Below are 267531 nucleotides of genomic sequence, written 5' to 3'. Positions count from 1 at the left end.
GAGCGGAGCGGCGGAGCCGAGCCCAGCCGTGCCGGGCTGCGGGGACGGGGACGCGGCGGTGTCACCTCCCTCCCGGTCCTTCGCTGTCCCCATCCCACTCTCTGCCAGGGGACGGCTTCCCACCCCCCCACCTCCCCGTTCCGCTCTCCCCCGGCTTTGCTGCCGGGGAGGGGGAGCATCGCTCGGCGGGGCAGGGGTCCCCCTCCCTGTGGGGTTTGGCGACCTGGAGGATCTCCCAGCGGCGGCAGGTAAAGGGTTGGACTGGTTGGACTGGGAGGAAGGGGTGGCCTTTTGCATCCCTCGCCCGGCGAGGGGGGTGCAGGGTGCTCCGCGTGGGGGGGGGTGATGCTGAGCCGGGGTGGGGTGTGGGGGGGTAGGGTGTTGGGTTTGTGACAGATACGCTGGGTTTGACCCCCAAAAGGTGCTCCCTTGTCCAAAAAGGTGTTTCTTTTCCCCTAAAGGTGTTTCCTTTCCCCAAAAGGTGTTTCCTCCCCCAAAAGGTGTTTCTTTGCCCTCTGTGCCCCCCAAAACGGTGTGTGTCATGCCCCCCCCCCCAACATGGGTGGCTCACCTGGCTGGGAGCATCCCACACAAAGTTGGGATGTGATGGGGTGCTACCACGCGGTGGGGGACATGGGTGGGCACCCACCTGGGGAGAGATCCCGGGGTACCCCCCTCGGGTCTCCAGGACACCCCTGCCCCCCCCAGTTTCCAGGGTGTGGATCTGGCCACATCTTTTCTCCTTTAGCCTCTACTTGTTTTACAGGTAACGCTTCATTTTTATACATCGCTCTCAAAATAATGGCATCCGCAGTTTCCCAGGGCTTCACAGCGGGGTTGTCCGGCACCGTAAATTCCCCAGGCAGCAAAATCCCGAGGGATTTATTGCCGCTTGCCCGGCTGGGGGAGCACCCTGTGCCCGTCCGGCACCCGAGCTCTCCTAGCACCCTCTGAGGACGTGATAGGGATGTCCTGGGTGGCTCTTGGGGACATCCTCCTGGAGCAAAGCCCCACGTTAAAGACCCCAAATTTCTTGCCAGGACTGAGAAGAGAGGGTGGATGCAGAGGGTGTTACTTTGTCTTGATGTCTGGCAAAGAAATTGCTTGGGAAAAGGAGTATATCGGGAAAAAGAGGGGAAAAAAGCAATCTCTCTGCTGTTTTATTGAAGCTCTCTCCCAAGTCCTGTATATTCACCGCCTAAAAAACTGGGCGTTGAGGAGTTGCAGTGGAAATGTGAGCTTTCCTCTGGAAAAGGTCTGCTGTAGCAATTCCTGGTGTCGAAGCTGCGAAATTTCACCCCCGGCGAGATGGAAATGGGGATTCTTCAGCCAGAAAAAACCTGGCTGTGTCAAACTCGCCATCCTTCGGGTTTTCAGGGCTCGGTCTGTAACCGCCGCTATTATTACTTGTAATCGTGTTGGCTTAAGGGTTATTTCGGGGCTGGGAAGGGATTACGGGTAGACGATCGGAACAGTCATGACCATGCTGCCTGTGAAATTAAAAAAAAAATAAATTGAATTATGGTTCTTTTTGCTGGCTCTTTGTCCCTGCATGAAGGAAAACGAGTGCTAACTCAATAAGCCCGTACAGGTTTCTCTCCGTTAGAAAGTTGTGCCGGGCATGGAGACCGTTAAACCCGACTACACCATTCGGATGCTGTATTCTCCTCCTGGGCTGCTCCCAGCTGCCAGGAAACTTGGAATATTGCTTATTAGCGAGCGAAAGTTAGCCCGATGCTTTTTCTTAAAGAGCTTTTTTTTTTTTTTTGGGGGGGGGGAGTTGGATCACCCAGCGATGCAGGATAAATGCCTTCTCCCTTCTTTCCTTCTTAGAAATTGCTGGCTTGCGCTTGGCAGGTGGGGCTGGGGAAAAGCTGAAGTAAATGGATTTCCTGCCTTGCATTTTGTCTGGCACATCCACGGCATCAGACGGCTACGGAAAGCGGTCCATTAATGCGTTATACAGCCTTTATCCACCTGAGCAGGGATGCAGCCTGAATCCTTACAGCCTGCTATTTTAACGTATTTTCCTCCGTCCAGACTTGAAGCATCTTCACGCCGATACCCCGGCAATATTTAGCTGCAGAATATTCCTCCGTGATTTAGAAGGTGCTTCCTCAGCGGCAAACAGAAGCTCCGCTTTGAGGAGTTAATTTTAGAGTGGGTGTCTCTGTCAAGCTGTACTTTTTCTATTAAATAAGCATGTTCTGCACGTTACGCTCTTCCCTGCGATGAATTCTGCACTTGAAGGCGAAGCGTGACTGATGTTTGTCTTGCGCGTCGACAACGAGCAGCGCGAAGAAAATGAGTTCTGGTTCCATCAATTTATCTGGTGTCGGGTTGTAGATTCAGAAACTGCTGGCTTGGAATTAATGACAAAGGGTTTAGTTTTCGCAAGGCAACAAATTGCTTTTACGAACCAGGAAGATTATAATGAGATACCGAACCAGCTGCAAGGGCCAAGGGACTATTTGTTGCACTTCTATCCATAAAGTGCCATGTATATTTGATCTCAAGTAACTGCATTAAAATTGCTGTAGTTTTTCACACTGCTCCATGCCAAAATAAGTATATTTAAGGTTTTGCTGGTGGTTTTTTTTGGTTTTTTTTTTAACGTGCGGGTTATAGTAACTCACGGTTGCAAATGGCGGTGTAGGTTAAGGTCAAGGTGCCGATAGCAGATGGCTCCTTCACCCTGTTGTTTGCTTTAGAGGCACTTTGATGCTCAGAGGTGGTGGAAGTTAGACCTGCGTGCCCTTCTAACAGACACACCTGTGGGGAATATTGTCCTTTAACTTGCTTTTTAAGTCTTTCCGAGGGTGAAGATAAAAGGGCATGGTTGCACCTTTGAAATACTCATGGCATTGCTGCCATACAGCTACGGGTTGGTGTGTGAATGATGGTTATTGCTAATATTGAGAGTGTTGGGGTTGGACATGAATCATGGAATGGTTTGGGTTGAAAGGGACTTTAAAGATCATCTAGTTCCAGCCCCCCTGCCCTGGAAGGGGGCTCCCACCAGACCAGGTTGCTCCAAGCCCCATCCAACCTGGCCTTGAACCCCTCCAGGGATGGGGCAGCCACAGCTTCTCTGGGCAACCTGGGCCAGGCTCTCACCACCCTCACAGCAAAGAAGTTCTTCCCCACATCTCATCTCAATCTCCCCTCTTTCAGTGTCAAACCCTTCCCCCTCCTCCTATGGCTCCCCTCCTTGATCAAGAGTCCCTCCCCAGCTTTCCTGGAGCCCCCCCCTTTAGGGACTGGAAGGGGCTGTAAGTTCTCCTCGGAGCCTTCTCTTCTCCAGGCTGAACTCCCCCAACTCTCTCAGCCTGTCCTCACAGCATCTCCGTGGCCCTCCCCTGGCCTCATTCCAACAGGTCATGGTTGGGGACTTAGGGCTGCTTCTGAAAGCAGCTTTCCTACAAACATGGGGTGGAGAAACAGCCTTTCTCTGGAGGCTACAGCGCTGGTCAGAAACTCCTTTTTCTTGAGAAGATGCATCCAGAGGGGCTGGGTTTCTGTCCAAAAGCTCTTTAATGAGATGCTTTGCACCTTCTTGCTGACATTGAGATGAAGTGATGGGGTCCACCTGGCAGCCACTTGGCTGTGGCCATAAAAGGGCTTCGTTAGGCTGTAGCAGCTGATAATTGTGCTTCACGGAGGCCAAATGGTGGTGGTGAGGAGGTGGCGGCTCTTACAGTTTCCCCTCGTGCAGAAGAATAACAAGCGCTGTTGGTGCGAGGAGGCTGTGGTTGCTTTGGGCTTTGCTGGTGCCAACTGGAGCTGTTGTGGGGGTGAGTGGCGTCTCTTGGCTTTTCCCCTTGTAGCAGGGGGTTTGCTCCCCCAAAAAATCACTGCCTGGAGCTGAGCATGAAGCTGAGTGGTTCCATTTGCTCAGGAGAGGGCAGTGTCACACCAAGGAGCTGCTTCCATGCTGAAACGTGCATGGAGGTGACAACCTTTGCCCACCCAGGGGTCTAGGAGGGTCTCGCAGGGCTACGTGTGGGACCTGGGCACCTCTTCATCCCCAAGCAAAATATTCCCCTTCCAGCTCTCCTCCCTGCCCCTGAGTGCGCTGCCGGTGTTCAACAGACCTTTGTAGGAATATTCTAGGCGTGAAGCTGGGAAAAGGGATTTAAAGAACTGTTTATAGCAGTTGCTTTTGCCTGCCAGCCCTTCTATAAACAGTGATTAGGTACAGCTACTTTAATGCACGTCTTGACTTTCAGAGAGGAGGAAAAAAAAAATAAAAAGGCTGCACGCCGGCGTTTGGCGTTGCTGCTTTTTCCTCTTTAGCTAACCGCTGTCTTCTCCCCACTTCCTCCAAAAACACCCACTGAATACTGCCTGAATATTTGGTTAAATAGCCTGTCATTGCTCAATAACCTGGGTTAAAAAAAAATAAAAAAAGCCTTATTTTTGTACGTAATTAAATATTTGTAGAAGATTTCTGCCAAGGAGTGGTTTTCAAGGTACAGAGTGTTCCCCTGAAGGGTATTCAAACAAGGACCTTCTTGGGTGGCAATAGGAAATTTTTCTGTGCTCGTGCCTATCTCGACGCATCGCGTGTTTTCACATACTGAATCCATTACACGTTGAGACTGAGCTGTGTCTCTTTTCCCTGCCTGGTCTTTGGGCAGGATCAGCGTTATGAGAGATGTTTCTTTTGTGAACGTTTTCTTGCACTGATTTCTTCTTTGTGGCTCCAGGTATCGCTGAATTAGTACGGTATTTTTTTTTTTCCTTGCTGGGTGAAGGGTGGGATAGGGATAGGAAGGGGGAACGGATAGCACTTCGCTTGGGGTGATGCACAAATCTGGGCACCGGCTCCATCACCGGCCTCTGTGCAGAGTCCCGCTGGTAGCTGATCTCTTCCTTGGAAATAGCTCGTACTGGTTTTAACGTAATTCCTTAGTCGTGACAAAATTGAATCCTCCTGCTCTTTAAAACACCGTGTCCTCTGCGTCGCCGGCTGCTTGGGAGCTGGGCTTTCTGTGAGGCTTTGCCTGATGCTCAGGGTCCAGGCTGGTGGATCCCAGAGGGCTTGGAGGTGATGGACTGTGAATTTATGCTCTTCTTGTTTGGGAGTGCTCAAAAGGATCTGTTTCACTTTCAGATTTACCATGTGGCACTGTGCTAAAGCAGCTTTTATCTTGCGCTTTTCCCCTTAAAGCGAGCTTGCCTTTAATTTTTAATTTTAATTTTTTTTTTTTTTTTCTTAAACTCCTGCCATTTCTCTTAAAACTCGGCTGTAACTGGTACAATCTCTTTATGAATGTCTGGTCCCTGTGTCTTGCTTCCCTCCTTCTTCCCCTACCCTACCCCCCCCCGCCACCTTGGTGAGCTGAAATGAAACTTCTCCCTCCCCCAGCCTGAGCGGAGACGCAGAAATATTCTGGTCGCCCACTGTTTTTAGCTGCGCCGAGTTTCAGGTCCACATTTGCGCAGGTTGCTCAGGGAAAGCGTCTTGGGTCTGACTTAAATAGCACAAGGTGAAGGCCAGGGTTTCCTTTCAATGGATATTTTGGGTGTAGCGTTTAAAAAGACGTGATGGACTGGCTGTACCCTTCAATGTCCAAGCGTTCTTCTGAGCCACTCCAATAGAGTATCTCTGGGGCCACTTATCTCGTATTTGATGAATCTCTCGGGTTGACAGTCACCTAATCGTAAATCAAATTGCCCGAGTCTAAAATCAAGTCAAGGGTCTGCAGAATTGCAGCAAAATGGATAAAATGCATTAAATTTTCAGACTTGGAGATGGTTATGGCCCTGTGGCTAGTGGTTGGGACTTGGTTCCTGAAGGTCATGGGGTGATGCATTGAGTGCTCCATGAGGTTTTAGGGAAGAAGGTGTGATCCTGGAGCATGTCACTTAAGAGCTTGGAGAGGATTTGAAATTTGTGTCTAGGCTTGCTGTCCTGCTGAATTTCCTAGGACCTTGCCAAGAGGGTGGAAACCTGGTGTTAAAGGGCAGGCTTGGCCCTTCCAAGGTGTCCCTTGTGTATGACCCCATCTGAAACCCACAGTGATGACTGCAGAGCTCTTTCCTGAGCAAAACCTTGGAGGGTGCTGGTAAAAGTGGGATATATTCAGGGTCATGCCTCGTCCCCTGCCCTCCCCAGTGCTTTTCCATCATGCTGTGAAGGGGTAAGGTGGGGCTGGGGGCTTCCCAAGACATGCTAACTGGAGGTGCTACTGGTGCCCAAACCCCGGCTCTGAGACGGAAAGAGAGAGGGCTTAGGATTGTTTACAGGGATTTACCATGGTGGTGAGGTCACTCTGTGACATATTAGTGGATTTTGTTGTGTGTGTTTGTTTTTTGGGTTTGGTAAGGTGTGGTTTTTTTTTTTTTTTGTAAAAAAAAAAACAAACAAAACAAAAAACCCAAAACAAAACAAACAAAAAAAAAAACCAAACAAAAAACCAAACCTTTAATCCCAAGGAAAGCATTAATTAATATATCCTGCACGTCTCAGCTGTTGATGTAGGAAGGAGTCATCCAACCCTCTGACCTTTCTTGGAGATGAAAAAGGCAAGAACTGTGTGTTCAGTGTCTCTCTCTTACTCAACTACTTTCTTGTATGAGAAAGACCTATAAGAAGTTCCTTGAGGCTGTCAAGTAGGTGATGTTTTGTAGGCAGTTGTCTGATACAGCAGTGATTATGTTTGCAGGTATTGTGGGAATTTCGGTGTCAATCTACTAATAATTATTCATGCATCCTGTCGATGAGACTTTAAACTGTCAGTCAAACCTATTGCGGTTTGAAATCCAGCAAACAGGCAGCAATTATGTCCTGATCTGGGTGTCCAGGCAGAAATCCAGCTGCTTTTTGGGTTGTGATTTCTCTGTCCATGAGCTGGCTGTTGGAGCTTAGAGATCCCCACAGTCATAATGGCTGAACAGTCCTTGTGATCTGGTGGAGGGTTTGGGGCTTGTTAGGGAGCCCTGGAATTCGTCAAGTCAAGAGGTAAGGTGAGATCTACAGCTTCTCAAAACGTCTATTTTTAGATGCGTTCCTGCTCACGTGTAGGTTCTGTTTATCATAAAGGGTTGCTCTGCACTTAGTACACTGAACTTGTAAGCCCTGTTTTCCAGCTCTTGCACAGATACAAAATGCCTGCCAATATCTGAAGGGAGCCTCCAGGAGAGCCGGAGAGGGACTCTTTGTCAGGAGATGGAGTGACAGGACAAGGGGTAATGGTTTTAAATTGGAAGAGGGGAGATTCAGATGAGATATTAGGAGGAAATTCTTTCCTGTGAGGGTGGTGAAGCACTGGAAGAGGTTGCCCAGGGAAGTTGTGGCTGCCCCATCCCTGGAAGTGTTCAAGGCCAGGCTGGATGGGGCTTTGAGCAACCTGCTCTAGTGGAGGTGTCCCTGCCCATGGCAGGGGGGTTGGAACTCGATGATCTTTAAGGTCCCTTCCAACTCTAACCATTCTATGATTCTATGCCTGCCAAAAAAAAAAATAAAAAAAATATATATATTACTGCCTCATTTTCCCTATGCTCATGAGCTGAGTCCTATGAGCCCCCAAAGCTCTTGCTATGTTGCATATGACGCTCTGTAAATACATAGTGGTGGGTGGCTCTTATTTTAGGAGTGGGTTCTCCCCCTGCTCGGGCTTTGGCATTGGCTTCAAAAGTCGCTGGTGCCTGACAGCCTGCAAGCTTCTCGCAGTTGTGCTTGTCTTCTCCTCCGTTTCTGCTCCTGCCTGAAACCCGGAGGCAGAGTCTGCATTAAGAAGGAAGCAGCTAAACTCATATTTAGCTCCGACTTAATCACTGAAATGCAGGGTGCTTGCAGTCCTCATTAAAAGCCTAATTTGAAGTGCAAGGTTGACAGCTTGGCTGGAGATACTTTTCCCTTATCACAAGTGTTTCCTAATCTGCCTCCTTTGTGTAAGGATGGGGTTGGTTGTTTTTTTATTTTTTTTTTTTTTTTTCGGTTTGGATCTCCAGGCTCTTGCTCTTGGAGAGCTATACGTTAAAGGAATGCAGCCTATTTGTCGCTAAGACAGCTGTATATGTTAAAATGTTAATGTGATGGCAGTGAATGTGCTCTGGTGTCTCTTAGGCTGCCAGGCGAGCCTTTGTGCCTCGCAAGGTCACGCCGCTGCGTAGAGGCGTGTTCCCGAAGCACAAACTGTGCGGGTTCTCCTTAGACAGTTTTGCTTTGCAAAGGAAAATAAAGCTGCTTGTGGGATTATAGCAACAGAGCCGCTGTCCCTGAAAACACGGGCAGGAGCGTGAGGCTGAAGGCCAGTGGCCGAGGAACCATCCTTCCTTGCGTTTGTAGCCGGGCAAGTATCAGCCCTGCAACGTGCTGTGGTTTTCAGCTGTGGTCCTGAGCTTGCATGGGGGTAGGAGGAGTAACATGGATGAAAAGGAGCTCAAAACCTGCTCTGTGGTTTGCTAGAGCTCTGGAGCTGGGAGGGAGTCTCTGGATGCAAGAGGTTCTCTGTGCCTTTAGTGCCAGCAATTCCTGACAAATCCCTCTGAGGAGGGTGAGCATCTCCTGCCCAGGAGCTGTGGTGGAGGCAGGAACCTAGTTAGCTTCCCAGGTGTTGTTAATGGGCCCAATACATCACATTTTAAAGGCTTGGGAGCCATTAAAAAAATGAATTGTCCACCCAGAGGTGATCTATTGCAAGGTCCACCCACCTTGCATCTGGTGACGAGGATTTAGCATCTACCACCCTTTTCCTTCTGCTGCATTTAAGGCAAGAGTCTTTAACTGAAGCAAGCTGGAAGCTGTGAGTGTTGTTTGAAGTGAGATGGACACATCTGGTAACGCAGCTCAATTAACTCAGTGGTGCCTGGAATATTGTTCTCCCTGTTGAAGGGTGAGGGTTGTTGGGGAGAAGGTGGGCAGTGCCATCAGAGTGGAGGTAACCAGCGTGGGAAACCTGGGGTACAGCAAGGACAGCATTGCACCCAGAGCCCTATGAAGCCATCATGCCTGCTGGCACCTGTGATGCTTAGGGACATAGAATCACAGAAAGGTTAGAGTTGGAAAGGACCTTAAAGATTATCCAGTTCCAACCCCCTGCCCTGGGCAGGGACACCTCCCACTAGACCAGGTTGCTCAAAGCCCTGTCCAACCTGGCCTTAACACTTTGTGCTTGGTACTTGCTTGGGAGGTGGCACAGACCAGGATTTTTCTCTGGGCAGGGAAGATGACCATGAAGAACTGTTAAATAGTCTCTTTTTTAAGGCATGAAAAACATGGCAGGAGTTTCTGTGACCACCTGGCATGGCTCAATGGCTACTGGTGACTTGACCCCCCCATATGGACTAAAGAAGTGGACAGAGGATGCTGGCCAAGAGCAGAGCACCCCACTAGCAACTGGGGGTAGTGGGAGCCTTTTACTGTGTCTTTTGTCTCTCCAGGGGAGGTTAAAACACATGGCTTCTAGCTAGGAGCTGTCAGAGCTCTTGGGGCAAGATGCCCACCCAGGTCAAATCTGAATGTGCCTTTTCTTTTGGGGGAAACAAATAGCTATGGGGTGCAATGCAGGGTTGCTTCACCCAGTTTTGGGTTTCCAGCCTTCAAAACCTGCACTGGTTCTGTAATGCAACTCCCAAAAGTTGCTGCAGATTGGAAATGCTCTTTGTTAGGGGTCACCTCTGTGGAGGTGCTGCCAACAGCTCGCCTGCTGCAGTCCATCTGCCAGGCTGGGAGAGCTTTTGGTGCACGCTGATCTCGGGCCATGCTTGGCTGAATCCTGACACACTGGGAAGCCTTAATGATGCTGGTGACCTGACCTGGCGTCACCTGGAGCTGGGTGATAAATGCCTCTGCTGGTGGATGGGCCCTTCTGGCCAGGGGTGGGAGAGGTCGGCTGGTTAATAGCAAGGCTGGATTTGAGCCCATGACCTGAAGGCAAAGGTTCCTGCTGGGCTGAAAAATCCCTCGTGGTTTTTATCTCCTTGAGGTGCTAAACGCCACTGTTTACAGTGGGAATGTGATTAGTTAGCAGGAACGAAGCCTGTGAGTTTACTGTGAAGCTGTAACCTGATGTCCAGACTTTTAGAGATACCCTGCCGTGAACAGCTATAGATCCACTTCTAAGAGCAGAAAAAGCTTTAACTAGGGGGGTCCTCTATATTTCTAAGTGTCAGCTTAAAACTGTTCTATTGTGAGAGTCCTTAAATCCAAGCTTCTGGGGCAATAATCTGGTTGTCCTGAGCACTGTATTGTACCCATGAGACCATCACTTACGCTCTCTTGGCTTCTTCCCCCCCACCCCAGCTCAGGGAAAATATTATTTTTTTTCCACCTATTTCCCTGAACTTTGTAGCCCAGCTGCTTGTTCCCTGGAGGGACGTAGCTGGACCACTGGTTCAAGGTCTGGAGTCTGCTCCTCTCCTTGTGGAGCTGGATGTCGGGCTGTCACAGAATGATATGGGCTTGGAAGGGACCTCTGGAGATCATCTAGTCCAACCCCTCTGCCAAAGCAGGTCCACCTAGAGCAGCTGTCCTCACTGGGGGCTGCGGAGCCTCTGAGGGTAATGTGGGGTGAGGAGCAGGGAGCCCCCTGGGTCACGAGCTTGGGCAAACGGAGTCAAAAGACGACGTGTCCCCTCGTATTTCTCCACCTTCCCTCTCCGGGCATTACGTGCTTCTCTCTCTATCTCCGCTGATATTTGTAATAGCGATAAGAAGGGCTCTGTAACAAGTGTGCTCTGCGGCAGATAACGTTCACTGTGCGCAAGAGCTGTTCCAGCTGGGAGCTTATCAGCACTATTAAAACCTTCAGGATCAGCAAGGCTTGAGACTTGTGGGTGTTTTGGGCCCTTTAGCTGTAGGGAAACATCCAAGGAGGAATCGTGCTGCTCTGTAAGTCCCTCTAAGTGCTTTTTTTTTTTTTTCCTTTTAATTTTAATATAAAGTGGGCAATTTGGGGGATGAGGCTTGTAAACATGTCTAAAATGGAGACGGCTGGTTACTTTGCTGTATGGTTGTGGGTGTAATGAGCTGGCCGGTGCTTAATGAAGGTAGTAGCTGGTCTCAATGGGGACTGAATTAAATCGAGGGCTCCACCTTCTTGTGTCTCACCAGGCTGTGCTTGGAGAAAGAGCTCCTGGTGCTTTTGTATGGGTATTGACCCCTAGTGCAGGGAGGGCAGTTCTCCCAGCTTGGCTTGATGCCCTTCCAGGGCACTGACCTTTGCAAGGATGGCGAAAACATGGGTTGAAGCTGGTAAAGGGTACAGTGGTGTGGACCTGGGCCAGGGATCACTTGGCTCCCACCTTGATTTGGAAGCGCATAGTTCCCAGGAACTCCTACGCGTTGCCTGAATGCACCGAGATGAGCGGGGAGGCTGCTGACATCTGAGTGTGGGCATATCTTGTCCTCTTCAAATTTGGGCAGCTGACCCCATGCTTGTGCAGACATCTCCATCCTCTTGGGATCTGCAACTTGGAGCCTTCTCCAGTGGAAAGGTGCCCGCAGCTTCTCTCTAAAAATGTGAATAGAGTTTATTTTCTTGTGTGAAACTCAAGAGGGAGACATGGTGATACCTGTTCTACAGGAGAATGGCGTGATCACTGCTTAGAATTTTCCTTTTCCCTTTTGGGATGAGGAAATGGAAATGTTCATCTCCAGCCTCTGCAAAAGCTCCTTTCCCGGGAGGGATGGAGCCTGGAGTCTGAAACCAGACAGCCAAGAATAAGTCAAGGACATGAACAGGGAACCTGTTTCTTTGACTGCTCCTCCTAGGAAGCGGAGCCAGGGTGGAAGACACTTTCCTTGTTTGCTTCCCTGTTGTTTTTTGTTATTTCTGCCACCAGTACCACAAATAAAATCAAGCAAAAGAAGCGTGGCCAGCAGGGCGAGGGAGGTCATTCTAGCCCTCTGCTCCGCTCTGGGGAGACATCCCCCCCAGTGCTGCCTCCAGCTCTGGGGCCTCAGCACAGGAGAGACACGGACCTGTTGGAGCAGGGCCAGAGGAGGCCACGGAGATGCTGGGAGGGCTGGAGCCCCTCTGCTGTGAGGACAGGCTGGGAGAGTTGGGAGGGTTCAGCCTGGAGAAGAGAAGCCTCCGGGGAGACCTTTGAGCCCCTTCCAGTCCCTCAAGGGGCTCCAGGAAAGCTGGGGAGAGACTCTTGATGAGGGAGGGGAGCCATAGGAGGAGGGGGAAGGGTTTGACACTGAAAGAGGGGAGATGGAGATGAGATGTGGGGAAGAACTTCTTTGCTGTGAGGGTGGTGAGAGCCTGGCCCAGGTTGCCCAGAGAAGCTGTGGCTGCCCCATCCCTGGAGGTGTTCAAGGCCAGGTTGGATGGGGCTTTGAGCAACCTGGTCTAGTGGGAGGTGTCCCTGCCCAGGGCAGGGGGGTTGGAACTGGATGATCTTTAAGGTACCTCCCAGTCCGAACCATTCTATGGTTCTCCTTGTACAAGTCTCAGTTCAGCCACTATTGTCTTCTGCTGGCTGCTTTTTGCAGCTGTATCCTAGTTTTAAAAAAAACTTTATTTCCTTTTCTGTTGTACTGATGTGTGTGGAACCCGATGTGCTCGGGTGCTGTGTAACAATGTGCTGTGTGGGTTTCTCTGCAAGGGCATGAAGATGGTTGGTTTGAACCAACTGGTGGCATGGCAGGAGACGGAGGAGAGAGGGAGCTGGGACTTGGCAAGAGTGATGCCATCAGACCATAGCAAGCGGAAATATGCCCCAATTCTGCAAATCCACGCTCCAGGGTTCAGCTGGCCCAGCCAGAGTTGGTCCGAGGAACATCAGCCCTGGCTGTGCAGCAGGTAGTCGGAGCTCTTGGAAGAGATGGCTTTTGACTGCAGTGGAAGCAAACGCTCGTTGCCGTTACATGCTGCTGTGTCCAAGGTCAACGTGACCGTCTGGTTCCCAAATTGGGCAGTCGGGGTTCGCTTTTTCAGCAAACACTTGCCGCTGCTCAGCCGTGTAATCAGCTAATGGGATTTAACATAGCATCCAGTGTTTCTAACTCTTTGTGATAGCAACTTAATCCAAAAAAAGCCAGAGTTAAAAGAAGTGGAAATGCGAGTTCCTGGGGCTATCCAATTCCAGCACCTCGCGTAGCAAAGCCATCTGATTTCTACCAGAATTGATACACTGATCATTACATCTGAATTGACTCGAGATGTTGCAAAGCTGGGGAGAAAGAACATCTATTGGTACTTATTATAGCTCAAACACCTTTGCTTAAGGCAGTGTCTCCTGTGACATTTCTCTTGTTTAAATACCGCAGTCAGAAAATGCAAACCAGCCTTTCTTATCGAGGGAAGGTGGTTGCAGTGACTTGAAAAAATCATCTTTTTACCTGGATTGCTGCGAGCTGGATCCCTGACCCATTTCATACATTTTAGAAGAAGCTTTCCGCTTCAAGTTGGAAGCAAAATACAACCGTGGTGGAACCTGGGGTTAGATCTCCAGAGAGGTGGTTGAGTCACCATCCCTGGATGTGTTTAAGAGACGTTTAGATGTGGTGTTGGGGGATATGACATAGGGAAGAACTTTGTAGTGTAGGGTAGATGGTTGGACTCGATGATCCCAAGGGTCTCTTCCAACCTGGATGGTTCTATGATTCTATCTAAGAGGAAGAGAAAATAAGGGAGTGGTGGTAGGAGGAGGCAGCAAGCACAGCTTAAATCACGTTAGATGTGTACCATCTCACCTCTGACCTTTCAGCCTCTGGAATAAAATCTGGGCCGAGGTCCAGTTTACTTGTTCATGTGGCTTTCCCCCCACCCCCCTACCCCTTTATCAGGCTTCATAAGATAAAAAGGCTTTTGGAGCCCTGGGAGGAGTAGTTGGTGGAGAGGAAAGCTCTTGCCTGAGTGTTTCTGTTTCATGGGAGTGCCCTGGTGCTTGGTTGAGAAGCTGGACTTCACATCCTGATTCTCCACCGCTGCTCTGGTGAGACCCCATCTGCAGTGCTGTGTCCAGCTTTGGAGTCCACAGCACAAGAAGGATGTAGACCTTTTAGAGCAGGTCTGGAGGAGGCCATGGATATGCTGGGAGGGCTGGAGCCCCTCTGCTGTGAGGACAGGCTGAGAGAGTTGGGGGGGTTCAGCCTGGAGAAGAGAAGGCTCCGGGGAGAACTTAGAGCCCCTTCTAGTCCCTCAAGGGGCTCCAGGAAAGCTGGGGAGGGCCTCTTGGTGAGGGAGGGGAGCCACAGGAGGAGGGGGAAGGGTTTGACACTGAAAGAGGGGAGACTGAGATGAGATCTGGGGAAGAAATTCTCTGCTGTGAGGGTGGTGAGAGCCTGGCCCAGGTTTCCCAGAGAAGCTGTGGCTGCCCCATCCCTGGAGGTGTTCAAGGCCAGGTTGGATGGGGCTTTGAGCAACCTGGTCTGGTGGGAGGTGTGCTGGCCCAGGGCAGGGGGTGGGACTGGATGATCTTTAAGGTTCTTTCCAACCCATTCTTGTACATGTCTCAGTTTAGCCACTATTGGCTTCGCAGCCCTAAAACTTATTGCTGTGTTTCAGCATTGCCTGAAGCTGATGAGATGTTCTGCTCTCAAACTGGCCATTTTTGATGATGGATCCCATATGTTTGATTCCAAAAGGCTAGCTTTTTTCTTTTTTCTTTTTTTTTTGGATGGAAAGGTATAAGATAAATATTGCCTAAAACACTTGTGGCTGTCGGTTCTACTGAGCCAGCTCTTGGGTAGGGGTGTGAGTAAAAACCCTGTTATGTCTCATGCACCATCAGGTTTAATGCTTGCTAAATGGCAGAGCTGTCGAGCAAAAGCATTGGGCTGAGGCAATGTAGCTGCTATTAAAGAAATAAATATAGCTGCAAGTGGCTGAGCTTTGAAATAAATTGTGCTGTGGCTGTTTGGTGAGGGAATATATAGGGACTGCTGAGGTGTCTGATTCTCCCCAGGGCTCATTGCCATGAGAGATTTGGGAAGGTGACAGCTACCTGCATGTGGGGAAAGTCTTGTCTCCCAGTAGTACTAAATCCCCTCCTTGCCATGAAACATGAGGACTCTATTTAAGTAATTTTCTTGTTTATAGAGTTGAAACTGGTTCATAGAATCGTAGAATGTTTGGGTTGGAAGGGACCCTAAAGACCATCCAGTTCCAACCCTCTGCCATGGACAGGGACACCTCCCACCAGACCAGGTTGCTCCAAGCCCCGTCTAACCTGGCCTTGAACCCCTCCAGGGATGGGGCAGCCACAGCTCCTCTGGGCAACCTGGGCCAGGGTCTCACCACCCTCACAGCAAAGAAGTTCTTCCCCAGATTTCATCTCAATCTCCCCGCTTTCAGTTTGAAGCCATTACCCCTCATCCTGTCACTACATGTCCTTGTAAAAAGTCCCTGGGCCCCACAGAGCAAATGGAGTTTGACATTCTAACTTTTTTTTTTCCATGTCTTAAATGATGGACAATGTAGGGTTTGCTGCTTGGCTTGCTTTCATAGAAGACCTGTAAAATGCTGAGAGATCTTGGTTTCATGATGCTATAGGCTTAGTGAAGACCTGTGTGCCGTGGCCATCCTGGAGCTCTCGGGTGCTTGAGGTCAACTCAAGCTGATGCATTTTCCTTCCAGAGTGCTTCAATTGTGTCCTGTCATGCTTTAGCTTAGGCAGAAAGGGCCTATATTTAGGAAAGTATTTTTTTGTGGTGGGGTTTTTTTTGTGTTTGTTTTAATTTTTCTTTTCTCCTCCTGGAAGTTACTTTGCAGAGCAAGAGAGTTTGACTGGAAGGATGAGCAGGACTTACCTGAATGCACCAGCCCTCAAAAATGGTTTGGCCTTGATTTTCCTTATTTCCCTCCTGAAAGCTAGACCTTTCTCCTGTGCAGCTCCAGTCATGCTGGGGTTTAGGGGAAGTGTTTGCTTTGAGCTTCATGGGATCATAGGAAGCAGAACTTCACCCCTTGGCTGTAGGTGGCTGGTGTCCTGTATCAGCCTGTGTCCCTGTTGGGTGCTCTCTGACTGTGATGTGGTTACTTCTGCTTGCATGGGCCCCACAGAGCAAAATGGCAGCAGGGAGTGACTGGTTGTCCCTGCGCTCTTGGGGGCTGGTGGGCCTCTTCCATGCCTAACCAGGAGAGCTTGAGAGGATGCATGGTGCAGTTAGCAGTGAAGGAGAAAGCAGAAGCGTTGGTTGGTCTGTCCATGGCTGGGTGCATCTGCTACAGCTTCAGGCACACTGTCTGGTGGGTCTGAGGTCTCAGTTCTACCTGGGAGCCTGTCCCACAGTGGTTCACCTCAGCGATGTTGTGGGCAACCTGAGTCCCAAGCAGTAATCTTTCTCCTCCCTTGGCTGCGCAAGAGATGTTTGCTTGCAGGAACTGGTGAACTCTGGGTCCTTCCTCTCCGGCAAGATGAAGGCATGTGAAAATTACCTCAAGAGAAGAGGGCCTGTCTCTTGCTTGTGCCGTCTACCTCCTGTTTCACCCTGGGAACACTGAGGAACAGAGTTTTGTTTGGTTTTTTTCCTGCCTTTTATTTAAGAAATGCTTGAGCTGTTGGTTATTCGTCCTCAGATACTGAGAGGTAGCCATGAAGTCCTGATGCTTTGATGATGATTCTGAAAGAAGGATGTCTGAGGTATTGGGTGATGATTGAGGCTCATCCATCTGCTTTACGCAGACATCCTCAGTGGCTGTGGTTAAAGACATAAGTGGTGTTCCTAGATCTAAAGGACTTGGAAATGCCTCAGTGGGGCAGGATGAAGATGTGAAGACTTGGATACTATAGAAAGGCAGGTAGATAGGTAGATTTTCCCTTCCTTGAGGTATATTCCCATGAATCCAACTTCCTTGGGTGCTGGTCTTTGGCTAATTGTGCTTCTGACACAAATGCTCTGCAGACATGTCTGGTGTCAAAAAGGAATGGTTTCATGTGAGGGGTCAGGTGTCTGCTTTCCAGTACACTTGCAACCAGGCCTGAACATACCAGGGATGGGAGAGACACCAGGAGGACCTGGTGTGAGCCATCTCTTTCTCTGAGGTTTGTCTTTTGGGAGGTCAAGATGTGTGTCCTCAGTTGAGGACCGGTGTTAGCAGCTCGTATAAACCATCTGTGGGATTGGTGATATCACAGGAGTATTTATGTACCATTCTCCTAAGTTCACCCGGTGAAGTGATGCAAACAAGCTGTCGAGCAGTTGTATGTCAAGGGAAGAGGCTTGTTCCTGGAAAGCAGGTCTCCTTAGGTGGGCTGCTCAGCCTTTTCCCACGGTGACACTGTGATAGTTTGAGCTTAGTCAACTCCACTTTTCAGGTGCCTCCTCTAACAAGTGGGAATACAGCTCCAGTGATGTGTTCAGAATATTTTTAGCAGGTTGACTGGAGGGAGGGCAACAGCCCTTCCAGCAGAGCTGCAGCTCACTGTTGGTAGCATTTCAAATGCACAATGGGTGCCTTTTTGGGTGCAGAGAGATCCCAGAATCGCAGAATGATATGGGGTTGAAAGGGACCTCTGGAGACCACCCAGTCCAACCCCCTGCCAGAGCAGGTCCACCCAGAGCAGGTTGCACAGGAACGTGTCCAGGTGGGGTTTGAATGTCTCCAGAGAAGGAGACTCCACCACCTCTCGGGGCAGCCTCTTCCAGGGCTCTGCCACCCTCACAGGAAAGAAGTTCCTCCAGATGCCACCCTCAAACACACAGCACTGTGTTTTCTCTCTGGCAGGGAGTGAGATGCTCAAACTGAATCTATCCAAGTGTCTGTATCCCTGAGCTTGTGATGAAGCTGGGATTCAAAGCCTTCTCCTGCAGTCCCTCTCCTCGAATGCTTTGTGTGTGCACTATGCAGTGGGTAACAACATTGTCCAAGAGCTGCCATGGAGAAGTTGAAGGTGGTGGTTGAGGAACCCTGCAGGGAAGGAGGTGACTTGATGGAGGTTTGTCTTTAGTGATGGGGTGGAATGGGTAGGGTGTGCAACACCCGCATGAAGGAGGTTTGCTTTCCTCTTGCAATGAGCAGCAGCGTTCTCCAAGAGCTGCTATGGAGGAGTTGAAGGTGGTGATTGAGGAATGCTGTAGAAGGTGCTGGGTGGCCTCTGTGGGGAGGGAGGTGACTGGATGGAGGCTTGTCTTTGGTGATGGGCTGGCATAGGTAGGGTGTGCAACACCTGCGTGAAGACTGAGATGGGAGAGAGGGTCTGGAAAATCCTGTGTAGGAGACTTTGCCCGATTCCAATGTTTTCATATCTAATTTTTGCTCCGTTACAATAATAACCTCAGCGTAATGTCACTGTTTCATGTGAGCCAGAGATAGATCCACTGGAGGACCATGGCCACTAGAAACGGAGTATGTGCAACAGGATAAGAATGGGAAATATGCAATAACTTTCCTCTTTCCCTTTTCCTTTCTAACAGTTTTTCTCCAGTGCGATAGCCAAATGATGAACACTTAATTTGTGATATTTTTCTTTTTTTTTTTTTTTCCCACAGTGATGGATGGTAACTAGACACTATAAATACTTTCAGCTTTGGACACAACCTGCCAAAAATAGCTGGGAGCTCTGTGGGGGCCGATACTTGGCAAAGGGCTCCGCTCACTTTATCCCGAGCGTGCCAATGGGCTGAGTTCACGGAGCATCTTTGGAGCCAGCGGGGTGTGAAGGTGATGATGGGAAAACCTTCCTGCCACTGCGGCAGTGACACAGGGACCGGTTCATCACCTTGCGGGGATGCTCACAACGGTGTGTTGCAGTTAAAAACCATTACCTGAGCATCACTGCTTTTCGTCCTGACGGTGGAGTAATTTTGGTACCCCGGGGTTGGACTGAGAACACAACGGAGGTCTTCAAACCCAGGCAGCTCCTTGCAAAAGCAGCTTGTAATGATTTAGATGTGTAGAGGAGGTGTCTGTCCCAGTAACCATGGATCAGGGGTGGGAGTAAAATCCCAGTCTCATGGGTCTGATTACAGGACTGGGAGCTATCTTTAGCCGCTCCCCCCCCTCCTCCCCCAAAAGGCATTTGCACATGGTGCAGAAGCGTCTGGCAGCTGAACCTGTCTCTGCTGCACCCCCACCAACCTGGTTTAGAGAGACTCCGTGGGTTGCTCTGTGAATAATTTGGGAGGAGGGCAGTAGGGAATGTGTTGGCTCTTTGCGTTTAATATGGAAACGGCACTTTCCCCGTGTGGGGGTGGGAATAAGCGGGGGGGTGTCGCTGGAGCTGATGAAGAGTATGGGAGGTATGCTTAGTTCTGGAGCTTCAGCTTTCCACTGGTGCTCTCAGGCTGTTCTCAAAGTTGATGTTAAACTGTAAAGCATCGTTTTCGTGGTGCTTATTCACATTGGAGGTGGGAACAGCATGGGGGTTGCTTCAAATGGCATGACTTCGTTTCTCCAAATATTGTTGGCAAAAGGATGGTTTTCAGACTAAACGTGGATCTTTTTAGGGCAGCTCATGAGCTGTTATGGGATAAAACCCAGAATAAAGTGAAAAATTACTTAATTAGGAGAGAGTTTGAGGCTGCTGTGTGCCCTGACCGATGCTGGCAAGTCCAGTTTCTGCTGAGCAGGGGTTGTGAACCTGGTGCGTCTCCCCACAGCGTAGTGGAAGCAGCACAATACACGTTGTCGTGAAATACAATGTGAAGCTGATGGGTGGGGTGAGATGGAGGTTAGGGGCTGCCGAGGGAATATTCATAGTCCCTAAAGTATTTGGTCTATTGTGAGCAAAAGGAGAGAAGAAACTAAATCTTCTCCAAGTTGTCACCTTCCAAAGGGCTTTCTTGTGATGTGAGTTTATTTGCCAGCACGTTGGGGACAGTAGTGGGATTTGTCTGCTATGAGACACAGAGAACTTCGTACATTACTCAGACTTGTGGTTTTCTGGCGATTTAGGAACTTGCATTGCTCGTACATCAAGAACCTGCCCATAGTTGAGATTCATCATCCCTTGCACTGGATGCTTTGATGCCTCTCCTCGCCCCTGCTCAGCAGGTGGTTTTGGTACCTTTACTTAGGCATATGTTCATAGGAACATATGATGCTGATGAGTAACTAAGAAGTAACTCCTTTGAAATATGCCTGTGAAGCTCAGTGGCCTCTACATGTGGAGGGGAGAGCAAGGCAAGCTGCTCTTGGGAAAGATTTGTGGCTAGATCCAAGGGTGATGCCTCTGGCCATCAGCAGGGACTTCTGAGTGAAACTGGGACCAGCCTGGAGGCTGCACTGGACTGATACATGGCATGGCTCAGGTGTGTGGGCTGTGGGTCTGAAACAGCTTCTGATATGGCATGGGATGCCCATCACCTGGTGGCATTGAAGCTCCGTGTGGCATCCAGGAACATGCAGGTTGCCTGGGAAAAGGTTGTGTTCAGACCTTGTTCCTTCTCATTTCACCAAGTCCTGAAGCCCTCGAAGAAGGGAATAGCTGCTCTGCTGGAGGGAAGGCTCTGGTCTGTGAAGACCTGCAGAGACCTTTGACTTCTCTCACAAAAAGCTCATGCTTTTCAAAGCACAAGCCTGATGTTGGTTTTGCTGTCGGTAGATTTGCACCCTTGAATTCTCTGTAGATGCTGAGAAAGGGCTGGGTTCCTCATAAAACCCTTTTCCATGCAAACCACTGCCTGCATGGGTGCAGATGCGCAGCAGTTACACGATGCTGTTCATGCCATATTTTAACTGTTAAGGGACAGACTTCCTGTCCATGTTGTCCCTCTGGGAAAAGCACAGTTTGCCTGTCACACATGCACTGCACTGGGGAAGGAATATCCTGCTTTATAAGAGGGAACCAAACCTTGCAGAGACATTTACGCCTGTGGGACTGTACCCTGGGGTATGATGCTGTACCGCTCGCAGACCAAAGCCAGTTTGTGGGATGGTGGCTACCTAAATCACTGTAGACATTGAGGGGCTGGAGCATGTCCAGAGAAGGGCACCGGAGCTGGTGAGGGGTCTGGAGCACAAGTCTTGTGAGGAGCGGCTGAGGGAGCTGGGGGTGTTGAGCCTGGAGAAAAGGAGGCTGAGGGGAGACCTTCTCGCTCTCTCCAACTCCCTGAAAGGAGGGTGTAGCCGGGGGGGGTCAGTCTCTTCTCCCAAGGAACAGGCGATGGGAGAAGAGGAAACGGCCTCAAGTTGTGCCAGGAGAGGATTAGGATGGATATTGGGGAAAAATTCTTCCCTGGAAGGGTTGTCAAGCCTTGGAATAGGCTGCCGAGGTAAACGGTGGCGTTGCCATCCCTGGAGATATTTAAAAGCCGGGCATACTTGGTGCTGAGGGACATGATTTTGTGGTGGTTTGTCAGTGTTGGGTTGAAGGTTGGACTCGATGATCTGCAAGGTCCCTTCCAATCTAGACCATCCTATGATTCTAAATGGGGTGGTTGCTGAAAACGTGGTTAGAAATTTCAGTGGTTATTCTGGCTTGAAAGAACCGAGTGTGCAAGACCACTTCCCGTGCGGCGTTTGCCTGGTCGGAGCAGGGCTGAGGAAGATGCTGGTGAGCACGCCGGTCTCGCTGGCCCCTTTCCAGCCTGCTGGCTGTAACGGTGACAGTATCAAATCGCATCCAAACTTGTCACTAAGCGTGGTGACTCCGCAGTAAGCCGTTGGCCTCCTGGTGCTAGTTTTGGCAATGGGGTAGCTTGGCTCCACTGCCTCTATTTATACAGCACAAATGGATTTGTCGCCCAATAGCATAATTATACCGTCGAAGAAAATCACGCTACTTATTTCCTGCCTGCATACCTGCTTTCTTGCTGTTTGCCTTTCTCTGTTCCTCCAGCTCACTAATATTTTCATGCTGCCTCTCTGCTTTGAAGGCTACAGACAGAGCTCAAGTCTTTTTAATCCCTTTTCTTCTTGGGTGCGAAGATCAAAGCTGCTGTGGCTTTTGCTTTCCCACCCTGGATATTGGCTGTGCACTGTAGCACCTCTGGAAAGGCTTTAATTTTTTTTTTTTTATAAGTAGTTAAAATTAAAATAAGCAATGAACTGAAGTAGGTATAGGTGGGATACCTGTCTGACTCTGATGTAACTTAGTGCCTGGTGACATGGTTTAGTGATGTTTTTTTTTTTATCAGAGTTAGGTTGATGATTGGACTCAATGATCTTAAAGGTCCCTTCCAAGCTAGACAATTCTATGATTCTATGGCTTTGGAAAGAGCTGTCTGCTCCTGATTTTTTTTCCTGGGGTGACTGCATTTTCCTCTTCACTGTCAGATTCCCACTTACCGATGCTATGCATAGCGTTGGACGTGCTGCATTGGTCTGGGCACTTAAATAGCACAAAGATACTGCCTCGCACCCAGCCCAGAATCAACTCTTAGCAAATCTGGGTGCTAATTTTGGCATCACACACCTCTTCCCTCCCCATGCAGGAGAGCTGTGCTGGGAGGCAAGGCAGCAAAGTCGCAGGTACTTAGCAGAGCAACCTCAGAGGAACCTTTATCTTGGTGGAAACAGATGGAGTTTGACTTTGTGTCAATTATGAGCCTAGAATAACTCAATTTTACTGCAGAGGAAGTGGAAAGGTACAACGCTGCCACAGCCTGGATGCTGACAAGCAGGAATTGAGCTTGGAGGAGAGCCGTGCCTGGCACGTACACTGATGATTTCCACACTTGAGAAGCTTGGCCACCACAAGGAAACTGCACTTGTCATGTTTTGTATAAGCCTCCATTTGGGAAGGTGCTAAACAGAGCATTATAAAGCATATTCTTGAACTGCAACATGGTGACAGATCCCATAGCTGAAGGCTTCTCTTGGAGAAGGGATGTCACAGCCAGTGTATGAGTGAGGATCTAATGGATAAGAGCCTTAAGAGGTCCCCTCTTCCCCTGTCACTTGCTCACTGTTCATGCACAACACTCGGCCAGTTGTATATGTCGGAATGAGTATGGAAGTGGAACAGAATTCATGTGGTTTCTTTGCTTTTTGGTTTTTCTGCAGGGTTTGGGCATTCTGCTCACCATCGTGCATTTTGGGTCATAGTTAGATAGTGGTAATCCATCCGCTTGATTGTATCATGGCCAAAAAAAAGCTGCCTGGTGCTATAGATCAAAAGAGCAGTTCAAAGGGAGCTTCTACATTAGCTGTTCATCCTCTTTGGGGTGGGATGCAGGAGCCTCTGAGTGTGGGTCTCCTGGTAGGTTCAGGTTCCTACAGCTTCTGTGCTCCACAAGCTGCTCCTTAAACCATTGAAGAGCTGCTGTATCTGTTCCACAAGCCTCTGTGGGAAGGCTGGGTATGGTCCTAGCACTTTTCCACCAGCATGTGGGGTAGAGCTGGTCACCAGCTTTGTGTTAGTGGCTTGCTGAGGTCTCCGGCTAAATTTGTATGGAGAGCTAAATTAATACCTATGCAGTGTCCTCTCATCCTCTAAAATGGAAACAAAAACTGTGGTACTGCCCTTGGGAGGGAAGGAACCATCATGCTGCAGCCATCCTCTTGGCTAGTAAAGATATCCATGAAGGCACTGAGCTGAACACTTACCCTGCTTTGCAGTCTCTGGGGTGACTTTGACACCAGAAAACCTGAAGCTTCAAAACTTGCCTCCCTCAAGCCTCTTGCCAAAACTTTTATTTTATTTATCACCTGGTCTTACTCACTGGGGATGGGATTAAGTTCAGGCTTGGTTGGATCTACTCTCTGAGCTGAGTGTACCTCTGCTTTGCACCCCTTTCCTTAGCAGTCTCTGAATGGGGAGCAAATACCTGAAAAGCCTGTTGAAGCTGGGGGCTGGAGAGTCTTGTGGAGGACATCGGTTCAAGTAGCAGTATCACAGAATGATATGGGGTTGGAAGGGACCTCTGGAGATCATCTGGTCTGACCCCCCTGCCAAAGCAGGTCCACCCAGAGCAGGTTGCACAGGAACATGTCGAGGCGGGTTTTGAATGTCTCCAGAGATGGAGACTCCACCACCTCTCTGGGCAGCCTCTTCCAGGGCTCTGCCACCCTCACAGGAAAGAAGTTCCTCCTCATGTTGAGATGGAACTTCCTATGTTCAAGTTTGTGCTCATGTCACAATATATTTTTCTCAGAGCCCTTCCATGGATGCTCCTGCCTGTCCCTACCTGTATTTATGGTGCTGGGCACTGCTCAGCTCCCTGCCATCTGTGGATGGCTTATTGGCCAGGTCAAAAGTGGTGAAGGGCATGAAATAAAGGCATGACTTGAGTTGCTACCACATGTATCTGTCTCTTAAATGTCCCTCTTAATATGTTGCAACTAACTTATTAATGGTGGGTCTCTTGCCCCAGCAAGTGTGGGTTCCTCCTAAGCAATAATTAAAGTTTAACCCCGGTAGTCCTTGTTAATGTTTACCTTTTGCTTTAGAGGAAGGAAATGTGACCCTAATCTTTAGATCAAATGGCATCTGTGCTTCCATTGACAGAGTAAATTTGTAATGTGCTTAATGAAGCCTGGAGAGATGTTTCAGATAATGGACAGAAAATATCTGCCTTGTAAAAACTGTCACCTCCCAAAGTTATTGCAAGACTTCCTATTACGCTTAATAAAGTATTTTATTTTTTATCCTTTGAGCTTTCAGAGGAGAAAATTCCCTGTCAGATGTCAGAGTTGAATTGAATGCTTCTTCCCTTAACATTTGGGTTGAAAGCATTCCCCCTGGAAACCAGTCTCTGGCTCTGCGGGAGATGCCAATGAAAGGCTGCAGGTCAAAGAAGTGGAGAGAATTTCTGAAATCTGACTTTGCTTGTCAAACTTTGGTTGTCAGCCTCTCTAACCTGAGCCCTGGGGGAGAGTGTGTCTTTGGGAAGCTGGTTGCTATGACAGGATTCTTAAATTCTTCTAGAACTTACCTTTGTCACAAAACTCCTCCGTAACTTGGAGGGGTGCACTTGGAGACCAACTTCGCTGGCAGGTCTGTTGCTCCTGTGTTTGGGGGGGTGTGGTGTGGTGAAGGAATAGCTTATAAATCAAAATGTCTGTTGGTAACTGGGGGTGGAGGAGTGAGATCTCATGGCTGTGAACCCCACGACTTAAAAGACCAACTTAATGTCAAGCCAATTGTGAGCTGAAGAGATCTTTTTTCAAAGGTGAGTGGTTTTGTTGCTTTATGTGCACAGGATCAAACCCAGGGTTGCTGGAGCACCTTCCTCCTCTTGCCTGGTTCCTCGTTTCTCAAGGCGTGTGAAACACCACGGGCAGCTGGATGGGTGTTGCTGGTTTAAGGGAAAATAAAAGTGAAATTAAGGCAAGGGCACATGAAAGCGGTCCTCTTGGTCCTCAGCCCTGGCTGGATGCCATGATGTATTTGCTCTGTCAGGATACGAGGTGAAATGTGGATTATCTAGGACCTAGGAAAAGAAGGTGGTAACGTGGCTGATAGCTGGCTGAAGGAACAAGAAGACCAAAAGGGAATATAATTGTTTTCTAGCAGGCTTTTGCACTTCCAGTTTTGGGCTGAAATCTTGGAGAACTAGAACAAAAAAGGAAGGATTTGAAGATAAGGTGGCTTAAGTTTAATATCAGAACATCTCTCCGTTGGTGGTGATGTGCTGGGGCACGGCTGTGGGGCCTCAACACTCCAGATTTTGAGAGCCACTTGGACAAGCCGCGTGCATGACTGGCTGTTAATCCCCTATGCAGAGGTGGGAATCAAGTTGGGTGACACCTCAAGGGTTTTCTCAGTGCTGTGCTTCAGACATATCCTTCTCCTTGGTGCTGCCAAGACAGCCTAGATAAGACCACTTAGCTTGTGGTCTGGTGCCCACTCTGCTTGGTGGAAAGCTCATTTGCAGAGCGTCTGTAGGAATTTATGAGAAGATATCATTAAGGAAGGAGCAGTGTCTGACCTCATATTGCTGCTGTAGCATTGAAGTACACAGATATTTGCAGGAAAAAGCTTAAAGATAATGGGGCATGCAAATGATAAGCAGACATATCCAGCTTGCTTTGGGAAGAGGTGCAAAAAACCTGTTTCTAGCACTAAAAAGGCAGGTGGAAAGTAGTGCTTTAAGGTTCTTGCAGCATTTGAGATCAATTAAAGTCCAAGTGTGCAAGTGCTTTGGCTCTGGCAGCCATCGTGGGGAGGTGATTTCTTTAACAATCAGTTAAAGATTGCCCCAACCTGTACTCTGAGGGACCAGGAATGGTCCGATGTAGTGACGTTCCACCCCTGGATGCTGGGGTGGGACAGGGCAGAGAGCTGAGATCCGACAGCGAGTCTTTACCGCTGTTAGCACTGAAGGGCTGGGTAGCTTTGGTGGGATCAGCACTAAATGCTGCGTTCAGAGGGGTGGTTTGAGGCTTCAGATGTTTTGAACTTCTCATGTTTGAAGGAGAAGGTGTGGTAAAGTCTTTGAGACAGTGTCAGTAAAAAAAGCCAAACCCAAACATTACGGTTATTGCGTGGTTGTTATGTGCTAATAGGATTTAATTTCTGCAAAGCTTTTGATGAGAGGGAAAGAAAAGTATCTCAAAGAACCACAGGTATTTTGGAAAAGGCTTAAGTGGAATAAAATTCAGCTGCGATCATGTTGCAGCAGGGAGGCTCGGAGTTAACTCAGCAAGAGCAATGAGTTTTAACGTTCCTGAATAGGATGTGCACAGCCCCGTTTCTCCTGCCTGTGCAGATGTCATAAAATCATAGAATCATAGAATGGTTCGTGTTGGAAGGGACCTTAAAGATTGAGTTCCGACCCCCTGCCATGGCCAGGGACACCTCCCACCAGACCAGGTTACTCAAAGCCCCATTCAACCTGGCCTTGAACCCCTCCAGGGATGGGGCAGCTACAGCTTCTCTGGGCAACCTCAGCCTGGGTCTTACCACCCTCACAGGAAAGAATTTCTTCCTGATATCCAGTCTAAATCTTCCCTCTTTCAGTTTAAAACCGTTCCCTCTTGTCCTATGGCTCCCCTCCCTGACCAAGAATCACTCCCCATCTCTCCTGTAGGCCCCCTTTAGGTATTGGAAGGCTGCAGTAAGGTCTCCCTGGAGCCTTTTCTTCTCCAGGATGAACAACCCCAACTCTCTCAGCTTGTCACGTCCCTGGGGTCTATCCCTGTTGGAAAGAGGGGGGGATCTTCTCAATGGGAGGGGGAAAGGTAAGGGATGCCTTGGGTCTGCAGGCTTTCCCATGGAATCTCCTGAAAAGCTTGCAGGTCTCCTGCTACCCCAGCTGGGATGTGAATTTGTGACCCAGGGGTGAGCTGCTGCATTTTGCTCCTATTTCCTCGTGCCATCAGGGCTCTTGGGAGCAGTCGAGCAGTGCAGTGAAAGCATGGCCCTGTTGTCCTGTTTCGCTGGGGGAGGTGGAAGAAGGAACCAGGCTCAGCCTTTGCGAATTTGAGGGGAAGGGGAGCGTGGAAGGTTTCCTTCCTGGGGAAAAGGGCTGGTAACACAGCTCAGGGAAAAATCAAACAAAGCAACTTCTCTTCCCTTCTGGCTTTGAGTGGGCATGTGATGTCAAGGTAGCCTGAGCCTTCCCGAAGAGTATGGGATTTCCTTTTTCTTTTCCTTTTTTTTTTTATAAACTTTTTGGGGGTAGGGTTGGGGGATTGGTTTATATGCTTTATTGTTAAGTCTCTCAAACAATGCTGCTTCCCTTTCCTTGGAGCAATTGTTCCCTGCGTGGCTGATTCTTCCTTCCCCTTCCTCTCCATTGTGGGAAGCACTCTCCTGATGATGTATGGGCTCAACTTTAGTCTCTGGTTTACTTTCCTTTGTCCTGCTCAGGTCCCTCTTATTCTTGTGTAATTTCTGCCAGGATCCTTGTCACAGGGTCCACAAAACCAGCTGTTGTAGTGCTGATGGAGAGAATTAACTATCAGAGCAGCTTCTACCTGCCAGAGATAGGGGACTGCAAAGTCTAAGAGGCTTCAGAGTACCATGAGATTTCTTCCCTCAAGTTGATGTAGCCTCCTCTTGGGAGGGCTGCTTTCTTCCTTAAGGAAAAGCTGTATTTTTGTGATCAGCCCAATCTCAAAGCTTTTCAATTTCATCTGTTTTGGGGGCCAAGACTTTATTATTATTATTAGTTTTAATTGGTTGGTTTTTTGTTTGTGGGGGTTTTTTTTGTTTGTTTATATTTTTTTTTTAATTTTTGCATCTGTAATGTCCAAGAATCCCTTGCTTCCTCCTGTCAGTCCTTGTGTCTTCTCTTCCTGGACCAGGCTCAGAGGAGAAGTGAAGCCAAACTAGCCAGTGGGTCTGAACAGCTATCAGTGACGTGGCTAAATGGAGACAGACACCCACCTCTTCTTTTGTGGCAGGGGAAGGAGAAAATAGTGGAGGTAGTGTCCATCTCTGACCAGCCAGTGTCTTGCAAATAACTTGATGAAATGCTGAAGCTGTGTGAATCTCTACTTCTGAAGTATATCAACACCATATACCATCTGCTATACTAAAAATTAGTATACTTGCCTTGAATGCTACTGATAAGAAAGACATGGACCTGTTGGAGCGGGGCCAGAGGAGGCCACGGAGATGCTGGGAGGGCTGGAGCCCCTCTGCTGTGAGGACAGGCTGAGAGAGTTGGGGGGGTTCAGCCTGGAGAAGAGAAGGCTCTGGGGAGACCTTTGAGCCCCTTCCAGCCCATAAAGGGGGCTACAGGAAAGATGGAGACAGACTTTTTAGTAGGGCCTGATGTGATAGGACAAGGTGTAATGACTTTAAACTGAAAGAGGGGAGATCTAGAGTAGATCTAAGGAAGAAATGTTTTATGATGAGGATGGCAAGACACTGGCCCAGGTTGCCCAGGGAGGTGGTAGATGCCCCATCCCTGGAAACATTCCAGGTCAGGTTGGACGGGGCTCTGAGCAACCTGATCTAGTTGAAGATGTCCCTGCTCATGGCAGGGCTTGGATGGCTTTTTAAACGTCCCTTCCAACTCAAACCATTCTATGGTAAGTTTAGATTTGTTCTCCAAGAGTATTTGGAGAAGGATGGAAAAGCTGTCATAAATCGGGCGTCTACAAAGCAGCATGAGGAAGAAGCTCATCTGTTCACTAAGCCTTCACTGTGGGTGCATGGATTGACTTGGACCTGAGCAATTCATGGTGTGCCATATGCAGAAATAATAAGCCCTTGGATATTACAGGCTTAAGGATATAAGTAACCACCTGATTATGCACTTACTTCGCTATGACCTACTTCTTTTTCAAAATATCCCCTAGACCCCATAGCACAGCAGATAAATGCTGAGACGACCTGGAAGTTCTTATCAGAAGAGCTTCCTGCAGGGAGCTGTTGGTGATTTATGCCAGGGAGGAAGAGGAAAGGCGGCTGGTGTGAATGTTTCATGATAGGCTTTGGATTGCTGAGCTCATGGGGTGAGCTAGGAAAGGCAGCAGCAAACTGGTGGGTTTTGCCCTCTCCTGTTAGGTGGAAATCACGTGGTCTAATTAAGCAACAGCAGTTCTTGATAATATGTTTTAAAGGGATTATATCATGCTTTAGCAGAATGGGGCACGCAGCCAGAACACATTCATCCTGTTGATAAGGCCAACGCCTACTGTAAACACAGTTATTAACAGTCTGAGCCTGTGTGAGATGCTCTAATGGAAAGCTGTAACTGGAGAATAAGCAAGAAGCTTGGAGAAGCCCATGGTGGGTATTTAAAACCTTGTTCCCTTGGGCAGTGGTAAACTACCTTCTTGTACAGGGTAAATAGGGTGAACCTAAATCATTCCAGCTGCAACTTACACGTGATGGAATGATATAGTTGGGTTTCAAAGACTGTCCTGGTGTCCAGGCTCTGTCCTGGGGCACTGGGATGGTGTTGATCTGTCCTTTTGGGTGTAGATCTTTGGAGCAGGATCCCTTGACCTTGTGCAGTTCATAGTGCTCTCGTTCATCCGTTTGCACAACAGCAATAAAATGCTGCAGCTGCAGGACCCGTTCTAGCAAGTTGGTGCATAAACACTTTTTTCTAGCAAATGAGAGCCTTGGGGTTGGAATTTAGGAGGAGAAAGAAGAAACTGAAAAGTGAAAGCACATCTGCACTTCCCTGCTAAAAATTACAAGCGTAGAGGAGGAGAGGGTGTTGTCTCCCTGGAGTACAAAGCTGATGAGCCTCTGAAAACTTTCCACTAGGCAGAGCTGAAGTTACGTGGTGGGGTGAGGAACTATTCCAGTCCCCAAAATGGGGAAGGTATATGTAGGTGATTTAGTCCAGCTCTGCTGCAGAAACTCATCTTCGTGGGAGTGGTTACTGCCATAGTTACAGTTTTGGATAGGAGCTTCTGTTGGAAATCTCAGATTTATGTGTTGACTTGAACTGGGGGCTTTCTGTGGTGGAGGCTTGCACAGCTGGATGCTCTGCAGGAGCGTGGTCCTCTAAGGAAAACACCCCATGCAGTAATGTGGAGGATGAGGCCAGTTTTTCTGGAAATCATGTTAGTATCTATCTCGGATCCTACAGTAGATTTAAATGGTGAGAACTGTGATAGAGCTGTAACAAATAATCAGCCAACTCCAAGGATTTAACACCCTCTTCTGCTTCCAGTACAGTCCAGAGGGTAAGTCTGGGATCCAGTTGTCACTGGAAGGCTCCAACTTTGCCCAGGAATGTAAAAGTCAAGTTTTCTGGCTTCAGTGGCATTACTAATGGTTTGGTTGAATTGTTTCTAGATCCCTTTGATCTCCTGGTTGCTCTTACAAAGCCAATGTAGGCAACAAAAAATGGGGAGGAGTGGAGTGACTTTTCCATTGTGAATGCAAGAATCCTCCAAAACCCCAAATGTGGCAGAGTGATGTTCTATTGCATATGTTAACTGTGGAGTTATCAGTTTTAGTATTTCTAAAGGAATCTTTTTGGGGTTAATTTAAAATAATTCTCTTCAACTTCCTTCCTCTACACATATGAAGGGGGACCAGAAATGCCAAGGCACTAGCCATGGCATCAAGTAGTCCAGGTAAGGTGGAACCTGATCTAAACGTGATCTAAAGTTTAATTTCTTTAGAGAAGCAAATGGAAAGGTTACAGCGATGTGAATATGTTGCCTGGCTTTAATGTGATTTTCTGCATGAGTGGAGGAGAAGGCTCTGGAGTTCTCCAGGCTGTGGAGATGAGTGAGACTCTTGTATGATCTGCAGTGGTTTCCTACCTCTGATCACGTTTCTTTCTCCTGTCCCATGTTGTGGCCAAGCTCAGTACCAAGCAGCCTGGGTTTTGGAAATGGTGAGGAGCTTTTGCTTGCAGGAGAGGTTGATGGAGGTTACATGGGCCTACCTGTGGGAAGGCAAGAGCACCTCTAAGTCCTTCTGGGTCCATGGGAATGGAAATTACCTTCCATCAGATGTTTTGCCCACAAAAATATTGGCCTAAATTTGGATTGTAGAAGTACTGCAGAGCAAATCTAACACTTGCTCTGGCCAAGGTGGCTTTTTTCTTTTCTTTTTTGTATGCTTGCCTAACTGGCCATGGGTACCAGGAGGTGCCAGGTGACTGCCTTCATACACGTGCAGGAATGGAGGCTGTTTAGTGTCTTAGATAATTGAAACCAATGCAAATTCTCACTCTGGCCTCTCCTGTGAGCTCTTAGTTAGGAACAACAATGGGTGCCTATTTACTTTATTAAAAAAGGGAAAAAAATAATCTTTTGTGCCCTTCTCAAAGCGTGTGGAGATTAGGAATTGCAAGTAATCCTCTGAAATGATTATTGACGGAGGATTGCTCGGAAATGATGTTGTTTGCTGACTTGACAGATAAGATCCTGAAAGAGTGCGGTCTAAGCTGTACCTCAGCATCTGTCCTTGCCGTATCGCTGTCGCTGCGAGGCTTTACCTGCATCTGCAGTGGTCGAAAGCCAGATGTATTTTTAGACAATGTTTAAATAGATACTCTCCGAACTGTTTAATGCTGTCTCATGGGGACAAGAGTGGATGTTGTGCAGAGGACTTTTCTCCTGTACTGAGAGCTCTTCTGGGCATTGTGGGAAGCACAGAGGGGATGCTGATGCAGTGGGAACTGGGACTGTGGTGGCTGCAGCAGCACCTAAAATGCTACCCCGATGCTGCTGAGCAAGAGTGTTAGGTTGTTCTCTGTTTCCTTATCACTGCTTTTAATTAAAAAGAGCATAATAAAATCACAAAAGGAGGAGCTATTAAGAGATATGCAGGAAACAGTGAGTCTAGTGGGGGTCCAAACACCAAGATGTTGACCTGGTGCTGGCCAGGATGGAGGATCTGGGGCTCATGACACCTCATGGTTGACTTATTCTGGGAGGTGGGCTGAGATTTCCCCCTCCCCTCCTCTTGGGAGGTGATAAAGTGTCCTCCAGGGCATCTCTCTCTGGAGGAGGATGGCAGAAGTTTGGAGAGAAGTCCTGTAGAGACCAGCTTGGGTACTCTTCTAAGTACTTCACTTACAGCTCTGCTTTTGTGCAAGGAATAACATCACTGGCTCATCCAGAAATGTCAAATAAGTCTCCAAGACAAGCTCCCATGTAATCTGTAGCAGCCCGTAGATTGCTGGAGCCTGTTTTGAATCAGAAGTGCTCCGCGGATACAGCTGTAGTACTGTTGTTTTTCTGAAGTGCTGATCCGCTTCCTTCCTTTCCAATTCCTCAAAAGGAAAACAAGTCAGTTGATTTAGGCGCCAGAATATGCTGCTGACTCCACAGAAGTTGTTTGCTCTTCTCTTGTGTCTTTTTTTGGTTTTTTTTTTTCCTTAGCTGAATTGCCCCAGAGGTTGGGCCCCACGGAAGGTAGTTCTGGAAAGTCTTTGGTGCAAAGCTGATCCAGAGGCCTAGAAAAGAGCAGAGGAACAGAGTTGATCATAAAATCATAGAATGGTTTGAGTTGGAAGGGACCTTAAAGATCATTGAGTTCCAACCCCCCAGCCACAGGCAGGGACACCTCCCACCAGACCAGGTTGCTCAAAGCCCTGTCCAACCTGGCCTTGAACCCCTCCAGGGTTTGATGCTTAAAGATACGCTGTCATCGGACATACATTTCCAGTCTCCATGCTTGTTGCTTGGAGACCTCTTGCATATGCTGTGTAAAACTTATATCTCTGTTTAATTCAATTACAACTAGTGTGGTTTTGAGGGTTTTTTGTGTTTTTTTTTTTTTTTTTACAATACGTCTTGGTGGAATTTGCTCTTAAAAGTGTATCCCCTTTGAAAGTCTATAAACTGGTCTCCCCAGTGTCCTATTGTAGAATCATAGAATCATTTAGGTTGGAGAAGACCCTTAAGATCATTGAGATCTATGCTGAGGAGTTTTGCTGGTGACCATCACTTCGAGTGCTGGACCTGCCACTCTTGGTGGAACCACGTTGTGAAGACCCTCCCAGGAGGCTCTTTGCCTCCTGGGGTGAGTTTTGGGCTCCTGTTCGCTGCCATGTCTCTGCAGTTTGGTCCCCAGACGGACCATGTGCAAAGGCACCAGCCTTAGCTTGGTGCTACAGAAAGCTGTGGAGGACCTTTGTGTTGTGTCCCTTGGGATAGAGACCATGGATGGGGCAGGTCCATGCTGCTGCTGTCAGGATTGCTGCAGCTCCTGTTCAGCCTGACCTTGGTTGTCTGAATAGCCCTGTTTAATCCCTGTACTTATTCAAAACTGGTGTCAACAGAGAACGTCTGAGCGGAGATTAGCGGCGGATGAATGATGCTGCCTGCAAAAGCATGGAGAAAAAAAAAAAAAATCAAAGTTTTTCTAGAGCTGAAAATTAGCCCCAAATCTTGGGTTTTGGTGTGTTGGTTTGTTTTGTTTGTTTGTTTTTAGTTTTGTGTTCTGAACCAGTTACCGGAGAGCTGCTTCAAGGGCCGTAGTGTAAAGGGATACCTAATGCAAGAACTCCTTCATCCCGAAGTAAAACCATCCCAGTTCTCCGCTGGCCTCCTGCAGCGTTGCTGGCACCGACCGGGTGCCTTTAAGGTGACATCTGGGGGGTGGCCGGGGGCTGCCTGTGTTGCTCTGGCTGATCTGCACTAATGCACTGTTTGTAGAGTCGAGCCTGTTTTGCTAATAATAGGCAGCTTTGTGGGAGATAAGCACCAGACTGACCTTATCTGTGCCCATCACGTTTGGCCCGAGGGGAGCTTATTAGCTTCTGTTTCCTACTGTGGTGTGTGTGTTTGGGAAATAAAGAGGGAAAACACAGTTTTTCTTTTTTTAAAACTATCGGAGGAACCTTTGGAATGGAAGGGCTGCTTAAAGAAACCCATGGTTGTGCGTGGTGTAGCTGGAAGCATCTCTGAAATGTGGTGGTGGCTTGTGCTGGCACAAGTTTTGTTCCCCCCTGGGACATTCCCACCTCTGGGATGGGTGACAGCGACACGGCACATGCCTTGCTCCAGCCTGATTCCCTGCATCTTGTGGGACCTCAAGGAAGAAATGAATCACTGTGCTTTTGGGGCTGCATTGGCCGAAATGGAGGGTAACCAAAACCCCTGTCTTTTAGGTTGCTCTGCATCAGGGACTGCAGGAGCCCCATTCATTTTAAGCAGGAATGGACTGCTGTTCCTGCATGTTTTTCTGTGTTGAGCAGAAATGAGAGATTCTGTGAGATGAGAGAAATGTGAGATGAGCAGGATTACAGAATCATAGAATGATATGGAGTTGGAAGGAACCTCTGAGATGATCCAGTCCAGCCCCCCTGCCAAAGCAGGTCCACCCAGAGCAGGTTGCACAGGAACGTGTCCAGACGGGGTTTGAATGTCTCCAGAGAAGGAGACTCCCCCACCTCTCTGGGCAGCCTCTTCCAGGGCTCTGCCACCCTCACAGGAAAGAAGTTCCTCCTCATGTTTAGGTGGAACTTCCCATGTTCCAGTTTGTGCCCATTTCCTCTTGTCCTGTCACTGGGCACCACTGGAAAAAGACTGGTCCCATCCCCCTGACACCCACCCCTTAAGTATTTATAGGTGTTGATCAGATCCCCCCCTCAGTCTTCTCCAGACTAAAAAGACCCAAGTCCCTCAGCCTTTCCTCGTAAGGGAGATGCTCCAGGCCCCTAATCATCTTTGTGGTCCTCTGCTGTACCCTCTCCAGCAGTTCCCTGTCCTTCTTGAACTGGGGAGCCCAGAACTGGACCCAGTGCTCCAGATGGGGCCTCCCCAGGGCAGAGCAGAGGGGGAGGATGACCTCCCTTGACCTGCTGGTCCCACTCTTCCTGATGCCCCCCAGGATGCCATTGGCCTTCTTGGCCACAAGGGCACATTGTTGGCTCATGGTCATCCTGTTGTCCACCAGGATTCCCCATGGATGAACAGTTCGATGGGTGGAAGGGTGGAAACTAGGAATTCAGTCTCTGTGCATGTGTGTGACCACACACTAAAATGTTGGGAATGCCGCGTGTAGGTAGTTCTCTGGCCCCTTTATGGGGAAGAGCTGATGCTCAGCATCGGAAGTGCGTGCCCAAAACTAGAGGCAGGTGTTGAATTCTCATTAACAGCTCACTACACCTAAGGTTATCTCGTTTTCTAGTTGCTTTTAGTTTAAAAAGCAGCCTAGAAATCCTGACTCTGCTTTATGTGCTCTTTCAGTATCCGTGCCTTCTGGATGTGAATTTAGCATGAAACGGTGCTTTTCAGATGCTTCAAAAGCTGCCTGCAGAAATACTGGGAGGAATGCTAACGTGAGAGCAGACTTTCTGGGAGATGGGAGAGTGTGTGTTTCTGCCTTTTCCTCTGGTGGAAAAAGCTCAGAGCGTGTTTGTAAAGCTGTGCCTTGGTTTTATTAAGTAGCGGAGTCAGACGTCTCCTGGGCTGGTGGGGTCTACTCTTCTCCTCTCTTAGGATTAAAAAAAAATAAAAATGTTTGGGAAGATTACAGCAAGGAAAGATGCTAATGAATATTCATCAGGAATTTTATTCCTTGGTGTACTTGCATTTCTGTTATCTCGTTATGCCTCTGTTTATTCCTGGAGCAGCAGAAGGTCACTGTGACACGCATTAAGATGCCAGCTGTTGTCTGTCTTGGTCACACAGTGGCAGCCCTTATGGGTTGTTGCCTGAGGAGTCCTTCATTGCCAAATAGTGCTGTGACAGTGGTGGTGCCTGTGTGGCGGAGGAAATTCTGGAAGTGTTTAAGGATCTGGGTAGTGTTGTCCCTCACCATAGCAAGGAAGTGGACGCCTCATGTGTGAGATCTCTGGAGCTCCCGTGCTTCAGTGGAGCAGTAGGATCCCTGCCCTTATGTGTCATTCTTTACAAAGCCATGGGAAATGCTTACACCAGATGAAAAAACTTCAAAACGAAAGAATAGTTCCTTAAAATATCTGCATTAACAAATAAAAAAACATCCTTCAACAGTATGCTTAAAAACCTACTTATAATCTAAACAAGGTGTTGTATTTGGCATGTTTCTGGTATGTTTGCCAGAAATCAAAGCAGCATAAATTGAAAAATAAATGTAGTGGAAGGAAGGTTTAGGATGGATATTAGGAAAATGTCTTCACTGCAGGGGTTGTCAAGCCTTGGAAGAGGCTGCCCAGGGAAGCCACCATCCCTGGAGGGATTTAAAAGCCGGGCAGACGTGGCGCTGAGCGACATGGGTTAGTGGTGGTTTTGTCAGTGTTGGGCTGATGATTGGATTCAATGATCTGAAAGGTCCCTTCCAACCGAGACAATTCTATGATTCTTTTCTCTTGTTGTGGTGCTTCTTGTGAGAGTGAGCCACAAGCTTCTGCGGATGCTGTGGACCTGGTGTTGGTCCAGGGATGCCTTGGAAAGCGTTGATCTGCACTCCTCAAGGTGTTTCTTGGATGCTTGGGCTGACACGAGGCTTTAATCCTGGTCTGTTATTTGTGGTAGAGGCTCTGTGAGCTCTAAGCATTGAGGAGATGTTTTTTACCCTGTGAATGGAAAAGGTGGGGGTAGAAATACAGAGTGCAAAGTACAGGTGGTGTCACGCTTGATGTCATCTGCTGCTCTAGGCTGGGAGGATGGTGGGAAGGGGCTGTGATGGCTTGACAAGAGGTAGCATGCGTGCAACCACATTTTACGGCCGACTGGCTCCCCAGAGCAGTGGCTGAGCTGTGAATGCCTGACGTCAAGTTATGGGTCAGGCCAGGGCACTGTTTACATCCTGTAATTAACATCTGTGCAGTTAATCACCGGGGCTGGCAGACCCGGAGACGCTGGATGGGAGTCCTGCTCTCCGTTGCGGTTGGATCCCCGTCCCAGAGACGACAGGAGGCTAATAACAAAGATGTGTCAACTTGGACTGTGTGTGCTAATTTATCCTCCTCCCCCTTCCAGCATACGTTTGCAGCGTATAAATCAACATCGCTATAAATCAGGGCTTTGACTTTAATTTCTTCCTCCTCCTTGGCCTCTTGGAAAACAAGGTTTGTGCAACCGTGCAGTTTTTCTTTTTTTTAACATATCAAGCTGTGGGGCACGTTAAAGAAAACTTAGCCGGGGCAGAGCCTTGAACACAGCTTTTTCTGTGCTTGGTGGGACATTGGAGCTGCTCAGGGGAAGCCAAGCTGAGACCTTGGTAGGTTGCACAACCATTTATTTGATTCTTGGAGACTTGGGTATCTTACTGTTGTGTGTAACCAAAAATCTAATGTGTTGGCAGATAACTACGTTCTGAAATGTGTCAATAGCGGGGTGGAGTGATTAACCTTGCATGGCAGGAAGTGTTTGTGATGTATTGATTTCCACCACCACCAGTCTCCAACACTGCAGAAGAAGGTGATTGTCCCTCCCTGGCTTAATGCAAACCCCAGAGGCGGCATTTATTGTGTTTCGAGAAGAATGGAGAAAGCAGTGGGAAATCAGGAAATAGGGATGGTGACTTGGGATCTCCTCTGTGTCCACTGCAGAACATGGAGATGAGATGTCCCTGGGCTCTCTCAATCCCCTGTGAATCCCAGCCACTATTAAATGCCACCAGCTACTCTATTAGCAGCCGGTCTGTCTTTGCTGCTGCGAAAATGACTTTGCTGCTCTGAAGGTTTAAACCCTGCTTTGTGTGACTTGCTTTCTCCTTTTGATTGATCGGTATTAACTCGCCTTGGAGGTGAGGAGAAATCCATATGCTCTCTTTCGTCTCCCTCTAAGCTGTGTATAAAGACTTTAATTCTGAATCTAAAAAGGCTAGAAGTGGTGAGGAATAAAATACAGCTTTCCTAGCAGAAAGTGAAGTGACCTTCTTGTTAAAACCTGAGGCAGTTAAGACTCCTAAAACAGCTAGGTCTGTAAGAGTAGGGACACAGTTAATTAACATTTATCTAAATATGGTAGGGAGTTACTTTGCATCCTTATCTCCCTAAAAACATTAGGGAAGGGTTGATGTGCCCTTCATCTCCCAAAGTGGCGAGGAAGAAGCGAGTTCTGGTCTAGTAAAACGTGTGGTAGGACAGTGTTGAAGCCACTTGTGAGAGTCATGCTTGAAGACTGATCTTCAGGGAAAGGCGGGATGTGACTCTCCCCACTGAAGATGGTACAGAGCATCTCTGGAACTTGTAGTTGGTAGTTTGGGGGGTGTGTTTTTGGGGATGATGCCCCAAAGGTACGCCCCTGGGCATTAGTCCATGAGCGCATATATATTCAGTGCATTAATAAAAGCTTCTCTGGAAAAGGCCAGGAGAGGATCCAATCTCCGTTATGGAGAAAGAGGAAGGATGGCTGAGAAGCTACTTATTTGCCAGCTACCTTATTTCCCTAGCTACCTTCCCTATGGAAGAAGGGATAAGTGTCCAGCCCTTGGGGGCAGATTGTGATGGGCTTCTAGCTCTGATTTCCACCTACCCTTCCCTTTTAAAATATGGTGTATGGCTGTTGGGATTCTCTGAAATTCCCAGTCTGGAGTCCACAGCACCCAGAGAATTTCTGCCTTCAGTAAAATCTTTGCATTCAGTTATGGAGAAAAGCTTGAGGGCACACATAGAGCAGAGTGACCCAAGCTACCAGAAGAGCTTTATTCAGCAGGCAGCACATCTTGTATATTGGATTTCCTGCGCAAATATTGCTGTGCTTTTCCTAGAGGAACAGTTGCCGTGTTCCTTAAAGGATGAAGAACAGAGTGGAATCAGCATGAACTCGGGTTTGTCTGCCTCCCTGGCTGTTTTGAGTGGATGTGCTGTCCTGTTCCTGCAGGAGCTACTACTGTTATGAGAAAAAAACCCCAAACCTTTAAGTTATTCAGGTACAGTTCTACTGCTCTGCAGCAAATTAAACTAATTGTCCCTCTCTGCTGGGACCTCTGCAAACCCGTGGGCAAAGGCCATTCCTCCTTGCAAAGAGCCCAGAGTCTGAATGATCTGATGAAGACTGCGAGTGAGTGCTCAGGTGGGACCGGGAGCTGATGTGCTGAGGGCTGGTAAAGGTAGAAAGTGGCACAGGAAGAAATCCTGCCTGGTTTTCATGCTGCCAAGCATGTGTTTCACAACCACAATGCAGTGTCAGGGTCAAGAATTGGGCTCCTTGACCAGTTCCAGTTGATATGAAACCATGAATGTCTCCACTTCCTCTCTCAGTGGATCTCCCACAATCTCTTTGGAAGTGGAGGCAGTGGTGCATATTTCTTTCTTTTAAATGTCTGCTTTGTGACTGGCCGCACCAAGACTCGGGCATCTGCTTCATTTGTCAAGCTACAGTGCTCTCTGTTCCCTGCTGTGGTGTTTGCTGTGTCCAAAACACTTAACTGCTTATGTGCCACCCTTTCCCCTTCCGTTCTTCTTTGTACACAAGTTGGGTATCTTAAATTCCTCCAATCCAAAGAATATCAATGTAGACTGAAATGCCTTTATTGCCCAACACCTGGTGGGGACACATCTCCATGGGAGCACCATGCTGAACATCTCAGAGGTGTCCATGTGGTGCTTGATTCCTTGCAGGGGGAACTACCTGGACCTTGATTAGAGCATCTCATCAGCAGCTTATCAGCTGCAATGCATTGACTTGCTCACAGCTGGCTTGAAACTGTGGTGCATCAGCAGAGGCATGTATGAAGGCAGAGGCAGAAGTGTCCTGCCAGCAACCTTGAAGGACCTGCTAAACCTTTGTATCCTTGTGAAGAGCAGCCAGCTGCTGCCAGCAAATCTGATGGGAGTTGGCTGGTTAAGTTATATGGCCAAATGGGCTTGGCAGGCGGCTGGTACGGCAGCAAGGCTGCTGAGGACAAATATTTTTGGGTGGTAAAGTATTCCCAAGCTCCCTGTCCCTGTGCTATTCCTGTAGCGGTGGTTCAGACGAGGGAGGACCTTGGGAGCTCTTCTAAACATCTGCTCGCGATCTAAAACCAAAGCAACAGCAGCATAATGTGCTTGGTGACACTCCATCCTGGACCTGAGAGCTCTCTTCCTCTTGGTTTGAGTAGGAATGCTGTTGATGGACGAGGCAGGTGGCTCACCCGGGACATAGAAGACAACATGGGTTTTTGAAAGTCTTGCACATCCCAGGTACCTGTCTAAACCCTTGGGCTGTTTACAGGCTGGTTTTGGTGGGAAGGATGAAGTGCTTTATTTACCATCCCAGCTTATTCTTCTGGAGGGTGGGAGAGGGAGCTTTTTGTAAGCTGCATCCCATGAAGCTTAATCCCATGATTGCATAACTGCAATGCTGCAGGAGGGGCTGGGGAGAAATGAGTGCTCATCTGGCAGGTTGCGCTTTAGGTGTCTCTGTAGGTGGTGATGAAGAGGGTACCAAATCCCCTGCCTGCTGGAGGGTTACTTGGATGCTTGGGAGGCTGGAAGAACCCCAAACACCATGTATCTAATTCTTGTTTATCTGAACATCGAAATTATACCAGAGATGCCTCCAGAGCTCAGGGTAGTGGCATCTGATAATGAGGGATGAGAGCTCTACAGACTTGTGGTGATTCACCTGCTGTCCTTCAGGAGGAAACCAATCTTTTCTTAATCAATGTTGATCAAGAGACTCTTTGAATTGGAGTTATCTGATTCCTGTTAAATTGATTCCCCCTCCCCCCCCGTTTTTTTTGCAACACAATCCCTGAACAGTCTTTAAATCTGAACTGCATCTTTCTGCCCAACGTTCCTGTGATGCTGATAATCCTTCTCTATTTTACATCCCTTCACCCCCAAATATTTATGTGCAACAGAGGAGCAACAAATTTGACTTGCTACCGCAGGGCTCTGTGACCATTTCAAACATAAACTCGGCTTAGCTCTCGGTTCTCTCTTACTCTGCCTGACCGTCTTTCCACGTAATAAATTACCAGCATTTATTGGTCTTTTGACACATGGGTTTCTCGGGGGAGAGGAAGGAGACTGGTGGAACAAAGCCTTCTCTACAATCTGAGGTTGCAGTAGGCTTTGGACAGAAATCGTGATCGCTGGCCAGTACAGCAAGGATTTTATGGCTCTATCTATAACTGCATTTGGGCCAACCAGGAGTTTTCAGAGATGCTGTTTAATGTATCTTAGACTCTGTTGTTAAGATTTTAATGTCTATAATAAAGGGTAGTATTTGCGTGTCAAGAACTGATGATAAACCAATGCGTTTTGGGGAATGCATCACTGGACATACTTTTAGACACTTGTTTTTCCTGCTGGGATGTGGGACCGTCCGTGCTGCTCATGTTCCCATTGCTTGAAATTTGGCAGGTAACTTCTACCTGCTGTGAGCACCTTGTGCCTTTCTGCTAGTGCTGGAAAAGTGCTGAGGCTTGGAGCTGTTTGGAAACTGCTAGGCTCAGAGCTTCTCTGCTTCTCCCAATTTCTTTTCAGCTGGCTGTAATAAGCCAGGAACATCCAATAACCTCCACCCCAGTGCTGCTCTAGCAGGTCCAGTTGGGACCTCATTGGCAAAAGCCAGCTGCAGTGTATCCTGTGACTGTGTAAAATGAGCTGGGTCTTTGACTGGTGTACGATCATCAGCTCTTGTTTCTTGGTTGCATTTATTCTCTATCACCTTGTGCTGACACAGCTTGGTGCTTCAATGAAAATATTTTATAAAAACACATCTCCAGGAGCAATCTAACCCAAACCGATGGTTAACCCATGGTGGCATAGAATCACAGAATGGTTTAGGTTGGAAGGGACCTTAAAGATCATCCAGTTCCAACCTCCATGACCTGGGCAGGGACACCTCCCACTAGACCAGGTTGCTCAAAACCCCATCCAACCTGTCCTTGAACGCCTCCAGGGAAGGAGCATCCATAACTACCAACGACCTGGAAGTAGTAGTGGATGTTCCCCACTTACCTGTAGTAGAACTTAGGCAGGTGCTGGCAGAGGAGTCCAGTGGGAGCTGAATCCAGGCACTTTGGAGACCCCTGCCCATTCCTGACTCCATCCGCTGCTGGACCCGGGTGGTTGTGGTCTCGTTGCCTGGGAAGAAGGGTTATCCCTGCCTTGCAAACAGCCTGTGTGGAGCAGCCTGTGTCTGGAAGAGGCATCGCTGCAGAAATTTTGGCAGGGCTCCTGCTCATCTCTTGTGCTCGCGGAGCAGCAATAGCAGCTGCCTCGTGCCCTCTCCCAGCCAGGAGGGAGAAGTAGGTCAGAATTTGCATTCTGTGCCTGGCTTCTCTGCATAACTTGCACACTACTTTTTTGGGGTTCTCTTTTTAAACGAGCTGTTCCTGTATGTGCGTGTTCCTTGGGCTCCCCTGAGTCAGAGGGTGAAGACTTAAATTCAGATGTGTAATTGGGCTTTAATGTCTGTCTTCCCTCCAAGAGCACTTCTGGGAGAGACTCCTCAGGCTCCAAAGGGCTGATCCCAGCATGTAAAAATCTGAAATAAATGCTTGGGGCAGTGTCTTCATTTTTTGGCTGTTGCATTGTCTGGCTCAGGATTTAAAATTTCTCCTGTAGCGCCTTTTTTTTTTTTTTTTTTATTTTTTGCATGACAAGAGCAAGTAATTGGGATGAAATCATCCGTGCTGCAAATGTGATGGTGAGATTTCTTTTCGGCGCTGCTCTGTGTGTTTTTTGTGGCTGGTTTGTAATGTTCTGATGGGGGGGGGGGAACAAAAAAAGAGAGATGGAGCGCAGCAGGCTCGTGGCAACCGGAGAAGCATCTGAACGTAGCTGAAGTGCTGCAGGGCAGTCGAAGGATCGTTTTGTCGTGTGTTTTTGCACAGGGAAGAGGATCTTTGTTGTAACTGGTGCCCTGAAATAAGAGGGGTGCCAGGTGAGATCTGGGGTGATGGGGCATCCGGTGGGGAGGCTGGGATGGGAGAGTGGGGTTCGCTGATGGGCTGCATGGTGGGGAGCATCCTTGTGCGAATCTGTGGGTTTTAAGGTGTGAGACGGCACCATCCATCGGTGTGTCTGTCTTTTTTTTTTTTTACCTGAAATTTGCAGAAACCTGGGTGGGTCTGTGCTACCCCTCATAGCACGATGGCAATTTGTCCTCTGGTTTGGGGAATGGTGGGGCCTCATTTTAGGATTTCTGACTCTTTGCTGTTTCTTGTCTCAGTTGTGAAAACAAGGTTCAGTTTCCTGTGTGATTCAGCATCTCCAGCAGATTTTTTCAGTAATCTGGCAAAAAGGGGCATATAACATCCTGAAACTGGGTGATTTTTTTTTTTTTTTTTTTCCTTGGGGAGGGTTTCAACCTATGATGGAAAGAAAAGCCTACTGTACGATTCTGCTCTGTCTTCATCTGTGTAGGTGACTTTTTGCTGTGGGCTTTTGTGGTTCTCTTCTCTAAAGGCCTATTTGCTTTTTTGTTGGTCTGAAATATAAAGAAAATTGCATGGTCTGAAGACAGGTATATGGGTAAAAGTAGTAGAAACTATATTAATATGACACAATCATTGTTTTAATGATTTTTTCTATAATGATTTTTCACTATATAAAGTAGGGATAATATTTCACTTAGACTTTTGTTTTGTATTTTTTGTAGCATGTACATGCATCTGGCCAAAAATAACTCTTTTTCTTTTTCTAAGGAACTTTCAGAGTGGCTTACCTGGTGTATCTGCTCTCTACAAGTGAAACTGCAACCTGAATCTGTCTAAGGCTTGTGCAAATAGCAGGGGATGTCACGTCTGTTCCCATTTGTGCCTCCTTAGCTAAGGTTTAGCTGCCAAAAACTGTTGGCAGCTTTGAGATGTCCCTGCACAGGAATGACCTTTTGGGAGCCAAACTCTTTCCCCATCCTGCCCCACTGTTTGAGCTCTCTCCTTGGGGCTTTCACGTGTTCAAGCATTGGTAGTCGGAAGGCTTGCTTAAAAGTAAATATAAGATAGTCTGAGCCTTTTTAAAAGGTTGGAAGAACTTAATTTGAGGGTAGGTTTGGGAATTGCAATGAAAGCACCTTTTATTTCTTTTTGTTCCCTCTTGTACCTGCTGTTTGCATTAATCCATACGGGTGTCCTGTTGTTCCCTTTGGGTATTAGGTTCTTAATTGTACTCTTGTGTGTTAAAAGCAGGGTGCCCACATGCTGAGAACAGCTTTTCAGGGTTGTGTGGCACGTGGGTGTATAAAAAGATCGTCTGGGGGGATGTGGCAATAAGGGGCTATTGTCTTTCTGCTTGGAATACCCTTGGAGATGAAACACATCCTGCACGTGTGTGTGCATGAATGTCGCTAATCCTCCCCACCCAGAGCACTCAACAGTCATGATTTATATGGGCTTTTAAGGTTTTGTGGCTGTAATACACCTCCTCCATTGTGTATTCCCGTTCCTGGAGTGAGTCCAGAGAAGGGCACCGGAGCTGGTGAGGGGTCTGGAGCACAAGTCTTGTGAGGAGCGGCTGAGGGAGCTGGGGGTGTTCAGCCTGGAGAAAAGGAGGCTGAGGGGAGACCTTCTCGCTCTCTCCAACTCCCTGAAAGGAGGGTGTAGCCGGGGGTGGTCGGTCCCTTCTCCCAAGGAACAGGCCATGGGACAAGAAGAAATGGCTTCAAGTTGTGCCAGGGGAGGTTTAGGATGGATATTAAGAAAAATTTCTTTCATGAAAGGGTTGTCAAGCCTTGGCAGAGGCTGCCCAGGGCAGTGGTGGAGTCCCCATCCCTGGAGGTATTTAAAAGCTGGGCAGGCATGGAGCTTAGGGTCATGGGTTTTTGTCAGTGTTGTGTTGATGGTTGGACTCCGTGATCTGAAAGGTCCCTTCCAACCTAGACAGTTCTATGATTCCATCAAAGAAAGAGGGGGAATCACATGCTGGTTTTGCAGCCATGGGCTGTGGCTCTAGACCTTGGATGATGCTGCGAAGGTCTTGTTACCCTGTCTCCATAAAGGGCTTTTCTCGCTGTGTTGTGCTACATCTGACCTTTTGCTTCACCTCCAGGTGTGGTTCAAATAAACCGGTATTGTTCTAAACTCTTGAACTTTTCACTTCTCTCTGTTCAGCTGCCGATGCCCAAGCGATATTTGTAGTTAGAGCAGTCTATTCCTTGAGACATTTGCCCAATGTGCACTCATAGCACACAGATTGCTTCAAAGAATAGCTGAATGGCTGCTGAAGTTGGGCACAAATCTGGCATTCTTTGCCTAGGTCTGGAATATCTTCCCTGTGTTGCATGGATTGTGATAGGCAAAACATTTGAGCTGTTGTGCAGGTGAAGTCTTGGCCACCTCCTGTTTCCAAATTGTGTTGGTTAAACCATCTCATGGGGAGAATTTCAAAGCCCAGCAGGATTAAAATATATAATGAGTTTCTTCTGCCTCTCGGATCTGATTTTAGCAGGAAATTGGTAATGAGCTTCGGCTTTCTTGTGCAGTCTTGCCTTGTAAGTAGGGGGGCGGTGAATGGGTATCGGTTCAGTTCCTACTAAGTGATAACTGCAGCTGGAAATCCTTTCAGTTAATAAACTGCACTGTACCTTGAAGCAAAAATTCAGGACCTTCATAATACAAAGATGGAGACGATCCTGAATACAACTTATGGCTGCGAAGCTAAAAATAAAGAACTCGGTAGTGAGAAACTATTCTGGAGAGTATTTGCTCCATAAAGGAGGAGAAAAGCTGCTGACAGCTCCTGTCTCTGGGAATCCAGTGCTTCAGCCTCCGTAGCAGAGGATGTTTGTTGCAAAGCATGAATGTGTGGTTAAAAAAAGTACATCTCAAACTTCTTGCCAAGAATACTGACTGTCCTCTTAAAAGCTTGCTCTATTTAGTTTTTTTTCCTTTTGTGTTTCTGGTGAGCTGGAGATGTGGTAGAGAGTTACCTGTTGCAGTGATGAAGGTTGATGTGGTAGAGCTGGTAGGGGAGAGAGATGACACTTTTTCTCTTGAAATTAAATGCGTGTTTGTTTAAATGCCATTGTTGGTGTTGGAATTTGTCTGGTGTTAGCTCTGGATCTGCTGGAGCTCGTCCTGTACCTGCTTTGCTGCCCTTCAGTGAAGTGGTCAGCTCTAGCAGATCGTTTAGGACTTATTTTTGGGGCAAAACAGATAATCCTGTTGGCTCTGCAGCCTTCAGTGTGGTACATGAGAAGCTTGAAATTTGTGTGTGCTACTTGCTAAACTCTCCTGAAAAAGAAATAGAATCATAGAATGGTTTTGGTTGGAAGGGACCTTAAAGCCCATCCAGTTCCAACCGCCTGCCCATGGGCAGGAACACCTCCCACCAGACTAGGTTGCTCAAAGCCCTGTTCAGCCTGGCCTCGAACCCCTCCAGGGATGGGGCAGCCACAGCTTCTCTGGGCAACCTGGGCCAGTACCTCACCACCCTCACAGCAAAGAATTTCTTCCCCACATCTCATCTCAATCTCCCCTCTTTCAGTGTCAAACCCTTCCCCCTTGTCCTATGGCTTCCCTTCCCGATCAAGAGTCCCTCCCCAGCTTTCCTGGAGCCCCTTGAGGGACTGGAAGGGACTCTGAGGTCTCCTTGGAGCCTTCTCTTCTAAGTAGGTTTATTCTGATATCTAAAGAGGTCATCTTGTCATGTTTGGGTGGTTTCTAGGGCGTGTAGGGAAAGGTTGGGTCTACCAAGCTACCAAGACACATGCTTCTTCTGAAGCTTATCATGGGACATGGCAGGCCCAAGATGTTAATGGTTGTGGGAGGAAGTGAGTTGTGAATGTAATAATGTCCTTTTTTAGGCGGGCTGTAAAAGAAGTTTGCAAACCTCCTTGTGTCTCCCTACATTTGAGGTGCTCATGAGCATGTTAGACCTTCTTCCTTCTTGGGCTTTGTTTCAATTACTTCCACTTTATAGTTTGAGTGGGAGGAGAAGAGAGAAAATCCTGTATTACAGCTAAGTTCAAGCTGTTTCTGTAAGAGCAAAGAGTGGCAGGGATGAGTTTGCTCTTAAATACACTCTGGCTGTAATGAAAGGCTGTGATTTGTTGTCTCTCTTGTTCTCTGATCTGCTCTGTGTGCTCTGCTCCTTCCTCCAGTGATACCCATGGATTCTGGTAGGGGGCTGGAGCTGATGCTCTGAGGATGCCAGTGTGTGTGTGGATTTTGTTCATCCTGAAGTGATGTTGATAACGGGAGGAAGCTTTGAAGATTAGGGTTATTGGCTCTTGCAATATGAGTAAGTTTGTAGCCACTTGGCTCTCTTTAAAAAAAATAAATAAAAGTTATATAAATCCCCAAATCTGCATTTTTTTTCTCCCTACATTGACAGCAAAGAATTAAGATGTCTCCATCTGTGCATAAAACCCTCAACATTTTCTGCAGGAGCCTCACTGCGCTGCTACGGGATGGATGTGTCTGGGTGTCATTTGCTCTGTAGAAGAGGTCTCCTGGGACAGACAAAACAAGCTGCAGGGAGTTGGGTTGTGATGATAACATAAATGAAGCCTTCGCATCCTTTCCAAGCAAGGCTGGGAGATATCATTGCTTTGCATCTTGTCTAGTCCCTGAAGTCTCTAACAAGGGACTAGGAGCTGGGGAAGCTGGTGGCATAGGCTTGGGGTTTACCAGGTGAGGGTCATCTCAACTCTTCTGATCTTGCTACACAGGAAAGCAAAACCGTTTGCCTGTATGAAGGGATGTCTGAAATATGGTATATTCCCCTCCGTGCCGCTTTTCCTTAACAGGTGGTGTGACCTTTGTGGCACAACCACTGAGTCTGTTCCTATCTGAAAGCCAAGCATCTTCCTTACATTTTGGAAACTATTTCCATCGATAAAGGTGGAGGCAATGGTTCATCGTAGGGAGAGACGAAACCAGTGTTGTGAGCTTTAAATGCATCCTGTGGCATCCAGCTGTGGTTTGGCCGCTGCTGCAACAGTGGGATGGTCAGACTGGTTGGCCTTCCTCCAGTGCACTGAGGAAGCAATGAGCCAGCAGTGTGCCCAGGTGGCCAAGAAGGACAACAGCATCCTAGCCTGTATCAGGAACAGCGTGGTGAGTAGGACCCGAGAGGTGATTGTCCCCCTGTACTGGGCACTGGTGAGACCCCACGTCGAGGGCTGGGTCCAGTTTTGGGCCCCTCACAACAGAAAAGACATTGAGGGTCTGGAGTGTGTCCAGAGAAGGGCAACAGAGCTGGTGAGGGGTCTGGAGCACAAGGAGAAGGGTCTGGAGAACTTCTGAGGGAGCTGGGGGTGTTCAGCCTGGAGAAAAGGAGGCTGAGGGGAGACCTTCTTGCTCTCTCCAACTCCCTGAAAGGAGGTTGTAGAGAGGGGGGGGTAGGTCTCTTCTCCCAAGTCACAGGTGATAAGACAAGAGGAAATGGCCTCAAGTTGTGCCAGGGGAGATTCAGGTTGGATATTAGGAAAAATTTCATCACTGAAAGGGTTATCAAGCCTTGGAATGGGCTGCCCAGGGAAGTGGTTGAGGCACCATCCCTGGAGATATTCGAAAGATGAGTTGACATGGTGCTTGGGAATATGGTTCAGTGTTGGTGTGTGGTGTTTTGTTTTTTTTTTTTAAGGTTGGACTAGATGATCTTAAAGGTCCCTTCCAACCTAGGTGATTCTGTAGTTCTGTGATAATGAGGCCTCAAGCAGCCTGTTTTGTGTTGGTTGGAGAGAAGGCTGGGTTTACCCTGGGTCTGCTCTGCAGACAGCAGCATAGTGTCAAGTTGTACTCGTTAATCTGGAAGCTGGGTGCAGTCTAGCCATGTGCTGGCTGTGTGCCACGTGGAGCTCTTTGCATCTGTGACCAAACAGCCAGCAGGGTTATCTCCTGCCATGTGGTTGAGGTGTTTCAGGCAAGACTGTTATGACTTTCTATGAAGCTTAAGAACTTGAAGAAACTTCCCTTGAACCCTATTGGGAAGGATCCCATGCTATGGGAAGGCGCTGCTTACTGAGCACTCCATTACCAAAGAATGATAGAGGCATTACCCCTCTCTGCTAGTTCTAAACCACTTCACAGAATCACAGAATGATATTGGGTTGGAAGAGACCTCTGAAAATAATCTATGCCAACCCCCCTGTCAGAGCAGGTCCTCCTAGAGCCACTTGGCTCTGTCTGTGACTATTTCTTTGTGGCTGATGGCCAACCCCCAAGGTCGGGCTCATCAAATTTGTAGATCTGTTACAGTAAATAAGCCTGGGTTTTCATGTGCAGGTTTGAAAAACAGCTTCGACATGTCAGTTTAACTAAGGAGAAAGCCCAAGGGTTTTCAGGAGCCTGCATTTAAAATGTTTGCTTTGAGCTCACGAAGATATTTAAGAGAAGTCACGCTTACATCCCCATAATAAAATTCAACTGCCTGTTGCAGAGAGGGCTCTTGAGCTTGGGTGTGCTGAGCAAGCTCCATATGCTGGGTTCAAACCTGTGGGCTGAACAAGTGCTGGGCGGCAAAGACGCTTCTCCAGCTTGGGGAACAAAACCTTATTGAGCTGTGAAAAGGAACACGAGCAGCCCGTTGAAAGACAGAGCTAGACGAGACACGGAGCTGCCTCTGTGTTTTCACTCCAGAGGGATGCTGTGAAGCCAAACAGATTGAGGACCCGAAGCGTAGGTGGTGTGTGAAGAAGGCACTTGCGTAATGTCACCGGAATAGAAATGGGTGCGTGACGCTCTTGCTCTCGACCCTGCGGCTGGAAGCAGGTGGTATCAGCTGCTTGCAAAAAATGAAAAGGGAAGGTTTTAACAGGTTTCAGTCAGTCAGTACTAAGTGGAACAAAAAAGGAGAAAAAGAAGTTCTCAAGGGCTTGGCAGGAGATTGAACAGCAGACAGCTCTATTTGGGTCTTTTTAGCCTGGAGAAGAGAAGGCTGAGGGGGGATCTGATCAGTGCTTATAAATACTTAAAGGGTGGGTGTCAGGAGGATGGGGCCAGTCTTTTTTCAGTGGTGCCCAGGGACAGGACAAGAGGAAACGGGCATGAACTTGAACATGGGAAGTTCCACCTAAACATAAGGAGAAACTTCTTTCCTGTGAGGGTGGCAGAGCCCTGGAAGAGGCTGCCCAGAGAGGTGGTGGAGTCTCCTTCTCTGGAGACGTTCAAACCCCACCTGGACACGTTCCTGTGCAGCTTGCTCTGGCAGGGGCTTGGATTGGATGTTCTCCAGAGGTCCCTTCTGATTCTATCATTCTGTGATTGATTCATTCCTTTTTTAACTACTACTGAGAGACTCAAACTAAGGGATAAGGACTTCATTAACTGTAGTCTGATGGGCTACTCAGTAGCTGGCAATTGCTGTGCTGCTAAAGGGAGGAAAAGGCATTCTTGGAAAGCAGTGTGATCCAAAACCCCAACTTGCTGGAATACGTGGAATTGCTTAGAAAGCTAAAAGTTAATAGCCAGGATTAAAGAGAAGATAGTGATTTACAGCAGTTTGGCCAACATTGCTAGCTTGAGGGGTTTGTGCTGGAAAAGATGTTTCCATCCTGACCAGCCGCACTCATTTGGAGTTTACATATTGGCTGTAAACCTCAGGCTGTTTTAAAAACTTGGTACAGCGATTAGTTTCTTTAATGGAAACATCCATTTAGAAAGGGAGGAAAAAGGAAAAATACTACATTCTCTGGAGTCCTCTTTCCAAGTTGCTTCTGAACACAGTGCGAGTGGTGGTCATTTTTTTCCTAGGTCACTGGGCTGTACTTGCCCTGGCCAGGAGGCAGAGACACCTCTCCAAAACTTTTCTTGTATGGAAGCTGCCTGAGCACTTCCTTGCTTCCCTACAGTGCCTTGATGCATGGGTCTGTGAAGAAAATCCAACACCTGGGCTTTCAAGTTCCTGAAAAGCCTTTTTTTCCCGCGTTGGCTAGTAAGCAATAGCTTGTTTTATTTTCTTCCTGTGTTTTCATAGAATCGCAGAATGGTTTGGGTTGGAAGGGACCTTTCAAGGTCATCTAGTCTAACACCCTGCCATGGGCAGGGACACCTCCCACCAGACCAGGTTGCTCCAAGCCCCATCCAACCTGGCCTTGAACCCCTCCAGGGATGGGGCAGCCACAGCTTCTCTGGGCAACCTGGGCCAGTTTCTCACCGCCCTTATGATACTTCTGAGATGGCAGCTCTCAGTGCATGGCCATGCCTTGCTTGTCAATGTTCTTGCACAATGGGGTTGCCACCAGTGTGTCAGCGGCAGCTCTGGGGAGGAGGCAGCCTAGGACTGGTCATGCTGGTCCTACTGGTGCAATGGGCAACAGAGTCCAGCTGTGTTTTGTTTAGAACAGGACCATGTTTGCCTTGATTGATGAGATAATTAAATGAAGGCTCACAAGCATGTACCCAGAGCTATAGGGCACCAGTGTTCCCAATTCATGCTCTAAAGGAGTTAAATTCTTTTGGCTCAGCTTCTTCTGTGGGAATGCTCTTCCTTTACTTGAGCTCAGCTTAGAGAACATGGATTCTGGCTACCTTGTAAGGGCAGATTTTGGGTGCTGAGAGCTAGATTCTCCTCTGAGCTCAAGTGGATTTGTAAGCCTGGCTCCGATCAAGCGGTCGGCAGAATAGACGGTGTTGCTCTGTAATTTGCTGTCAAGCAATTTCTGAGAACTTACTGGAATGCTAAGCCTGGGTTTTGGGTCAGAGTCTTACATTCCTTGAAGAAAGTGATTTCTGTACACAAATATAAAGTTATATAATGAATAGTTCAACTTGGGAGGGAGATCAGGAGGTCATCTAGTCCAACTGCTTGCTCAGGTCAGCTATGAAATCATCTGAAGAGCAAGTTACAGAATCACAGAATCTTCATGGTTGGAAGGGACCTTTGAGATAGAGTCCAACCCAGAAAAAAAAAAAAAACCAAAAAACAAAAAAACACCAAAACCCAAAACCACATAACCACACCTACCCACAAACAGACAAAAGCCAACAATCTCGGGCACTAGAGCATGCCTGGAAGTGCCATGTCTACACGTTTCTTAAATACCTCCAGGGATGGCGACTCCACCACCTCCCTGGGCAGGCTGTTCCAGTGCCTGACCACTCTCTCAGTAAAGTAATTCTTCCCAATATCTAATCTAATCCTCCCCTGATGCAACTTCAGACCATTTCCTCTGGTCCTGTCATTATTCCCTTGGGAGAAGAGGCCAACACCCACCTCTCTACAACCTCCTTTCAGGTAGTTGTAGAGGGCAATGAGGTCTCCCCTCAGCCTCCTCTTCTCCAAACTAAACATGCCCAGTTCCCTCAGCCTCTCCTCGTATGACTTGTTCTCCAGACCCCTCACCAGCTTGGTGGCTCTCCTCTGGACACGCTCCAGCAGCTCAATGTCCTTCCTGTAGTGAGGGGCCCAGAACTGAACACAGCCCTCGAGGTGAGGCCTCACCAGTGCCCAGTACAGAGGCACCATCACTTCCCTACTCAACTCAAGTTGATCAAATAACCCTGCCAGGTGAATGTTGTGGGTTGCCAGAGCCTGGTATGATGTTGCAGGATGTGTGGGCTGGCCCCAAAAGCCGTGCTAGATGAGCAGGAACCACCACAACCCCAGTCTGTATCACACAGGAATGTGTGAGCCAAGGGTCTGTGTCTGCGATCTTCTTGATGAATACACAATTCACAATAGAATTCAAAAAAAAATCAAGTCATCTTTGAATTGGCTAGAAAAGATGTTTTCTAGCAATTGCATAGAATTCTTTTGACTGGCTTTGAAATAAAAGTAGTAAAATCAGTGTTTCACCTGGAGAGGGCAGGAAGAATATGCAGCTTGATTTATGTCTCTCACTTGACACCTGTGGGCTTAGAGGAGCCAAGGAAGCTAACTAATGGAGTTTGACTCAATTAGCTTTAGTGGGTGCAGAGATTAGAATGACTTTTCTCATGAATTGGGCATGTTCTGTCTCATCTGCTCTTGGGACTTCTTGATCAGCTTCTTTCTGACTTGAAGAGTTGTGTATGTTTTTTTTTTTTTTCTCCTCAACTTGCTTGGCTTAAGAGCTTCTGAAACTAGGTTTACATGATAGCTGAGCTGTGGTTTGACCATGTTGGAAAAGGTGAGACACTGCTTCAGGTGTTGTTTTGCAGTCATTCCTTTCAGTGCCTCTTCAGGAGAAACAGTCGCTATTTGGTTAGGAGAGTGCCCTGTGGTCTAATACCTGAAATACGTTGATTTGGGGGAACTACATAGTTTGTTTTACATCTCTGAAATGAGTAGTTCCCGTAAGGCTGGGGCTGATTGAGACCTGGAAGATGTGCTATTAATGCCAGAATTCAGGTCAGAGAAGAAAGTGCTGCTTTTCCCATTGTAACCCAGAAGGACTCCTGCGTAACTGTTCTTAAACCAGCTTAAGAGATAAATGAGATGGGGGGAGGAAAAAATAAAACTCTAGTCAAACATATTGCTGATAAGCCCACAGAATCAGAAAATAGGTTGACGCTACTGGGAGTGAGGAAGGACCTGTTGGAGGGAATAGTCCACTGGAGACTGATGGAGAAATTCAAGTGACTGTCAACTCAACCACGTGCGATCACAAGTCTGTCCAGCTCATCAGCTGGACTGTAATCTTGATGTGGAGATACCTGTGATGGTTTATAAATTGCATCCTAGCTGGGAAAGCAAAGTCTTCTAGTTCTGGAAAGCGGTGTGGATGCTCTTGTGTCTCCCATGCCTTAGCTGGACCATGATGCTCATGTCTCATGGATGCAGGGGAAATTGGAGGTCCGAAACACCTGTGGTGATGAAGCAGGCTGAGCATTCGTGCCAGATTCCCTGTTTTCAGTTGAAAATAGTTCTTAAGACATGCAGAAACAGCTAGATTGCCAGGTTTGGGAACAGGGATGTGAAGCACACCTAATTATTGTTTTTCCCCCTATTTGTTTCTTCCCCCCCTCCTTGTCTATGATAGGTGAACCTGCTAATTATTATGCCCATACAGATCCTTCTGCCTTGTGCTTTCAATGAGCCCTTGAGGGCTAGCAGGATCCTGGCCATTTTTATAAATGGAGTGATTGTGTTAGGCCCCATAAACACCTTGTAAGGACTGAGAAAGTGATTGATCGTGGGAATTTCTTACCCTGGAATACCTTGAGGGGAAGGTTTGTTGGCTCGGAGGGTGCTTGAGGGGGGATTTTCTGAACTTGGTGCAAACAATAGTCTCCAAAAACTATTGTTCTTGTTGATTATTTTTCTTCTGCTCCTCAGGTAGCTCTTTGCCTTGTTAATGCTGGGTATTTTATGTTACAGCCTTGTGCAAATCTGAGTAAATGAATTCTCACTAAATGCAGTGAGAATTTGTATTTTGCTGCTGCATGTTTTCCCGTTAGTGGCTTGAAGTGTGAGTAGTGAGTTGGGATTCTTCCTCACTGTATAAGTAGATGTTCCTTTCGCTCTTACTCTGTACTTGTACCATCAGGCACAGCCTCCACAGTGTTTACACCTCTGACTTCTGAATTTCCTAATTCCATTTTCCTCTCCCTTTCTCCAGTCTGACCAGTTACCCAGCTGAGAAATGCTCTCTGCAGCCTTCCACTGCACACTCTCATATGGCAAAGAGATAAATACTCTCTTTCTCTTTTTCTACTCTCATATATACTTCTCTAGTCTGGAAGTTACAATTTTTTCAGGCAAAACCTCCTCCAGTTCTATAGTTTTCATTTTGCTTGCTTCTTGGCCAGCTCTTCTCCTCTGGAAGTAAGACTCTTCTATAGAAGTTTATCCAATCTGGATACTGGTGGCTTTGAACTTGGGTGTGCTCATCCAGGGAACAGTAATTTTTGTGTTGCTTTGCCTTTGAGTTCAGTAATACGTAAGAACCATTCCAACAAAAAGAAAGGTATTGCTGATGGTCTTTTTTATTTGGATTGGGGGTACCTTTTTGTTTGCTTCTAGTGCTTATAAAGCCTAATTCTGAAATTTCTTCCTGAATTCACTCTTGCAGAGATGCTGGTTTTGGGTACTCGGTGTTTTCTCTTAATTTGATGAATATGCCAGTATTTTTTTCAGGCCCTTTTCAGTATGTTCAAGAGGGTGGCAGAAACTGGCTTGGCCATCCATCCAACAAGTTATTTAATGTGAAGTGCTCTCAAAGTTTTACTTTTTAACCAAAAAGAAAAAAAAATAGTTGCCCCAAGAGCAAAGGAGGTCTAGTTTCTTTGGGACTTATTTCAAATCTTTAATCTTCCCACTTCCATCCTTTCATGTCTCCAGCTGTACGTGCTGACAAGTCTTTGACAGTGGGATGGACTAGAACAGCTCTTCTCTTGGGGGGGAAGTTCATTTGATCCCTTTCCCACCAGGCAGCAACTCCTCTTGGAGAGCTTTCCAGTGCGTAACCACTTCGTGGGCTGGAAGAGGCTGATGCTCCAGGGCATTGTTGCTTGGGGAGGGAAGGAAGGGTAGGGGAGAACAGGAACAGAGACACTTATGCAATCACACTGTATTTTCTTATGAAAATACAGTGTAAAAATAAAGATATTTTTAGTTCTTGGCTAGTGTAAGGAAATCTGCCTGTATTCTGCAGACGATAGCTTCCCTCAATGTTCCTATCAAGACAGGCTCTTAATCTGAATTGACTGAAGACGAAAACCCAGAGTGGCTTACTAGAAGTGAAGTAGGCTGAATTGAAAGGCATTTAATCCTGGAAAGGCTGTGTTTGTGTGCAGCTGGCTTGCCCTTTCAAGTTACATAGGCTAATTTTCCTGGGAACCTCTTAATAAATAAACCCTGAGGGAGGCATGTGTGTGTGAGAATAATAAAAAAAAAAAGCTTTTCTGTGGGAGTTCTGTGCTCCGGAAAGTCCTTCTATGCTTTCCTGGGATGTGGCTGCTTTTTGGGCTATATTCCAGATGTATGAGGTGCCTGACCCACATGGGTAGGTGCTTCTGCCTTCAGAGCAAGCGTAGCTTTGAGGACTTAGCATGTGTTTCTCTTGTGTCCTTGATGCTTGCGTAAGGATGGCTCATCAAAAGATGTGTGGGAAGCCTTTTTTTATTTGGAAGTTTTTTTTTCCTTGTCTGGTGCTGAAAGGTCTGCCTTGAGGAGTGCCCTTGTCTTTGGTGACATCTGTGCCTTTCTAGGTAGGAAGGGAAAGGTCATCTTGTTGAATGAACACACATTCCCCATGGTCAGACCTATTAGCATTGAGTGAATGTTTGAGTAACTGATCTTTAGTCTGTGATGCTGAGCACTCTGCCCTGGTAAAAATATCATAGAATCATAGAATGGTTAGAGTTGGAAGGGACCTTAAAGATCATGGAGTTCCAACCCCCCTGCCATGGGCAGGGACACCTCCACTAGAGCAGGTTGCTCAAAGCCCCATCCAGCCTGGCCTTGAGCCCCTCCAGGGATGGGGCAGCCACAACTTCCCTGGGTAACCTGTTCCAGTGCTTCACCACCCTCACAGGAAAGAATTTCCTCCTAATATCTCATCTAAATCTCCCCTCTTCCAATTTAAAACCATTACCCCTTGTCCTGTCACTCCATTTCCTGACAAAGAGTCCCTCTCCGGCTCTCCTGTAGGCTCCCTTCAGATATTGGAAGGCTGATATATGAAATATGTTGGGTATTTTTCACTACTGCAATGTCATGGAACTGCTTAAGAGAAAAACGAACTTTCAGCTTCTTTTTTTCTGAGGCCTTTTCCTAGAAAGCTTAGTGTTTTACAGGGAAGAGAAACACTGGTGGTGTTGCATCCTGGCCTCTGGGCTCCTGTGGGACTTGCTGCTTAACTGCTCCAGATGTTTGGATAAGCTGCTCGGGGCTGGAAGCAATTCCCAGTCCAAACTACATAGCTACGTATTAATGGACCACTTGGGGTCTTTCCTCAAACCCATCCTCTCTGTAGCATAAGGCTGAGGATCATAAGCAGTGATCTAAATGGGCATTAGTGCTTTGAAGCGTGCCAGATGGAGAGCTTTCCGCCAGCATCCCACACCCCACGGCTCATCGTAACCTGGCCACAGTTTGCTCTGGGTATCTTTGACCGACATCCATCACCTGCAGGTTGTGAATGAGGAGGGGGAAGGATGTAGAAACGGCTGTAAGGATGGGCAGCAACGTTCAGCATTTCACAAGTTACAGGGCTCCCCCTATTCTTCGTGATTTACTGGCTACCCAAATAACTCCTGTTTAGCTTTGCGTAGAGTTTCACTGGAGGTGGGATGGAGGGAAGATGGCTGCCTTGCTCTGGGGGCAGTTTGTTTCCAATGTCATTGTTTCACTCTAATGATGATTATCAACAGTGGTGAGAAAACTGTCATATTCAAGATAATGTGCTGAGTGGTGGTGCTGTTGGTAACTGTCTGGAAGAGTGTCAGTGATGCTGGGGAGGGCACTGGAATGGACTGGGTTAATGCTTGTATTAAAAGGTCTCAAAAATGATTGAAAGCACTTTGACTAATAGCTCTTGGATTTCCATCAGTAAATGAGTTTGCTGAATCCCTCATGACTGGTCCTTTCTGTAAGGAAAACAAGATAGTAGCTGATGTAACTGGCAGATGGAGTTTTGTTTTTTGTTTTTATTAGAACTGGATTCTTCAGGCATGGGTTGGAAATGACTGTGAATCTCTTCTGTTAACTCTGGGAGTCACCCTGTGGATGGAGGGGCGGTTTCCTTCCTGACTTCACCCTCGCTTCTCTTCCTTGGATGTGTCATTTCTGATGTCAGAGCTGGAATGACCTTGACCAGCATTTCGAGATGCTCTTTGGAAGGCGAGGAGTGCTTCAGAACGTCGCAACTGCTTGCCAAGTCAATTGAGAAAATTCCCTTCTGAAAGATTTATGCTGCAGCAAGAGTAAAATCACTTTGTCCTTATTCATGTCTTCCTAAAGATCAGCTCCCGGGTTTTGAAAGAATACACACATCAGCAGTCAAGAAAATATTTACCTGACGTTGGGTAACTGTGTGATGGCGTGGTTGTAACCTGTCTTTCATTACCCACTTGCTTCCTTAGGTGCAATTTTCATTTGCCGTGCAGCGTCTAGGTTGAATTTTTAAATCCTCTGGGAGGGAAACTGTCACGTCTGTCTCCTTGCACTGAACGGACTGATTTATACAGAACTGGAAAGAATTCAATAATAACTAGAAAGAAGCTTTAGGAGCGCGAGGCAAACCTGTTGCTTTATTGAGCATCTTTGGAACAGCAGAGGGGTAAACTGGATGTTAGCCCTTGCTCTGCCAGAAGCCAAAATATCAAACTAGGGTTGGAGGGAGGGGCACTGGGTGTGCGAATACCTCATTTTTTCTGATATTGTTTTTGTTTCCATGTTTTTCAAGTGAGGGGAAAGCTGTAGTGGAGGTGATGAAATGGAAACAGCCAATTTTGGAGTCTGCCCTGACAGCTTGTCAGAATGGGACTATCTTATCACAGATGGAATAGCTTTGGGGGGCAATATGTTAAATTTGGAGCCCTTTACGAGAAGGGCTTCCAGAATGTGCTGTAGCTGCTTGCTTGAAAAACCTGCATGTGCATTCTGGCAGTTGAAGCTCCTGTGGGGGCTGGCACTCGATATCACTCCTGGAGTACTGTGCCCAGCTTTGGAGTCCTCAACACAGGAAGGACATGGACCTGTTGGAGTGGGGCCAGAGGAGGTCCACGAAAATGATCAGAGGGATGGAGCCCCTCTGCTGTGAGGACAGGCTGAGAGAGTTGGGGGGGGTTCAGCCTGGAGGAGAGAAGGCTCCGGGGAGACATTAGAGCACCTTCCAGTCCCTCAAGGGGCTCCAGGAAAGCTGGGGAGGGACTCTTGATCAGGGAGGGGAGCCATAGGACAAGGGGGAAGGTTTGACACTGAAAGAGGGGAGATGGAGATGAGATGTGGGGAAGAACTTCTTTGCTGTGAGGGTGGTGAGAGCCTGGCCCAGGTTGCCCAGAGAAGCTGTGGCTGCCCCATCCCTGGAGGGGTTCAAGGCCAGGCTGGATGGGGCTTTGAGCAACCTGGTCTGGTGGGAAGTGTCCCTGCCCAGGGCAAGGGGGTTGGAACGAGGTGATCTTTAAGGTCCCTTCCAACTCTAACCATTCTACGATTCTGTGATTCTATTTCATTTAATCTTGGACCCATTGGCTCACTCGGATGGGAGGGGACCTCAGGAGGGCTCTCTTCCATCTCACCCTGCTCAACGCAAGGTCGGTGCTGAGATCAGGCCAAGCTGCTCAGAGGTTTGTCCAGACAGGTCTTGAAAACCTCCAAGGATGGACCTTATGCAACCTTTCAGAGGTACCTTTAGCACTGAGAGCCTTCCCGAGTCAGAAGTTGTATCTTCGGGTTTGAGAGATGAGGTGCACGTCTGCCATGAACCTTTCAAAGTGCTTTCGGAGCTCGTGTTGCATCTGGCATTCCCAGGCACGAGGCAGCAGCTCCCATTGTTTCTTCATACCACATACATTCGTGCTCTTATTTTTGCTGAGCACTCTGGTATTTCCCACCCCATGCCTATATTATAAAGATCAGTCAACAATCCTTCTGTATTCATCTCCTCATCCAGGCTGACTTTGCTTGTTGAACTCTCCTGGGCTTCATCACTTCGCTCGTGGCTTTTTGGAGTGCTCTATCCAAAAGTGGATACCTGGAAGGCCTTTCCAGTGGCAGATGGTCTGTCTTGATTGCTCCAAATCAGTCCGGTTGCAATGAGAAGGGAACAAGAAGTGCTGGAGCCAGAAGCTCTCCAAAATCAGGGAGACGGGGTTGAGTTCTTGTGAGTCTTTTCACGTCACCAGATCCTGCTGACTGTCTTCTCCTTTGATTACTTTGGCCACAGCACATTCAGCATGTTTGTAGTGGGAAGGAGTTGGTTGGGCGATTAGAGTCTTATCAAATTAATTTATGCGCTCTTGGCATAGGAAGCCAGAACAGTATCCGGCTTGTATAACAAGGGAACTACAGAGGAGCAGCTTGCTGCTGTGGAGCAGTGGATGCTGGCTTTGGAAATAGAAGCAGGAATGACGTCTTGGAAGGTGCAAAGGTGCAGGTCTTGTTGGTGATGTGATGGGTGAGGGTGTTTGGGTGTTGTGCCGCATGTGCTGGTTGCGTGCAGAATGGGAGGCAAGGAGCAACCAGTACGTGAAAGCCAGTTTGCTCCTTCACTAATTTAGCTTCTCTGCTGCTTAAGAGCATTTTTTTCTTTTTTTGAAGAATGTATTCCTTCCAGCCGTATGGAAGGAATCAATCATAGGAAATAAAAAGCTTGTAATCCATTTAACTAGGACTTTCCACCTCTCATTAAACCATAGATGTTCATGCTTAATTCTCTGGGTAGCAGTTGCACAGCAGACGTGCAGAGTATCGATTGTAAAATGAATCTTGCTGTTAGGTTTCTTTTTTTCTTCTTTTTTCTTTTTTCCCCTTGCTGTTTCAGTTAAAGTGTGTTCAGTGGGTGTGGAGGCATTTTGCTTGTTCTCAGATGAGTGCTATTGGTGTGGTTCAGGCAGTTCTTCTCTCCTTTTCCTGCTGGCACGAGCCAAATTTTCAGCAGTGCGGCAGGGCAGGTGTCTTAGGGGAAGCAGACGACAAGCCCTCTACAGCAACGTGTTTGACAGGCTTCTGCTTTAGCTGCTAACACCTTCCAGAGGAGATTAAACTGCCCCTTGGAGAGGGCCAGCTAATGCAATTCATGTGTGATTAGGGCGAACTCTTCAGGGGTGTGTGTAGGAAAGGGGAATCAGGGAGGGGGGAGAAAAGCTTGTCTGTGAAGGAAACGGCTTTTCAGAGTGTGCAGAGAGTGCAACAAACCTGGTTCTGTTTCCACTTAATTCCTCAGCAAAAACACATGTTGAGAATGGATAGGGCTTGATGTAAACTTTTGTTTTTTAGCTTTGTGAAGGTGGCAAAACTTTTGGAGTCTGCAGAGAGGAAAAATATTATGCCATGGTTTTAATTTCTTAAATATATTTTAATTTCTTGCCTGTACTTGAGCCCTGTCAGTTTTCTTCAACATCTAGCTGTGCTTTCCTAGGCCTTGTTGTTGTCTTCTGCTGATGGCTTTTCCTCTCCTTCTCTCACCTTGGCTGTCTCTGTGTTCAGGTTGAACATGGGGTGTCACAGAATCACAGAATGATATGGGGTTGGAAGGGACCTCTGGAGATCATCTAGTCCAAACCCCTGCCAAAGCAGGGCCACCCAGAGCAGGTTGCACAGGAACGTGTCCAGGCGGGTTTTGAATGTCTCCAGAGAAGGAGACTCCACCACCTCTCTGGGCAGCCTCTTCCAGGGCTCTGCCACCCTCACAGGAAAGAAGTTCCTCCTCATGTTGAGATGGAACTTCTTATGTCCAAGTTTGTGCCCGTTCCCTCTTGTCCTGTCCCTGGGCACCACTGAAAAAAGCCTGGCCCCATCCCCCTGACACCCACCCTTTATTTATAGGTGTTGATCAGATCCCCCCTCAGCCTTATCTTCTCCAGACTACAAAGATCCAAGTCCCTCAGCCTTTCCTCATTAGGAGCCTGGAGCATCTCTCTTATCATCTTTGCAGCCCTCTGCTGTACCCTCTCCAGCAGTTCCCTGTCCTTGAACTGGGGAGCCCAGAACTGGACCCAGTGCTCCAGATGGTGCCTCACCCGGGCAGACCAGAGGGGCAGGATGACCTCCCTCGACCTGCTGGTCCCACTCTTCCTGATGCCCCCCAGGATGCCATTGGCCTCCTTGGCCACAAGGGCACGTTGCTGGCTCATGGTCATCCGATTGTTCACCAGGACTCCCAGGTCTTCCTCTTCAGAGCTGTTCTCCAGCAGGTCAGCCCCCAACCTGTCCTGGTGCAGGGGGTTATTTCTCCCCAGGTGCAGCAGTCCTAGTCAAGACGCAGCCTCTCTTCTCTTCCAACTTTTCCCAGGTCTGTTCGGTGCTTTCCTGCCATGTGTCTCTGGTGTTGGGGCTCAGACACCTCCTCTTCTATGTCTTCTGCAAAGATCAACAGCAGCTCCTGATGCTGTTTGGGCCCTTGTGTTGTCTCACCCCAGTTAAACTATTGAGCTGGTATTTGTTTTTTGTTTTTAAACTGTAGAACTGCTGTGGTGTTGTGCTGGAGGTGTCCCTGCCCATGGCAGGGGGGTTGGAACTTGATCTTTAAGGTCTCTTCTAACCTGAACCGTTCTATGTCTTCCTCCTTGGCAGAGCTGATGGTCTGAGATCAGACATGTCCTGGAGTTACTGTGCCTGTACGTGTCTGGGGAAGTCAGAGGCACTTGTGTGCATTTAGGACTGTGCCCAGCAAAAGCCTTCTGCACCCTGCCTCGTTCCGTGGTTGGTGCTGGCTGTGACCCAAAGGTTCCTCCTTGTGGTCTCTCCACTGTTTACTGGCAGTGGCATTAACAGTTGGTGGTTGTAACATGGAAACTCCTGACTGCATGCTGGATGCTGCCCTCCCTCTTCTCAAACACCACCATCCCTGCTAGCTGAAATACTGCTTGAATGCAGGAAAACGTTAACAAAGTGACTGGCATCTCTTCTGGTTTATCTGCCTAAGGGTTTCGGAGTCCTCATTATGAGCAGCACTAGGGTGTCCTTGTCACTCTGAGGATTTAACCCATCAGCACCTCCTGGTGCCTGACTGACCTTTCCAATGGGTCGAGCCCATCTTTCTGAAGGACGAAGAGCACACTGTGACCTCATTTTTTATATTTGGTCCTCCTGGGTGCCACCAAGCATCTCCTTGAGGGCAATACCGGAAAGGCCCTCTTGGAAAGTCTAGTTGGCTTGTTCTTGGACAGTAAAACAAACTTGGTGTCTGCTGAAGTCCACTGGTTTCCTGCCAGTTTCTGGCTTGGAAGCTATCGGAGTGTTGGCTCAGTAGGGTTGGGGGATATTCTCTCACAGCGTAAAGATCGTGCAAGCGGTTGGGCCGCAAATAAAACTGTTTGCATTTCTAATCGTGGTCAGTGACCCTGATGCAGGACTGAGACTCCCAGCTTTTCTCAGCCAGAAAGCACTATGTAAAGGGAATGTGCTTATAGGGCTAATTAACTCCTTGGCATGGGAATTCAGGGTGTTGCTGTTACTGCCTTTATCAATCTTTCTTCTACTCCCTTTCAGCTTTGCTTACAACTAAATTCATCATTATTCCATTGCTGTAGCAAAAATGTTTCTGTGCCTGCTGAAAAGTAGCCTGCCTTGCCAGATGTTTGCTGGACTTTCTTGTCAAGCACAGGAGATGTCCTCCTATGGGCACCCAAACTTGGGCCTCACCTGTGCCGTAGACTCAGAGAGATGGAAGCAGACTTTTGACAGACCCACCAGCTACCCTGAGGTGGGATCATGTCCATCCATGTCACTTAATGCGTTTTTCTAGCTTGTTTGGGTACTTTCAACTCCCCCCAACTATCTGTCTCTGGAGTGACTAACAGTTGACTTCCTTTGCTAGGGAGAGTGAGGTTCTATGCCTCTTGGGCTGCTTAAAACTTCTCTTTGCAACTTCTCAGAGCCAAGAACCTCATTAGACTTGCAGATGGGAGCATTTCATGAGTTGTTGCCCCTCTCTCCACCAAGGCCCAGAAGAACAAACTTTTTTCATAGTTGGGTTGCCAGGAGGTCTTTGGCAGAGGGAACTAGAAGTATCCCATGTTTCTGCTTAATGCAAAGTCCTCATGTCCCAGCTGTGTTTTTCCTGCTTCTTCCAGCAACTTCAGAACTTGTTTGTGGTTTCACCTGACTTTTTTTTTTTTTTTTTAGATTTATTCATTCATTTTTAGGCATAGTAGAGGTGTTAAAGATAGGGCTCACGGGGCTTCTTAAAAATGAGGAGTAGCATAGAGGAGATATGAGACAAACAAGGCAAAAGGGAAGCTGTGTTTTGAGGTCTCTTGGTGAGCCACAGAAGCTTATTGCACAGGAACTACCTTCACGGCAGGAAAAGCTTTCTGCAGGGTTCATGTTTTGGCCACTCAGATCTCACTATGAAGCAGAGGCTTGAGAAGATGGTCTGTTAGTCTGCTCTCAGAGCTGTTGTGCTTTAGAAAAATCAACCATTAAACTCCAAAGTAAGGAACATGTACTCCTCAGACTTTTCCAACTAGGAAGCCTGGGAGATGTTGGATGTCTTGTTGCCTGTTATTTAATAGTCTGAAGTGACTTTAGTCTCCTTTGTGCAGAAGTCTTTGGTCTGCATTACTTATTTCTCTGATTCTGGAGATGTGTCTAGGTAAGACAGCATCCCAGGTAAATGTGTTGAGTGTCTTCGCCACTCTTCTGTCTACATCCAACTTCTTGTTGGCTTTCTAATTTCTGTGCATGAAGGAGAACTTGTGAACTTGTTGGACTGGTTTCCACTGAAAAGTCACTTAGAAACTACGTGGGCACAGCTCATGGGGCTCCTTGCAAGCATTTGTCAACTCTCATCTCATCCGGGTCTCCATTTCTGCATATCTAAGAATCCAAACTGACTGTGAACTGGGTTGTTTGTGCCTTGTCCATCCCTAGTGCTCTTTGCCAAGACAAAGAGAGTACCTTGGTCTTCATCTTGGACCTCGTAGCTGGCACCTGGGGTTATCGCGGCCCCTTATTCCTGCTGTCTTTTGAGGATATACAGATGAAAACTGCTGTTTAGGTAGAAATTGAACTAATTGGGGAATTCTCTTTCTGAGACCAAGTTTGCCATATGCTGTGATCCATCTCCTTGAGGACGTCTTTGTAGGGCCAGTGCAGGTACAACCTGAAGTCAGGCAACGTGTGACCACCACCACTGCCATCATGGACAAAAAATGCAGCACAGTCCTACTAATATTAAAAAGATCTGTGTAACTGGTGTTGGTTGCTTCTAAACTTGGGGGGAGGAGAAAACCTGGCTCTTCTCAACGGCGTTTTAGCAGATATTGGGTTTTCAGAGCTGTCCTGAGGCTTTAACTTCCAAGGTTTTATTGCAAAGGCTTCTGCAGAAAGCAGAGATTGCTTTTGGTTGTTGCTCTGCAAGAAGCTTGTACAGGTTTTTCCGGTGCTCTGTTCCGCTTCTTCAACCCTTTTTGAAATGCTAGGCACCCGATGTGCCCTTGGTTTGTGGAAAACATTAAGAAGCTAGAGTGCAGAGGGCGTTAGTACGTTCTGTGCTTATTTATTTAGTGAGATTAAAGTCGAAGTTTTTCTTTTGTAATCCCTTTGAAGTGTTTATCTTTTGAAGTCTGAATTCTCATTAACTGGAAGCGTACAACCCCCAGACTACACGCTGCCCTAGTTTCAAAGCGTTAATTTTTTTTTAAAAAAATTAAGAACAATAAACAACAGGTCAGACCCATAGAGGCTACACGTCAGCCAGATCCTGACTATTTGGGTCATCACTTGCCACTCTGTGAATCAAAGTGGCTCTGCAGGCTGTCTCCCTGGATTAGGATGTAGTCATAGGGTTTTGGCATCACCAGGCATCAGGGAGACAGTGATGTTCCCCTTCAGGGGTGTAAGAGTTCTGGGATAGATCGAGACAACTCCTGTAGACCTCTGTTTCAAATTTATATATTATTTTTTTTAAATATTATTTTTTTCCCCCTCTTACTTTCTGTCACTGGAGCAGCAGCACTTGGCTTTTAGGACAAACGTGTGCCTTCCTGTCTCAATTCTCATTGAAAAGACTCTGCTTATATATACATGTGCACATGGCAAGGAGCACTTTGCTGCAGATTATCTTTTATTGTTGTTGTTTGCCAGGGAAAAAATTTAGATGTCAACTGGCATTTTAACATATCTGCTGCTTTTATTTGTGCAGGGACTCTTCAGCATTATCTATAGAAAACTGTATGTTTGTAGCCTGGGAAAAGAGGGTGGGAGACCTATAACCCAACCCAGTTTCCAGAGCAGGGCATGAACAATATGTTTGTTGGTAAGAATAATGCCACCGGGTCATCAAGAGGTCTTCAGCAATCAGGGGGGTCATCACAGCTGTTAGTTGGGCACCTTCCACCACCAAAATGCATCATCTCTGCAGTTGAGGCTGTTTATGGCTTTAGGGTGTTCTCTTACCATTCTTGCCTGGAAATTAAGTCTGGATCTTGCAAGTTGAGATGTTCTGGGTCTGGGCCAACAAAATGTGGAAAGTGCTGCTCAGTGTATGTGTACATATAGGTTTCCTCCTGTGGGAATGGATGTAGCAAACATACCTCTAAGGGTTATTCTGTTATTAAACAGATGGGGATATTGTCCCTCTTCCTTTTCCATCTTCCAAGTCAAGGAAAGTGAAATTTCATTGCTTTGGTTTGTGTGAGTTTGATATATTAAATAAAAGATTGCTATGAAAACCATGAAGAGTCTGTGAAAGTCACAAGAAGTTAGATAGGTTCCTTCTAATGCTTTATATCGTTTCACTCCTGGCTGGGCAATAGAAGGGTTTTCTTTTTTTGTGCATAGAGCTGGAGGGTTTGCTCTGGAAGAGCTTAACTTCTATTGTTTAGAAAGCATTTAAGGAAAATTGGGATTTTCCAGTATAATTAAGGAAACAATTGATGAGAAGGCTTACAAGAATATCAATAAGGATAACTGGTTATCAGTGGTGTTCTCACCTAATCAGTATAGGTAATTATTTGCTTAACAAGGTTTTAAGTGTAACTAGCTTGATAGCAGTTTTAATAAGAGATGGGAGATGTTGAAATTATACAGATTCTTGACAGTGATCCCATGAGTCACCAATGAGAGGAAAAACCACTTCTTTTAATGTGGAAATTGGTAGAATCTGTCAAATCTCTTTTAAAATGGGTTAGCTAAAAAGCAAAAAAAAATCTCAAACAGCCTTGGAGTTTATTTTCTGCATTTATTTGCATTGCAAGAGGGGCAAGTTCCCTTGGGCCTGATTTTTGGGAGATTGCACCTTGTGTGCTTGGGGCTTTTGAGTGTCCCGCTGCTGCGTTGGCCTTTTGGCCTCTCCCCATACGGAGGGAGAACCTGGAGGTATGGGTGTGACGTTGATGGCATTTCTCTGCTGTCACCCACACTCTCCAAACAAATTTGCCTCTCTGAAACCATGGGAGCCTCCTCATGGAAAGCCTGTGCTTTCCATTTGTGGGTCTTTCCAGCTGCATCTTGGTCGATGGAGATGTAGAAGACCATGGCTGTCTTTCTCTTCCCCAAGTGCTTGGGTTTGTGCACTCCAGTACCTCCTTAGACTTCAGGATTCAAAAGTGTGCATCAAAGCATCCTTGGCTACATTTTGGGTCTTTCTTGGATGTGCTGGTCTGATTTAGGAGCAGGCTCAAGCAAGAAGTCGTGTTTATCATACTGAACCAGCTTAAGTATTTGGAAGAAGGCTTGGAGGTGGCGGGTCAAGGTAAGGCAGGCAGGAACCCATAGCTCTCATCTCTCCCTTCTGAAGCACCCTGACCAAACCATGTGGATGTTCAGAATAGTGGTGTGGATAGTGTCGCTGGGTATGCTGTAGGCTGCTTGTCTCTGGGCTATTAAAAGCTTTGTTCCAGGATGCTGAACGAGATCAGTGTGACCCAGGTGAAACTGGGTTGACAAAAAAAAAAAAAAAATCTCAAAGGAGGGTTAGAGGGGAGGGATTGGACTGTACCAAGCCTTGTGAAAGGGTTAGATGCTGCTAAACGTGCTGTTCCATGGCTTCATTCACATTATTTACTCAGGGCACTTCAGGACTCGTGCTGTTGCTCTTCCTTTGGCTAAAATGATCACATTGAGATGGTTTAACAATTGATCCTGATTGCTCTGTTCTCTTTCCACTCCGGGTGTTGCCTTAAGGCAACAGGGATGGAGGAGTTAACTCGGAGACAAAAACCCAAATTTTTAGGCCAGATGTCCCCAGAGAGCTTCCTTTTTAAATTTGCAATTTGAATTCACTCTTGCCTTTTTTTTTTTTTTTTTCCCCTCCAAAGCTGTTTGGAAAGGAATAATGTGTCACAGACTGTAACGGATACTTGCAGTCCAGTATCTCAGGAATGCAACGTGTGCTAATTAGGCATCCTGGAGCCTTCAGAAAACGCTCCTGCTGTATTTGCAGATGGAGTCTACCCCGCTCCCCCTTTTTGGGCAAGCTGGCTGGCAAACTCAGTTATTCAGCTCGAAGAAGTTTGTGGCCATTGGCAGATGATGCGTCTTTAAAATCAAGGTTGATAGATTGTGTGGGTTTGTGTTTTCTGTTTTATTTCCTTCCCCCTTCTGGTGCGTGTTGCTGAATTTGAATAATTAATGTATGTTGTCTTGCTTCCTGTTTTCATTTCTGTATGTAATGCTAACCAGCAGAGGTTTGAATCATTCATAGCCTGCTTTCTCCACCTCAAAGCTGTAGATGTCATGGGAACAGTGATTGTAAGGTATGGAGTTTCTGCTTCTCTCCATTAAATCCATGTTTGGAAGCAGGAGAAGTGAGTATTCTGTCCATGATCTTGGCCGAGCGAGGATCTCTGGACAGATGGTATCAGTGGGGTTTCTCTCTTGCTCGCTCTGCTTCGGTCTCTTCCTGCATCTCCTGTTACTGCTCAGGTGTCTGTGCATGTGGTGGGGGAGGATGGGTGCTGTGGTTTTGTGTTTTCCTTTCTGCTGTGGGCTTCTATGCGTCTGCTCATGACCCTCATGGAGAAGAGGGAATGATTTTTGGGCTTGTAGGTTGTGCCTCAAGCAATTCAACTGCGTTTAAGAATGGCTTTTTTTTTTTTTTAAAGACTCGTGTTGGATTTCCTCTCTCTGTGCTTCTCTCAGCTGCTTTTATGGAGAGCAGCCTGAATCTATGGGCTCCCATAGCATCTGCTTGTGTTCAGCAAGAGGAACCAGGGTGGGAGCTTCGCTCGGTGGCTTATGGAGCTTTTTCAGCTGTATTTTCCCTTCCTTGTAATTTTGGTTGTTTACAGTGGGTTCTGCTGCTCTTGAAACCTTCCAGCAGTGCCTTCTGGAGGTGTTGGTGGGAAGGTGTGCTTTTGGGTTGCCCTTTTATACCAAACTCTGCCAGGAGATTGGGAGATGCTGGATTAGATGCTGCTGGGGGAGGTTGGTAGATGCTCTTCAGAATTGGACAATAAACTCAAAGCTTTTGCATCTACCCTGGGGTTCCTGGTGGGACTTTTCATCAGGGAGGAGGGTTGATTGCTGTTCCTCTCCATCCCTGAAGCGCACTCGTACCTTAGCAAAGCAATCCTGTTTGAAAAGGCTTTGGTGCCTCCACTAATCACTGGTTGTGCAGCAAAGTTCATGCCTTTAACCAATAGCTTTGGATACACAGTCATGAGAGGGATGTTTGTATCTTGAACAGGTTGAATCAGGGATCCTGATGACAACCCTGGTATGAGAACCCTTCAGGCACCTGCTACTTGTGGTTCCTGCCCAAACTCACCCTATTCCCTTCCCAGCCTTATCAGTTGCCTCCTGTGAATTGTGCTGTGAAGTTTCAGGCACTTAATGATAAGTGCTTGAGCTTCAACTTCTGTTAACGGAATGATGGAACCATAAAAAGAGTTGTATTATTTCCAAAGGGCAGCTCCCAGGCTCCTGCCACTTCAGATGGGTTGGATTTCCATGGGAAAAGTCAGGGTCTGCTGGTTTTGATGCTCCATATGTGTGTGGCTGGGGTACAGCACCCCTTCTCCAGGTGTCCGGGCTGGAGAGCAGCTAGGGGCTTCCCAGAAGAGCACAGTGATGAAATGCTCGACTGTAGTGCATCTGTTTGAGTTTGCAATGCAATTCTTGTAAGCTGGCAAACAAAATAAGCGGTCAAAGCTTTTAAAGGTAGAAATGGTCTGTCTGTTTGCTAGCCTCACATAACTAAAGCGGGAAGAGGTGGAAATCGGGAGAGGTGCCGTCCTTTGGAGATCAGTTCATGAATCCTAGAATCATAGAATGGTTAGAGTTGGAAGGGACCTTAAAGATCATCGAGTTCCAACCCCCCTGCCATGGGCAGGGACACCTCCACTAGAGCAGGTTACTCAAAGCCCCATCCAGCCTGGCCTTGAACACTTCCAGGGATGGGGCAGCCACAACTTCCCTGGGCAACCCGTTCCAGTGCTTCACCATCCTCGGAGGAAAGAATTTCCTCCTAAGATCTCATCTAAATCTCCCCTCTTCCAATTTAAAACCATACCCCTTGTCCTGTCACTACATCTCCTGACAAAGAGTCCTTCTCCGGCTCTCCTGGAGGCTCCCTTCAGATATTGGTAGGCTGCTCTGAGGTGTCCCTGGAGCCTTCTCTTCTCCAGGCTGAACAACCCCAGCTCTCTCAGCCTGTCTTCATAGGGGAGGTGCTCCATCCCTCTGATCATCTTCGTGGCCCTCCGCTGCTGGACCCGTTCCAACAGGTCCATGTCCTTCTTGTGTTGAGGACTCCAAAGCTGGACACAGTGAAGGATTTCTTGTAATGACTGTAGCCTGCTAGGTTTTCAGGATGGTAATACGGAGCTGTTAATAGGCTGCGTGTAACTTTTACGTCCTGCCTATGGCCCGCAACGTCTTGTACGTCACTTGCTGCTTAAGATCTTTGGGGCAGAGATTATGGCTTTGTCCGAGACCCTGAAATAGCATTTAACTTTGCATGTCCTCAGCGTTTCTGCCCTATTCTAACTGACAGCTGGTTCTGCCCTCAGTGTGCTGCTGGCTTACAGGGAGGGCAGGCTGGGAAGCTCATTTCGTAGGGACAGTCTCGAAGCAGACAAAAGCTGAAGACAGGAGGCAACTTGTGCAGTGACTAATGCCCAGCTTTATAAATAGCATAGGAAGAGATGAAATGCAGGTGGGGAGGTGACCTCGAGCACGAGGCCATGGAGGTGGTAGAGCAGAGCTTGGGGGCAGATGAGCTGGGAGAGCACAGGGTGACACGATCAGCTCTCGTTTGATGCTGGATGTGTTTGTGCCTCTGTCCTGCCTGTCCTCCCGGAGGGGATGGACAAAATCATGTGGGGATCCAGGCCAGCTACGAACTGATATGCAAGTCCTGCATGTCTCATGTCCTCTGCCCGGGTCAGTGCCTCGAGCAGTGCCCAGAGCACTAGAGAGGGGTTTGCTGAAAGGAAAAAGCTGTATTTTTGTGTGTCTGTGTAAGAGGAAGGCAGAGGAGCTATGGACTGTGGGCTCTGGGGGCAGCATGATAAGGGTCTGGTGGGCTTTGAAGCCACAGCAACCAACGGGCAGGCTCTGAGTGCCTCCAGGATGCTGAGTCCTGATTAGAGAAAGTCAGGACAGGGCTGTCATAGGCTGTCAGTGTGAAGCACGGGGTGTAAATGGATACAGAGAAGGACAGAAGCTGGAAGGGTTGAGCTGTCTGTATTCTCATTGACATTTCTAGACACTGCCACATTGTTTGCAACACCTGCAGCATTCCCTTATGTGTCAGCTATAATGAAAAATATGGTCAACCCCGTTCTTGGAGCCTTCCTTCCATGGGACATGGCAGTGAAAGGCTCTTAGGTGGCCAGGTTATCTCCCTAAGCCCTGTCACACTCGCTAATCATAGAATCATCTAGGTTGGAAAAGACCCTTGGGATCATAGAGTCCAACCATCTACCCTACTCTACAAAGCTTTTCCCTACACCATATCCCCCAACACCACATCTAAGTGACTCTTAAACTCATCCAAGGATGGTGACTCAACCACCTCCCTGGGCAGCCTGTTCCAGTGTCTGATCACTCTTACTGTGAAGAATTTCTTCCTAATGTCCAGTCTAAACCTACCCTGTTGCAGCTTGAATCCATTCCCTCTTGTTCCATCGCTATTTGCTTGTGAGAAGAGACCAGCACCAGCCTCTCTACAGTGTCTGATGCTAGTGAGGATGTTGCTACTCATAGCTGTCATAGCTTTTTGCAAGACCTGAGCGCTGGAGATCCTGTGTATAAGGAAATGAAGTGTTTCCCCTAGAGAGGGTGCAATTTCCTTACTGCCCACGTATTGTGCACACAACTACATGCTTTGGAGAGGTAGCCAAGCACTTTTCAAGTTCAACTGCTTGAGTGTCGCTCATAGTGCACTGACTACGAATGCAACAGCCATGTGTGGGGCTGTGGGTGTAGACTTGTGCACCAGCAACCTGTGGGGAAAAACCCCTGGTGGGAGTTGAGTACAGCTGAGAGCAGCGTGACGCCACCAGCCTGGCAAACATTTGCTTTGAGGTTCCCATCCCCGAACGCTGACTCTAGGAATTAGTAAGAATGTACAATTAGTTGGTATGTTCTTGATGCTCGCTTTTGTCTCTGGTGAGATTTGTATCTAAATATATATATTTTTATATATATATAGTAATAAAAAAAGCCCTATGACGCACAATCAATGGAGTGGAGTACTTTACCTCAAAACAGTGATGTTCCCACGCATGGCAAATAGAGTAGTTGCATTGGTCAAGGTCAGGTTGGACGGGGCTCTGAGCAACTTGATCTAGTTGAAGATGTCCCTGCTCATGGCAGGGGGGTTGGACTAGATGACCCTTAACGTTCCCTTCCAACCCAAGCTATTCTTTGATTCTCTTCTACGATTGGAGTCAGTCTGGTCCTTCGGAAGTGAATGTTTGGTGGAGAGAGGACCTTTCCCTGGGTAAAGGCTGCAACCAGCTCTGCATCCCTGCGAGTGCTTGTTTGAAATGCATAGAAAAGGGGAGGGTAATATCTGCCTCTTCCAGTGTGCACGGAAGTATTAGCTCCCTGTCTGGGACTGGCTTGCTGGCTCCATAGGATGCTCAAGATAAACCGATTTAGCTTGGCTGGGTTTCAACTTTGCAGAGGTCTGTGAATCAATTTTAAGGTTGTGCTTGCAGAGGTTATGTCTCTTTACATTTCAATCATTCATAAAAATCTAATAATCTGGGCTCCAAATAATCTGCTACTGCTCTTGTCCTTGTATGGCTTTTCTTACTGATAACTCCTATGAATACATTTCCTTTTAGTGATGTGGGAGAAACTTCACAAGGAAATAAAACTTGCAAACTAATTAAACTTCTCGGTCTTGTTGAGTAACAAGCCGGAGATGTTGGCAGGGCTGGGAATAGATCTGATTATCATTCCTCCTCTCAATAGCCAGAGGATATGGTTAATTATTAAATTGCTTGTTAATGTATTGAAATATTGCTTGGCATATTTAATTTTTTTTTTTCTTTTTTCTTTCTCCCCCCGCCCTTTTTATTTTCTCCTCTTGCTGAAGGGCGCTCCCAGGACCTGATGGATTTCTGATACCTTGCTCCTGAGGGGCTGGAAGGAGCATGGTTAAACACCAACCGCTGCAGTACTACGAGCCACAGCTATGTTTGTCCTGTCTGACGGGGATCTACGGCTGCCGCTGGAAACGGTACCAGCGGTCACATGATGACACCACCAAGGTGAGTAGTTGACCGCGTCGCCTCTTCCCGATGACTTCGGATTGCGGATCGGTCTTGGTTGAAAGTGCTGGATATTTGATTTTTTATTGTTGTTGCTGTTGGCTTGGATAGACCATGGAAACCAGTGGCCCCATGGCTTGGAGGTCTGTGAGAAGTTCTTACCATGTGGTTGACACAGCAGATGGGCATGTTTAGCTGGTTGTGGTGCTCAAAGGAGTTGAGTGCTTGGCCAAATCCACCTGTATTTTCCTTTTGGTACCAGGGAGACTTCTGTTTTGCTCCTCATTTTCTGTCTTATTAGTGTTTGCTTGTGTGTGTTTGGCTGAATATGTAGGAATTGTGTTTTTGTGTAGTCTCTAGCTTCTGTGCATGTGAAAATAAGTTCGTAGGTAGGGAAAGGTGGCAGGAGGTGAGAACTCACTGGGGATAAATGGGGGAGCTATTAGAGGTGACTTTTCCCTCCCCTGCTAAATGCAGTTTAAGGGCTCTGGCAGAGGGAATCCAGGCAGCGGGGCTGGACTTGATGTGTTTATAGGAAGAAAAGTCAAAAAACTGTTGTCAAAGCTGCCCTATTGCATCTTTTGGGTAATGGTTGTTGTGTATTACTGTTCTTCTGTGCTCTCAAGTTGTCTAGTTTGGTGTTTTTTTGTTTTGTTTTTTTTTTCAGTGTGCTTACTACTTAAAGAAATAAAAAAACACAAAGCAAAATTTAAATCTCATTTCTCCTGGCAATGACCTCAGAAAGTGCTTTCCATGCTTTTTGAGAGCTTAGTTTTGCTCCGGTGACTGTTAGCTGCTCTGTTTTGTTTTTAAGCCTATAACCAGGGATGTTCCTGGCTGTGGAGTGCCTCTCCTCTGGAAAAAAGAGGCTGTTAAGGGGAAAACACTTCTGGGCGGCAGATTTCCTGCCAAAAAGTGCTCCTGGTTCTGAATTGCATTGATTGTTGGTGGTGCTGCTTGGCCAGGAGCTCCCATGGGAATTGAAAAGTCATGGCTTGCGTTTGTGCAGTGTAAAACAAATTTCCTTTTGCAAAGTAGAAATGTTTGTGCTGGTTTTCTTCCTCTTTCACTCTGGCCAGCTTAGTCCGAGTGACCGCTTCTGAGCCAGCAGAAGTTTCCTTTGAGCAAATACCCGGGCACATCCCTAGTGGAGGGTGTATTTGGATTTTTAAGACTTTGTCAGGAAAACAGTGGGACGTAATGTCTTGGCATGTGCGCTTGTACTAACTTACATACTCAAAATGCCTTATTCCTTCTGTCTTATTAACCAGAACATTATGCTTCTTAGCTAAAAATCCGTAGAAAAATTGCCATTGACTTTATATTTTATTTTTCAATGAAACCTGGCTGTACTTGCACTGATTTATGTTACCAAAAAATATCATTGGCAGCCTTTCAATTCTACATGGAGTTTCAATTTGTTTTTCTTGTGCTAGAAAGGAATTTATTGTGTTTAAAGTACCTGATCTAGGCTTAAAAAATATATTCAGTCTCTGAGTCAGTCTTATTAAGGTCTGCATGAGGCCTCAACTTCCACTTTGTTGAATAGAGAAATGGAGATAACTTTGCTCTTGCAGGAGAAAAAGAAGGAAGATTAGCTATATATATTAGCTAACTAAAATTAGCTACCGGCTATGCCAAACCAAGGTATGAAGAATCTGTTCCCATCTTGCTGTTAAGTGCCTCGCAGGTGTTAGTGCTGGAATGAGCGATTGTAGCGTAGTATTTGGAGGGGAAAATGCAAATGGAGGCTAATTCTTCTCTGTTGGGCAGGTCTATTTACATGTTCTTGAATATGGCAGAGAATGGGTGGGAACTCTAGGATATGAGTAAGAGATGAGTGAGAAACCTCTTTAGATGCCAAATAGTCCTTGGCTGCTTGGGCAAGCAGGTAGCTTCTGCAGGCTGCAAACCAGTATTAGCATCTCTTCACCTCTCTGGATCAGGTGCCAGAGCATTTCATGGTATCACTCAAATCAGGACCACTTGTATGGCAAACTCCAATCTCTACAGTGGAAATGAAGCTCTGAAGCAGGGATGGACTTACCCCAACACACAGAGTACTCCCAGCACTGGGGTTTAGTGATCTCTGGCCTGCATGAGAGAGCTTTCAGGGTGAGTGGGAAAACTTGCCAAAATCCCAATGTTTTGGATGGGGACAGGAAGTTTTACATATGCTAATTGTCTCCACCTGATGTATTCCAGCCACAGACATGGAATGGTTAGAGTTGGAAGGGACCTTTAAGATCATCTAGTTCTAACCCCCCTGCCCTGGGCAGGGACACCTCCCACCAGACCATGTTGCTCAAAGCCCTGTCCAGCCTGGCCTTGAACACCTCCAGGGATGGGGCAGCCACAGCTTCTCTGGGCAACCTGGGCCAGGCTCTCACCACCCTCACAGCAAAGAATTTCTTCCTAATATGGTAGTCTAAATCTTCCCTCTTTAAGTTTAAAGGCACTATCTCTCATCCTATCCTGATCAGGAGTCCCTCCCCAGCTTTCCTGGAGCCCCTTCAGGGACTGGAAGGGTGTCTAAGGTCTTCCCGGAGCCTTCTCTTCTCCAGGCTGAACTCCCCCAACTCAGCCTGTCCTCACAGCAGAGGGGCTCCAGCCCTCCCAGCATCTCCGTGGCCTCCTCTGGCCCTGCTCCAACAGGTCCATGTCTCTCCTGTGCTGAGGCCCCAGAGCTGGAGGCAGCACTGGGGGGGGTCTCCTCAGAGCGGAGCAGAGGGGCAGGATCCCCCCCCCTCGCCCTGCTGGCCACGCTGCTGGGGATGCAGCCCAGGATGGGGTTGGCTTTCTGGGCTGCCAGCACACATTGCCGGCTCATGTTGAGCTTCTCATCCACCAGCACCCCGAAGTCCTTCTCCTCAGGGCTGCTCTCCATCCATTCTCCACCCAACCTGTATTTGTGCTTGGGATTGCCCCCACCCAGGTGCAGGACCCTGCACTTGGCCTTGTTGAACCTCATGAGGTTCGCATGGGCCCACCTCTTAAGCTTGTCCATGTCCCTCTGGATGGCATCCTGTCCCTCCAGCATGTCAACTGCTCCACAATGTTTAGATGTATCTGTAAGGGATTAGCCAGGAAAGTACCGTACTGTAACTCAGGTGCTTGTTTGCTTTACCCCAAAGGTGGTGTCATATTGATGAAAATACCGATGTATTGCCTGGTATCTGACCCTATGGTAACTCAGCCACTGCAAGCCCAGAGTAGAGCCAATTCTAGTATAATCCGTGGTTTTCTGAACATGGTTTCTGTCAAAAGTATGGTGTATTTGAGAGGTCTTAAGTCTTGCAAAAATCTAGAGCTACTTGGCAAGGAAGGAATAGGGTATGTACATGTTAAGTTTATACTCTGCGATTATCAGAAAGCAAGGCGTGTATTCAAAGACCAGCTGTTTTTAGAGTAGGCTACTGCACGGTTATCTGCTTTCTTTTTAAAAGATCAAACTTTCTGGAATAAAAGGCCTTCACATAAATTTGGGTTACACCCCAACCTTGTGTCCTTGAAATCTTCTGCTGATGACTGTGAGTGTTTGTTTTTTGAATTGTGCTGCAGCTCAACAGCCAGGGTTTTAATGATTCCTCTCCTTTTCCCCCAGATGTATGCAGAGCAGGCTTTCTACTACACATTAAAAATTTACATGAAAATGAGAATTTTAATTGTAAGCTTGAGTTCAAGTTTTTTTGGGAGACTGCTTGCTAGAATTGTAATTATCTCTTGCTTTCCTCTGACCTTTTGAGAATGGAGGAGGGGGACTGAAGGTACCCAACCTGCGTGCTTGGTCTCCTGTTTAAATTTTGAACAGCTGCAAAATTCCTTTTTCTGTTGTGTGCCTTCAGCTTTCATGGCAGGATCCTCTTTCACATTTTTTAAATTTTTAATTTTATTTTTTTTTAAATGAAAGGCATACAGAAGAGGAAAAAATGGTCTTGCTGAGATCCAGACTATTATAATCTCTGTAGCTGGTGTGAGGAAGCAATTTCTGATCTAACTACAGCTTGTTCATCAGGTATTCAACCAAAGAAGTTCTTAGGAAGTCAGTGCATCATCTTAACAACAGGGCTCCATCACCTTGAACACTGAAACTGTGGGTAAATAAGCTTTGGCTTGTAGTTGCTGTATCTCCTTTTAAAGGTCTGAAGTTCAGATGGCAGCTTCCAAGGTAGCTCCCAGATTCCACAATCCTGTTGATGGATTGCCAGCAATTAAACAGAGGGAGAGCGGCACTGCTAATTGCAGTGTGTAAGCACAGGGCTCTGTGCACAGCTTGTGTGCTTCACCCGAAATGAACCGCTGCTGGGTATTATGACACGAGAATAGCTCTTGCTCCAGGGGTAGAGTCCAGGCTGCAGCATCTTTTAAAATCCACCCAGGGATGTTGCAGGATCAGTATCCACGTGGGAGATGTTGATGGGTTGCATTGTATAAACATGAAGCTAAATCTATCAACTGGCTTTGTTCAGGATTGGTTGTTTTTTTTTTTTTTATATTGCTTCCAAACCCATGTTGTCTGTACACAGCAAATATCACACCTGGGAAATCATCCTAGGTGGGAGCGGGGAAAGAGAGATTCTGCAGAATAAAATTGCAGTGATTTTTTTTTTTAATCTATGTAACAAACAGAAGAAGCCACTTTTATTGGCTGCCTGGTTTTTTTGTTAGTGGTTTTTTTTTTTTTTTTTTTACCAGTTACTGTGTTGAAAAATTTTGGGATCTTTATTTTCTTTATCTTATTTAATTCCCTGTCAAATAGGATAAAATACTATCACCATTTGCAAATGGTTTTGGCTTCTCTGCTTAGAAGCAGGCACAGCTGATACCGTACTTCCCAACCATGAACCCTTCTGTGATACAAGTTGAGGCAGACAAATTGTAACAGGGAACTCTTCTTGTGTCCCCTATTTCTCTTGGAAGCTTCCTGTGTTTACAAAATGATTATCTTTTTCCTTCAGAAAATTGCCCAGAAGAGGCAAGGATAGGTGCCTGGTTTGGTTACCTACAGTAGGAAGGGCCATCATCACCTGGGAATGAACACAAAATTGGCAGGTTTAGATCCTAAGTGTCTGAAACTGCAAGATCCCTGTGATTTTCTTCTCTTCAGTGTAATCGACATTTACATGGAGAGCTCTTCATGAGCTTTCTGTGAATGGTGCACTTCATGCCATTTCTACAATCTCTTTTCTTCCTCCCATTTTTCTTGTAAACTCCCCCGAGATGATGTGAGTGAAAGGAGCAGTATTAGTCATGAAATTCTGTACGTACGGAAATCCCACCGCTTTCTGAATGCTCTAATTCCACAAGTGTTAAACCTGAGCATCAAATAAATCACATCCTTGTTAAGAACCTGGAAAGAGGGTGAAACTGGAGCTAATGAGATGCACATCCAAGCTCAGGACTGGATTTTCCTGAAAGCTTTGGAGGTGGTCAGGACTGATGGTCAACGAAACATGGGGTTGCCAGGTTGGATTATGGGTATAACAATGCTTTGTTGTCCTTAAAAACACAACTTGTTCAGAATCCAGCTTACAAAAAAAATCCCTCTTATCTTTCAGTGTGGCTTTTTAGGGTTGATGAACACAACCTGTTTAAAGACCCCGTGCTTCCCAGAAACCTCATATAAGGGCCATGAAGATGCTCCAAGGGCTGGAGCACCACTCCTATGAAGACAGGCTGAGAGAGTTGGGATTGTTCAGCCTGGAGAAGAGAAAGCTCTCGGGAGGCCTACAGGAAAGCTGGAGAGGGACTTTTTACAAGAGCATGTAGTGATAGGATGAGGGGGAATGGTTTTAAACTGAAACAGGGAAGATTTAGATTAAATGTTGAGAAGAAATTCTTCCCTGTGAGGGTGGTGAGACCCTGGCCCAGGTTGCCCAGAGAAGCTGTGGCTGCCCCATCCCTGGAGGGGTTTAAGGCCAGGCTGGATGGGGCTTTGAGCAACCTGCTCTAGTGGGAGGTGTTGCTGCCCACGGCAGGGGGGTTGGAACTCAATGATCTTTAAGATCCCTTTCAACCTAATCCATTCTACGGTATTTTTAAAGCTTGTTTTTGCACATCCAAGGCATTGCACCCTTCCTTTCTCAGGGATCCCCATTAGTTGCTAATGGGAGCAGCCCAGGGACCTGGTGCAAGACATGGAAATGCTGGTTACTTGTACCCACCAGCTTCTGGTGTTGGGAGAGCTACTACTGCAGCCCCTGCTTCCAGCGCTGCTGTTGGGTAGCGTTTCCCCACCACTGTATTTAGACTGTTTCTAAGCACCAGCAAAATATCCTTGCTTTTTTTAGTTGTCCCCTCCCTGAACATGTGTCCTTGCAGGTTGTCTTCTCTCCACCTGGTGTGTGGCTCCTCTCGTCCTATCAGTCCCTGATGCAACCTTTCCCTTCCTCCTGTCATCCTCTTCTGACAGTAACGTTCAGTAATTGCGGCGGAGATGTTTCCTTGTTGCTGTTGGTCTGTGGGCTTGCTGCTCTCATCAGTGAAGAGCTGTCAAGCCCGGGGCAATGCCTTGTCGTGCGTCAGCTCTTCTGAACCCAGCAGCAGATGCTCCATAGTTTGTGGAGTTCAGGAGCTGCCCTGTTATGCGCTGATGGGTCACAGTTTGAGGCTCTTTGGTACCTGCTCAATAAAAGGGCAGCGTTAGCTGGATATTACAAGCTCCTTGGCAGCACCTTGGGCCAGGAGTGTTGCTTCATTCACCATCCTTCTTGACAAACAGGCTTTTATACCTTTGCTGGGGAAAATACCGAGAAGTGTTATCAACGCCTTCCTGGGGCTGCTGTGATTTAGTGCAATAAAAACTTAATAGGGCTTGGCAGCATGCCTCAGCCTTCCTGACCACAGGCCCCTGCAGCAGATGGGCAGGCTGAAGTGGGAGGGAACTGAGAATTTCCCAAGCCAACCAGTTCTTGCTCAGCACCCTCCAGGTACCTCCCTTCTCTCCCCAGTATAGAATCATAGAATGGTTAGAGTTGGATTGAACCTTAAAGATCATCCAGTTCCAACCCCCTGCCGTGGGCAGGGACACGTCCCACCAGACCAGGTTGCTCAAAGCCCTGTCTAACCTGGTCTTGAAGACCTTCAGGGATGGGGCACCCACAGCTTCTCTGGGCAACCTCTTCCAGTGTCTCAGTATCGTGTTCCAGTGTTAATAAATGGAGTTGCTAATATTCAGGCAAAATACCAAAGTCTGTAATCAACACAACCTCCTATATTTAGTGTGTGAAGTGGCATAAATCCCTCTGCTAGCTTGGGTTTTTCTTCTCTGTAGCTGGCTAAACTGAGGCACAGAAGTCAAGCTGTTGTGAGATGACTTGGTGGTGGCCACCACTGATGAATTTTGAATCCCAGGAATCATTCTAACATGGACACTTCTCCCCAGTACTGGTGAATTTACTCAGGGGCTTCCTGATGGCGCTGGCTGTTGCCCGTTGGTTTGGAGATGAGGAGCTAGGGACAGGATCTTGTGTGATTCTGTGGCCAATGCCACCAGGAATCACAGCTAATGTGGGTTGCAGTTACGTTCTCTGTGACTTGAATTCATCTGCCTGAAAACTCAGGCTCTGGGTAATATTATAAGTGCCCCCTGAGCAGGGCTGACCGTTTTATAGGTGATTGATTAGCTCATATAGCAATGGCTTACAGAATTTCTAATACTTTGTCATTACTACTTTATTCAGAAACCTTGAAACGATCCATGTGTGAGCTCCTGGTGATAAACAGCCAGGCCAGCCCCCCTCAGAGACACAAAGGTGCCTTGTGACTTTTCCAACATTATGGGCCTCCGGGGTTTTATTCTGTTTGTGGCATTTCCTTGTTATAGCTGCCAGATGTGCTCCCTCCAACTGTTCTTTCTTTATGCGTCGTACTAATTATGTGGGTGAAAAATTACTCGCTGGAGTCCATCATCCTTCCTTCATCCTGTGCTCTTTGACCCTCTTAGATATAGCAGATGCTGTTTCTCCTGTCCTCCTTGAAGCCACTGTGTGCATCGTCTTGCCTTAAAGTGTAACTGGGGAGGGTGAGCTCAATAATACTGAATGTCAGGGGGTTGTTTGCATAAAGAAACCCATTTAAGATGCACCAGGAAGTCCCTAAGTGTTTGGTGAAACGCCAACACCACAGCATAGCAAACCAAAAGGAGACTGTGGGGATGGACCTATACCACCCCCAGTTTTCATCCTAAGTTGCAGTGGAAACCAACCTTGAATTAACAGCTTAAACCAAGGATGAATAATTAGTCTGTAGCCTGTGTAGGCAAGTAGATCTGAGGACTGGTGGCCAAGTGCTGTCTGTGCAGGAAAGAGGCTTTGGGCTGTTGAGGAGGGGATGGGGAAAGAAAGATGGGATCGACACCTTGAAGTTAGGGAAGGATATAGGGATAAAAAGGACCTTCAAACCCTTTAAAGACCCCCAGACAAGCCAGGAAAAAGCTGGATTTCTTTTGTTGTTACTGCTGCAGCAGCCAGAGGAGGTGACTCTTGTATTTATTTTTTTTTTTTTTTTTCTTCCCCTTTATCTTTGGTTTCCAGACAGAAGACTAGGCTGCCTGTGCTTCCCAGGAAATCCATTACGTGTTATCAGGGGGTTTAGCCAAGCCTTTCCTAGAAAGTATTTGGAAAGCAATGACTTCAAACTTGCCATGTTCAGCTTGGGGAACAAGAAAGGCTGAGAGCAGATACGGTTGATGCCTTGAAGCTTTTGAAGATAAGTGCTGCTGAAGGAGGAAACTTTAAAGGCTCAGATGGTTGGCTGTGAGGGCACTGGTTTCTGACCTGTTAATGGAGTGAGCTTCTCTAGAGGGAGACAGGGACAGAGTTTGAGGGTTTCCAGGGACAGCTTATAGAAGAGATGAGAGGAAGCTGAAGCCCATTGCCTTGTGCCCTGTGCTGGGAAAGCTGAGCTGGGACTTGGAAGTTGTGGCTGTTGCCAAAACAGCAGCCAAAAATGACCTCAGGTGCTCTGCTTTAGATTGAGAGGTGTTCACCCTGATCATTTTCCTTGAGGTTTCTCTCTCTGAATTCCTCGTTGGATGTTTATGACTTTGCCAGTGTTTCCATGACAATCATCCAGGTTTTGGTACTTAGAGAAGAAAAGGCTCAATGGATCTATTGCCTCCTGATGCAGCGTGTCCCATCTTGGGTACTGCAGTGTGAGACTTGCTGAGCACGTTTGATTCATATTTTTATTTGTATTACTAAAAAACTTCAAGGCTTTACTCTTGGGCTAGGACTGCACTATGCTTTGAACATTATACACTTATGCACAAAAAGATAGTCCCTTCCTAAAATCACTTAAAGCTCTCTGTGTAACAGACTAAATAGATAGAAGCTGATGGAGAAATATAACAGCCTCAAGGTTGCACCAGGGAAGGTTTAGGATGGAGATTGGGAAAAATTTCTGCAATGAAAGGGTTGTCAAGCCTTGGAAGAGGCTGCCCAGGGCAGTGGTGGGGTCACCATCCCTGGAGGTATTTAAAAGCCGGGCACATGTGGTGCTGAGGGACGTGGGTTAGTGGTGGTTTTATCAGTGCTGGGTTGATGGTCGGACTCGATCCAAAAGGTCCCTTCCAACATCGACCATTCTATGATGCTGTAATACAAAGGTGCTCTCTTAATCCATTGACCAGCTACAGAGGTGTTTAATGCAGAAGATATTTTAGCTGATGCATCCCTCTACCCCTTCCTACATCTGACAAGTGGTTGCACAGAGCAGTTAAAGCAACCCAGCCAGGAGCACAGCCCCTCACAATTTCTGCTCACAATACTGCTGCTGTGTTATAGAGGGGGACAACACCAGCATAATTGGTACCTTAAATAGGATAAGGTAGGATGAGGGGTAATGGTTTTAAACTGAAAGAGGGGAAACTTAGATTAGATCTTAGGAAGAAATTAATTGCTGTGAGGGTGGTGAGATCCTGGCGCAGGTTGCCCAGAGAAGCTGTGGCTGCCCCATCCCTGGAGGGGTTCAAGGCCAGGTTGGAGGGGGGCTTGGAGCAACCTGGTCTGGTGGGAGTTGTCCCTGCCCATGGCAGGGGCATTGGATCTAGGTGATCTTTAAGGTCCCTTCCAACCCAAACCATCCTATGATTCTGTGATAAATGCTGTTATGGTATCCCTTGGCTGCTGCTGAGCTATCAAAACTTGGTCTTGCATGGGCACGTTGTGGTCACAGCAAAGAGATGGGGACTGCTGGGGCATGCGTAAGAGCATTGAAAAAATACAGAAATGCCCAGAACCAGATATGTCTCCCTTGTCCTTTCTGCACATAGTATCATTTCAACATCAGCGGTGCTCACTTAGCAGGATAAAAATTTGGAGAGAAGCTGTAATGGAGATTAGAAAACAAATTGCCCCTTACAGTTTAAATAAATGCTTCATGCAGATGCCCTGGTTGGCGTGTGGTATGAGAGGTGAAGGCAGAGGGTTTGTTGTGGCCCATGGGGCACCTGAAGATGCTCACAAGAAAGCAGCAGCATCGTTGGAGGAGCTGCACCACTTCTCTTTTGGACATGGTGGGTTTACATCACAAATCTCCTAATCCTCTGTTTAAATAAATGCGGGGTGTCTGAACTGTGTCAGTACGGGAGGAGAATTGGGGGGGATATCTCATACTTGTAATGCCTCTCCCTGCCTTTAAAGTATCTGTTCCTGCTCATGTAGCTGGAAGCAAGTACAAATGAGATCAAACTCTTCCTAATGAATTGGGCGTTTGCTGTTAAAATTTATTCACTTAAAGTGAAATGTGAATGATTCAAGATGGTCCATCTGGTTAAAAACATCCCATGGCCTTGAACTGAGGCTTCTGATGGCTGCTTTTTTTTTTTTGGGTCCTTTTGTGCAAAGACAAATGAGGAGCTGTGATCCATCAACATAATGGATTGCTGTGCTGTGTCTGATACGTGTATTAATTCACTTTATAGTAAAATACCCTTGTAATGCCTGCGTGGCAAGAGCTGTTAAATGACCTGAACAAATGACCTGAGCCATGTTGGTGTGATGTATCTGTGGGACTATAGGCTTTGGAGATGGGACTTTGCTGGGTCTTCAGTGCTAATCCCCAGGCGGCCAAAGGTCGCTGGTCACAGCAATTGCTTGCTCTGCTGAAAACCGCTATTAGGGGATGGGTGAATTTACCCTTTTCCATGTGGTTTCGATTTGTTAATGTTCATGACCGTAGGCCTGAGGATGTGGGAGTTCTTGATGGAAAAAGATTTTCAAACCTCTTTGGAGGTTGGATGCTGCACATTGGACGTGCCAAGTGATTCATAGCTGAATCCCCATGAAAAGATGTGCCCAATTACATTGGAGTGATGGGCTAAATGCAGGAAAAGCTAATAGTTGGATTAAATATCTTTTTTTTTTTTTTTTTCCCTCTTTAAAAATGATTTTCCCCCAATGCTTGGAATTGAAAGCAAAGCTACCCTGTTTTCAGGGCTTTACACATAACTTAAACATCCTTTAAACCTGCCTTTGAGCCTTTCATTTTGCAGGGAGGCTGTGGGGTGATACAGGGTGGACGACTGGGCAGGGAAGGGGTTTGAGATGTTTGTAACTGCATGAGGACATCTCAACCAGCCTCTAGCTCCTGCTGCAGGTTTTGCTGAGCTTCCTCTGATTTCTCATCATTGAGGTTACACTGCCTTGTGTTTTGCGCTGCCAAAACGCATTGTGCTGTGTTTGTGGTTTTGCTTCCTCACAAAATCTGGTTTTCTTGGACTCTGGGAGATGCTGGGCAGTCAGGGAGAAGTGCGGACCTCTTCTTGTGTCTGGGGTTGCAGGCGGTTCTCCTGGGAGGATGGGTGCCATTCAAATATTGTCTTGCTCAGTGACGTTTGAGTGCAGAAACACATTCAAAATTTCAGCAGTGGTGGAAATTTCCTTCTTTCGGTAGGGAAGGTGAAAAAGCAGCATTTCTCCCAATTTTTCCCAAGGCCATCTGCCAAAGATCTCATCTGAGGTGTGACTGCAACCAGCCTTCAAGGCTGAACTGAATTTACCCAGGCCATCGTGGTGTCATATTATAAAGTGGTTTTTCTCTCTTCTATCTAATTGTCCCTTCATTGTGTATTCCCTAAACCAAGTCTGTGGTCAACTGAGCCAGGCAGGAATTGCATTTACTGTGTATGGTGCCAGCAGACCAGGCTTTGCAAAGAGTGTTTCTGGGTCTATCTGGGAATGGCATGTTTTGGCCTTCATGAAGGAGCAAGACCTCTCTTAGGCTGGACAGGAGTCCCGTGGTAGACTGGCAAGGAGCAGAGAGGTGTGCTAGCTTTAGAAACTGGCCTTTGCCTAGTTATTGGTGAGACCCATGTCCTTGGACGGCTCCTAGAAAGGCTGGGATGAACCAACCACAGGGCAAGGCTTAGACAGGTGAGCCTGCAGAAGACCATTGCTGGTTACCTCTAGATCCTGCCATGGAGGTAGAAGCCCAGAAAGCTGGTGTAGTCATGACTGCTTGACCAAAAGGCCCGGCTGCCAGACAGCATTATAAATTACAGTCTATTCAATAAATACAGTTTCAGCCTTAATTGGCTTGGGTTTTGTTTTTCCTCCAAAGCCATTCTTCAATATAAATAGTTGGCCGTTGACTGCAGATACTGTGGCCTCTGTAAATTCCTGCTTGCTCCATGTGGAAGATGTTTCCTACTTCAACAGTACTTGTTTTGAAGGATGGGAAATCCCAAGCCCTTGAAACCCCAGGAAAGCCATGGTGTTTGATAACTTGCTGCCTGGTGGAGCCTAACACTGTCAGGGTGAGGATGTTTGACTACTGCTAAATCTCTGGCATAGTCCTGATGTAGGCAAAATGCCTGTGGGAGGGAGTCTGCAAAACCCATTGACTGTGTTGCCTGAGTTGGGATTATGGGCTCAGACTGGGTGATTAACGTGCCCTATGATTTATAATGCTTTATAGGTGTCAAAGGTTTTTACTGCAGAGCATCTGCAAAATGTGTTTTGGGCTATAAACAGCCAGCACTGAACTGCATCTGGAGACGGGGAAAGGCAGCAGGTGGGAGACATGGAAAAAGAGGCCTTTCAGTACTTAAAGGGGACCTACAGGAAAGATGGGGACAGGCTTTTAAAGGGCCTGTTGTGATAGGACAAGAGGTAGTGGCTTTAAACTAAAAGAGGGGAGATTCAGACTAGATATAAGGAAGAAATTTTTCAGTCTGAGGGTGGTGAGACACTGGCCCAGGTTGCCCAGAGAAGCTGTGGATGCTGCATCCCTGAAAACATTCCAGCTCAGGTTGGATGGAGCTCTGAGCAACCTGATCTAGTTGAAGATGTCCCCGCTCATGGCAGGGGGGTTGGACTAGATGGCCTTTAAAAGTCCCTTCCAACACAAACTGTTCTATGATTCGAAGAGGGGGAAAAGGGGAATTTTGGGGCTGCTGTCCCTTGGAGCCAACTCTGGGCTTTGCTAACAAGAACTGGAAGCTTCGTCAGTTGGGTTTTGCCAGGGCTTTTCCCGGAGCGCTTGGGTATGGCAATGTCCTTCCAGTCTAAAGACAGTGGTGTGCAACCACTCTTGCAAAATCTTTACCGGTTTGAAAAGCACTGGTGAGAGATGAGACTTGGATGCTCAAGCAACTCGTGGTTTAACCTATCGCCCCATACAGGGGAGAGCCTTTCCAGGCTGCCCCTGTGAGTCCCCTGTACTGGTTTTGCCTGGGGTAGAGTTAATTTTCTGTGTAGTAGCTGGTATGGTGCTATGTTTTGGATTTGTGACCAAAACAGTGTTGATAAATTAAGGATGTTTTGCTATTGCTGAAGAGTGCTTACACAGCATCCAGGTAGAATATTTACTGAATTCCTTCTAAAAGGGAGGGGAAAAAAATGCTTGCTTGTTTTTCTGCTTGCTTTCCAAAACAAATATGTTTTACCTCTTGGCTGTGTAGTTGCTGTTAGTGCTCCAGCTAGACCATTTTAAATTTAATTGGATAACTCCTTTTTCCAAACAATGGGAACCTGTACTCCTACCAGTGCAAACTTCATTATTGGTAGCTGCACCAACACAGGTTAATCGTGTGTTGCTATTTGCTTAGATACTTAGTTTTTCCCCACGTCTAGAGTTATAAGTGTGTGAATTTTGAAGAAAGCAAATGATAGAAGTGGAATGATGTTAACATCATGGAAGTTTGACTTGTGGGTCTGTTTTGGTGTCTGAAGCCTTCTCTTTAACCTCAACAAGGCTGGTGGAAATCAGTGTCCTTTTCCAGAGAAGACTTCATTTTTCTCACTCAAAGAGAAGCGAGTGTGACCTTGCTGCCTTGCTGTTGGTCTCCAGTGATTTACTTTCACTTTTGGGTTTGAATTTACCAGTCTCCTGATTCACTGAGTCTGCTTTCCCAGCGCCTTTCCCCAATTCTCAGGTGTCCTGGAAGAGATCCAAGGACAGTTGGGCTGTGACAGAGCATAAAACACTGGAGAATAACTTTGCAGCGTGTCCTTGCTGGGTGGCTGGATGCCCTGGGAGGGTGTATTGGCCAATGGAGAAGGCTTATTTCCCTTTCCTCCCCTGCGCCCCCAAAATAGAAGAAATTCCCCTGCTTCTCATAAGAGTAGACTTTGTGGAAGTTGATCAAGGATGCTTGTGGGCAACCTTTGGGCAGAGAGGAACCTGATGTACTTCAATAAAGGCAAGTGTAGGGTGCTGCACCTGGGGAGGAATAACCCCATGCACCAGTACAGGTTGGAGGCTCACCTGCTGGAGAGCAGCTCTGAGGAGAGAGACCTGGGAGTCCTGGTGGACAACAGGATGCCCATGAGCCAGCAATGTGTCCTTGTGGCCAAGAAGGCCAATGCCATCTTGGGGTGCATCAGGAAGAGTGTGACCAGCAGGTCGAGAGAGGTTATCCTCTCCCTCTGCTCTGCCCTGGGGAGGTCCCATCTGGAGTTCTGTGTCCAGTTCTGGGCTCCCCAGTTCCAGAAGGACAGGGAACTGCTGGAGAGGGTACAGCAGAGGGCTACAAAGATGATAAGAGAGATGCTCCAGGCCCCTAATGAGGAAAGTCTTTTTAGTCTGGAGAAGGCTGAGGAGGGATCTGATCAACACCTATAAATACTTAAAGGGTGGGTGCCAGGAGGATGGGGCCAGTCTTTTTTTTCCGTGGTGCCCAGGGACAGGACAAGAGGAAATGGGCACAAACTTGAACATAAGAAGTTCCATCTCAACATGAGGAGGAACTTCTTTCCTGTGAGGGTGGCAGAGCCCTGGAAGAGGCTGCCCAGAAAGGTGGTGGAGTCTCCTTCTCTGGAGACATTCAAAACCCCCCTGGACATGTTCCTGTGCAACCTGCTCTGGGTGGACCTGCTCTGGCAGGGGGTTGGACTAGATGATCTCCAGAGGTCCCTTCCCTGTGGCTCCAAAATTACCACAAAAACTAGCTAGATGAGAAGGAAACTTGGCACCAGTGGGACTAAATGAATGAAGTGGAGGAAATGTAAAGGAGCAGGATCACCTTGTGATGATGTTCCCTTATTAAGTGTGTGCAGAGGGACAGGGGTGGTTGGACAGGGGTGGTGGTTAGCAAGCTGAGACTAGTTGGGTTCTCCTGCCTTCCCCAGCAAGTGTCTTGTCACCTGGGACACAGCCTCCTTCTCTTTGTCACTACTGCTTGGCCCCATCCTAGCTCACAGCCCGCTGTTTCCACCAAAGCTGTGAACAGCCAAAAATAAATTGTGCAAGATATTGATGGACTCTAATAGGCTTTGTTCCCACAGGGCCCTGCTTGGGGACTGCTGATGAGCTGAGCTTTGCAAGTGGCCTCCTGTTGGTGTCCTCTCTTTATTTTCTGCAGTGGACTTAGATATTTATAAGACCAATTTAAACTTGGCACCACTTTAGCATTAATTTTAAATGGCTGTGAATAGCAGCTTTCAGGGAAGGGATAAAAAAAGGTGGAGAGGGCTCTGCTGAAGAGGTTGAACTTCCTGCGAAGTCATGGGTTGAGCGCAGATGGTCCAAGAGGGTGGTGTCCTGCAGCTGTAGCCCTTCTCAGAGATGTATATCAGTTTCCAGAGGTGATGTGTGAGTGGGTTTGAGTGTTCCATGTGGGTGCTGGTACTTTGCCAGCAGGAAGAAAGATGTGGTGGTGGAGAGCCCCGTTCTTGCTAGATGTGATGGGTGGGAGATGCTGCTGTGCAGATGGGGCACAAGCTGATATAGAGATTGCTGCTGTGGGGAGACAGAGCAAGCTTAGGATGAGAAGGCTTCAAAATAGTGATGGGCTGCCAAATGTTGAGGAGGAGAGCATGTTCAGGGGGTGAAAAGGGAGAATTGAAGGTGAGGCTTGAGCTGGGAGAGATGCTCCCACGCTCTGCGTCATCTGGGAGAAACCTGTCTAGATGCTGTGCTGAAGAGCTTTTTGGGAGCTCTGTGCAACTCGGTACAGGGATGCTCAAGTGAGGGACTGAAATATTTCCCGTAGGCTTCAGCCAGGCATAGAGCTGAGCCTGTTCAGTGTTTGTTTATTTCTACTAATTTTTCTGCCCAAAGACCCATGTTGTACTTCAACCTCATCCCTTTGTTACTGGATTAATGCAGAATTGCGAATAAAAGGCTTGGGAAGAGTAAATTTTCAGTGAAGTACAGTTAAACAAGCAGTTGCTTTTAACAGCTGCTGCCATCCTATGTGTTTATGAAAGGGGAGAAATGCCAATATAATGGGAAACAGAAGGCCTCCACCAGTACTCTCTTCTCTCCCATCCCTTTCATAAAAGTCCTACCTCCGTGCTGCTCGTAACTGATTTGAAGGTCAGGAGGAGGGCAAGGTAGGCTGGGGAGTGGGATGCTCTTGTGCACTTTTTTCCACTACTGGTGTGACTTTCAATGCATGTGTATCATCTGCTTTTATTTTCCTTGGGTGACACATGCTACTCCTTTGGTGAAAGCCAGAGAGCCAGCGCTGTGTGAAAGAGAAAGTGTTTGTGTCACGCTGTGGCTCCTTGTTCCCACTGCACACTACTGCTCTGTGACAGCTTCATAGAATCATAGAATGGTTTAGGCTTTTAGGTTGGAAGGGACCATTAAGATCATCCTTAGTTCCAACCCCCCTGCCATGGGCAGGGACACCTCCCATCAGACCAGGTTGCTCAAAGCCCCATCCAGCCTGGCCTTGAACACTTCCAGGGATGAGGCATCCACAGCTTCCCTGGGCAACCTGTTCCAGTCCCTCACCACCCTCACAATAAAGAATTTCCTCCTAATATCTCATCTAAATCTCCCCTCTTCCAATTTAAAACCATTACCCCTTGTCCTGTCACTCCATCTCCTGACAAAGAGTCCCTCTCCGGCTCTCCTGGAGGCTCCCTTCAGATATCGGAAGGCTGCTATGAGGTGTCCCCGGAGCCTTCTCTTCTCCAGGCTGAACAACCCCAGCTCTCTCAGCCTGTCTTCATAGGGGAGGTGCTCCAGCCTTCTGATCATCTTCGTGGCCCTCCGCTGCTGGACCCGTTCCAACAGGTCCATGTCCTTCCTGTGTTGAGGACTCCAAAGCTGTGGAGTCCCCTTCTCTGGAGATTTTCAAGACCCGCCTGGATGCAGTCCTGAGTAACATGCTCTGGGCAATCCTGCTTCGGCAAGGGAGTTGGACTAGATGATCTTTATGGTCCCTTCCAACTCTAAAAAATTCAGTGAAATTCAGTGAAAGCTGGACACAGTATTCCAGGTGGGGTCTCAAGAGCGCAGAGTAGAGGGGTAGAATCACCTCCCGCGACCTGCTGGCCACACTTCTCTTGATGCAGCCCAGGATCTGGTTGGCTTTCTGGGCTGCCAGTGCACATTGCCGGCTCATGTTGAGCCAAAATCTCACTAACTAAATCTCTTTTAGTTTAAAGCCTCGTCCTATGGCTCCACTCCCTCATCAAGAGTCCCTCCCCAGCTTTCCTGGAGCCCCTTCAGGGACTGGAAGGGGCTCTAAGGTCTCCCCAGAGCCTTCTCTTCTCCAGGCTGAACCCCCCCAACTCTCTCAGCCTGTCCTCACAGCAGAGGGGCTCCAGCCCTCCCAGCATCTCCGTGGCCTCCTCTGGACCGGCTCCAACAGGTCCATGTCTTTCCTGTGCTGAGTCCCCAGAGCTGGAGGCAGCACTGGGGGGTGTCCCCAGAGCGGAGCAGAGGGGCAGAATCCCCCCCACCCCTTGCCCTGCTGGCCACGCTGCTTTTGATGCTCCTTTGCAGATCACTGTTTTCATGTGGGAAGGTCCTATGGCTAAAACTGGCAAGGGGGGAAAAAAAAGTCCTTCTGCTGGACTCTAAATTTGTGATTAATGGAGCCATGAAATAAGCCTTGCTCAGAAATTCTGGCAGAGGCGGCAGGTTTTGGAGATCCTAAGTTCCTACAAATGCTGAAAATGAGAGTCTGGGACGAGGGCAATGTTTTGTACCCACGTGGGAAAGACTGTAGCTAAGAATTCTCCTGTGTCTGGCTTGCCACCTTGCCCATGAGCATAAACCTAGCTAGCATGGGATAGATATGCACCCGTCCACTCATCCAATCCAAACGCTCTACCCAGTCATTGGCTTTTCCTCTTCTTGTCCAGAGCAGGGACTGGTCCATCTCAGTGGTCTCTGACTTAGACCAGGAGTTGCATCCTGGAGTTAAGAAATCTCCCGATGGAAGATCTTTGTTTTTCTCTGGAAAACTTTCGTAACTGGCACTTTTTTGGGAAGGTTACACTGGGTGTGCTCCTTTCTTTTAAGCCAATTTTTATTTTCCATAGAATCATAGAATGGTTAGAGTTGGAAGGGACCTTAAAGATCATAGAGTTCCAACCCCCCTGCTGTGGGCAGGGACATCTCCACTAGAGCAGGTTGCTCAAAGCCCCATCCAGCCTGGCCTTAAACACTTCCAGGGATGGGGCATCCACAACTTTTTTTGTTAAACTGAATTGCTTGGCAGCTGTGCGTGCAGGCTCTCCTCGTGAGTATTTGTGGGATGGAGCTCTAAAGGAGGCCCAACTTGTCATGTCTGGAGATGAGTGGTAAATGCATCGTTCTACAGACCCGTGGATATATTAAGGGTTGACTTGTAGGTTCTGGTGCTGTGTTCTGAGTGCTATTCAATGGTTTTGATGCTATTTTGCAAACCCACATCATCTTGCTGTGGGATGTGCTATTTTGAACTGCCACGTCCTCTGTGGCTTTTGGAAGTACTACCGGGATGGTTTAAAGTCTGCAGCAACCCCCTTCATCTGCATCGATGGACATCATTTTGCTTGAACAGGCTCTAACAATTCTTCACAAAAGTGGATTACTCGGCTCTATTTCTCCCTGTTTTACTGCAGGCAATGTTTAGGATGTTCAGTCTCTGAAAACCATCAGATGCTTTTCAGAAAGTGTGCCTGGAAACCATGTTTAGCTGTAGCACAGTCTTCAAGGAAGTGGGTGACGTTCAGTGGCCTTTCTTGTACAGAAGTCACGCTAGATAATTTAATGGTCACTTTGGTTTTTAAAACGTATGTGTGTGATTTTGTGATGTAAAAAAGCTTCTAAATTGAGGGCAGAGGTTACCTTGCCAAATACATCGCAGCTGTTCATCCTAATTTGGAAGGAGAGGCTGCTAGAAGTCCTGGAACAGGAAGGCTTGGAAGATGAAATGCTTTTGCATAATAGTATTTTTCTGCCTTTTAATACAGATGTTCACATTCATGCCCCCTATTCTGGGAGTCTGGCCAAGTTTCTGCGTAGAGGAACTGCACGCAGTTCCTGGTCATGTCCTTCACCCCACCATCATCCCAGAACAGGTACAGCCTGAGATTAATTTCCTTGCTGGAGTTTCCAATCCATTTATTAATAAATCGGATGATGTGCTGTTTCAGCCACGCGGTTGGTTTTTGCAGTAAAGGGGCAGGTAGAGCATTATTTCCCTATGGGGCAATTGCTCTTCGTAGTTTGCAAACTCATCCCATTAAATTAAAAAAGCCACCGCAAACTGAAATTCTGCAGCTTTCCTGCAGCGTGTGGGTGATCGCAGAGATGCTGGTTCGGGGGGTGGAACCTGGTGGCTGTGTCTCTGCTGTCCTCCCCTTTTCCCAGGAAAAGGCTGTGGCAGTTGAGCAGGGTTTTTCTTGTATGTGTGCTTATTGCAAGCATTTTTGGGAAGTAAATCTCTATTCCCCACGTAGCTTACTGCTCAAGCAAAGAGTTTCAGCGTCTAGAAAGGTGTTGTGATTGATAGACTTTTTTAATCCTGACTGTGTCGTTTAGGACCTTCTAATTTGTCAGTCTGTGTATTCTGACCCAGGCTCTTAGGAACCTGCAGTTTGGGTCCAGTAAAACATGGAGATGACTGCAAAATTTCCTTACTCTGGGAGTTCAGCGATGTTTACCGTGGGATTTTTCTAAACTTCCAGGATGCATCATCTGAATTGCATTTCTGACCCCTCTCCCACCCTGCCGTGCACACAAGGGCAGGTCCAGGATGAACACCACTGCAGCAGGAGCTGGGTGTCTCCTCTAAAGTCTGGCTTTTCAGCAGTTGAAGTTCAAGAGCATCACGAAAGATTGTGAGACAAGTAATAATGAGGAGGAGCTGGCAGCAAGATCTCTCCTGTGCTCTTAGCATATGTGAACAAGCAGCTGGGCCAAACAGTGCCCATTTAATTCTCCTGAACTTTGCTTGTAATGCCTGCTCTGAATCCCCTTCAGGTCTCAGCAGTGATGTGGTCATAGCCAGCCCCACCAGTTACAAGCATAGAATTGTTTTGGTTCGAAGAGACCCTTAAGATTATCAAGTTAACCCAGCACTGCCAAAACCACCACTAACCAGTGTCCCTCAGCACCACATCTGCCCAGCTTTTAAATACCTCCAGGGATGGGGACTCCATCGCTTTCCTGGGCAGCCTGCTCACCCTTTCGGTGAAGAAATTTTTCCTACTGTCCATCCTAAACCTGCCCTGGTGCAACTTGATGCCATCTCCTCTTGTCCCATCGCCTGTTCCTTGGGAGAAGAGACTGACACCACCCCCCCCCCCCCCGGCTACACCCTCCTTTCAGGGAGTTGGAGAGAGGGAAAAGGTCTCCTCTCAGCCTCCTTTTCTCCAGGTTGAACAGCCCCAGCTCCCTCAGCTGCTCCTCACAAGACTTGTGCTCCAGATGCCTCACCAGCTCCGTTGCCCTTCTCTGGACATGTTCCAGACCCTCAATGTCTTTCCTGTTGTGAGGGGCCCAAAACTGGACCCAGCACTCGAGGTGGGGCCTCACCAGTGCCCAGTCCAGGGGGATGGTCACTGCCCTAGTCCCGCTGGCCACACTATTCCCAATACAAGCCAGGATGCTGTTGTCCTTCTTGGCCACCTGGGCACACTGCTGGCTCATATTCAGCTGGCTGTTGACCAACAAGCCTGTAGCTTGGGGAACTTCTTGCAATGCTTTCTGTTGTGCTGGTTGCACGGTGGAGCCAAGGAAAAAAGCCCTCCAGAACACGCATGCAGGTGCCAGATCCTCACCTGTGGTGAAGGTCAGACTCCTCTTTGAGCAAAGAGTGGTTGAAGCAGGAAAGCAAAGACTAGAGAGCACAGATGGGTTACAGTGATGTTTTGGGGGTTGTTTCAAGTTCAACTCTTGATGAATGTTGAGCAAACACCCAGAGCGGCTGCCAGACCAGCTCTGCCTCCTGACCCAAAGACCTGCGTGCTTGTGTGGGTGTGTGTGTGTGCATGTGTGAAGTCTTGATACTAGATGTTACTAACGTCAGAGCTTGTCTGTGTTTGCTGTGACCTCATTCCGGCTGGACTCTGCTAGGAAACTGTTCTGTCACAATGCTGTGTGATGCTGTTGGTTGGCCCGTTCCCCGAGGTGCCATCTGCAATTCAGTTCTCAGCCCAACAAAGGCATTAGTGGGGTGAGGAAGGGAAATGTTGCTGTGCAAATAGGATTAAACTAACTAATGAAGTTAAATCCTTGGCCTATAGTAAGGTCCTCTGCATAATCCTAGAAACAAGGTTTTAGCTGCCTACGCCACGGTAGCAGCCTCGGCTTGCCAACGTGTTGGAAAAGCCTGAAAGCCCACGGATGTCTGAGTTACACCTTGTTTGGGTGGCCTGTGGTGCATGCAGGTTTCCGATGCTTTCAAAAGTGCTGTTGGGGTGTGGGTAAAATGAGACTGTGCACCAGGACCACGTGCACATGGGTGGTTTGGTTTCTGGTAGGTAGCTCTACAGCGTTGTGTGGCTAGTGGAGAAGAAATTGTAGATATGTGGAGATGTGGCTTTCCTGGCAGCCGTCACAAGACATTTCGGTAATCTGCTGGTTTGTTGGTTTCGAGATGACTTGGCTGCCTGTGGGATCTGGGTGGGGATCCAGACTGCCTCCACACTGAGGTGCTCAACTTGGATTCCAGAAACGTCTGTGGTTTTTTATGAATTGGGAACCTCTGTAGTGCTGATGCTTTGGCTTATTAACAAAAACGATTAGTAAAGCTGAGCAAAATAATGACTATTCTTCGTTGTTGTCTATGAAGTCGATCTACGATTTTTGTTCACATTTACTGTCTCATGAGTGCTTCTTGAAAAGGGGCCTTGAATTTGGGGGTGTTTAATTCCAAATTCAACCTTTTTCTCCAGGTTATTTCCAGGAGAACTACTGCTGAGCTCCATAGTGTGGTTTCAAGGGTCTGAGTAGCAGCTGGAGATGTGCAGAGAGAAGCTGTGCTTGTCTCTGCTGGAGGTTTTAATGGGTTTTTTGGTGACTGGTATTTGTAGCTCATCTCAACCTTGAAAATTATTCTTTTTCTTTGTGCCATCTCTACAATGAGCTGTTAAAGGAGAAGAGCTGATGATCTGGTCTGGACCCATCATTTGTCATGTTCTCCTTGATTTGTGGTTTTGAGCCTTTATTTGGCAGCATTGCTTATTTGCAGATAATGTCAGCCAGCACTTGAGAACCAATTGACTTTGGTGCAGTCAAGAGGCCCTTTTTCAGGGACAATTATTGGGGGGGGGGGGGAGAAAAAACTAAGGCCTTCTAAGGCCTTGTTTGAAGTCTCCTAAACTTGGAGCATTCTGACTGTTAAAAATTGAGTTAACTTTCTTGTGTACTTTCCTGAAGCCTTACTGGCCAGTTGCAAAGTTGAAGTTTACTTTTGGGTGACAAAAAGCAGCACCAATGACCATCAAATAAACTTTGAATGGTTGTTCAATGCACTTTACGGGACCTGCTCTAAGGAGAGCAGTTCTTCCCTCCCTACCCATCAGTCGGATGTTTGAGGCTGCTGGGTAGGATCATGCTGTGATAGACAGCTCTTGACTTGAGGGTGATTGTGACCAGCCTGGTGCCTTTAACTTCACATTGTGCAGAAGTCTCCTTGCTGGGCTGAAATTCCCAAAGTGATGAAGAACTCAATGGGCTCAAGCCAGCTGGATGCTTGGCAAAGAGAGAAGAGAGAGACCCAGCTTTTCTTCTCATCCCTTCCAGGAGAAACCAACCCTTCACTTGATTGTGATGCTTAAGGTGATGGTTTTTTGTTGGTTTTTTTTGGTTATCAGTGTTGTGCAAGACTCTGGTGACATCGGCCCTGTTGCCAGGCTGAGGACTGCAGGTTCATGTTGGAGGAAGAGCATGTGGTGGCTCTTCTGCTCTCCCAGGCTGCTGGTTTCACTGCAAGGCTGCTCTTTTGTTCTTACTAGCTGCTGCCTCTTCATGTTTTACATTTTCTTTGACTCGGCTACGCAGGCCTTCCTGGAAAAGCAAACCGCCTCCTGGTTCCTCTAATTTGGAACATGCTGCTACGCCTTATTTAGGGTTTACTTAACGAGACTGGTTTGTAACCACCTAAACCACCACATATCTCGAGCAAACCACACCGCTGCGAGCTACGCCTTATTGTCGTGGTGTTTTTCTTTTCCAGTAAGGAGCCCGAAGTTGAATTGGGTGGGGTGGCGTAGCTTTTTAGCTGAGTGATATCTGGAGAGGGGATCTCATTTCATTGCTTTTCTTCTTGAGGTCGATGTGAATTAGTGTGTTCGCAAGAGCTATCAGCAACGTGCCCGAGTCTGAACAAGCTGTTTTACTGCGCTTCTCTGCAGCCATCAGGGGTTCCTGCTGCTTCAGCAAGGAGTGAATGATAAATGGCAGAAGGCAAAGCGAAACCTGCCTCGGTGCTGCTGTATCACGCTCCAGAGCATTTTATCTGTGCTGCTGTGGATGTAAGGCCTTGAATAAGCTGTTGTATGATGAGCAAGCTCCAGCACTTAAATTATTCCCATGGTGGTTGATTGATTTTTTTTTTTATTTTTTTTTTTCCCCCTCTCCTCCCTAACGTTTAGCCCTTGAGAGGTAAAAAAAATAATGTATTAAATAAATCTGCCCTCTCTCCAGACGGATGCTGGCTTTGGATATTCAGCTGCTGCTGAAGCTTGTGACTTCATTTGGTTTCCCTCTGGCAGTGCACTGAACCCATTTAAATCTCTTTACAGGGAAAATAAGTAAATCCCTTCCATATGTCAAGCATTAGAAAAATACATGATTTCTTTGACTTGCACAAAGTGTCCCGTTGTTTGGCAGATACAGGAACAAGTGCACCCTTGTTTCTGGGAAGCCGAGCTCTAACCTCATGCTGGTAAATCTGACATGTCACTGTCCCCTGTTTCAGATAGTCTCTGTTCACATGAGCTGGGCATGTGGAGGCTGGGGAAGACCCTGATCTTATCGATTTTACCCTTAAAAGAGAGGGACTTCAGTCTTCCCTGCTCTAAATCTTTCTTATTATAGACCTTCAGGTCACTGGGTTGCCCTCAAAGATAGGGGAGAAAGAATTCTGCATATCGGCCAGCTCAATGGCTTTTGTGTGTCTTTGAGACACAGATGTGTCTTTTCCTTCTGGATCTCATCATGTGGGATAAAGTCTGTGCATTGATGGGGCAACGTATTGATGGCAAGTCCTGTGTACTCACACTTTGCTCCAACAGGGTCAGACAGAAGGTCGTCTTGCCCGGCATCCTGTCTCTACGAGGGTCCAGCTTGAGAGGAGCAATGAGTGCTTTTTTTTGTCCTTTCTGCTCCCTTCTTCTCTCTCCTGGCTTCTCTCAAGCAATGGTTGAATGCAAAGTGTAGCATTGCTCCGTGAAGCTGCCCATGCTCATCTGGAGTGACCTCGTGCCAACAGCTTGCTCCAGAAATACCATAAAAGGGGAAAGGGCTTGCGATCTGAAAAATGATCCTTGAATTGCTTTGAGGAATTCCTGAGAAATTGGAGGCTGGCTTGTGTCTGCACTGGGATCTTTGTGGGATGTGATTTTGCTCATAGGGCTTGCAATGGACTGGGACGTTGCTTTCCAGCCTGGTATCTCTGTCCAGAGAAATTTTTCCTTAAGGGCAAGCAGCAGAAGCAGAGGTCAGGCAGGTGAGGGGGAACCCAGGCCTTCTGTAATAGGGCAGGAAGCCGCCACTGCCTCTTCTGCTGGTGAACAACCTGTATGTAACTTTTTTCAGGGTAACTGGAAGGGGACACATGTGAATCATAAAATGATAGAATGGTTTGGGTGGGAAGGGTCCTTAAAGGTCATTGAGTTCCAAAACCCCTGCCCTGGGCAGGGACACCTCCCACCAGACCAGGTTGCTCAAAGGCCTGACCAACCTGGCCTTGAACCCCTCCAGGGATGGGGCAGCCACAGCTTCTCTGGGAAACCTGGGCCACTGTCTCACCACCCTGATATCCTGAGATCTCATCTAAATCTCCCCCCTTCTAGTCTGAAGCCATTATCCATCATCTTACCACTACATGCCCTTGTAAAAAGTCCCTCTCCAACTAGTGAATCATCTGTCACTTACCCACTGCTCCCTTTAGGTACACCAAGACTTAGGGATGCCTCCCAGCGATGGATACACGGGATGAAACATGAACCTTGGGCATCTTCCTGGTGCTGTGGATGGTCCATTTGGCCAAGCTGAAGATGACAGCAGGACAGGCAGGGTATTAAGTGGGAAGGGAAGGGACAAATGAGGATGGGAAAGTGCACACAGTCTCAGCAAGAGCTTTTGGAGGTGTTGGAAGAGGCGATGCTGGGTATGCACCCATATGTTGGGGTCTTCATTCTGGCAGAGGATGTCCACGTGCTGGGGACCCCTTGATCTTCCCTGTGGATGGTTGTCTAGCATTAAATCCCCAGAAACAGTGGAAACAGGTCAGTATATCTTGCAGTAGGAGGTCCCTACTTGAGGGGATGTGATAGTGGAGAGGGGATGTGGAATAAAATGATGGGTCAAGCTTTTGGTCTGTCCCAGAATGGGCTGGGGAAAAGTGCTCTTCTACCATAAATATTATCATTGATCTTTTCTCCTACCTCCATTTCAAAGAGGAGGATTATAAAGGGGCTTCAACTTGCCTGGGACCTGTTTTAAGGGGATTATGAGCAGCCCAAGAGACAGCCTTCAACAAAAATTCCGATCAAAATACACCTGGAGATCCGTTGACCTAAAAAAACCAAGCCAACAAAAAAAAAACCGCATGCACACAAAACCCCCCCAAAACCTAAAAGAAACCTGAAAGAAAGAAACAAACCCAGAATACAGCAAGAGAAGGTTTGAAATTTGGGTGCAGGTGATGGGATATATACTTCCTTAGCAAGAAAATCTTCTATTTGACAGCTACTTGACTTCTTTTATATGTGCTTGCTGTCCTGATGCACCGAGACCTGTAAAAGCTCAAGACAAAGCCTGGGGAAGGAGAAGGGGTGGATGAAGGGCACAGAAATAAAACAGCAACAAGGAGGGATGTGACTCTGATCCAATAGACGGCTGCACTTTTTGATTTTAATTATCTGATGTCCATCAGCTTGCCTGGAAAGTGAATGGAAAAACCTTTCCAATTTAATAGATGTTACTTGACAGTATCTTACAACTGGAAAAAGACATTCATTTTCTATGAGACTGCTTTGGGTGCACTGCTTTCTTAGAGTAATAAAATGGCATTTGGGTAATTTTTGAGTGCACTCTCTCTGAAGACTGGAGAATTGGATGAGTGGTTGGAGAGGGTCCCAGGGACCTCCTTCCATATATTGTGTTTTCACATACTTCTTAATCTAGGATATTGTTCTGCTGCTCTGAGCCTTTCCCGTACTGTAGGACTCAGGCAGGGCTTACCTGTATGGGAGTAGAAACAAATTCAGGATCATCACCTCTTGGCTGTATTTTTCCTGGATTTCTGCTGTTTAAAGATATTTTTAAATTTTTTTCCCCTTCCATGAGGTAGTTTTTAGCTCTGCTCAGAGGTGCCATGCTAAAACATTTTCATAATGCTTCTAGGGAGCACATGTCTCACAGGGTCTGAACTTGAGTAAAGTGATTTTTCTTCCAACTTCTTGTTCACATATGGCTCAGTCTGATCTCTGCATCTTTTTGCTCAGGAGCATGAACCAGGGGCCCAAAGTGTAGGTGACCTCATCAGCTGCAAGACTGCACTGATTTAGATCTAGACCCAAGTTGTGAACTGCTCATGAATGATTGGACTTCATGTTGTGAGAGAGATGGCATAGGTAAAGAGGAATAAGTTTGTGGGTGCTGTAACATGCAAGTTATGTGAAAAAAAACCCAAAATGTTTATTTCATTATGAACTTGCCTAGCTGGTTGAGGTTTTGGGTCTGGACCAATTCTCCTTTTGACCTGTGCTCTATAGTAGAAAACACATCTGTCTGTACCCAAAGGACATAACACTCTGATGTCCTGGGACTATATATAGAGATATTTTTTTTTCCAGGCTGTACAAGCATCAGGGAAAGCTGCTGTTGCATTTATCCCAATTCCTTAAGAATGCCATGGCAGGTCTGGCGTGAGGCAGTTGTCTTGAGGGAAAGTGTCATGACATTTGTGCTACAGTGGGAGAGGCTGATGCCAGGGCATGACCAATGCAGAGGCACCAAGAGGTTCTGAGTATTTATAGGTCTGTTTTCCATGGAAATGCTGGTTAATAACAGCCAGAGCTTGGATCACGCTGGAGAATTTGGTAGCTGAATAGTTCCCAAGAGGCTGTTAGCGTAAATGTAGAAGGAAGGAGACGAGTGGTGTCTACTGGTCTGGGTTGTCTTTGTAATGCTTGGCATGAAAAACATCACAGAGCACCATTTATCCACCATCAAACATGTGTGGAGCTTGGCTCCTCCCAGAGCCACCAGCCCATTTCTCCCTTGCAGTAAAAAAAAAAATCCCCAAAAAGGAACAGACTTGATTATACCTCTCTTTTTTTTTTTTTTTTTTTTTTAAAAAAAAAAACCTCTGTTGCTGATTCTGGAATATAACTCTAAGTCTCAGCAATATCCCTTTAAAACTTCCAGCCAGACTGGGAAACAGTCATTATTTTTTTTCCTTCCCCATCTTCCCTGGCTGGCTGGCACAGGGTTTTGTGAAACTCCCTGCTCTATAATTCACTGGATATTCTCGCTGGGTTTAATTTCATCAGCTCTAACATCAGCTCCTCACCGAGAGCCTGTCACTGTTTCCATAATAAACCGCAATATTTATGGGCAGCAGATAAATCTGTGAAAGGTTTTCTTTGCGTATGTATGAGCCTTCAAGCAGAGATCTGGGAGGAATTTTATATATTCAGTTGTTGAAGTTACAGCTGGAGGAAAAAGTTATCCGTTTCATATGTGGTTGTTTCTTATTATTATTTCAATAAAAGTAAAGAATTGCGTTCCCTGTTTTCTTTGAGTTGGACTGCTTATGTTTGTGGGATATGGGAATTCATTTGGAAGAAAGTATTTCTGAAGTTATGGTTAGTTTTCACCAGCAGTTGTTGAAAACTTGAGGTGCCCGCATGTCAAACTTTATTACTGGTCTTGCGATGGGAGATTTTTGTTATGGGGCCAGCCTGCCCTCTGCAAATACATTAAACCAAACGGGAGGTGGCCTGACGCTTCCTATAAAAGGCAACCGAGAAAAATAAAATAGTTCTTCTGCCCACCCTGGGCTGAAGTGACAGCAAATGCCGATAAAGCAACCTGTGCTTTTATGTCAGCACCTATTGCGGTGTCATTGGGATGAACCTGGAGGCCTGACAAAGGGATAGCTGGAAAACTAATTTTTTGGGGGATCGATGACAAACTCTGCTCAGAGTTGTCTTTTAAATAGTTCCTCAGTGCATAGGTAGCAAGCCGCCAGCTAGGCTTAAGGATTTTAATTGGGTTTGGTGAGACTAGCTAGTGAATAGATTGATGTGTAGGTCCTGTACTTGCTTTCACAAGTTTTAGATTTGCAATGGTTCTTTATTAAAAAGAAAATGGTAATCTCAAGGTGTTCTTTTATTTCTTCAGATTTATCCCCCTCTTGTTTTCCTCTTCATCTCCTTTCCTCCTGGTTTGAAATAGGGTCCTGCTCCAATCTCAGACCTGCTGAGAGGTGGTGTGCAGCAGAGCAGCACAAAACTGGCCTAAACTGGGGGGAATTGGTGGAAGCAGGAACTGGGAGGTGCTGGAGCATGTACAGAGAAGGGCAACAGAGCTGGTGAGGGGTCTGGAGCAAAAGTCCTGTGAGGAGCAGCTGAAGGAACTGTGGTTGTTCAGTTTGGAGAAAAGGAGGCTGAGGGGAGACCTTCTCGCTCTCTCCAACTCCCTGAAAAGAGCATGTAGCCGGGGGGGGGTCCGTCTCTTCTCCTAAGTCACAGGTGATAGGACAAGAGGAGATGGCCTCAAGTTTACATCAGGAGAGGTTTAGGATGGATATCAGGAAAAATTTCTTCATGGAAAGTGTTGTCAAGCCTTGGCAGAGGCTGCCCAGGGCAGTGGTGGAGTCCCCATCCCTGGAGGTATTTAAAAGCCGGGCAGACGTGGTGCTGAGGGACATGGGTTAGTGGTGGTTTTGTCAGTGTTGGGTTGATGGTCTTGATGATCTGAGAAGTTCCTTCCAACCGAGGCAATTGTATGATTCTAACAGCCCACGTGCTGGACTCTTGCCACTTGCTGGATAATCATAGAATCATAGAATGGCTAGAGTTGGAAAGGACCTTAAAGATCATCTAGTTCCAACCCCCCTGCCATGGGCAGGGACACCTCTCACTAGAGCAGGTTGCTCAAAGCCCCATCCAGCCTGGCCTTGTTAATGTTAAGCCAGGCATTTGCATTTGGTAGTTCCTTTCAACTTAAATTCCTTATTTGACTTTCTGGCTGGGTTTGGGATCCGTGTTTGTGCCCTGCTTTTGCAATGTTTATTATCCAGGCCATTGTGTGATCGGGAGCTTGTTTCTGCTATGGAATTTGGTATCTCAGTAGCACCTGAATAACAATCCATCCATCACTCCTTCCCCTTCCCAGTGCGTTACAGATGGGCAGAAAAATAATTGTCAGGGAATTTGCCTTACATAGCTTGGTTTTTCAGATGGAACCTGAGGTGAGGAATTAGCTGACTTTACAGTGGATTTATTAATGTGAAATACGCACACATTTGGCTCACCAGTTTTCCAAAATCAATGTGTCCTTCTAGGTTTGATCAGGTTCCTTTACCCTGGCAAAGCGGTGGTGATGTTGAGCTGATCGTTGGGCTGGAGAGGTGCCATTCATCTCGGAACCATCTCCCCTGCCTGGATGTGATGAACTGAAACAGGGATATTTCAGAAAGTAAATGAATTGATATGAAACAAAACCACCCAGGAGTTTTTGCTAACGAGCTTGTTCCTGCTTGGGGAAGCTGGAAGCACTATGAAGAGCTGCTGCTCTTTTTTGCTACTTATGATCAGTCTTTCTGAATAAAATAAATAATGGTGCGTTTGATGTTTACCAAAACCCTTACCAACTTTTGCCCTGGTTTGCTGAGAACATCCCCACCCCAGGCTGCACGGTGTTTCCTTAGGTGTTATTGCTAGTTCCTCAGCCTCCTGCATAAACTGAATTCTTTGGGGCACGGGGAGCTGCTTGTTTTGTTTTCTGAGCCGAGATGTGCGGTATCGACAGTGGAGCTGTGTGTTATGCTAATAAACCGTGACTCGGTGCCTTCCATTGTGTTTCATTGTGTGAGGTGACGAGAATTCATCGAACGATAAAAATTGTGCTTGGTCCTAAGGTTGTTTGGTTGTTTTTTTTGTGTTTTTTTTTTTGTTTGTTTTTTTAATCTTATCTTTCTAAGCAGCCTAAGCTGTGTTTGTGCTTCTTTCCTTAATATTCTAATTGTCCTCTGTTTTGGTTTTTTTTTTTTTTTTTTTACTGTAATAAAAGCCTTGAATGATGGATATGATGGGGGCTGGCCCTTGTTTTACTGGTCTTTGTCTTTCAAGGTGTCAATTTAATCTTTATTCTTCATCTGCTGATGGGGAATGCTGGTCCGATATCAATGAAATGGCATTTAACATTGTCAGTGCCCTAAAAATACAAGTGTGAAAGCACTGCAGTGGTGGGGAGCTGGTTAATGTGTCCTTGGGGATTAAATGTTGCAGTGTCCAAAAAAAAAAAAAGTGCTTTTGCCCATATAGAGACAATGTGGATCGAATTTGTAACTGGCTGCAAGCAATGTCACCCATGGTGAGGTTGGAAAATAAGTTAGGGATGCATGTAACCTGTCTAACCCTCGGTAGGCAATACATATTCATTTCTCTCTGCTTTTTTTTAGCATTTTAAGTAGAATCTGTCTCATTGGATATTTGCATAATGCAAGTTTATTAGGATTCTTTCTGTCTCCTCCGGTAGTGTGTGGCCAAATAATTGATATAAGCTTCTTCCTCCTGGGATCTTGCAATGAAAGTGTTTTAATACCCTCCTGGCATATACAAAGTGAGTAGAGGTAGATACGGACTGGCAAGAGGAGGTGATATTTTTGGTTTCTGAACATGACAACAGTACAACGATGCTGCAAAGGCTCTTAAAAGGCTGTTGGAGAGTGGGGTGGCTGCAGGAGGACGCTGATGTATAGAGGCACTTACGTGTGATGTATGGGATACAGTGTCCTAAAGGGCTGCGATGTATTCTGGAACAATTTGTCCTCGACCTGTTGGAGCGGGTCCAGAGGAGGCCATGGAGAAGCTGGGAGGGCTGGAGCCCCTCTGCAGTGAGGACAGGCTGGGAGAGTTGGGGGGGGTTCAACCTGAAAAAGAGAAGGCTCTGGGGAGACCTTAGAGCTCCTTCCAGTCCCTCAAGGGGCTCCAGGAAAGCTGGGGAGGGACTCTTGATGAGGGAGGGGAGCCATAGGAGGAGGGGGAAGGGTTTGACACTGAAAGAGAGGAGATTGAGATGAGATCTAGGGAGGAAAGTCTTTGCTGTGAGGGTGGTGAGAGCCTGGCCCAGGTTTCCCAGAGAAGTTGTGGCTGCCCCATCCCTGGAGGGGTTCAAGGCCAGGTTGGATGGGGCTTTGAGCAACCTGGTCTAGTTGAAGATGTCCCTGCCCATAGCAGGGGGTTTGGAGTAGATGACCTCTAAAGGCCCCTTCCAAACCAAACCCTTATATGATTCTATGAATTCTTCAGGCCCGATGTCTTCACACTGAGACCAAATGCCCCTTGGGGAGATGCTGTGGTTCAACCTGCATTGCTGTCCTCATAAATATAGGAATCAGTGGATAAAATTCTCTGCGGAGCAGCCAGGCTAAATTATTTAAAGTTATTTCTTTCTCCCTTTCCTAGAAACTTTTGCAAAATTCAAGAAAGCACTTTTTCCTGCTCCAGGAAACAAAATTTTCTCATGTTTCTTAAAAGCAGACCTATGTGAGAACATCTCAGCAGTGACAGCTGGGGAAGAGTGCTGAAGAAATGACCATTTCTCTGCCTTTTCTCTCAGTCTTTCACATCGGTCAAAGCATATGTTGTGGTCGGGGTTTTTTTGTTTGCTTGTTTGTTTTTTCTCTAGCCTGGCTTTGCCAGGTCAGGAGTTGGATTGGAAACTCTGGTTTGGGAGCAAGGTGTCATGTGCATGGGCTGCACCAAGCTCAAGGCTTGGTCTGAGGCTCTGGGAGGTGGATGCTCCCTGGAGGCAAAGGGACTTCTTGTGACTCAAAGATCCGCACCAGTCTTGGAGAACGGGATGCTGTAGTTATATTTCTTGTCTCTGGCAAAAACGCAAGGGCTCGGGTCTAAATTACAGAGTCCCTGATTGCGAGAGCCCGTCCTCATTAACATTTCAATGGCAGATCTGTGGCAGTTGTCTGCCTGCTCAAGCAGGGTCTGGGCGGGAACCTCTGGCTGAGGCTCCCTGCAGTTGTCCTGGTTCAAATCTTCTTTTTGCTGAGTGTTTTTAACCAGTTCTGCATCCGGTTGGCGTGTTTCTTTTCCAGTTTTGCTCCAAGCGTTGCATCCTCCTTGTTTTCCAGCAATTTCATTGTGGAACAAGTTGGGAGGATGTTCTCTTTTTAATATTGGACCATCGTTAATGGGATCTGTGCGTTGGATCATGGCGAGGGGGAACACTGGTCTGTGCTGATGCTGGGCATGTTTTAGTCCCTGGCTGTATTGACCTGTCCAGGTGTTTTAAGGTATTAAGTCAGCTGACAACTGGAGCTAAACAATTATATTTTGCAACAGGGTTAAGGTTTAGCAGAGTTCTCCGTGCTCCCTGTCTAGGAGTGATTCATGAGATAATTCACTCCCTGTGCTGGCGAATTACTTTCCTTATCAATTATCGCTTGTTCTCTAGCCTGTCATTACATGCGGTTGGAGGCGCTGCTGTCAGCGTGGATGAAGGGAGCTGGGCACACCAGCTTCCCCAGGGGAATGTGTTTGCCTCCGAGGCTGCCAGCAGTGATGGATGGCTTCACCTCAAGTTTGGGTGCAGGCTAGAAATGCTCCTGCCAGCTGCCTTCAGAATGATGCTGGCCGAGCGTATAAAACCTGGTGGATGGTGGGAATCTGTCACTGCAGGTGTCGGGGCGATGTGGTTTGCAGCAACCCACAGTAGATGCTGGAGCAAATTGCTGGTAACTTTTCTGTGACCTTTCAGGGCTTCTGCATCAAAATGCTCCTGGTCTCTTCTCACAGGCAATTAGCGATAGAACAAGAGGGAATGGCTTCAAGCTGCAACAGGGTAGGTTTAGACTGGACATTAGGAAATGATTCTTCACAGAAAGAGTGGTCAGACACTGGAACAGGCTGCCCAGGGAGGTGGTTGAGTCACCATCCCTGAATGTGTTTAAGAGCCGTTTAGATGTGGTGTTAGGGGATATGGTGTAGGGAAGAACTTTGTAGAGTAGGGTTGATGGTTGGACTCGATGATCCCAAGGGTCCTTTCCAACCTGAATGATTCTATGAAAAGAAGTATGGCCAGCAGGTCCGGGGAGGTGATTCTGCCCCTCTGTTACACTCTGGTGAGACCCCGACCTGGAGTACAGCGTCTAGCTCTGGAGTCCTCAGCACAGGAAGGACATGGACCTGTTGGAATTGGTCCAGTGGAGGGACATGAAAGTTATCAGAGGGCTGGAGTTCCACTCCTATGAAGACAGGCTGAGAGAATTGGGGGAGTTCAGCCTGGAGAAGGTAGGGCTCCGGGGAGATCTTATTGTGGCATTCCAGTACTTACAGGGGGCTACAGGAGAGATGGGGAGGGACTCTTGATCAGGGAGAGGAGCCATAGGAGGAGGGGGAAGGGTTTGACACTGAAAGAGGGGAGATTGAGATGAGATCTGGGGAAGAAGTTCTTTGCTGTGAGGGTGGTGAGAGCCTGGCCCAGGTTGCCCAGAGAAGCTGTGGCTGCCCCATCCCTGGAGGGGTTCAAGACCAGGTAGGATGGGGTTTTGAGCAACCTGGTCTGGTGGGAGGTGTCCCTGCCCATGGCAGGGGGGTTGGAACATGATGATCTTTAAGGTCCCTTCCAACCCGAACCATTCTATGATTCATTTCTCTGCCATGTCTGAGATGCTCTTGGACCCGTTTTGTTCTCCTGCCCCTCCTGCTTCTTCAGGGCTGTCTTTTAAAGCAGTACAGGACATCTTTAGAGGTTGAGACCTGTCTTCCTTTCCCTTCACTCCCTCTGACTTGTCTGCAAATCACAATAGTCATCTTACCTTTAAGATACTGCTCTTAACGATGTTGCTCTATTTTTGCTTTATAAATGACTCCCATCGGCAACACTGGATGTCATATCGGAGGGGGAGTTTTGGAAACGTCTGCTGGTGTTTGCACATTAACTGGTTTATGAGCAGTTAGCGCTAAAACTGCTTTATGAGAGGCCAGCATTCAACATCTTATTAGTCCTCTTATTAGTGCCTCTGTGGCTGGAAAACAAATTAAACTTGAGATTTTTCAACACTTGCAACCAATGTTTAAAGCTACTAGAGAGTTAGAAGAGGCTGAAATGACTGCTAAAGCCCCCATTATAATCGTTACCACTGATTGAAATGTTTTTACAGAGGTGCCTTGTAATGATGAATCTAAGTGCTTAGTAAAGCAAATAAAAAGCAATGATACGCTGTAATGGTGTTTGAAGCAGTTTCTGGACTTTCCTTCTTCAGAAAGGTGGGAGGGTGAATGTGGTCCAGGGAAAAAGGTCTCCCAGCCCTGGTGCTGATGCTCGGTGTCCTCTGGAGGGATGGCCATGGATGAGGGGACGTTGTCCCTGCTGGGAACAATTCCTTTGAAGGCTCCAGAGAATTTGAGGTCAGAAAAAGCAATAGGTGGGGAAAAAAAGGCTCCAGCTTCTCCATTTCTGCAGTGCTTCTGGCAACACGGGCTTGTTCAACATCTGATGTTGTGCTGAGTAAACTCTTCTCTTTTTTTTCTTTTCCCTTGGCAGTAAAATTACACATGTTGCTTTTTTCTATTTAATTAGCGCACACTTCTTCCCCTCCCATCTTCCTTGTTATGTTTTTCTCCCTCTTTCTCTGATGTTTTTTTTTTTTTTTTACTTGCAAGAAGAGAAATAGCCAAAATCGCCCTCCTGAGAGCTGCAACGCGAGTAACATCAGGCTGCTCAAATGAAAACTCCTTTTAACTCGGATATCTCATTTGCAGCAGAGCTCGCTGGGGACAATGAGTTCTTGTACTCTTGTTCCCAATGATGCTGATTTTAAGACAACACCAGACTAAGAAAGAGATTGTTTTTCCCCCTGCTTTCTCTATAAAGAAAAGAGGTAGGTGACATTCGTGGTACTTCTCAGAAACAGGCAGAGCGTTCCTTCTGCTGGGCAGTGCTATTCCTATTTTTCTACCTTTTTTGTGTTTTTTTTTTTTTTTTTTAAAGTGTGTGAGCAACATTTTCAGGACCAACTTGCTCAAATGCTGCTGGGCAGTAGGTGTTAAAAATGGGTGGAAACTCGTGGAGTAAAAAAAGGAGTGTATCCAGTGAATTACAGAGCAGGGAGTTTCTCAAAACCCTCTTCAGCCAGCCAGGGAAGATGGGGAAGGAAAAAAATGACTGTTTCCCAGGTTGGCTGGAAGTTTTAAAGGGATATTGCTGAGACTTAGAGTTATATTCCAGAATCAGCAACAGAGGTTTTTAAAAAAGAGAGGAATAACCAAGTCTGTTACTTTTTGGGGGAATTTTTACTGCAGGGGAAAAATGGGCTGGTGGCTCTGGGAGGAGACAAGCTTCACACATCACATGTTTGATGGTGGATAAGCGGTGCCCTGTGATGTTTTTTCATGCCAAGCATTACAAAGACAACCCAGACTGTCATTGTTTCTTCTCTGTATGTTTGTGTCCTCCTTGGAGCAAGTTAAAAACTACCTGAGCTCTGCAGCTCCCATTTCCCCCCTCTACTGATGGGCAGTGCCCTGTGAAGTATTTTCTCCATGCTGAAGGGAGATGATGATAACACCATAAAAACCAGAGGAAAGCCAAGATTTAGCAAATACAGCTTGAGGGGTGCGAGTGAATTGAAGGGATTAATGCAGTGTTAGACTTACAGATGTTAGAAATCCTGAGCTCTTGCACAAATGAAGCTGGAGGGCACAGAGGTTGGGGGTTTCCTGATGGGGAAAATATTTCCTGTTGCAGAAAATGTAGGGTGGGCAGGCTTTGGCCAGCTGGGTGTTTGGCAAGGAGTTAGGGTCAGCTGTGACAAATTGGGGCTGTTTCATGACCCTGGGGTAGCGACGAGTCCAGCTGTTGTATTGTAGAGTGAATATCGCCACCCCCATCACTCCTAACCTTGTCTGTGCAGCTGCTGCTTGTGCCCAAATTTAATTACAGCAGCGATATCAAAAGATGAGCGCCTCCCTCCTTGTGATACCACCCCCAAACCAGAGCCCACAGAGGAAATTCCCCTTTTTCCTCCTGCTAAATGTGTGACTGTCAGTTGAGAACTGGTCTTGCTTCCCACTCAGGTGATCTGTGAGAGTGAACTGATCCATCACTGGGGGCAGAGAGGTCAAGGGCAGGGGGTGTCCCATGTCACCCGCGATCTGATTTGGCACATCTGGATGGCTGCGCTTGCCAAAAGAGCCTTGGAGGTTTCAAAGGGGAAGGGGGAGCAAGGTCTGCGTGCTGAAGCGCTTGTATAGGGAATAAAAAGCTTGTAAAAACAAGGCTGGCCACCTGGCAGAGCAGAGTATCAAGTTAATTTTACAAATGTCAGTTGGACCTTTTAAGATCACCTCTTCTCCATGCTGGAATGAATGAGACTGTAGAGAGTGGTGACAAAACAGTACAACAACAGTACAACAATATGTTGCCCAGGGAGGTTGTGGATGCCCCATCCCTGGAAGTGTTTAAGGCCAGGCTGGATGGGGCTTTGAGCAACCTGCTCTAGTGGAGTTGTCCCTGCCCATGGCAGGGGGGTTGGAACTCGATGATCTTTAAGGTCCCTTCCAACTCTAACCATTCTATGATTTGAGGAAGTCTTTGAAAAGGAGAGGGGTTCAGGATCGGGGGAGGACTCTAGGCAGGGAGCTGAACAGAAAAATTTGTCAGTGATGGTCTTCAAAATTATGTCTCTCCTGTGGATGGAGGAGGCCTTCAAGACACGAGGTCAGCAGATGTATTAAATGCTATCCAGTTATCTCTGGAAAGTCTACTCCTGGGTGAGAAATTGGTATCTTTTGAAAGGTGGGAACAATGATGCCTTTTTAGTATAGGCCTTGATCTTGGCAGGTTCCTCTGATATCTCCTCCTACAAGCACCCTGTGGTTCAGGCTGGTTTACAGGTTGCTAGGACTGTTTGGAGGGTTATGAGAGGTAGGTCTGGTTTGAGATTGCCTGCAGTACCTACAGTCTTTGGCACCATATGGCTGTTTATGAACATATACAGAGAAATTATAGTGTGTTGCCTATTTCTTGGGTGTCTGAGGTGTGTGTCCCTGTCCATAGAGGTGGCTGGGGCCACGTGCCTGGAATGGAGAGCCCAGGGTCTGGCTTAGCATGTGAAAATCAGAGCATTGCACAATGTCCGCTGTCTAAGGACCTAGCTGGGAATCATTCACAGAACCATAGAATGGTTAGAGTTGGAAGGGACCTTAAAGATCACCCAGTTCCAACCCCCCTGCCATGGGCAGGGACACCTCCCACTAGACCAGGTTGCTCAAAGTGCTGTCCAGCCTGGCCTTGAACCCCTCCAGGGATGGAGCAGCTACAGCTTCTCTGGGCAAGTCTCCTTTATAAATGAAGAATGTTGGTCTCTGGAGAGCTTTGGAGCCCCAGGAAGTGCAGTCCTCAGGGATGGATGGTGTTGCAAAACCATCTCTGAAAATACACTGGTTGGTTTATTTTAACCTAAAGCTGCTGCTTTTTGCTGTCATGATGATAACTCTGCAACCACGTATGCAAGAGGAAAACTGAATTTCTTCATTTGCCTGTCAGATTCAGTGGGTGTTCACCTTAGATGTGAGGCTGGATGGGCAATACTAGAGTTTCTGTCCTAGGATAACATGATCTTGGCATGCAACTGTGCAAGCTCTGTCTCCTGGGCTGGTGCACAATAACATCTGGGTAAAAGCTGTGTTCTTTTCCAGCCTTTCTGTGAGCAAGGATCAAGTGTTGACCCAGCCCATGCTGGCTGGGTTCAAAATCCCAGGCTTAAAAAAGCTCTATTCTGGGCTGTTCTCTACATCCTGTCCCTGCCTATCCCATGTCTTCTGCCAAACAGGCTTATTTATTCTCAGTAATGTGGTGACTGACATATGTTTTGGTAGCTTAAAGCTCTGGCTTTTCTGGAGAAGGGCCAACGAGCATCATGAAAATGCTGCTGTTGGCTGCCCTTTGCTGGCACATGGGGTCCTGTCCTTAGCTCCTGATTTTGCCACTGCTCTTTTCTGCAAAGGGGGGACATACCTCCTGCTTTTCCACAGCATCTTGATGTGCCTCAGTGCATACTTATGTCTACACATCCAGCCTGCCCCTATTTTAGTTGTAAGAGGATGGGTCTAGAGACTGCTTTTTTTTCTTTCCCCCTCTTTCCTTCCTCTTTCTTTACTAAACTTCTTTTCTGTAGTCTCTGTGCTTTGGAGGAAAGCATGAATGAGACGAGAGGTCCTAAAGCCTTTACAGGCCATCTTCTCCAGAGTTTCTTATCTGATGAGAGGCCAAGGCTTTTGGAAGCGCAGCTTTCACTCCCTTTGGTGTTAGTTCTGAGGATTCTTGCTTTTCCCATGGCTCCAAGGTTGATGTATCCAGTGTCACCCTTTGAGTGCACAGGAGCTGACCTGCCAGGCCTGTGAGAAACCCTTGAAATAAAAATATTCAAGATAAAAGGCTCCCTTTTTTTACCCTTATGTATTTATTGAAGGCAAAATTCTAAAATATAATATACTGATTTTGCTTCTTCTTGTACTGTCTCATCCTGCAAAAACACTTCTGTGTTCTGCCTGGTTGATTTGCTTTGCAGCTTTTTTGCTTAATGGAGTGGTTTGGGGTTAGCAAAGAGAAGTCTCGAGCAATGGGAACCCTGAGATGTGTGTTGGGTGTGAAGAAGGCATGGTACAAAGGTTCCTGGTGCTTTTTTGGCTTTACAGTATATACACACTTCTGCTAGGCTGTCTCAGCTGAGCAGCACTATTAAGTAGCTTATTGCTCCATGCAGACCTTGCCTTGCTGTCCTTCGTTAGATATCAGTGATGTCTGCTACAAAGGTTATGGGGGCAAGTTTTTGATCATGCATGGGCTGTCTTCTCTATTAGTCTCTTAAAAGACAAGACAGCAATAGGTTATTTTTCAGATGAGTTGAGCAGTGATGAATCACTCTACCCTTCCAAGTCCAACTCTAGGATCATTTGGCTGAAGAGAAGTAGCATGTGTAGATTGTGCTCCTGGGTTCTTTGGATCTAGGCTTGGTTGGCCATGACAACAACCTCTGCTATAAGGTGTGAGATGTACTCTGAATACCAGATTGGAGACTGGGGAACAGAAGTTTTTCACCCTAGCATGGCATGAGATCACACTGTTTTCAAGGACTGGTGCTAAAATTAGATCCTGATACCACAATGACACTGGGCATTCCCCAAAGTCCCTAAAGGCTGAGGGACTTGGGTCTTTTTAGTCTGGAGAAGATAAGGCTGAGGGGGGGATCTGATCAATGCCTATAAATACTTAAAGGGTGGGTGTCAGGAGGATGGGGCCAGTGCTTTTTCAGTGGTGCCCAGGGATAGGACAAGAGGTAACGGGCACAAACTTGAACATAGGAAGTTCCATCTAAACATGAGGAGGAACTTTTTTCTTTTGAGGGTGGCAGAGCCCTGGAACAGGCTTCCCAGAGAGGTGGTGGAGTCTCCTTCTCTGGAGACATTCAAAACCCCCCTGGACACGTTCCTGTGCAACCTGCTCTGGGTGGACCTGCTCTGGCAGGGGGTTGGACTAGATGATCTCCAGAGGTCCCTTCCAACCCCATATCATTCTGTGATTCTGTGAATTACATCCTAATTTAAGGTAACCCAAGGCTCCTGTTGTCTTCAGGAGGATGTTAAGAGGATGCTAGGATGCCTGAAAAGTAGGTTGCTGCTTCTATGGGTTTGGCTGATGGTTTCACTTCCATATATGAAATCAGCTCCGACTGTTCCCAATTCTGTGCTATGGGGTAAAACTGCTCTTGGAAGAGATGCCAAGTGAAAGTTGCATTAATACACAGCTTTAACAAAACCCTTATTTAGGTCGTCTTTCCCTGCCCCTGCTCCTGGTTGTCTGGGGAGAAAGATGTGGTCTTTGAGCATAACCTTATTAAAAAAAAAAAGGTCTTGCGATTTCTTGGCTAGATATGAGTAAATGGGTTTCTCATGTTAGGGGAAAAAGTCAAAAGTCCTGGTCTCAGTGTCAGGGACAAATGTTAAGAGACAAGTAGCCTGAATTTACTGAGATTTTTATTGTGTTTGTAGAACTGTTGCTTTTTGTATATGGCTTATCTTAATGAGATACCAGTTACAGTCATTGGCTGGAGAAGGACATGGACCTGTTGGAATGAGTCCAGTGGAGGGCCATGATCGGAGAACTGGAGCACTTCTCCTATGAGGACAGGCTGAGAGAGTTGGGGTTGTTCAGCCTGGAGAAGAGAAGGCTCCAGGGAGGCCTTAGAGCCCCTTCTAGTCAGTAAAGGGGCTACAGGAAAGCTGGGGAGGGACTCTTGATCAATAGGATGAGGGGTAATGGTTTTAAACTGGAAGAGGGAAGATTGAGATGAGATCTCAGGAAGAAATTCTTTACTGTGAGGGTGATGAGGCACTGCCCCAGGTTGCCCAGAGAAGCTGTTGCTGCCCCATCCCTGGAGGGGTTCAAGGCCAGGTTGGACGGGGCTTTAAGCAACCTGATCTAATGGGAGGTGTCCCTGCCCATGGCAGGGGGGTGGAACTGGATGATTTTTAAGGTACCTTCCAACTCACCATTCTATGATGAGCCATGTGTCAGATTGGGCTGGGCAAATGACACGTTGCAGACTGGGGCTAGATGTCTGGAGGACAAGAAGATAATTAGAGATGTGCCAACGTTTTTGTTTAAAACCACAAGTGCAAATGCACCTGTCTCCGGTTGGTGCCACGTATTCAGTGGAAGCACTTGTGTGCAGCCCACCTCCATGCTGGGCTAAACTGGGGTGGTCTAAAGACACCTGGAAAAACAGAGGTGACCCCCAAATGAAAGGAGTGCTTTTGACTTGTCGTCATGCTCCCAGTGTTGCCGCTGCTGGGTGGATTGGCGTGTGACCAGCTGGGTGCAGCCTGCTGGAGCACCTAAAATAATGTAAGTAGTGCTGGTGCACTTAAAATAATCAGGCAGCCTTCTGAGTCAGGGCCGTAAAGAGTTGCAAAGAATAATTTAATCATTTCCCATCTGATGAAGACCAAAATCCTTTCCATTCTGAAGTAGGGGTCATGGTAGTTTAACAAAGGCATTAGGGCAGCTGTAGTAAATGCACCTGTAAGTGCAAATCACTGCGCTGCATTTTAGTCTCAAATAGAGCTGTTTTATTCTGTGATGGGTCAAAATTGAGTACATTAGGTAAAGTCCAGAAATGGCTTGTAAGCCTCTTAACTTTGGATGTGGCTGTTCAAAATGCAAAGTGCTGGTGAGGTTTTTATCTTTTAATTGGAAATGAATTCTTGTGTTTCATCGTGCATTCTGTCCACTCCCTCCCCAGAGTAGGGTGGGAAAATGCAGCTAAATATCCAGATATATTTTGATTTTAAGAGTTGGTGGAGAGAAATGTTTAGACAAGAATTCATCATTATAAAGTAGCTATCTATTCCTCTTGCCTTTTTTGAATATTTTGTGGAATAGCAGTAATTCTGGCAACTTTCTGGAAAAGTAAAATAAGTGCGTCCCGAGTTCAGTGCAAAAGATACTTTACTGTGGGGTTCTAGGAAATGCCTGCTTTGAAAAAGGGTCTTGGGAACTTGGAGGGTTTTTTTTCCCAATGCTACCTCTGAGCTTGTTTTTATTTATTTATTTATTTTTTTTTTAAAGAATTTATATTTCCTTAGAAACAGAACTTGCCTTTTGGAGGCTCTTTGCATAGTGGTGAGAGGATGGCTGATGCCCACCCTCCTGGAGAGCACTGTGTATAAATAAGGGGTCAACCCATCCCAAAATTGAGGGCTTACACTCTCTTACCTGGGTGGTCAGAGACAAAAGATGAGCAGGAAGGAATTAGTAAGTGGAGAAAAAATAAATATATGGACGTGCTTTGGGGAAAACAAACTTACTGGCAGATTTTTGGACTGTTGCCTTGCTTGTGGGGTTGTGATGAAACGCTTCTTGTGAGTCTTCTGAATTGGTAAAAAAGAGGGTTTGAGCTTCATAATTCACGTATCAACATCTTGAGCTTTGTTTAAACACTTTTCTCTATGATCGTAGCGCTGGCTTGAAATAGGATTATGGTTTGTTTTTCTTGGCTTCCCAAAATCTTGCTTAAGGAGGGCTTCAGCTCTATTATTAAGCCATATTTACTATGTAAGGACACTAACACCGATGATGAAAGCTTGTGAAATAATTCATGTGCTTCTTGTGTGTTTGGCTACTGCTTTCTATTTGTTACAGCTTTCTACAGAAGATTTGCTTTCATATAATTCGGTGGGAGGAGGGTTATATACATATGAATCTAATTATTTTAAATGGTAAGGAAGGAGTCCTCTATAGCTGTGTGCTCTGTCATTCCTGTCTGCAAAATTGCAGCTATTTATCCTCCTTGGGGTCCTGTTGCAGTCAAATTCCAGATGTCAGAGTTTGCTGGGGTTTTAAAAATGATTTTAATTTTCTCAGAGGTCTAGAGAGGGTGTCAGGATCGATTTGCTGTCTGTGAATAGAGACTTTACTTTTGCGGGCTCTGAGCTTGAAAGGCAACTTCAGGGCCACTGTGTATCTTTCCGTAGGCTTTGGGAATATTGAAAACCAAATTATCCAGATCAGTCTCTTCTTGAAAATGTTATTTTTCCTGTAGAGGTAATTGAGAAAGCTTGTGGGGAAAATGAGATAGGTTGGGTTATCTTGATGCAACTGCTTGTGCCTAAAAAATGTACCTGCTGCTGTGGTCTTGGAGCCAAATAACCACAGGCATCCTGCAACGGGCTTGATGTGAGAAGCAAATATTTTTAATTATTTTCAGGGTTCACAAACAGTATTGTGTCTTTTACAAGCAAAGAGATGTCCAAATTGTGGACTCCTGAAAAATTCAAGATTTAACCTCCCATTTCCCTGTTTCTGAACTGCAGGTAGGGGCAAAAATAAAACATGGATGCAGCAGAGATCTGCTTGGTTGAGTGAAGTTGTTGATCGTTATGATTCCTCTGGATGAACTTTCCTGGTGTTGGTTTTTAGGGAAAATGGGGTATATTTCTATGAATCAGTTGTACGATTTTATCCCTGCTCCCTTGATCTAGAAAGAAATTCTTTGCTGTGAGGGTGGTAAGACCCTGGCCCAGGTTGCCCAGAGAAGCTGTGGCTGCCCCATCCCTGGAGGGGTCCAAGGCCAGGTTGGACGGGGCTTTGACCAACCTGGTCTGGTGGGAGGTGTCCCTGCCCATGGCAGGGATGTTGGAACTCAGTGATCTTTAAGGCCCCTTCCATCTCTAACCATTTTATGATCTCACATTGTTCTTCCTTTTTCCTTGGTCCCAAAGCTGGGCTTGCTCTGCTTGCTGCCCTCATCATAGAAAAAGCAATTTTTCTGGCTGGGAATGAATCCTTTTAGTACATGGTCCTTCCCTTCTGTGGATGAGGAGGAGAAATGATGTGCAAAGGGGTCAGGTTGCATTTTTGGGAGGTTTGCTGGACTTCCTTGCTGCAGGCACCACCTTTTTCTTGGCTGTGGAGCAGCATTTCTTCTTCGTGGCTGGAGGCAGATCTGATCTCCTTTCACACACCCATGAACGGGGAAAAAGAAAGGCTAAGATCTTTTGCAGAACGCAAGGAGAGTTCACACATCTAGGACTTGCACGTGGTCCAAGCAAAACATCATCAAGGTATCGCTCCAGGCCAGTCTGCCCCACTGGAGGAGATCACAGTTCAGTGTTTTACTGGCATGCTGGTTTTCCCTTGCCTCGCTCCGTGTACAGGGATGTTCAATACAGTTGTTTTCAAGATGCTCTTGTTATGTATTGGATGCTATTTGAACCTTGATACAGACATATCGATTTCTGTTTGGCCTTTCTGTGACTTTCCCTCTGGAGCATCTGGTGAGGGTTCATCCTTGGAAAAGGCTGAATTGTTTTCTTTGAATATGTTACACCGAAAAAAACCCATGGTTGAAGAGAACAAAACTGGGCTAGAGCAGGCACCCAGGGTGGTGAGAAATTAGATAAACTGAATTCTTCTTGAATTTCTTCTGTAAAATTACTGGGCTGATGGAAGGTAGAGAGCTGGCTGGGTTAGGGACTAAGCAAGTAGTAAGTCTCCTTCCAGTGTCTGCCATGTGTTCTCAGAAGACAAATAAAGCTGTCTCTCTGCACCAGAGGACAACTTTTGGGAGGAATTTCTAGATTCTGGGGAGTCCCTCTAGCTGTTATGGTTGCTTTTATTATTTTATTTTTTTTTATTTTTCTCTACCATGTATACTTTTGAGGCTAAAAAGCAGCTTTGCTCGTGCACTTGTCATGTTCTGGTCAGCAAACTATGACCATAATGAAAAGCCTCCAAAAACACATCTACAGGCCTGTGGTTTTTGCGTCTGTGTGTCCCTGGCCGTGGTTGCTGGACAGACCTCAGCTGAGGAGCAAGGCTGGTGCGAACCAGCAGTTTGGAAGCTGCAGTGTGCTCTGGGTGGTCAAACAGTCCCAACGTTTGCGGAACATGAACCACAATCAGGACTGTGGGAAGCTGTAGGCACCACATTGAGTGTCTACCACAAGAGATGTGGAAGGGGAAATGGAAACACTACAGCCTGCATGAACATCTGAACATCTTGGCAGATGCTGGTGTAGCTCTGTGGAAGAAGAGGGTGGAAACTACAGTAGGTTTGCCCCACCTTGCTTGTCTTTCCTTTCCATATAATTTTTTGACCCATTAGACATCTCACTGTAATCAAACAAAGCATCTATGCAACTTCCAGCACCTCCTTGTGCTGGCCCAGCCCATTGAGACAGTTTTGCTCCTTCAAAGAGCCCAGTAAAAGCAGGATCTGCTAAGGCAAAATCTGTTTTTCTTGATTTAACTAGATCAACTTGGGCTGTGTTGTAGCAAGGAAAGTTGGTGTGTTTCAGTGAAATCTGGTACATTCCTGGATTGCTGTTTGGAGAAGTTTCTCTCCTTGTCTTCTCCATCAACCAGCTAAATGGGTTGGTGGAGATGCATTCCCTGGATCTCAATCTTGAGCTATCACGGCTTCTTATTAATCATGCGGAATGGATCTCCTGCTTCTGTATATTCCCCTGCATAGGCAAGTAAAGGTTCTGGTTTGGGGGGCATTTTCTTAGCCAGTACAGAAAGATGCTTTGGTTAAAAAGATGCTGTTGGAGACAGATGCTCCTGCTACAGAATTTTTGTCATAAAATTAAAGTGAATCCAAAATGTAATAAAGAATAAAAGAAGGGAGGTGCCATGTATCACTATTTATGGCATTATGGTAATTATGCTTCCAAAGCAGATTTTTAATTTGTACCCTGCTAGACTTGTTGACTGTAATTTATAATCCAATAAACCCATAGGTTGTTGCTCAAGGCAGGCAGGCGTGCTATAGCAGGCCAAACCTAATAATTTAGAAGCAGTTTAGTAAGCTCAATAGCATCTGTGGTGCAATTGCTTTTATGGGCTGGTTTATCCCATTTGGCACTACCTTGTTTTGTTTCTAGTGTGCTGCTGTGTTCCGGATTTATTGCCGCACCCCAAGAATAGCTTGTCTAATTTCTCTTGATGGGTGGGGAAATGATGTGGTGATACGACTTGCTTTCCAGCATCTCAGCCTGGAGAGGAGAAGGCTCCGGGGAGACCTTTGAGCCCCTTCCAGTGCCTAAAGGGGGGCCTACAGGAGAGATGGGGAGGGACTCTTTTATCAGGGAGGGGGGAGCAGTAGGACGAGGGGGAAGGGTTTCATACTGAAAGAGGGGAGATTGAGATGAGATCTGGGGAAGAAGTTCTTTGCTGTGAGGGTGGTGAGACCCTGGCCCAGGTTTCCCAGAGAAGCTGTGGCTGCCCCATCCCTGGAGGGGTTCAAGGCCAGGTTGGATGGGGCTTTGACCAACCTGGTCTGGTGGGAGGTGTCCCTGCTCATGGCAGGGGGGCTGGAACTAGATGTTCTTTAAGGTCCCTTCTAACCCGAACCATTCTGTGATCTCTGTGCTGGAGAGAGGTGACTCTGAGGAGGGACTCTTAGGAATAGGTGTGAGATGACAGTGATGAAGGGGATGCTTGTGCGCTCTTCAGAATGGGCTTATTTCTACCCTGATTTATAGCTTTTGTAGATTCTTTTGCTCTAAGTTTGTTGACTGAGAGAGCAGAACTTCCTTCGTTGCTCTTGAATGCTTTCTGGGAGGCAGATTGGTGGAAGAAATTCCTGGGAATTTTTATGTTAAAGTGAGAGAAAAGTACGACAGGAGTCCTTCTGCTCTGTAGGGAGCATGACCAAAGCTTTTAGTCACCCAGACTGCATAGCTCTAATATCAGTTGAGAGTCTGGAGATGTTGAAGATGCTTGTGTTATTCACAATCCAGTGCAGTGAAGATGTCTGCATGATGTCTGAGGAATACAGTCCTTGAGTGATCTGAAATCCAGAGGAGGATGGCACTGGTTTGGGTGAGCCTTGATGAATGAAGGTGTGAAAACCTCTCTCTTAAGGTTTCAAAGCTGTTTGGGGATGTTTAGCCCTTGGAAACACGCTTTCTTCAGAGTATCTGAATCCTGTGGATCCCAAGTCTATAACTGGTACAGGGATAGTGTGGATTTTTTTTTTTTAGAGGTTGCTTTGCCCCAAATCAAAGATCTGGCTCTCCTTTTTTAGCAAGTGTTTAGTGGCCCTAACCTAGGAAACCTCCTGAGTGATGGTTGCGGTATGTACGTAGTAGTGTCTACTTGAAAGGGTGCAGCTGAAATACTAGGAAGAAAGACGGGGTCATCATGCCAAGCCCTTCCTAATCCATCTAAGGGATTCTCCATCTCAGTTGGAAGATTTCACATTTAACTGTCTGCCTTGACCTCCCTGCGTACAACAGTGGACTAGTGGGGTGTTCAACTCTTTACTCCACCAGTGCAAGCAATGAGTTAAAGAAGGAATCCCCTTGTTTTTGCTATATCAAGCCCTGTGACAAAGCAGAGATGTGATTTCATTCAGTACTGACTTGTATGCTCCATTTATTTTACCTAAGTATATGGGTAAAGCAGTTTTTGTGTACCACAGAACTTACTTTCGATACAGGTGGAGTTTGTTTTTGTTTTTAAATACCTGCCAGCAGAAAACTCAGAGCTCAGCCGCCTTCTCCAAACTATTGTGTGATTTGACACATTTATTTTATAGTCTTTCTTACATGACCCCAGGCAGCTACCGCATCTGTCTTGCGGTTTCCTACATACACATCTGCTGTGTGAAATGGCACTCATGGGAGAATGCTGCATGCTAATAACTCAGTTATGCAGACAGCAGTAAGCATCTCAAGAATAAAAAGATTTGGCCACAGGAATAAATCCACCAGTTCCTCTGAAGTTCAAATTGTTTGCTGGAGACCTAATGCAGGCGATGTGCAAGGAGAGAGCTTCAGTCTGTCTAATGAGCACAACCCAAACTTCTGGACTAGAATTGGAGAACCACCACCAGTGAGGAGAAAGCACTGGGGCACCATCTTCCCAGCCATGCAAACGACTGCTGAATAAATATTTCCAGCGAATAGTCAGTTGGCACTGAGCAGAACTGAGTGTAAAATTGGTCTGGGCTGGTTCTGTTCCTCAAACTGAATTAATCCATGAGCTTTGACTGAGAAGTTAGTGAATTTGGCTCATAGTTTCCCAATCATAGAAACGTTATGGTTGGAAGGGACCATCAAGTTCAACTTTTACCTTAGCACTGCCAAGTTACTACTAAACCATGTCGCTAAGCCCTACGTGTACTCATCTTTTAAATACCTCCAGGGGTAGTGACTCAACCACTTCCCTGTGCAGCCTGTTCCAAGGCTTGACAACCCTTTCAGTGAAGACATTTTTCTTAATACCCATCCTAAACCTCCCCCAGAGCAACTTGAGGCTATTTCCTCTTATCCATTCGTGCAAGCTATGCCTTTGGGTATTTCCAAGTGGGGAGAAACCTTTCCATTCCCATGTTGTGTTTTTCAGGCATGGATGTATCAAGCCAAAGGGAGGTGATATGCTCCAAGATGTACCCAAGGGCATGATCTGAATTGTGTAAGGGACCAGCAAGCTTGATCTGCTCGTTTAAATGGTCCAGCAGCTGTTGTATTAGAGGCTTGGCTAAACTGGATGTTTTAGTGCCTGTCTCTGGCAACAGTTCTCTTCCTGGAAATACCAACATCCATATGCAGTTTTCCCTGTGGCTTCCTAATACGAGGTTGGGAGTGTCACATTCCACCTTTTTCCTGTCTCTCGCCTCCTGCAAGCTCAACTGTAAATTACCTTGGGCTGTGGTCCCAGTCTGCTGCAATGTGATTTATTAACACTATTTATTTATTTTTTTTTGTCTGATGTAGTGCAATCATTGCATTGGGCCTTTTGTGGGGGTCCTGTACTGGAGAAATCAGTTCTGACGTTGTTTCCTTAATGGATTAACCATCGGCAGAAAAGCTTTGCTCATCAAAGATTCATGCCCTTTTGCTGGTGGAAAAAAATGTTTCTAATGCCAGGCAGGAACTGGCTCCATCTCTTTATCCTCCCAATCCTTTGTGTTATTCCCAGGGATACTGGCCAGAGCCAGCAAATGCTCTGGGAAATGCCCCCTGTGATATGAGACAGGTAACTGAAGATTCAGCTGTCTTCAGGCACGGGCTGATGGTGCCAGCAGTCCTTGAACTTTCAACATCTAATGGAGACCATTTGGAGCTAGAATGTCAAGGGGGATGACGCAAGAGCCTTTGCTTGAATAATTCAGGCAGAGTCTGAATGAAGATGGGTGGGGAATAAGCCTGTGTTACTGGAAATCACAGTCCATGTACATGTGACAGCTCTGCCCATCAAGGAGATGGGGCTTGGGGGCCACCTTGCTTCAGCGACCAAAGCTCACAGTTCAATCTGTCTTTTCTTTGGCATGAGTTTCCTAATAAAACATAACCAGTTTGGTGTTAAATGCGACAAGAAAATTCAAAAGATGGCTCCCTTAGGGAGCTGGGAGCTACTTAGCTTTAGAGCTATTGCTTTTCCATTTTCCTGCTTCTAACAGCTGTGGCGTGTTTTGGTACTGGAGTAAGTCCAAGGCGAGTCTCCTCTTGAGCTTGTAGACTTAAACAGCAGATGCACCTCCTACCTCTGAGCTTCCTTGCCTGGTTTTGGGTAGGAAGGGACAAAGAATCCTTATGCAGCTCTGCAAAATACCCGTGATATTCTCTTAGCGGCTTTGAAGCGTTAATAACCTGAAAGCTGAAGAGTGATTTTTATCACATCTATTAAAAAAAACACATCGGAAATATGGCTTTGCACGTCCTATATTTAGAAGCTCCATCAGTCCCACTGAAACAGGAGCTGAGGTGCTGTAGATAATTTGGATATTTCCTGTGACAAAGAAACCTGGATTGTTTGGGTGGGCGTCCTGCAGGCAGACAGTTGACAGCCTCGTGGTTGGCTGTGGGTTTGTAAATCCGGGCTTTACTTTTCCATTGCCCCATGCTTTGTGCAGTCAATGTTTACCCTATTGCCAGCGTGAACAATAAGCAGGTGTCTTAGACCTAACATACCTTGACAGAAATAGTTATAATTATGAGCTATGACTGCCATACCTATTAATTGAAATATTACGCATCCTTTCCTCACCTGCTATTTCTCACTGGAAAAACTTGGATGCTCTGAGATGCACTGAAGAGCTAAGGGCCCAGAGAAGCCCAGCTAATAAATAACACCAGAACTATGGCTCGTTGCAGACCATTCATCCTCCAAAACTGTTTCTGTGTCCAGTTCTGGGCTCCTGAGCTCAGGAAGGACAGGGAACTGCTGAAGAGGGTACAGCGGAGGACCACAAAGATGATGAGGGGACATCTGTCTGATGAGGAAAGGCTGAGGCACTTGGGTCTTTTTAGCCTAGAGAAGAGAAGACTGAGGGGGAATCTGATCAATGCCTATAAATACTTAAAGGGTGGGTGTCAGGAGGATGGGACCAGTCTTTTTTCAGTGGTGCCCAGGGATAGGACAAGAGGAAACGGGCACAAACTTGAACATAGGAAGTGCCATCTAAACATGAGGAGGAACTTCTTTCCTGTGAGGGTGGCAGAGCCCTGGAAGAGGCTGCCCAGAGAGGTGGTGGAGTCTCCTTCTCTGGAGACATTCAAAACCCCACCTGGACATGTTCCTGTGCAACCTGCTCTGGGTGGACCTGCTCTGGCAGGGGGTTGGACTGGATGATCTCCAGAGGTCCCTGCCAACTCCATGTCATTCTGTGATTCTGTGAAAATGTCTATCCCAACAATACAATCTTCTACTTAGGGATTCTGATGTCAAAGCCTACAGAGATGGCAGATGCATGTTCAGTGACTCTGCAGATTAGCTTTCCTGCTGTGGGTTTCGTCGCACAAGCAATTATACTCTTGCAGGGAAAGGGAGAGAAATGGTTTGGAAAGTTTTTTTTTTGGGGGGGGAAGTAAAAATTAGCTTAATGTAAAATCCAATTATTTTTTTATCTCTGCCGTGCATTTGTCTTCCCTTGTTATTCCTTCAAGTCCAAGATATTTATCATGGTCTGAACAGAGTAGAAGAAGGAAAAAAAATAGCTTCTGATAGCAATGTGGTCGGCAGCCCTTAGAGCATCTTGACTGTCTGCCAAGGGTTCCTTCCATCATGCAAGTTGCTCTTAAACTTCTGAAGTGAACAAAATGCCTGTGGCAACCTGTGTGCCCAAGCTGGCTGCTCAGTGTCTCTGCAAGGCTCTTTCACTTGAGGAAAGTACCTTGAAGAGGGTGTCCACGTATTGAGCTGTTAATTCCTGGAAGGGTCTCACCTCCCTGCTTCTCCTTGCCACTTCTGCTGGAGTTTCTGTTGAGGACAAGATACCCAATAAGGGCTTCTTTTGACTGTTTTAATGCCTGCTTGGGGAGGGTTGCTGGATGCAAAGGCTTGAGATGATCTCTGAAAACTCTAGATACGAAGTCCTACTATCCTTTACCTTCATACTCCAGGTTCTACGCTTGCTTATGAAGAATATTATTGGCCTGTCTGTCTCCTTGTGCCTTTCAGAGTTCATATAGGCCACAATTTACCATGAATTAATTGGGATGGGAAAGGGAGCAGTACCTTCCGACAGTGGATGGGACAGCCCATGGCCATTACACAAGGCTGTGATAGCCCCACTGTTCAGATGATGGCCCTGTCTCTTTGATGTTCAGTAAGATATGAGAATAAATTAATGCCACTTGAGAAACAGAGACTGTAACATGTTTAGCTCATGGGGAAACAACTTTATTCCCATTACTCTTTACAAGGAGCGCTAGTGAAAGACCAGTCCAGAGAAACTAGCAGTTTTAAAAGATGAGAAAGATGATGGTATACTAGGATCTGAACTGCAAGGGTGGGATGTTGGCTGTGATTTCCTTCTCTCTTTTCCCCCACCATGTTGTTTGCATAGCTTGATGGGTTGGGTTCTCCTCCTACATCTCTGATTCACGGCAAGGGGCTAAACTTTTGGGAAAGCGCCGTTGCCTGCCTGTCTGGATCATCTGTGAATTGGAGGAGGATTTTATGGGCTGCGGCACAGTGCCTAGTAGATGAAAACCAGTGTAAAGTGGAAGTAATTGATCCCCTTTCCCACCCCACTCTGTGCAGCGACGAGGTGGCATCAGCACATCCACGGAGAGCCCTGCAGCTCTCTGCCTCTGCAATCACACCCTTTCTCCCTTAGCAGCAAAAATCAACATTTACAACCAAGGAGGCCAGCCCTGGTCTTACTGAGCCGTTTGTCACACTCTGATGCTCACGGCATTTTTGGCTCCTCTACAAAGGAGCTTGTTTTTATGCCAATAAAAGCAACTTTGTGAGCAGTTAATTTTTTTTTTTTTAAACTTGTAGACAGTTGAGGATGTGAGTAATGAATATATATATATATTAGTCCTCTGGACATGTTAAATCTGTGGTAGTGCAGGGGAGAGTTCAAACTCTGCTGTTACTTATCATGGAGGGTGGATTGTGACTGGACCTATGTCAAGGGAAGACATTCCTTGTCTCCATGAGAAAGTTGAAGGATCATTGAATTTATACCTTGATACCTTGGTACGATGCAAGTTGTGCCTAATTTTGGGCTGAAGCAAACAACTGCCTTAGTCCCTTCCACAGTAGGAAAGAGGTTGTGTGTCGTTTCGATAAGAGTATCTTTTGGGATGCTGTTGTTGACACGGTGGGCAGCGCCCATGTCATGATCTATTCTTGTGCTTGGAAATATTTTTATGAGCGTGTATCCTAGATGTGAAGCCAAACCCCATGTCGTTTGTTTGCCTATAAAATCCCAGGCTGCAAAACTGTGATGCTTTGGGAAGTCTTTCCCTACATAACTTCCCTGAGCTGTTTTTTCCCGTGCATGGTATGGGTTTGGTCCATCCATCTCCTGTCCAGAACAGTTGCTTTATCTCCCACTTACTAAATAACCCTATGTTGGGTTGTGGAAAGAGATGGTATGAAAGCAGGGTTCTCATTCAAAATGCCCGGTGTCATGGAAGAGAGCTGCAAAATTAGCACTTTTGCCTGGCATGTTTTACAACTAATGTGCGGTGAACTGGGAAAAAATCTTGAACTTTGACTGTCTGGGTTATTTTCAGTGCGAGATCTTTTGAACTTCTAGGAAATGCCCTCTTCAGGAGGGGAAAGTCAGGCTGGCCGTGATGCTGCTTAGAAAAATACTCTTGAGTACAGCAAGGTACCGAAACAGTGATATGGCAGACTTGCTATTTCTGGAACACCTTCCATTGGAGGAATTGAAGTGCTTTAATCAATGTGCAATTCTTGATGAGAGGGATAATTATTCCCATTTTTTACAGAGTGAGAATATAAGAGAGATTAAAATGTCTTTTCTGAAATTGCAAGCAGTTTTATGGCAAGGAAATGAACTGAGCTTTCCCTCTAAAGAGCATCCTCCCAATGTGCTTTGGTGGTCTCCAGGGCCACCCACTGGGCATCCCAGCAGAAATGTTCAGTTTGCTCTAATTCTGGAGAGGTGAATCAGGAATGTTCCTCCCTTGGGGGCCCTCCCTCGGGGGCCTCATCTCACCTGCGGTGTCCCCCGCTCACTGCGTGTCTTTATGCTTTTGCTGCAGGTGATCATATGGTAATAAATGAAGTGACGAAAAATAGATTTATTTGGACAGTGCCATGATTCTGGGATTTTAACAGTTCATGTGCTGACTTGCTGTTGGAAAGCACCAGGAGACAAAGCAGTTGCCATGCGTTTTTGATGCACAGAGCGATTGAGCTCTCGCTCATGCTTCAAACAGGATGGAAAGAGCCCACTTCTCTTGTCTGCCTGTTGGTTGCTTGCATTTTAGTCATGGTGATGGATACCAAAAGGAAATAGCTGCAGGGGGATTTCATGGTTTCCCTCTAGACAAGCATGGCAGAGTTGTTATATAGTTCAATTTTGCAATTCAGAATTGCAAACATCGCAGAAAATGCCCAATTGCAACAACAGTGATGTGTGACTTGTCAGAGCTGCTGGAAAGGGGACCTTGCGTAAGTCAGACCTTCAGCTTCTTTGCTGCAGCTTTTATTAGCCAATGATTTTGGCTTATTGTCATCGTCATTTTTGTGCCTTCCAGACAGTGATTTCTGAATAACACAAGCATTTAGATATCTACTGCTTTATGGCTTTCCTTGCTGCTGTCCTCAGCTGGGCTTCAGCTGGCTCTTCAGGCAGGACCGCTTGGATGATCAGCCCTTGCAAATGCCTTCTTTAAGCTGCCATTGCCTGTCACTTGTGACCCTGGCGGAAAGAGAAGATAGAGCCTATGTGGATTTCCTGTCCAACCTGTTCTAGGTGAACCTGCTTTGGCAGGGGGTTGGATGTGGATGATCTCCAAAGGTCCCTTCCAACCCCTGCCACTCTGTGATTCCACGTGGGGAAGTGTTCTGGTGTGGCTTTTGGCACCACTTTTATTGATGTTCCTGGTATAGCTTTCTCCTGCACCTGCTGGTGTGGACGTGGCTCTGTGCAGAGGGACCAAAATGACCACTTGGCAGATTTTACAAACGTAGCCTATCACCTTGTCTGGAGGTACAACATGTTGGTATCTGTTGTTCTTATGAAGCAGGGAGGCAAGAAGGACTTTCCTAGACCCAAATGGAGTCTGATCTGGGGTGTGATACAGGAGTCCTTTCAGATCGCCATTGCCAGAGTGAGCTTCCTGGTCATTCTGTGAACATCTGGTCCTGCTCTCTGCGCATCTCTCCTTTGAGTCCTTCTCCTTTCTAGTTGTCTATTTGTCTTTCCTTTTGAGGGAAGATGGAAGACCTCACATTGGTATCAAGAATGTAATGAATCACCTCTTTCACTATCAAGTTTTTGTCTTTTATTACTGGCTGATGATGCTCTCACCCTTTCAACAAGCAAAGAAATCCTTGGAGTTGTTTTTTGTGCCAAGCATCGTGACAAAGTAGCATGTTTGGTGTTTGATTTACAGACATCTACTGCCAAGTAAAGGAAAGAAATTATCCAAGGAATCAGCTTACTGTCTCTTTCTTCTCCTAGTCCTGTCCCTTGCCCTTGAATCCATTTTACATCTTTATCAGGCTGTTTGGGGTAGAACCATTTGCTCTGAACCACCAGAGCGGTTTACAACAGAATTCCTGTAAACACTTCTGCAATACAGTAATTCTCTTTAAATAGGGATAAATATTCAGTATTTATCCTGTCCACCATTCTTCCCAATGAAAGCCATGCTTATTAAACCCGCAAACACCAAAGAGAAAAGAGCTGGAGGCGTATTAGAGCCTGGGATTAGACTGAGCTGGACGAGCTGCAAAGGCAGCCTGGGGCCAGGACAGAAATAGGATCAGCAAAGGCAAATGTGGAGCTTTTTCCTGTGGCGTGGAGTGATCTGTTGAGATGCAGAGCGCGGTTGGGCCACAGCTTTGCTGAAGGTATCTGGGGGGTTTAATAACTACAACATTTTATAGGCCGGGCAGAGGACCCATCTAGCCCAATGTCTTGTTTCTAACTGGGGCCAGGAGCAGACAGCTAGGGAAAGACCTAAAAACCCCGGGATGTGCACAAAATGATCCTTCTTCTGATAATCAGTTTTTCTGAGATTTCTTGTGTAAAAGGTAGTACTGAGGCCACTACATTTAATAGCCTTCATTGGCTCTATTCTTAGCTAACTTACATAGTCCTTGTTTTTTTGGTGGTGGTTTTTTTTTTATTAAACCTATTTTTAATCTTAAAACCCATTGCCCCAGGATGTCGGTGCTTTAATTAAAGCGAACCATAAGCTGAGTGCAAGTCGACAACATCATGCACCTGCGAAAAGGACTGTCATGAGACTGGGACGCGTTAGCAGGAATCGCACCCTCAGGAGGCAGCAGGAATGCAGTCCTCCTCCTGCTTGATGCTGATGAGAGCTCAGCAGGGATGCAGTGCCCAGTAAGGTGCTCCACTTGAGGCAAATCTTGGACCCCATCCAGTTGGTCCATGCAAGAGTGATGGGCTGTGTTATTGTGTTGGGTTTTTCTTTTTTTCCTTTTCTAGGTGAGCCTCATCACTAGAGACTGAAAGAGCTGGACCTATTTAGACTAGAAAAGGTAGCTGCCTCCAAATATGCCAAGTGTTTGGTAAAGAGAAAGGCAACAGTGCATCATTGGCATCAGTAATAGGTTTGTAATACTCAAATAATTCTATTGGTATGGCCAGAATCACTGGGTATCGCTGCTTATGTAGTTTGGGAAGGATACAGTAGATTAACAACATTGTCAGGAGCTATGGAAGTACAGTAGATCGTGCTGTGGGGGATAGATTGGGGAGCCCCTATTGCTCTGTCCTGTTTTCTCGTGAATCAGAGGCTCCCTAAGGGATTTTTGTTTACCTCTGTACTAAATGGAAGAGGAAGGATGTAATTGCAGGAGGCAGAGCCGGTCCAGGACACTACTATTGCTGCAGAAAGTCCCCTGGGGGCTGCTAATAGCCAGAAACAGCCCTGGCTCCAGCTGTGACTGTCTCTGGAATGATGCAGGAATTCCCGTCTCAGCACCATCAAGAGAGTTGCCAGCATTTTTTCGTGATGATTATAGCTGCTGGGATCCAGTTGGATACTGCCTCTGTTCAACGAATCATAGAATCGTCTAGGTTGGAAGGGATCTTTAAGATCATCTAGTCCAACCATCAACCTAACTGATGAAAAAAAAAAAAACAAAAAAAAAACCAAAAGAGAACCATACAAAAAAAAAAAAACCCACATCACTAAACCATGTCTCTGAGCTCTATGTCAACCCGTCTTTTGAACACCTCCAGGGAAGGTGCGTTAACCACTTCCCCGGGCAGCCCATTCCAAGGCTTAATAAACCTTTCAGTACAAAAATTTTTCCTAATATCCATCCTAAACCTCCCCTGGAGCAACTTGAGGCCGTTTCCTCTTGTCCTATCACCTGTGACTTGGGAGAAGAGACCAATCCCTGCTTCTCTACAACCTCCTTTCTAGGTGAAATACACCTAGAGAGAAACCGGTCCTCTGTGATGGCAGAGTGTGGGGGGAAGGAGGGGCAGGCAAGTGTGGGTTATCCCTTCATTTGGATACCTTTATCCCTTTGCTTGGTACCTGGGCAAGCAAAACCACCTGATTGCTCCTCAGCTTTGCGAGGCTGTGAGCCCTGAAGCCTGGAGGGAATTAGCCATCCTGCCTGACTACCCTTTCTGGTTGTGTATTTTTTTGGGACTGGGAGCCGAGGTGTTTTACAAAGTGTAATAATGTTATTTTTAGAGATTTGGCTCTCTTTTTGTTGCATCTGCTGATCTACAGTTCAATTACGGCAGCCCCGGCAGGAACACATATTTCAATAATATGTTCTCTGTCACTTTCTTTGACCTGCTAAATTGAATTGTAAATGGAGCATGTCGCAGCTCAGAAGCCTCATTCATGGCCTTCTCTAACAAGGTGTGCAGCGAGCTATTAGCCTAGTCTTTGTAATAATCAAATAAGATGTGTCTGAGATGTGCGATGGCTGACTTCAGGAAGCATCTGGTTAGCTATTGAAACCTCAGCAGCCAGAATGGCAGGAATGTTTTCTTTTTCCTCCTTACTTCAGAGCCATTGTCTGTTAGACCCATTTTTTTCCATTTTCTTCCCACTTCTTTATTGGCAGTTGCCTCTTATGCAAGACCCCAGTGTGTTATCAAGGAGTAGTCAATCAGCTAAAACCTTTGTAGTGTTCATGAATCATAGAATGGTTTGGGTTGGAAGGGACCTTAAAGACCATCCAGTTTCAACCCCCTGCCCTGGGCAGGGACACCTCCCACTAGACCAGGTTGCTCAAAGCCCCATCCAGCCTGGCCTTGAACATCTCCAGGGATGGGGCAGCCACAACTTCTCTGGGCAGCCTGGGCCAGGGTCTCGCCACCCTCACAGCAAAGAATGTCTTCCTGAGATCTCATCTCAATCTCCCCTCTCTGTGTCAAACCCTTCCCCCTCATCCTGTGGCGTCCCTCCCCAGCTTTCCTGGAGCCCCTTTAGGGACTGGAAGGGGCTCAAAGGTCTCCCCGGAGCCTTCTCTTCTCCAGGCTGAACCCCCCCAACTCTCTCAGCCTGTCCTCACAGCAGAGGGGCTCCAGCCCTCCCAGCATCTCCGTGGCCTCCTCTGGCCCCACTCCAACAGTTCCATGTCCTCCCTGCACTGGAAGGACAGTGCAGGAAAGACAGCACTTTCCCTTATGAAGTGGCCAGACAGGCTCAAATAGGTTGACAGATGTTCCTTCCAATCAGTCCATCTCCTGCCTGGAGAGGGATGTAGCAAATGGAAAAAGTCCCATATCTTATGAGATTTGAAGCACTAAGCAGAGACAGGGAGAAGAAAGTTGAGGATGAAGAGTAAAAAGCAAGAGCTGGGGAATGTGTTCAAGCGGAGTTTTGCACCGGATGTTCATGGTCTTGGCTGTTAGATGGAGAGATAATGAGGCCTTTGGACAGGTTACAAAGTACTGGAGAGCTGACTGATGCAGTGTGGAGTCTTGCAGGCTGCCGCCTGCTCTCTCCTGGGTTCGTGAGTCTTAAATCCAACAGAGGGATGAAAGCCTGATCCCTCTGCAGCCTCTTTAAGGTGAGAGAGTTGAAGCCCAGGCGCCTTTATTCTGTTCCCGATGTACATAAGGTCTGGTAGGTCAACATCTGCTAGTCAAGTATATTGATTTGCTCACTTAAATGCTTCAAATCCTTGGAGTGTACAAGGTACTTTCCCTTTGTTATATCCCTCTGCAATATGAGATTCAGCAATTGGATGTGCTTTTTGGCAGTGAAGGCTGATTGCATCTTGGGCTGTAATGGTGACAGTGCAGCCAGCAGCTTGAGGGATGTGGGTTTTCCTCTCTACTGACGCTTGAGAGACCACATCTGAACACTGGGTCTGGTATGGGGATCCCTAAACTAAGGCAGGTTTTAGGGAGCCACAGACAGACTCCAAATTAGGTGGAGCTGGAGCCTGAGATCACAGAATCTTCATGGTTGGAAGGGACCTTTGAGATCATCGAGGCCAACCATACACACACACAGAAAGTAAAAACAACCAACGATCTCGGGCACTAGAGCATGCCCTGAAGTGCCATGTCTACACATTCCTTAAATACCTCCAGGGATGGCGACTCCACCACCTCCCTGGGCAGGCTGTTCCAGTGCCTGACCACTCTCTCAGTAAAGTAATTCTTTCTAATATCTAATCTAATCCTCCCCTGATGCAACTTCAGACCATTTCCTCTGGTCCTGTCATTATTCCCTTGGGAGAAGAGGCCATCATGCACCTCTCTACAACCTCCTTTCAGGTAGTTGTAGAGGGCAATGAGGTCCCCCCTCAGCCTTCTCTTCTCCAAACTAAACATGCCCAGTTCCCTTAGCCTCTCCTTGTATGACTTGTTCTCCAGACCCCTCACCAGCTTGGTGGCTCTCCTCTGGACACGCTCCAGCAGCTCCATGTCCTTCCTGTAGTGAGGGGCCCAGAACTGAACACAGCTCTCAAGGTGAGGCCTCACCAGTGCCAAGATGTTTGAGGAGAGAATCATAGAATCATCCAGGTTGGAAGAGACCCTTGGGATCATCGAGTCCAACCATCTACCCTATACTACAAAGTTTTTCCCTATATCATATCCCCCAACACCACATCTAAACAGCTCTTAAACACATCCAGGGATGGTAACTCAACCACCTCCCTGGGCAGCCTGTTCCAATGCCCGACCACTCTTTCTGTGAAAAATTCTTTCCTAATGTTCAGTCTAAACCTACCCTGTTGGAGCTTGAAGCCGTTCCCTCTCGTTCTGTCATTAGTTACCTGTGCGAAGAGACCAGCACCAACCTCTCTACAGTGTCCCTTCAAGTAGTTGTAGAGAGTGATGAGGTCTCCCCTCAGCCTCCTCTTCCTCAGACTAAACAGTCCCAGCTCCTTCAACCGCTCTTCATAGGATTTGTTTTCCAGGCCCTTCACCAGCTTCGTTGCCCTCCTCTGCACTCGCTCCAGCACCTCGATATCTCTCTTGGATTGAGGTGCCCAAAACTGGACACAATACTCCAGGTGTGGCCTCACCAGCGCTGAGTACAGGAGCACAATCACCTCCCTACTTCTGCTGGTCACGCTATTTCTAATACGAGCCAGGATGCCGTTGGCTTTCTTGGCCACCTGGGCACACTGCCGGCTCATCTTCAGCCGCTTGTCCATTAGAACCCCCAGGTCTCTTTCTTCCAGGCAGCTTTCCAACCACACTTCCCCAAGCCCGTAGCAATGTACGGGGTTGTTGTGGCCCAAGTGCAGAACCTGGCACTTGCCCTTGTTGAAACTCATGCCATTGATGTTGGCCCAATGATCCAATCTATCTAGGTCTCTCTGTAGAGCTTCCCTATCCTCCTGGGAATCAACGCTCCTGCTTAGCTTGGTGTCATCTGCGAACTTGCTGATGATACACCCTATGTCCTTTTCGAGATCATCAATAAAGACATTAAACAGAATTGTTCCTAACACTGAGCCCTGAGGCACACCACTTGTGACCGGCTGCCAGCTGGATTTAAATCCATTGAGCACCACTCTTTGGGACCTTCCAGTCAGCCATTGCTTGACCCAGCAGATTGTATGTTCATCCAGGCTGTGTGAAGCCAGTTTTTCCACAAGAATTGTATGGGGGACAGTATCGAATGCTTTTCGAAAGTCCAGGTATACAATATCAACAGCCTTTCCCTTGTCCAATAATCTGGTTATTTTGTCATAGGAGATCAGGTTCGTCTGGCAGGACCTGCCTTCTATAAACCCATGCTGACTAGGCCTGATCCCCTGGTTGCCCATTATGTGGGTTTTGATGGCACTCAAGATGACCTGCTCCATGACCTTCCCTGGTATCGAGAGGCTGAGAGCTGGAGTTGTGCAGCAGGAGGAGGGAAGGAGGGATCTTACTGCTCTCTGCAACTATCTAAGGATTAGCTGTAGAGAAGATGGCAGCTCTTGGCAAGAGACAATGGACACAAGTTCCATCAAGGGAAATTCCAGTTAGACACTAGGAAAGTTTCTCCCCGTGAGGGTGGTCAAACCCTGGAGCGGGACTCAGGGGAGGGTGGGAATTTTCATCCTTAGAGACATTCAGACCTTGCTGGGCCACTGCCCTGAGCAGCCTGACCTGAGTTGGCCTTGCTTTGAGTGGGACTTCAGAGCAGAGCCTGCCAGAGGCCCCTTGCCGCCTCATTTATTTTATCTTTAAATGTTTACCGGGGTCTGCATTTGACCTTTGACGCTGTCATCAGAGCTAACGAGCTCAAAATTGACTGGGGTGGAAAACTGTTCACATTTATAGCACACAAGTCACTGTTTTTAAGGACTATGTGTTCACATACCATGAGTTATTAATGAAATTTTGTAACTTCACTGTAGGAACTGAAGTACTGTGCGCACTGACAAAATGCTCCAGCTGATATTTGTTCTTGTTTATCCTCAGTTCCTGGTTCTAATGGGCGCAGCTGGGAGATGTAGTCATCTTTCATCTTCAGAGATGATTTAATAACTCCCTTGAAGAAGATTTTCTTTTGTTTATTCGAATGAGGTCCAATTAGGTAATCGGGAAATGGAGAATCATGGCGTCAATTTTTCTTTTGTATTCACTGGATAAATGTTAGCTTCCCTCCCTTCTGCTCTAAGCTAATACTGATAAATGCCAACAGGAAATTGATTCTTGAAAATGTCAGAAAATAGTATAGTGAAGACTCATTAGTAAACTCTTCATTGTATCCGGCAGTGAATTTAAATGACCTGAAAACACGCTTGAGTAATGGTGGTGCTCCAATTTGAGTCCAGCTCTTGTGTTGGCTCTTGAGGTAGAGAGCAGTTATTTAGGACTATGTGGCCTTGATCCTTCAACAAAATCCATTTATTTGCCAGAGGCAGGTGCCTGGGCTGGTGGATATTTAGGGACACAAGGATGGTGTGCACTGCAGGAAGATAAAATACCTTTTCTGTCTTGCTGTGTTTGCAAGTTTGGGGGCCTGGTTGTATTGGATGTCTGTGTGGATGCTGTCTGAATGTAAAGCCTTCAGCATGGAGATTTACAGTGTCCTGGGGGAAAATGATAAATACCTTGTGCCAGGGAGATGGAGGTGAGATTCATCCACAGGTTGCTTAGCTGCTCTAGTTAATATAGCTTACCTTCTCTGTAAGCTCTGTGTTTAAACTGATAGGTGCTTTCTTCTAGGGTAAAGGCTTGAATTTAAAATAAGTGATGGGAGAAGGAGTTTTTAGATGTATAGTGATGGGGCCAAGAAGAGATGAGGAGTTCGGGGAGGCCTCACCATAGCCCATCTGGACATCTGATCCGTGTGGAGTTACGGAGGTACTAACATAACTTTTTTGAAGTTGTTGAGGGATCGGTTGGATGGTCACATCCAGAGGGGTACTGGTCAATGGCTCAGTGTCCGTATGGTGACTGGTGACAAGTGGTGTCCCTCAGGGGTCTGTATTGGGACCAACACTGTTCAATATCTTTATCAATGACATGGACAGTGGGATTGAGTGAACCCTCAGCAAATTTGCAGATGACACCAAGCTGAGTGGTGCAATTGACATGCCTGAGGGACAGGATGCCACCCAGAGGAACCTTGACAGGCTCAAGAAGCGGGCCCATGTGAACCTCATGAGGTTCAACAAGCCCAAGTGCAGAGTTCTGCACCTGAGTGGGGGCAGCCCCCGGTATCCGTACAGGCTGCGGGATGAAGGGATGGAGAGCAGCCAGGCTGAGAAGGACTTGAGGGTACTGGTGGATGAAAAATTGGACGTGAGCTGATAACATGCACTTGCAGCCCAGAAAGCCCCCTGCATCCCCATCAGCATGGCCAGCAGGGTGAGGGGGGGGATTCTGCCCCTCTGCTCCACTCTGAGGAGACCCCCCCACCCCCAGTGCTGCCTCCAGCTCTGGGGCCTCAGCACAGGAGAGACATGGACCTGTTGGAGTGGGGCCAGAGGAGGCCACGGAGATGCTGGGAGGGCTGTAGCCCCTCTGCTGTGAGAACAGGCTGAGAGAGTTGGGGGGGTTCAGCCTGGAGAAGAGAAGGCTCTGGGGAGACCTTCATGCCCCTTCCAGTCCCTAAAGGGGCTCCAGGAATGATGGAGAGAGACTCTAGCAGGGTCTGTAGCAATTGGATGAGGGGTAATGGCTTTTAACTAAAAGAGGGAATGTTCAGACTACATCTAAGGAAGAAATGTTTTACACTGAGGGTGATGAGACACTGGCCCACGTTGCCCAAAGAGGTGGGAGGTGCTCCATCCCTGGTAACATTCCGGGTCAGGTTCGACAGGGCTCTGAGCAACTTGATCTAGTTGAAGATGTCCCTGCCTATGGCAGGGGGGTTGGACTAGATGGCCTTTAAAGGTCCCTTCCAAACCCAACCCTTCTATGATTCTAAGGTACTGCTTGCTCTAGTGGTTTTGGTGTACTTTTAACAAAATCGAGTAACCCTGTTTTGCACCTGGATCATATTAGAATTGTCAGTGGGTCTGACCAGAGAGTATTAATTCACCAAGCAGCCTAAAATACCTGTTGTCTGCCAATCCTGGTGCTGGCAGGGGTTAACTGATGTAGGATGGTTTTCTCCAACTGTGGATGTGACCTGTGATAGGGAGAAGGCTGAGGCCAACAGAGCATTGACCTAAGGCTGAGTTGCATGCAAATAAGAAGCAAATGAGGTTGTTGGCTAGGGTGATGATAGCAGGCTGGGATTGAAGAGGTTGGAGGTGTTCAAGGCCAGGCTGGATGGGGCTTTGAGCAACCTGCTCTAGTGGGAGGTGTCCCTGCCCATGGCAGGGGGGTTGGAACTGGATGATCTTTAAGGTCCCTTCCAATTCTAACCATTCTATGATGTCTGTCCCTGTCAATTGCCTCAGCGTGTCATGTCACTTTTCCAGACTTCTGGGGTTTCCCCTTTGATTTTTTCCATATTGCCCAGTTTGCAGCTGCAGTTGTTCCATTAGCATGGCTGGATGTGGGGAACTGGAGAAAAATGCCCACATCTGATTTTTTTTTTTATTATTTTTTTATGTGTATGTGTGGTCAGATTCACATGCTTTTGTTCTTCATCTGCTCGTCGGTGTTGTGACGTGCTGCCAGGTTTTGGGAGGGCTCTCTCTCTCTCGGGTTTCCTCTGACCAGAAATTCCAGCCTCAAGCTGAGATGCACTTCAACAAGAAATGCCTTTAAAATATTATATTTCCTATTGAAGTCTTCAGGTTTTCTCAACTAGACTTTTTTCTAGCAAAAAAAAAAAAAAAAGATGGGGGGGTGACATCATCAAAAAGCTGCTTCCTGCTCTAGTTTGATTTTTATTTACTTATTTAATTATTTTTAATGAATGAACAGGAGGTTTACTGTGTTCAGGAGACAGAGAATGGGGTGGGGTCTGCCGTGAAGGCTAAAAGCCATGAATTCCCAGAGGCACTTTGACTTGAACAAGAGCCCTCTTCATGTCAGTTGACCGGCAATTCAGAAACCAGTCTATCCCTCTGATTGCTCCTTCATTTCTATCTGGGGAATGCAAGCTGTGCTGGGAGAGGCTCTCCAGCAGCCACATCTGGAACCCTGGGCTCCTGGCTCGAGTGGTGGTACTGGCGGAGATGCTGGAGGGAGCAGACTGAAAGTTGAGACTCTTCAGCAACCCTTGTGCACAAAGTTATCATGAAAATCCTCTCCGGTCATGGGAACTGGAGGTGGAATCGTGTTTCTATTAATGTTGGTGGAAAGAGACCCAAGGGTTGGATGGTGGGGAGATATTCACACTATCTGGTTGTAGGTGTTGAAAGTGAGAAGATGGTTTCAGAGGCTCTTTATATCACCGACAAAGAGGGCCAGCTTCCTCCAGAGGAAATTTAGATCATTCAATCCAAACCTTTGTTTGGAGCAAACCTCTGGTTGACTGTGCATGGAGATCACTACAGCTTTATGTATGTGTAGATGATAATTCTTGTCCAGGGAAGCTATAGACAAATACGCTTGCTATTTTCTCAGTGTGGAGTGACTTTCACATTTTCTCAGTAGCTGGTTATATTTATTAGAAACAAGTTTAATGTTTCTGATCACAGAAACCTCTGACCAGAACACAGATCCTATCAGCAGGTGAAATGGAAGAATAATTGTAACTAACTTGTTAGGTTGGATTACTCTGCGCGATGTTTATTATAACTCATTCTTAATGTGGAGAAGTGAGACAGATGGTTTTTATGGCTCTGGTTTGCACTGACTTTTTCTAAACATGGGAACATAGAGCAGTCAGTTTTGGGGTTTGGAAGGTTGAAAAAAAAAAAAGCAAACCATATTTAAAAGGAGATCTCTAAACAGTTTTGGCAGAATAAACCTCGGTTCTGCTCGAGGTAGCAGTGAGACAAGGAGGGAGTCCGTTCTGCCAATAACATTTAATGACGAGTGATTTCCTGGTGCAGTGTGAAATATAAATTAACACTCAAGAGGAATGCAGGATTGAAAGGGAACTCGGTTTATCCACCTTCCTGAAATAATGAATCTAGCAATAAAAGATTTTTGGTTCAAAGCCAGAGTGCAGGGAAGCAAGTTGGAGTATTTCTATTGATTTTAGTGGGCTTTGTCTGATCCTCTTGCTGCCCTTCAGCCTCCCTGGTGTCACACTGGCTTCCTGGTCGGTAGCAAATGCTACCTGTTTTTCCTGTCTTTCCTCTTCAAATGAAGGTTGGGTCTTTACAGTGGTCTGTAGTGAAGGGTTTATTTATTTATTTATTTTCTTGCTCTGTGGTTTAGGGTTTTTGACTTCTCTTTGTAAAACTTAGCGATGATCTTTCTTGATTTGAGGCCCTCCAGGCTGAAGGAGATTTAAGTCAGAAGCAGGTCAATAGCTGTTTGCTTTTTTCTTTTTCATTTTTCTTCTGCATTTTGCACCCCTCTTCTAAAGAACTGTCTTCTGTTTTATTGAATACTGTTGAATATTGTAGAGCCAACTCACTTGAATTGTGAATGTGGGTTTATTCTTGCCATCTTTTAAGCCCCCTTGTGCTCTCTGTGAAGGATTTTCATGGGATGCTGTGAAAAAGAAAATTGTGGACCCTACTTGCTGCACTCACCTGACTTTAAACTTCTTCCACAAAACAGTATGTTTTTTCCTCTGACTGGTCTCAGTGGTGGCTTACTGTAAAGCTGTTAAAGTTTTCTGGCTTTTTAGTCTTTTAAAGACAGCATCTTTTAATCAGGAAAAGAAATCTGCTTTGTTGTGCATCTCCTCACTTCCAAGCACTACGTCCAGCTCCAGAGTCCTCAGCACAGGGAGGACATGAACCTGTTGGAGTGGGGCCAGAGGAGGCCACGGAGATGCTGCAAGGGCTGGAGCCCCTCTGCTGTGAGGACAGGCTGAGAGAGTTGGGGTTGCTCATCCTGGAGAAGAGAAGGCTCTGGGGAGACCTTTGAGCCCCTTCCAGTCCCTAAAGGGGCTCCAGGAAAGCTGGGGAGGGACTCTTGATCAGGGAGGGGAGCCATAGGAGGAGGGGGAAGGGTTTGACACTGAAAGAGGGGAGACTGAGATGAGATCTGGGGAAAAACTTCTTCGCTGTGAGGGTGGTGAGAGCCTGGCCCAGGTTGCCCAGAGAAGCTGTGGCTGCTCCATCCCTGGAGGTGTTCAAGGCCAGGTTGGACGGGGCTTTGAGCAACCTGGTCTAGTGGGGGGTTGGAACTCAATGATCTGTGGGGTTCCTTCCAACCTGAACCATTCTATGATTCTGTGATAACCTCACCCCTGTATGTGAGGTGAAATCTTGCTCGCCATGGTTCCAGCTGCTCTGGGAGAGCTTTGGGGACCTCCTGCCACAGAGGGTTTGATGTAAGCATTGGTGCAATCCTCACAGTTGGATGTGAATGGAAAGGGGGAATGTCTGTTCCCATCTGTGAGCTTCCATGATTAGCTATCCCGGTATAAATGGGGCAAGCTCCCAGCAGCATTACAGCAGTGGCATTTGACTTCCTTCACCGGAGAGCTTCTCGGGATGCCCAAGTTGGAAGGGACCCAACTTCGCCCACGACGATTGCTGGGCTGTTGTTTGCTATGAGCTAATCCATACAGGAATGGAGCCCTTAATCCATCCAGCACTGGCATTTCCTTTTACCCGTTCACAGTTCAAAGCAGGCTTCTCTCCTTCCAGTTCATTTTGAAACTCTACGTTGTTTCTGGATGCCAGAGAGGATGCTGGAGGCGGTGTGTTTGGCTTTAGAGGGGGCTCCTGCAGTTTTATCCTAGGGCCAGGAGATATAGGCACATCTCAGGGGTGCAGGTCCTGCTGCTCGCTAGGGATGAGCTGACAGAGGTCTCCAGCAACCACCACAGGTGGAGGAGGGCATTTCAGGACTAGTGTTAACTGGGGTGACTTCAGCAAAGCGAAATGTTTGTGCTCTGCTTCACCCATAGGCTGCCAACAAATCAGCTGGCTCTAGCCTTGGCTTTTCTTGGCTTTAAAATAGAGCAGAAAGGAGCAGATGTTCATAGAATCATAGAATGGTTTGGGTTGGAAGGGACCTTAATGATCACCTAGTTCCAACTCCCTGCCATGGGCAGGGACACCTCCCACCAGACCAGGTTGCTCAAAGCCTCTTCCAACCTGGCCTTGAACCCCTCCAGGGATGGGGCAGCCACAGCTTCTCTGGGCAACCTGATCTTTAAGGTCCTTTCCAACCTAAGCCATTCTATGGATTATCAAATGGACATAGAATCATAGAATTGTCGAGGTCGGAAGGGAGCTTTCAGATCGGGTCCAACCATCAACCCACACTGACAAAAACCACCACTAACTGATGTCCCTCAGCACCACGTCTGCCCGGCTTTTAAATCCCTCCAGGGATGGTGACTCCACCACTGCCCTGGACAGCCTCTTCTAAGGCTTGACAACCCTTTCAGTGTAAAATTTTTTCCTAATATCCAATTTAAACCTCCCCTGGTGCAACTTGAGGCCATTTCATCTTGTTTTATTGCCTGTTCCTTGGCCTTTCTAGAACAGCACAGCATTGAGTTGTGTCCACCCCACAGTTCAGCAGAGGACGGCTGTGACAGACAAATGCACATTAGCTCTGTGCGTGGCTTGTTTTGGTAGAGGATCACTTTCTAGTCACAGCCAGGGAACCTCCTCTAAAGACCCTTTTTAAAAAGCATGGATTTTTTGGTTGTTGAATTTCTGTGGTTTACAAATGGTATCACACTAAGAGATGTGCTCCAGCATACGTGCTGCCAGCTGAAATGTAGAAATCGGTGAGAAGTCTCATGGCTTCTAATACAACAAGCTTAACTAAATTGAAGTAGTCCCTGTAGGAGGGAGAGGTGGGAGTGTGTATGTAGGTGAACTTCATAATATCTCCTACAGATCTTACAGGAAAGAAAATAATCTTCCTGAGCCTCTTTGCTTTCCTGCGCCACTGGTGCCAGGTGGTAAATAATGCTGCGACCTTCGTCTGTCTTGGGGAGTTGCAGCAAAAGAGGCTGGTGCAGACTTCGGTTAACCAAAACTAATCTCCCAAATTGGAATAGCTCTTCTGCGCTCTGTGATGTGAAGTTCAGGGCTGTTTTTAACGAGTTCAATTAAAACTTGCAGACCAAGAGCAGGTAAAATGCAGGAGGCAACTTCACAGTTGAATCACAAACTGGCTCTTTCTGTGGCAATTTCATTTAATTTGGTGTTTTTTTGTTTTGCCATCCTCTCTTATTTTGGTGTTGGTTATGCTCCCACCTGACACAGGGTGGGATTGGAGATGCCCAAAAGTGGTGGAGAATGCGGATGAAACACAGATTTTTTTTTTTTTTTAATTTATTTTCTTTTTATTTATTGGGTTTTTTTAGGAATTCTGTGTTATAAAAGAATTTAAAATATCAGTGAGTGACAAACTGCAACTTGGCAACATGTCTCAGTCTTCATTTGTTTCCTTTTGGGGCTGTTCTGACTATGTCTGTAGACACTCGTGGAGTAAGAAATCTTATTCCCCTTGCTAGAAGTGGCCACACCACGGACCAGAGATCACAAGCGCAGTGGTACGTGTAAGGTGCCTGTTTTTAAAAGTGCTTCTGCAGCAACCTGTGCCTGAGCCTTTTAAACATTCTCACTTCAAAATCACTTCTCTCATTTTAGTTGATACTCCTTCCATCCTCCTTTGGGTTGTGGCCGTCTCAGTGGGTGTGCTCCATAACTTTATCCACATACCTGTTGGCTTTTTGAGGGGGTTAACTGAGCGCATGGTACATGTCCTTTTTTGATCATTCAGCTGGTGGAAAAAGGTGACTTCATTGATTGCTTTCCTTTGAAGTTAAATGCTGGTATAATGAGGTTAATACTGTTTCGTACCATTCTGCGAGACTTCACGGCTACATCTGCATTAGGAAGTAGCATGGCCCAAGAGAAGAGGTTTGTGGAAGGAGATAGTTGATGCTGAGATCCAGACATCTGTGGTAGAAGCATTTTGGAGGTGGTGGTGTGGTCATGTAGGCCTAATTCTAATCTGGTCCTGTAAACTGAGTGCCCATTGGTGGTTGAGGTGTGTTGGGTTCGCTCCTGGAGCACACCTTCTGGCTTAGCTTCACCCAAAGCCCTGTAGGGATGCGAACTAGAACACAGAAAGGAGGACAAAAGGGACAAAAGGGTGAGCTACTTCCCAAATGCATCCTGATATAAATGAAGATGCTATTACAGATGTGCTTTGAGGTCATTTGCTGGACAATACTACTGAGTGCTGCGTGAGCTCCTTGGGGTGAAGCTCAGTGTGTATAACTGGAAACTAGTGAGCATGTCCATCTTATTCCCACGGGAAGAGGGAGAAACCAAAAGGGAAGGGAAGGTTTTCTAGAACAACTGCCAAAAATGTCAATGTTGACAATCTTATAAAATCTCATGGAGCTGAAAATGTGGACATTTTTTCAAGCACCTTCAGACTTTCTAGTGCTTCTGCCTGAGTTTCTGTAGGTGAAGAGGCACCGTTTCCTCCACCTACTTGTCGCTGTGATTGAGTGATCAGGATGATGTCATTTTTAAGTCTTTATTTTTGACAGCAGAGGCTTGAAGCTGTTGCACGTTGCAGATTTCACCTTGCTTGAAAGCATGTGAGGAGCCTGCAAAGTAGGGGCCTCAAACTCTTCTGATGGGGGATGTTGGAGGGGGGTTGTACAGTGCCTGGGCTAAAGACAATATATTGTGCACATAGGTCAGATTCATGTACGGTCAGCTTCTCGTTCAGTTTGTGCTGAATAGCATCAGTGATGCTGGAAAGATGTTCCCTGTTCTTCTGAGAGCCCACTCAGAATTGTGCTTGAACTCACTGAAGTATGTCAGCCCTTGAAGAATTTGACTGGGTTTTCACAAAATCAGCCAGGCAAATATATCTGGCAAGTGCACCACCAAGGACAGACCAAAAATAGCTTTGGAGAGCTTGACACAAGCTATGCTGCTTGCATAGAAATGAGGGGGGGGAAAAAAACATATATATATTAAAAAAAAAAAAGGCCAAACATGTTCTGAAATGTTTTCCTTGGCTTGTTTATCAAATCAGTGTCATCCAGTGCATGAATACTGGCCAAGCTTATCCCATAATGACCTTCAAAGAGCTGGAGGATGTTTTTTTTTTTTTTTGTAGCAATGTTGGTCCTCAGCACTTGTGATACTTTAAACCTCACTTGCCTTGCAAAAACCTGTTCATTTAAGTGATTCAGCAGTGATACTGATAAGTGCAAGGAGGTTTTTAGACCCGAATGGAGAAGAAAAAACCTGCAAGCAATAGGGAAAATGAGGTTTGAAAGCTTGGAGATCTGCAAGCTGGAAGGCATCCAGGAGAAAATAGTCATAACCAGCTGAAAGGGTTCTCAATCGCTTTCTCCTGGGAAGTTTTGGTGGGATGGAGCGTAGGTGTTGAGTGGGTTTTGGGTTGGGTGTTTATATAATCCAGGTGTTGCATGGGTGGATATTAATCTGAAGTTTCTTGGTTGGAAAGGGTTGGCTTGGCTGTGCAGCAGTGGAGGCTCATCATGGAGAGATGTTCATAGAATCATAGAATATGTTGGGTTGGAAGGGACATTTAAAGGTCATCTAGTCCAAACCCCCTGCAGTAAGCAGGGACATCTTTAACCAGACCAGATTTCTCAGAGCCTCATCAAGCCTGACCTTGAATGTCCCCAGGGATGGGGCCTCCACCACCTCTCTGGGCAGCCTGTTCCAGTGTCTCACCACCCTCAATGTAAAGAACTTCTGAATTTCTAATCTAAACCTATCCTGCTCTAGTTTAAAACCGTTGCCCCTCGTCCTATCGCTACATGCCCTTGCCAACAGTCCCTCTCCAACTTTCTTGTTGGCCCCCTTCAGGTACTGGAAGGCCACTATAACGTCTCCCCAGAGCCTTCTCTTCTCCAGGCTGAGAGAAGAAAGTTGCAGCCTTGTTGCTGCTTTTTGGACTGGGGAAGGCTGGTGTTGGCTGTGGAGCTGATGTAGACTCTACAGCTGGCATCCTGCTACCACAGATGGGGTGTTTGGGGGAAGAAATCCCATTTCACCCTCAGTGCTTTCCCTCCAGGAGGTCACCTGTGCATATAGGTGCAGATCTGCTCACGAGGTGGGGAGATGATAGTCTCTAAGGTCATGGCAGAGCAGTTTGGCCATGTGGTTTTGAATGTACTTGGCAGGTGCGCTGTAGAAGTCCCTTTGTACAACTTTCTGGTTCCTTTTGCCCCATTTATCTGGAAAAGAAAGCCCCATGTGGGAATTAGGCACCTGGTGCTACTGAGGTTTGATCGAAGTTGGATAACAAACTTGAGCTGAGTTGAAGAAAAGCTTTAACCACAACCTGTGGCCAAGATTTGGGAATTTCTAGCAGAAGACATCACTTTTGGCACAGCGAAAATTAAATAATTCCAGCCCTTTTTATTGCTTTCTCTTTCTTTTGGCACTTTTTGTGAGATGGAGCGTACAAGGGAGAGCTGTATCACAAGATTGGTATCCAGGGTGATGCCTGATGAAACATAGTCAACGTGCGGTGAAGTAAATAGCTTCAGCCCTTAAGATGGAAAGGGAAGGCAAAGAATAGTGGTGTTTCTTATATCACCAAAACGGTGTTTTTATCGGTTACATTGTTTTGCATAATTGAAAAGCCATGAGACAGTTCACTAGAGAAAAGGGCATTTTCAAAAGAGATTAACGGCATGCTCAGGGTCTAGAAGGAAACTACAGCAGTAGAGTTGCTCAGACGCTTTTTCAGTTTTAAACCCTTCTTGCTCATTCTGGGAAGAGAGGATTCATTTGAATATTTTTCCATGGTGAATTTATTTCAGTGTTCTGTTCCGAACAGACTGGATGCTGGTTGAAATGGAAACATATGTGGACTATTTAATGCCTGCAGAGTAAAAGCAACAAGGAGCACATGGGAATGGTGCTGGTTAGGGACAGTTTTCCTGCAACACTGTTCTCATCATGGATGTCCTAGTGGTTTAGGATTTTACCCACACTATTGGAGTGGGGCACCGAACAGATGTTCTAGGGATTTTTTTTTTTTTTTTTTTTAATTCTTTGGGGGTGTGGAGTATTAATTGAAACATTAACCAAAATGGGACTTTGGTGCAAACATCTTTCATCCAATGCTGGTGTGGTCTCTCCTCCTGCTGTATCATTTGCAAAACGCTTACATATGTGGCGGTGGTGGGAATAAATGTTGCGGATGGGTGGTTTGGCTCTGCGGGATCTAAGTGCCTGGGGGGAAGGAGTTCATATGTCTGTGCAGCAGAAGCATCCCTAAACTGCTGTGTAGCCTTTGCTGTGGGGTAACTACTCAGTCATTTAGGCTGAACCCATGAGAGGGTAAGATGTCAAGTTGCATCTCTCACGTATGGATGGAAAAGTTGATTAAACAGTTGCCGCAAAAAAAACCCCACAAACAAAAAAAATCCAACCCCAACTATCCAGAAATGATCCCTCGTTCCACACGCCCTGGGAGCTGGAGAAATGCTGTCCCAGCCCTATACAGGATGGATCTACATCAGCGACCCCTCTGCCCAGAGGTGGGGACCAGGGTTGCATCTCCCACCTCCCCCAGGGGAGAAAGGTCTGAAATCTGCCCTCGGAAGTCATGTTTTGGGTTGGAAGGGACCTTAAAGATCATCTAGTTCCAAACTCCCTGCCATGGGCAGGGGCACCAAATGTCCTCAATCTGATCTCACCAGCTTCTAGATGAGATGTGGGACAGGATGGGGCACTGACCCTGAAACGGGATAGTGTTAACACTGACTTCTCTTTCTGTCTACAGTGGGAGCGCCTGTGGTTCTTCATCCTCACCTCGTCCTTCTTCCTGACCCTGGTCTGGTTTTACTTCTGGTGGGAAGTTCACAATGACTACAATGAAATCAACTGGTGAGTAGAGTTTTCCTGTTACAAGAGGTCAAACCCTTAACAAATTTGGCTGCCATCATATACCTCTGAGAACTGTTTGACATCGGGTTGGATGCATTGTGGTCCTTCAGATGGACTTGTTAATGACAGTAAAGTGGAAGGGAGATGGGAAGTGAGATCGAAGGAGAGCTTCTTCTGCCTGTCTTCACTGATTAATGTAATGTGTCCACGTGTCTCCATTGCGTGGCCGTATGGAGTTTGGGGTAGGTGTGCTTGCCGGTGAACAGCATGTGAAAACAAAGATGGTGCTGAAATCACGTAGAAGCTTTTGGGTTCTTGTTTGTTTGTTTGTTTCTATGGTTGGCTGTTTCTGGAAGTGACTGAGCAACTTGGCCGCAACTTTCCACAAAATATAAATGACAAAAAATTCATCTTGAAGCAGACATGGGTGTGGAAAATGTTGCAAAGTTGGAAGGAGCTGAAAACAAGCTTTCCAGTGGGATGTGCTGGGGAGTTTAGGGTGTTGCCAGCTCCCTCCAGTGCTGGAAATTATTCTCCCTTTTACTATCTCAGCAGCATCTTAAAAGGTTTTGACAGTACCTTGGGATCTCTTCTAACCAAACTGCTTTGACATCATCTTGTTGTCAAAGTTAATATGTAAACTGCATTTTAAAACCCAGGGGGTAGTTGATCCCTTAAATAAATCATCTGCTTTAGATGTTGAAGTTGTGTGAGGGAGAGTGTTTACTAACTTCATGGCGTGAGCTGTCTCCTCCCAGGAGTGCGGTATTTTCTCTTCGCTCAGATCCATAGTCTGAGAACTGAAAACATCACTCTTTATTATTTATAATAGCATGAAAAAAATGCCTTTTTAAAAAAGGGTATTTTGGAACTCCTCTTTCTTTCAGTTCATACCTTCAGTAAAGGATGTGAATGTTCCTCGTTTGCTCCACTGCAAAGCCAAATCCGGCTTAGCTCAAAGTTGAGAAAGGGCTGAAAAAACCTCATGCAGAGATGAAGCAAAGCCCTGTGGACGTTGTGAATGAGCATTGCAGCCACGGCACTGCAAAGTTTTGGGTTTCCAAATGTTCACGCAGGAATGGGAGGAGATTTTGGAGGTCTGCTCTGGATGCAAGAGGTATTTGGGCTTTAAAATGCCCACAGATGTCACCTGCAGACCAAAGCACCTTCCCCTGCTGTGGAACCTGGTGTTCACAGAGTTCTAGAAGCACTTTTGGACTGATGGCACTGGAAAAGTAAGCCTTCTGGTGCACAAGAGTCCTGGAAGAGGCTCTCTGGGTGCCTGATGTAGCAGGGCTACATCTCTTCAAGCCTTGCCACTCAGGGCTGAAAATGGGTCAGTGCTTCGTGTCTGCCATAACACCAATTATATTCCTGCTCCACACGCTGGCACCAGAGGTTGAGGAGAACAGCAGGGTTTCTGAAAAAACAGCCTGAAATGCTGCAGAAAGGCTGGGAGGGAGGATGATAACATGGGGCGAGGTTTTAATTACAACCACGCTGGTTCCAGGCGGAGAGGAAACAATTTCCACTGGGTCTGTTCAGTCTGAGCCTGGCCCTGTTCCCTTCCAGCACAGATGTGTGGGCCCCATTAAAACAGAACAGTTTTCAACCAGTCAGGGTGTAAAGGAGACGAAAGCATCATTTTGGTCCCAAGAGGGCTGTGAGCCTGTTCCTGATGAGATGCAGTGGGGTCCTTGCTCTTAGAAACACGATCTTTGCGGTTCTTCAGTGGCTATCGCTTCTTGGCATTGTTTGTGGTCAGAGTTTCTTTGATGCTTGTTCCTGTTGCCTTCCCCTCTGCTCCGCTGGTTTATTTGCAAGCCATAACCTCTTTCAGACTAGAGGGAGAGCTCTTTGGGGCAAACACCATCTCTGCACAGGACTTAACACACTGAGCTACTGGGAGGGGCTCCCTGGAAGAGCTAGGACAAAGAATTGCTGTCACATTGGGGTGATTAGCTGCTGTGCTTGTTCCTGCCCTCTGAAGCTCATCCTTGTGAGCTCTCCTTCCTCATGTCACGTGCAGGCAATTACACTGAACATCTTTGACCTGTCCCACCACAGCAGGAGAAGAAAGACTGGAGGCATCTGTCCAGCCAGCCCCTCAAAGGAGGACTATTGCCAGCAGTAGACTAAGTTGACTGAGGTCTTGGAACCCCAAGGATGAAGACATCCCTCCTCTCTGGGACTTGTTCCAGCACTGCACTGATCTCCGTGAGGAGAAGATTTTTTCAACCCAAACCTCTGAGGGCCATTTCCCTTTGTGACAGTGACTGTCTCTCTTGAAGAGTTTGATTTCATCATCTTCATAACTGTCTGTCAGACAGTGTGGGTGGCAATTAGATCATCTCATAGCCTCTTCTCTGTGAGACTAAACAAGCCCAGTTTCCTCAAGCTTTCCAAGTAAGCTATGTTCCCTAGGTGCTTCCTCCCCATCTTGGTTTGATAGTTCTGCCTTGGACCCCCTACACATCCTCCTTGTAGTGGGAAGCCCAAATCAGGGCACTGTGGTGCTGGTGCCACCTCACCAGTGCTGAGTAGGAGGGAAAGCAACTTCTCTTGGTCTGCTGGGGACACTTCTCTTCATGCTACCCAGTAGTTTGACATATTCACAGTGGAGATACCCCGTTGGCTCGTTCAACTTCATGCCCTCCATAACCCCAGGTCCTTCTTGGCGAGGTTATTAGCATGGTAATGAAAAGTCTCGTTATTCCAAGTTGAAACTACAATGTGTTGCAATCTCTGTCTTCTGTGTTCTTCTGGCTAAAATGGTACTTGGAGCCTGAATTCATTAGGAATATTCTTCATTTCTTAACCCAGGTGTGCAGAGCTCTGCTAAATGCTGCTGAACGTCTGCCAGAGGTGATTTAAAAAAGTAGCAGAAACCTACAGATGTCATAGTAAACCCTGCCTGTCGTTCAGGCAGCTTCTTCAGGCTCCAGCAGTGGATGGTTTAGTGATGGTTTGGGGAGATAGTTTAGTGATGCTTTTGTCAGTGTTAGGTTGATGGTTGGACTCGATCTGAAAGGTCCCTTCCAACCTCAACCATTCTATGATTCTATGCACATATCTATGTAAAACCAAACTGACCTAATTAAATTGTGACGGCAGTAGGGTTTACCTACGTAAATGTGGTGATTTGGCCTTTAAACTGGTAAAGGCTTAAGGGACTATTCTGGGATTGAAATGAGCTTTAGAAAGACAAGACAAAATTATAGCTTGGCATGTATTGCTGCAGGCTTTTTACCTTTCTCTGGGAGGCTGAATATGCGATGAGGTCCCTGTCAATGAAAGGGCTTTGTGCCTCTTAAATTTAAGGAAATATTTTTTAAAATTTATTGCTTTGGGCATTTCTTTGTGGTGTCTACACTTAATTGCATTATACTATAGATCCCCAGTGTGCAAGCTATGGACTGCAACAGAAAGCTTGATGTTGGTTAATGAAGGATGTGAGAGATAGTGTAATTTGTAAACCTGGCTGCATTCCCTCTGGAGCAGGACTATAAATGCAAGTCTGTGTAGCAAGTTTTTTTTTTTTTTCTTCCTTGGTTGTGGAGAAGGCTCGTCTGGTTCATAACTACCATGGAAACAGCATTTTAAAACAGTCATTTGCACATCAAGTGAAGACCTGACACTATCAGAGGGCCACTTGAAGGGACATCAGAGCAAAAACTTAAATGTATTGAAGCTGAGCTAAGAAAGCTCTTGGTGGTGGCATTAGCAAAGACTTCAGAGGAGCTCTTTCTTCTTTCTTCTCTCTTTTTTTACTAACAGCATGTCCAAATCCCTCCAGTTCCCTTTTGTTATGGCTCTTTGGATATTTTCTAAGCAGAACCTGGACGTGGGTCATGTTTGTTGAGCCCAAGGATTTGCTCTCCAGATCATACATTGGAGCTTTACTCCTGGACGAAATAGATGGGGCAGTTGCCAGACCAGAGTTTGTAGCTGATGATCATTCACCCCGTAATCATCTTGTCCCTGCTGTACCAGAGGATTTGCATGGAGATGACGTTAGCCCCAGCCAAGTCAACCTAATGATGTTTTTTTCTAAAAATCCACTGGAAAAAGTTTTAATCCAGGTCAGGCTTGAAGTGTCAGAAATTGCAAGAAGGTTTTTGGGATTTGTCTGCTTCTTCCCTGGAGCTGGTGGGGTCTGGGTGCCCTTCTGCATTTCTGGCCAGGGAAGGTAGTGGACTGAGTCTATCTTGTGTCTTGCTCTGGCTTTGCTGCAATGTGCTTTAATGACTCCGGAATTCAACTCCAGGATGGTTTTACTGGGAAGCATATTGCTGTTTAAATGCAAATTTGACATTTGAGACCCACTGCCGGGCACAAGGGGCGGTGTCTTTTACTGTGCTGCTGTGGATCATGGTCCGCTTTGCCTGGTGCTCCTGTTCCTAAAGCTTTCTTTGCCCATTGGCTTTATGAAAGTCATGAGAAGAGGCAGGATGCTGAGCTGAATCTGCCCTCTGAAATACAGGGTTGGAAAACTCGATAGCTGAGAGTGGGGAGGATACCTGGATAAATAGGGGAGAGGAGTGAAGAAAATGGGCTTCAGCAGAAGGATGGAGCCTACCTCTCTGCCTGTTGGTTGGAGAGGTGGTAGGGGAAGAACATTGCAATCCCAAAAGCTAAGGCAGGGAATGAATGTGGGTTTCTCTGTTTCTAGAGCAGTTCTGTGACCACTGGCCGTAGGAAGAACATTTGGCTTCTATGCTTTTTGTGCTGCTAAGCCTTGATGAGGTGGCAACTGTTCTGCACGTGTGCAGAGAAACTGGGGAGTTCACTGGTGAGTGATGGCCTAGAAGGAACCAAAGAAGCTGGCTTTGGAGGTACATGCTTTGGAGCTATACCTGTAGGGTGTCATCTCTACCTCACTACTCCTCTAACCTTGCTTCAGTCCCTGCTCTGATCATCTGGTGCATCAAGACATTGCTGCTGCCTCTTTCCAAGGTTGGGTAGCAGGGCCATTGAATGGCCTATTTCTTTCTTAGAGCTTTGAAGTAAACAGAAGGACCAGGACAAGGGAATCCACTGAGCCAAAACCCCCCTTGGGCATCCTTCAGGCTGGGAAGATGAACCCTTCAGTCAGTTGAAGATGAGAGGGCCAGAAGGATGTGGTTCCTTGAGCCAGCCCCATTTTGGGAAGTTCTGAGAACAACTCCTGACAGTCTCCACTCAAGATTGGACCTTCTCTACAGTCCATTGGAATAAGAGACAGTTTCTGATAGGTACAGGAAAGCCAATTTCTTCCATCAGCTCATCCCTCTGCAAAGAGCTTACGCCTCAAGTATATAGCACAGTGATGCACAGCAACATTGATTTTCATCCCCTGTCCTTGATACTATCTCTATATTGTATTTATTAGTCTATGGGCACATGGGACAGCATTAGATCTATTGTTTAGGCAACCACCACCACATGTGGGGACAGACACTTTCCCCTTGTTTATATGGAATATTTTTCTGAAAACTCAAGTTCTGGTCATATATGATTTTTTTTTTTTATTTTTTTTTTTCTAGTGACTTTGTTTCTGTGTTTGACATAATTGTCTGATTCCTCTTTGCAGAATTAATTTCCCATGAGGGATCAAAGCACAAACACTGGATTTTGTTTCCTTGTGACTTGTTCTTTTTGCTACCTCTCTCTCATCTGTACGGTGGAAACGGAAAGGTCCATTTTCTAAAGTTTTGTCTAATCCTAGCAAAGTTGCTACGGCGTGGAATCTCTTCTTAATCTGTCCTTCACGCTTATCTTTCAGGTTTTTATATAACCGAATGGGATATTGGAGTGATTGGTCCATTCCAATACTTGTAACAACTGCTGCTGGCTTTACCTACATCACAGTGTTACTGGTGAGTGGAATAAAATGCCATTTCCTAAAGGTTTGTGCATTTGTTTTAAAAAGGGTATGAACTTCTCAGTCCATCTGTCACTTGAGCAATTTTCCTTTCAGAAGTGATTTCTCTCTCCCTCTCTCTTAGCTTTAAGTGGCTAAAATAAATGGAAAGTGGAAAAGCGCATGGTCTTTGGCCTCTGGTGATCAAGACCAAAGACAGACCCTGATACTGGTGGTGCAGATGGCCTGAGGAGAAATACAGCTTTTGTTTCCCTTAGTATGGCCCCTGCCCCACTTTAGTGTATCTGCCAGTCACATGTACAAGTTGTTTCCCTGCATCCCAGGGTGCTGGGACCTTCAAGGTGGTGTCCATTGAGGTAGCACACCAGTACCTGGCCCCATGTAGTCTTTGCTTTCTGAGGTCCCAGGAGCTGTGCACCCATGGACCAGGTTCTCCAGCTCCCAGCTTCTTGGAGGATAGTCTTTTCCTCCACATCCTTGGCTTTGGAGAGGATCTGTCTGTACAGATGGACCAGGTGTTGTCTGCTGGACCCATCCCCAGCCCTGATTTCTGCCTTGGCCAGCTGGGTTAACTTTTGGGGTGGTGTTGTGTTCCTGCATGTGCAAACACTTGATGGTTGTGATGTGTCCTTGTCTGACTCTTGATTTCTTCCTTCACAGATACTAGCACTATGTCACATAGCTGTGGGACAGCAAATGAACCTGCACTGGCTTCACAAGGTAAATGTCTCTTCTCAGCTTGGAAAGAAGCAGGATCTCAATAAAACAGGAGGTTAAGGAGAGGGTAGTGCATGTGGTACCTGTCTTCATAGTGGTTTTGGGAAGAGCATAAACTTTAGATGTCATGTGGTGTATGTGTCCTCATCTCGGAGGACCAAGCAAATTCCACAGTAGGGGGCAGTCCAAGCCTGGAGACAATAACTTTGCTCCATGGTTGGTGAAATGCTTTGGGGTACCTGGTGGTGGGGGGCGGGGTAGGGGGGGCAGCACTTCTGGAGACTGAGAAACATCATGTCATTAGAGCAGCTTGACTTTGGTCTTGTCTCTGTGAACCATTATGAACCTCTCTGGTGCTCCCTTCTGTGATGAACTCAGCCCTGGAGGAGTGGCTGAGAAGATGTGAAGCTTTTCAGGATGTCCTTGGAGGAAACGACTGTAGAAAAGCCTTGGGAGAAGATATAGCTGTTAAAAGTCAGGGTGTGCAATGTGCAGGTTGTGGTTTGGTGGAACCCAAGGAGGTCCTGATTTGTATGTTGAAGCAATTTGAAAAAAAAATATGCTATGAAACGTAAGAGAAGATGGTAATCTGGAGTTTGGAGCACAGAAGGGGAGAGGAAGGGTATGTAGCAAGCTGTGGGGAGAGACAGTGCCAAAGAAAATGGCTTGCCAGGATTCAATTGTCACTGGCGTTCTGCTAATAGGTAATTAAGGGACCAGTCCTGAATTTGCCAATGCACAGCTTCTCCTGAAATTGATGGTTCTGGTGGTGACAAGGTCTTGCAGGATCAGAGCCTGAACAGATGTACCACCTCCTAGGACAGGGAGAGCACAGACCTCCCCCACCCTCTCTTTTTTTTTCTTAGAAACTATAGAAATTATGCTTCCTCAGGAGGAGGGGATGCAATGCAAAGAAGGGGTGGGGACTGTCTGACTGCTGCTGGAAAATAAATTGTTGATTTTTCTAGTCTAACATATGTTTCTTCATCGGGGGAAATGGTATTTTTCAGACACGTTCCAGGTGGCTGGTGGGTTTGGATGAGTAAGTCCAGAAGAGGAATGTGTTGGTGGAGATCAGTTAGTTCTTGCCTACAGAAACCTACCCTTCCTTCCTTTCTTCCAAAAAAATCCACCTTTCATCGCAGCTCAGATGTGTCGCTCTGTCTCTCTCTTCCCTTCCCCACACCTCCCTCAGCTTTCTAAGGAGGTTTAGATAAGAGACTGGATGAAGTTAATATTCTCTGCAACCGTGCTGAATGACTGTCAAATATAGATTAGAGCATGTGGGAAAGGCTGGTATGTGCAAATAGCATGATTCCTTCCAATTTTCTCCTGTAATCCTGCAAAAACAGCTGAGGATCGTAAGCCAAGTTGGAGATGGATGGGGGAGGGTAAGAAGCCATAAATCAGAGCTGATCGGAGGAGGAAATGATGAAATGGAGATACACTTGACACCTCTGTGCTGCACGGGGCAGCGACATCAAGGGGATTAGGGCTGTCCTGGAGAAATCTAGTTGACAGAGTCTTCTGTCGCTGCTGAATTTTAAGTTCAGCTTTTGGGGGATATAAAATGGATGAGAAGCAGTTTCAATCCTGGTTGTGTGCTGGTGTTACACTCTGGCTGATGGCCCAGAGGTCTGACCCACGGAGGTCTCAGCAGAATGACTTCTTTGCCATGGGGCCTTGAACACAGTGCAGTTGTCCACATGCATTGCTTTGGAGTCCTTGATCACAGAATCACATGGGGTTGGAAGGGACCTCTGGAGATCATCTGGTCCAACCCCCTGCCAAAGCAGGTCCACCCAGAGCAGGTTGCACAGGAACATGTCCAGGGGGGTTTTGAATGTCTCCAGAGAAGGAGACTCCACCACCTCTCTGGGCAGCCTCTTCCAGTGCTCTGCCACCCTCAAAGTGAAGAAGTTCCTCCTCATGTTTAGATGGAACTTCTTATGTTCCAGTTTGTGCCTATTTCCTCTTGTCCTATCCCTGAGATTTATGAGAGTCATTAATTCAGAATCCTTAATGAGGAAATATCTTGAAATAGTGTGGTTTACCGCTATAGGTCACTGGAGGGGTGTCTTTTAAATAAGAAAGTAAATCCCATCCTTCCTTGAATGTGCAGAAATGGGCTGGTAAGGGTTGGAAGTTGGTTTGGATGCAGCCTCTTGGCTCAAGAATCATCTTCAACCTGGGTCAAGTGGATCTCTTGGCCCCTTCTGCTGCCCCGTGTGCTTTGTTCATGTTTCCCAAAAGTTAGAGGCTCAGGGTAAGCCATTGCTGTCCTATGGATGCCTCTTGTGCTGTTGGTAGGTCTGTCTGTGGGCATCTAGGAGATGAATAGCAGGTGGGAATCGAGGGCTAAACTTTAACTAGAATGAGAAATCACGTCCTTGTGTACAATAGTGATTTCTGTAAACGTTGGGAACGTGGAGTTTTCTATTTGCTTGTCAAAAGTATTAAGTAGATCTGAAATCAGTCTAGAGATGTCCTGTGCATCCTAGATGATTAGTTCACTGTTACGTATTTGTTGGCCTTTTCTGCCCAAGTCTCCTACGCAGATTTCAGATCTAGACAGAACATGAGATCGAGATGCAGAGCAGCAGCATCCTTTTGATCCAGCAGGCGTGCGGTACAGCAGAGACTGAGACACCAGATGGAGAGGCGGAGGATGGTGAACTATTTTTGACAGACAGCCCAGATTTTAGGTCTTTACAGCTGGAATTATTTCTAGGACGGTTTTTGACGGTTTGAACTTTTTACCTTCAAAATGGAGATGACATTTTCTTTTTGACTGCTCCGCTCAGACTCCCAAGTGCTTCCATGTGGTGGGAGAGGGAGGCTGGGGGAAGTGGCTGATGGACTGGGTCTTGTTCTGCCATCTCAGTTCAGCCACTGTCATCCACAGCCTCTTCTCAAGGGGCAATATCTGTTATAACTGCTCTGTCAACATGGCTTGGATGCTGACTGCACAGTTGTTGCCATTTCAGGCCCAGGTGAGGTCGCATTCATGCACAATGTTGTGCTGAACCATCTCAGAGATGATTGCTTAGTGATGGGAATGACAGCCTTGCTTGAACATGTGTCAGCCTTTACTGAGAAATGCAATGTTTGTTGTCTGGGTGTGCTCAAGTCTTTTATCCCTGAGCAGAAGCGTTGGAGAGTCAAGTTGAGCAAAGTCCACCAACCTCCCATAGCATTGGTGCATCACAGGCTGTTGCAGCAGGGCCAGGAGAATCATAGAATGGTTTGGGTTTGAAAGAACCTTAAAGATCATCCAGTTCAAATGCCCCTCCCATGGGCAAGGACACCTCCCACTAAACCAGGTTGCTCAAAGCCCCGTCCAGCCTGGTCTTGAACAATTCCAGAGATGGTACCTCAACAGCTTCCCTGGGCAACCTGTTCCAAGAATCTGGGATCATCTCCACAGCCTGGCAGAACCCAAATTAAGCTGTTTCTGATCCAGTTTGTTGGCAGGGCAAATCACCTGATCTTCCATACCATTGGCCAGCGTGTGAAGAAAGTGAGAGATCATCCATGAGATGTGCGCTCCTGGGACTATTTAGCCCAGTGTTGTAGGGAGGTTATGCTGACACAGCACACAAGCCCAACCTCTTTCCTTGTGGCTCCTAAGGCTAGTTGTTTTAGGCTGTTTATTACATACAAAAGTTTTCTCTCTCCATCTCCCAGTCTGTAGAAGTTCTATGATAACGATTGAATGCTGTATGTAAATACTCTCATATTTGTTGCAGATTGGCCTGGTGACAACCTTGATCACTACCGTGGTGACCATGTCATCGATAGCACAGCTTTGGGACGACGAATGGGAGATGGTATTTATTTCACTGCAAGTAAGTTGTCTTCAAGGATGCTTCTCTGAGTGGGCGAAGGGGCCAGTGCATCTACATGCCATGGACTTTGTGTCTTTCTACTGTATAAAACCCTGTCTTGATGTTTATCACTTCTAAAATGGAAATCTTGGCAATGAGAAAACTTGCAGCAAAACTCCTGTGGAGTCCTCAAGGCCACCATATCACTTTGTCTCCATCTCCTGGGCTCTTTCCTTTAAACTCAAACCAGGGCTTGGATGCAGAGTTAGAGGTGGAAAGTACTGAGGCTGGATGTGACTCAGAGTTGCTGGAGGGGAGAGGGCAATTCCTTCACTTGGTTTTCGCTAGCAATGCTCTGGACATCGGTGTCCAGGCCTGGAGCATCATGCTCTTCCCAGTCCTATGGGAGGAGTAGTCTGGGTTTGTTTTTACATTACACGTAAATATATATATGTGAAAAGAATGCAACTTCTGTGCTCTAGTCCTGTTTTAAGAAAGACTTGTTGTATGCTGCAGGGCTAAATAAGTTTTAGAGAAAAATAGTTACAAACTGTTAATTTCTTGACAGACCTGCTCTCTATTCTTTTTTCCCTCTTCCTCAAAAAGGGGTCCCAAAATATTTTGCCCCTGAAAGGTTTGAGAGGTTTTACTGGTGATCACTGCTGTATTTTTGGGAGTACACAAATACAGGAGGGAAAAAATAGCATTCACACAAGTGACTAACGTTTCTCAGAAGTGCTTCCCTTTTCTTGTTTTTCGTTGGTTTTGTTTTTTTTTTTTTTTTTCTTTAAAAAAAAGATTTAGGCAAGCAATTGGAGAACAAAAGCATGACTCGGGTTCCAACTCAAACTTTCTTTCATGGTGATACACCATGGTCTACCCCAGTCCAGGGTGTTTATAGAATAGTTTGGGTTGGAAGGGACCTTTAAAGGCTATCTATTCCAACCCCCCTGCCATGACCAGGAACATCTTCACCTAGATCAAGTTGCTCAGAGCCCCGTCCAACCTGACCTGGAATGTTTCCAGGGATGGGGCATCTACCACCTCTCTGGGCAACCTGGGTCAGTGTCTCACCACCCTTATTGCAAAACATTTCTTCCTTTTATCAAATCTGAACCTACCTTATTTTAGTTTAAAACCATTATCCCTTGTCCTATTGCAACAGGCCCTGCTAAAAAGTCCCTCTCCATCTTTCCTCTAGGCCCCCCTGTAAGTAATGAAAGGCTGCAATAAGGTCTCCTTGGAGCCTTCTCCAGGCTGAACCCCCCTAACTCTCTCAGCCTGTCCTCACAGCAGAGGGGCTCCAGCCCTCCGTGGCCTCCTCTGGCCCCACTCCAACAGGTCCATGTCTCTCCTGTGCTGAGGCCCCAGACCTGGAGGAAGCACTGGGAGGGGGGGGTCTCCCCAGAGCGGAGGGACTAATCCAGGTCCCTCTGGATGGCATCCCTTCCCTCAGGCATATCAGCTGCACCACTCAGCTTGATATCATCTACAAACTTGCTGAGGGTGCCCTCGATCTCACTGTCTATGCCATTGATGAAGATATTAAATAGTACTGGTCCAAATGGAGACCCCTGAGTGACACCGCTCATCACTGACCTCCATCCAGACTTTGAGCTATTCACTCAATGTCTTGTAGTCAACTGGACTACAAGAAATTTAAAACTTCGTGGTACCAAGAGCCTTACTTGAATTTGCATGGTGTTTAAGGAGACTTCTTCCAAATATCTGTGGGTTTGGGTGCATTCTTCCCCAAGAAGGGGTTTAGAGCTTTCCTGCTTTCCCTTCATAGTGGCCTGAGTGCCAAAGGCAGCGATAAGCTTTGGAAGAAGTGGTGGCCAAAACAGATGCAGGAGCCTCATGTAGGAATGGTGTGAAATCCAACTGGGAACAGAGTGGTCTGATGCACTATGGAGCCTGTAAGATCAGTGAATTTGCAAGGTGCTGGGGTGTTTGTCCTCATTTTTTTCTCTCCTGTTCTCATATCCTGCAGGCCACAGCCCCTTTCTTGCACATAGGAGCACTTGCAGCGGTCACGGCCCTGTCGTGGTTGATAGCGGGGCAGTTTGCACGAATGGAGAAAGCCAGTGAGTACCCTGTGTGTCTTTGCGTGGTGGTCAGAGGCTGGTGGGTGGCTGTTGGGGCGTTGGGTCTTCCTGTTGGGAACCAGCTGGCAGGAAGCAGTGCTGGTTCCTTCCCTGGGCTCAGCAACCTCCAGCTCAGCCATGCTGGGGAGGTGGATGCTCTCCTAGAGTAACCTGGCTGAAACTGGAGTGGGTGAATCTGGTCTGGGGATGCATCCAGATCCCACAGCTGTGGGCAGAAGCACACCAGGGTTGGAGGTGAAAGGGCTGCTTTCAGTAATGCAATGACTAAAAGCATCCAGATTTCCATTAATCTGCTTTAGAAAACATAAATGTACCCTCCGCAGTTAACGTGAAGGGTTCTTCTCTGGATCTTATAAGCAGTTCTCCCTTCCCCCATCTCCTCGGCTATTGTTCACCTGCATTTCTAGGTGAATCCGGCTTTTGAAAGCCTTCATGGGCTTGTTGATTGTGATGCAGTAGCATCCAGAGGGCTCAGTAGGGATCTGGTCCCCTCGTGGTTAGGTGCTTCCTTAAATGCACATTGAGACATGGTCAAAGATCTAAGGGAACCATGGTGGTGAAGGACACACTGAACCCAGCTCTCGTTGATGGTCCTGACCACTGAAATAATCTCTTTTGTGCATCTTCCCTGTCCCACCTTGTTGCCAGGGGCTCTCCCAAGCCTGAGCTGTTCCTCCAGGTTTTGCTGTGAAATAAGTTGATCCTTCTGTGCCCTCAGAAGTGTTTTTCTTCAGGGCGTCCATGGATGTTCTCAGACATTTGTGCCAGCTCCAGGAAAATTATTTTAATTGGTATTTAACCTGCAGCAAAATCCAAGCCCTGGAAGGATTTGGCAGCACTTGCGAAAGACTTCCAAGAAGTAAGAGTTAAGAATGAGGACACGGTGTCTGAAGATGGAAAGATTTTGATATCCAGAGAGACCTTTCAAAGAAAGAATTGCTCTGCTTTAATTTGTAAATATGCCAATAAAGCTGTACCTGGTGGTTCTTAAATATGTCCTAGCATGTAATTAGGCTGCCAGTTGAGGGAGGATTTGTGGTTACGCCCGGAGGAGAGACTGCATGTGCTGCTTCTGAATTCCTCATACTTTTTCTCTTGCAGCTGAGTTCCCTGAAAATGGCTTTTTTGTTTGTTTTTAATAAGCTGGGAAGCTGTTTTCCTTCTCTTTTTTTTTTTTTTTTTTTTTTTTTTTTCCCCGCTCCTGGGTTGGGGTTTTTTGTTTGTTTGTTTTTAAGGAAAAGCATTCATCTTTTCTGTACCATTGGATCTTGAAGTTATTTCAGGGTCATTTTACTTGTAAAAGGTATTTTACCTGGAGGAGTTTACAGACTTTTTGGTACAGAAATATTTGACACGGTGGTGAATGGAAGAGAGGAACTGAAATCTCTGTGAGAATCTACAGTTGCATGTAAATGGGATAATAAGATTTCACTCGCTAATAATAATCTTTCGGAAATAACTGGTGCAGCTGCAGTCATTGGTGGTGTAGTCATCTGTTCTTGTCTTTTTTTGAGGCATGTGACATTCTTCAGCAACTGGCTTTTTCACTGAGCAAATTTACACCTTTTTTTTTTATGTTCCTCCCATGCTACTTTTTCCAAACCTGGAGAACACTAGTTTCTTAGCTACAGTGTTTTAAAAGGTAGTAGCTTGTTTTCAAAGCTTGCTTCTGAGGTCAGATAGAAAATGTTGGACTCAAAGCAGCCCTGGAAGCCTTGAGTAGCAAATGGTCGTGTGAGAAACCTGCTCTTCCAGGAGACCAAACCAGGCTGGAGTGGTCGCTAAGAGCAGGGGGGATGGAGAAGGAAGGCTTGCATCTAAATTATTGGTGTTGTCATGTTGTAGAAAGTGGGAGACTTAATCTGTCCTGCTTTCTTGGCTTGGGTAGTCAACAGGAGAGCTTCTTCCATACAGACCATCCAACTTCAAACTGAACAGTATGTACTTTGCTTGTCTTTCATGCATGTATTTCATTTGGGGTCTTTTTTTGGTGTGTGATTTCAGTTTCCCACATATCCATGTCTGGGTGAGGTCTTCAGCTCTGTTTTATAGAATCATAGAATGGTTTAGGTTAGAAGGGAGCTTAAAGATAATCTCGTTCCAATGCCCCTGCCCTGGGCAGGGACACCTCCCACCAGACCAGGTTGCTCAAAGCCCTGTCCACCCTGGCCTTGAACACCTCCAGGGATGGGGAATCCACAACATAGTCTGTGACCCCTGCTGGGGCATCCTTTCCTTGTGGGTGCAATCCAATGATAAAAATATTTGGAAGTCCACGCATTTCACATGGTGCTTGACTTCAGTGTGGATCTGAGCTGTTGGATCCTGAAGCTGCAGTACTAGGAAGGAAGGGACCAGATTCTTTGCACAGCCTGAGACTTTGCTGACAATTAGGCTGATTTTCAAAGCTTGGTTGGTGTGTGGCATTCCTGGGGTGAGCAAGAATTGGTTGGGATCATGCCCAGTTTCCATCTGGAGGTTTTGATGCTGGTAACACACGACGCCGGGACACCATATCTCTGTGATGCAGGACACAGCATGAACCGACTTAGCAAGATGCCATTCAGTTCCTTGAATGCTCTGTGGGTGATTGACATCTCTTCCAGAGAAGAGGAAAAAAATAGCTGGCAAGGTTACTAGTGTTTCTTTCTCGCTTGTCAGAACATGTTTGAATGAGGCTATTAGAGGCTAGAAGCAAAAAGCAGTTTATTTATGTGTGAAACCAGATCAGTTGTGGTCAGGACCAGAGCTGGGCTGTTCTCTTTCCCCTAAAAAAAAAAAAAGCCTTCTCCATCTCGCGTCCATGGCAAATATTTGTTTTAAAGGGGGTTTTTGGAGGCTCTCCCTTGAGTTCCAAACTCTTAATGAGTTTGAAAAATAAATAATAATTAAAAAAAGAAGTCTTATGCTGTAATATCTGTGGTTTCAAGTGACTCCAAATAGCTCAGGAGTTCAAAGGTGCCTGTTGTCCTTTATAAGGAATACATGTCTGTTGGGAACAAGGGGCGTTTCTGTTGCGCTGTCAGCACCTTCGAAAGATTCCCAGATAGTCTGGACTTTGTGAGAAGTCACTTGTAGTTGGGGGCTGAGCCACGGTGTGGGGGGCAGGACTGCTCATCTGGCCCCAAGCCCTACAGCCAGCACCCCCTTGGCTGCATTCACCGGTCCTGAAATACTGCTGTAGCACCGTCCCAACCCACTGTTTTATTTAAATGTGTTCAACTTAATCGGTAAAACATTTATTGCAAATTAACTCTGTTCTGGCTGGCACAAATCCTTCTGCAGAAAGAGCTAAAGTGGCTTTACTCTGGCTGAAGCGGGTGGTGTTGGTGAACCACTAATGTAAACTCAAGTGATATTAAATGCACCCCCATGGTGCCGTGACTTATTTGCAGGTGTGTATGGCTGGTGATCTAGTTCTGCTGTCAGGCAGGGCAAAATTTGGTGCTGTCCCACCCAAAGGGCTGGAAATCAGCTCTGGTTTGGGCTACATTGCTGGGACGTTTAAGCAATTCGCCTAACTTTTTGTTTCCCCCATACAAAATGAAGTGAAAACCCTCCTCAGGACTTGATTAGCTCAAAGAGGCTATTTTAAATAGAGCATGTTTTTCCCTCAACACTTGGGGCAATGGCTGTAGACCAGTTTCTCCTTTGGAGGAAGATGAAGGTGCCTTGGCTCCGTTCCTGTGGTGTGAGGAGGTCAGGACCAACATTTTCACCAGCTCTTTCTCTCTCTTTTCCCTCTCAGCTTCTCAGATGCTGATGGTCACTGCATACCTCGCAGTTGTAGTTGCACTTTACCTCGTCCCCCTCACCATCTCGTCCCCTTGCATAATGGAGAAGAAGGCTCTGGGACCAAAGCCAGCCATTATAGGTCACCGTGGAGCACCGATGGTGAGTAGCCGTAATTATTTAGTATGGTGGTGTCTGACTTTTCTGCCTGTGTAAAGGATGGTACCGGATCTGATGGTCTCCAGGCTGCTCTCCAGAGAATATATATGACAAATATAACTTGGAGGCACCCCTCCTGGCTGGAATTACTGCAGTGGTAAATCAGTATGTGAACCCAGAGTCAAGTCACGCCCTAGATGTTCTAGATGCCTTGCAAACAAAAGGGCAATCCTTGCCTTGCTCAGGGTGGTTTGTGCCATTGCATATTCCTGGCTGCTAGTTCTGCTGGTTTTTGCTCTCCAGGCTTGGCCCTTGAGCTGCAGCAGTAGTTGTTTGTGATTTTTTTGTTGTTGTTGTTGTTGTTTTGTTTATTATTTTTTTCTTTAGAGCTTGAGGCTCAGTCTTCGTGTCCTTTGCAGGACCTCACCAGCAGTGGTTAAACTCAGCTTGCAGCAAGATGCCTTGAGTATGTGGCAATCTGCAAAAACAAACAAACAAGCTGTGCTGTGACCCTACATGACTGCACGGTACTCTTGCATTGTAGATCATCATGAGACTGGGTGAGGTGATGAAACATTCCTGTCATCTGCCTCTGGGTAGGCCTGGAAATCATAATCATATAGTCCTTTCTTCTCCAAGGTCTCTGTACACGTCCAGGCTAAAGATGGAGCATCTTGGCTTGGGCACATCCCTGGTCTTGGATAAAGCTGTCCTGTGGTGTTTGGTCATACTGGTCTGGTTCTCTCGTTTGGGTGCTTCTGTACCTAGTTGTCTGTTGAATGGTTCTAACTCCATCTCTTTCTGGTGGTTGATTGAGATGGGGAGGGACTCTTGATCAGGGAGGGGAACGATAGGAAGAGGGGTAATGGTTTTAAACTGAAAGAGGGGAAATTTTGACTAGATGTTAGGAAGAAATTCTTTGCTGTGAGGGTGGTGAAAACACTGGCCCAGGTTGCCCAGAGAAGCTGTGGCTGCCCCATCCCTGGAGGTGTTCAAGGCCAGGCTGGATGGGGCATTGAGCAACCTGGTCTAGTGGGAGGTGTCCCTGCCTATGGCAGGGGGGTTGGAACTAGATGGTCTTTAAGGTCCCTTCCAACCTGAACCATTCTATGATTGACTTTAGACAAGATGGCATACTGCAGTGTAGGCACTGGGCTTACAAACGTAAATTATATATTTTTTTTTTTAAGGATATCCAACTAACTTTTTTGCTGATAGTTTTTCTGCTTTGAATATCTGCCTAGGCTGTCAGAACCTATTTGGCAGGCTTTGAGCATGCTTTAGCTCCTCTCCCAGTCCAAGAGTGCGCAGTAGGAGTTTGCTAGGTGAGATAAACACCTGTCATGACACAGAAGTATTTTATTTTAGTTCTCTTTATTTTTAATGATCTCTTTCTTTAAGGAATCCCTTGAAATGCCAGCTTCATTTGCGTCACTTTTAACCATATTGCCTCTGTGGGTGGTGGAATGAAGTTCTGGGCATGATAAATGCTTTTTCCTGTCCTACTGAGTTTGTACCAGCCATGAAGGCCAGGAGAAGCCAAGTGAGAACCTGTGCTCTGGATTCTTTCTGGATGGCAGAAAATCACACAACCTGATAGGAGATTTTTATTCTGCAGGATTTCTGGGCCTGTGTGCCCCCCATAGCCTTCTAAAGGAACTAAACAGCAGACAAATTCCTTCTATTTTTCCAGATAACTTACATAAAGCTTACATGGAGCAAGACTCCCAGCAGAGACTTGGCCCTCTACTTTCCTTCATGTTCCTGCTTGGAGCCAGCAAATGCTCCTTGGAGTATGGTATAAACCTATCTGGGAAGAAGACGTGTAGGTGGAGTGCTGAGGGACATGGTTTAGCAATAACTTGGCAGTGTGAGGTTAACAGTTGGACTTGATGATCTTAAAGGTGTCTTCCAACCGTAACCGTTCTATGATTCTAAGATGCTGGTTGTACGTTAGGGTGCAGAAGGTCGCAAATGTTGATGAAAAGTGGTGGTGGAGGACATTCAGTGCTGCACATGGAGCTGTGGCTCAGGTGATGTTCAGCAGGGTGCATCCACCCCCTTCACCATTCCCTAATACCCAGAGCTGGTTCTCTGTTAACAGCAGATGGCTTTCTCTGAAGCCTGCAAGAAGTGAGATCAGAGACCAGCAAGCCCTGTTCCAACCTCCAAGAAATAGTCTGTGTGTCCCATGATGAATTGGCAGTAGGTTTATCCAACTGCTTTGCCTTTGCTGTATGTGTAGTGAGTGTCTTCTGACTGTGCCCTTGAATGGCAAAGCTGAGATGGGGTAAGAAGAGGACCAGAGGGAGGTGGTCAGAACCTTGTTCTGTACTTCCATCCATGCCCAGCCTTTCCCTATGTCAAATATCACCTTGAGTTTGAAGAGCTCCACCTACAGTGCAAGTCTTCAAGTTGTACTAAGTCGTATCTGCTTGGAAACTAATGATTTTAAAGCCTTGCCAGAGGGCACTACATGAAAGACATTGAGGGGTCGGAGCGTGTCCAGAGAAGGGCACCGGAGCTGGTGAGGGGTCTGGAGCACAAGTCTTGTGAGGAGCGGCTGAGGGAGCTGGGGGTGTTCAGCCTGGAGAAAAGGAGGCTGAGGGGAGACCTCCTCACTCTCTACAACTCCCTGAAAGGAGGGTGTAGCCAGGGGTGGTTGGTCTCTTCTCCCAAGGAACAGGCACAAGAGGAAACAGCCTCAAGTCTTGCCAGGGGAGGTTTAGGATGGATATTAGGAAAAATTTCTTCCCTGAAAGGGTTGTCAAGCCTTGGCAGAGGCTGCCCAGGGCAGTGGTGGAGTCCCCATCCCTGGAGGTATTTAAAAGCCGGGTAGATGTGGTGCTGAGGGACATGGGTTAGTGGTGGGTTTGTCAGTGTTGGGTTGATGGTTGGACTCATTGATATGAAAGGTCTCTTCCAACCTAGATAATTCTATTTAAAAAAAAAAAAAATTAAGTAAATTAAGCATTTTGCCATTCCACAGGGCTGCTTGCTGCGCTTTTGCAGTTGAGCCCAACTGCATGTAGATTTAGTTTGGAGAAATGGCCAAGTGGAGCTGGGGAGGAGGAAATAGCCCAGGGAAGAGTCTGGGGACTGGGCTGTAGGACACAGACATCCTCCTTTGGGCAATGTCAAGATCAAAAGTCTACAGAGCATGGGAATTTGGGACCTGAGGTGAAACTAGATCTAGTGGGACTGGAGATGATAGAAAGCGATGCAGTATTTGCCTTCAAATCTCCTGAAGCAAGACAAATGTCATTTGCTGTGCAGACAAACCTGTTCTCTGATAGAGCCTGATACGGGTTGCTTCACCCGTCTGGTGGGACTGGATCTGTAATATTGCATTTGCACGTCCAACACTCTTATACTAGAAATACACAAATACAACTGAGTGCTCTTCTGCCAAAAGTCAGCAAAGGAGATCCGTGGGGTGGCTGAAGACACCTGTTGTCCTGAAATAAGGGATTTGTTGGGGATGTGGCATATGGTGTATGGGGCAAAAGGTGTTGAAATGGAGAGTTTCCCAGGAAAGCTGTAGGTGCGTGCACTTCCCATCGGTGCATGCAGCCTGCTCCTCAAATAGGGACGATGATCTTCCTTTGCACTCTAGAGCCTGCTTTCCTCTGTGTATCCACACACCCTGTCTCCTCTTGTCCCATTAGGATCTTTAAGACTAGCATGTGTAGGGTCTGTGTGAGTGTGACTCAACTGCTCTCCTTGTTCTGTGGAGGAAAAAGTGAGGGACGGAGGCCATATGGCTCATATAATTTGTCTTGAAACACTGGAAAGGGGAAATGGTCCTTGCATTTTAAGTAGCAAGAGAAAATCAGAAACCATCCTGGCATCTGTACCTAGATGAAGTGTGGCTTTTTGCACTACAAGGGAGCTACTGGTTTCATACTGGCTGACCATTTGTAGTGGTAGCGCTCCTTCAAGGAATGTCCCCTTGGTGTCATCCTGTTCCCCCACAAGCTTTTATTCACGCTTTTATTCACATGTTCTTCTGCATGACTCCTCCTGCATTCCCTTGCCCAAATGTCATCCAGTCATGCCCGCTTTTCACAATGCTAAATGTCCATTCCCATCAGGGTGCTCTCTGAAAACCCTTTCTCTTAGCAGGAGTTCAGTTAATCAATCAGTTTCTTTTCAAAGGCTCTTTTGAAATGAATTATTCAGGCTCCAGATCGGTTTCTGTCCTTCTGGACTCCCATCAGGACAGCATCAGGGTTGTGGCAGCAATGTGCTGGGAATTGAGGGCTCCAGACCTCACTTGATGTCTGTTTGCTTGAAAGGGTCTTGTCCTGATGGGTACAGGAGTCGTCTGACACCCTGAAATGCGAGATGGGGTTCTCTGTAAATTTTACATGTTAATATGTTAAACTTTTTAGATGGCTTTATGAGCAAGTGTCTGTTGTGTCTTCCATCTTTTTTTATTCTTCTTACGGAAATCTAGTTGTGTTTTGTCTTCAGTGGCAATAGATTTGACTGTCTGTCTTCTCCTTGTGGTGGTAAATACGCCATTTATGCTGAGGATAAGCCACAAGGGTAGAAGGTAGAAGCTGGGACCAAACCTGAGATGGAAATGAGGAACTTCATCCAGCAGGACACCAGCTTCTACTGCAGTTTGCACCTTTCAAGTCTTCTCCCAAATGTCTTTCGTGGTGCTTCGGGTTGAGGCAGGTTATCGTTGCTTTTGGAATCTGAAGAAGGTGCTGTCCATAATGTTGAATTCTACTTGCTTTTCAGTTGTTATTCCTAATTATACATTCCTTATAAAAATAATCGGGCTCATCATGATGACCTTTGATCTCAAACTGTAGGTAAATCACCCAAAGGATTAACAATAGCAAGGACTTATCTGAGCAAGAGCTGTATCTGTCTCCTTGGAGACCTTCATGAAGCCTGGGAGCTCACCTCCCATTACTGGGACCAAAAAGCTACTGGTTGGTCTACAAACAATCGGGCTAAACCCATGGAAACCATCCAAGCATGTCAGAGGCAAGAACAGCTCTTGCTTTCAGAGCTGGAGGCTACAAATAGCATGGAAATAAACGCTTTTGGCAAACCACCCGTACAGCTGGTTTTCGGCATGTCTTAACAGCGCTTGAGAAAGACTGTGCCGAAACAGCTGCCCGTGTGTGGGCTCCTTCCTTCGTGGCAGACGATGGCCATCTCCTTGCTCTGAGCCCAGGCACCGTGCTGGGAGGAGCAATTTTTGGCAGCACTGACTCACTGGCTTTGCACAACCTCAGAGTGGAAAAGTACCCATTGCTGGGACAAAGTGCCTTGGTGGGCAGCCAATCTTTCATTGTGCTTAGGGTTTGCCTTTTGGGTTACTGCATGGGAGTGTGTTTTGCCTCGACAGGAAGTGTGTCCTGTTGTTCCCAGGAAAATTCCAGCAAATACTCCCCCCAAAAATTCCAGCATGGCTGTGCACATATGGAGTTATTTAGTTAATTTTTTTTTTGTTTTTAGACACCTGAAGGTGAAGCCTCCAATATACATTGGTGTTCTGCAGAGATGCTGTTTTGTCATCTTGTGGTGCCAGCTATCAACAGAAGTAGTAATGAAGACTTCTGGTTGTGAGATTGTGGCTTATTAGAGAGCTTTCACTTAATGGTGATTTCTTTGTGTCGTTTTAGGGTTTTGTTTTCTTGGTAGCTTTGAGGGCCTTTATTTCATCTCATCTTGGGTACCAAAACTTTGCCACCACCTCTCTGAGATGGCTTTGGTTTTTAAGGGCTCTGAAGTGCTTTGGTTTGTGCTGCTGAAATCAAGAAGCATTTGGTTTGCTGTACATCTTATGCACACCCGTCTATTGAAAATATGGCCATTTAACCTGTCTGCTGCCCCGATCAATAGTAATGAAGAATCACAATTAGCATCTTCTGTTAGACCTGGAGAAATGCTTGCGTTCACCGAAATAAATCTGTGTAAGGTTATTTAGTCTTTCATTAAATCAAACTTCAGCTTGCTTTTTTTGTGTGTGCTATACAGCAATTATCAGGTCTCATCTCCTATATCTAGTTATTAAATTTATGATGGCTTTTTGCTTTTGAGTTTATCCTGTTGTGCAAGGCAATCCTTTATTTTTTTTTTCTCCTTTTGTTTTGTGCTTTTTCCCTTCCTTTCAGTCTCATTGAGCTGTTTCCAGAAGTGTTGGATGTGGATGCTCTCTAAAATATCTTGATTTCCTAGGGATTAAGGATACCTTTTATTTTTTAAACAGTACTATTATTGCCTCATAGTGACCTGGTGTGATGGGATGTGAATACTGAAATCAATGTACTGGCAGATCCCACACTAAGCCCCATACAGGGAACTTCCAAAGGGCATCTTTTGACAGGAAGGAAAATACCATCGGGTATCATGCCTTGTGTTTTTAGTCCAGTTATTGGCCCACAAGGAGATCAATATTGGAAAGGAGAGATAAGGGAGGGAAAGCTCAAAAAAAAAAAAAAGTAAAATGATGCTCATGTTTCCAAAAGGATGAAAAAATATCCTTAAAGCTTGTTGATGAAGCAAAGATCAAATCCTTCAGTGCAGCTGAGCACACGATGACAGGTTACACTTTGGAACAAATTTGGTCCTTCTGTGCAAGCTTCTTTATTAGCCCCCCCAACATGCAAATGATGCAGTGATTTTTATCTCTGAAGGCCTGGCAAGGTGTCTAATTAGGGGGAAAAATACAGTGTAGTGATGTCCAACTGTAGCAAGGCTGCGCTGCTCTAACGAGCACCCTTTAATAATCTTCATTAAAGAAGGTCCAAAGCTCTTGACTCCATTTGAAAGCATTTGCAATTGACTTCGGAGCACAAAAATAGTCAAAGTGAATTCATTCGTGGGTAATTTTCTAAAATTACTTGCTGTGTCTCTGTAGCAAGAAGAAATGAATAGTAACCTGATTTTTGCAAGGGATGAGAATGTCAAACCGAGTGTGAAGAGAAGGAACAGCTTCTAGAAACCCTGCGTGGCATCTGTCTCTGGCTTTCAGTGGATGTTGGACTAGACGACCTGAAAGGTCCCTTCCAACCTAGGAAATTCTATGATGCTGGCATGGTTTATATAGGATAGAGGTTTTGGAGTGAAATCGTTGCCTTGTGCCCTGGGGCTTCCTTCACTTCAGCCCTGGTTTTTTAAGAAATGGGTTGTGTCCAGTTGCACTGGATCCCTGCAGACCTGGATCTGAGTTTTAGATAACGTGCCTGAATATGTTGCATCAAGGAGGAAAACCTGTCAAAGAAACTGGAGGGAGACAGAGAAATACAAGCAGAAAGATTATGCATTTGTTTAGTTCTCGCAGTTCTGCTGTAAAACCTTTTAAAAAAAAATTCAGCACAAATCACAGCAAGTAGTTTCTGTACCAACAACTGTCCTGCTTGGATGCATCTCTGCCCTAAACATGCTGAATTTGGGGCTTCAGCTCCCTCTTTCTTGGAGGGAGACAGAGACAGGCTGGGATGATGGAAATATCTGTTACTCAGATTCTCTTTTTTCACAAAAATCTCACATTGTGAGGGACATGAATTCCTGCACAGAAAGATCCTGCTGTCAAAGTGGTGCCAGGGGAAGCTCCAGTAATAGGCAGCATCTGATTTTAGGGAACAGGGTTAAATTTTCTTTCCTGGCTTTCTGGTTGACATTTACTGGGTTATGTCACTGGTGTGAGTGGCTTGTTCAGTCCCTTCAAGGCTAGAATCGACCGAGAGCTTTAGGAACCGGGGGAAGATGGCATTCTGCATCGATGATGGACTCGTTTGGAGATGCAATTATTTATACCAGGGTGACTGGCTCTGGCCAGCTTAGGAGCTTACCCACCACATGCTCACAAGAAGATGACACCTTTGCCTTGAGGGGTTATAATCTACTTTTCAAAAGCTTCTGACAATAGAGGGAATCGGGCTGCCAAGTAATAGTGTTGTGGTGTTAGAGAGACTACCCAGCACATGACAACAGCACAGGTCAGCATAAGAAGGACATGGACCTGTTGGAGTGGGTCCAAAGGAGGCCACGAAGATGATCAGAGGATTAGAGCACCTCTGCCTTGAGGACAGGCTGAGGGAGTTGGGGTTGTTCAGCCTGGAGAAGACTCTGGGCAGAACCTTATAGCAACTTTCCAGTACCTGAAGGGTGCCTACAAGAAAGCTGGAGAGGGACTTTTTACAAGGGCATATAGTGACAGGACGAGGGGTAATGGTTTCAAACTGGAAGAGGGGAGATTGAGATGAGATCTGAGGAAGAAATTCATTGCTGTGAGGGTGGTGAGACCATGGCCCAGGTTGTCCAGGGAAGCTGTGGCTGCCCCATCCCTGGAGGGGTTCAAGGCCAGGTTGGACGGGGCTTTGAGCAACCTGGTCTGGTGGGAGGTGTCCCTGCTCATGGCAGGGAGGTTGGAACTTGATGACCTTTAAGGTCCCTTCCAACTCTAACCATTCTATGATTCTATGCCATTGTGGGGCACGGTGTTAGAGAGCGCTTCTGCTGACGTCGGCACTGTTTGCTGATTCAGAGCAGCTAGCGATGCTCATCCATCTGTGATGCTCTTCAAGAGGATGCTTTTCACGTCCAGTGGTGGTGTGATGCAGATGACGTTACAGCTCCTGAGTGTGTATTTAGAAGGTTGGAACCTTAAATGTCATCCTGTCCTTAGAACAGTTTTAAAATGCTGCTTCCTCTGCACAGCTGCGGTTTTCAACACAGTTCTGATTGGAGTTTAAGTTTATTTAACTTGTGTTTGAGATCAAGTTCCTGGGAAAGGAAGGGATGTGCCTCTTATCTGAGTGGCTGCACTGCAGCCCTGGTGGAGTCCAGTTAGGTTTTGCCCTTCTTGAAGGGTGAAGTGTGGTCTGCAGGCTCTCTAGGGGCTAGAGATGAGGTAGGAGTGGGATATTCCTCTCCTGGGGCTGAGATTTGTCTCTCCATGGGGTTAAGCTCAGTGGTACCTGTCTGAGTGCTGAGGATGGGATGGTCACAGTGCTCCAAGTTTTAAAAATCAAAGAAAATCTCAGTTTTTAAGTCACTGCAACCCGTATTTTAGCAGTGTCCTTAAGATGTAGTTCTACTTACATCACTACTATCTTTAAGAACATCCCTACTCTTTTACATGTCCAAATTTGTCCAGTCCAGGCTGAAACAAATTTCAGCCTGAAATTTACTTTTCCCCAGTCCAGCTGAGGGAGGGTCTCACGTATTGACTTGCCACCTCAGATCTGTTTGGGTCTATGTTTCCTTCAAGTGCCTCCAGCAGTGGTGGCTGGGGCTCCCCTGACATGTAGGTTGAAGCTTTCCCTGCGTCTCAAACCAGCTGCATCTCAAGAGGGCTGGTGTCCAAGCAAGGCTTGACCAGGGCCCTGAAACTGAAATACACTGGAAAGAGGCAAGAAACGTTTTCAATCTTGTTATAAAATAGCAGAGCCTATGCCCGCTTTGGGTTAAGATTCTGCTGTGCCAGAGTTTGGTATACAGGTAAGACATGAGAAGACATTGGTCATGCTGGTCCACCTCTGCAGGGGGGGAATACTGTTGTAGCCATCCTTGTTTGCCTTTGTTAGCCCTGATTCATGCAATATGAGCTCTTCATTGTGTAAGTGGTTAACAGCAATGTCTCCCTACCCATGTCATTGTGTTTTACATTGATTGCTTAGTGGAGGTAGTCCAACCTCCCCTTTCCAGGCTCCCTTAGCCTGAGAGAAAATTTACAACTCAACACACTTTGCTTTTCTAGTCCTTGTATGTCCACATCCCTGGCAAGACTGCTTATAGAATCATATCATAGAATGGTTTGGGTTGAAAGGGACCTTAAAGACCATCCAGTTCCAACCTCCCTGCCCTGGACAGGGACACCTCTCATCAGACCAGGTTGCTCAAAGCCCCGTCCAACCTGGCCTTGAACCCTTCCAGGAATGGGGCAGCCACAGCTTCTCTGGGCAACCTGGGCCAGGCTCTCACCACCCTCACATCAGAGAATTTCTTCCTCAGATCTCATCTCAATCTCCCCTCTTTCAGTTTAAAACTGTTACCTCTTGTCCTATAGCTACACTCCCTGTCAAGGAGTCCAGGAGCGTGGGTTCAGTTGCTGCTTGATGTGGTGTCACTTCTTGAGTTGAGACTCATGTGGCATCCACCAGCACCCTTTTGGACTCGGGCTGGTGGTCTTGCGTTGCCCCTCGGTTTCTCTAGCTCTGCTATCTCCGCTTTATTTCCTTGTGATTGCTGAGCTCTCCGGAAGCAAATATTGAGCATTACTCTGTATGGAGAGGATCACCTTGCAGTGTTATCCTGGGGAAACCTGAGCTACTTGCAGGAGGAAAGCTGAGATGCTGAAAGCAACCAAAGAAGATGGAGCAAGTCTGCCTGGATGGAATCTCTAGATCTTTATGTGGCTGCTGCTCCCTGCTGACGGCTCTGGGCATCGTGAATATATTGCAAAAAGCTCTTTCAGCATGACCTTGCATGACCCAGTGCTGGGCTGTGCAAGAAGCTGTGATGGGGGTGTTTCCTCTGTCGTCTCCTAGACAAGTCAGGCTTTGATTGGGAGCTTTTTCTGGAGGACAACGTACCCCTGTGTTGAACAAACAGAAAAATGAACTATTATTGATGCATGGCTTGAGCCAAAGGAATTCAGAAGAGAGATACCGGAGCTATGTGAAGGTTGTGCTGGTGACAGGGGGGTGGAACTAGATGATCTTTAAGGTCCCTTTCAACCCAAACCATTCTACGATTCTATGAAGTGATTCTCTGAGACACCTTAAACTCTTGAGCAGTTTTTTGTATTTATTGGGCATGTTGCTTGTATGGTGCATTTAGGCCTGTGTTCTTAATTATCCCTTTTTCCAAACCCTGAGTAATTCCTGAAAATCATGGGTTGTGAGGGCTTGTTGTGTCTTGATGGAAGCTTACTGATCCGGGTGGTGGCAGAGATGAGTGAAAAAACGGGATGTTACAGGTGCTCTAAACTTGAAAGCAAAATTGGAAAAAAGAAAATTATTTTTTAAAAATAGCTTTATTTTGACGTGTTCATGTTTCAGTGCAGAAAGCCTGCCAGGTTTTCTCTCCACAGTTGTCTGTTGGGTTTTTTTATTCTGGTCTGCCTGTTGTTGGTTTATGGACATTTTGGGACTTGCTATACTGTACTGGTTGTGTAGAAAAACAAAGTATTTGTCTTCACACTATTGTTTTTAAACAAACCTGAATTCTGTTACCATCTTTTCGATTCAACAGGAGGGAATTTGAAATAAAATTTGAGTCCTTATCTGTCATAGCCATAGGGATAAATTTTCTAGGCTTAAGGCTATTTTTTGAATTGTTAAAACTAACTGGAACATTTGTTATTAGAGAAATCAACTCATTTTTAGATGTAATAGGTGTAATAGTATGACTTTATGGAATGATTAGATGTGGAAATAAAATGTGTGCTACAGAACCTGTGGTCTAGTTGTTCTCCATGGTATGGATAGTACCTTGGTTTATGGACTTTCTTCTTTCTATAAAGGCATTGTAGTCACTGTTTGCATAGAAAAGTAGGGGAATGAAGAACTGTTAAGGTGGTTTAGAGAGCTCTAGATATAACCTGTGGGTAGAGAATTGGCGTCACCTTAACAATCGCTTTCTGGGGTTCTCCAGCAAAACACTGTTTGGGGGACCATGCTGCTGAGCAAGTCTATCATACACTAATTTTGCACCAGATTTTGAGCTAGCCAGGTTTCTGGTGTTGCAGATCATGATAACTCTGGATTGGACTGTCCTGTGTGTGAAAGACCATCAGTGGAGTCAAATGTATTGGTCATCTTCAGACTTCAGTAAGGTGCCATTCTGCCTGGAGCACGTTGGTGCTCCAGTCTAACTGGGCACTACGTAATCTGCAAAACAAGATTTGTTTTGGCTCCCTGACACCTCTAAACCTTCCTCCCAGCATCCTTGCTGACACTGCTTCATAAACATTTCCACTTACTAGTAATCTCTCCTTGTTCTTTTTTCCCCCATAGTTGGCACCAGAAAACACCCTGATGTCCTTCCAGAAGGCAGTGGAGCAGAAGACGTATGGAGTCCAAGCTGACGTCGTACTGAGGTAAGCCAGAGTGTTGGTTGGTCTGAGACTTTCTCTGTGGGTGGCCCAAACCGTGCTGGTGGGTCTTTCCTATCTGGTATGTGTCTGGTTGTTACTGCTCTTTCCCTTGGAAAAGGGTATATTTTCTTTTTCCCTGACCACTTTGGAGGTTGGTGTTAATGGAAAGATATTTTTGCCTGGTGGAAGATTGGTTTCTGAAGTTTAATTGTTAGTGTGCCGCCTCTTCTTTCCATAATTGTTTGAGAGCAAATAATATAAAAACTAAAGAAATTTCTTCCTCCTAGGGAGCAGAAGGTTGTTGTGGAAAGGTGAAGTATGAGTTGGGATGTACGTGATACAATTCTTGTTTCAAAAAGTTCATTAACTGCTGTGTAGGGACAACTACGTGCCTGTCCAAACTCATTATGAGCATCTGGCTCATGTGGTGGCTGAATTGATTGCTTCCCTTAGCACTGGCCAAGGAGAAAGGTGGTCTGTTGGGAGGAGGAGGAGAGCTGGAAAACCTCCAAGAGCTTTCCATGTTGCCACTCATCAGCTGTCCCAGAGGAGCACTCCAAGCATCCCGTAGGTTAACTGGGCCAACCAAGGGCACTGTTTATCTGAGGCCCTCTCTAGGAGAGCCAAGTCTCTTCATAAAAAAAGAGGGCTCCAGTGACCTTCAGACCAAAAAGTGAACTATCAACACAGCTGGCAACAACTTTGGGAAGGGCTTGCAGCACAGAACTCATCGCTGTCCTTATCCCTTGGAAAGGTGCTCGCTGTGGCTGGATCAGTCCAGAACATCTGTCCTGGGATGTTTCCATGTTCTTCCAGGCATTTATCAGCCATGGGTGGGCTACTTGGACATATACTCAGACCTATCACATCCTGCTCCCTACCCATGATGCACCCCAAACTGGGTGGTTATAAATCCAGTGCTGATCCTAAAGCCAACTTCGCTTCAAGCAGCAGGAGGATAATATCGCTGCGTGTTCCTCTAATCTTCTACCTCCTCTCACATCTCTTCTTCTAAAGCTCTGATTTCTGCCTCTGAATTATTTCTTCTTTTTTTTTTTTTTTTTCAAACCTGTGCCTGCTAATACGTTGTGGTTAGCCTCGGGTAGTGCTGAGTGACTCCGTAAGGGGAAGGATTAGACAGGAGGGAGCGAATGTCGAGTTCTCCATAGGATTTCTGCACTGTGGTTAAGGCTTAGCAGTATCTGATGATGCTCTGCTATGGGATGTTAAGACTTGAGCTCCTATCTCCCTTAAACACTCCACGCTCTTAATTCTGCAGTTACTTAGCATCTTTTCTTTTTTTTTTTTTTTTTTTTAAAAAAAAGCCCTGTATTTAGTAAAACCCCTTCTTATTGCTGCAGAGCATGATATTGCTGTGTCAGGGTGTCCCTTTGGGTTGTAGGGGGGGAAGTAGTTGGCACAGTGCACGCTAGAAATAGCAAATAAAGATGCCAGTGACCTTTGTGATAAGGGACTTCTGCAGGCAATGGTGAAGCTGAGGCAGCATTTGGTCCATCATCTAACATTGTTTTTTGTTTTCCCTCTGGCTCTAGGGGGTGAGTGCTCTGGGTTGTCTCCTAATTCAAATGGGGTTTGTATTTTAACCCCGTCTCCTTTCCAGACCTTATCTGTGTCTCTGGTTATGAAGATGGGCTCTGTGCTTTGGAAAACATTGTAGTAGGGCTGGCTGTGCTGGGTTTATCTTGATATCTGAGTGCAGACAACTGTCCCCCTGCCCTTGATAGAAACCCTCGCTGCCCTGTGTGGTGTTACCACTGATCTAATCAGAGAAAACTGGGTTGGAATAAAGTTTTAAAGAGCTTTTTAGGTTTCCCAGAACTGTTGTTCTGTAATATCTACATGGCTTAAAAATGAAAGGGCATGCATTTGGCTATTTAGTTTCATGTGAGAGGTGGGTTTTCTTTGAGATGTATGAACTTAACAAGTCATGCGAGCATGCCTGTTTCCGGAAACCAATTTTCAATTGGAAAAGGCAATTTCAGAGTGATTTCGGTAGCTTGGAACCCTTGCATTTTGTTGAAAGCCCATGAACATTCAGTTCTTGTGTCGTCTGAAAATCTTACTCATCATCTTCTATAAACAATTTGAGAATAGTTTGTGTGGATCCGTGTACACAGGGTATGGAAAACCTCTAACGTTATTTGGAGCTATAAACATTGCAGAAAGCTTTGGTTGACATGAGCATTCAGGGTGTGTGTTCTTGTCCAAGCTACCAGAGTTTGGCACTCTAGAAATTTTTGAGGCACTAGTGGGAGGGAGGGAGGGATGGATAGGGTTATGTCAGCATCTGAATGACTGCAGACATCTAGCAGGTCTCTAAGAGACTTTTTCCTCTGGGTGCATCTAATTTCAACTGGTCTTGAGGATGCTGGGGATGTGTTAAGCTGGTTGAGATCTTTACAATTACTTTGATGTGAAGCCATGAGAGAGGCCGGAGTGGGAATGGGCATTTCTCCAGTACTGTGTACGTGGTTGTGCACCTCCACCTTTAACAGGGCCTCTGACTGTCTTTGCAGCTATGATGGAGTGCCGTTTCTGATGCATGACAAGACACTCAGGAGAACAACAAATGTGGAGGAAGTGTTTCCAGAGCGGGCCTATGAGCACTCCTCCATGTTCAACTGGACCGACCTGGAAAAGCTCAACGCTGGAGAGTGGTTCCTACGGGTATGTATGGCCATGGGAGAGGGTGTCCTGGAGCCATGGACATGGGATTAAAGCTCATGTCCAAACCCTCTTCAAGGTGGAGAGGTGTAGGCTCATGTCCTCGGTGGAGCGGTCTGAAGTGCAGCTAGAACAAGAATCCATGAACCACATTTAGTTCTGTCCTCTACTAAACTCCCAATTGGTCTAAAAGACACGTTGTTTTTCTGTGCTTTTTCCACCACTTGAAAGAAGGGTGGAATGCTCTGTTAAGGTTAACGCCTGGTTGACACCACAAAGAACTTCAAGACCCCCAGGAGGGCAAACAAGCAGTTATAAAGAGAACAGAAAAGACAGTGTGTTATATGATGATCCTTTTTTCTTTAATTTATTTTTGGAGACAACTGTCTTTATAAAAAAAAAAAAAAAGGCAAGAAATGCTGCCTTCGAAGTCTAGGGGAGGAAGAATTGCTGTGGGATGGACTTGACCAATCCTTCAGTGTGCAGCCAGGTTGCAGGTGGGACTTCTTTTTACTAAGCTGCTCTCTGGCCAGTAGCTGTAACCTTCTTGGAGAGCATTATCTATGATCTGGAAAGAGGGCTGCAGCCTTTTGGTACCCTCATGCAAGCTTGAACGCGGCTTGCTGAGGCATTGCTGCAGTGATGCAAGCTCAGGTACCACTTTCACATGGCTGCTGGAAGATCTCCAGGTGCTCTCTTGGTGGAAGCCTGAAGCCACCATAGCTTCACTGCTGTTCTGGTCTGAGCCAGAGTGATGGGGATGTCTATGTATTACAGCTGCACAGAAACTTGCTTTGCTCACAGATGTGGGGATGCAGGGAAACAGCTGCTTGCATGATAACAGCCAAGAGAACATCTAGAAGGCTGCTTTTTGGGATGTACTTTGAAGCAGTCATTCCTGAATGTCCTTAAGTCAGTAGCCCATCTCTTCCAACAGCCCATAGCTCCTGCCTGAACACTTTTTAACTATATAATCATAGCATCGTAGAAGGGTTTGGGTTGGAAGGGACCTTTAAAGGCCGTCTGGTCCAATCTCTCCTGCCATGAGCAGGACCAATCTTCAGCTGGATCAGATTGCTCAGAGTGCCATCCAGCCTGGCCTGGAATGTTTTCAGGGATGGGGCATCTACCACCTCTCTGGGCAACCTGGGCCAGTGTCTCACCACCCTCAGCATAAAACATTTCTTCCTTATATCTAGGCTAAATCTTCCCTCTTTCAGTTTAAAACCATTACCCCTCATCCTGTCACAACAGACCATGCCAAAAAGTCTGTCCTCATCTTTTCTGTAGCCCCTTTAAGTATTGAAAGGCTGCAATAAGGTCTCCCCAGAGCCTTCTCTTCTCCAGGCTGAACCTCCCCAACTCTCTCAGCCTGTTCTCACTGCAGAGGGGCTCCAGCCCTCCCAGCATCTCCGTGGCCTCCTCTGGCCCCGCTCCAACAGGTCCATGTCTCTCCTGTGCTGAGGCCCCAGAGCTGGAGGCAGCACTGGGTGGGAGTCTCCCCAGAGCGGAGCAGAGGGGCAGAATCCCCCCTCTCGCCCTGCTGGCCACGATGCTGGGGATGCAGCCCAGGATGCTGGAGGCTTTCTGGGCTGCCAGCGCATGTTGCTGGTTCTTGCTGAGCTTCTCATCCACCAACATCCCCAAGTCCTTCTTAGGGCTGCTCTCCATTCCTCCATCCCCAGCCTGTGCTGATACTGGGAGTTGCCCTGACTCAGCTGCAGGACCCTGCACTTAGCCTTGTTGATCCGCATGAGGTTCACACAAGCCCATTTCTTGAGCCTTTCCAAGTCCCTCTGGGTGGCATCCTGTCCATTGGGTGTGTCAACTGCATCACTCAGCTTGGTGTTGCCTGCAAACTTGCTGAGGGTACACTCAATCCCACTGCCTATGCCATCGATGAAGATATTTAACAGTACTGGTCCCAGTATGGACACATGAGGGACACCACTTGTCACCAATCTCTATCTGGTCCTATTTGTTTCTGGATTCTGAAGAATCCTTCGTGATCACGTACATAGTGTGAGAAAGTACAGTTTTAGCGTACTATATTGGAAAATTATATTACTGCTTTATAGCTCTGTACTCCTGGAAACGAGGTGACCTGCCTCACACACCTTACTTTCAGTAAGGATCTGTCACCTGCCCTTGGATAGGGAAAATGAGGCACAGAGCTTCAGCAAGCTGCAAGATGGTCATCAAGCATGGCTGTCAGCATCCTCCACTGTTGTCAAGATGGTATAGAAAAGGGTCTTCACCTGTATTCAAAGAGTCTGGGCTTTGTGGCACTAATGTCAGGGTGTGCTTTGCTTTCAGAACGACCCTTTCTGGACGGCTGGGTCTCTCTCAAGGTCTGACTACTTGGAAGCTGCCAACCAGTCAGTTTGCAAGCTGGCAGATATGCTGGAGGTGATCAAGGACAACACATCGCTCATCCTGAACTTCCAGGACCTGCCACCGGCTCATCCCTACTACAGCACTTACATCAACATCACCCTGGAAACCATCCTGGCGTCGGGAATTCAGCAACACGATGTGAGTTCTGTGGGGTTGGTGATGTTTCCAAAATTGACCTCTTCATGGGTTCCCCGAATCCTGATGTGTCTCATTTGATCCATTTGAAGACATGATTTGAAATGCCACTTCATGCCAAGAGATCATGCTGGGGAGGGCTTTGCCTCCAGGATGGTGGTCCCAGAGGCTTGATAACATCTTGGGCTGTACTCATGGTAGTATAACCAGTAGATGGAGGAAAGTGATTATCTCCCTTGGTCAGCAATTATGTGTTCAGTGTGGGGCTCACCAGTACAAGATGGTGTTGGTAAACTGGAGCAAGTCCCCCAGAGGCCACCAAACTGATCAAGGGGCTGAATATATGAGGAAGAGCTGAGGGAATGGAATCCTTTCATCTTGGAAAAGAAAAGACTTTGGAGAGGTCTAATAGCATCTCTCCAGTACTGTCAGGGAGGTTGTTGAGAAGTTGGATCAAAGCTCTTCACTGAGCTGCATGTCAGGAGGATGAGAAAGAATCATCATAAATTGGAACAGGATAGGTTTTTCCTGCATATAAGGAAACTAGTTTTCCCTGTGAGGGCAGGCAAATGTTGAGACGACCCTGGAGAGATTGAGGGCTTGCCATCCTTGCAGCTTTTCAAGACCCACCTGGACAAAGCCCTGAGCAAACCTGGTCTGAAGTCAGTACTGGCCCTGGTTTGTGTTGGAGTAGAGATCTCCTGAGGTCCCTTCCCACCAAGCAATTCAATAAGAGCCTTGGACACATGAGAAGAGTCTGAGACCTGGAGGTCATCTGTGAGCAGCAGAGCGCCTTTCCCCTCCTTAGAATCATAGAATAGTTTGGGTTGGAAGGTACCTTTAAATGTCATTTAGTCCAGCCCTCTTCCAGGGAGTCTCCTTCCGCCTCCTTGTTTTTAAATAATCCTTCTCCCTGGGCTGAGCAATGGTTTCATCCTCAACTCAACCTCTGCTTGGAGGAGAAGAGGAGAAATGGGTATCCTGGAGATAAGGGGTTTTCAAAAAAAGGAAGTCTATGTACCTGCAGGTCTATGTATATGTAGAGTCTTTTCCAGGCTTTCATTTCTGCCCCAGAATTGTCCTTGCTGGCTTACACCAAACATTTTAATTTTAATTGCAGTCAGAGCCCTGCCAGTCTCGTTAGCAGTGTTCTCTGACCATGAGGTATAGATCTTCACCCAGGCCATCAGGAGCTCCCTCTGATGCAGTCATCTCTTCTGGAAGGAGAGCATCACTTCCCATGTGTCAGATGGTCACCGAGACCTGGAAACTTCTTCATTACCTCTCTTGGGAAGGAAGTCTGGTCCTTTCACTTGTCCTGTGCTCTCCCTTCTATATGGTCTGGTTGAAAATAGCGTAGTGAGGCTGGTAAGTGGACAGACTGCATCACTCACAGCTTAGATATATCATCTGTACCAATTAAGTGCATCTACATGCACAGACAAGTTCAGTGCTGACTTCTACAGTGATGGGCCTGGGAGGAACTATTTTTAGCTTCCATCTGTCTCTCTAATGACAGATCTTACCAGCCAATTTCCAATTAACTATGTGGCTGTGATGATGGTGTTATCCACAAGCCTCTGCCAGCTTGGCTAGATCCAAGGGAGGACCATGCTGTCTTATCCTTGGCTATTGGAATGGAGAATGGGAGAAAAATAGTCAGAATATAGATGTGGCGTTGCGTAGTGATTTTTCTCACCCAGGTTTTATGGTTCCTTATTGAAAATGCTTATGGCTGCATCTGTGCTGCTCTGATGCTTTGGTAGATGAGCGTCACGGAGTTATTAAACATAGGTTAAAGCAGTGCTGAGATCTTCTGGTTGGGCTCAACCTCTGCATGGCACAAGCTGTAAAACTGCCCAGCTGGGTTCCTGCATCCCCTTTGCACCTGGCAGCTGAGCATGTTAACAGTGATTAATTTGACGTGCTTTCAAAGTGTGGTATGAACTTGCCCTAGTTTGGAGTAAATGTAGCCCTGATGAAAAAAAAGGGTGAATAAAACCAGTCTTAGCCATGGGATCATGGGAGGCTTCCCTTGTATGTCCTGTCTGCACTGTCAATTTTAGTCTCATGTCCTTAGTTCTCTCTGTGCCCTGAATTGTGCAGGGAGGACAGGTTTGCAAGGGTGTACCATGTCTCTTCTCGTGAGCCCTTGGCTTGATCCCTTTATATCTCAACCCTTTTTCACCTCTAAGATGTTGTGCTCTACAGCCCTCTGGGGTCAGAGACAATCCTGAAATGCATTTGCATAGAATCATAGAATGGTTGGGGTTAGAAGGGACCTTAAAGATCATCATGTTCCAACCCCCTCTGCCCTGAGCAGGAACACCTCCCACTGGACCAGGTTGCTCAAAGCCCCATTCAACCTGGCCTTGAACCCCTCCAGGGATGGGGCAGCCACAGCTTCTCTGGGCAACCTGGGCCAGGCTCTCACTACCCTCACAGCAAAGAATTTCTTCCTGAGATCTCATCTAAATCTCCTCTCTTTCAGTGTCAAACCCTTCCCCCTTGTCCTATGGCTCCCCTCCCTGATGAAGAGTCCCTCCCCAGCTTTCCTGGAGCCCCTTGAGGGACTGGAAGGGGCTCAAAGGTCTCCCTGGAGCCTTCTCTTCTCCAGGCTGAAAAACCCCAACTTAGCCTGTCAATAGAGATGTGGGAGGCTGTAAATGTCTCCTAGATAATTTGAGCAACCTGGTCTAGTGGGAGGTGTCCCTGCCCAGGGCAGGGATTGGAACTTGATGATCTTTAAGGTCCCTTCCAACCTGAACCATTCTACGATTCTACGAATTTGTACAAGAAACAAGGCAGTCTCTCATGTGATCTTGCTTCTGGCTTGGTGTAAACTGGCTGTCTTGTGTCATCTTTGTAAATCGCCTCTGCCATAGCCATTCTCAGTCTCGCTCCCTCCGCAGGTGATGTGGCTGCCAGACACGAAGAGGCAGCTGGTCAGAGAGATTGCGCCGGGTTTCCAGCAGACTTCTGGCCTCAAGCTGGATGCGGAGCTCATGAGGGAGAAGGGCATCGTGAAGCTCAACCTGCGTTACACCAAGGTCACGAATGAGGATATCAGGTACAGCCCTTGGTTTGGTCACTGCGTGGTAGCCCATGCGTTCCACGGTGGGTGCATCCTTGTCCCAGCAGCATCTTTTCTCATCATCTCAGGCTTTCTTATCTGCATAGAGGTATCTTTTCAGATGGATTTGCTCTTGAGACCTTGAGCTGTGCAAGCTTATCCCTACCCATCACCCAGAATCCAGGCTGTTCCTGGGAGCTGACTCTAATAACTCTCCATGCTAATTCAGTATGCGATGATCCTTTTTGAAATACAAATATATGAATAGTCTGATTCTCATTACACTGTCAGCCCTGGAAAAAGTGAAGGCTTTTCACACTGACTACCTCCGAGTGCTGTCTTATCCTCATTAGCAGCTGCCCTTTGCTTCTGTTCGTCTGCTCCAGAGTTGCTACCACAGAATTTTGATTAGTACAAAGTCTGGATGTGCTTTGAGAAATTTCTCTTTGCAGAGAATTCACCCGTTTCATTACTGTCCTTTGTCAGCTATTTAGCCTGATCAGGTCTGCTCTTTAATGAAACTAGCACAGCATGAGGTTCCTTTCCTGCTTGAGCCTGTGTTTGAACCGTGCAGTGACTTAGCTCCCAGCTTTGCCCCTTCTCGGGAAGGGCGGATTGTTTCTAGTACAGCTTTTCTATTTTTTAGAGTTTAATTTTTTTTTTCCCCCCAAAGAAATACTTGAAAGTGAAAGAGAGTTTCAGAAGAAAAGTCTCTTCAAAGGATTTGTCTTACTATACATCTGGGCTGGGAGTAGGGAAGAGCTGAGCCTGTGCCTGTTTGGGACCATGGTCCTATTTAGTGTAATCCAGTGGTGTCTTTCCATGGCTGTCTGCAATCGGTCTAGTTGCTCACCCTTAAAAACCAAGTCTATGCTTTACCTGCAGGATAATTCCTGCCTGTTTCCCTGCCCCCCACACCTATTTGCTCTATTTCATGGGGAGGACCATATGCCAGCTCTCTCATCTGTCCCAGCTCATCAGCCCCAGTCTCTCATCAATCCCACCTCAGCTGTCTCCAAAATCCAACCTGCCACCTGAGTGTTTCTTGAACCCTAAAAGCCTTGGGGAGACCAGTGCTGCAGCACGAGCCACAGCAGGCTCAACAAGCCCTGGTATAACACCATTCTCTTAATCCCCCCCTTCCCCACCTCCCAAAATCAGCATCTGGATGTAACATTGCTGTGGCCACCTCTGCCCTTGAGAATCCCTTAGCCTTTGGAGCAGCTTGATCATGTGAGCTTTGAGTTGACCACATCTTGAACAGTGGCCTCCCACCTCAAAGTGCTTTGCAGACAATAAATTGCAAGGATTAATCTCTGCTCTGGAGATTAGCGACGCGTCTGCTTTGTAGATAAGGAAACAGAGCAATTTATGCAAATCGTATGGGTGCGGGGTGTCCACTGTCAGTGCTTGGTTGGCTGCTGACAGCTCTTGTACCCCAGCTTGCAGTTTCAGCTTATTGGAAAATAACCTCAGGAGACTGGAAGCTGTAAGTCTGCAACTGTCCCTAAAACAAGGGCACGATGTTGGAAATGCACTCTGTCAGGTTTTAATTAAGTAAATTGCTGATGAAGCGTTGCAGGCATCTGAGCCAGATGTCAATTTTGCGTCAACATGATGAGGCGGTTGTTACAAAAACATACTGTGTCCATCATTTATGAGGAAGTATCTGAGATGGTTCGTGGCCTGGGTCGGGTAGCCTCCAAGAGGTGAAGAAAGCTTCCAAGTTCAAACCATTTGATTGCAACACCCTTGGGTTGCTCATGAAGTGACCATGCCCTGTTAAAAAAACCACCTATTTCATGCAATTCAAACCCAATAAATCTAGCTGTGATTACAGCGGTGGCTGATGGCCAGAGCTCTCCTCTGGGAGATGAGGGTCTGATGTTTGCTGGGGGGACTCGCATCTCACCCTGTCTGTCTCCTGGCAGGGACTACGCCATGGCAAACCTGAGCGTGAATCTCTACACTGTGAACGAGCCCTGGCTATACTCCATCCTGTGGTGCGCCGGCGTCCAGTCGGTCACCTCCGACAGCTCCCACGTCCTTCGCAAGGTGCCTTTTCCCATCTGGCTAATGGTAAGCAGGACGCCTGGGAAGGTGCTGTGAACCACTGGAAGGAGGGGATGCAGTTGGGGGTGTGTCGAGGTGGCTGTTGACCACTGGAACCATAGGGCTAGTGGTTTTCTCCAGGAAGGTTTGGTTGGGTTCAACATGCTGTTGGGCTTGAGAGTTTTCCCTCTCTGCATGTCTGAGATGGTAACGGATCGATGCTCCTCTTGCATGATCCCTTCATTCAGATGGCCCCGTCTCTCCCCATACAGGGTTTGGGAGCCTTGGATACTGTGTTGCATGCCCCACTTAACCCATATGATTTTTCCCATTTTTCTTCAATGGAAAAACATCTTCCCACACCTGCTGAGCAGCTGGAGAAGCAGACACATAGGTGAACCAGCAAACCTGGCTTCTGTGTTTTGGCCAGGATGCAAAACTATTCCCCCCCCCCGCCATTTTTAATACCAATTGAGAGCAAGTTTTACTACTGGCTACCCTATTGCCAGACAAGGAATAACCAGAGACCAAAGGTAGCCCCCTTGCCCATCGTGTAGCCAGTAAACTCTTTGAAAACTCCCCTAGCACTTTGGGTCTCTGAACCAAACAGAAATATTCACATACAATATCACTGAGATAGGAAACTTTCATCCCCCAAACCTCTGAGAAACTATCAGCACATGAAAGGAGGGAGAGTTTAAAATTGTTCCCATTTGTGGTTTTTCCTGATAACGTCATTTTGGGTGACAGACCAGCATTAGACATGTCATAAACGTGGTGATTTATATGCGACCCCTGCAGCTCCGTGCTTTTCTTTCTGCCCTGGTGGTAACTTTAGCAGTGTGTGGTCTCGCTGTGATTGTACAAACCAGAAGGTTTAAGGTCTGCTTCTGCTTTTTGTCTTCCAGCCTCCAGACGAGTACCACCTAATCTGGATCACATCTGATCTCATTTCATTTATCGTAATTGTAGGAGTTTTTATATTCCAGAAGTAAGTAGCATTGATACAGCTAGATTCTTGTGTATTTGTGGCGTGGGTTTTTTTTTTTTGTTCAGGGTGTGGGGTGGAGATGGGACAGAGGAGCACCACGTTCCTCAGGCGCTTGGATTGCAATAGCAGAGAAACTGTTAAAAATCCCTACCAAGACTGCAAACAATAATTCCGCTTCTGAGATGTGACATTGAATTGGATGAAGTCGCTACTCTTAAAGAAGAATGAGAGACCTCAAAATAGCAGATAGATGCCTTGTTTCACTCATAAACGCGTGTGGGAGAGAAACTGTAAATGGTTTAGGGAAATGCATGATGAGAAAGAGATTAAAATGCTTTAAAGGAAGAAGAGGAGATGTCTTGAGATTCCCCCATTACAGTCTTCAAAAAGAACATGTCATTGTTTTCTTAAATCAGTTTGTTCCTGTTTGGATGAAGAAATAGAAATATCCACAGAATCATAGAATGGTTAGAGTTGGAAGGGATCTTAATGATCATCTAGTTCCACACTTCCCACCAGACCAGGTTGCTCCAAGCCCCGTCCAACCTGGCCTTGGACCCCTCCAGGGATGGGACAGCCACAGCTTCTCTGGGCAACCTGGGCCAGGCTCTCACCACCCTCACAGCAAAGAATTTCTTCCTGAGGTTTCATCTAAATCTTCCCTCTTTCAGTTTAAAACTGCTCCTCCTCATCTCCTAGGGCTCCCCTCCCTGATGAAGAGTCCCTCCCCAGCTTTCCTGGAGCCCCTTGAGGGACTGGATGGGGCTTAAGGTCTCCCCGGAGCCTTCTCTTCTCCAGGCTGAACCCCCCCCCCAATTCTCTCAGCCTGTCCTCACAGCAGAGGGGCTCCAGCCCTCCCAGCATCTCTGTGGCCTCCTCTGGCCCTGCTCCAACAGGTCCATGTCTCTTCTGTGCTGAGGCCTCAGAGCTGGAGGCAGCACTGGGGGGGTGTCTCCCCAGAGCGGAGCAGAGGGGCAGAATCCCCCCCCTCGCCCTGCTGGCCACGCTGCCGGGGATGCAGCCCAGGGTGCGGGGGGCTTTCTGGGCTGCCAGTGCACATTGCTGGCTCATGTTGAGCTTCTCACCCACCAACATCCCCAAGTCCTTCTCAGGGCTGCTCTCAATTCCTTCTCTGCCCAGCCTGGATTGGGTTTGGGATTGTCCCGACACAGGTGCAGAACCTTGCACTTGCCCACATATTATGATTTAGCAAATCAAATCAGTTGCTCAGTTTGATGCATAGAGGAAGTCTCACTGTTTTCCAAAGAAAAGGGAGATCGAGGATTTGATGAGATCATGGCAGAAACCTCCATGTTAGCCAGGGTCCTTGAAAACAGATGTGGTTCGTAAACCTAGGAGCAGAGTAAGTTAAGACATTGATAAATCAGGAGGAGGTAAATCAACTTCCTAATGGCAGAGTTAGCCAAGCCACCCTCCTCTTGATTATATGTGAGAAAGCCATGGTGTCCTCCTGGTGATGTGCCTTTTCTCCTAGGAGGCATTTTAGCTGTCAGTGGTGACAGTGTAATCATCCTCTCTGGGGAAAAAGCGTGAGCTCAGAGAGAGATGCGCTCCCTCCAGTGAGGAGCAGCACCCTTCTCCTGGGAAAATCTATCATTCTGAAATGGCATCCCTTCTTCCCCTGGCTCTATAATCTCATCTGCTTTGGCATGCACAAACGACTGTCCTAGAGACATCAAGGGACCTAAACTTTCCTTCCTTCCTTGATATCCAAAATGCCTTTGTGTTAGGAGCAGCAATTTCATTCGCTTCAGCCTCATGAGACAATGATTTTGCTGTTGCGTTGTCCCAGATCGTCTCCTTCCAGCCATCTCTTTCCTTCTCCCTGAGTATTTTTGCCATGTTACAGTAGGCTGTGGCTCCTGCCAGCAGCTGCGATGGATTGGACTTCAGGCCACATGTTGGGTCTGTTTATGATTATGTCTAAATTCACGAATCATAGAGTCCCAGGCTGGTAGACCCGTGCCCAGCAGGTCCCCAGTTCCAGGATGGAGCAGCAAATTCAAAACTCTCAGATTGGATTTCCCAACAGTTAATGAAACCACTGACCAAGATGAGATTAAAATTTTTCTAAGAAGTCTTATGATGTGAATTGTGGCAAATTAAACCCTTCCTGCAGAAGGGCATTGTGGTGGTGCTGTCTGGAAGCTGCCTTCACTCCCTCAAATTCGTCAGTTGGTTTAATAAGAGATGTCCCTGCTCTTTAGACCCTGTATTTCTCTGTCAGATACGGAAATGCATGGAGGAGTCTGGAGGCAGGGACTGACCTCTCTGAAGAGCAGAATTTGAAGGCCAAGTTGATGAGATATTTGCGGTCTTTTTGCATCATCTCCCAAAGTCAGTTTTAGAAGGCTTTCCCTGATTCAGACCCAGGAGACCCTAGCTGAAGAAATTAAACTGATTCAAACTGCTGAATGGGTCCCAGAGCAGAATGAGATGGTGCATGCTGGGAGAGAGGGAGAAGTCTCAGCTCCATGGACTTTTCAATAGCTGGACTCTTCCTCTCTGCACAGATTGAATTTCTTCCAGTTTGGAAGAGGTTTGATGGAGTAGGGCAAGGAAGAAAAGGATTATTGCAGGATTTCTCTTCCACCCATTGTGTGTGATACAGGTGAGAAGAGCTGGAAAGTGCCACCAGCTTTCCCTAGTGTCCATCAACCTGGAGCACTGAGCTCCCTGCCCAGCCTCTGGTGTAGAAAGGCGGTTGCTCAGAGACCTCTGGCCACGTGGAGGCCATCGTAGCGGGGCCAAATGTCGTCTTTTGGATCTCTTCCTTGGGACAACTCAACCCTGAGTCAGTAGAAGGAAGAATGAGAAACTCTAGCACCAGAAGTTGGACTTCCTGCAGCAAAGGGCTCACTCTTCCAAGAGCGTTGTGCAGGAGAGACCTATTTCCCTGCCCTTCCAGTTTCTCCACCACATGAAAGGATTGGTAGCAGCGTTGAGGATCTATCAAAATCAAATTGCAGTGGAATTGCCCAACTACTACCTGCTGATGTGATTCAGCTCCGGGAAATGGGGCTTGGCATTTGGCCTTCAGTGTCGTGGTTGGTTGTTTTTTGTTTTGTAGTTTGTTTGGTTTTTTTTCCCCCCTAAGTCCTTTTTGGGGCAAAACAGAGCTGCTTCCTTCATGCAAGGATGAGGGGGCGGGTGGGAACAGAGCCACCGCTTCGATGTGCTCGTCCTCTCTCCTACGCATGGCTTGTCTCTCCTCCGTAGCCATGGGTAGGGATTGCTCCTGCTGTTCTGCTTCAGCCCCGGTGACAGGATCGTGGCTGCCTCTCCAGAGGGGAAATACCAACTGTGATGGATGACTTCTAACTGATCTTTTTTTTTTTTTTTTTTGCCTCTTTGCCTTGTTTATTTTCTTACTGCTCTGACTGTTGTGCATGTTCCTCCTCTTTCTCTCTCTGCTGCATTCTGGCATCTCACAGCTATCACATGATCAGGTAATTCTGGTGCTTTCCTCCTCTTTCTCTTTTTTCCATTCAACCTTCCTTTCTCTCTCTCCCTCTCTGCCTATGGCTTCACTGCAGATGGACAGGGCAGGACGCTGTTTTTCACGATGCTTTCAAACATCTGGCTTCACGGGGTGGGGACCATAAGGGTCGGAACATTGCATAGTCCATAGCCATGAGCACCACGGGATCCTGATGCTGAAGCTGGTGGATGTTTTGAAGGCAATCTGACCTTCCGTTACAATGATCCAAGTCACTGCCTTTTAAAACAGCCCTATCCTGAGGTCCTGCAGTGTGTTGTAATTCGGAAATTCCCAGTGGATGTAATGCTTTCTCCATGGAAATAATCCCATGCATTCCTTTAGTGCATTTTCCAGAGGTTTTTGAGACTGACCTCTTCTAAATTGGCCAGTTCTAGAGAAAATAATATAACCTGCTCAATTATACAAAGTGGCGCTTTTCTAGCCCTGGGAACGAATTAATAAGGCTAATAGCTGGAAAGTTTGGCTCATCAGCTGCTGCACTCAGAGCCTGGCATCTTTCAGGAGTCTCTTCCCAGTTACACCACTGTGAAACTGGAAATGGAGTGTGAAAATAAATAGCACCCAGGAAGAGAATGAGCCTGAGATGCTGGATTTGAAAGTGCCATCAATTGGAACCCCAGATTTCTCCTTGTACTGGTGCTGTTTTCTCCACCAGTTGTTCTCATCCCCTTGGAGGGAAGCGCTGTCACTTTTCTGCAGTAAAGCCTTCACCGCCTCCATATTCCGACCAAACTCTTCACGTGTTACCTTCTCCATTCCTTCCGCTCTGTGCCATGGGGTTGTATTTTTGAGGACTTGCCTACTTCCCTATATCTGTCCTTATCTGCCCCTCTCCCTCTGCCCACCCCACCGTCTTGGGGGTCGGGGTTGGCCACCTTCAAGCATTGCCTGCTCCATCAGGTACCTTGGACTTGCGGTGTTATGTCCTTGCGGTGTCTCCCCAAAAAGGACCTGGCTATGGGGCTGGGCTGAGCCCTTCTATGGGTGCAGGGAGGTTGGGTGTTGTCCCCTTCTTGCCTCCCCTTTGCTTGTGGATAAGGAGAAGACATACATGGAGGAGCTGGGCAGGCTTTAGGCAAGAGTAGTCACAGGATGGGGACTCTGGTTGTGGCTGGCTTGGCTCTTTGCTCGCTCCATCTTATCACCTCGGTACCAATCAACCCCGTTTTCTCCCCAGCCTGCCCCTCTCCCATCCCCTTTCCCTGCCATTTAGCATCTCCCCTTCAAACCAAGGGTCTGGTTGTGGCCCTAACATGGTGTCTGCTGTCTCTATGTTGTTGTCCCAGTATCTTTTAGTCTGTTCCCACCCCGTGTCCGTCAGCTCCACTTTGATGCCAACCGTCCAGAACAAGACCTACCTGCTGTCTGTCTGGCCTTTTTGCGTGCTGCTGTCCTAAACGTTGGCCGATCACAACAGAGTCCAAGGGGGTAGGAGAGGAGCTCTTTTCTATTAAACAAGCTTTCTGGAGACCCAAAGGCTACCGAGCACAGCAGAGAGTATCATAGAATCATTGAACGGTTTGGGTTGAAAGGGACCTTAAAGATCATCTAGTTCCAACCCCTCTGCCCTGGGCAGAGACACCTCCCACTAGACCAGGTTGCTCAAAGCCCCATCCAACCTGGCCTTGAACCCCTCCAGGGATGGAGCAGCCACAGCTTCTCTGGGCAACCCGGGCCAGTGCCTCACCACCCTCACAGCAAAGAATTTCTTCCTATTATCTAGTCTAAATCTTCCCTCTTTCAGTTTAGAGTATTTCGGTGTTGGAGTTGCACTGTGGTTAAATGGACTAGTGCCCCTCCTAAGAGGGTATTTCAAAGTACACCAAAAAAATGGGGTCACCCTCTCCTAGCTTGTTCAGAGTAATGCACCTGTGAGAGAGGAGTCATCAGCCCCTTGAGCATAATTAACCACCCTGGGTCTGGCCACAGCCACCATGTGAGATAGAGAGCAGAGAGCAGTAGTCATTCCTCTTGGGAGGAGGAGGAGAAAAGCCCTTGGTCCCCACACCCCTTTGAAGCTGGACTGTCTGTGCCTCAACACAACCCATGCCCTCCATGGGACATCTAGGACCTGTGGGCAAGAGATCATCACGCCTTTTGGACACGCAATCCAGCATGCTAAAAATGCTGATGATGTGGGCCAAGAAAGGTCGTCTTGTTGTAGCAATGTGTTTTGGTCCTGGTTATAGTTTGTGGAGGGTGTTATCCTGTGAGATCCTATGCACTTCCAACCACATTGACCTTAGTGGGATCTGCCTGTATGTGACATTAAGGGCAAAAATGGTCTTTTTCCAGGTCAAAGTAGCTCAGCTTAGATGATGATGATAGGAGAAAAATATTTTTTTTTTAATTTTAAATTTTTTTTTATAATATCTTTGCCTCCTTGTGCTTCCTCCATGTTGCTTCTGTTCATGGGTCTGTGAGTTGTGTTGTGTTGCTGTCCCATCCCTTCTTCTCTCTGTAGCAGAGCATCCGCCTTCGTCTATACCCCGGTCAAAGCCTGATGGTGTGGTGTCACCCACTGGCATTTAGGAAAGGGATGGAAACACCATGAAACTGATACCAGCTAGATTTTCCTGGAAAAGATGCAGAATGTGGATGTTCCTTTGTCAGCGTGATTCTGTGGTCCCAGGCTGGGGATGTGGAGGGGCTCCTCAAACCCTCTGTTCCTGGGGCTGGTTGGGGGTTACTTAAGAGAAGGTGGTTGTCATCCTTAAAAAAAAAAAAAAAAAAAAAATCACCTTCTCTTTTGTTGATGAGCCACTAGATGGTGCCAGAAGATCAGAAGCCCCATAACCCATCCTAAATCCCTGGTGTTTCTTCATCAAATAGCCTTATAGCATCCCTGGCTCTGGCAGGGAGAATGGAACTTGCTTGAAAGCCTTCCTCTGTTGTCAGGAGGTAGGACAAATCGGTGGGGTATAGGCTATGAAAGTCTGGACTAAACAACATCCCTTTGCAATGGGATATTGGATACAGCTGCTTTGTCTGAGCCCACCAAGCCCTGTTTTCCAGCAGGAGCCTGCCTTTCACTCCTGGTGCCAGCAGCTCTGCAGCTGAGGGTCTGCTACAGGGGTGCTCTCAGGCTGAAAAACAGCTTTAAAAGCAAAATCCCCCTTGAACATGCTGCTGTTGCTTGTTACTAACATCAGTAATTTTCTTTACATGCATTCAGTAATGAGAATAAAAGTCTGGCTAATTTTAAGTCAAGCCAAGTTCCCATCACCCTCGTGTTGTTTATGTGGTGGAAACTTTTGGTGGACACCGAGTTTCATCAAGGCTTAAAAAGTGTAGGTTTTGGGTAGAAGCATGTAGGCAAAGACCTGGCATTTGGGAAGTGCTCTGGGAGAAATCATGTTCAGGGGAGCTGTATGTCACAGCTACCTGTGTGGGGACAGTGTCTTTGCTGCATCTTAGGTTTGAGACCTTAATTTGTCTTTGAGAGCTCTTTTCCCACAAGGGTGGTCTCTTGTTTTGTTCCCTCTTTCCAACCCTAAGAGTCAAAATAGCCTTAACTCCTTAGGGCACTTGAGTAGCTGATGTGATAGAGAGACGTATCTGCAGTCCTCGGTGAAATTAGCAGAATTAGGATGCTCAAGGTGATTAAAGACTACTTGCTTGTATGTCTGTACACCCCTCTGAGATAACATGCTCATCTCTGAACATCCTCCCACCATGCGGGGTTGCGTAGGTTGCGAGGGAGCAAAGGCGTGAGGGTCTCTGGGACTTGTTGGTCTCCACATTGTCGGTGGCCGCTTGCCTTGAGGATGCTCCCGTGGTTGGGGAGACCAGCCCCTGATATCACCCTTTTGTCTTGCAGGTGGCGCCTAGGAAGCATCAGGACTTACAACCCGGAGCAGATCATGCTCAGCGCTGCTGTCCGCCGGTCTAGCCGGGATGTCAAGATCATGAAGGAGAAGCTGATCTTCTCGGGTACGGGTGGGGCTGGTTGGTCAGAGCCCTTTGCTCCACCCCTCGGCCATCCCCCTGCTCTCTGCTGGTGGTGGTCTTGATATGGGTGTCATCATCTGCTGGTGGGACAGGGTGGCTGGACTGACCCTGCTGCGCTGAACCACCTGTGGGATATAGCTGTGGCTCATCCATCCCAAACTGGTGCTCGTCTGAGCACTGGTTTGCTCAGAAACGCTGTGTCTAACTTCCCAAGTTGTGCCAAGCAGCTCTCATAGTGTCCCACATCATCTCTGCTCTGAATTGTCAACAGTGTGTCAAAAGCTATAAAGCCCATTAAAATAATCGTATAGGCCACCACAAATAGTGGTGATGAGTTTTGGGGTAGACCTAAAATTCAATGGCCCTGTGGACTGAGGTGTTCCTAAAATCCTTGTGCACCTCCCAGCGTTTATTTGTGTTGGAACATCTCGCCCCATCTCTAAGAAACATCTCATAAATGTGTACAAAGAGGGAAACGTTTAGCTTTAAAAGATTAAAGTTGGTCCATGAAGCTGGAAAACTCGCATTTGAAGGAATGTGAGTATAATCTCCCCTTGAGCTTTGTTATGGGCTTGCTTTTTTTTTTTGTATTTAGGGGCTGGGGATCTCCAGCAGGGATCAAGGTTTATTGTACTGGGCAAATACACAGCAAAATGGACAACTTTTGCTTCAAAGGGCTTATTGTGTGAAATGCGGGCCTGATTCCGCCCTCCAGAGATGGTGGAAATCAGGTGTAAATCCAGGGAATCCAGAGAGGTAATGCCATTGGTCACAGCAGATTTAAGCCCCCCCAACATTGTTCTAGGTATAAAATGTCCTAGACATATAATATTCTTAGAGGTAAGGGACACATATTAAGGTTTTGTGCATCTGAAGCACATGTTCTTGCTTAGGGTGGGTGTTCGCAATTAATACATTGGTGGTTGCACATCTTCTCCAGTGAAACCAGTGACTATAGAACTCTACCCTTTTCCAGAATGGCCATTTGGGTAGATAAGTTCAGGTGTTTTGGACCCTTTTCCCACAAGTGACTAATTTAGCCTCTGACATAGCATCCATGTGTATGGAGGGGGTGTCCAGTTTTGCCTTGATGGCGGCAGGATTGTCAAGGTCTGAAATTTACAGGTGAGCTTCTATTTGGAGGCAGATCCTGTTCAGAACTGGTTTTAAATAGATGCAGTGTGTTACTAAACCCTGGGCGAAATCTCTGTAGGATCAGCTGGATCCCACGTGCTGGAACCGCATGGCTGCTCAGTGCCTCAGTTTCCCCATCCATGGTGGGTGGGTGGCTCCTGGGACTTGCACCCCTGTGACGATGTGTCTCCCCTCCTCCCTTCTCTACCCTCCCCAGAGATCAACAACGGCGTGGAGACCACAGATGAGCTGTCTCTCTGCTCTGAGAATGGCTATGCCAACGAGATGGTCACCCCCACGGGTCATCGGGACACCAAGCTGAGGATGAACTGAGGGGCTCCGGTCCGACCCCGGCACGGGGCGTCCCCCGCCTTCGCTCCGGCAGGGAGAGCCGTGCTCTCCTGCTCGCTGCGGGATGGGAACCTGTGAGGAACTGCTGGTTGGGCAGAGACCCCTTCCCATACCCCGTTGCTGGCTGCTCCACCTCCCTGGTTGTGAGGTTGGAGGGGCTTATTTTTGTAAATATGTAGAAAATCTGAATATTTTTTTTGTCTCTTTTGGATTTTTTTTTTGAGTGTAATTTTTTTCCAGGGCACGAGTGGAAATATTGTGTTCATTAAATCCTCGACCTTATGGCTGAAGTTATTTGAATCTTGACGTGAAGCTGGAGTCCCTGTGGGGGGGTTCTGGGAAAAACACGTTGGACGTGTCTCCCCTTTCTCCCCCTTGCCCTGCTCCCCTCCTTCCCTTGGTGCAGCGACTGTGTAGTTGAATGTTGTGATGTTCTCGTGAAGTGTCGGTTTTGTTACGTTGTGGTTTTTTGTTTTTATTTTTTGGTTCCCCCCTCTTTTCCCCCTTTCCTGGGCAATGAAGTTTTAGCTCTAAAGCAACAGGAGTCTTGTTTGGAGGAGAGAAGCTTTCCTTAGGAGAGGAGATAGCACTGCTCTTCCCCGCTGAAGTTCAGAGCCAGGGAAGGGGTTGCACTGGCTCAGTCACTTGGGCACCTTCTCCCTGTCCCGTTCTCCTTCCCCAAAGCCTGGTTGCTCGCAGGGGAATGGCTGGGAAATGTTCTTCCACAGTCTTGAAGGCAAATCCTGAGTGTTGGCTGTAGATTGGCCTCTGCTGGCAGCAATGCTTTCATTTTTTTTATTCCGCTTCCCCCTGCCCCTGCCCTTTTTCCTTTGTTTCTCTCTCTTCTCCCTGAGTTGCGCTCTGTCGGGAGCCCGGATGGCTTGCAAAAAGCAACGCCGTGGGCACCATCATCACCGCTCAGATCTGGCTAAAGTGCCTGCCACTTCGAGTGGCGTTTGGAGTCGCTCCTTGCTTCCCTGTCCTTGCACCCGCGTAGGAAGAGGAGGTGGTGGTGCAGTGTGAGCTTCCCCCTCTCTGGGCCAAGGAGATGCCCGTGGGTGCAGGAGTTGTAAATAGTTTGGAAGGTGAAGCAGCTCCGGAGTGTAATTTATTCCTGCAAGGAGACCTTTCCTCCTTGCCTTATAAGTGGGATCTATAAAAGCTGCACGTTCACGTCCTCCAAAGGAGTGATGGTCTTGCAGCAGATGCTGATAGGCTCACGAAGGCAAGAGCTCTCATCAGCGTGTGTCCAATGCAAAAGGCTTTAAACCAAAATCCTAGACCAGGAGTTAAAAAATAAACCAAACACCCAAATAAAACAAAACTCAGAAACCAAGTAGGTGACGGTTGTCTTTTATTCCCTCCCTGAGGTGGATCATGGCCAGCCCAAGGGCAGTCTCGGCTCTCTGCTCTTGACCTTCAAGGCCTCATGGAGAGAAGCTTGGTTTTGGGTCACTCTGCTGTTCGCACAGAGCTGGTTCCCAAGGCAGCTGAAGCCAGCCGGAAAGCTGCTGGAGCTGTGAATGGGTCTTGGCTCAGTCCCTGTGGCCTTCTGCTGTTGGGTTGCTCCCTTCCTTGCTGGATCTTGTTCCACACAATGCTCAACAAGAGAATTCACATTGAGCGTGAACTTCCTTTGAAGCTTGGTGTGCGCTGCCTTGAAAGTGATGAGTTCATCAAAAATGTTTACTGTGGAGGGAATGGGAGCTGAGGTTTAGTCTTTGGGTGCTGGCCAAGCTGGGCTGCAGAGAAGTCTGGGAGAGACTGGAGGGAGAAGTCACCTTCCAGAGGAGAAGGTGGCCTGGGGGATGCTGATGTACATCGCATTCAATGCACAAAGCAGGCTTGGAAAGACCAGAAACAAGCCATGATCAAAACCGCCTCAAGCAGTTTGTTCTTATTTTGGCAGCACTAAACTTATTGATTTTTTTTTTTTTTTTTTTTTTTAAGCTGTACTCCGGTAGAGTTTTGAAACCGTGAAGTCTTGGGCTTAGTATGTAAGAATTGGGGGCAGAAGTGGCCAATTTACCAATGTAAGAGAAAAATACCCCTATTAATAATGAAAATGTCAATTGTGATGCTTTAATAAGCACCTCTGAAGCAGTGCAACACAAGACTTCAATTCATTTGCATCTACCTGGATTTTTATGAATGTAAGTGGAATAAGACCCTGGTCCATGCTCCCTCTTCCCTTCCCCAAGTACTGTCCTTCTGTATGGTACTCTCCCAAGTCTGTGAAATGCGGTGTGGTTTTTCCTGCAGAATTGCAAGATTTTGGTGGATTTGAAGGTTTTTGAGAACAAAGTTGCTTCTCCCTTTACTGTGGTGCTGTATTGAAACATTCCTGGTGGATTGTCATTGCCAAGTGAGAGATGTTGTTAAATCTCAGCATCTGTTGATAATTGCCTGCATGTTCTATTTTTATCCTTGGAGATGACTTTATTGAAAGGTCAAGTGCTTAAAAGCTTGGAAGTGTTAAAAGCAATCCAACAAAGAGTTGTTTTCACAATTCAATTTTTTCCTTCTTTTTTTTTTTATGATGAGACCCAAATTTTATGCGTAATGCACTGACTGTTACCATTATCGTCCTGAATATTTGCTACCTTTTTTTTTTTAAGAGGATGATACTTTTTTGATGAAAATAGACCTAGACCAAAATAAACTCTGCAATGCTCTGTGAAATAAACTGTCAGTATTCCCCTACCAGTCTGTGATGTTGTCATGTGTTCTGGGATTGTTTGCGTAATGATGATGCCTTGTTCTTCTCCCTTTTTCATGCTTTATGAGGGAGCTAAAGGTCTGACCAGAGAGAGGTTTGGAGACTATAGAATTGTAGAATTGTCTAGGTTGGAAGGGATGTTTAAGATCATCTAGTCCAACCATCAACTTAACTCTGATTAAAAAACAAAACACAACACTAAACCATGTCACTAAGCACTATGTCAACCTGTCTTTCAAATACCTCCAGGGATGGTGCCTCAACCTATTCCCTGGGAAGCCCATTCCAATGCTTAATAACCCTTTCAGTGTAAACATTTTTCCTAATATCCAATCTGAACCTCCCCTGGTGCAAGGTTCTCCAAGATTTGTCCTTCTTGAGATCGATACAGTTATGTTGCACCTCTTCTTGATGACACAGAGCTGAGTGGTGCAGTTGACATGCCTGAGGGATGGGATGCCATCCAGAGGGACCTGGACAGTGGGGCAGTGTGAACCTCATGAGGTTCCTGCAGCTGAGTCAGGGCAACCCCTGGTATCAGCACAGTCTGGGGGATGAAGGGATGGAGAGCAGCCCTGCCAAGAAGGACTTGGGGATTCTGATGGATGAGAAGCTCAACACAAGTCAGCAATGTGAGCTAGCAGCCCAGAAAGCCCCCCGCATCCTGAGTTGCATCCCCAGTAGTGTGGCCAGCAGGGCAAGGAGGGAGAGACCTCCCTGCAGTGCTCTGCTCTGGGGAGACACCCCCCACCCCCCCTCCCGCCCAGTGCTGCCTGCAGCTCTGGGGCCTCAGCACAGGAGAGACATGGACCTGTTGGAGCGGGGCCAGAGGAGGCCACGGAGATGCTGGGAGGGCTGGAGCCCCTCTGCTGTGAGGACAGGCTGAGAGAGTTGGAGGGGGTTGTTCAGCCTGGAGAAGAGAAGGCTCTGGGGAGACCTTGGAGCCCCTTCCAGTCCCTAAAGGGGCTATAGGAGAGATGGGCTCTTGATCAGGGAGGGGAGCCATAGGAGGAGGGGGAAGGGTTTTAAACTGAAAGAGGGGAGATTTAGTTTAGGTATAAGGAAGAAATGTTTTACATTGAGGATGGTGAGACACTGGCCCACGTTGTCCAGAGTGGTGGTAGATGCCTCATCTCTGGAAACATTCCAGGTCAGGTTGGACAGGGCTCTGAGCAACCTGATCTAGTTAAAGATATCCCTCCTTATGGCAGGGAGATTGGACTAGACGGCCTTTAAAGGTCCCTTCCAACCCAAACCATTCTATAGTTCTCTCCCATCCAGGTTTTATAAGACAGTAGCTGAAAAAGTCATGTGAAGAGGAGGTGACTGTGCAGACCTGCATCTTGAACGGTAACTGTAGAATAATTGTTTGGTACTTGTGGCCACATGGGGACAATGATGCACCCGTAGAACCTGATCAGTTTTAAACCGAACAAATGGGAAGCAATTTATTTTTAACACACATTATGCAAGTCATTGCCCCAGGGTGCTGTGAAAGCAGGGGGGCAGGGGGGGGGAACCATAAACAGGTTCAAAGAGCAGTAAATGGCTCATACATCCATTAGCACTTATTAAACACAGCAGTCTGGACGCAAGTTCCAGCTTGGGAAGTCCCTCAGCAGTTCTTCGCTAAATATGTACATTAAGGGAAAGTCTTGCTTGGTGCTTGCTCTATTTCTTTTTATTCTTTACCCCAGGATCTGCTCTCAGCTGCAGACAGAGGGTACTTTGGGTGAGAAGGGGATCTGGTCTGGGTCAGCATGGGGTTGGTCTTTGTTAAGCAGCTGTTTTCTCCAGCCCCTGAATGGCTGCGTTTAACTGGTAGTTGAAAGGGATTAAAATAACACTATCTCACTGGTTGGTGATGGGTACTCAGCACCGTGTCATGAATTTGACGGGCTCTGGGAATACCATTTGAGCGTTAAATACAAAATTGCCCTGGGGGAAGGGGTAGAGCTCCTGATACCTACAATATTGAATAATCCCTAACTGGGGCTGTCCTTGCTGTACCCGAGGGAAAAATATTGAAAAGTTGAAAGGAGAGAAATAAGAGTCATGTAGGCTGTCTGTTATTCAAATAAAAGAGCTGAGGATTGGTTGCTGGCTCGAAGCCCAAATGGCTTAGGACAGCCAACATTGTGCTATTTAACTCTTTTTCTTCCTCTCTAAAACTCCCCTTATTTATAAGAGCTTAGTGGTACAGCTGGGATAGTTCTCAGGGTATCTGGGAACCTTTCCAGCCCTTCAAATTTGCCAGTAGAGTTGTAGTCCTGGGGTCTGGGAGGTGATGTTGATGTGACCGTGCCCTAGGCCTGCCCAGTTATCTGCCGTAAGAAGGATCTCTTGTATCTCCCCTGAAGCCTTAACATGATGCAGTGGCTCAGAGCTTGCAAAGTTCAAACTCAGTGTGAAAAATCTAGCCACACTGTGAGCAGCAGCAGTGGCGTGAGGCTGAAGGCTGGTTCCCCTTCTCCTGGGCTCTTGGTGTAAGAAACTTCTTCTTGGCTGAAGCTCCTGACCAGGTTTCAAGCCCAATGTCAGCATTGACCATGTGTGAAATGGCAAATCAAGTTGGTTTTTTTTCCCTCTTAAGCCTCTTTGTTTTCTCCCTCTCTTCCTTCTGGACTTTGCTTCTGTCCTAGTAACTTCTCTGCCCTCACTCATCTACTTGGCTTATCTGCTTTGATCTCTTCTCCTGGAGGTTGGTGACTTCCCTTCCCTTCTGTGAACTGGCTGAGGGTGGAAAGAGGGTGTTCTGACTCTCTCTGGCAAGGTGGAGCCATGGATGGTCGTGCCAGGAGTGCAGAGACAGCTGTCTTGGATAGGACGCATTTCCTTCTCTTGGGCATGTGGTGGGGAGGTACAGACCACAGCATGATCAAGTCCTAGTAACCATCTTCCTTAAGATGTCTTATGATTGCCTCCATTACCTGATTTATCCAAACCTCTCTTCTACATTTCCTCTTGTCCTTTTCACTCTTTTTTCCTTGCTTTCTCTTCAGCTTAGCTGTATCCCTTCTCCTTCCAATTCTTTTTTCCTCCCGAGATCCTTACTCTGCTTCTTTGGTCCTACATTCACCGAGAGCTTTCCCCAACAGCTGCCTGGAGTTCTTGGTCCTACATACTTGTATTTCCCTTTTGCCTCTTTATTTAAAGCTTGTGGCTTTGTGCCTAATGGCTTTGTGCACCAGGGTCTGAGCATTTTTAATCTGAAGAAGGGTTTTTAGAGTCCAAATCAGCTGTAAGGTCAGGGCACCGGGAGCAAAGGAGAGGTTGAGCTCCTGCCCCTGCATAAGGTGTCCTTCCTCCAGTGCTGCCTAGCAGACACCCCTTTTGAACATCCCCATCCTTTCACAGCTCTATGGTGTATTTAATGCCCTCTTTTTCATGGAAAAATGCCATAAGCATGGGTTGTAGCACAGCCGTTGCACAGTGACAACCTCTTTGGAGCACAGTGGCATCACACAGGGAGATCCAGGGCCAAGTGCAGTCTGGCTGTAGAAATCTGCTCGATAGGCGGCTTGGCATGGGCATGGGGACAGCTGCACCCTGCAAAGCCACCTCATTGTGGTCACTTTGTGTGTTTGCAACCCTTAGTAGCTGGTCCCTCCCACACCCACGCATGACTTGAAGCTGGGGTTGGGTTTTGAACAGGTTGGTGACCCCATGCTTTGTGGTTGCAAGGAGATCACAGCTTTGCAATCTTGCTGAGGAGTGTTCAACACTCCAGAGACCTTTTTGCTGAGGACAGCATCAGTTCTGTGCTGACATTTGTCCTGATGACCTGCTCCTGGTCATCTCTAGCTCCATCCATGTTGCAGACATGGTGACATCCCTGGTCAGTGCAGCCTGGCAGTGCCAAGTCCATCAGGGTGGAAGGTCTTAAGAGCAAATCCTCCCAACCTTCCCAGCCTGGTGAGCAGGCTGGGAAATCACAGTCCCTTCCAGGTTGCCGGTGATTCATATGCAAATGTTGGGAGCAAGCAGGATGCCAGCTTGTGCCCTGCATCCCAGCCATGGGAGAGGAGCAGAAAGGAGCCGGCCAGCAAGCACAGCCGTGGTGTCCCACAGAGGGGCGATTTCCCTGGGATGACAACATGCAGGGTCTGGTTATTATTAATATTTCCCTTCTGTCTAGTGCGAAATACTACAAGTTGTTTGAAATGATGCTGGGCAAGGGGGGGATGGCTGCATCACATTGGGGGCTTTGGTAATCTCCAGCACAAGGGTTACTCCGTGGAGCTTTCCTGGGGCCGCTTTGATCCCTGCTACGAGGATTTAAAAATTCAGCCAACAACTGGGATCAAGTTGGAGGGGAGGGTGCAGAAAGCCACCCGGGGCAAACCTCCCCTTCTGTCCTCATCATCCTCAAGGACCTAATTACCTAATTATCACACGTTAATGAGGGGGAGTGCAGCTCTTCCCTGACCCAGTCTATTCCTGCTCCGGGCGTCTTCTTACTCACAGAGCCGTATTTTATTTATCGGCTTTAGTGTGGTTTCCAGTGAGACAGAGTCTCTCTACCAAATGAATCGTTCCACCTGGACCTCAATTTGCTCTCCAGATGGCTCAGCCCTCTTAAGCTGCCGTGGTGTGATATATTTTTCCCTGGGCTGCAATGGGTTTTCCCTGGGCCCTGGCTCCTCCCTGGCTGGCTGTTATTGACAGCTGCATGGCTAATGCCCTGTAGCTCTCTGGCATGTCATTCAGGAGAAACAAAAGCAGATTTCTCCCCCACCTCTCTGGCAAGGAGGATAAAGGGGATGCTTTTGTGCTTCCCCAAGCCTTGCTGCAGAAGCGCTGAGCGGGCTTTGCGTAGAGGACCTGTCTCCGTGCAGAGACCCGATGTGGATGGGAGCTTTCCGAGAGGGAAGTTGAGTCTTTGCTAGGTCCCACCTGGAGAACACAACCTGTGGGCCAGGTAAGGTTGGACTTCTTGCTCTATCACCTGGGCAGGCTTGCAAAAAAAAAAAAAAAAAAAAAAAAAGCAGCGTTTGCTGCCGTGTGGTACTTGGATGGAGAGGGTGACCCAGAGAGGAGGGTGCATGGGTGAGGGCAACGGGGAAAACACACTCTTTCTTTGGCGTTGGCATCGTTTGTCTTCTGGGTAGACAGGAGGGATGTGGGCTGGGGAAGGGCTTTTGGATTAATTGGGAAGGGAGGGCGGGAGAGGTGTCTCTTTGTAAGGAGGTCAGCCTGAGCTGTTTCTTCCCAATGCTGAGCCGTGCAGAGATGTGCATGACCCTGATGGCTGGGAAACGTGTGCGGATCAGGGGGAGAAGTGGGGATAGAGACGTGTTTGTCTTGGCTGGAGCTGCGTGTGTCAGCGCAACGTGGAGTCTGCCGTGTTCTTTGCAAAGGTGTCTCTGGAGAACTGCCTTTGTTGAAACTTCTCAAAACCACTTTGAACTGACTGACAGCGTTTCCCTTCCGTACACAGCCCTGAGCACCCGTCAGTGGCATTTGGGGTGTTTAGAGCCTTCACCCACTCCCACAGGATTTCTTAAATATTTAGTTAGGGCTTGTCACACTGCTTATTGCTCTTTAGATCTCTGCATCTCCCGTGTGGCATGGGCAGAGGTGTTTTCCGCACTGCTGGGGAATTCTGGAGGCACAAAGGATACGGTGACACTTTCTCAGGTGGTGGGGTGAAGATCCTCAGGGCTAGATTTGGTTGTCCTGCACACAGCCACCCTGGTGTAGGTGCTGTTAGGAGGTGTTCTCTGGAGCATGGGAGAATCTGAGCATCTCTGGGGTCTGGGGTCTGACATGATGGCTGTCTGGGAGGTGCAGTTGTAGGAAAAGGCTGGAATAGGCTGCCCTGGGAGGTGGTTGAGTCACCATCGCTGAATGCATTTAAGAGTTGTTTAGATGTGGTGTTGGGGGATATGGTGTAGGGGAGAACTTTGTAGACTAGGGTTGATGGTTGGACTCGATGATCCCAAGGGTCTTTTCCAACCTGAATGATTCTATGATTTTACAAAAAGAGATGAAGGACTAGAGCTAAAACAGGGATTTTGACTCATTAGAAATTCAAGTTAATCCTCCTCAAGGGATGTGCTGCCTACCTTCTTTCAGGGGAGTGTGTGGACACCCCAAAGCCACTGGTGTCTGGTAACTTGTCATCCCAGTGGGGACTTGCGCTCCTGCCAGAGGCTTGTGGTGACCCTCCAGAGCCTGACTTAGGGGCCCCTTAAGAGCAGAGCCTGAGCACCCCCAAGCAGGCTCTTTGCTGTTACAGATCCTCAGAAAAGCAATCTAAAACCTTCATGACCATGGTTGAAGCTGTGATCAAGAGTGTTCTGCTGATGGCCCTCACTGCCACCCTCACTCAAGGAGCGGTGCTGACTGCTGTGTTTTTAAAACAGGTGGTGGCATTGCTGTGCCCCTTTTATTTAACATCCAGCTGATGAGAGCAGTTGGGCAAGCACCAGGAGACCCAGCTTCAATCCCCTCCTCACTCTTGCCCCTCAACATCTGGGTGGTGGTTCAGGGTGAGCTTTTGGGGAGAAGTGGAGGAAATGAGGCAGCAGCAACCTGTTAGTGGGTCTAGGATGGTGGAGGCAGAAGTTGAGGGTTTGGGCTCTCTGATCCTCTCACTGTCAGATAGTTGATTCTCGTCACTATTTCAATGCCCTGCTTTTTGGACCTCCCACTCTGCACGCAAAGGGGAGGACCTCCCCCTCTTCTCCCTAGAGATTGCTCTTTACAGGTGATGACCTGTAAAGGTGCCTCCTCCTGACTTGAGCAGAGATCACCCATTTGGATGTGCAACTATTTGCACCCTCCAGGCTGAGCACCCGACTTTCCCTGTCCTACAGGGATGGGTCCTTCTGCTCAGGCTGTCAGTGTGAAGTGGGAACCATTAGAGATCCAATGAGAGAAGTCTGCTCTGCTTCATTGCAATTGCTTTATGAAGTCCTTCAGGAAAGATTTAAAATAATCTGGAGAACAAATCTAGCGGAAAAGTAGGTCAGATGTAGACATCTCCCCTGCGTTTGGGCAGGTCATGTCATAGCTATCTGTGGCAAATCCCAGTCTCACATCCTTACCTCTGGATTTTTGCCTGGAATAAGATATCTGGGGAAATGTGGTGGATAGAAAAAGTCAAAATATTGCATTGCTTCCAGCTGGGCTGTACCATGGAGCTTTTGCATTTGAGAGGATGGGGAAATAGTTTAATAAGAGCTGCAAAATGTCAGAAAGGAAGGAAAGGGTGTCAGGGTGTTAGTACAGCATAGGTTGGGCAAGGCAACTGACTTAGAAGAAACACCTCCTAAAAGCAGAAGTTGGTCTATTGGCATGAGGTTGGGTTGGAAATACCCATTTTATCTGGAATCTGTACTTCCTTATGGCATCGAGGAAGATGCAGAAACCATGATGGTGTTGGGCATTGCAGTCAGATATTTTAATAACGTACTGTTCTCTTGTCTCCCTCCCTGCTTCCCAATGAGGATGCATCGAATGATGAAAGAAGAATCGAGTTTCAGGACAAGCAACCTGGAAAATGCGACGCGGGACCCGAGCAAAGAAAAGCTGCACATGAAGCTCTGCAGCGGGTCCTGCCATGCCGAGCAGATCCTCCAGACGCTGAACTCCTACCGGCAGAGTGGCATCTTCACAGATGTGGTGCTATTAATTGATGGACAAGAATTCCCCTGTCACCGTGCCACTTTGTCGGCCAACAGCACCTATTTCCGGGCCATGTTTGGTGGCAATCTCAAGGAAGGCCACCAGGATATCATTAATATCCAGAAGATTTCTGCTTCCACGATGTCTCTTCTTCTTGATTATATGTATGGGGGGAACATCATCATTCAGGAGGACAACGTTGAAGGCATCTTGGAACTGTCTGACTTGCTGCAGATCTCCAAGCTCAGAGATGCTTGTGTCACCTTCCTTGAAGGCCAGCTTCACCCATGCAATTGTTTGGGCATCATGAAGTTTGCTGATTCATTCTCCATTGCGTCTCTGACAGAAAAGAGCAAGAGGTTCATGCTGGAGTGTTTTGTGGAGGTGTCATGTCATGAAGAGTTCCTGGAGATGGGAGTGAAGGAGCTGGTTGAATATCTGTCCGATGAGCAGCTGGTGGTCCCCAAGGAGGAAGTGGTCTTTGAAGCCGTCATGCGCTGGGTACGGCATGACGTACCTGCCAGGAAGGGAGCCTTGAAGGACCTCCTTGAGCATGTGCGTCTGCCCCTGCTCGACCCCACCTACTTCCTGGAGAAGGTGGAAATGGATGGACTCATCCAGGACTCAAAGGAGTGCATTCCTCTGCTGCACGAGGCCCGCAAGTACTACATCCTCGGGAACGAGGTCAGCTCTTTGCGCTCAAGGCCCAGAAGGTAAAACACAGCGTCATCTTCCCTAGACCGGCATGGTCTAAGTTGATGGATTTAAAGACTGAGGGGAGTTCTTGGGATGTTTTTTCTTTTTTTTTCTGTGTGTGGTTTTATTTTTTTTTCCCTCTGCTTCTCTTTTGGCCTCCCTGTTCCCAAAATGAAGGCCTTGGAGATGTTTGCCCGGTTTAAATGATTCCTGTGAAGTTTATACTAATGCATGTGACACTTTTTCTTTTTGTTGGCAAGAAGTGCTCTGGTCACACTGCTCTGGGTGCGCAATGATGCCATCCAGATATGTGGCCAGACCATGAGCAAGAATGGGTGCTTGTAGGTCTTTATTTCAATCTGCTTTCAACAATGGGTAGAGCACTGGGTTGAGACCTGTTTTCCATTCTTGGCTCTGCCACTGGTCTGTTCTCATTTCACCTCTTTTGGTCTCTCTCCCGCTTTCTCCAAGCTGTTAGCAGGAAGGCTTGGACCGGTCTCAGTCCTCCTGGCCATCAGCATGGTGCCTTTCTCAAAGGCATTGCTGTAGGGTCAGGAATTAGTATCCAGGGAAAAAAAAACAAACCAGTTATTATCCAGGTGTCTACCTGGATATCCTCAAATTGCTATTTTTTTTTTCTTTTTTTTTCCTCATTGGTTTATTTATGAGCAGCAAGAAGATAAAGAGGTGTTGGCCCAGGCAGCTACCAGTGTAAAATGGAGGAGGTATTAAAAAAAAGAGATTTCTCGGGTGTGTGTGTAAATCTGCAGCTTTTAGTGACTGTGAAGTTTGGATTTGATCAGCCACGTTTTAAGTCTCTCCTGCTTCTTCATGGTCCCACAGGTCCCTTAGGGTGGGCTTGGTAAGAGTACTGATGGACATCTCTGCTCTGTGGTGGGTGGCCATATCAAACTGAGTGATTTGCAAGGCTCCCCATCTTTTTCCAGAGGACACCCATGACCACAAGGCTGCAGGGCCAGGTTCTTGTGCTCTCCTGCTCTTCAGACCAAGGAGTGAAGTTTTTTTTTGCCACTCAGTGGTGGAACATCCTGGGCAGAAGGATGGAAGTTGCCCCAGTGCGTCTCAGAAGTCACAGCCTGGCATTTAAGGGCATGTTTCTGTCAGGTGGAAGGGATGGTTTGACACCTCTTCTCGGTGATGAATATCACAACAGGCTCCGTGATGACCTTCTCAAGGATGCAAACAGCTAAAATTCACTGGGGATAAATCCCACCCCCCAGCTTCCACATTTTACCTCCCTCCTTTTACATCTTTGGTCTTAAGTGAATTGTCCCAGCCTTCACAAACCATGGCAGAGCTGAGGATTGGACCAAGCCTTTCAAATCCTCTTTCATCCTCCTCCCTCCTCTCCCCTCCCCTGCTGCAGAGCTGTTCCTCTTTTGCCACCTACTCGCTGGCAGGATTTTTCCTTCCCCTGCTGTCTGTCTCGTCTGTTCACTGCTATTAGGGCTGGAGAGAGAGAGAGATATTTCCTGGAAACACTCCTCTCTCCAGGCAGAGAGCTTGTCGCGGGCGGGCTGCCAGGAATGGCTTTCCACGCTCATGGCTGTGTCTTGAGGATTAGGCTTGATTTGTGCTGGAGCGGGGAGGATGGTGAGTGGCAGGAGGCAATCTCACAAAGGACTTTTAAAGGTCATTCCCATTTTCTTTCCCTACGCAGTTTGGACCCTTTTCCCACCCAGTCTGGGAGGTGCCTTTGTTTTGAATGTGGGGAGAAAAGGGAAGGTGCGGGGGTGAAATGATTTGCCCAGAAAATCAGCTGATGCAGGAGAGGCCTCTTCTCTCTGTCCATTGGACTGTGTTGCCAATGTCCTAGATCATCATCATCCCTCCCATACTAGATAGAATAGGATCCTAGATAGGATGGGAGGGATGATGGAAAGGATTAGCATTGGCCTGGGGAATTACCCATGCCTTTCATGGTCTAGGTTCATGGAGCTGGCAGAAGTCATCATCGTCATTGGGGGTTGTGATAAGAAAGGCCTTCTGAAGCTGCCCTTCACGGACCTCTACCACCCAAAAAGCAGGCAGTGGACAGCCCTCTCCAGCGTGCCTGGCTACACCAAGTCAGAGTTTGCTGCCTGCACACTGAAGAACGATGTGTACATATCAGGTGAGATACCCTGGACCCAGACGGTCCCTTCCTGGTTGCAAGGAACGGCACGACCTCTGCTTGGGCATCTACTCTTTGGTTCTGTTCACTAGGACTCATTCACGTGCATTGTAGTGATAGGACGAGGGGTAATGGTTTTAAAATGAAAGAGGGGAGGTTTAGATTAGTTAGTAGAAAGAAATTCTTGACTGTGAGGGTGGTGAGACCCTGGCCCAGGTTGCCCAGAGAAGCTGTGGCTGCCCCATCCCTGGAGGGGTTCAAGGCCAGGCTGGAGGGGGCTTTGAGCAACCTGGTCTGGTGGGAGGTGTCCCTGCCCGAGGCAGGGGGCTGGAACTTGATGATCTTTAAGGTCCCTTCCAACTCCAACCATTCTATGATGCTATGATCTCAGCTTTGGAGCAAAGTCATTTCTTGGCGAAGTTTATCCTTAGGTGGTTTGGATTTTGCTGTCCCAAGGAAAAATTTCACCTTTGAGGAAGAAGATGGCAGCATTAAAAAAACTTTCCATTCTGTTGGGCATCTGTCAAAAGCGCTCAGCTGTGGAATGAGATGGTTTTGGTGTATGCTGTCAGGCAGGGTTTCCTAAAAGATCAGAGCCTTCTGCCTGTCCCTCACTTAAAATACAATGCCATATGAGGGATAGAGCAATGTAACAACGTGTAAAAAGTGCCATGACATCCAGAGGGTATCTCCCTTGGAAAGGTGTGTTAACATGGCCATAAGCCAATAACTGTATTCTGGCCTAAGTTAGAATCATAGAATTTTCTAGGTTGGAAGGGACCTTTCAGATTGAGTCCAACCATCAACCCAACACTGACAAAAAACCACTGCTAACCCATGTCACTTAGCGCTACGTCAGCCCGGCTTTTAAATACCTCCAGGGATGGCGATTCCACCACTGCCCTGGGCAGCCTCTTCCAAGGCTTGACAACCTTTTCAGTGAATAATTTTTTCCTAATATCCATCCTAAACCTCTCCTGGAGCAACTTGAGGCCATTTCCTCTTGTCCTTTCACTTGTTACTTGGGAGAAGGGACTGACCCCTAGTTGTTCCATTGCATGGAGGAACTATGCAATATTGTGGTGTAGTGAGGTGATGCAGCTGTCCTTGGGATTGCATCAGCCCTGCATCCCTCTGTTTTTCAGGAGGACACATCAGCAGCAACGATGTTTGGGTGCTGAGCTCCCAGCTGAATGTCTGGATCAAGGTTGCTTGTCTGCAGAAAGGCCGATGGAGGCACAAAATGGCAACGCTTCAGGGCAAGGTAAGCAATGGCCTGAACTTTGGAAGAAGCCACATGGAGCACTGTCCCCCACTTTTCCTGCTGCCCACTACGATGAGAAACTATCAGTGTGTGTTTGTCTTCTGGGTCATTTAGAGATGGTTTTGATGGGAGAACAACTAGGACCTAACCAAGACATTGTTTCAGTCGGGTGTGTGTTGTCTCCTGAAGTAGCCACAAATGAAGTTGTAGCAGTAAGATCTTCCGTGGGGTGGTGCAAAACTACTGCAGATAGCTGTGTCAAGTCTTTGGGTGAAATCCATACAGTGTGGGGTGTTTCATAGAATCATAGAACGGTTTGGGTTGGAAGGGACTTTTAAAGGTCATCTAATCCAACCCCAAGGTTTTACTGTGGCTTGGTGTCTGTCTTTCTGGCCAAGTCCTGACATCCCTTCCTGTACGTCATGACACCGTAGCCCATTAGGTGAGTCCAGGAGTTTCTAATCGGCTTGCTTTGCTCCTTTTGTGGCAGATCTACGCTGTGGGAGGTTTTGATGGTTTTTACCGCCTCTCTAGCGTGGAGTGCTATGACACCTTCTCCAACAGCTGGTCAACCTTGGCCCCGCTGCCTCAAGCTGTGAGCTCGGCGGCCGTGGTCTCCTGCCTGAACAAGCTGTATGTGATGGGTGGTGCTGTGGATGACACCGCTAACACCGACAAGGTATTGCTGGGGCATCAAAAATGGACAGAGATCTAAAAAAGAAGGTTTACCAGAAAACATGGAGGGAAATGAGGTTGTCCTTAAGCTACAAGGGTGCCTTATTTTGGAAGTCTAATAAGTCTCCCTTATAATAAGATGAGAAGTCATACATTTAAATGGAAGTCAATGAGATTTACAGACCAGAAAGGGAAGGCGTCAGGAGTTGACAGTATATGAGACATGGTTTCAGTAGAACCTGTTCTGCTCTGAAGCCTGGTCAGCCCTGAGGCACCACAGGAACAAATCTCCAACACTGACGGTATTCACTTCAGATAAGTAACAATCATAGTAACTGCCTGGAGGAGACCTCTTCAAGCCAGACATGGTGGTTTTGGTCTCCTGAGCTGCAGAAAGAGCCATCAGCGCTGCTCAGCTCCATCTCTGAACACTTAATCATGCACTATCTGGGTCAAGGACAGCCACCCTGGGGGTTGTAGTTTGGGAGACTTGAATGCAAGAGGGAATGCTAGAACCCCTCATTGCTTTGCTCTTTGCACTGGTCTCCGGGTGTTGAAGCTCCCATCTGTGTTTCTGTCCCCATGTGCTTTTATTTCTAGTGAACAGCAGCTTCATCCAAGCAGGGAGATGTGGTAAATTCCATGTTTCTGTGTTTCTCCTCCCAGGTCCAGTGCTATGATCCAGAGGACAACAAGTGGACGCTTTTGTCTCCAACCCCTTTTTATCAGAGGTGCATCAGCGCCGTCTGCTTGGACAACATCATTTATGTTGTAGGCGGACTCCTCAGTAAAATCTTCAGCTACGATCCAAGGAAAGACAGCTGGCGAGAAGTGGCCACCCTCCCTGGGCCTCTGGTAAGGAAGAGGTTTGGCTCCAAGCATGTGAACATGACCTCTGCAAAGCAACTCAAATATATATATACTCGCCATCAGTGTCCATACTGCTTGGAGGATGTCTCTCTCACAGCAAACCCAAGTTTTATTGCTGAAGCTGGGTCTACACCAGCTATTAATGCCAGAGGAATGGCTCTGTGGGGTGAAATCTGTTGAGGATCTGTCCTCCACACTGTGTTTCAGGATGAGGCTTATAATGGCTCTAGTCTGGTCTGTGGACTGAACATAGGCTGGTGGTGGTTGTGTATGTTGGTTTAGTGTCTTCACAGTCTTGTACTCCAAAGCCATGCTGCATTGTGAGCCATGGCAAAGTGAAGAAGAATGTTGGGACACAGCTCACCCGAATCTGAATTAAAACACCGTGTTAATGCATCCTTATAAGGGGCTTTCACAGGGAGGTTCTGGCTGGATCTCTGGGCTCTTGGTGGGCTTATGAGTCTGTGCTGTGCCTGGGGGGCTGCCAGGAACAGCAACATCCCATCGTTGACTTGAGGCATTGCAAGTGCCTAAATTCTTACTGAAACCGTACTATTGCACCACCCCAAGAGCCAGACATCACTTACTTTACCTACTTTTGCTCCCTTCTGCTGAGCAGGGGAGAGTTGAGCCCATTGCGATGACTCCCCTGCCCCTGCTCAGCCCCCTTGCCTAAAGCTTGAGTCTTGCTCCTCAGCTCTTGGGCTTTCCTTCTGCTTCCCAGGAAAGCTGTGGCCTGACGGTGTGCGGAGGGAAGATTTACATCCTGGGTGGCCGAGACGAGAATGGGGAAGGCACGGACAAAGCCTTCACTTTCGACCCGGTGACGGGGATGGTGGAGCAGCAGCCGCCACTGCAGCGCTGTACCAGTTATCATGGCTGTGTCACCATCCTGCAGCGCATGAGCAGATGACCACGGGGCTCCAACAGCGTCCACCTCCCACCCAGAGCCTCCCCTTGAGACAGTGGCCATCCAGAGTGTGGATGGACATCTCACCTTTGTGTGGGGAAGGGCAATCCAAGCCACCGAAGAAGGTGTGCTCCAACCAGCCCCTGGGAAGCCTCTGTTTTGTTTTTTCCTGGCCTGATGATGCCAATGGCTTTGATACTGATCTAGGTGAGAAGAGGAAAGGGTGCTGGACTGTGTGAAGCTGCATCACAGACCTTGCCACAGAAGGATTCAAATATCCTTGCAGCCCCTGGAACCTCTGAATTTGACCTTTACGTATGTTTTCCTAGCTATATATTGCAGTTTTCTGTTATGTTGGCAACAGAGGCTCATGTCCTGCAAGGACATGTATTTGCGGCTTTCTGACACCCAAGTCTGTTGCAGTAACGACTGTTAACAGGATCCAATTCTTTAGCTAAAGCCACCTGATATTTGTGCATTTAGCCCTGTAGAACCCTGTGGCAAACCACGGTGGTGACCTAAATGGTCATTAACGTCCATGAATGGTCAGTCCCATTACAGTGGAGAGATGAGATTGAGACTTCAAAGCTGATAGCCCAAGAAAATTCCTCCACTAAATCCCCAAAAGCCTGATTAAATAGGCCAAGCTCTGACTCCATTCTGCACTTGCTGTATGAGGGTCTATTCCCCTAAAACACAGAGTGCTGTCTCCTTTCATACACGTTTTGTAGTTGGACTGCTATCTCACTGTGTCTTTGTCCTTGAGAGGACAAGTGGATGATATGGCCAAGAGTTGTTCTTTGGAGAGCAGCGTTAGGGGAATACTAATGTGTAGGAATCAAGCATGAAGACCTGAGGCATGGTTGGTAGCCACAGAATCACATCTGGCTCATTTTGGCTCTGGAGTATGCTAGCAAGCAATTAAAATAAACTGAATATTTAACAGATTTGATACAAAGTCCCCTGGAGCCTGAATGTGCAGCTCATTTGGAGGGCAAGTGTGTGATTACACAGACTGTGTTGCTCCAAGCCAGTTGGTCTCACGTCTAGAAATGATCCTGAGCGCATTTGATTTGGTAGAATAGCCATAGCTTTTGGTGTCAGTGTCTTTTTAGTCCATGCCTGGAACTGGCAATTTCTGATGGGTCCGTGTAAATGTTCATGTTGCTCAATTAGGGACTTAGTTGCTGCCAAATGTAGAGTGGGGTCTCTTAAAAACTCCTGTTACTTGTACATTGCAGGGTGCACCCCTCTACAGCAGCTGCTGGCTGGCTGCTGTTTTCTCTGCACCTTCCTCTCCTCACCCCAATGATGACTTCTTCCTGAAGTAGAGGACACAACTATGTCCACTGGCCCAGATACTCCCCTTGTCAGGGCCTTTTAATTGTCTTAAACCTCCTGGTTTTGCCTGCTTTCCCCCATATAGCTGGTTTTTATGTGGTCCTCTTTAGTGCTTCTGTTTTCTGTGAACTCTGAGAAGTTCACCGCTTCTTCATGGTGATGTCAGGCCTACCTATAAAACACGGCAAAAAGAAGTCCTTGCTGAAGAACCAAAATTGGCTGTAACTGGAGCACACTGATCTCTTCTCTTTAGGAAATGTGTGCTCTTCCATTGCCCAAGTGATGAGCAAGGTGTTTTGTTGCATGAAATGTACCTGGGGCTCCCCATAGTCACGTCTGGAAAGTCTCAGGGCTATCATAGCCATTTTGTTCATTGAGGTGCACTACTTGGATGTTCTCAGCCCCAAATTCTGCTTAAGGCGTGTGCATGTGGGTTAGCCATTTTAATTGGATCATAATCACAGAATCACAGAATGATATGGGGTTGGAAGGGACCTCTGGAGATGATCTAGCCCAATCCCCTGCCAGAGCAGGGTCACCCAGAGCAGGTTGCACAGGAATGTGTCCAGGAGGGGTTTGAATGTCTCCAGAGACAGAGACTCCACCACCTCTCTGGGCAGCCTCTTCCAGGGCTCTGCCACCCTCAAAGTGAAGAAGTTCCTCCTTATGTTTAGATGGAACTTCTTATGTTCCAGTTTGTGCCCCTTACCTCTTTTCCTGTCACTGGGCACCACTGCAAAAGGACTGGCCCCATCCTCGTGACGCTCACCCTTTAAGTATTTATAGGTGTTGAAAGAAGCACAATGTGCCCTTTAAGCAATATAAAGGAAATGGTGTAGGTTATTGCCATGAAGAGAGAAAAGGAAATTTATGCTGGTAAAAGGCAATTTTATTTGCAATCAAATTGCATCCACAATTGGGTCTTTGATGGGGATGGAGATTTCAGGAGAAACAGGCGCCTTTCGCTCAGTTGGTTCAAATGGCACAAAAGAAAGCATGAGCACATCAACCCATATTGCGACAGACTTTAGGGCCAGAGAGACCTTTATCATCCAGTATGCTGATTTCCAGAGGACCTCAAATCACAGTCCATCTCTCCTCTCCAATTTTGCCCCTCTTACTGCTCCCCTGTGCCTTAAGCAATTCACCGCTTTGGTATGGGTGCCCCTTCAAAGTGTGGGGCTTGGGACCCAGTATCTCCACCTCACCTCATGATTCAGATGGTCAAGGAGGTTCTTAATTCTCAGCAGACTGTCCCGTTAATTATGTCCCTCCTCTTGGCCTGCACTTTGGAAAACACCGCTGGTGTTTCAAGAGAATGAGTGCACCCAGAGCTTGCCAGGGCGTGTATGGAGCAAAGTCTGCTCAGCTGAGGGTGGTGAGCAGCATGAGGAATCAGGCCTTTACAAAAGGGATGGTGCTCATGCCAAATTCCTGTCATGCCTAATGTATATAGAATAGGGCACTGACGTGTCTTGCTTGGTTGCAGGCAGATCTTTGTGCTCTTCATCTTAAAAAGAACATAGTCGTGTATTCGGACATAACAACATCCTTGATAGGAAAAAGGAAGTTTTCCAGTTGCGCTTAAAACTTCTCTTTCCACAGTCTTTCCTGCTTTTTTCTAATCCTTCCTGCGAGTCTCTTGTACTTCCCACCTTTTTCCTGCAGAAATAAGCACACTCGAAAGGGTAGAAGGTGTTCTCATCGGCTTTCCCATGTGCTTTTGACATGTGTGGTGTGTTGCAATAGGTGTGACATGGTGGTGGAAGTTGTGGCATAGATACTGAAATGTTTGCCTTGTTCTTGGTGCTGATATTCATTGTACCACTGAAATGTGTTTGTATTTTGTAAGGGCATGAAGGGGAGGGTTAGGGAAGGAAATTAACTTGGGATTTTTTTTAGAAATAAATATTCAACTTGACTCCTAAGTGCTTTTGCTGTGGGAAGTTCATTTGTGCTCATTGTTTCATGGCATTCCAAAAATATGTTGTTCATGGAGCATCATCCTTGGGGTGTCCCGGCCTTTGCCTGGGATACCCGAATTTTCAGTCTAAGCAATTAGGAAGTTCAAGGTATTGGTTTTTGTCTGCAGGGAATACTATCTTTAACTATTATATGGGGTCATGGCGAGGTTAGTGTAGAAAAGGCACCTGGATCATTCACACTGAGCTGAAGGATGGAGAAACTTTTACTCCTATTTTGGCATGATGGAAAGAGGATTTCCAGAGGAAACAAAAAATTATTTGTCTTGGTTGATTCTTGCTCTTCCTCGGTGTGGCAGAAGAACACAAAGCATGAAACTCTCTGCCACTACACTCTGCTTGAGTTTCTGAGAAGGCTTTTCTCAGACCACAGGTAAAGCCACCTCCTTGCTGTGTTTATACAGTAATACACAGGCTTGCTGTGGGAGCTCTGTATAGCTAAAGATGTAGAAGAAAGTAGTGATCACCTGCAAATCATGTGCGGTAGTTTCAGCTTTATGTATTTAAGCTTTTAAGAACAAAATAAATGACTTTTTTTGCACTCCAAAAGAGCGACTGTCAGTCACTTCCAAGTAGTACTGAAACCATCCCTTCCTCCCCCCATCCTTTCATTTTTCCTGCTGCTTGTCTCAGCAGTTATGTTATTTTGGGGATGTTTGGATTTTGGGTGGGAGCCAGAGGGAAGAAAAAGCTTTTTGTGAACAGATCACATGGATGGTGTAGACAGCAAGGTCTTCAGGGACTGATAACATTTGTCCATGACACAGAGACTAAAAGAATTATAAATAACCTGGAAGACAGGGCTGCTGTGGAGAGCAAGCCAGGCTGCTTGGTAACCTTTGCTACCTAGTCAAAAAAAAAAAAAAAGAGCCTTTTTCATGAAGGCAAATGAGGTGTGATGTGACTAGGCAAGAAAGAGATGCCACCCAGAGCTAGAGAAGGATCCTGGGGAGCAGCAGAGAGGGATTTGGTGGTGGAGAAGCAGCTAAGTGGAGAAGGGACTGTGGGAGCAGATCCACTTTGTGGAACATGTGAAAATGCCAGGGAGCAGAGTAGAGCCATCAAAATTATTCTGAAGTGGGATCAGGATTACAGGGTGCTCAGTCTGTGATATTTAGCAGAAAGAAGGCACTTTTAACACCAAGTCCTGATGACCTGAGTGTTGTGTAGGTACCTTCACAGAGTCTGCTGGGTCCTTCATTTTCCCAGCAAGCAAAACCCAATTGTGGGAAGATCAAGTCACGTAAATCTATATAGCTGAGCTGAAAGCTTCACCCATCAGAAAGTCAGTTACACTACTCAAAGACAGAAACTGGAGCCTCCTCCAAAGTCACTAGGGAAAAGGGACCCCTCTAAAGAGTGAGTCAAGCCTCTTGCCTTCAATGTGTCTCTTGGAGCAAGATAAGTAGCCGCTGAAGCTGCGTCTCAGTCATCAAGGTCTCTCTCAAGTTCACAGAGACTATTTTGAAGTAGCTACCTAACCCCTGGGTGGAAAAGGCTTCCTTTAGAAGGAGGCTTCTCTGCTACCCTGAAAGTCCTTTACATCAAGACTAGATGCATTTTTGAAAGATATGTTTTAGTTCTACCCAAATTATCACGCTCTCAGGAACTGTGATAAATGAAGGAGTAATTATAGCACTTATCTCAAAGAACGTTTGAGCCTGCTGTTGCATGGAGCTAAACTATCTGCCTCCAGCTCTGGTCTACTGTGTCATGGTGGAGAGACCACTAGTGTGTGCTTTGGCAGGAGGTGAGAGCCACCAATGCTTCACAGTGGGCACCTTGGGGAACACTTCTCACCACTCAATGCTCTCTGCAAAAGATAAGCAAAGCTTTCTCATGGGAGGCTTACCCATGGGAAGTGATGACAGCTCCCTTCTGTTTTGCCTTTGTTTTAGATTGGGGTTGGGCTAAGCCCACCACTAACTTCCACAGGTCCTAGACGGAGACCACCTTTAAGACTACCATTGACTTGCCATCTACCTGGGACACTGTCACTGGTCATAGAAACCGTTTCATCCTCTCGCTCCCCAAACTGCCCTTTCACCTTTCTCAAGCCCAAATATTCCTTCTCTAGTTTTGTCTCGTCATATAAAGCCTTGGCCTCCAGAGATATTCACTTGCCCTGTGTCATCTTCCTGACCTGGGTTGTTTTGCCTACTCCTGTTCTTTCTTTCCTGACCACTTCAGGCCTGATGCACGTGCTGTCTCTAATGAATCCAGCTTATTTACTTATATGGTAATTGTTGTTTTCAGTGCACGGAGCTGAAAAAAACACCTCCCCGGCATGACTGTGGCAGGGCATCACTACAGTCCAGCCCCTGGAGATGCTGAAGCTGTCTTTGCAATTAGCCATCCAGCTGGCAGGAGATGATAGCATCGTGGGGCAGAAGAACAGTGTGCAGAGATGCAAGTCCCATCTGAAAAGATGAGCTAGTGCTGATTAACTCAGATTAAAAATCACAATAGGCAGCTGGGAACTGGTGGGCAGAGATAATAGCAGTTTCAGTGGCTGTCTCTCTAGCTTGAAATATTCCCATAAGAAAGAAGGACAAAGGGGGAACTGTGTCAGATTTATTGCAAGGTTGATGTGACCTGATTTATTTCCCATTAAATGCAAATAATAGGACCAGCAGGGCCATTCAGACCCGGTATCTGACTTCAAATTCCCTCTTCATGAGGAGTAAGATGTTTACCAGTTTGTAGTGATGAGGATTGAATCCTGCTTTTAGGACCCATGCACACTCCGCAGCTCTTCCTGGGTGCAAGCGCTGGGTTGTATGCATGGACACAGCAGGGGCTGTTCAGCTGTTGGGCTTCAGGTGTTGGTTCCCAACTGCTTCATCTCATGTATGGTAGGACGGCACCTGAGAGACCTTGTGCCTGAATGCAAGGAGAGGGTTCCCAAGTCCTGGGACCCAATACCGAGCAGCAGCCGATACTTTATGGTCTATATACTGGTTTTCACCCTGTGGCCATACAGTATCAGAGAGTAGACTGAGAACTATTGCAAAGCAGAGGGAAAAAAAAAGATATTCCTAGGCATGCAAACAGCAGACAAAACTGAGTGACCTAAAAGTCCTAAACGTTTCAAGTTGAACTAAACACTTATTTACTTGAAAGGCAGAGAGTTACACTGAGAGTCTAGATGGTCTGGGCTTTGATGGTCTCTAGGTATTCCCTTTGCTGACTTACATGTGTCTTGGACTAACAAGAATGAAAAATGCTGATTTTTACAATCTCAGTGGTCTGGGAAATGAACAAAATCTTAAGACTATACCTGAAAAATGAAAGAGAAAAGAGGGCAGCTTCCCCTGAAGGAACGGTGAGGGACTTGATGCTTTGTTACAGAGCAATTGGCTGATGCCCAAAGCACAGGTGTTGCCAGAAGGTCACCCAGAAATGACTCCACATGAGATGGAGCACAGGTGACAGACAATGGCATAAAGGAGACACCTTGCTCAAGCAAATACTGGGCATGGAGCAAGCATTGCCCCACCACACCTTTGCAGAGACATAAAGTATGTAAAGTTCATTTTGGATGAGCCAGTTGTGATGACACCAGACAGAGACACCAACACTCACCCAGATCCAGAGCGCTGGAAATCAGCACCTGAGCAGCCTTGACGTGAGTAATTTACCCCAAAACACCCTTAGCTGCAGAAGGGGTGGTTGGAGTTGGGGTTGTCCCCAGACACTGCACAGGTGGGCAGAGGTTACAGAACCACAGAATGATATGGGGTTGGAAGGGAAATCATCTAGTCCAACCCCCTGCCAGAGCAAGTCCACCTAGAGCAGGTTGCACAGGAACATGTCCAAGCGGGCTTTGAATGTCTCCAGAGACAGAGACTCCACCTGCTCTCTGGGCAGACTGTTTCAAGGCTCTGCCACCCTCAAAGTGAAGAAGTTCCTCCTCATGTTTAGATGGAACTTCCTATGTTCATGTTTGTGTCTGTTACCTCCTGTCCTGTCACTGGGCACCACTGAGAAAAGACTGGCCCCATCCAGTTACCACACGTAACGTCTCTGAGAAAGGTTCTTCTTGTCCCACAGAGCTGGCCAAGGGTACCCCACCGCTCTGAAGGTCGGCTGGGTCCGCATCCAGCCTGGGCTTGGCAAAACACTGGTCATTGACAGTCTGTGCGGGGTCTCCCTTTTTGGTTCTCATTAATCACTGCAGAAAGGGGATTCAGAGACGTGCCTGGGCTGTGGCCAGCAGCCTTTGTGCTCACTGCTTTGGTGACAGAGCCTGTTTTCAATGAACCGCTGAGACACCGAAAGGAGACTGAAAGCCTCTGTGTGCAACAAGCCCCAGCAGCAGTAGAAAACAGGGGTTGTTCTGCATGGAGGAGCTACAGGCACTCAAGGAGGTTATTCTACCCACGTAAGCTGGTCGGGAAGCTCGGTCCTCTGTGCAGGGCAGGGATGCTCAAAGGGGAGAGGCAAGAGCTGGATGCAAAGGCTGAAGAGGAGGGAAAAACCCAGGATGTGGAGCAAAACAGAGGTGATTTTTTGCGATAAAGTACAATAAAGGTATATTAGAGCTAGACTGTGGTTGATTCAGGAATTATGTAGGTCTGCCTACCTCACCACGTGTACCTTCCACTGTTGAAATATGCTTTGCTCCTTTTAATACTCCTGTTGGGTAGGGAAATACCCCAGCCAGAGGGGGAATTGCAAGCACAAGAGATACATGAAGACTCATCTCTGCAAAGCTGTTAGATCATAGAATGGTTAGAGTTGGAAGAGACCTTAAAGATCGTTGAGTTCCACTCCCCCTGCCATGGGCAAGGACACCTCCTACTAGACCAAGTTGCTCAAAGTCCCATCCAGCCTGGCCTTGATGTCCTGAAGTATTTCTCCTGTCAGTATGGCCAGGTACTACGACTTGTCCAAGGACTCAGGTAGGAAGCAGGGGTAGGGGCAAGAGTGTCCCCACCAGACTTTAATTTATAGAGGTACTAGTATGAAAACCCTATGGTCAATAAAGAGGTCTGGATCACCTTCTGGTAGCACTTTTCTCTCTTCATTGAATGTGAAAATGTGACTATCAGATAGGGTAATAATTTAGATTCATCAGTTGACTACCTACAGTTTGGGGACATTCACTAGAGCCTGATCCTGGGCTAGTATAAGTACATAACTACCTTTAGTCTTCAACTCCGGTGGAGTACTTTAAAAATCCCTTCTCTTCATGCACATTTAGCCACGTCTGAAGTTGCATGTCATGCTTAACCTCTTCTTGTTATCTTATTTATCCATTTAAAATGTAACTTTAGAGTCAAGTGTAACCAAAATCAACAGCAAAAATTCTGCTTTCCATTTGCCCTTATCCTTAATGACACTAGAAAAAAAAGGTTAACCTATATTTTTAACCAATATTTCTCAAATATCTTCAGTTTTTAAAACGTTAAAGTTACATTTGTCCACCTAACAGCTGAACTCAATTTAGGTGGCTTAGGGACATTTTGCTTTGGAAATTATGAGGTAATGATGAGCCATATATTTTGATGCATCTTGGGTCTTGTAAAAAAAAAAAATCTTTAGAAAAAATTAAATAGCTGGGGTTTTGTCCACATGGCACAGCTCATCTTCCCCTCCTTGCTTTGAGGAAGACTGGGAAGATCCCACTGGGATGGGGTTCATCCTCATGGAATAAAAATAGTACTTTGGTCATGCTTGGGCCACTCCCCACAGATGTACGTGCTCTTAGAAGCTGTAATAGGATATTGCATCTATCACCTTCACCTGCAGATTAATTAAACCCTGGATATAGATATTGGCTTATTTTATTCCATATCTGTCTTCTTTCTGGAGAGGAGAGCGACTCTGCGTGAAGTCTCTGGGTTGACCCAGTATTTGCCTTTTTCAGCTCTTCCCTGTGTGACCTCAACCAAGTCATTTATCTACCAACTATTTCTGTTCCCTCATCAGTGAGTCCAACTTCTTTCTCCACTCCATAGCACCAGTCCCTGAAGAAAAAGCTGCAGTTGGATCAAACTGAATTTTTCACTGTGCTATGAGATCTGAAGCAGCACAGCACAACAGCCTTCATTTGGGAATAGATGGGTGAAGTTCAGAAAAGTAAAGTAAAAAAAACCCTTGAAGTTGAAAAATCATCTCTCTGATCGCTACAAAAATTCTTTGAGCAGCTCAGTGAACCAGTAGCTAAAAGGACAACTACTTAACAATCTATTTTGATTGCTTTCTCTAAATTATATGTATTTTAAATAAGTATGTATATAACAAAAATATGACGTAGAACTAAGCTGAACTCTTGAACTACGAAGCTCAGTAGGATTAGCCAAACAGGGGACTACAGCCAATCTAATTTGGCAAGAGCCATTACCTTTGCAGATAAAGGATAAGATATTGAGATAGGAGCTCCACAACCCATGTGGAGGTGTTGTGTTCATGAAATATGAGCAGAAAAATGTCAGCAGTGAAATAATCCTTGACAAAACAGTGCACAAGTGCAGCACAAGCTATGAAGGGGGATAAAAATCTTCTTGAGGTCCTTGAGCCAGTGCAGTTTTCTCATCACAGCTGGCTCTGAGGAGCTTTTCACCATCTTGATCCTGTCTCTATCCTACAGCAACGGAGAGGCAGCACCCATGGTTGTGTCTCCAGAGAGCTGGTTGCTTCTCCGCTGTTTTCAGCTCCCCTTTCAGCTGTGTTATGTCGTTCTTCCAACTCTCACATATCTGGGTGAGCTCTCTCAATGCCTCCTGTAACTGGGAGGTCTGTTGCTTTTCTTTCTCATACTGCTGCCGGACACCTTCCAACTTGTCCTTGAGGCATTGAGCATCATTTTTGATTTTTTGAGCTTCATTTCTGTTTCCTAGCATGTCTGTTACAGTTCAATAGCCTTGACATGCAGCCAGCTGGTCAGCCAAATCATTGATTTGCAAGATGAGTTGTTTATTGGCACCCTTCAGGGTTTTGTTTTTATATTCCAGTAGTCAGAGCCCTTCTTCACTGTATCTTTGATGTTCTTCCTTTCCTTCTGCAACTCTTATAGAATCATGGAATCATAGAATGGTTAGAGTTGGAAGGGACCTTAAAGATCATCGAGTTCCAACCCCTCTGCCCTGGGTAGGGACACCTCCACTAGAGCAGGTTGCTCAAAGCCCAAAGACTCTTCTACTAACAACTTGTAACAGTCTATCTTGGCTTGAAAACCATGGTTCAGAATTTGCTTGTCTTTGATTTCTTCTTTCAGCTTGTAGTTTCTCATGCTGAGGTTGGCGACCAAGTCTCTGAGGTCCCATATTTGATTTCAGAATGTTTCATTGGAAGAGGTCAGATACTGAAATGACATTTGCTGGGGATGTCTGTGCTAGTGGCGGAGGAAAGGAGTGGGGTCTGGAGAGGTGAAACTTCAGAAAACGGTAGAGGAAGAGCCGGGGAAGGGGGAAAAAAAGTGAAATTTTGATTACACCAATTATTCCAAATCTGATGTTCAGTGTTATTGCATTTGACCACTTGTCCTGCTCCTAGTGACTCTTTCTCTTTATTAGCAGGCCCATTTTTAGTACAAAATTACTCACATGGATTAAAGCTGCTATGAAAATTGGATGCCATACACTTTGGGCCCATCCCTTTGGCCTTGGAAGAACAGAAATTTGCAATACATGAGCTGGGAATACTGTCAAGTGTATGGCTTGAGTCCAAGCAAACCAGGCTGCAATCATCTTCAGATCTAGTTTAAAAAAAAAAAAAACAACCTAGGGAAATTTCTCCCAGCAAGCCCACATCTTCCCTAGGCTATTTCTCCCCCTTTATTGCTATTTAGAAAGACTAAGACTCTTTTCACTAAGAAGCCTTTATTGAACCAAGAACCTGTTAACAAATCAGAAAAATAAGCACAACAAAGCTTATATTCTCAGGGTTAAGATTTTTTACCCCCCAGCACTCCAAGCTGTGCACTCCCAGAGCCCCAATCTCAAGAAGAAATTACAAATAATAAAGGAGATTTATGTTTTTGGGAGACGCCATGCTCTTTCTTTCTCTTTTCCTCTAATTAAGGCATTCCAGGTGTTATCGCAGGAGGTGTTAGCACAGGTATCAAAGCTCTCCATAGTGACTAACTCAAAGCCCTCCATTTTTTTAACTCTTGAAGCCTGATGCAGAACATAAGAAAGTTAATAAATAGCCTTTTACTGACTACAGCAGCCTCAGGGCCAAACCCTCTTTTAGCCCCTGATGTGAAAGGCACGCACAAGCTCTCGTCAAGAAACCTGTGTCTAAAACTGCAGAATGACTCTGAATCAACTTTTATTTTCATAATGACTCAAGGGAAAAAATAAAGCAAGCAAGCTGTCTTTATGCCCATGAATAGATGCATTTTCAGGCCACGCAAAAGTAGGAGATGGGGACAGTACGGTGAGCCCTTGGGGTTGCCTTCACCCCCTCTGCACCGGGCCCATCAATCTTTTAACATGCTAAAATAGGCATCCACCGCCCCACATTTGTAATGCCTTTAACCTCTCACTGCCCCTCTTTTAAAGGAGTTTGCTCGACTTCCACACAACGAGGGCAGTGTAATACCTCCAAAGTAGGAAATATCTGTCTCCCACTGAACCTGATGGGATGTGGGTGCCCCAAGGGGCTGCTGTTCTGTTTTGTTTGCTCAGGGTTGCCCAGCAAGTCAGTGGTAGAACACGGATTTCGATGTACATCTCCCATGGTCTGTGCCAGGCATTTTGCAGTCTCGACTCTTTCAGCTCCTGTGGGCTGCTGCTTGCATGCAAACACCAGCTTGCCTAGTTACCATCCCTCGCGTTGTCTGCAATGCCTTGGCCAAAGAGAATTGAAATGGGCTTTGCATGACCAATGCAAAATCACAGGCTGGCCGGAGGAGCTGGGAAAGACATCACTAGACAGGCAGAGACATTTTAGCCTTAAAAGAGAAACACAACAGATGCCAGAAGTGGTTTAAAGACAGAAAAGAAGGAATATTTTGTCATTCTCATAATGAGGGTGTTTAATTAAATTATGAGGTGGGAAGCTACGAACATGCTGAACTAGGTATTTCCCTTCATGTCATTAAGCCGTGAAGTCATTGCCACAAGACATTGTGGATGTCAAAAATTCACGTGCACTCAGGAAAGCAAATAGACAGAGTTCGTGGAAGAAAAATCCTATAGGGAGTATTAACTAGCTCAAGAAATCCTATAGGGAGTATTTCTAGCTCAAGAAAACCAGGAGCTACAAACTACTAGGGGAATATATAGTGAAAGCTCTGGGGAGAACCCCCCCTCTCAGTGCTGCCTCCAGCTCTGGGGCCTCAGCACAGGAGAGACATGGACCTGTTGGAGCGGGGCCAGAGGAGGCCACGGAGATGCTGGGAGGGCTGGAGCCCCTCTGCTGTGAGGACAGGCTGAGAGAGTTGGGGAGGTTCAGCCTGGAGAAGAGAAGGCTCTGGGGAGACCTTAGAGCCCCTTCCAGTCCCTCAAGGGGCTCCAGGAAAGCTGGGGAGGGACTCTTGATGAGGGAGGGGAGCCACAGGAGGAGGGGTAATGGTTTTAAACTGAAAGAAGGGAGATTGAGATGAGATGTGGGGAAGAACTTCTTTGCTGTGAGGGTGGTGAGAGCCTGGCCCAGGTTGCCCAGAGAAGCTGTGGATACCCCATCCCTGGAAGGGTTTAAGGCCAGGGTAGATGGGGCTTTGAGCAACCTGGTCTGGTGGGAGGTGTCCCTGCCCATGGCAGGGGGGGTGGGAACTGGACAATCTTTAAGGTCCCTTCCAACCCAAAGCATTCTATGATTTCATATCTACTTACACCTTCTGTGAGTCTTGAAGTACTGGATTAGAAAGATGTTTAACCTGAGCCCAAATAGCTGTTCCTGGGGTCTAAAAGGGCCCATGTAATGCTTGTTCCAAACTGGAAGTCCCAAGAGCAGGCTCTGTTCCAGCTGCTAAGCAGCACCACCCTTCACACTAGGTGCAATATAAATTACAGTGATGTCCTGTTCGGCTGAGACGAATTCACCTCGGAGAGATGATTTGACCTTAAACAGCTTTTGTGCCAGAGATGGAGGGATATGGGGGCTACAAAGAGATATAAACCAGCCGTTTATATCCACGGCGCCCCTCAAAAAGATTAAGTGAGGGGAGTGATCCTGATTATGGGCTTTTTATTTGAAGGCAGGAGAAACAACACAGATTTATTCAGGTCAGAGGAATTCTGAGCAGCTGATCACATGCTAAATATTTATGTCCAGCTGGGGGATTCCTCAGGATGGTATTTTTTCCACCCGTCTACAACGAAGCCGGCAGCAGACGCTCTCCAGAGCTCATTAATGTAGTGGTAACTATGTCTATAAATCCAGACCTCAGGACTCTCCTGGGAAGAGGACACGGCTGGGTTTGCTTTGGCTGCAGATGAGAAATTTTGACTGCAGGTCAGCAGCTCTTCCAGCTCTGAACCAGTGAGATTTTTGTCCCTTGCTTGCTGACTATGCTTCCCTGGCTGGTGACAATTTTCTTTCTAACCAGGGGCCAAAGCTGCTGGCTTTGATGCAAAGTTAATTCCTCAAATAGTGGGCAAAACAGATGATAAAGGCTCAGGGCATTCCTTCTCACTTTCCCAGTCCCCCACTCAATCTCCAACACCAGTTGGTGATACAGGATTTCTGTTTCCACCAGGAAGGTCCCCTGGGCCAACCTGGGCTGGTGGTGACCTCCTATAGATGCAGTGATGGTGCCTTGGTTAGCATCCAGCCACCCTTCTCCAACACAGATGGGAACATGATCAGCACACAGCGTATTATATGGAACACCATTCTACAGGGATTTCTTACAATCTCACTCCTTTCCTGGTTGCTGGGGGGGTTTTGACCTCAGCTCGCTCCCTCCTGGTGGGGAACAGTAGGTCTTGGTTGATCTTTGGTTTGGGTGTTGCCGCATGTTTTTTCTTAAACCTGGCTATGTTATAATCACTTGTAATAGCAGGATAGCACCTTAGGAACTGGTCTGTCCAGGGATGACCAGCTCTTTCAAGAGGCCTCAGTCCATCTGCTGAGACACTGGCAGAGGCAGGAGGATGTTTGTGTCTCAGAGGAGGTGGGAGTGGAAGGGAATCAGTGGGAGGGTTTACCCAGAGAGGTTGGGCAAATTCCATCCTTGAAGGTTTTCAAGCCACAACTGGATAAATCCCGGAGCCCAGACCCCAGGGGTGGCACTGCTGTGAGCAGGAGGCCACACTAGAGACCTCTTGATGTCCCACTAGAGACCTCCTGAGGTCCCTTCCATCCTGCATTGCCTGTGATCCTATGAGACAACTGTTTGAATTTGTCAGGAGAGGCTGATAAACAATGCAGAGAGCATCTCTCCTGCCCTGGGTGGGGTAAATCTCCCAGTGGTGGCCATCCATCCCGTGGGGACCAAGGGGTGACCTGCAGGCACAACTTGGGGCTGAAATGCCCCCAAACACGCATGGACCCCCATGCTACAATTCTCATTTCCTTTGCCTTTGTTCTAGTTTCTTAGTCACACTGGCTCAACACATTCCACACCAATGCAGATGGGTTTTTTTCTCCTTTGAAAGCACTTCTATGGGAGGTTTAATCCTCCCCCCCCCTCCATGCTTGGTACCCATCCTGTGTCTGACCCTGTAATTGCATAGATATTATGGAGAAATGTTTCTTCCACGAAGGCCAGCGGGGTCAAAATGGAAATGCGGAAATCTCAGCATGAAATTTATTTGTCCTCCAGCTGATACACATGGAAAGTGTCAGAAGAGGTGATTGATGGGCTGAGCGTTGCCCAGCCATGTATGGGCAGAGGTGACAGGCAAACCAGCCTGGGGACGGCTCTTTGTGTGCAGAGCGGTCCCCAAACCCACTGCTAAATAAATGCACATGCAAGTCAACAAGAGTACTTCCTATGTGTGCAGATGAGAAGGAATAAGAAATATTTACTCCCTCCACTGTCAGTCTTTAGCCAGTTTATTCCAGGAAAAATGGAGCGAGTGAAGAAAGCGACGTGAGTAATAAGACGGGAATGGAGCTACCCTGCTGGGAATTCATCTGAACAGATGGATCTCCCACTGTATAAATATTTGATCGGTGTTTCTGATCAAAGGCACGTAGAGTAATTCAGTAACCTGTGTTCAAGCAGGAAAACAGAAAAGCCTTTCTTTTAAAATAAATCTTGCCCCTCTCAAGCCCACACCCCTTAAAGAACAGCAATTAAGGGAGGGGAAAAAAGAGCAATTATCATATAGACGTGTTCAAGGATGAGCAAAAAAGTGTCAGAAAATTGCAGATTTTTGTGGGTCACCTGGGGGGCAGGAGCAGTTTATTTGCCCAGCCTGATCTGCCATCAGGACTGGGTGTCAGCTCGGTTTCACTCTCTTCTGTGCAAACAGATGTTTATGTGGTTGGCCACTAACTCCGTCTTGTGACTGACCTTGCTCTCTTCTCCTCCCATAAGGAAAAAAAAAATTCCTTATTATGCACAAATGATCCTGGGAGAAATCCTGGAAGTCCTGACACCCAACCATCAGAGAGCACTGATTTTTTTTTTTTCTCCTCTCTCTAAGCAATTATTATCAGCTGGATAAGTCAAGTAATGAGCTTGCCATCTGATGGGTTCTCAGTACATTATTTCACAGAGCACTTGGGAATAAATGGAGGGTGTATGTGTGCATGCATATAAATATGTGTAGATTTTGCCGTTGCTTGACATTTTGACCTACGTTTTTATTGGGCAAGACCAATAAATAGACCTTAAAAAGTGTAAACTCTCCATGAAAGAGCATTTAGTTATTCTCGCAGATGGAAATATTTTGCTGTATTGTTCGTGCAACAGCAATATTAATAAGATAATAATTCAATCCAAAGTAATGTTGGTTAAAATTCTGAAAACACTACTTCCAGCTATAGTAGTCAAATCTGGTATTCAGATTTCATTGAAAGCTTTCCTTCCTTGTGGTTTTTTTTTCTCCTCTCCTCTCCTCTCCTCTCCTCTCCTCTCCTCTCCTCTCCTCTCCTCTCCTCTCCTCTCCTCTCCTCTCCTCTCCTCTCCTCTCCTCTCCTCTCCTCTCCTCTCCTCTCCTCTCCTCTCCTCTCCTCTCCTCTCCTCTCCTCTCCGTCTCCTCATAGAACAATGAAGGAAGTACCTAAAGGTGGGGTTTTTTTCCAAACAAACAGCTGTCATAAATACGTGTAAGGACCATCACAAACCAGGGGGTTCTTTTTCTTGTGGCGGTGGCCGCAAATATTCTGTATTTGGGTGTGAATGATGTATTTTCAATGCATCAAGGGGAGATAAAAGAAGATTGGGAAGACCTTCAGAAAGACGCAGTGAAGGAAGGCCTGAATTTGGGGTATTTTCAAGGTAGACTTGCCCCCTCCAATAATCAATGTTTGGGAGCCACCTCCTTGCTCCACTCCCTGTTCATTGGACTAAGAACCTTACTCCCGGCCTTATTTCCTAGGCAGAAGCGCCATCTGCTGCAAGATCAACACTTCTCCATCCAAACCCTCCAAGATTTCCTCAAAACCCACACAGTTCGGAAAAACTGGGAAAGGAGAAGGTGTTTCCTGTCTCCTGGATGAAATGGGGCTCAGTACCATAAGGCTCCAGCTCAAGCCTAGTGCCTTGGCCAATAGACCCTGGGTAGGAGGCACCTCTGCAAAATAACTTTTTCTTCCAGGGACCATTGTGTTCCTCTGCATCTTGGGGTGTCTCCTTGGGCCAAGGGTGCTCAGACCCCCTTTCCAGTGCACACAGAGCTACCAGCTCAACCTACATGGTCGGGATTTAAGTTGGTCCTTGTTTTTCTTAAGTGGAGGGATCAGAGGAGAGGATGGTTGACGTGAGCCCTGGAAAAGGGAAGGTGGTTCCCATTATACTCAAGCCACTGGACTGGAGCTGGGGAGGTCCTGGACAAGGCTCACAGGATCATAGGTTAATCCAGGCTCATCAGCTCCTCTTAGCATCAACAAAGCTTGATGCACCCCTGTCTGACGTGCACTGATTCAGCCTGTTCTCAGGTTCTTGGGGTCAAGGTCCTGCAGCTTGAACCTGACCAGGCAAATAATAGCTGGATGACCTTGGAGAGGGGGCTGTGGTGCCTGCTTGCTTTAGGATGCCCAAGACAACAGGTTTTCACAGTGGCTGTGAATGCTAAGCTTTCACTTTTGCCAAATATAATCGGGGTTTTTTTCCAAGTAAAAACCTATGTCATTGGCAGTTGGCTTGGGTGGGAGCACACGAATGGCTTCCTGGGGGTGCATGTGAAATCTGGTTGTGCAGCTCAAAGACTGGCCCCATCTTTGACTTGGAGGAGGTCAGGGGCTTCTCTGTGAGAAAGAAAAATCAGGAGGGAAAAAAAATTCTAATTCAGCCCAAGAGACCCGCTGCTCAGGTCATGCTACAGCTCAGAAGGGAAACTGAGGCACAAGAAAATTTTGCCTGGTTCTCCAAATCCATCAAGAGCACCAGCACCCCCTTTTCTCGGCATGTTAATTTGCCATACAGCTGCTGACTGCTGTCACCCCTGCTTGCTCTGTGTGTGCACAGGACAGAGCAGGGGCTTACAGGATCAAGCTGACAGCTATGAACAACCCATGCAAAGCCCAGACAGGCTCCAAGGTGTAACCTGATGGGTTTAACCTTTGCTTGGATCTCTCTGAGCCTTGTTCCCTGATCTGGGAAACCACCTTTGAGTATTGAGGTTTCCATGCATGTAAAAACTTCCCTGGATTCATATACTACGGCTGTTCCTGCTGGAAATATTGTCCCTGTTGATGCTTTTTAATAGAACATCCTTTTTTCCTCCTTTCTTTCTAAATCATGTGAAATCAGTTACTTTTTTAATCCTCGATTATAAAGTCTCTGGGGCAGGAACCCTTGCTTTGCACCACCCGTGGGGAGGGGTGTATATGGCCACCTATCACAACTGGACAGTAGCAGAACCCTTGTCCATGCCTAGATCTTTTAAATGCTCTGCTGATACATAAAATAATCACTCCAAAACTGCCACGGACATTTCTGAAGCTGGAAGGGATGGGCGGTCCCAGACCAGCCATAGGTTGCAGTTAAATGTGTATTCACTTTTTGGGGTATTTCTTTTGGTGTGCTCGTTAAATCTGGTCCCTCTTAAGGACAGTTTTGCAAAACTGAAGACCCACCCAAGGTTGTTTCCAGGCAGTGTGGCCACCACACCTCAGCCTGCTTGCAGTCTTGCTCCTCACCAGTGGGTGTCATCTCAAAACCACCAGTCCTGTTCTTTGTAGCTCTATCCATTTCAGCCCACTCTTGCTGTGCATCTCTGTAGGGTTTCCTCAACCTGGAAAGGGTGTTGCCCCCTTCTCCCTGCCACTGTGTCCAACCTGACAACTGCATCTGCAGGTAGAGCTGGGAGCGGGCTGGGTTTGCAGAGCACGGAGCGTGGGGATGAGTCCCAGCTTAGCTGTCACTGTCTGGGGCTGTGTCTGGATCAGTAGCAAGTGACACCACCACAAAATGTCCCATCCCCACACCAGGTTTTACCCATCTTCTGGTTGCAGCCCCCCTCTTTAATCCCCTGTCCTGCAGCTCTGTGTTGTGCTGGACCTGGGTGCTACTTTCAGAGTCAAGGAGCTGGGACCATATGGTTTTGCTGGTGGGTTTTGGGTACAGAGAAAAGAGGAGGTGATTCTTTAGGTCTCCAACAAATTTAAATGTAGCAAGGAGCCAGGTAAGACACGACGAAGAGAAGGCTCTGGGGAGACTTTACTGCAGCCTTTCAATACTTAAAGAAAGATGGGGACAAGCTTTTTAGCAAGGCCTGTTGCAACAGGACAAGGAGTAATGGCTTTAAACTAAAAAAGGGAAGATTCAGGCTAGATATAAGGAAGAAATTTTTCACTCTGAGGGTGGTGAGACACTGGAACGGGTTGCCCAGAGAAGCTGTGGCTGCCCCATCCCTGGAGGGGTTCAAGGCTAGATTGCACAGGACTTTGAGCAACCTGGTCTGGTGGGAGGTGTCCCTGCCCATGGCAGGGGGGCTGGACTAGATGGCCTTTAAAGGTCCCTTCCCAACCAAACCATTCTATGATTCGATGAAACTCACAGTAATGGCAGCAAAAGTGGGGAGGGACTACTGGGAAAAAAGAGTGTGTTTGGGGCTTTTTTATCCCAGATGAGATTTGTTTTAAACAAACCTTGGTCAGAAGTGGCTTGACTGGAGTAGATCCTGGGGGGGGGGGCGGGGGAGGCAAGATACTGGAGGCTGTTTTAACCCATATTACTGGGTGCTGAAAAGATGTGAATATTTCCCTTCATGGGTACCCTGTGCTGCCCAGGCTGAGCTCTGGGTCTCTGTACAGCATTTTAAGACCTCCAGTAGACAAGTTTGAAGCAGACTTATGCCCCTGCTTTGCAGCAGACGGCTAAAATGACAGCATGGATGTGCTATGGGAAAAAGGAGTCAGATCTGGAGTTTGGTTACTGACACAGGTCCATATTCTTTCCCCAAACCAGCTTAAGTTAACTTTTGGTCACAACTACTGGAATACTGTGTCCAGCTTTGGAGTCCTCAACACAGGACCTGTTGGAACGGGTCCAGCGGAGGGCCACGAAGATGATCAGAGGGCTGGAGCACCTCCCCTATGAAGACAGGCTGAGAGAGCTGGGGTTGTTCAGCCTGGAGAAGAGAAGGCTCCGGGGAGACCTCATAGCAGCCTTCCAGTATCTGAAGGGAGCCTCCAGGAGAGCCGGAGAGGGACTCTGTCAGGAGATGGAGTGACAGGACAAGGGGTAATGGTTTTAAATTGGAAGAGGGGAGATTTAGATGAGATATTAGGAGGAAATTCTTTCCTGTGAGGGTGGTGAAGCACTGGAACAGGTTGCCCAGGGAAGTTGTGGCTGCCCCATCCCTGGAGGTGTTCAAGGCCAGGCTGGATGGGGCTTTGAGCAACCTGCTCTAGTGGAGGCATCCCTGCCCATGGCAGGGGGGTTGGAACTAGATGATCTTTAAGGTCCCTTCCAACTCTAACCATTCTATGATTCTATGAACTACCTAAAGGTACATGGCAAAGCAGAGTGGTTTACAAGCTCCTAGGAAGAGCACTGAGGCTCAGCATCCAGCTCCACTACAAACCATCCATCTCACCTTGGCCAAGACCCTCAGCATCAATGGGTTCCCACCTGTAAAATGGAGACTGCCGAAGCAACATGTAGGCACCTCGCAAAGGAGAGGCCATCTGTTGCTCGACATACCCCCTTTCCAGGAAAAAAAATGATCTTCAAATTTGTTTGGGAGAGTGTTTTTATGATAACAAATCCCCTAAGGGTGGAGGTGGGACAGGTCGTATGGCTGGGGGAGGCAGGGAGGCATCTCAGGACATTGCCTCTGCATCTCCATTTGTTTTCATCAAGCCATCCCACCAGCTCAGGAAGCAAGAGCCCCTGATAACATCCCGCTGTCGCTTGCCATGGAAACGGCTGAGCCGGTACCGTCAGCAGGCGGGTTAATCGGCGGTGACGCTGTGGTGCTCATGCAACATCACAAACCTGGATGACTGGGTTTGAAAATGAAAACAAAGCCGGGTTTGCTGGCTAGATGGGGGTGTGCATCTGTTGGGCTGCCATCCCTGGTAAGGACCGGATGGAAATTTCTAAATATGCATGAAATTCCTCCCTTTCTCCTTTTCCTGGAAAAAATGGGCTGGGATCAGGACATAATACCTTCCTCCTAACTGCTCACAAGGCCAGCCCTGAATAAACCATGTTTTATCTTGAACATGGTCTCAGTGCTCTCCTGTTCCTCAAACAATCACGCATGATACCTGTGATGAGATCTTTGTTTTGAACACTTCTTTGACCCTCTGGCTTTCAAGGAGAGCTCTGGGGCTTTGACCCACAGTGGAATGTGGATCCTCCAGCACCATCCCTTAAACAGAGAAGATGACCTGAGCACATCTTCCTAGAAAGAGTGGTCAGAAATATGTTACTTCAGGACGATGAACATGTGGACCACAATCCATTTCTCCAACTATTATTGTCCAAGCACTAGGCCAGCCTGAGGGTGTCTAGGAGCCTTAGACCAATGAACCTCCTTGACTTGCTGGTTTCCTCCCCTTTCCTTCTCTTATTCTGTAGCATTAAATGGTAGTCTCAACCTCCTGGATTTTGTAATGGTGATTTATGGGGACGTTTGCACGGAGGGAAAGCTGAGTGAGCACTTTGTCCCTGTCCCTGTTGTGTCTGAGTGACCATCCACCCCCACAACCGGACACTTTTTGCTTGGTCTTCTCTTCCAGCCAAAGCAGTGACAGAGCACGCTCTGGGCAAGCACTAAACCATGCGGGTGAGTTGGGTGAAGAGCAGATCCTTGTTCATGTCCAGGGAAAAAGGTAGTAGGGATCTCCTCTGGTTGGGGGAGAAAGCTCTTGGTTTTTCCCTTGTGTGTTGGCCCAGGATCCGGCTCAGAAGACCATGTTTGAGCAGCTATGGGTCAACTCTGGCTCACAGAGAGTCAAAGCTGCAAATCTTGGGTGCTGATTGACCTCCCCATCCATACAAAAGCTCAGCAGCCACTAACCCCACTGGTACTGCAAGGGTGACCCCCAAGTCCCTCCTCCACTTACTAAGATGCCCTGGCAGGATGTGGTGGAGCTAGCAGAGAAAGCCCATGTTGGTCCCTTGCAGCCAAGAGGTGATTCCTGGAGCAAATACAGGGGACCTGAATTTGCAGCAGGATGTATGACCAGTGCCTTTTTGTCATGAGGATGCCGAGGGGGACATGCTGTGCTGTCTCAGCACATCCTGCTCGGTGCTGTGTCAGCCTGGCTCTCCCCAACACCTAGAGCTGCCACCCTCACTGGAGATGCAGAGGGGGTTTTTGGTGTGCTCAAAAGCCTCCCTAAGCCATCAGGAAGGGAGTGAGTTGCTCCATCCATGTATTATTTCACCACGATGTGGCGAAGGTGCCTGCATTAGGCCTTTCCATCAGTCACCCCTCAGTTACACCCCGGCTGATTGACTCCTTTCTTCTCTTTCCTCTCAAAAGCATGTCATTAATGGGCAAGAGGCCGATTGCACTTCACGTTAATTCAGTCGGCTGGGCCAGAGAGTAAAACGAATGTTTTCCTGAGTTAGATTTACTCCCCTGAGAGACCCCTCTCCCCCTTCCTCCCCTCCTCTTGCCATCTGCTCATGACAAGTGCTCTCGGCTCTCCTCCTATCCACCGACATCCATCCATCTCCATCAGCGCAGCCAGCCGTGCTGAGCGCACCGCATAATAAAATCTCTGCTCTCTAATTAGCCCTGCCCTGCACATGCTGATTTCCTAGCCATGGAAAAAAACACATGAATAAAGGGCCAGAGGGTAGGGAGTGGGAAGGTAGCTTCTCCTCAAATATCTAAGGTTGTTTGTAGCAATCGGGGTTGCTGCAGAGCAGGCTGGGAATCAGAAGAAAAGTGTTTGGGGTTTTTTTGTTTCACCTCTCTGAGTTTTGAGGTTTTGGCAGAGGATTTGCTTGCACTGGACTCTTGCACCCGAAAGGTGATTCCTGGACCAAATACAGGACCCAAGCTAGTGTTTGCACCTGCACTAGCTGAAGCGGGAAAGTACTGTGGGGTTGAGCATGAGCTACATCCCTCCACGGTGAGCAGAAACAGAGGACCAAGTGCATATGGGGATTATTCATGCAGTGGTTGTGTATCTGCTGCCCTGGTTTCAAAGGGTGCTGGCAGCCCAGAAAGCCCCCCACGTCCTGGGCTGCATCCCCAGCAGAGTGGCCAGCAGGGCGAGGGGGGGGATTCTGCCCCTCTGCTCTGCTCTGGGGAGACACCCCCCAGTGCTGCCTCCAGCTCTGGGGCCTCAGCACAGGAGAGACATGGACCTGTTGGAGCGGGGCCAGAGGAGGCCACGGAGATGCTGGGAGGGCTGGAGCCCCTCTGCTGTGAGGACAGGCTGAGAGAGTTGGGGGGGTTCAGCCTGGAGAAGAGAAGGCTCCAGGGAGACCTTGGAGCCCCTTCCAGTCCCTCAAGGGGCTCCAGGAAAGCTGGGGAGGGACTCTTGATGAGGGAGGGGAGCCATAGGAGGAGGGGGAAGGGTTTGACACTGAAAGAAGGGAGATTGAGATGAGATGTGGGGAAGAACTTCTTTGCTGTGAGGGTGGTGAGACCCTGGCCCAGGTTGCCCAGAGAAGCTGTGGCTGCCCCATCCCTGGAGGGGTTCAAGGCCAGGTTGTATGGGGCTTTGAGCAACCTGGTCTGGTGGGAGGTGTCCCTGCCCAGGGCAGGGGGTTCAAACTAGGTGATCATTAAGGTCCCTTCCAGCCCAAACCATTCTGCAAGTCTATGATTTTCTGGATTTGGAGAAGAAATTCCTTAAAACTAACTGCAACTCCAGTGCTAACCCTGCATCTTCCTTCTGTGTCCAGTTACTCTGAACAGAAAAAACCTACACACCTTTTTTTTCTCTTTTTTTTTTTTCTTTTTCTTTTGAGAAAAACTGCAAAGGGAATTTAATTTCTTAATCAATGCAACCTTTTAATTTTTTCTGAATTAGGTTGGATTTTTTCCTTGCAGAAAATGCTTGCTGTCATCTAAATAGTGATAGTTAATTGTGTGCCCACTGCTGAGGTGTCACAGCACATCTCACCTTCGAGCTAAAACCATAATTTCATGGGTAATTTATGCCATAGTTCCCATCTGGCCAGCAATGGTGATATGGGATATTCAGCTTTAGGACTTTGGGTACCACATCAAACCCAGGCCTGCTCCTGCAATGAAAAAAGCTTGTTTTTCTCTTGTTCCACTTTGGAAGACATCTAGTTGCTGATGGGTTATCATGGTCCAGGCAGAGTTTGGGCTGGCTCTAGGATGCTGCAGTTCCACACGCCACCGTCCTGCTCTGCACATCTAAGCTGAGGATCACATGGGGGCTTTACAGTGACTTCATCTCACACATAACTAGGTCAAATGCCCCTACCACAGTCCTTCTCCTAATCTTGGCTGGCTTTTCTTTTTTTCCTTTAATCAGTCTCTTCCTAGGGCATTGCCTCTTCTGCTGTCCAGATTATCACCTACTTCATGGCATGTACGGTTTTTATCACTTTGTTTATATGGTTGTTCTCCCTCTCCTTTGCCTTCAAGCTCCCTGTCTTCTCCTGTGTATATATTTTTGTGGAGTGTTAAATATAGGATGAGGGAGAAGATTATGGTAAGGGATGATAGTTAAGAGGTGAGCTACATGTGAAGGACCATACACACCTTGGTTATGGCTGAGAACACCAACATGGCCTGGGGAAATTGGAGGCATGTTTTGGGAATGGGAAGGATGAGACAGAGAGATTAAAAGGCTCCTTCCCTGTGGCCCCTGAGCCAGAAGGACCTGAAATGAGATGGAAGAGCTGAAGGGGAGGCTGGGGTAGGTGGCTCCCAGTGCTGGGGACAGCAGGGAGGACATTCCCATCCCTCATGGCTCATTAGATGCTCTGGTCCACCAAGGGTCTGCGGAGCTGTAGGCTTTCCATCTCAGCTCCCAGACCTTTCTGTGACAGTGCCTGCAGAAATCAGGAGCGCTGGGCAGAAGCCAAGAAACCTCTCTGCTGTTGTCTTTACAGAGGAGAGAAAAACAAAGCCACCCAGTTGCTGAGGTGTCCAAGGATGCATGGGAGACCATATTGCCTCCTCCTTGCATGATGGGCATGTGTGTAATATTGGGACCATCTCTACATGGAGGCCAACAGAGATTTTTTTTCAGCCACCAAATACCTGCATTACATTTTTTAACATAATTTGGAGCTTGCCTGGACTCTTTAAATTCTACCAAGACACAAGCACAGGTATCTCGACTGTGAGAATGAGTTTAGAGAGCAAATAGGGAACAAGCCGTGGCCTCCAACACTGACTTAATCCACAAGTTCATAAATGTTTAAGCCACATACCAGGTACAGATTTCTCTCCATTTTACTGAGGCAGATAAATGGCTGGGCCCGTGTAGTGGTCTCAAATAAACCCAGGAATCCTGAAGCATTTGTAGGGGGAATCCCGCTGAGGAAGAGATGTTTGTGAGCAGCGGTTTGGTATCAGGGGTATGTTGAGGAACAACAGATGGATTGACAGATGGGAAAACAGACTGCTGACAACATGTTTACAAAGCTGCTTGCTTTTACTTTGACTATTATTCTTTTTGTTGTTATTGTATTTATTCTGGAGAAGCAGAGGACCTCTCCTCAGATATGGGTTCATTCTCTGCTAGAAATTAGAGTTAAAAGTGAGGGAGGCTCTAGCTTCTCATGCCAGTGGTTGGTCTTGCTGCAGCAGAGGTGAAGATGCTAAGAGCAATCTGAAAAATTATTTTCTGGGGATGCTGGGTTTGGAGAGATGGGAGAATGATGAGGGAGGACTAAATGTATAAGAACGAGTCTGCTGCTGGCTGCCTGGTTCCTCTTGGGCAGGGAGTTACTGCGACCACTGGACCAACACCCTCATGGGATCACAGGGTTGAAAGGGACATCAGAGGAACATCTAGTCCAACCACCTCCTACTGGGAGAGTGAACGTGGTGGCCAGCTGTGTGGTTTTGCAGTATTGCAGCAGTGCCTGGAACAGTTTTGTGGAGGAGATGACAGCACTGAGTGGCTGGAAGTGAAGTTCATCTGGGCTTGCTGGTTTTTGGAAAGGAATAGGATGATATCCCACCCTCCAAAGCACTTGATTGTCCCCATGTGCTCAGCAAATTAATGCACGTGCCAAGCTTGACTTCTATGAATGCTGCTTTTTCCCACACTGCACACCAACCCTGACATGCATTAAAAATTGTTCTGTGAAAAATTGTGCCTTACTGCAGGGTATCTTTGTAGTATAAAGCAAAGGAACAACAGACATTCATGGTCCTAGGAAGGCAAACAGTCACACCTACAAGGCTGAGCAGGCAGTTTGACAGAGAAGACAAGAAGAGGATGTTGTGGAGTATTTTTTTTTAAGCAAAATTGCACCACATAAAAGTGAAGAGCTCTCACTTGGCAGTGATATCCACTGGAAGAGAGTTTATGAATGCCAAGGCCCAAGCGATGTCTTAAATCATCTTAGTCCCACGTGCAAAAGAAGAGAAAAAGCAATAAGTAAGGGGTGCAAATTGCCACTTTTGTGAAGATCAGAGAAAGACATACCCATGCAAGCTCACAGAGCTGGTAAGAAACCATCAGTAGAGTTTATGAAATGAGTGTTAATATTCCTCCCCTTCTGCGCTCTTGGACACGGGAACAGACGGTGATGATGAATTGCTGATTGGAAGCTGATGACTGTCTAGGGATAAGGGATGTTAACTCGCTTACATTTAATTAAGGTAAATAGAGGGCAGTGACAGCTGGTATCAGACTGTGTGTGGGGTTCACCTGCACATGCCTGTACCTGCACTCAGTGTTTCTGCAGGGCTGAGTTTCAGAGAAATATTATGATTTAAATTATCTGTAGGAAAGAAGTGGCTCTTTGAGAGAAGTTGTGCAGATGATAAAAAGATAGTATTGCACAGTCAAGAAACAGGATCATTCTTTATTAAAAAAAAAAAAAAGGACAAAGAATAGGGATGGAGAAGAGATGATATAAATTGTAACGAAAATGCCATAGAAAATTGGTGAAGGAAGCTAAAGGTTTTTGTATGAAAACCAGGCAACAAAACAGTCAGGTGAAAGATGAAAAAAGTATTTCATTTATGAAGGAAAAGGGCAACTTCTAGTAGAGACTGAGATTCCTTGTACTATGACACTAATGATCAGCTGCAGGAGAGCTGTAAAAATCAGCCCTCGCACTGGCAGAGCTGCATCAGTGCCTGCTCGGCTCTTAAGGCATCACTCCCAGGCAACTGCGAAATGGTCAGAAAGATAGAAATGACACCAAAAAACCAGTGTAAAATTACTGCATCACCATTACAGACACCATGTTAAGACTGAACCTAGTGCTACGCTCAGCCTCTATGTGACCTGGACTCAACCACTCTTTCAACCTCTCTTCCACGGTTTCTGGAGGAGCAATAGAAAGTTATGGAGCTCACACTGGGAAATGCTTCAAACTGGGAGAGGGTTGATTTAGATGAGATCTCAGGAAGAAATTTTTCACTGTGAGGGTGCTGAGACACTGGAACAAGTTACCCAGGGAGGCTGTGGATGCCCCATTCCTGGAGGTGTCCAAGGCCAGGCTGGATGGGGCTTTGAGCAACCTGGTCTGGTGGGAGGTGTCCCTGCCCATGGCAGGGGGTTGGGAACCAGATAGCTTTAACGTCCCTTCCACCCAAACCATTCTATGATTCTATGAACTGACTCACACCTGAACTCTGGTCTTAGTCCTTTGCAGAGGGACTAAGGCAGTTATTGTGCCCCAGAAACAACTGCACGCATGTCCACCTTTGGGGAGGCGAATATTATATGGAAGGGATGCACATGATGATGAATTACGGAGGGCACATGCCCCCCCCTTGCACACATACGTGCGTGCACACACACACACAGTTTTCTTCCAGCTGAGCAGAGCCCAGGGAGAGTCTCTGGCCACACTTTGACATGGGGCAGCCAGTTTTACAGCACCCACCTGAGCTCTGCTAAGGCTATTTGTTTAAATACCAGGTCCACACTGCTCAAATTATCACAAGGCAAGATTAGAGAGGGCTGGACTAGATACTCCACCCAAGACGTGCCCTACGGCCACCTTCACTTTTTGCAGTGTGAAGAAATTCTTTGCTGTGAGGTGGTGAGACACTGCCCCAGGCTGCCCAGAGAAGCTGTGACTGCCCCATCCCTGGAGAGGTTCAAGGCCAGGTTGGACAGGGCTTTGAGCAACCTGGTCTGGTGGGAGGTGTCCCTGCCCAGTGCATCCTGGTTTAAGGTCCCTTTCAACCTGAACCGTTCTATGATTCTATGAAGATGTGGAGCATTACAGATGTTTGGGCTCATACAACAGGACTTTAATGTGAGCCACTGACCCCTGGGCGAAATCAAGCCCATTTTGCCAGCTGAGCCATCCTGGCTGCCCAGCTGCAATTGCTGCAGCTTAAATTGCTAAAGCCACCAAGGTAAATTGCCTGATGAGAGATGGCAGGATTTATTAGAGGGCAGGGCTTTCTATTTGTCTCCCTATACCCCCGAGCCGGGATGGAGCTGGGATGCTGTAATGGGAATAAATTGCGACTTGGTTTTGCAGCCAATCATGGGTTTAGGGATGGGAAAACATCTGTCCATTCCCCATCTGACACTCATCTCCCTCCAGCCTCTGACAGATGCTCTGCTTTATAAACTCACTCACTGCTGCTGACGAGACCCAATCCCGTCCCAAAGAGCCGTGACAAAGGAGGACAATTAGGCAGTTATGCCAGCGCAAATGACCAAATACTTGAGCAGCTGAGACAATCTGAACAGATTTGTATTAGGGAATGGAAATGGAAAGGCCATATGGTCGACAATCAAAACAGAGGACTCGTTATATGAATTTCCACTCTGAATGGGCAGGGACACTCATGGCTGCATCTTGTAAAGAGAAAAATCTTGTAAATATCTGCTCTTTGGGGAAGGACTCAGACAGAATGATCCAGTCTTACCCTGATTTTCTAGCTGCTGGGTATTTGCAGGGTATGTGTTGGCATTCCCTTTTCACTTGCCCTATGGTGTGATGCTTACATGATGCTGGATGCACAAGCTGGTCACAGAATCACAGAAATCACATGGGGTTGGAAGGGACATCTGGAGATCATCTAGTCCAACCCCCTGCCAAAGCAGGTCCACCTAGAGCAGGTGGCACAGGAACGTGTCCAGGAGGGGTTTGAATGTCTCCAGAGAAGGAGACTCCACCATCCCCCTGGGCAGCCTGTTCCAGGGCTCTGCCACCCTCAAAGTGAAGAAGTTCCTCCTCATGTTTAAGTGGAACTTCTTACATTCAACTTTGTGCCCATTCCCTCTTGTCCTGTCAATCAGGTCACCATCAGCTCCCACCAATTTGGGGTCACCCAGAGGACCAAGCTCACTTTTGGGTATCCCTGCTCCGCTGCTGTGGGCAAATCCTGCCGTGCTTTGTCTTATAATAAATACATTTCCTCTGGAAAGATTTAGGTATGAGATTCTTGGTTTTCACTGAGCCTCTGCTTTCCCTCTGCCTTCTGTTGCGGTGTCAGGAGAAGCGATTCATAGACTGAATTTTACTCTTCTTCAAAGGGGAGGGGAAATCCTGGCTATAAAAGCAATGACCATTCCAGTCATTAAAGTTGCAAGTGATCAGCTTGCAAAAGGCCTCGTGAAGATGTCAGCTGTGTTTAATAGCATTTGGACATGATTTATGGCTCTGTTCTGAGACATCAGGAAAGAAATTACCCCCAGAAATAATCAGTTCTGACCAGAAGTGGCTCAGGTGGTAAAGCGCAGGCTCTGCTGCACTGATCCAGTGTTGAGCTGTCGTTCATGGACCACTAACGAGCTATAAAGCCATAAGAAGGTGTTTCGCAGAGCAGAAACCAAGTGTATTGTACTCTAATACAGCCCTATTGCTGAAGGTCTAGACATCAAGGGCTGGTCCTGGCTACCATCAATACCTGGAAGTGGATGTGGAATTGTAGAATTATCTTTATGATTGATTTTTTAATCATTTTTTTATAGTCAGCACTGGAAAACTTAGCATTTCTAGAGCAATAAACTTATTTCTGGCAAGGTAGAATATTCTGTTTATCCCCCGCCACGCATAAATGTTCCTTCATTGATTGCCAAAGAGCAGATAAAAAGCGCAGTGTGTTTTCAAATTGCTTGGATGCTCTTTCAGTTATAAGGTGTCTGGGAAATCTCTAATGCCCTGCTCGTACATGCCCCTTTTATGAATTACCTTCTTCCACCCACCCAGAGTGTCATGGGCAGGAGTTGAGAAAAGGGTCAACAGGGGAGACAAGGAGTCAGTGCCATGAAGTGCCCAAGGGTTGGCGTGTCCGGAGGGGAATGAGCCGTGCACGTGAGATCATGAGGGGAGTGGGACATGGCCTTCAAAGATGGCATCTTGGGAGAATTTAGCAGCCAAATTTTCCCACTGAGCAAAAAGTCTGAAGCAAAACTTGCGGTTTTGCCCCAAACTTAGCCAGTCTCATGCAAATTTGGGAAGCTTTTCCCCGGAGACTTTAGTTGCAAGAGTTTAGGTGCACATTGAGAATCCTGGCATGCAAGGAAGGGAGGGGAAAACAGCTCAAGAGACGGTGGCTGGAGCCGTAAGGCAGAGTCATGGTTTCAGCTGGGATGGAGTTAACTTTCTTACTAGCATCTGGTAGGGTGCTATGTTTTGGATTTGGGATGAGGAATGGTGTTGACAGCGCACTGGCAGGTTTGGTTGTTGCTAAACACTCAAGGACTTTTCTGCTCCTCACACCATCCCACTAGCGAGCAGGCTGGGAGGGCACAAGAAGTTGGGAGGAGACACAGCCGGGACAGCTGAGCCCAGCTGACCAAAGGGATGTTCTGTACCATACGACGTCATGCTCAGTACATAAAGCTGGGGGAAGAAGAAGGAAGGGGGAGGTTTTCAGAGTGATGGTGTTTGTCTTCCCGAGCCACCATTACGTGTGATGGAGCCCTGCTTTCCTGGAGATGGCTGAACACCCACCTGCTGATGGGGAGCAGGGAATTACTTACTTGTTTTGCTTTGCTTGTGTGAAGAGTTTTTGCTTTACCTATTAAACTGTCTTTATCTCAACCCACAAGCTTTCTCTCACTTTTACTCTTCCAATTCTTTTCCCCATCCAACTGTGGGGGGGTGAGTGAGCAGATGCATGGTCATAGCCATAGAATCATCTAGGTTGGAAGGGACCTTTCAAATCATCGTGTCCAACCATCAACCTAACACTGACAAACCCACCACTAACCCATGTCCCTCAGCACCACATCTGCCCGGCTTTTAAACACCTCCAGGGATGGTGACTCCACCACTGCCCTGGGCAGCCCATTCCAAGGCTTAATAACCCTTTCAGTGTAAAAATTTTTCCTAATATCCAATCTGAACCTCCCCTGGAGCAACTTGAGGCCATTTCCTCTTGTCCCACCACCTGTTCCTTGGGAGAAGAGACCAACTCCCACCTCTCTGAACCTTCCAGCTGCTGGCTGGGGTTAAAACACGACAGGCAGTAAGACAGCATCTTTCTCCTTGCCTTTTCCCCAGAAACAGGTAAACCACTCAGGCTGACACTCTCACAGCAAAAATAAAGACAATGAAAGGTCCTGGACATCTCAGATAAAGATTTAAAACCAATAAATAAATAGTGTCTTTGGAGGGGAACAACACACAGTTCTTGCAGCACTAAATCTTGGTGGGTGCATGAAAACACTGTGGGGTCAGGCAGGACCAAATTTTGCATATGTCAAGGCCTGAACACCCCAGTATTTTCATTCAACCTTCTCTTTAAGCAAAGAAGGAGAAGAAGTCCTAACGGCTGCGGAAAGCCTTGCTAATGGAAATATGCAATAACCATAACTTGAACTTGGCTTTCTCATAGGCACAAAGTAATTTCCCCATAATATCAGGAAAATATATGGCCTTCCTTGAGATAGCAGAAGCACCATATAAATCAAGTTTTTAATTGAGTTCAAGACATTTGCCAGCATTTCAGATTTGATTTTTCTGCTGAACTGGAGTCAGATTGAAAGCAGTGATGTAGGGAAACAGAAAGAAAACTTGAAAACAAAACCAGGCAGCTATTAGACCACAAATATTCATTAGTGAATCATAGCAATAAAAAGGAAATGAGTCACAACCCTAATGCCCTAAGAAGCAGCCTACCCGGAACACAGTTTAATCAGAATATTCAAGAAACAAATCTTTGATTTATAGATGTGGGTTTTTTTCCTAAAAGTGTCCATTTTAATAAATGGGTCAAATATGACTGACTCTGAGCTTGTTGTTATAAATGAGTTGAGAAATGCACAGGAGCCAGGTATGTGGTCACATACCATTCACTCCATCCCTTAGGGCTGGCCCTAAGCACCTCTGGAGTGTCCTGGGAGAGTTTTTCCTAACTGTTCCGGATGTTCTGCTCACAACCGGCTCATAGAGACCCTGGAGGTATGTGGAGGCTCTCCAGAAAAGCCTCAGACCCTTCACCCTGAGCACCTACTGTGAGTAAAAAGACTTTTCCTAGAGCAAAGAACCTGCCTGGACATCTCTGGACATACATGTGGTCCTGTCCTAACAGCAGATCTTGGCTGTGATTCTTCTCACCCAGTCTCAGGCACCAACAAAGCAGAGATCTCCCCTGAGCTGGTCATCCCAGAGTGGACAAACCACAGTTATTTGGGATGTCAGGATCTTACCACTCTCTTACCTTTCTAATGTCATAAGTTTACCCCACGGACATAACACTGAATGTCTGGAATGTCTGCACAGGAGCTGAAGCAGTGGGTAATATTTCAGAGAGTGAGATCTCCTCAAATTCCCATTTCAGACATGGGGAAACTGAGGCAGGCAGACAGGTGACTTCCCCAAAATTACAAAGCGAGTCAGCCCATTCGCAGGGACCTACAAAATTGCAGTTAAACCATGCTGCTTGCTCTGCGTTTGCTGAGCATCCTCATTAGCAGCCCCTGGACTAGAAAGTCCCCTTTTTTCCTCAATGGAAGCCATAAAGATTGAGTCAAAGCCAAGCACCCAGCAGCCAGAAAATCTGTGACAGCTTGTGCTGGACACCCTAAATGTCTTTGTATGAAAGGCTTTGTGGCTTCCTCAAAACCCATCTTCATTCTCATTTCCCAGGCTTGGAGTCTTGGCATGGGGCCGTGTCCATCTGCAGCCAGAGGCTCCATCTCGGCATGGACATGCAGCAGCAGGGAAGACACTGAAACCTGCTCCCTAATGAACTTGGGCTTGGAGCAGACTGTGAGACAAACCCTGACCCTACAAATGCCCCTTCCTTGCCTGATGCTCCCATCTTCCTGTGGCAAGAAATGACACAGCAGATGTCCTGCATCCCAGGACAAAATCTCCTCCAACAGTCTACGTGTCCTATCTTTAAAGACTAAGAAATTGTTTAAAAATTAAGTGATCAATAATGCATTCATTTCACAGAATCACATGATGATATTCTGGAGGAGATTTTGCCCTGGGATGCAGGACATCTGCTGTGCCCAAAGGCAGGGTATGCAGGTCTGCAGAAGGGTTTTCCTCTACCTTCTCCCCCTCCATCCCTTAGTGGCTGGAGAGCTGCCTGGTGGAAAAGGACCTGGGCCTGTTGGTCATCAGCTGGCTGAATATGAACCAGCAGTGTGCCAGGTGGCCAAGAAGGCCAACAGCATCCTGGCCTGTGTCAGGAACAGTGTGGCCAGCAGGACTGAGGCAGCGACCATCCCCCTGTACTGGGCACTGGTGAGGCCCCACCTCGAGTGCTGGGTCCAGTTTTGGGCCCCTTACCACAAAAAAGACATTGAGGTGCTGGAGCATGTCCAGAGAAGGGCAATGGAGCTGGTGAAGGGTCTGGAGCACAAGTCTTGTGAGGAGAGGCTGAGGGAGCTGAGGGTGTTCAACCTGGAGAAAAGGAGGCTGAGGGGAGACCTTCTCGGTCTCTACAACTCCCTGAAAGGAGGGTGTAGCCGGGGGTGGTCGGTCTCTTCTCCCAAGGAACAGGTGATGGGACAAGAGGAAATGGCCTCAAGGGGAGGTGTAGGATGAGTATTAGGAAAAATTTCTACTCCAAAAGGGTTATCAAGCCTTGGCAGAGGCTGCCCAGGGCAGTGGTGGAGTCACCATCCCTGGAGGTATTTAAAAGCCAGGCAGACGTGGTGCTGAGGGACATGGGTTAGTGGTGGTTTTTGTCAGTGTCAGGTTGATGGTTGGACTCGATGATCTGAAAGGTCCCTTCCAACCCAAACAATTCTAGGATTCTATCCCATCCCCAGAGCGTGCAGGTATTTAACAGAATGAAGGTGTCCATCCCACTCACTCATGGGTCATGCTGTGTCCCTAGGGATGGCTCCTTTCTGCACCCACCCACCAACAGCAAAACCCTAAACACAAGGTGTGCAGGGCATCTCCCTGGAGCTGTGGCACTGCCATAGCTGGGATTTGGCCTCAGCATCTTCCCTCCCCACCCCATCAGCACCCCAGGGGTGGGCCCATCGATTCAGATTCAGAGAGGCATTGTCTGCAGGTCGAGCAGTTCAGCATGACAAGGTCACGGCTGATGGTTTCAGCTCACGCTGGGTGGTGACAGTGGTGACATGATGGTGACAGACTCCACTGGTGGAGACAAAGAGACTGAGAAAACGAGAATGGATGACTCTTCCCAGGCTCTATTTTTATTCCCTCCTGCTGCCTGTTCCTGGACAACTCACTGTTGCTGCATTTCAGTTTAAAAGGTGTTTTTTAAAATCACTGGAAAGGGGCTAACTTGGCTTGCTTTGTTTTGTTTCAAACAGATGTTATTAGAATTATTTTTAATTTGCCGGGCTCTCTGCAGTCATTATCTGCTTTCCAGAACGTACCTAATGAGTGTCAGGACTATCATTTTGCTGATGGGGAAACTGAGGCACAGGCAGGGACTGTGAGATTCCCCAGGGCAAGGGGGAAGGTTTATTGCTGGGATCTTAATCCCCTTTAGCTGGTCCCTGTGCTGCAGCCCCCAGCCAGTGGCAGGGAAATTGCACTTCACAGACGCAGTCTCACTAACTGCCTTTGCACAGTGCTCTGGAAATGGCTTTTATGAAGGCTAATTAGTACAAAAAAAAAAAAAACCAAAAAAACAAAACAAAAAAACCAACCACAGAAGTCAGGAAGAGGGGTAATGATCCATGTGGCAAACCAGCATGGGCAGCGAACCTCCAGGCTGACTGGTCAAGCAGAAACACAGCACATTTCAGACCGTTTCAGTAAGAGACCAGGTTAAAGACATTCCCCAAAATTTACAGATACAGAAACCAGGAGGATTTTCAGGAAAAGTCATGGAGAAATACATTTGCCCAGGCTGGAAAAGGGAGTCAGGGGTGCTTGAACAAGGGTGGCCAGTTTTGCCCTGCAGAAGTCTGTGGGGAACAACCACACGGCCAGATGATACTCAAAAATTAATTGCTACTGAGCTGTTTCACATCCTTATGAGGGTTTTTTTTTAGGGACATGAGGTAGGAACAGTGATTCTTTTAGTATTATTAGATACAGGAACAGCCTGAGGCAAGCCCTGCTTAAATGGATGAGCTGAGGCATAGAAAGTTTTGGTGACCTCCTCATGGCTGTAGAGAAACTCTCTGCAAAGGCTTCTCTAATGCTCTGCTCTGCACTGCATGATACCAGTCCTCTGCCACCAGTCTGCAAAAGAAACCTCATGCAGGAATTAATTAACTCACTGCTTCTTTTATCTATGCCTTCCTACAGCCCATACCTGTGTTTCAGCCCATAGCAGATAAAATTTAACTCAAATCCTTACTGCTGTGGAAATGTGGGGTAAACTGTGCAGCAAGGGAGCATGCCCTGGACCGCAAGCTGGTGGGCAGTCTGTCTTAGGAGGCACACAAACATCCTCCTTCAAAATCTAGTGAGCAGCAAGATGCTCTAACACCATCTCTAAGTGTAACAGGTGAGAGCCGTCCCCAGAGTCACAAGAAGGTGCAGGCTCGATAGCTGGGGGACACCTGGGTCATCTCCTGCTCCAGAAGGGTTGAGAAGAACTTTATTTTTCAGTCATGTCAGCCTGCCACATCAGTACACAAATGCAATCTGGTGCAGTAGAAATACTCTCGATGGCATCCAGCCACAGCAGGGAGATGTTGGTCTATTATATTATACAATGGAGCAGGAGTAAGAGTCTTGTCCTACTTCAAAGTGGGGTGCTCACCCTGCTGAAGAGCTGGCCTCCATGGCTGCGAGCTTTGGGTGCTTCTCACTCATCTTTCTGCCCATGGCATGGACAAAAGCATCTGCCCTGTGGCCTGGAGGAGCTGAGTTAATGCATCTGCTAGAGGACTGCTCCAGATGTGCACGTCCTGTATCTCCTTCATCCAAAAAGCCTGCACGGTTATTGCATGTCTGAAGTGTTGCTTTTTGGGACGGAGAAGCTATTATGTTGGAAATGTCCTTTATGGGGCACAACGCTTGATAGGGAAGCCCTGTTTGGAGAGCTCATTGAGAACATGAAAGGGACAGAAGGATAGACAGATGGACCGATGGATGGATGGATCGATGGATGGGTGGATGGATGATGGGTTATAATAAACCCAGAACAAACCCCACCACACACTTCTTCATCTCCTTGGGATCCTTAAGTCTCTTCCCTCCCAGCCTATCTAAATATCGCATCTCCTCTCCAGTACTGAGCTCTGAAAGACAAGAGCGGCTCTCCCGTAATTAAACCAGCATGGTCCAGTGAACTGGAAGGAGAAAGGCACTGGGGCTGGCAGATGGCAGCAGTGGGGTCTGCGCACATGAGGCATCTCCTTTAGGGAGTTCAGCTGTTCTCCAGGGTCACCTGGGTGGCTGGGAGGGATGGGTGGGTAGAGGGGCTTTTCAGATGTAGACATCCTTTAGCTACTGCATGGACACGTCTACTCCAACCCCTCCCCCCCTCCAGCAGCCCCCAGCTTTCACCAGTAACTATTCACAGTCAATTGCAAGCAACCCTACGTGCAAACATCCATGTTTTGAGCACAGAGGAGGTTTGCAAATGTGTCTGCACTAAAGGCTCATGCAAATTAGGGCTGGAGAGATGAATGCACTCATTTGGGAAGTCAAGCTCAAGATTTGTCCTAAAGGGATGAGTGGTAGATGCCTCTACCGGAGGTTAATAAATCCTGTAAATGAATAGACTGCATGATCTAATAGCTCCTTTTTCATTTTATAAGTAGTGTGATTTTAGATGATGCTTAATGGCTTTGAATAATAAACAACAGCTCTCCAAATGGAAAAGATTCTTATGCAAAAGGGTAATGAAATCCATTGAAATTTTTCATTGAGGGAAAAAGAGAGGAGAAAGAGAAGATCAGTTCGTCCTGTATTTTTTTCTCCCCGTCAATGGCTACTTTTTATTAGACAGGGAGCATACGCAAAATTCCAGGTTTACATTTCTGCTGGACTCAGTAACCTTAGTCGGGAACTGATCATACCCCTCAGTAGAGGCCTGAGAGGATTCAAGGCCGTGTGGCCCTGGGCACACACTGCTGGACTCCACAAAGGTCCTTTGGCTTTGGAGAGGATTTTGGGGGCCTTTCTTTGAACTCTGTTTTGGGTAGAAAAGTTGAGAATTCAGATGCGGGGGTGGCTCCCTTTCCTGAATGGTGAGAGTTGCTGTGACCCCAAAGCTGGTCTTAACTGTTGCCACAGAAGGTGTGATGGTGCCATTTGCAACCCACCCAGTCCTGTCTCATCTCCCACATGACATGGCGTTCACTCCATTGCACTCTAAGCTGCCTTTTCTTGGTGTGACATCACCATGACCTCATGGACCAGCGTGGTGGTGTAACTCCTGCCCTTGCTCCCTTTTAGGCCACTTGGTGCTTGGCACAATTTCCCCGGCCACATCTGGGTGATGTAACAATACAAGGGACCAGAATGTTATGTCAACCCATTAACATCTGGGATGCATAGTGGTTCAACATAAAAGAAAGAAAGAAAGTGAAGAGTGACGGACCAGAACATTATGGTAACCCCTTAGTGCATCTGGCTCCAGTGACTCCTATTGGTGGAAACAATAGAGGTAATTGATTTAGACAAGAGGAAACGGCCTCAAGTTGCACCAGGGGAGGTTTAGGATGGATATTAGGAAAAATTTCTTCACCAAAAGGGTTGTCAAGCATTGGAACAGGCTGCCCAGGGAAGTGGTGGAGTCGCCATCCCTGAAGGTGTTTAAAAGCCAGGCAGACGTGGTGCTGAGGGACAGGGGTTAGTGGTGGTTTTGTCAGTGTTGGGTTGATGGTTGGACTCGATGATCTGAAAGGTCCCTTCCAACCTAGAGCATTCTCTGATTCTATGATCACTCCTGACAATATATGGATCATGGCCCAAAGAGGGCGGTGATACCAGAATTTCAAGATTGCGCAACTGGTTTTAAGTACCAGAATATCCCATTGCCTGAGTTGGGCCAGAGTGGAAAAGTACTTGATGAAAGTCAATTATCTCAGATCCTATAAGTAGCGATTCTAGCGAGACCCTATGAGATCTTCTGGGCTGTGGGCTGTGACCAGCATCTCCCCTGGGCTGGGAGGCCGCTCAGGCAAACACGTTGAGGACCAAAAGGCCAGGGTGAGTCAACCTTCTCAAGTCTCAGTTATTGCCCGCTGAGGAATGACAATGTGTTGTGGGTATTACTTACTCCAAACTCGAGAAGTGGGAAATTTTAGATATAGATTAGTCTCTCTCTTGCACCCAGTTCTCAATCCATATGTCTCTATTATACACATTAGGTCTTAATCCATATGTCTCAATTATACACATTAGGTCTTACGAGTGTGGGCGTTCTTATACTTTACTGGATCTAAACACTTTCTGTCCATTTGTCTGTGTGTGTGTAAAAGGGAAAGGGGCACCCATTGACTCATTGGAGTCACCCGTTGCCAAGGGACCTTTGGTCCCAGCAGTTAAAAACTCGGGTGTTGGAGTGTGTGTGACCCCTCGAGTGGTGTATGTTTGTACTCATATGCATGTGTATTCATTTGATACCGTTTAGTAAGTTAGTGTGAGTCTTGTAATTTTCAAATCTGTAATTAAGTCGCTGTTCAATTATTTTGTTCAGTCATCTTGTAAACCCTTAAATTGGTTAATGATTAAGTGCTGCTAAAATTCAACCTCTAATTTGCCTCAAACCATTAATAAATCTTGAATTGCCACTGAATCACAACTGTGTCAAATATTTCCACCTGCCACAGATACAACTTCTCATCTTTGTGTCAGTCTCCCACCTGCAGCTCGTGGGCATGGTGCAAAAGGGACAAAGCAGGCTCTAGGTGGGCTAAGCTGTCCCCCAGGAACACCTTTGGAGGACGTGTCCACCAGCCACGGTCCAGCCCTACAGCCCTTTGTCCATCATGGCAAGAGCCACAGGCTACTTCTTGCTTCCAGATGGGGAGGGAAGAGTTAACAGCCGGGCACTTTCTGCGGTAAATCACCTGCCTGCTGTGAATCAGCGAAACCTTCTCCCCTCCATCCATCACAGCCAGGAAAGCCTGTGTCTGTCTGGCTCCAGCAGCAACAGCCAAAAGGCTGAGAGGCTCGTTCTGCTCCACAGACAGGCTGGGTTGCCTCTTGTGCTTGCTCCATGCTCTAATTTTGATCAATAATTGCATAGACCGCCTCCGTCTCCTTCCTGCCTCTTTACCGAGACGTCATTTGGAGACCTTGTTTCCTAAAGAGAGGCTGGATGGGAGCAGTCAAGCTCTACAAAAGGCTCATGGGACAAGGGATTTCTGAACAACTTCAGCGCAGCACCTGCTCAGAGCAGGATAAGCCCCAACTCTAGGCCAGGGTGGACATGTCTTTGTCTAGTCATGTCTTTTGGTGGTGGTGCCAAGAGACATTGGGCACCAGCTGAAATACTCAAAATTTCCATTTAAATATAAGAAATAACTTTGCCCGTGCATCAAACACTGGAACAGTTTGCTCAGAGGGCCTCTGGAGTCTCCATCCTCAGAGATATTTGAAACCCAACTGGACAATGACCTGATCAACCTTCTCCAGTTAACTCCGCTTTGAGCAGAGGGTTTGGGCTAGGTCATCTCCAGATGTCCCTGCCCACCTCAGCGATTTGATGATTCTGTGATTTTCTGAAAAGTGACAACTTTTACAGTCTGGTGCTAAAAATATTGTGCCAGGTGTGCTGGATGAGGAATAGTTCTCCTGGTTTTCAGGCATCTCAGACTGATGCATGCAACAGCCTACACTTCGTAAGGGCTATAGAGACATATGGGCTCCTCCAAGGGTAAATTTGACTCTCCCACAGCTGTGGTTTTACATGGCCCAGTTTCCAGCAGCAATATTGGCTTAAGGTCATCCCTCCTTCCTCTCCCAGCTGAGAAGACGACTGTGGAGGCCATCCCTTTGTGGGCTGGCAGAGTTGAGGGACAGGGACAATATTGCCACCCAAAGACTTTGTGCTGTGGGACTAAGTCTTGAAGTAAATTCAAACTTGGTTTCTCCTGTGGGAACCTGTATCTCTTTGGGAGAGGGTATAGGATACATACCTGGGAGTTGGACTCGACGATGCTTATAAGTCGCTTCCAAGTCAAGATATTCTATGATTCTATGATTGAGGGAGGGGAAAAGAGGGAAAACAGGGCTGTTTGTCAGCAGCCTGACAGGGGCTGGCGCTGCTGGCTAATTGCTGCAGCTGCATGCAATATTTTTTGTCACCACTTAAAATGAAATCTTGTCACAGACTCACTCAGCCTGATGCCATGGTTTTCTCATGAATAACTCAGACTAATCGTCAGTCTTAAACATTGACTAATCCTCATAACAACATCTCACAATAGAGAGAAAAAAAAAAAAAAGGAATTATTTCAGCTGTACATACATCACCATTGAAGCAAAAAGATCAAATAACACATCTAAGATGAGGCACAAAATGAATGGCAGAGTAAGGAACAGAATGAAGGGGTTTCTGGCTTCCGGGTCATACTTTACATCATACTTATGGCATTGGTGTTTCTTAAAAGTCAGAAAAAAAGTATATTAATATGGGAGAAACAACTTCAAGAATAAATGTTATTCTGGGGAGGAAGGGGGAAACGCAGAGAAGCCAGAAGAAGGGCCCATCTTCTGCATTTCTGGTTTGACTCGAGGCTGGAAGTGCTGAAAAAATCACAGGTGGGCTCAGGCTGTGCCAGCATTTCCAGAAATCTGCTGCCACCTCAGGGACTGGGATCAGAGAAGATTTTGGAAAAGAACCCAAATTGCTATCAAGTGAGACAGCTGACATTTTAGCCAAAAAATGTCAAAACCACAATTTTCCCTTCCTTAATGGAGACAAATCTCTTTTAGAGGAGATAAAACAGAGAAGATTGATAAGGAGGCGCTGATTGGAGGGAGAAAGACTCTGTTGCCAGTTATAGGCAAATATGGTATTTTTTAAAACCAGTTCCTGGAGTCATGTGAGACCCACAGCTCCCATTTCTCATCATCTCACCCTGGGCACTTCTGTTTTTCAAGACAATCTTAAGTATTACATGGAAGGTCCCTGAACACGGTCAACAACCGACACTTTTATGAGCAAAAAAGCCTCCAAAACACTAGTTTTTAAAGACATTTTCCTGAGTCAGAGGGTACAAGGGTGTGAAGTTTTGTCACTGGCAAGATACTGGGGAGGAGGGCAGCAAGTCCAGCACAAGGAGGAAAGAATGGAGACCTGATACAGAATGGGGACATGGGGATGTCTCATCTGACCTGGCCAAGCTGGGTGGCAGTGTGGATCCACAAGTTGTCAGGAGCTGAGCACCGTGAGACTGTCTCTGTCCCTTGTGTCCTGGCATGGGGACATGGTCAATACCGTTCCTTGGCAACGATTCTGATGTCACCCCATTCCATGCCCCTGGCCCAGGATCCCTGGCAGAAACCTAGATGGAAGAGAACCATAGAATGGTTTGGGTGGGAAGGGACCTTTAAAGGCCATTTAGTCCAACTCCCCTGCCATGAACAGGGACATCTTCAACTAGACCACGTTGCTCAGAGCCCTGTCCAACCTGGTCTAGAATATTTCCAGGGATGGGGCATCTCCCACCTCTCTGGGCAACCTGGGCCAGTGTCTCACCACCATCACAGGAAAGAATTTCTTCCTGAGCTCTCATCTAAATCTCCACTCTTTCAGTTTGAAGCCATTGTCCCTCATCCTACCACTACATGCCCTTGTAAAAAGTCCCTCCCCAGCTTTCCTGTAGCCCCTTTAGGGACTGGAAGGGGCTCCAAGGTCTCCCCGGAGCCTTCTCTTCTCCAGGCTGAACCCCACCTTAACTCTCTCAGCCTGTCCTCACAGCAGAGGGGCTCTGGCCCTCACAGCATCTCCATGGCCTCCTCTGGCCCCACTCCAATAGGTCCATGTCTCTCCTGTTGGTGGCCCCAGAGCTGGAGGCAGCACTGTGGGGGTGTCTCCCCAGAGCGGAGCAGAGGGGCAGAATCCACCCCATCACCCTGCTGGCCACGCTGCTGGGGATGCAGCCCAGGGTGCGGGGGCTTTCTGTGCTGCCAGCACACATTGCTGGCTCATGTTGAGCTTCTCATCCACCAGCACCCTCAAGTCCTTCTCTGTTTTCACTGAATTTTTTTGCCAGCCTTCCCCTCCTCTCCGTTCCTAATCCATACCTTTGCAAAATTGCCTTTCTCCGTAGGGAAGGAGGAGGCAGGGACACCCTACAAGGGAACATTTCTTGTGATTTAGAGCAGTATTACAACAGTTTTGTGTTTCCAGATGGAAACATCATTTGTGGCACGTGTAGGGCCATTGCCTATTTAAAATGCTGCCCGAGGCAAAGGTGCATTTCCAAATGCACATTTACAGAGCTCCTTGAAAGCACTGGAGACGGCACCAGCTGGTACCGCTTGTTCTGTATTTGCTTGTCATGATTCAATGTGGCAGGATGGTTTTTCCAAAGAGATCAGCCTCCATTCCTGATGTTCAAAACATCCGTTGCCTGATCCCCATGCCCGCATCCCCATGCGCTGCCCAGATCTATCTACTGAAAACAGCTCAGGAGCCCATCAGCTCTTCCAAAAGCAAATCCTGTCTTGCTTCACATAGCACTAAAATGAAATCCAAACAACATCTTGCCGGTTCATTGAAGAACTCAGAGTTATAAATTGCAACTCATATATTTTTAAGCACATTAATAACACTACGTTCATCTACCTGATTTCAGACAATTTTATCTTTTTTTTTTCCTCCTTGGCTTAGCAATGAATTGCTTGAGATGTCTCCTCCGTCTGCACAGAGAAACAAGGGAGATGAGATGAACCAAGAGGCAAAATTCAGCCTGAGAAAACGTGGATGATATCTAGAGCTTTTCAGCAAGACCCTGTAAGATATCTAAATATTTTGATTTGTAACATAGAAAAGGACTGTCCAGAGTCAAAACCTTCTCTGTTCAGTGTCTTCAAATCGAAACACTAAAAAACAATGGCAAAAAAGAAAGCATGTATCTCCTATTATGCATAGTGACAAAGAAGGAGAGAAAATGAGTAAGAGAAGCTGAAGACTGAAAGGAAAAACACTTGATGACTGGGGAAAAGACAGCAAAGAGATGCTGCAATGGGAACAGGGGAATCCTATCAATAGGTTGGAGCTGTCACTAAATAGAGATAGTCAAACTCTTAGAAAAACTTGTTGGATGCAGTACTTCCTCAGCATGACAATGACCAAATATTTCTATGACATCAGCAACAACAGGAAATGTTACAAGCAATCGGCAGGTTTCAGTCAGCAGATACCAGCTGGATGACCCGGCTGGTTTGAAATCTGCGGTTGCCCGTGAAGCTTTTGGGCAGAGGTCCACAGAGGCTGCTACAAGGCTTGACTCTCTTCAACATTTTCCTCAATGATCTGGAAATAAATATAAAACTAGCACTGACATAACTCACAGGTGATACAAAGACAGCCAAGATGAAAAAATATGATGAGTCACACAGAGCAGCCTGCATCGCTTGGGGCCGTACAGCTACAATGCATGTTAATAAAGCCAGAAGCTAAGTCAGAATCTGGGAAAATGCAGGAGGTTGTGGCCTGCACATCATTTCTTGGGAAGAAGGGCTCTGAATAGGTTTTTGGGGTCACTAAGAGCAGGCAATCAGTGTGATCTTCTGAGGAAAAAGGGATTGTGCCATTTGAAAGTGCTTTGCCATTGAGAGAAGCTCCTAGAAATTCAGTGGGGCTGTGCATCACCAGACATTTAAGTGTCAAGAGAGAAGAGCTTAGTGAGGTAAGTGCTGGCTTCCCCATCCCTTGGTGCATCGGATCAAGATGAGATGCCCTTCTGGACGAGAAGGGTTAACTCTGAGCTCTGTTCAGAAGATAACTGGGAAGGGTGGAAAAGCCTTGGCCATAGATCCTGCCCAGAGAGGGACCAATTGGTCATGCATTGCTGTGGTTGTGATTGAAGAGTCTTCCTATTCCTGCAAACCCACTAACCTATTTTTACTTCTGCATGACTGGAAACCCGACTCACAAGCGCAGTTGCCCACACAGAATCACAGAATCCTTTTGTCGTGTTTCCTCCTTATGCAACTGTTCCAAAAAGCAAAGGAAGGCTTATCTTCTCCTGCCAGATACACCTCATACTATATATTGGGCAGGATGGAGGAGGTTTGCTGCTACTAGCCCAGAAAGTTGAGCTGAGGAATTAAACTGGTGTTAATTCAGCTTTGATGAAGGAACTAAGGCCTTTTTCTCACTCTGTGTTTAATGGTTGGTCTGGGACACAACTGTCACATGCAGTCCCATCAACTAGATGGTGGCACCCATTTAGCATGGAAGAATGGACCACAAAGACCCCAGCCGGGCATAAGGGCTTGCAGGATTGGGGTCTTCTGGATGACCACACAGATTAGAAATGCTCCAAGACTGTTTGGAGGGGCGATCTCCTCTTGGGAGAAAATTCCTTTGCCCTTGTGGCCATTGCACCTACATCGAGGGGCTGTCGTCTTGAGCAATGGAGTGCCACTGCCACAATGTCCCATTAGGGACAGTGGAAGACACTGAGTTGCTGTATTGGACAAAACTGGTCTTCTCTCTAGTGTCCCAGTGCTAATGGGGCCAGGTCTAGAGGGATCAGAGGAGAGGTAGCAAAGATATTGAAAAAATTACAGGGACAACATAGGCTCGCAGAAGACCTGGAGTCTCATTAGAGAATAACCATGTTGAACCCTTCCAAATTTTGTGTTCTTCAATAGGCAGGTCCAGCCTGTCCTTAAGAAGGAATGTATGTCCATTTTCCTCCAGCCAGCATGTCCTGCAGCAGAAACCTGAACAGAAGGTGACAGAGCTGTGGGACATGGTGGAGACAGAAAGAGAGTGGTATGTTTTAGTGTATTTAAGCCTCAGAATCAGCACAGCTTGCAATCAAGTTTCCAGGCAGAGCAATTTTAATGAGCTGGAGAAGGCCAGAACCTCAGGGTTCCAATGGAGACACGAAGTCAACCATAGATATTGGCAAGTAAACAGTGGCCAGGCCAGTAACAAGCACCCTCTCACAGGAATGACTGATGAATGCACAAGGTTGGATGTTTGCACCAATGCAGAGATGTTATAAGGAGGTAGATTTTTTTCCAATGATGCTGCTCACTTTGCATGTATATCTGAAATTATCTCACCACAGGAGAAAGTTGGGGAGACTCCTTCTACCGTGCCTAACATGAAGTGACTTCAACATCTGAAGCGTGCAAGTGGGATGCTCAAATACTGTAGATGAGCAGGGCTTTGCTGAAACTCAGGGGAGTATGGACAAGGATCTTCTTCCCTCACCCTTTCAATCTGAAATGCAGATACACCAAGCATAAGGAAATTCATGCACATAAACAAGAGGGGGTGGTTATTTCCCCCCACTGGAAATCTAGCATCCTATTTTTCTTTTGTTTTTAAGTAAAGGCTATGAGACATTTCAGGCAGTTAGAAATCCAGCAGTAAAGAACGAGATTTTTTTATGCTGGAAGAGAAGGTATTGCCCCTGCTGTCCGCTATAATACCCTTAATGATTGACTTCTGCTATTTCAGATAAAACAGAAGGAAAACACTCTAGAAGGAACATTTCAAGAATAGCCTGTCCTGAGGGGAAGTGGATTTCCAATTTCTATCCTAAAACCTATAAACACAGTCTTTTAAAATAAAAAACCTATCCTAACTAAAGTCCGAGCACATATTTTCATGTCCATAGAGATATTTGAATGATCAGAGGGCTGGAGCACCTCTCCTGTGAAGAGGGGCTGAGAGAGCTGGGGTTGTTCAGCTGGAGAAGAGAAGGCTCCGGGGAGACCTCATAGCAGCTTTCCAGTCCCTAAAGGGGGCTACAGGAAAGATGGGGAGGGAATCTTGATCAGGGAGTGTAGCAATATGACAAGGGGTAATGGTATTAAACTGAAAGAGGGGAGATTTAGATTAGATAGTAGAAAGAAATTCTTTGCTGTGAGGATGGTGAGACCCTGGAACAGGTTGCCCAGAGAAGCTGCGGCTGCCCCATCCCTGGAAGTGTTTAAGGCCAGGCTGGATGGGGCTTTGAGCAACGTGGTCTGGTGGGAGGTGTCCCTGCCCATGGCAAGGGGGTTGGGAACTCGATGATCTTTAAGGTCCCTTCCAACTCTAACCATTCTATGATTCTATGATTTGCAAAGAATTCTAGGGTTTTGATCCCAAAGTCTGCCTGGGAAAAGTGGTGGACACTCTGGAGAGGGTGGATAGATAAGGAGAACCATATTCTTCCCAAATCTTTTAGTGACACTTTGAAGTACAGCTTTGGTTTAACCTTTTCCTTGCACTTCTCACTGGGAAATCCAGCACGTCATTTCATTATGCCATGCAAATTAAGACAAATGAAAACGTCACTGAAATAATGAAGAATAATAATATGGTTGTATCTAAACAGAACCTTAGTATGAGATATTTTGTCTCCTGGAAGTGCCAATTTCTCTCTCCGTTTCCAGGAGACTGGAGTGAATGTCTCAGAAGGTGAGGACTCGTGTGCTTGGATAAATCCCTCCTTGCAATTTCAAGCCTTCTGTCCTTCCCTTCTGCTGCCTGTCTCCCAGGTCACCGCCTGGACCAGTGCCTGGACCTGCTGCACTGTCTGTCTCTCTTTCCACTTCTTTCTAGGGGAAGAATGGACCAGTCATCCTTTCAGAATCACAGAATCGTCATGGTTGGAAAGGACCTCTGAGATCACCGAGTCCAACCATACACACACAAAAAAACCCTACAGTCTCGGACACTAGAGCATGCCCTGAAGTGCACGTCTACACGTTTCTTAAATACCTCCAATGGTGACTAACCACCTCCCTGGGCAGGCTGTTCCTGTGCCTGACCACTCTCTCAGTAAAGTAATTCTTCCTAATATCTAATCTAAACCTCCCCAGCTCCAACTTCAGACCATTTCCTCTGGTCCTGTCATTATTCACTTGGGAGAAGAGGCCAACACCCACCTCTCTACAACCTCCTTTTAGGTAGTTGTAGAGGGCAATGAGGTGTCCCCTCAGCCTCCTCTTCTCCAAACTAAACATGCCCAGTTCCCTCAGCCTCTCCTCATATGACTTGTTCAGGATGTCCCCAGGCACACTAATTCCAAGTGTGGTTCAATAGAGGCATTTGTTGGAAACATAGAAGAAGAATGTGAATAACACATGGCTTTTGGTGACGCTCTCACCTCCTGGTTGCGTCTACTTATGCATGGGAGATGGAGACCAAAGCCCACGTGTAAGTGGGCTAGAGGGTAGTGTGTATGGGAAAATGCCAGTTAAACACTTCCCTGAGGACCATTTTCAAAACTTATTTAGAAGCTTACAGGCCCCAGAAGGTAGTGGGATCAATACTCGAAGACCAATGGAGATTTTAGCTCTCTTCATATGAGTACTGTGTCCAGCTCTGGAGCCCCCAACATAAGAAGAACCCAAACCATTCTATGATTCTCTTCATATGATATGTGACTTTCCATACATATATATTATTCTATGGCTTTGGATCAATATATGATTCTATGACTTTGGACCAGAAAAAATAATTCCATTTCATACACATCTCCTAGGAAAACCCATGAGGACTGTTACAGTTAGGCCATATTTCTGGAGAACCTACTTCCCATCCTAAAATGCATCCACCCTAAACACCTTGCCATGAACTTTGTTTGCATTTTATTAGCTTACCTTGTTTTGAGAAACTTTCTGTTTTGTTACTGGTTTGGGTTTTGTTTCCTGGGTTGAATATCTGGTTTATCATATTTCTGCTAGACATGAATGAATAACCGAGCTCTACTTCTGCCATGATGCCAACTCCTACTGGACGTTCATGGCTACTGTCAGTGCCCTGTGCGATACGTTCATGTTAATGCAAAAATAGCTCACCCTGTGAAAACCTGCTGTTCTGGGAATTGTGATTGTGCAGTTTCATAAATATATATTCATTGTTCTTCCTGAGGAAATATGAACCAGGAATAGTTAATCAGAAATGAGCTACACAGAGGACAGAGGAAAATCAATTATGCTTTCTTGAGCCGATTTAATGAATGACTTTTATGAAGATCTATATATTCACATGATAAATACTGAGGAACCAGGCAAAAAAGAGTCATTCCTTTCATGTTTACTTCCATGCAAAAAATTTCTTTTATTTTTTTCTCCTAGGGCAATTTAGGAAATTATTTTAAAAGGAACATTTATTTTTGCAGTTGCTAGACTCAGTTGGATTGGTAAATATCTTTGCTTCCATTGGTTTAAAAAAAGTGTGATTACAGAGAAAAGCTTAAAGAGATGACTGGAGAATAAAGGATGAAAAAGAAAAATAATCCAATATCAGCTTTAATTTAATTATTTTTAATAGCTTGTGAACCCTGGGTGGATGAGATAAAATATTTAAATACTTGGGGATTTGGTACTTCTTTGAATGAGGCCCTCCTGAGGGATGGGCTCCAGCTGCCTGGATCCAAGGCTACATTATTCCATTGGTCAGGATATCTGGGATCTGGCAGTTTGGTTTTGCTGAATATCAGGAAGGAGCAAGATGCATCCTTTGGATCCTGGGTCTGACAGCCCCAGGTCCTGTGCTGTATTAACTCATCCACATTCCTCCAAAGCCAAGGTTCAAAGCAATGTAATGGTGGTGTTTTACACCAGGGTTTGGCCCATGCACTTTCCTGTCATGTCATCTGAAAACCAAGAGGATTTTGATTGTACCTTATAATTGGTTGTGTCTATTAAAATGCTGCATGTGCGCATTTGACTCCTTAATTAATGCATCCTAGGACACTGCAAGAGTGTGGACCAGCAGCCTCAACTCGATTTGGTGCAGCAGTTGTGATGCTGAGAAAATGTCCTCTCAAACCCTTGTTCCTCTTCCAATAAATGATAACATACTACCAACCTTGCTTCACAGGCATCCCTAGATCACCAGGACTATAGCAGCTCTCCCACCACCATGAATTCACGATATGGCGAGGGTCATATGCCTCAGTTACACAGAATCATAGAATGGTTAGAGTTGGAAGGGACCTTAAAGATCATCTAGTTCCACCCCCCTGCCATGGGCGAGGGACAGCTCCCACCAGACCATGTTGCTCAAAGCCCCATCCAGCCCGGCCTTGAACACCTCCAGGGATGGGGCCTCAACATCTTGTGATCCTTTTTGGACCACAGTGGGGAAATTTGCAGCTCAGGAAAGGTAAGTAATGGAGTGGTTTTGGCATTCCGAGATGTGTTAATATGAGTTTATGGGAAGGATATTTTGGGTCTTGCTATTTTTGGTGGTTCATCTCCATGCTGGTTACCTCTGAGCCAAGAGGTCACCAGTGGGATTATCATGATGGTTCATGTGGTTCCTGATGTTTTGCACTATAAACAAAGTAAAGGCAGGTCCATTCTCTTCTGATCCAGACCCCAAACAATAGCATCTGCTCAGCTGTTTCAGACGCCTTCTTCCTCTGAAACTTGTGGCTTATCTTGCACCAAAATACCATCCGGGGATAGTACCTTCCAGCCCATCTCTGTTCCATTACCTCAACATGGAAAAACCATTTCAGGACGGTGATTTCATTATACATCATTGATGGGGGATAAATTATTAAAGCAGACTCATAAAAAATGAAAGACATTTTACACGGAGAAGGAGTCCTGACAGTAACCTAGATATGTCACAAAAACTGATTGCCACCAAATAGGAAAACCTGCCCCTTGCCAGAGAAAAGAGGGGTAAACTATGAAAGATGCATGAGAGTAGAGGGAGAAATGAAGTGACTGGAATGACAGAGTGGGAGATAAACACATCAAGGTAACGGAAACAAAAGAGAAAAGACAATAGAGGAAAGGGGGAGTGAACAGAGGTTAAATAATTCAGGTCAGCATTTTTAAGAGCCTTGAAGAAACAAGAGAGCATCAGTCATCTAGGAATCATTTTGGGGAGCTGGGAGAGGGGGAGAGGAGGGGGAACCAACCTAACGAACATGCTGTTCATGGCATTAACAAGAGCTGTTGCATTTTCTGTGCCATTTGGACAGACCTTGGCTAGTGTAAATGAGCGAGGAATCAGTCCTCCACTTGGGGGTATTTACAGCCTTCTGAAGAAGTGGCCCATGAATCAGAAGGGCAAATCCAGCTCATGCAATTCTAGCAGTTTTGGCCACTTTATGCCATGGATGCTGTTGCCCTCAAATCCTAATTGAATCTCCCCTCAGTTCTGCCCTGGTCCTTGATGGATCCATCTGGGACAGATCCCTGACTACCGAGCTCCTTCAATCACTGTCTCATTAAATGGAAATAACCCATCAGATACAGAGTTTTGCAGCATTAATCCATGTTCGTGCTGACAGTGCCACTGGTGAGAAAAGCAGCTCCTGTGGACTTTACATGTTTCCTTATCCCTGGGCATGCTTTTTTCCCTGAAAATCAGCAAAAGTCACAGAATCACAGAATGATATGGGTTTGGAAGGGACCTCTGGAGATCATCTAGTCCAACCCCCTGCCAAAGCAGGTCCACCCAGAGCAGGTTGCACAGGAACGTGTCCAGGCGGGTTTGAATGTCTCCAGAGAAGGAGACTCCACCATCCCCCTGGGCAGCCTCTTCCAGGGCTCTGCCACCCTCGAAGTGAAGAAGTTCATCCTCATGTTGAGATGGAATTTCTTATGTTCAAGTTTGTGCCCGTTACCTCTTGTCCTGTCACTGGGCACCACTGAAAAAAGACTGGCCCCATCCTCCTGATACCCACCCTTTAAGTATTTATAGGCGTTGATCAGATCCCCCCTCAGCCTTCTCTTCTCCAGACTAAAAAGACCCTAGTCCCTCAGCCTTTCCTCCTAAGAGAGATGCTCCAGGCCCCTCATCCTCTTTGTAGCCCTCTGCTGTACCCTCTCCAGCAGTTGCCTGTCCTTCTTGAACTGGGGAGCCCAGAACTGGACAAGTCCTCCAAGCTGTGAAGCCCAGGACCTATGAAGGGTGAAATTCAGTCTGAAACACCCTTCTGAAGGCTTTCCTCCTCTTTCCCAGTACTGCTGCTCCTCTTCTCTAGGGGATACATCCTCCCTGGACCAGTTTTATTACATAGCTCCTGGAGAGGAGAATGGAAAATTTTGCTTCCTGCCTCTGTCTCCCTCCATTGCATTTAATTTCTGATCTGGGAATATTCCTTTTCTTCCCTTGCTCTAATTTCTGGTCTCCTGTGTTGCTCCTATTTTAGCCTTGGCTTTGCTTGCTTGGGGGATTCCTTTCTCAGCTGTACAGATTTGCGCCGCTGCTGATACAAAGCACAGCTGAGGTTGTAAGGATGTACCAAGTACACTACAGATAAAAGGAGTCATGTAAAATTCAGCTGCATTGAATTAGTCTTGCTGGTGGGAGGATAATTCCTATTAATCATGTCTATTACAGTAATACCTCGGGATAAGCGAAAGATGGGCAGAGCAGTGAATAGCACAAAATGAGGGAAACTCCTAGCCACAATCTGAAAAGAGAAGCACAGTAGGAAATTATATACAATATGTTGGGTGGGCAATACGACCATTGGTAACTCGATTATTTTTGAGGGTAGGAGGCACCCGAGTGGGACATATTATGTAGAGGAAGAAAAGCTGAATGGAAAGAGAAGTGGAAGGAATCAAGAGTCTGAGGATAGCAGTTGGCGCCAGGAGGAAGGGGAGGGAAATATTAGCAATGGAGAACAGAATCTGCCGGGATAGAGAAATTGTTATTTTTTCTTAATAAATAGTACATATTCTGGATTGTGGTAAAATTAAAATTTTGAGGTGAGAAAGGGAAATCACAGAATCACAGAATCTTCTTGATTGGAAGGGACCTTTGAGATCATCGAGTCCAAACAGCAAAAAACCCCAAAAAACCAAAAAAAAACCAACCCAAAAAAAACCCCAACACCAAACACCAAAACCAAACCAAAACAAACACCCACAACCACACACCACACCCACCCACAATCTCGGGCACCAGAGCATGCCCTGAAGTGCCATGTCTACACGTTTCTTAAATACCTCCAGGGATGGCGACTCCACCACCTCCCTGGGCAGGCTGTTTCAGTGCCTGACCACTCTCTCAGTAAAGTAATTCTTCCTAATATCTAATCTAAACCTCCCCTGCTGAAATGCTGAGTTAAATCAGAACATTGCATTTCTATAAAAAATGAAATTTGAGTATTACTTTTTTTTTGTTTGTTGTTCAGTCTGAAATATTGTACCCAGTTTGGTAGGAAAATACATGGTTACTTATGAGTTACAAAAAAATGTTCTAAGGTGGGCATCTTCTGTCTCAATGTAGGTCGGTATTTAAATCTACTCTGCTATTTCAGAATCTACCTCTGTGAAATTTCACCTTCCTACTTCGGACACATATCCCCACAGTTTCCACTGGTGAAATGAAACTTGGTGGCCACTTGTTCCTGCTCTCACCTTGTGCTGAGCTGTTTCAGGAGCTGAAGAGGCAGAAAAAGTCTGCATTCTGGTTAATATTAGGGTTGGCTTTTCTGCCCCTCCAAGCCAGCTCCCTGAAGATCTGATGGGAGAAGCAGCCTTTTTTCTCATGTTTTCCACCATAGATGTCTGGGTTACTACAAATAATTGCATATAATTGATACTTGGATGACTGGATCTATGCTGCCTTTTTCCCTCAGGTGCATCTTATTCAGAGACAAGTGATGAGCCCCGAGACATCAGAGAGCATCATCCAGGTCCTGCTTCCCCGGGACACCAGCAGCTCCAGGGATCTGGAGCAAAACCTCCTGCAGGCCACCGACGTCTTGGCACTGGAGCTTTGGACCGGGCTCCTCTCTAATAATTGTGCAATTGTGGTAATTATACACAAACAAAAAAGTTAATTACTTAATCATGTATAACAAGGACCCTTCAGCTAGTGAGCTAGGCACGCGCTCGGCACAATTATTCACAGGCATGTAATCTACTTCCCTTTGTATTGAATATTTCATTAGTTACTATTCACATCTTCTTGGAGGTGCTTTGCAACGGTTCAGTGACTGGATTTACTCTCATTTCTTCTTGGCTTGTACAAATGTTGTTGCTACAAATATTCCTCTGTATTTTATCCCTTTGATAAGGACGTCCTTTCCAACCTTCCGGTTGCCAAAGAGAACTCACCACAATGTGAACTTCGGGAGCATGAGGCATTTTTAGGTTCCTGCTTTGCCTTCAAGGTCCTTTGGGTGGATCCCCATGTTTTTGTCCCGTGTATGTACAGCTCTTGGCACCGTTGCGATTTTGGCCCTCACAAGGTGCCTTAGCAGTGGTACAATATGGTTAACAAACAGCAGTAGTAGCCAAGGATCTCTGCAAGTGAGGGAGATTGGGCTTCCTAAAACATACATTCATTTTAAAGTTGGTCCAGCCATGGCTGGAATGACTCTTGATTTATTCCTGTGCAGAACAGGAAGAGCACTTACGAGGAGGAGGACAAGATGTATCATGGACTTGCATTTTCAGTTTGAAATACTTAAATGACTTCTCCAAACCCAAGGCAGTTTCCTTCTAAACTAGACCCAGCAAACCAGACCCTCTGGTTTTGGAGGGCTTTGGGTCATGGCAGCTGCCCAGCTTTCTCCGCCTCTGAAGCAGCTGCCTTGCATAATAAATTCGGGAAGGAAGACCAGCCTTCTGCTTCAAGTTAGCACTTGCGGAAAGTAAAGCACATCCCAGCTCTAAGCGTTGCAATACTTCAGCCTAAACCTAGAAGTATTTATCCAAGTGTGCTGGGCCAGTGCCTTTCTGGAACTACAGTACTTCGTGCACTTTTAGTCATCTCTAGGGGACAGGCTGTAGGGCTCGACTACATCTCCCATCAAGGGCTGCATACACCTCATGGACACAGGGAGCCCAGCCCAGAAAAGATGGATGTACAGAACAACCAGACCTGCTAATCCCATGAACCAGCTACATTTGTCCTACAACATTTCCAGTTCGTACTTTACAATTTTTCCATGAAACATTTTTGGAAAATACCAATTTTTGGAAAATGCCAATTTTGGGAAATACCAATTTGCCAGCAAGTTTTGGTGTCTTGTCCAGCATTTGCTCTGAATGGCAAATTGAACAAATTGAATGTTTACAGCCTGGGAAGAAGGTCTGAGATGTTCTTGGGTACAGCACAATGTCAAGGGGACCTGCCAGATATTGCACAAGGTGTGCTTCACCTGGCGACATCCAAATGCGAGCTCCTGACAGTGGTTAAGAATTTATGGTGCGTTAAATCTTCCAAGGATTTTTGAAAAGAGCTGCTGATACTGTCAACTAGATTTCTGGGATAATCTCTGAAACCCAGTATGATACTTCCATGAGTTATGGATGCGAATCTGATCTTTCTGTTGCCCATGTGAACTAGTGAGACCGTTGAAACCACATGCCATTTCCCAGCTATG

General features: G+C 46.9%; 2 protein-coding genes across 3 annotated transcripts; both read left to right on the top strand.

The window, feature by feature from the left end:
• The first annotated feature begins 72998 nt into the window (after positions 1-72998).
• Positions 72999-198538, top strand: GDPD5 (glycerophosphodiester phosphodiesterase domain containing 5). Of its 2 annotated transcripts, none has more exons than XM_074168567.1 (15): positions 72999-73173; positions 146966-147069; positions 152834-152927; positions 153593-153652; positions 157399-157497; positions 159470-159563; positions 163333-163478; positions 175466-175548; positions 178083-178233; positions 180547-180765; positions 183675-183832; positions 185767-185914; positions 186796-186878; positions 194222-194334; positions 195704-198538. In XM_074168567.1, the coding sequence occupies exons 1-15, from the start codon at positions 73057-73059 to the stop codon at positions 195817-195819; spliced, it is 1785 nt and encodes a 594-aa protein (XP_074024668.1). In that variant the 5' UTR covers positions 72999-73056; the 3' UTR covers positions 195820-198538. The 2 variants fall into 2 exon arrangements, with proteins under 2 accessions (XP_074024668.1, XP_074024660.1); XM_074168559.1 differs by having other exon boundaries at positions 73057-73173; positions 153593-153658.
• A 7473-nt stretch (positions 198539-206011) lies between these two features.
• KLHL35 (kelch like family member 35) lies at positions 206012-212740 on the top strand. The gene is made up of 6 exons (XM_074154042.1): positions 206012-206901; positions 208834-209018; positions 210164-210282; positions 210773-210961; positions 211624-211812; positions 212552-212740. The coding sequence occupies exons 1-6, from the start codon at positions 206012-206014 to the stop codon at positions 212738-212740; spliced, it is 1761 nt and encodes a 586-aa protein (XP_074010143.1).
• The last annotated feature ends 54791 nt before the right edge of the window (positions 212741-267531 follow it).

Source organism: Numenius arquata, chromosome 1 (assembly GCF_964106895.1).
Source record: "Numenius arquata chromosome 1, bNumArq3.hap1.1, whole genome shotgun sequence".
NCBI classification, from domain to species: Eukaryota; Metazoa; Chordata; class Aves; order Charadriiformes; family Scolopacidae; genus Numenius; species Numenius arquata.
Note: the sequence above shows the minus strand (reverse complement) of the source record. Positions and strands in the feature narration are given on the sequence as shown.

Bases quoted from the DNA above. Each gene is read 5' to 3' on its own strand.
- GDPD5 (XM_074168559.1), top strand. From the start codon at position 73,057: ATGGTTAAACACCAACCGCTGCAGTACTACGAGCCACAGCTATGTTTG. The intron at 159,564-163,332 runs GTGAGTACCCTG...TTTCCCTCTCAG, and splicing joins TGCACGAATGGAGAAAGCCA to CTTCTCAGATGCTGATGGTC. The intron at 194,335-195,703 runs GTACGGGTGGGG...TACCCTCCCCAG, and splicing joins GGAGAAGCTGATCTTCTCGG to AGATCAACAACGGCGTGGAG.
- KLHL35 (XM_074154042.1), top strand. From the start codon at position 206,012: ATGCATCGAATGATGAAAGAAGAATCGAGTTTCAGGACAAGCAACCTG. The intron at 210,283-210,772 runs GTAAGCAATGGC...CTTTTGTGGCAG, and splicing joins TGGCAACGCTTCAGGGCAAG to ATCTACGCTGTGGGAGGTTT. The intron at 210,962-211,623 runs GTATTGCTGGGG...TTCTCCTCCCAG, and splicing joins ACACCGCTAACACCGACAAG to GTCCAGTGCTATGATCCAGA.